The 286176-nt window shown below is 47.5% G+C and overlaps 2 protein-coding genes across 7 annotated transcripts; one reads left to right on the top strand and one right to left on the bottom strand.

Annotated features, from left to right (window-relative positions):
* Window positions 1-4509: 4509 nt before the first annotated feature.
* On the top strand, window positions 4510-76832 carry P3H2 (prolyl 3-hydroxylase 2). 2 transcript variants are annotated; one of them, XM_039369102.1, is made up of 15 exons: window positions 4510-4668; window positions 52108-52254; window positions 53653-53842; window positions 57106-57237; window positions 59181-59323; window positions 61129-61218; window positions 62421-62461; window positions 63519-63613; window positions 63971-64098; window positions 66669-66764; window positions 68727-68877; window positions 69261-69378; window positions 70871-70946; window positions 72229-72369; window positions 76597-76832. In XM_039369102.1, the coding sequence occupies exons 2-15, from the start codon at window positions 52171-52173 to the stop codon at window positions 76687-76689; spliced, it is 1578 nt and encodes a 525-aa protein (XP_039225036.1). In that variant the 5' UTR covers window positions 4510-4668; window positions 52108-52170; the 3' UTR covers window positions 76690-76832. The 2 variants fall into 2 exon arrangements, with proteins under 2 accessions (XP_039225036.1, XP_039225037.1); XM_039369103.1 differs by lacking the exon at window positions 4510-4668 and adding an exon at window positions 49890-50020.
* Window positions 76833-105734: 28902 nt separating this feature from the next.
* Window positions 105735-266382, bottom strand: TP63 (tumor protein p63). Of its 5 annotated transcripts, none has more exons than XM_039369088.1 (14): window positions 266306-266382; window positions 245091-245219; window positions 241777-241909; window positions 193890-194144; window positions 140138-140324; window positions 138972-139087; window positions 136640-136749; window positions 135399-135535; window positions 132367-132449; window positions 130360-130502; window positions 114528-114685; window positions 112760-112904; window positions 110171-110264; window positions 105735-106401 (listed from the first exon to the last, which is right to left on the bottom strand). In XM_039369088.1, the coding sequence occupies exons 1-14, from the start codon at window positions 266365-266367 to the stop codon at window positions 106105-106107; spliced, it is 2049 nt and encodes a 682-aa protein (XP_039225022.1). In that variant the 5' UTR covers window positions 266368-266382; the 3' UTR covers window positions 105735-106104. The 5 variants fall into 5 exon arrangements, with proteins under 5 accessions (XP_039225022.1, XP_039225023.1, XP_039225024.1 ...); XM_039369089.1 differs by having other exon boundaries at window positions 106105-106401; window positions 135411-135535; XM_039369090.1 differs by lacking the exon at window positions 266306-266382 and adding an exon at window positions 249120-249232 and having other exon boundaries at window positions 106105-106401.
* Between the last annotated feature and the right edge of the window lie 19794 nt (window positions 266383-286176).

Here is a 286176-nt window from a genome sequence, read left to right as displayed (position 1 = left end):
CCTTACCAAGGCCTTGTAAAGTGATATTAACACCTCACGCCATCTTGATGCTCTCCCTCTATTAATGCAGCCTCTGACTGTACAGCTTCAGGATGGGCTCGGATGCAGCTAAAAAGCCAATATTTCTAGCAGATGTTTCTCCAAACCATCCCAGCTGGGTGGACATAGATCCTTCTCCTCTGCAATCTCTTTCGGTCCTGCGTTTCAAACAACAGCTTGGAAAAATTTTGCTTTTGGCCTCTTCAGGGGCCTCTCCTGAGCAGAACCGAGGGTCTTCCACACCTCCCTCCACCCCAGAAATAAATCATAAAAGTCTTGGACGTAAAAAGGGAGGCATCTGAGAGACATCAAGCCTCCTCAGCCAGCCGCAGACCCATTGACAGTCACGTTAGACTTCTCCGTTTCAACCTCTGCTGAGTCCAAACTGCCAAGGAATTACGTAGGATGGGATCCAGCTGGCCTTTTCCCGTCTTTTACAAACGGTTTTCCTCTCTAGTTTTCCAACTTGGAGGAATTAAGTAGGAGGACCATGCTGGCTTCTTTCTCTCCCTTCCTCGCCCTTCCCTTCTCCCTGTCTGCTCCGTGATTTTTTGGTCAGAAAAAAAGGTGCCAGAACTCACATCTTGTTCATCTTTTATTTAAAAAAAAATTATATGTTCAATTCTTAGCAGGACCGGTGGTTGAGAAGTCATTAGTCATTTTTCCCCCATTTTTAAATTTGGAGTCACACTTTTACCCTAAAAATTTAAAAAAGATTTTCAATTCACCAACAATTTTTAAAAGAAATTATTTACCTTTCGAACAGTGAGAACAATTAACCAGTGGAACCACCTGCCTCCAGAAGCGGTGCTTCTAGAAACACTAGAAGTTTTTAAGAAGAGACTGGACAGCCATTTGTCCAAAATGGTATAAGGTTTCCTCCCTGAGCAGGGGGTTGGAGTAGATGACCTCCAAGGTTCCTTCCAACATTATTATTATTATTATTATTATTATTATTATTATTATTATTATTATTGTTGTTGTTGTTGTTGTTGTTGTTGTTGTTGTTATTATTATTATTATTATTATTATTATGGATCATCGCACAGTCAGCCAGATGTTCAGACTGGATTTGGCCTTTTGTCTACCTATCCTTATCCAGGACCTGGGATAGGCAGATGTGGATGTTTGATGTTATTATAGATATTGTCGCAGGATGGAAGCAGTTCCTAGTAAGGCCACCTTTTGCAATTGACTAATGGCAAATTTGTCAATGGCAAATTATTATTATTATTATTATTATTATTATTATTATTATTATTATTATTATTATTTAGTCAATCACTGTACACACACCCCCACATGTCAGTTATGTAATGAAACATAATGGTCGCCGCCCGCAGTAAGCACTCAGTGCATGACCACACAACCAATTACAAGCCGAATAGTGCCACAAGCCGAGCAGCGCCATCACAACCAACGCAGGCGAAGTACGCATGCATTGGACTCAACACACAAGCAGCCCGCATTTAATGATTTTGCCACCAACCTGCTATGCTCAACAGGGCGATTCAAGTCCGCGTGGACCAAACCTCAAATTTTCAAAAGTTCCTTTTAAAACTTGGAAAATCTGTTAAAAAAAAGGTGCCGGAACTCCGTTCTGGTGTGTTCTATGACAAAAAAAGCACCATGTCTGCTAATAATTACTGAGGATACATATACAAATAGCCCTTGACTTCGTTTAGTGACCGTTCAAAGTCACAACGACCATTCTTCACACTTAATGACCGTCGCAGCATCGCCGTGGGTCACGTGATCCAAATTCGGACGCTTGGCCACTGACTCGTATTTTTATGACGGTCGCAGCATCCCGGGTGGGGGCGTCATGTAATCCCCTTTTGCAACCTTCAGATAAGCAAAGTCCGTGGGAAAGCCAGATTCACTTAGCGACCGTGTGACTAAGTTAACCAGTACAATGATTCACCTAACAACTGTAGCAAGGAAGGTCGTAAAATGGGGCAGAACCCACTTCGCAGCTGTCTTGCTTAGCAATAGAAATTTTGGGGTCAGTTGTGGTCATGAGGACTGCCTGCAACTAACAGGAGTTAGTTAAAACAGGGGTCTTCAAACTTGGCCCTTTTATGACTTGCGGACTTCAACTCCCAGAATTCCTCAGCCAGCGTGGGGAACTATGGCCCCTTCATGACTTGTGGACTTCAACTCCCAGAATTCCTCAGCCAGCGTGGGGAACTATGGCCCCTTCATGACTTGCGGACTTCAACTCCCAGAATTCCTCAGCCAGCGTGGGGGAACTATGGCCCCTTCATGACTGGTGGACTTCAACTCCCAGAATTCCTCAGCCAGCATGGGTAAGGTGACCAACTGTTTTACAATGAGGAGGACACAAATAAATTGAAGAAAAAAAGTGAGTCTAATGCGTGCGTGTGCCGTGTCGTGTTTCGGTAAGAAGTAAACAAAGCCACTTGTGTGGCACACTGGCTCAGGAATTCTGGGAGTTGAAGTCCGCGAGTCATGAAGGGGCCACAGTTCCCCCATACTGGCTGAGGAATTCTGGGAGTTGAAGTCTGCAAGTCATAAAAGGGCCACGTTTGAAGACCCCTGGCTTAAAACTAGCCCAGCTTCGGCTGTTGTATAAATGCAGCCTTCAAGTTGGTAATTAACTTGATTCGGAGATTGTGTAAACACAGCTGGAGTGTACACTTCTGGAGACAGATGATGGTCATGTAACCACGGGGTTGCAAAAAGGGGAATCACAGGGTCGCATGACCCAGGAGGTATGGCAACCGTCATAAATATGGAACCCAGAACTTTTGATTACGTGACTATGGGGATGCTGCAGCGGTCGTAAGTCTGAAAAAAAAACCCGATACGAAGTCTCTTTTTACAGTGCCATTGTAACTTTAAACGGTCACTAAATGAACTGTTGTAAGTCGGGTTTTAATAATGATAATGATAATGATAATAATAGCCTACAGCCGCCCCAGGGATCTCCCTGTGGTCTCTCCTTTACCAACTCCTATCTCTGATTAACTGTAGGGATCAAATGGCAAACAATCAAACAGACTAGAGCTGGAAGGGACCTTGGAGGTCTTCTAGTCCAACCCCCTGCTCACGCAGGAGACCTGGCCTAGATCATTTCAATCTATATATCTGTCTGTCTGTCTATCTGTCTATCTATCAATCAACTGTACAAGTGGAAGGGACCTTAGAGGTCCTCAAGTCTAACCCCCTGCTCAAGGAGGAGACCCTGGACCATTTCTAGCTGTCTGTCTATCTATCTATGCACCCGTCAGTCTATCTGTCTATCTATCTATCTGTCAATCAATCAATCAATCAAACAGAATAGAGCTGGAAGGGACCTTCGAGGTCCTCTAGTCTAATCCCCTGCTCAAGGAGGAGACCTTGGACCATTTCTAGCTGTCTGTCTATCTATCTATCCATCCGTCAGTCTATCTGTCTATCTATCTATCTGTCAATCAATCAATCAATCAAACAAACAAACAGAATAGAGCTGGAAGGGACATTGGAGGTCCTCTAGTCTAACCCCCTGCTCAAGGAGGAGACCTTGGACCATTTCTATCTGGCCATCCATCTGTCTGTCTGTCTGTCTTTCTATCTATCTGTCTATCTGTCAATCAATCAATCATACAGAATAGAGCTGGAAGGGCCCCTGGAGGTCCTCTAGTCGAACCCCCTACTTAAGGAGGAGACGCTGGACCATTTCTATTTGTCTGTCTGTCCGTCCGCTGTCTGTTTATCTGTCAATCAATCATACAGAATAGAGCCGGAAGGGACCCTGGAGGTCGTCTAGTCGAACCCCCTGCTCAAGAAAGGAGACCCGCCCGCACCCTTCGAGGCAAGGGGCTGCCCAGCCTCCCTCTTCTTCAAAACCTCCAGGTCTGCCGCGCGGGGATTTCCCCCTTCTTCGCCCTCCAGCGCCTGAGAAGCGCCTCTCGTCCCCCGTCGGGCTCTGGAAGCGATTCCCCCGCCGGCCGCCAAGCGCCATCCGGGGCGCAGGGTCGGCGATCCCTGCCGATCCCTCGGGATCCTTCCCGATCGGGGCTCCGGGCTGAAGGGGCGGGCCAGGGGAGGAGAGAAGCGACGCCCGGATGGCCCCATCCTCGGCCGGCCGCTAGTCCTCCGGCAGAGCCCAGCCGAGCGGGCGAAGGACCTGGAGCAGCGGCGGCGGCGCCTCTTCCTCCGCCCCCTGCCCGGGCAGCGGTTGCCAGAGCCGCCGGGGAAGCGCGCCCGGCTCGCCCCGCTCCTGAGCGGCACCTGCCCGGGATGGCCGCGGGGCTCCGGCCGCTGCTGCTGCTGCTGCTGGTGGCGCCGGTGGCGCCGGGCTTCGAGGCGCTCTACGCGGCCGGGCTGGCGGCGCACGAGCGCGGGGACTTCGCGGGCGCTGCGCGCGGGCTGGAGCGGGCGCTGCGCGCGGAGCGGCGGCTGCGGGAGCGGCGGGCGGGCTGCGGGCTGCGCTGCCGCCGCGAGGAGCCGCTGGAGCCCGGCGGCCGCGACCCGCTGCCCTCGGCCGGCGCCCTCCTCCGCCGCGCCCGCTGCCTCCGCGCCTGCCTCGGCCCCGCCGCCGCCAACGCCGCCGCCGGCCAGGAGGTGCGCGCCGACTTCCAGCGCCGCCTGCCCTACAGCTACCTGCAGCGCGCCTACCTCCAGGTGAGCCTCGCGAACGGCTGGGCGCCTTGGTGCCTTTCCTTGCTTTTCCTTCCTTCCTTCCTTCCTGGGTGGGTTTCTTTGGCGCGTTTCTTTCTTTCGCTGGAGCGCGACGGGAGGGGGCTGGACTAGAAGACCTCCGAGGTCCCTTCCAACTCTGTTATTCTGAGCGGGGGGGGTTCGTCTAGAAGACCTCGGAGGTCCCTTCCGTCTCTTGTGTTCTGTTATTCTACGCAGGGGATTCGTCTCTAAGGTGACTTCCGACTCTGTTGTTCTGAGCAACGGGCTGGACTAGAAGACCTCCAAGGTCCCTTCCAACTCTGTTATCCTGTTATTCTGAGCAGGGGGCTGGACTAGAAGACCTCTAAGGTCACTTCCAATTCTGTTGTTCTGAGCAAAGGGTTGGACTAGAAGACCTTCAAGGTCCCTTTCAATTCTTATTCTGTTATTCTGAGCAGGGGGGCTGGACTAGAAAACCTCTAAGGTGCCTTCCGTTATTCTGTTATTCTGAGCAGGGGGCTGGACTAGAAGACCTCTAAGGTCTCTTCCAACTCTGTTATTCTGAGCAAAGGGTTGGACTAGAAGACTTTCAAGGTCCCTTTCAATTCTTATTCTGTTATTCTGAGCAGGGGGCTGGACTAGATTCACTTAACAACCGTGTTACTAACTTAACAATTGTGGTGATTCACTTAACAACAGTTGCAAGAAAGGCCGTAAAACGGGGCAAAACTCACCAAGGACTGCCTGTATTAATTTATTAATTATTTAAGGTAGTTTTTTTTTGTTTTATTGAGCACATTCAGTCATTTATTTATTTATAATATCTGTTTATTTGTTGTTTAGGATATTTATTTATTTTGGTGGATTTCTTTAGCAAATTCACTGGTTTACTGATTTAGCACATCTATTCCTCTGTTATTTAGCACACTTGCTGATCTAGCACCTCTTCGTTTATTTTAACAAATTTTATTCGTTTAGCAAATTTCTTTGGCAAACTTACGTATGTGGGGTTTTTTTAGTTTATTTAGCATATTTATTTATGTATATGTAACTAATTTATATGCCGCCCTTCCTGCTATCCCAAAGAGACAGCAGAGGGGGGGGGCTTGGAGGAAGGGTCACGGGAATGCAGTGGGGGGGGGAGGTCAGACATAGCCCATCCAGGTGGTGCGACTCCAGGGAGAAATTCCTCAGAATTCCCAGAATTCCTCAGCCAGCCTTCGTTTACCCTCTTGTAATCCCTTCCTCTGTAACCTCTCCGCTTTAGTAGGATGTAAAAAACAACAACTCAGGCATGGCTGGCTGAGGAACTCTGGGAGTTGAAGTCCATAAGTCTCCAAGTGGCCAAGTTCGAAGACCCCTGCTGTAGAGAGACAGGAGATGGGAGCGCAACCCCTGCAGATATAGAGAAGTTGGTGTAAATCTTGTCTGGTTGGGAACTGGCTGAGTGGGGGCCCTGACTGAGTTCCTTAGGCCTCTGATGGGTGAGTGGGGGGGGCGCTGTTTTCCCACCTTGCAAGGTTGTCTTTTAAGCGCGACAGGGCTAATGCACGTTTTTGCAGAATTTGCTGGAGGTGCATAAAATGTTGCATCTGCAATTGCAAAATGCCTCTTTTCATTATGTCATCCTGGGTGTCTTTGTAAGCCAAGGCCAACCGTTTCCCCCCCCCCCAAGGTGGAATTTCTTTTAATACCGTTGCACGAGTGGAATGAAAAGACTGTTTTCCATTTAGACCGGTGGTTCTCAACCTGTGGGTCAGGACCCCATTTGGGGTCAAACGACCATTTCACTGGGGTCGCCAAACAACACAGTCCGCCATTTTTTTCCCCTTTTTCCTTAGCTGTGCTACTCCCTTTTATCCTATTGGCTTTTGAAAGCCAATAGAAGAGACTCTCTTGAATAGAGTCTAATTCTATTGGCTTTCAAAAGCCAATAGGAATTGTCCAGGCTTCTCTGCCCTGCTGAGCCCGCCAAAGTCCCATTCTGCAAACGGTGCTGCACCAGTTGAGTAGTCCTCGACTTACGACCGGTTGAGTAGTCCTCGACTTACGACCGGTTGGGGGTCGCGGCATTAAAAAGGTTGAGAACCACTGATTTAGACGGTCGATTCCAACTTCATGAGGTCTAGAAAACCTTCCCAACTGACCAAATTCTGGGGTTCCTGAACGCAGCCTGTTTATTTTTCTAGCTGTCGCTTTTGGGGTGGGCAAATTGGTCACGTTGCATTTTGATCCGGTCCTGGTTTTGGTTTGGTTTTGTCTTCCTCTTTTCAGCCATGTCTCTCTCTCTCTCTCTCTCTCTCTTTTTTTTGCTCTTCTCTTGCCTTCATTCCTCAATCTCCTGTCAATGTTCGTCTCAGATCCGAGCGGGGCTTGAATGCGAAGTCTGCGTGGCTGGGCTGTTGCAGTCGTGATAGAAAAGAATATTTAAAGTTCAGGGTTGAACTGTGGGGTCCCTGGTGCATCTCTGAGCTGGGTGATTTCCCTGCAGACGTTTCGTGACCCATATAGGGAACATCATCAGTGCTAGAAGGGGGGGAGGTTTGTGGAGAGGAGGAAGAGGAGGATGAGGAGGGCTGTGGGATTCTTGATGCTTTCCGAGCTGGGTTGTTCTCTTGTAGACATTTCATGATCCAACTAGTAACATCACTGCACTGATGATGTTACCTAGTTTGGTAATGAAACGTCTGCAAGAAATGAGGTGACCTTGTGAGAAAACCACCAAGCATAGAGAGCAACAAGGAGCACATAGTTCTCCTCCTCCTCCTCCTCTTCCTCCTCCTGTCTTGGTGTCATTTTTGTCTAATTTGGCACTTTGGGGTGCTGCTGGTTATTATATTATTATTGTTATAATTATCCTGGGGATGTTTATACATTGATGGGTGTCGTTTTTCTCTTTCGAGAGTGGTGCATCGGAATTTCATTTTGATGTGTGCCACAGTGTATGCAAGAAAAGGACAATAAAGATTATTCAATTCAATTCCTTCTCCACTCCACAAACCCCATGCCCTTCTAGCACTGATGATGTTCCCTAGTTTGGGTCATGAAACGTCTGCAAGAAAACCACCCAGCTTGGAGAGCACCAAGGACCCCACAGTCCTCCTCCACCTCCTCGTCCTCTTCTTCCTTTCTTCCTTCCTTCCTTCCTTCCTTCCTTCCTTCCTTCCTTCCTTCCTTCCTTCCTTCCTTCCTTCTAGCACTGATGATGTTACCTAGTTTGGGTCATGAAACGTCTGCAAGAAAACCACCCAACCCAGAGAGCACCAAGGACCCCATCATTTTTTTCCTCCTCCTCCTCCTCCTCCTCCTCCTCCTCCTCCTCCTCCTCCTCCTCCTCCTCCTCCTCCTCCTCCTCCTCCCCTTCCTTCCTTCCTTCCTTCCTTCCTTCCTTCCTTCCTTCCTTCCTTCCTTCCTTCCTTCCTTCCTTCCTTCCTTCCTTCCTTCCTTCTAGCACTGATGATGTTACCTAGTTTGGGTCATGAAATGTCTGCAAGAAAACCACCCAACTCAGAGAGCACCAAGGACCCCACAGTCATTCTCCTCCTCCTCCTCCTCCTCCTCCTCTTCCCCCTCCCCCTCCTCTTCCTCCTCCTCCTCCTCTTCCTCCTCCTCCCTTCTAGCACTGATGATGTTACCTAATTTGGGTCATGAAACGTCTGCAAGAAAACCACCCAACTCAGAGAGCACCAAGGACCCCATCATTTTTTTCCTCCTCCTCCTCCTCCTCCTCCTCCTCCTCCTCCTCCTCCTCCTCCTCCTCCTCCTCCTCTTCCTTCCTTCCTTCCTTCCTTCCTTCCTTCCTTCCTTCCTTCCTTCCTTCCTTCCTTCCTTCTAGCGCTGATGATGTTACCTAGTTTGGGTCATGAAATGTCTGCAAGAAAACCACCCAGCTCAGAGAGCACCAAAGACTCCACAATTTTTCAATCCTCACCCAGCCGAAGTGCAGCGTCTGGTTACGTGCATCTAGTCGCTTCCTGAAGACTCCTGCAAGTCCCTTGGACTGCAAGGCGTTCAAACCGGTCAGTCCTAGAAGAGATCAACCCCGACTGCTCTTGAGAACGCCAGATCCTGAAGTTGAAACTCAAGTCCTTTGGCCACCTAATGAGAAGAAGGAAGGACTCCCTGGAGAAGAGCCTGATGCTGGGAAAGATGGAGGGCAATAGAAGAAGGGGACGACAGAGAAGGAGGTGGCTGGATGGAGTCCCTGAAGCAGGAGGCATGAGCTTCAATGGACTCCAGAAGATGGTAGAGGACAGGAAGACCTGGAGGAACCTTGTCCATGGGGTCGCGATGGGTCGGACACGACTTCGCAATTAACAACAACAACAGGTCGCTTCCTGGAAGACAGGAAGCAGCTTTCCGTTCCCTTCACATGGTCCAGTGTGGGTTGCCCCTCCTGCCCACTCGAATGAAGGGGAGAATGCGTCAAAGAACGAGGACACAGCAAAAAATAGGGAGCTTTTGCAAATTAAAGATCTGGGCAGAACGGTGCAAAGACATGGGTCCTGCTCAGGACCAGAATTTGCTCTCGGGACCCTGTGCTCGGGGAGTGAAACAGGGTGGATCCCTTGGTATGTTCCAGAATAGCACAAGAGACTGCCTCTGGCACATCAGCTCCCCTCCCAAGGTCTGATTAGCCAACAGGGATAAGGGGCAACCCCTCCCCACCCAGGCGTCAGTAGGCGCTCGGCCAAGGACGAACAACAACTCTGGATTTGTCATGGGAAAGTTGAACGGTCCCTCCACAGCTGTCCCACTGGAGTTTCCTTTACTCAGTTCCTCCAGGCCTGGCTGGGATGTTCCTCTTGAACCAAGCACTTCCCGACATTGTATAGAAAAGAGGTTGAGACTCTGGGGAAAGTGTAAAAGAAGAGCAACTGAGATGATTAAAGGCCTGGAGACCAGAACGGTGGCAGGATTTGCGTAGGAGTAAAGAAGGAGCAGGGGTGACGTGATGGCAGTCTTCCAGTCTCTGAGGGGCTGCCCCAAAGATGAGGGGGTCAAGCTATTCTCCAAAGCCCCTGAAGGCAGGACGAGAAGCAACGGATGGAAATCAAGGAGATTTCTTGACATCAAGGGATTTCTTGACAGTTAGAACAATCGATCAGTGGAACAGCTTGCCTTCAGAAGTTGTGGGTGCTCCATCAGCAGAGTTTTTTAAGAAGAGGCTGGACAGCCATTTGTCCGAAATGGGATAGGGCAGTGATAGCGAACCTTTTAAAGACCGAGTACCCAAACTGCAACCCAAAACCCACTTATGCATCGTTGGGTGCTGGGTGGGTGTGGCCTATTGGGTGGGTGTGGCACATTGGGTGGGCGTAGCTTCGGTGGTAACAGCAGACTGGGTGGGACTAAAAAGTTCAATCAATCAATTCCAACTTTGCGAGATCTTTTTTTTCCCCAGAAGTTGAAATTGATTGATTGATTGAACCTTCTTTTTTTTTTTTGCACACGCCTAGGACTGAGGCGATGGTGTGTGTGACCACAGAGGGGGCTCTGAGTGCCACAGGTTCGCCACCACAGGTTTAGGGTTTCCTGCCTGAATGGGGTTGGACTAGAAGACCTCCAAGATCCCTTCCAGCTCTATTCTATTCTATTCTATTCTATTCTATTCTATTCTATTCTATTCTATTCTATTCTATTCTAATTCTATATTCTATTCCGTTCTGTTCTGTTCTACATTCCATTCCATTCATTTCATATTCTATTCTATTCTGTTCTGTTCTGTTCTATTCAAATTCTACATTCTATTCTATATTCCATTCCATTCCGTTCCTTCCCTATTGTATTCTATTCTATTCTATTCTATTCTAATTCTATATTCTATATTCTATTCTATATTCTATTCTATATTCCATTCTATTCCGTTCCATTCTACATTGCATTCCAGTCTATTCATTCTGAATTCTATTCTATTCTATAATATTCTATTCTAATTCTATATTCTATTCCGTTCTGTTCTGTTCTACATTCCATTCCATTCATTTCATATTCTATTCTATTCTATTCTATTCTATTCTGTTCTGTTCTGTTCTGTTCTGTTCTGTTCTATTCAAATTCTACATTCTATTCTATATTCCATTCCGTTCCGTTCCGTTCATTCCCTATTCTATTCTATTCTATTCTATTCTATTCTATTCTAATTCTAATTCTATATTTTATTCTATATTCTATTCTATATTCCATTCTATTCCGTTCCATTCTACATTGCATTCCAGTCTATTCATTCTGAATTCTATTCTATTCTATTCTATTCTATATTCCATTCCGTTCTGTTCTGTTCTACATTCCATTCCATTCATTCCATATTCTATTCTATTCTAATATTATTCTATTCTATTCTATTCTATTCTATTCTATTCTATTCTATTCTATTCTATTCTATTCTATTCTATTCTATTCTAGCAACAACAGCAAATTTCAGTGAAATTTCCAAGCTGTCTACTAGACGGGACATTTATAACTGCAACATCTCCTTGCATTTTGTGAAAATTCAGCACAGGGCTTCCTGGAGGCTTTTAAAATTACAGGTTAACATGGGTTTCCCCCCCCCTGTTGTTCCCCATTGAAGGCTGTGCTTCAACAGCTACGGCTATGGAAAACAAGTAATTGTCTGTCTTTTACAGAATTTATGTAATTCACTGGCAATTGTTCTTCAGTAATTATACACAGGCCGTAGGCTGTAGAAGAATGAAAGGGAGAAAATTTCTGGCTGTTCCCCAGCTTAGCCCAAGAGTGACTGCAGCTCTCAGCCTGGGATAATAAATAGCAGGGTGTTCTGGAAAGTTAAAATTAAATACGGGACAGAAATAAAACCGGGAGGACGTCACACCCTTGCTGGAGGCATCTGCTCGGCTGGTATGTCAAAAATCCGGGGATCGAGTGTCCTCCGTTTCTTCTTTCCAGCCCCAAACGGCCCCCTAAGGTGAAAAATAAAGGGTCCTTTGCAAATAACCATATGTGAACTTTGCTTTCCAAATGCCCAGACATCTGGATTCCTAAAAGGCTGGGCTGGTCCAAGGGATTTGGGAAAATTCCTGCTCCTGTCTCTGCTTCTTTCTCTTCCATGGGAAACTAACCGGGAGCAGCAGCAAATTAGCTATAATGGCACGCGCGCGCGCGCACACACACACACACACACACACACAAACACACACACCAATTACTGCGCATGGGGTGGCTGTCTGGAGTGAATGAAACTGTGGGCCCCGCAGCAACTGGAGCCTTTGGGGGTGTTTCATTTATAAAATCTCTCTCTCTCTCTCTCTCTCTCTCCCTCCCTCCCTCCCTCCCTCTCTCTCTCTCTCTCTCTCTCTGTGCAGTCCTGCTGAGAGATGAGTGTTGAGTGGACAGGGAGGGCAGAGGTGAGGCCTGGCTTTGGTCTGCCTTCTTTTTAGGGCCTGAGTCTGTTTTTAATCTCCCTGGCAAGTTAATGAGAGAGGGGAGGGGGTGGGTGGGTGGGATGGATGGATGGACAGATAGACAGAATGGATGGGTAGGATGGAGAGAAAGAGTGGATGGATGGATGGATAGATGGATGGATGTAGAGTCAGGTAAATTGATGGATTGAGAAGATAGATAGATAGATAGATAGATAGATAGATAGATAGATAGATAGATAGATAGATAGATAGATAGATAGATAGATATAGGTGGGTGGGTGGGTAGGTAGGTAGGTAGATGATAGATAGATAGATAGATAGATAGATAGATAGATAGATAGATAGATAAAAGGAAGGAAGGAAGGAAAAGAAAGAAAGAAAGAAAGAGAAAGAAAGAAAGAAAGAAAAAGAAAGAAAGAAAGAAAACCCAATGAAAAAAACGAAAGACAGTAACACAACAACAATCATTCTTCTTTTAAGATTCAGAGGTTTATTTTGCTAATAATTTGGAACGTAGCAAGCATAATAACACAAGGTCGCTTAGATTAATAACCCATTGCAATGAGAACATATGGCATAGCACAGGGGTAGGCAACCTTGGCTCTTTTATGACTCGTGGACTTCAACTCCCAGAATTCCTGAGCCAGCATGGCTCAGCTTGGAAACCTCTCCCTTTCCCCTCAGCATGGCTGGCTCAGGAATTCTGGGAGTTGAAGTCCACGAGTCATAAAAGAGCCAAGGTTGCCTACCCCTGGCATAGCAGATTCCAAAAGGACAGCTATAGGCCAATAGCCAATCAATCAGGTCCAGACCCAACTCTTTATGGTCTGCTGACTTTTGCTGAACGTAACTTTCCACATATACTGGTGTACATTGGAACCCGCATCCATCAGCTACTTTCGGTTCCTCTTTTCCCACGATTACAATACCCGTGTTCCAAATATACATAGAACTGCCTACTTTGCAATTTCATATTGCACAAAGCTCAGCAGATTACAAATAGTCCTTATTGAGAAATAGCATAAAGTTCAAGTTAAAGCTTCAAATCACTTCTGTGGGGGCCTATTTCAGCTTTGTTCTAGCCCTATCATATTACATGAGGAGGGGGCTGTATTTTCATCTCCCACGAAAGAAAGAAAGAAAGAAAGAAAGAAAGAAAGAAAGAAAGAAAGAAAGAAAGAAAGAAAGAAAGAAAGAAAGAAAGAAAAAAAGAAAGAAAGAAAGAAAGATAGGGTAGATATGATAAAGAGAGGATGGATGGATGGATGGATAGATTGGTAACATAAATTAGATAGATGGTTGAAAGAAACAAGAAAGAAAGAAAGAAAGAAAGAAAGAAAGAAAGAAAGAAAGAAAGAAAGAAAGAAAGATAGGGTAGATATGATCAAGAGAGGATGGATGGATGAATGGATAGATTGGTAACATAAATTAGGTAGATGGTTGAAAGAAACAAGAAAGAAAAAAAGAAAGAAAGAAAGAAAGAAAGAGAAAGAAACAATGGATAGATATGATCAAGAGAAGATGGATGGATGGATGGATGGATGGATGGATAGATTGGTAACATAAATTAGATAGATGGTTGAAAGAAAAAAAGAAGGAAGGAAGGAAAGGAAGGAAAGGAAGGAAGGAAGGAAGGAAAGAAGGAAGGAAGGAAGGAAGGAAGGAAGGAAGGAAGGAAGATGGACAGACAGAAACAATGGATAGATATGATCAAGAGAGGATGGATGGATGGATTGATAACATAAATTAGATGGTTGAAAGAAAAGAAGAAGGAAGGAAAGAAAGAAAGAAAAAGAAAGATGGACAGACAGAAACAATGGATAGCTATGATCAAGAGAAGATGGATGGATGGATTGGTAACATAAATTAGATAGATGGTTGAAAGAAAAAAAGGAAAGAAAGAAAGAAAGAGAACAAGAAAGAGAAAGAAAGAAAGAGAAAGAAAGAAAGAAAGAAAGAAAGAAAGAAAGAGAAAGAAAGAAAGAAAGAAAGAAAGAAAGAAAGAAAGAAAGAAAGAAAGAAAGAAGGATAGGCAGAAATAATGGATGGATATGATGGAGAGAGATGGAAGCGAAGCTCTGGCCTGAGGCAAAATGAAAGAGGCAAGAAGGGAAACAGGTCTGCATCTGCCAATACATCTGCCAATCCTCACTTTATGATCCTTCACTTAGTGACGGTTCGAAATCTCAACGGCACTGGAAAAAAAGCGACTTACGATTGTTTTCCACACTTAGGGCCACTGCAGCTTCCCTCAGGTCACATGATCAAAATTCGGACGCTCAGCAACTGACTCGTATTTACGACAGTCGCCGTGTCCCTGGGGATGTGTGTGTGTTACCTGATCCCCTTTTGCGACCTTCTGACAAGCGAAGTCAATGGGAGGGAGCCAGATTCGCTTAACGACCGTGCGGCTCACTTAACATCTGCAGCGATTCACTTAACAACTGGGGCAAGGAAGGTCGTAAAATGGGTCAAACAACCGTCTCGCTTAGCAACTCAAATTTTGGCCTCAACTGTGGCCGTTAAGACAAGGATTGTCTCCATATTGTGGTGATTTATTGACTGGTAAACCCATGTCCATTGTTAAGCGTAATACAGGTAGTCCTTGAGTTATGACCAAAACGGAGCCTGCCCATAATGGTCATAAAATGGGTCAGTCATGTGACGGGATCTGATCCTTACAATGTTTTTTTGTGGCAGTTGTTAAGGGTGGTTGTAAAACAAACCGCTTGTGCTCGCGGTTAAGTAAAACCAACTTGTTTTATGACTGCTGCTTTCATTTTGTGACCGTAGTGAAAAATGCCCTTCAAAATCCGAAGTAAGTTCTGGGTGGGTTTTGGGGGCAAAATCGTATTCAAACAAGGTCATGTGACTCTATAAATGTCCGCAAAGGCAGCCATGTTGCTTGAAGCCCGGTCATGTGACCACCAGGGGGAGGAGCAACCATCAAACCTTTGGATCCAGTTCGTACGTTGGAATGGTCACTGAATGATGTGTCGTAAGTTGAGGACCACCCTGTACATTATCTTATAATAATAATAAAGTTGGAAGGGGCCTTGGAGGTCATCTAGTCCAACCCCCTGCTCAAGCAGGAGAACCTATACCGTCTCAGACAAGTGACTGTCTAGTCTCTTAATAATAATAATAATAATAATAATAATAATAATAATAATAATAATAATAATATAATGGGACCTTGGAAGGGACCTTGGAGGTCATCTAGTCCAACCCCATGGTCAAGCAGGAGAACCTATACTGTCTCAGACAAGTGACTGTTTAGTCTCATAATAATAATAACAACAACAACAACAACAACAACCTTGGAAGGGACCTTGGAGGTCATCTAGTCCAACCCTCTGCTTAGGTAGGAAATCATATACCATTTCGGATTGTCCAGTCTCTTCTTAAAAACTTCCAGAGTTATTTTCTCTTATTTTCTCTTTTTCTTTTCTGTTTGAGTTTGGAGTCTTTTGTGATTTCTGTTCTTTTTTTTGGTGGAGTTTCCATTATTATTATTATTATTATTATTATTATTATTATTATTATTATTATTATTATTATTAGTTTAAAGATGTTTTTGCTAACTGTGTCCGTAAAAAACCCTAAACGACAACCAGAAAGGCAGCGTTTTCATCCTCTTTGGCACAGTAGGAAAACTATCAGGCTCAAGAAATCTGATAATTATACATTGCGTTGGATACTCAGCCGTTGTTGACATTCTTTCCTCCCGACTCTGGGGTTTTGCTTTAATTTTTTTTAATTTTTTTTTTTTGAACAAGGCCTCCTTATCAGACGTTGCTGGGTTCTTTATGTTCAAGATTCAGGCGCCTCCGAGGAGGAGAGGCTGGGTGATAAGATTTATATATTTTTCTTTTCGGAGAGGAGATGAAAAGGCCAAGGAAAGTTTTCCCTCCTTCAGTTCTGCTTTGTGTCAATAAAAGGACAAAACTCCCGTTTCAAGTGGCTTGGCCTTAACGAAAGTTAAAGTTAGTTTTTCGAGTTGCCCAACAGAAGTTAAAAAGCCTTCACAGACCTTGGAAGCACCTCGGCACTCAGTCTTCTTCTGAATCAGGAGAGCCCAACCGTGGCCACTTTAAGACCTGGGGGCTTAGCTCCCAGAATTCCCCACCAGCTTTATTAAATTACATTTATATGCTGCTCATCCATCCATCCAGCATTTCTCTCCCCATCATATCCATCCATTATTTCCATCTGTCTGTCTGTCTGTCTGTCTGTCTATCTATCTATCTATCTATCTATCTATCTATCTATCTATCTATCTATCTATCATCTAGATGTATAGGTTATCTATCTATCTATCTATCTATCTATCTATCTATCTATCTATCTATCTATCTATCTATCTGTTTCTATCCATCCATCCATCGTATCCATCCATTGTTTCCATCTATCTGTCTGTCTGTCTATCTATCTATCTATCTATCTATCTATCTATCTATCTATCTATCTATCTGTTTCTATCCATCCATCCATCCATTGTATCCATTCATTGTTTCTGTCTGTCTGTCTATCTATCTCTATCCATCCATCATTTTTCTCTCCATCGTATCCATCCATTGTTTCCATCTGTCTGTCTGTCTTTTATCTATCTATCTATCTATCTATCTATCTATCTATCTATCTATCTATCTATCTATCTATCTATTTATCTTCTATACATCCATCATTTTTCTCTCCACAGTATCCATCCATTGTTTCCGTCTTTCTCTATCTATCTATCTATCTATCTATCTATCTATCTATCTATCTATTTCTATCCATCCATCCATCACTTTTCTCTCCATTGTATCCATCCATTGTTTCTGTCTGTCTGTCTATTTTTCATCTGTCTGTCTCTCTCTCTCTCTCATACATATCTATATATTTGTATCTATCACTTGTCAACTTTATCCATCCATCCATCCATCCATCCCAGCTTTACTCCAGTGCGAATCTTTCCTAGTTACAATTATATTGTTAATCTCTTTGCATCCTGTTTGATTTTGTTTGTTGGTCGCCGAACAATCTTTGTGTCAAAAGGCCTGGCATAAAAACCAGAAAAGAGCTGAGCCTGCCCGCTTCCGCCCAGGGAGAGCCTGGGAATAAGATATCTGCAGACTGAATTTCTTTGCAATTGGCAAACGAACGCCCGGTCTTCAGGGACCGTCTTTTTCTACAAGCTTTGATTTCTCTGCAAAACATAACATTGGAAAAATAACTTGTCCCAGAGAGTGAATTTATATGTGGACTTATTTTCAAAACTCTGGACCCCTGCTATTTTAATCAGCACGCTTTGTTTTCCACGGCTGTTTCCAAAACTCTTCTGTCTTGGGTGAGTTTCAAAAACGCTGTGCAAAGGTCTTTGAAGACTTCTGGCTTTTTAAAAAAGCTGACACAAAAACTCCATCCCAGAGATGACTTCAGCTGGCTCCTGGTTCACACGTGCAGAGGTTTATTTATTCCCGGGCTACTCCAGAGGTGCTTAAGTTACATCAGTGTTTCTGAAGCTCAGCCACTTGAAGGCATGTGGACTCCAACTCCCAGAATTCCTTTGGATGCGTATCCCCGTTGTAGTCTGCTTAGTCTCTTGTAATCCCTTCCTCTGCAATCTCTCTGCTCTAGGAAAGGGGGGATGGAAAAACAGGCTTGGTTGGATGGGGAATTCTGGGAGTTGAAGCCTGTTCTTCCTTCCTTCCTTCCTTCCTTCCTTCCTTCCTTCCTTCCTTCCTTCCTTCCCTCCTTCCTTTCTTCCTTCCCTCCCTCCCTTCTTCCTTCCTTCCTTCCCTCCCTTCCTCCCTCCCTCCTTCATTCCTTACTCCCTCCCTCCCTTCTTTCTTCCTTTCTTTTTTCTTCCTTCCTTCCTCCCTCCCTCCTTCCTTCCTCCCTCACTCCCTTCTTCCTTCCTTCCCTCCTTCCTTCCCTCCCTCCCCCCTTCTACCTTCCTTCCTTACTCCCTCACTCCCTTCTTCCTTCCTTCCCTCCCTTCTTCCTTCCTTCCTTCCTTTCCTCCCTCCCTCCCTCCTGCCTTCCTCCCTCCCTCCCTTCCTTCCTTCCTTCCCTCCTTCTTGTATCTTTTCTTCCTTTCCCTTCATTTTCATTCCATCTCTCTTTCTCCCTCTTCTTCCTTCGTCCCTACCTCCTTTCTTCTTTCCTTCCTTTCTTCCTCCCTCCCTCCTTTCTTCTTTCCTTCCTTTCTTCCTCCTTCCTTCCTTCCTTCCTTCCTTCCTTCCCTCCCTCCTTCTTGTATCTTTTCTTCCTTTCCCTTCATTTTCATTCTCATCTCTCTTTCTCCCTCTCTTCCCTCCCTCCCCCCTCCCTCCCTTCAGGCAGGACCGTAGGAGAACGTGACTGCCCACTGTCATGAACAGATCGCTGGGGGTGCTTAATCCAAGGGCGGGGTGGGGGCTTTTGCAAGGGATGTGCAAAGCCTGAAATAAAAATAAAAAGAAGCATTGGCCACAACTGTTTCCGACTTAGAAAGAGAATCCAGATTCTGGCAAACACCGAAGCGGGGAGAGGAAGTGGCCTTGGCACGGGAAGCATGTGGGGAAGCGCTGAATGGCTGCGGTTTGGGCTTTCCAGGGACACGGGGAGCCGGCCAGACCAGTGTGTCCCCCGCATCTTAGAGCAGTGTTTTTCAGCTTGGACCACTTGAAGATGGGCGGACTTCCCATCTCCCAGAATTCCCTAGCCAGCATTAAAACTTCCTGACAGTGAGAACAATTAACCAGTGGAACAACCCGCCTCCAGAAGTGGTGAATGCTCCAATACTGGAAGGAGCTGCCCCAAAGAAGAGGGAGTCAAGCTCTTCTCCAAGGCGCCAGAAGGCAGGACAAGAAGCAAAGGGTGGAAACTCATCAAGGAGAGAAGCAACCTGGAACTAAGGAGAAACTTCCTGACATTTAGAACAATTAACCAGTGGAACTCCTTGCCTCCAGAAGCGGTGAATGCTCTAACACTGGAAGTTTTTAAGAAGGGACTGGACAGCCATTTGTCTGAAATGCTATAGGGTTTCCTGCCTGAACAGGGGGTTGAGCTAGATGCCCTCTAAGGTCCCTTCCGACTTTATTATTATTATTAAAATCAAAGATCTAAGTGTCTCCCGTTCCCAAAAAGATGCAGCTCAATTTTGGGGGATTTTTCCTGACTTACAAACGAAAAGGAGAGCCAGCCTGGTGGGATTCAACCAACCGCGTAGGCAGGGAATAAGCATCCCTCTGCAAGGGAACTCGGCATGGATTAAGAATCCATCCTCGGCATAGAATCAAGATCACGTGAAGTGTTAATGCCAGTTCACAAGGCCTTGGTAAGGCCACACTTGGAATACTGCATCCAGTTTTGGTCACCACGATGTAAAACAAGATATTGAGACTCTAGAAAGAGTACAGAGAAGAGCAACAAAGATGATTAGGGGACTGGAGGCTAAAACATATAAGGAAAGGTTGATAGAATTGGGTATGTCTAGTTTAACGAAGAGAAGGACAAGGTGATAGCAGTGTTCCAATATCTCAGGGGCTGCCCCAAAGAAGAGGCAGTCAAGCTCTTCTCCAAAGCGCCTGAAGGCAGGACAAGAAGCAACAGATGGAAACTGACCAAGGAGAGAAGCAGCCTAGAACTAAGGAGAAACTTCCTGACAGTGAGGACGATTAATTAGTGGAACCGTCTGCCTCCAGAAGCTGTGGGTGCTCCAACACTGGAAGTTTTTAAGAAGAGACTGGACAGCCATTTGTCCGAAATGGGATAGGGTTTCCTGCCTGAGCAGGGGGGTTGGACTAGATGACCTCCAAGGTCCCTTCCAACTTTATTATTATTATTATAAGGGGTTATTCTGGAATTCAGCCCGCCTAGGAGAAGATAACTATGCACCTTCTTTCTATCTGGTTCTGTTCACCTACTCCGAACCCCATCATTGGCTCATCTCCTCGGTTGGTTGAGTGTACCGAAGCTTCTGGTGCTCTCTGAATTTGGTGGTTTTCCTGAAGACGTTTCATGAACCAATTGAGTATTGTCATCAGTGTGATGGAGGGTGGGGTTTCCTGGCAGGCAAAGCTGCTGTTAAGCTGTTTGTGAACATGGCAGCTCAGCTTCCAGGCTGGAAACCCTCTTAAAGAGACAAGTCCTTTAAAAAGGTATAGGGTTTGATATGGTACAGGGTTTCCTGCCTGAGCAGGGGTTGGACTAGATGACCTCCAAGGTCCCTTCCTATTCTATTCTATTCTATTCTATTCTATTCCTTATTACTCTACTCTACTATATTATATTATATTATATTCCTTATTCTATTCTATTCTATTCTATTCTATTCTACTCTACTCTACTCTACTCTACTCTATTCTATTCTATTCTATTCTATTCTATTCTATTCCTTATTCTACTCTACTCTACTCTATTCTATTCCTTATTCTTCTATTCTATTCTATTCTACTCTACTCTACTCTACTCTACTCTACTCTACTCTACTCTACTCTACTCTATTCTATTCTATTCTATTCTATTCCTTATTCTACTCTACTCTATTCTATTCCTTATTCTTCTATTCTATTCTATTCTATTCTATTCTATATTCTATTCTATATTCTATTCTATTCTATTCTATTCTATTCTATTCTATTCTATATTCTATTCCTTATTCTACTCAACTCTACTCTATTCTATTCCTTATTCTACTCTACTCTACTCTACTCTATTCTATTCCTTATTCCACTCTATTCTACTGTATATTCTATTCTATTCCTTATTCTATTCTACTCTACTCTACTTTACTGTACTCTACTCTACTCTACTCTACTGTACTACTCTACTCTACTCTACTCTATTATATTATATTCCTTATTCTATTCTACTCTACTCTACTCTACTCTACTCTACTCTACTCTACTCTACTCTACTCTACTCTATTCCTGTTCTGTTCTGTTCTGTTCTGTTCTAAAACGTTGCGTGTGACCATCTTTTGGCATCTGAGGGTGTTGGCATTGCCTCTCTGAGCAGGGAGCAGCAAGCCAGCAGGATGCAAGCAATCACCTCTGGATTTGGATGGATACAGCTGAGTTTGCAAAATTTCCCACGCCATGTTGGATTGAGCAACTTGTTGGATTTGGGAGGAAAAACTCCCGTCTGGATTTGCATCGACACAAGACAGAACTTCGACTGGAAAAACTCCTGCCAGAAAACCCTGGCAATGTTTTCCTTCCCTTTTCCCCTTAACCCCCCTGCCCCCACACACACACACCAAGCTTTGCTAAAACCTTCCCCCAGGCCTCTTTGTCTTCCAGATGTGTTGGCTTGGCTGTTCCCCCAATTCCAGCCAGTTATAGCTGTGAGTCAGGAGGCCAAACCTGTCCCAACTAGTTCAATGGGTGGAGGTGTATCTGTGTAATGGTATGTGGGGATGGCCTTGGGAGGTGGGGAGGACAAGGCGCTGCCTAGAAAACAGTCAGATAAGGGGCGGCTTAGCCCTCAGCTGCCTAACGGATGGAAAAGTTGGCTTAGAAGGGACCCTCCTTAGTTTCTCAGGCTGTAAAAGAGACAGTGGAAGATTTGTACTTTCAAACCAACAAGATTCTATTAATGTAGCTTTAGGGAACAGTCAGATAAGGGACAGCTTAGCCCTCAGCTGCATAACGGATGGAAAAGTCAGCTTAGAAGGAACCCTCCCTAATTTCTCAGGCTATAAAAGAGACAGTGGAAGATTTGTACTTTCAAACAACAAGATTCTATTAATGTAGCTTTAGGGAACAGTCAGATAAGGGACAGCTTAGCCCTCAGCTGTATAACGGACAGAGAAAGAGGATCAGAAGAGACCCCACCCCCACCCCTAGTTTCTCTGGATAATGGGGACAGGTGGAAGATTTGTCCTTTCAGACATACAAGATTTTATTAATGTACCTTTAGGGAACAGACAGATAAGCGACAGCTTAGCCCTCAGCTGCATAACGGATGGAAAAGTAGGCTTAGGAGGGACCCTCCCTAGTTTCTCAGGCTGTATACGAGATAGCGGGAGATTCGTACTTTCAGACATATAAGATCTTATTAATGTAGCTTTAGGGAACAGTCAGATAAGGGACAGCTTAGCCCTCAGCTGTATAACGGACAGAGAAACAGGATCAGAAGAGACCCCCATCCCTAGTTTCTCAGGATCCAGAGGGGACAGTGGAAGATTTGTACTTTCAGACATACAAGATTTTATTAATGTACCTTTAGGGGACAGACAGATAAGAGGCAACTTAGCCCTCAGCTGCATAACAGGTGGAGAAAGAGGATCAGAAGGGACCCTCCCTAGTATATGAGGCTGTATATGAGATAGCGGGAGATTCGTACTTTCAGACATATAAGAACTTATTAATGTAGCTTTAGGGAACAGTCAGATAAGAGGCAGCTGAGCCCTCAGCTGCATAACGGGTGGAGAAAGGGGATCAGAAGGGACCCTCCCTAGTTTCTCAGGCTGTAAAAGAGACAATGGAAGATTCGTACTTTCAAACCTACAAGATTCTATTAATGTAGCTTTAGGGAACAGTCAGATAAGGGACAGCTTAGCCCTCAGCTGCCTAATGTGTGAAAAAGTTGGCTTAGAATGGACCCTCCCTAGTTTCTCAGGCTGTAAAAGAGACAATGGAAGATTCGTACTTTCAAACCTACAAGATTCTATTAATGTAGCTTTAGGGAACAGTCAGATAAGGGACAGCTTAGCCCTCAGCTGCCTAATGTGTGAAAAAGTTGGCTTAGAATGGACCCTCCCTAGTTTCTCAGGCTGTAAAAGAGACAATGGAAGATTCGTACTTTCAAACCTACAAGATTCTATTAATGTAGCTTTAGGGAACAGTCAGATAAGGGGCAGCTTAGTCCAGGGGTCTCCAACTGTGGCAACTTTAAGAGTTGTGGACTTCACTTCCCAGAATTCCCCAGCCAGCCATGAGCATCGCCAGACAGAACCAGCCATGGCTGACCGAGAATTCTGGGAGTTGAAGTCCATCTGTCTCAAAGCAGGCTGGCTGGGGAATTCTGGGAGTCGAATTCCACCCGTCTTAAAGCATTCAGGCTGTGGAATTCTGGGAGTCGAATTCCACCTGTCTTAAAGCAGGCTGGCTGGGGAATTCTGGGAGTCAAATTCGACCCATCTTAAAGCATTCCAGCTGTGGAATTCTGGGAGTGGAAGTCCACCCGTCTCAAAGCAGGCTGGCTGGGGAATTCTGGGAGTCAAATTCCACCCATCTTAAAGCATTCCAGCTGTGGAATTCTGGGAGTGGAAGTCCACCCGTCTCAAAGCAGGCTGGCTGGGGAATTCTGGGAGTGGAAGTCCACGCGTCTTAAAGCAGGCTGGCTGGGATTCTGGGAGTCGAATTCCACCCGTCTTAAAGCATTCAGGCTGTGGAATTCTGGGAGTTGAAGTCCACCCATCTCAAAGCAGGCTGGCTGGGGAATTCTGGAAGTCCATGCATTTTAAAGCAGGCTGGCTGGGGAATTCTGGGAACGGAAGCCCACATCTCTTAAAGTTGCCCAGGTCGAGAAACACTGCCCTAGAAGCCTCCGAAAGTGGTTGTGTGGAGCTGGTCTTCCCCTCACTGTGTTTGTTGTCAGACTGAACCAGCTCCTCTCCAATTGTTCACTGCCACGGAGTCCTCTTGAGCGAATGCTTTGCATTCCTTCCGCTTTAGAGCACGGTGGGATTCCTTGCTGCTGGATCTTCCTTCGTCACTCACCAGGGAAAGACAGGCTTGAGATCAGCAGAGGTTCCCCTTCCAAATGGGCTGCCTGCCCCCCCCATGGGGTCCACACACAGGCAGGAGGAATCTGAGGTTAACCAAGAACTTCGCAGGAAGAATCCCAGTTGAGTGTTGACTAAACATTGCAAAAATGTGATCAGCTGAAAGGGATAGTTGTGGTTTTCTTAACTTTGGGGGGGGGGGAGAAGAAGGAAAGGGTTGCTTGGGGGGGGCTGTGAAAAACCAGGGGATTGCTGGCAACAACAATGAACTCTTCATATCCTGCTGCAATCTCAGCGTTAAAATGTGGAATCCTTGATGGTTTCTGAGCTTGGGTGGTTTTCTTGCTGACATTTCATTATCAGACTAGGGAACGTCATCAGTGTTAGAAGGGAGTGGGATTTGAGGAGAGGGGAAGGAGGAGGAGGAGGGAGGACTGTGGGGTCCCTGTTGCTCTCTGAGCTGGGTGGTTTTCTTGCAGACGTTTCATGACCCATCTTGGTAATTTCATCAGTGTTAGAAGGGAGTGGCATTTGTGGAGAGGAGGAGGAGGAGGATTGTGGAGTCCTTGGTGCTCACTGAGCTTGGTGGTTTTCCTGCAGACGTTTCATGACACAACTTAGGTAATGTAATCAGTGCTAGTGGTGCTAAAAACGTCTCTTGCTGGAGGTTTGTCTCTGTGGCTGGCCTCAAAATGACGCTGTGCGTGTGTTTCACAACCTGCATTGTGTCTTTCAATGATGGAGCAGGGCTGATGACATCACTGAGTTCAGGGCCCCCTTTTAGAAAATGGAAAGCACAAGAGTGAAAAAACTTGGAATAAACTCATCCCTATAACACACTTTTTTCACCACCTGAGTCTTAATGCAATCCAGATGTGCCTTTAAAAACAGGGGGGGGGGATTGAGACTCAATTGTCAAAATTCCTGGCCACTTTTTAACAGGGCCACGATTGGGGGCGTCTTTAACCAACTGCGTTGCTGTCTGGTTTGGTGGTAGCAGAGCCTCAGATGGAAGGTCCACCCAGAGAGGGGTGAGGACAGCTGGGAAGATTGTTGTTAGTTGCGAAGTCGTGTCCAACCCCTCGCGACCCCATGGACAACGTTCCTCCAGGCCTTCCTGTCCTCTACCATCTTCTGGAGTCCATTGAAGCTCATGCCTCCTGCTTCAGGGACTCCATCCAGCCACCTCCTTCTCTGTCGTCCCCTTCTTCTCTTGCCCTCCATCTTTCCCAGCATCAGGCTCTTCTCCAGGGAGTCCTTCCTTCTCATTAGGTGGCCAAAGTATTTGAGTTTCAACTTCATGATCTGACCTTCTAAAGAGCAGTCGGGGTTGATCTCCTCTAGGACTGACCGGTTGGAGCGCCTTGCAGTCCAGGGGACTCTCAGGAGTCTTCTCCAGCACCAGAGTTTAAAAGCCTCCATTCTTTGGCCTTTCTCAGCCTTTCTTATGGTCCAACTTTCTCAGCCTACATTGCAACTGGGAAAACCATGGCCTTGACTAGTGACCATTCAAAGTCTGCTGTTGTTGTCAGTTGCGAAGTCGTGTCCGATCCATCGCGACCCCCATGGACAACGTTCCTCCAGCCCTTCCTGTCCTCTGCCATCTTCTGGAGACCATTAAAGCTCACGCCTACTGCTTCAGGGACTCCATCCAGCCACTTCATTCTCTGTCGTCCCCTTCTTCTCTTGCCCTCCATCTTTCCCAGCATTAGGCTCTTCTCCAGGGAGTCCTTCCTTCTTCTCATTAGGTGGCCAAAGGACTTGAGTTTCAACTTCAGGATCTGGCCTTCTAAAGAGCAGACAGGGTTGATCTCCTCTAGGACTGACCGGTTGGATTGCCTTGCAGTCCAGGGGACTCGCAGGAGTCTTCTCTAGCATCAGAGTTCAAAGGCCTCCATTCTTTGGCCTTTCTCAACCTTTCTTACGGTCCAACAGCCACACGTTGCAAGTGGGAAGGAAATGGCCCCCCACTCCACTATCTTTGCCATGAAAACCCCATGGACAGTACCAAAAGGCTGGGAAGATTACGGGAAGCTTATTACAGTATTATTATTATTCAGGACACTGTTCACAAGCATCTATATGTGCTCAGAGCTCGGAGCATTGTTAGAGACCTCCCCTACACACACATACACACACTTCACGGTCTGTTCCTGTGGCTCCTCTCTGGGAGGGGGTTTTGAAGCCTTGCTAGCAGGACTACTAGTGCGCCTGATGTTCAGACAGATGGAAGCGCCCGTCTCGTCTCCGTTGAGTAAACAGAGCTGGGAAGATTTCCTTGGGAAAAGCCAACAGAATAGGAGTTGGGAATGACTCTGTCATCCCACGGCAGATGTTGGGAAATCCTCAGTGAACATTAAACTGACGTCTTTGTTGAGTTGCATCCCAGGCTTGGGTCTCATCCAGTTCACAGCCCGCTGTTCATCCCTTTCGTGCCGCTTGGACAAAATTATGAGATCATAGACTGCTAGGGCTGGAAGGGACCTTGGAGGTCTTCTAGTCCAACCTTTCTCAAGCAGGACAAATGGCTGTCCAGTCTCTTCTTAAAAATTTCCAGTGTTGGAGCATTCACCGCTTCTGGAGGCAGGTGGTTCCACTGGTTAATTGTTCTAACTGTCAGGAAGTTCCAGGTTGCTTCTTTCCTTGATGAGTTTCCATCCGTTGCTTCTTGTCCTGCCTTCAGGCGCTTTGGAGAGTAGCTTGACTCCCTCTTCTTTGGAGAAGCCCCTGAGATATTGGAACACGGCTATCAGGTCACCCCTCATCCTTCTCTTCATTAAACTGGACATACCCAATTCCAGCAACCGTTCCTTATATGTTTTAGCCTCCAGTCCCCTGATCACCTTTGTTGTTCTTCTCTGTACTCTTTCCAGAGTCTCAACATCTTTTTTACATCATGGTGACCAAAACTGGATGCAGGATTCCAAGTGTGGCCATACCAAGGCCTTGTAAAGTGGTATTAACGTTTCATGTGATCTTGATTCTATACCTCTGTGAATGCAGCCTAGTACTGCATTGGCTTTTTTGGCAGCTGCAGCACACGGCTGGCTCCTATTTAGGTGATTGTCCATTAGGACTCCGAGGTCCCTCTCACAGTTGCTACTATTGAGCAAGGTACCCCCTATACTATACCTGTACCTTTGGTTTTTCTTGCCTAAATGTAGAACTTTACTTTTTTCACCATTGAATTTCATTTTGTTGGACAGGGCCCAGTACTCAAATCTGTCATGCTCCCTCTGTATCAAATCAAATCAGCTCCTGGTGACTCACACCTCATAGAAGCTGTAAGAAACAGCCTGAAAAAAAAGATTTTTTTTTTTTTTTTTGCTTGCGGAGAGTGGGGCTGATTAGTTAATCCCCATTAAATCCAGTCCCAAGATTTGGGAGAAAACAAAGAATTGAGAAGAATCTGGTAGCGACGTTCCTCAATTTTATCCCAAGGTTGAAGCTTTCGCAATGCTGATATATTTTTGCCGTTGTAAGCCCAAAAAAATCATTAATAATAATAAAGTTGGAAGGGATCTTGGAGGTCATCGAGTCCAACCCCCTGCTCAGGGAGGAAACCCTACACCATTTCGCACAAATGGCTGACCAGTCTCTTCTTAAAAACTTCCAGTGTTGGAGCATTCACTGCTTCTGGAGGCAGGTTGTTCCACTGGTTAATTGTTCTCACTGTCAGGAAGTTTCTCCTTAGTTCTAGGTTGCTTCTCTCCTTGATTAGTTTCCACCCATTGCTTCTTGTCCGGCCTTCAGGAGCTTTGGGGAACAGCTTGACTCCCTCTTCTTTGGGGCAGCCCCTGAGATACTGGAAGGCTGCTATCCTGTCCCCCCTCGTCCTTCTCTTCATTAAACTAGACATCCCCAATTCCAGCAACTGTTCCTTGTATGTTTCAGCCTCCAGTAGGGCAAATGTCTTGATAATCCCAGGTTGATTCCAAATTGTTGTTCATGTAGCAAATGTGGCATTCATCCCAGATCTCCCACTTTCTGCCCCCCCCCCACAAAAAGCTTGGAACTTTCGCAATTTGAGCCTTTTTTTGCAAATGCTTCCCTTTCTTGCTGCATGAATTTTGGGCCAGCTTCTACAGTCGATTAATAAGCAACCCTCCCATTGACTCAAGATCATTGATCAGCTTGAGAATTTGGAAGTGGAAATGGCCCTCCTTCTTCCCCCCCCCCAATCCTTTCCCATCATTCCTCTCCGGAGCTTATAATTCATGTTTGCACGCCACGTTTTACTACTAAGTGGAGGTGGAAGACCTTTCCAAATCAATCCCGCTGCTGGGCCGGGATAAAAAGCAGCACCTGGAGCTGGCAAATTCTTTCCACATTTTTGTTAGGTAGATGGTGCCACGGGGAGGCCTGGTGGAAATCAGAATTGGGGGGGGGGGAGAGAATGTGTGCAAGGAGGTTCTCTTGGGGAAATGGAGCAGGCCAGCTGTTTCTAATCTGTGGGGTCCTTGGTGCTCTCCAAGCTTGGCTGTTTCGTGACCCAATTAGATGACCTCACCAGGGCTGGAAGGGAGGGGGGTTTGTGGGGGGGGGAGGAGGAGGAGGACTGTGGGGTCCTTGTGCTATCTGAGTTCAATGGTTTCCTTGAAGATGTTTCATGGCCCAACTAGAGAACATCCTCATTGCCAGAAGGGAGGGAAGCTTGCAGAGAGGAGGAGGAGGAGGAGGAGGAGGAGGAGGAGGAGGAGGACTGTGGGGTCCTTGGTGCTCTCTGAGCTGGGTGGTTTTCTTGCAGATGTTTCATGACCCAACCAGGGAACATCATCAGTGCTAGAGGGGTGTGCAGAAAGGGGTGTGCAGAAAGGAGGAGGAGGAGGAGAAGAGAAAGAAAGAAAGAAAAAGAAAAAAAGGAAAGAAAGAAAGAGAGAGAGAGAAGGAAGGAAGGAAGGAAGGAAGGAAGGAAGGAAGGAAAGAAAGAAAGAAAGAAAGAAAGAAAGAAAGAAAGAAAGAAAGGAAGAAAGAAAAAGGACTGTGGGATCCTTGGTGCTCTCTGAGCTGGGTGGGTTTTTTGCAGATGTTTCATGACCCAACCAGGGAACATCATCAGTGCTAGAAGGAAGAGGGGTGTGCAGAAAGGAGGAGGACGAGAAGAGAAAGAAAGAAAGAAAAAGAAAAAAAGGAAAGAAAGAGAGAGAGAGAGAAGGAAGGAAGGAAAGAAAGAAAGAAAGAAAGAAAGAAAGAAAGAAAGAAAGAAAGAAAGAAAGAAAGAGGACTGTGGAGTCCTTGGTATCTCTGAGCTTGATGGTTTTCTTACAGACGTTTCATGACCCAACCGGGGAACATCATCAGTGCTAGAAGGAAGAGGGGTGTGCAGAAAGGAGGAGGAGGAGGAAAAGAGAAAGAAAGAAAGAAAGAGAAAGAAAAAGAAAGAAAAGAAAGAAGAAAGAAAGAGAGAGAGAGAAAAAGAAAGAAAGGAAGGAAGGAAGGAAGGAAGGAAGGAAGGAAGGAAGGAAGGAAGGAAGGAAGGAAGGAAGGAAGGAAAAGGTTTATGGGGTCTTGAGTGCTCTCTGAGCTGGGTGGCTTTCTTACAGACGTTTCATGACCCAACCAGGGAACATCATCAGTGTTAGAAGGGAGAGGGATTTGCAGAGAGGAGGAGGAGGGGGGGGGTTGAACTATGTGGTCTTTGATCCTCTCTGAGCTTCGTTGCTTTCTTAAAGACATTTCATGACCCAACTAGGGGGTCCACCTGTTCTCCAAAGGACCAGAAGGCAGGACAAGAAGCAACGGATGGAAACCAATCAAGGAGAGAAGCAACCTGGAACTAAGGAGAAACTTCCTGACAGTGAGAACAATTAACCAGTGGAACCGCCTGCCTCCAGAAGCAGTAAATGCTCCAACACTGGAAGTCTTTAAGAAGAGACTAAATGACCATTTGTCTGGGATGCAATAAAGTCTCCTGCTTGAGCAGGGGGTTGGACTAGAACACCTCCAAGGGTCCCTTCCAGCTCTATTCCGATTGGTCGATCTCCTCTGGAAAATCTTCAGGGATAGAGTAAGATCAGCAAGATCCCTTTGCAAGATCCCTTCCTGCTTAAGAAATTCCCCCCTCCACATCATAAATAGCCATCATTGTTGGCCTGATTCCACCCGGCTTTGTGGGGGGGGGCGGGGAGGCAGCAGCCTCTGCAGGGAGGTTTCAGCTCTGGAGCGTTTCCCCCTGAACTATCCTGTTTGTAGGTTTATTTGCTTTGTTAGGGAAGAATCTGGGGCTTTCAGCCAAAGCACGAGGTTGACACAGAGCAGATGTCCAGAGACTTTTGCACAGAGTTCATTAGCCAGTTTGCATTGCTTAATTAAAGGACGTTTCGGGCCAGTTCCCGCCCCTCCCTTGAGCCCCCAGCTTTGCTCCTGATGGGGGAGCCGAGATGGAAAAGCCTTTGCTTTGAATTTCTCTCCAGAGAATTTGGGAATTCCTGACGCTGGAGGCGAATCCTGTCCAGGGGGGGGGGGCGGGGGAGCCCAACACAAAAAGACCGTTGTATTCGGCAAGGGTTGTTCCCTGGAAAATTTGCGTCAGAAAAACGGCTTGGAAGAACCCAGACATCCAGACCCCAACTTGGAACAAAATTGCAATGGGTTTTATTTTGGGAGGGGGGATTGCATTGGCCTAAAAACCGAGGCCGGCGGGTTCAGTTCTTCCAGACTGACATTGCGTTCAATCCGATGGTTGCAATAAAGGTATTTATTAACGGGTAAATCCTCCAGGAATAGGGGTAGTCCTTGACTTACGACGGCAGCTGAGCCCAAAATTTCCATTGGTAAGCAAGCCAGTTTTAATCACATTTCTGACAAGTTGATAAGGGAGCTTGGCACCATTTTAGGACTTTCCTCACCCTAGTTAAGTGAACGACTGCAGTGTGTTGTGAAGTTAGTAACACGATTGTTAAGTGAGTTTTGCCTCATTTTAAGACTTTTCTTGCCACAGTTGTTAAATCAGGGGTCTTCAAACTTGGCCTTTTTATGACTTCTGGAGTTCAACTCCCAGAATTCCTCAGCCAGCATGGGGGAATTATGGCTCCCTTGATGAGTGGCAGACCAACTCCCAGAATTCCTGAGCCAGCATGGGGGAACTATGGCCCCTTCATGACTCGTGGACTTCAACTCCCAGAATTCCTCAGCCAGCATGGGGGAACTATGGCCCCTTCATGACTCATGGACTTCAACTCCCAGAATTCCTCAGTCAGCATGGGGGAACTATGGCCCCCTTCATGACTCGTGGACTTCAACTCCCAGAATTCCTCAGTCAGCATGGGGGAACTATGGCCCCTTCATGACTTGCGGACTTCAACTCCCAGAATTCCTGAGCCAGCATGGGGGAACTATGGCCCCTTCATGACTTGCGGACTTCAACTCCCAGAATTCCTCAGCCAGCATGGAGGAACTATGGCCCCTTCATGATTTGTGGACTTCAGCTCCCAGAATTCCTCAGCCAGCATGGGGGAACTATGGACCCTTCATGACTCGCGGACTTCAACTCCCAGAATTTCTGAGCCAGCATGGGGGAACTATGGCCCCTTCATGACTGGTGGATTTCAACTCCCAGAATTCCTCAGCCAGCGTGCCTGGCTGAGGAATTCTGGGAGTTGGTCCACAAGTCATAAAAGGGCCATGTTTGAAGACCCCCCCTGGGTTAAATGAATCACAGCAGTTGTTGAGTGAGCCCCACGGTGGTAAAATGGATCCGGCTTCTCCATTGACTTTGCTTTCAGAAGGTCGCAAAAGCGGATCATGTGAACCTGGAACACGGCAACCGTCATAAGTACATGCCAGTTGCCAAGCATTTGAATTTGGATCACGTGACCACAGGGACGCTGCAACGGTCGTAAGTGTGAAAAAAGGTCACGAGTCCCCTTTTGCAGTGCCGTTGTAAATGTGAACGATCACTAAATGGACTTTTGTAAGTTGAGAACTGCTTGTATCCACTAAATATGAAGAGGAGGGGTAATACCTGTAAGAAATTCATCTCCATTTTTCTTAGAGTAGAATAGAGCTGGAAGGGACCTTGAAGGTCTTCTAGTCCAGCCCCCATGGAGGACCCATACCATCTCAGACAGGTAATTGTCCAGTCTCTTTTTAAAAACTTCCAGCGATGGAGTGCCCATGATTTCTGGTGGCAAGCTGTTCCACTGGTTAATTGTCCTCACTGTTAGGAAGTTTCTCCTTAATTCCAGGTTGCTTCTCTCTTTGATCAGTTTCCAACCATTGTTTCTCGTCTTGCCCTCTGGTGCTTTGGTGAATAATGTGACCCCCCTCTTCTTTGGGGCAGCCCCTCAAATACTTGAATATCTGCTATCATGTCTCCCCTATTTCTTCTTTTCTCTAGATTAGCCAGACCCAAATCCCGCAGTCGTTCTTCGTATATTTTGGTCTCCAGGCCTTGGATCACCTTAGTTGCTCTTCTCTGAATTTCTTCCAAACTCTCAACAACTTTTTTGTGATATGGTGACCAAAATTGGCTGCAGTATTGCAGGTGTGGCCTCACTAGGGTTTTATAAAGCAGTACTAATATTTTGGGAGATCTTGCTTCTATGCTTCTGTTTATACAACCCAGGATTGTGTTAGTTGTTTTGGTTGTTACTGCACACTGCTGGCTCATGGTCAAGTGATCGTCCACCATATATAGAACAAACTTGGTAGTGTTAAGAACAGCGGAAACAAATCCAAGATTTGCTGACACACAACTGACTATTTTTTAAAAAAAATTCAGATGACTGGGACAGCCTGGAAATTAATTTAGTGTAGAACAAAAAAGGGGGGGAGGGGGTTATAATTTGCTTGCCTTCTCTTCCCCACTTCTTAAGATGAATAATGCAGGAATTAATTAATGGTGAAAAGCGCATGGATCCATTGAAAGAAAAAACCGAAGGATGGGAAAAATATAGCAAAAAATGCTTTAACCCAGTGTTCCTCAACCATAGCAGTTTGAAGATGGATGGACAAGATAAGATGAGATGAGATGAGATGAGAAGAGAAGAGAAGAGAACCTTTATTGTCATTTTTTTTTACGGTGAGCACAACGGGATACATCAAAAATGAAATTTAGTTGCCCGCTCTCAAAGTGAAACACATACATGATACACACCTAAAACATTATGTACAACATACTAGGTACAACACACTCCTACATATACATAACAAATAAATATTAAATACTGTCCATCTTGAGTATATAACGGAAGGAGGAAACTTGAGAGTTCACAAGGTTAGTGCTGTATGGGATGAAACTATGGCTGAATCTGGATGTTCTGCTACGTATATATATATATATATATATATATATATATATATATATATATATATATATATATATATATATATATATATCTATATATATGTTTTCTGAGGTTTTCGCGGGTGTTGTATGTAGGTCTTTGGTTATTCGGGTTTTCTCCCACGTCAAATTGGAAGTGTCTTGGCGACGTTTCGACAAAGTCCCATTCGTCATCTTCAGGCTGGTGTTTTCGGCTTTGTGCTTCAATGCTCCTAGAAGCACGAAGCTGAAAACACCAGGCTGAAGATGACGAATGGGACTTCGTCGAAACGTCACCAAGACACTTCCAATTTGACGCGGGAGAAAACCCGAATAACCAAAGACCTACATACCTGGATATATATACAGATGTTCTGCTACTTCAACTCCCACAGCTGTGCTGTGCTGGCTGGGGAATTCTGGGAGTTGATGTCCATCCATTTTCAAGTTGCCATAGTTGAGGAAGACTACTTTAACCACTGCTGTTTGGCTGATCTGTTCTTATTGAAATAAAATGCAATAAAAACCCAGGGATCTGCTTCCCAGCTGTGCAGGTTGAGGATGAATTAAACCCACAACATTTAAAAGCTCTTTGTTTGAGCGACTTCCTATCAGTTCCTGGAACTCTAGTCCTAATCTTGGAGATTTCCTGTCTTATCCTTCCAACAGTTGTGAGAGCCTTCAACAGTGTCAGGGGGTTAACTGGGAACACTAAAATAATAAGAGTTTTTTTTTAAAATGCTTTCAGAGTTTTATGTGTTCTGTAAGAGGCTCGCTCACACCTCATCAATCTTCGGAGGAATTTGGGAAGTGCTGTGATGTGCGCCAGGAAGCTGCCTCTTGTGTATGTGTGTATGTCAAGACAAGTCCAGAAATTTGTTCGACAGGATGGTTGGGAGAGAATCCAGACATGTCAACAGCCTCTCCCCTTTGACCTTTCCGGTCACTGCCGTCCTGCTGCAGCTATAAGGCAGTTCTGCTTCCTTTAAATCCCTTCTCTCTCTCTCTCTCTCTCTCTCTCTCTCTCTCTCTCTCTCTCTCTCTCTCTCTCTCTCTCTCTCATAATAATAATAATAAAAGTTGGAAGGGACCTTGGAGGTCATCTAGTCCAACCCCCTGCTCAGGCAGGAAACCCTACACCATTTCAGACAAATGGTTGTCCAGTCCCTTCTTAAAAATTTCCAGTGTTAGAGCATTCACTGCTTCTGGAGGCAGGTTGTTCCACTGGTTAATTGTTCTGACTGTCAGGAAATTCCTCCTTAGTTCCAGGTTGCTTCTATCCTTGGTTAGTTTCTACCCATTGGCTTCTTGTCCTGCCCTCAGGCGCTTTGGAGGATAGCTTGACTCCCTCTTCTTTGGGACAGCCCCTGAGAGATTGGAACACTGCTACCATGTCCCCCCTCGTCCTTCTCTAGACATTCCTAATTCTCTCCCTCTTCTCTCCCCCTCCCTCCCTCCCTCCCTCCCTCCCTCCCTCCCTCCCCCCTCTCTTTCTTTCTTTCTTTCTTTCTTTCTTTCTTTCTTTCTTTCTTTCTTTCTTTCTTTCTGTCTGTCTTTCTTTTATCTCATAGTGCCATGCAGATTCTGGACTTTGCACCGTGGGATCTTCCATTTGTAGTAGTCCTATTTCCTAATTATCTATCTATCTATCTATCTATCTATCTATCTATCTATCTATCTATCTATCTATCTATCTATCTATCATCTATCATCTATCTATCTATATCTATCTATATCTATCTACCTACCTACCTACCTTCCTATCTATCTATCTTTCTACTTATCTATCTATCTATCTATCTATCTATCTATCTATCTATCTATCTATCTCTATCATCTCTGTCTCTATCTATGTATCTATGTATCTCTATCATCTATCATCTTTTCTATCTCTATCTAATCTCTCTTTCTCTCCCCCCTCTCTATTTGAATCTCTATCTATCTATTTATATCCTTATCTATCTGTCTGTCTGTCTATCTATCTATCTATCTATCTATCAGTATATAATCTATTATCTATCTATCTCTAATCTCTCTCAACTTTGTCTCTATGTATCTCTATCATCTATCATCTTTTTTATCTACTCTATCTAATCTCTCTCTTCCTCTATATATTTCTATCATCTATCTATCTATCTATCTATCTATCTATCTATCTATCTATCTATCTATCTATCTATCTATCATGTATTTAGCATAAAAAACTAACTATGGTGAGGAAACGGCTTATGAAAATCCCTGCCAATGTATCCCACGTTTTGGGCAAACTTTAAAAGCTCACCCCTGAGGTTAGGAAGAAAGGAGAATGAGAAGTGGAAATAGGATCAAACTCTACATATTGGCACATCTTTGATAAAAACTTTATTTTTGATAAAAACTGCCAAGCACAGCAGCGGAAGCCAGGCTGGACCACAGGGAGGGCTGCGAGGGGGACCTCTGTGTGTGTGTGTGTGTGTATGTGTGTGTGTGTGTGTAGGAGGAGGACTGTGGCTATTTTTGGAAGCATCAGCTCATTCAGGACCCCGAGTGAGTCTCCTCCGCCTCCGCCTCTGCCAGCAGTCCGGCAGCCAATTTCCACGATTTAGGGATGATGTGACTTGAAATTCCTCTTTGACTCTTTGCAGAATGGAAACTCGAACCCAGGACAGGGGAGGGAGAAGAGGGAAGGATAGACCCTCTCTTTTCTCTTCTTTTTTTCCTTCCTTCCTTCCTTCCTTCCTTCCTTCCTTCCTTCCTTCCTTCCTTCCTTCTCTCTTCTTTTCTCTTTTCTTTTTCCTTCCTTCCCTCTTCTTCTCTCTTCTTTTTCCTTCCTTTCCTCTTCTTCTCTCTTCTTTTTCCTCCCTCCCTCCCTCCCTTCTTCTTCTCTTTTCTCTCTTCTCTTTTTCCTTCCTTTCTTCTCTTCATATCTTCTTTTCTCTTCTTCCTTCCTTCCTTCCTTCCCTCTTCTCTTTTTCCTTCCTTCCTTTCTTCCTTCTCTCTTCTCTCTTCTTCTGTCTTGTCTTCTCTTCTTCCTTCCTTCCTTCCTTTTTCTTCTTCTCTCTTCTCTTTTTCCTTCCTTCCTTCCTTCCTTTTTCTTCTCTTCTCTTTTCTCTTTCCTTCCTTTCTTCCTTCCTTCTCTTCTTCTTTTCTTCTCTCTTCTTTTTCCTTCCTTCCTTCCTTCCTTCCTCCCTTCTTTCTTCTCTTTTTCCTTCCTTCTCCCTTCTCTTTTCCCTCCCTCCCTCCCTCTTTCTTTCTTTCTTTCTTTCTTTCTTTCTTTCTTTCTTTCTTTCTTTCTTTCTTTCTTTTTTTCTCCTTTAGCTCATCATCTCATAACCGTGGTACTGTTAGGCACGAACTGAGGAGAAGCACGGATCCTGTAAGATCCTTCCTTCCCCCTCAGGAATTCTAGGACTTGAAGGCCACCTATCTTTTTTTTATTATTGAAAATTTATAAGGTTTTACAATACAAAAATAAAACAGTTTTCCCCATCCCTCCCCAACCCTCCCCTTCCCTCCACCTATCTTAAAAAAACTGTTCGACGTTCAGCCCCTCCCCTTTCAGGGGTAGACCACCGGCTGGCCGTGCAATCAGGGGACCAAAAAGTTGGAGATAAGTTCCCTGCGGATGCAACCTGGGAATTTCCACCTCCAGGTGTGGGGCCAGGGACTTCCTCCCAGGCCCTGAGATTTCCCTCCCTAGTGGAGGGGAGGCCAAGAGGACAGGAGGACCCTCTCCCTCCCTCCCTCCCTCCCCCCCCCAGTTTTTTCTCTAATTGAAGGCTTCCTCCTTCCCAGATCCAGCACTACCACTTTGGCAGCTGGGGACATGACTCACGGCTGCCTTCCTTGCGGGCCGCCCACTGCCCTCCCACGGCCGCTCCCCAGTGGAGAGAGAACAGGGCAGCCCTTTCAAGGACTCACAATGCTCTGAAACAGACCGGGCAGGCTGGCTGTGTAGGCCGAGGGCTCCTCTGCCTTGGGCAAAGAGGAGGAACTGGAAGTCTCCCAAATCTGGCCTGGGGCATTGGGGGTGGGGGGGGTCCAGGGTGTGGAAAGGGGGCTGGAGAGAGGCAAAAAGCGCAGTCCTGCTTGGGGCGCTCAGTGTATCCAGGCACTCGGTGAGAGGGTGGGCCTTGTGGTGCAGTACATGGAATCGTAGGGGTGGAAGGGACCTTGGAGGTCTTCTAGTCCAACCCCTCAAGGCCATTGAGGTTAGAACCATGAACCAGTGGAACCACCTGCCTCCAGAAGTGGTGAAGGCTCCAACACTGGAAGTTTGCAAGAAGAAACTGGACAGCCGTTTGTCCGAAATGGTGTAGGGTTTCCTGCCTGAGCAGGGGGTTGGACTAGATGACCTCCAAGGTCCCTTCCAACTCTGTTATTCTATTCTATTCTATTCTATTCTTATTTCTATTCTATTCTATTCTGTAATTCTATTCTACTTGTAATTTTATTCTACTTGTAATTCTATTCATTCTCTGTTCTATTCTATTCTATTCTATTGTGTAATTCTATTCTATTCTATTCTACTTGTAATTCTATTCATTCTCTGTTCTGTTCTATTCTATTCTTATTTCTATTCTATTCTGTAATTCTATTCTATTCTACTTGTAATTCTATTCATTCTCTGTTCTATTCTATTCTATTCTATTCTATTCTATTCTATTCTATTCTACTTGTAATTCTATTCATTCTCTGTTCTATTCTATTCTATTCTATTCTGTAATTCTATTCTATTCTACTTGTAATTCTATTCATTCTCTGTTCTATTCTATTCTATTCTATTCTATTCTGTAATTCTATTCTATTCTACTTGTAATTCTATTCATTCTCTGTTCTATTCTATTCTATTCTGTAATTCTATTCTATTCTATTTGTAATTCTATTCTATTCTATTCTATTCTATTCTATTCTATTCTATTCTATTCTATTCTATTCTATTCTATTCTATTCTATTCTATTTTATTCTATTCTATTCTATTCTAAAGCTGGCACGGGGCATTTGGGCATCCAGTGTGTGGAGAGGCGGTCTGGAGAGAAGCAAAAAGCCCAGTTCCGCTTGGGACACGTATCCAGGCACTCGGTGAGACTGTGGGCCTTGTGGTGCAGTACATAGAATCGTAGGGGTGGAAGGGACCTTAGAGGTCCTAGTCCAACCTCTTGAGCCAGTGCACCCTCTGGTTTAGCCAGGAGGGTCTCCAAAGGCTGTGGATTTACAACCATGAGTTGACCAGCTCTGCTTCTCCAGGATGTCTATGGAGGTTCTCCATTATCCAGGCCAGGGTTGTCCCAAAGGTGCTTTATCAGGAAGCAACTGGACTTCCGTGTTTTTTCTTTGAAGACATTTCACTTCTCCTCTCAGAAGCTTCTTCCGCTTTGACCGGATGGTGTGGAAGGGAAAGATTTATACTCCTTGCAGACAGCCAAGAGCCAATGTACAATTTTGTGGTGGCCATCTTAGCACTTGCCCCAGTGGACCATGCCTTGGCCCTTGCCCCGGTCCCCCCCCTTCTGCCAGAGACCCTCAGATCTGTCCCACTCCTGCCCAGGCCCCCACAGGCATCCTTGACGCGAATGATGTAGAACTGATCACGCCCACCCAGTAGGCCACACCCACTCCCTCCACGGCCACCCATTAGGCTGCATCCACTCTGGCCACACACACCCGCCCCGCCCCCAGGGCAACCACAATGCTGATGCGGCCCTCAGTGAAATTGAGTTTGACACCCCTGCTCTAAAAGAGGGCAAATGACCAAGTAAGCCCCAGGTTCAATTCCCAGGGGCTTGAATTCAGATTCCCACCCTGAGTAAGGGGGTTGGACTAGATGAGCACAAGGTGCACCCCATGTAAAGATCCTAGGTGAGTGGCTGATAAAAGATAATTTGGGGATTAAAACTCCGGCTAGAGCAGTGGTTCTCAACCTGTGGGTCGGGACCCCATTTGGGGTCGAACGACCATTTCACGGGGGTCGCCAAACAATGCAGTCCACCATTTTTTTCCCCTTTTCCTTAGCTCTGCTACTCCCTTTTATTCTATTGGCTTTTGAAAGCCAATAGAAGAGACTCTCTTGAATAGAGTCTAATTCTATTGGCTTTCAAAAGCCAATCGGAATTGTCCAGGCTGTCTCTGCCCTGCTGAGCCCGCCAAAAGTCCCAGTCTGCAAACGGTGCTGCACCAGTTGAGTAGTCCTCGACTTATGACCGGTTGGGGGTCGCGGCATTAAAAAGGTTGAGAACCACTAGGCTAGAGCCTCAGAGGTTCTGTCCAAGAGGCTGACAGGCTTGTTTGCTCCCCTCCCGGAGCCCGCGAGGCCTTATTGAAAACACGATGATTAATTAAATGTCTTTTTTTTCCCCTTCTCCTGATCCCCAAAAGAACAGCATGACAATATTCCTTTAGGATTGGTGTGCGTATGTGTGCAATTACTGACTGAATTCACACAGCAGACAGAGAGAGAGAGAGAGACAAACACACACACACACACACACACACACACACACACACACACACAGATCTTTATTTCTCTGGGAAAGGATTAACAGCTTTTTGTTCTCAGAAACCAGAGTGGGGCATGTTTCGTATTAAATCTCCGCAAAGAGCACAAACATGTTGTTCAAATGCTCCGCAGCGGCTGCAGAATTAAGTCACGGATTAATTAAAATTGACCGCAAAAGGCTTGGTCAGCGACTCGTCCTTCGCATGGGGTCACACGAGGACTCGGGAGGCAGCCATTCTTGTATCACAAGAGAGGGAAATGGGGACCGTGCAGGTTTTAAGTTCGGTTAAAAACAACAAAACCCAAGTGGAACCAGTGGAACCGCCTGCCTCCAGAAGCGGCGAATGGTCCAACACTGGAGGTTTTTAGGAAGAGACTGGACAGCCATTTGTCTGAAATGGTATAGGCTTTCCTGCCTGAGCAGGGGGTTGGACTAGATGACCTCCAAGGTCACTTCCGAGTCTGTTATTCTGTTATTCCTTCCTTCCTTCCTTCCTTCCTTCCTTCCTTCCTTCCTTCCTTCCTTCCTTCCTTCCTTCCTCCCAAAAGCAAAGTCAATTGTGGGAAGCCAGACTCACTTAATGACTGCCTGATTCATTTAACAACTGCAGTGATTCCCTTAACCAATGCAAAAAAGATAAAACTCGGTGTCACGCCCTCAACAATGGCCTTGCTTAGCCATGGAAATTCTGGTCGCGGATTAGCTGTGTGGTGATTGTGGCACAGAATAAATGTACGAGAAAATCAAATCTCAGAAGCCAAATCTGAAAGCTTTCGGCTGCATTCACACGACACGGTTAACCTGGGTACCGAATGAACCCATTTTCTAGCTTGCAACAATACCTGAAACCATAAACTAACACCTCCCCCCCAAAAAAAACAAATAAAGGCCTGGTTTGCACACTAAAACCAAATCGAGTCTAAATAACCAGGCAAACATGGGAATCAACCCCCTTAGGATGGATCTCACGAGCGCTGGTGAGGCTAGTATCCTAAAGGGAGACCCTGGGAAATGAGGATTTTATGGAGGCTCCAAATTTTGCAAAGGAAACCAGCATTCCTTGAAGTTGGAGCCGGTCCTCGGTTGGCACTTGAAAAACCTCTCGACATAATTGAGAAAAAAACAAGTTTATCTCAGAGTCTCGTTCCTGACATTCTGCTGGTGTTTTTGCAGGGACTTTCTTAGCATGCAATTCTACCTCTTTGCCTGGGAATGTCTGGGGATTTGCAAGCTGGGTCTGCAGAATAGAAGAAGAGGGTTAACAGAGTTGGAAGGGACCTTGGAGGTCTTCTAGTCCAACCCCCCTGCTCAAGCAGGAAACCCTATAGACCATTCTGGACAAATGGTTATCCAATCTCCTCTTAAAAACATCCAGTGTTGGAGCATTCACAGCTTCTGGAGGCTTCACTGATTATTTCACTGTTAGGAAATTTCTCCTTAATTCCAGGTTGCTTCTCTCCTTGGTTAGTTTCCATCGGTTGCTTCTTCTCCTGCCTTCAGGTGCTTTGGAGAACAGGTGTACCCCCCTTCTTTGGGGCAGCCCCTCAAATAGTGGAAGACTGCTTTCATGTCCCCCCTAGTCCTTCTTTTCATTGAACTATACACAATTACTGCAACTATTCTCACTGTCAGGAAATCCCTCCTTAGTTCCAGGTTGCTTCTCAGCTTAATAATAATAATAATAATAATAATAATAATAATAATAATAATAATATTAAGAGCAGGAAAATTGAAGAAAGAGACCGAGGGACTAATTCTGGCTGCACAAGACCAAGCCTTAAGGACAAATGCATACAAAGTCAAAATTGAGAAGATAGCAACAGACAGTAAGTGCCGCCTATGCAAAGAAGCTGAAGAAACAGTGGACCACTTGGTAAGCTGTTGCAAGAAGATCGCACAGACTGACTACAAGCAGCGGCATGACAAAGTAGCAACAATGGTGCATTGGAAGATCTGCAAAAAATATCATTTGCCTGTAAGCAAAAAATGGTGGGATCATAAAATAGAGAAAGTCATAGAAAATGATAAAATTAAACTGCTCTGGGACTTCAGAATTCAAACAGACAAGCATCTGCAACATAACACCCCAGACTTAACAATTGTCGATAAGAAAGACAAAAAAGTCTGGATAGTGGATGTGGCAGTGCCTGGAGACAGCAGAAGAGAAGAGAAAGAACTGGAGAAGATAACAAAATACAAAGACCTACAAATAGAAATAGAAAGACTGTGGCAAAAGCAAGCCAGGGTAGTACCAATAGTGATAGGCTCCTTGGGTGCAATCCCAAAACAACTGGAGCACCACTTGAACACCATTGGCATTGACAAATTCGCTATTAGTCAATTGCAAAAGGCGGCCTTACTAGGAACCGCTTCCATCCTGCGACGATACCTGTAATACCATCAGACATCCACATCTGCCTATCCCAGGTCCTGGGTAAGGACTCGATAGGTAGACAAAATGCCAAATCCAGTCTGAACATCTGGCTGACTGTGCGATGATCCACAATAATAATAATAATAATAAAGTTGGAAGGGACCTTGGAGGTCATCGAGTCCAACCCCCTGCTCAGGCAGGAAACCCTATACCATTTCAGACAAATGGCTGTCCAGTCTCTTCTTAAAGACTTCCAGTGTTGGAGCATTTACAACTTCTGGAGGCAGGTTGTTCCACCGGTTAATTGTTCTCACTGTCAGGAAGTTTCTCCTTAGTTCTAGGTTGCTTCTCTCCTTGATGAGTTTCCATCCGTTGCTGCTTCTCCTGCGTTCAGGTGCTTTGGAGAAGAGGTGGAACCCCCCCCCTTCTTTGGGGCAGCCCCTCAAATACTTGAAGACTGCTGTCATGTCACCCCAGTCCTTTTCTTAAAGAAAAAAAAAAGACTACAGCGAAATGTCGGGAGGGGGTCCTGGCTACCAACAGCATCCTTCAGAATCTGGACTGGTTCACCAGGACCAATTAAACGGTAGCATTCTCCTTGGGGAAATTAAAAAAAAAAACTTTTCTAAAAATGGCTTTTTCTTAGATTGTTTCTAATAATTTTTTTTTCTCATCCGGAAGCCCAGAAATAACTGGAGCTTATTCTTCCCCTGTAGAACATTAGGAAAAGCCTCCAGATTCTGCAGGGTTTTAATAAGGAACATGAAACAAGGGAGCCCTGAGCCATGGACCAAATCGTGCGCAGAAAACAGGAAACAAAAGTTGTGTAATTGTTTCCCTATTGCAGCCTTGCTAATGAAAGAGAGCTGGGTCTGGCTTGGCCAGGAGATACAGTCCCCGTATCGTAGGTATTTTATTCTTCCTTATGACCACAACCGTTGTTGATCAAGACATTTGTTAAGGGAGTTTTGTCCCATTTTACCATCTGTCTTGCCACAGCTGTCAAGTCAGGGGTCTTCAAACTTGGCCCTTTTATGACTTGTGGACTTCAACTCCCAGAATTCCTCAGCCAGGCGTGCTGGCTGAGGAATTCTGGGAGTTGAAATCCTTAAGTCATGAAGGGACCATAGTTCCCCCATGCTGGCTGAGGAATTCTGGGAGTTGAAGTCCACGAGTCATGAAGGAGCCATAGTTCCCCCATGCTGGCTGAGGAATTCTGGGAGTTGAAGTCCACGAGTCATGAAGGGGCCATAGTTCCCCCATGCTGGCTGAGGAATTCTAGGAGTTCAAGTCCTTAAGTCATGAAGGGACCATAGTTCCCCCATGCTGGCTGAGGAATTCTGGGAGTTGAAGTCCACCAGTCAATGAAGGGGCCATAGTTCCCCCATGCTGGCTGAGGAATTCTGGGAGTTGAAGTCCACCAGTCAATGAAGGGGCCATAGTTCCCCCATGCTGGCTCAGGAATTCTGGGAGTTGAAGTCCGCGAGTCATGAAAGTTAAAAACCTCCAGCGATGGAGCGCCCACGATTTCTGGTAGCAGGAATGTTCCACTGGATGATTGTCCTCACTGTCAGGAAGTTTCTCCTTAATTCTAGGTTGATGTTAGTTCTAAATGTTACCCATAATGCTGTGTAGTATTTGCACATTTTTTAATGTTCTATGCAGCCACCCCACCTCGCAAAAGCATGCATACCTTATGTACCTTTGAAACTAATATTTCATATCTATGCATCTCGTGTTACGCAAGGAAATTAACCTTTGTCATTTTGCTTCACAGTCGGGAGGGAAGGAAAAAAAAAGAAAGGAAGCATACAAACCAATCTTTGCAGTCCAAACACCCAAATTATCCCTCAGGCAGCAAAACATAACACCAGACCTAAGTTCTATACACAACTGGTCCTCAACTTACAACGGTTCATTTAGTGACCGTTCCAAGTTGCAACGGCATTGAAAAAAGTGACTGACGACCGTTTTTCACACTTACGACCGTTGCAGCATTGCGCGGGGTCAGGTGTTCAAAATTCAGATGTTTGGTAACTGTCTCACATTTACGACGGCCGCAGTGTCCTGGGGGGGGCGTCCCGTGATCCCCTTTTGTGACCTTCTGATAAGCAGACTCAACGGGGGAAATCCGGATTCACTGAACGACCGTGTAGCTAACTTAACAACTGCAGTGATTCGCTTAAGGACAGTTCTCAAATGGGGCAAAACCCATTGAACAACTGACTTGCTTAGCCATGGAAATTGGGATCTCAAGTTACGGTCGTAGGTTGAGGACTTGTTGTACGTACACCCCGCAGCACAGCTACATGTGTTTTTTTGCATTTTGCTTGGGTCTAGACTTGTAACACACACAGTTTTAGAGAGGGCCTAAGCCGTAAAGCAGGGCTCTTCAAACTTGGCCCTTTTATGACTTGTGGACTTCAACTCCCAGAATTCCTCAGCCAGCCATGCCTGGGTTGTTGTTTTTTTTCCTCCTACTAAAGCGGAGAGATTGCAGAGGAAGGGATTACAAGAGAGTAAACTAATGCCGGAGAATTCTGGGAGTTGAAGTCCACAAGGCATAAAAGGGCCAAAATTGAAGACCCCTGCCCTAAAGGATCTGAAATTTTATCCTGCCCCAATTCCTGATGTAATGATGGACATTCTCATGACCAGTGTGAGGAGCACAACGTGTGGGTTGAGTGTGAGCAGGTTAGCAAGACAGAAGCCTAGAAGAAATGTGTGCTTGGATGGGGCACCCTTCAAGTCCTCCGTTCTCAAGCGCTTCCTCAAATCTGCTATGGGGACGTGGGTGAACACGTTCCTTTTTAATTAAGCCACAACTCTTCTTTGAAGATAGCAACGGTGGAACTGTAGGGAAATAACTTGAGCTTTACTTCATATTTGTGTCATCTATTACGTATGCATATGTGTGACTCTGGTTTTCCCCTCGTTTCCTGAAATGTGTCAATGAATCACAGTGAGTGCATCACTTCATTCCCCCCCCTCCTCTTCCTCCTCCATTCTAGCACTGATGATGTTACCTAGTTTGGTCATGAAACGTTTGCAAGAAAACCACCCAGTTCAGAGAGCAACAGGGACCCCACAGTTCTCCTCCTCCTCCTCCTCCTCCTCCTTTCTAGCACTGTTGGTGTTACCTAGTTGGGTCATGAAACGTCTGCAAGAAAGCCACCCAACTCAGAGAGTACCCAGGACCCCAACATTCAACCCTGAGTTACATCTATCCGCTTCTATCAGTGATTGTTTACAGCAGGGCTTTTCAACCTTTTCACCCATTGTCCCACTTTTAGGATATGGCAATATTCAAGTACCACCAGTCGCTTAGCAAGGTGTCAAAAACTCGATGACCAAAAAAAAAAAAAAAAAAACAGGAAAAAAGAGATGAAGTACAGGTAATCCTTGATTTACAACAGTTCGCTTAGTGACTGTTTGAAGTTACAATGGCACTGGAAAAAGTGCCCCCCCAAGCCATAGCCGAGCAAGACACCTGCCTGCCCGCCCGCCCACGCTCTTCCTCCTGTCCAAGGTTTTCATTCTTGTGAGCATTTCTGTTGACGATTGGCAGCAGGGGTGGGGTGGGGGGTGTTTGGTTTTTATTCCCCCCCTCCGTCTGCTGGGTGGTTGCAGCAGGTTTTGGTCACTTCCCATGACCCTGGGACACTGTGACCGTCATAAATATGAATGAGTTGCCAAGCATCTGAATGTAAATCACAAGACCCTGGAGAGGCTGCAACATTCCAGCTGATCGGCGCTTCTTCTGGGCTCAGCGGAAGTGCCAGGATCAGTGCTGAGTTCCAGCTGGATCCTGGTGCTGATCCTGGCGCTTCTGCTGAGCCCTGACAGCCCTGCAGCTCCAGCCGTCTCTCGCTCAGGCTTGTGCGGTGCTACCCCCGGTTCAGTTCATTCCCCTCCCCCGCTACCCCTTTTCTAGGATGGTCGCGTACCCCCTGCCAGGTGCCAATGGACCACAGGTGGTACCCGTACCACTGGTTGAAATGCCGTGGTTTACAGCAGGGAGCCCTGATTATAGGTTTTGGAGTCTTGCATTTGATACCACGCTGGTGGGGCGTTGATTGAACGGGGAGGAGAAAGCATGGATGACTTTCTGTCTCCATCTTGGTAGCGGAACTGAAAAGGCCACCAAGGGACCTACAATCTCCCCAGATGTTGAGTTAAACCTTCTCAGCAAACACTGTTTTTTTTTTACACTCCCACCCTTTCTCCTCTCTCGTTTTCCTAACCAGATGGAATAATGAATAGCGGAGGGTTTGAGAATTGTCCTAATGTAACCGTCTCCTGCTGGCACAGGGCCATCTGTGGTAGCTAAACCCAAACTTGGGATGAGCCAGGGAATGGGATGAGTCAGACCACTTTGGAAGCAGGAGAGCTTCCTGTCCTTAAGAGTTGGGGGGCAGGGAGAAGGTTAAGGCTAAGGCCTGATGGATTAACCAGATCCCCGAAAGTTTTCATTTCTATATTTCCTTCCTCAGTGGGTTTAACATTTCAGATCTGTTTCCTCTGGAAGAAAAAACAATGAGGTGGTGTAAGGGCATAAGAGGACTTGTACGTTGCGCTGGGTCAGGAGGAGAAGCTCAAGATATGCAGCCAACTCCTTGTCTTCAAGAATGGACTTCAGCTCCCAGAATTCCCCAGCCAGCCTGCTTTAAGATGGGTGGACTTCAACTCCCAGAATTCCCCAGCCTGCCTGCTTTAAGATGGGGGATTTCCACTCCCAGAATCCGCCAGTCAGCATGCTTTAAGACATGTGGACTTCAACTCCCAGGATCCCCCAGCCAGCCTGCTTTAAGATGGGGGGACTTCCACTGCCAGAATTCCCCAGCCAGCCTGCTTTAAGATGGGTGGACTTCAACTCCCAGAATTCCCCAGCCTGCCTGCTTTAAGATGGGGGATTTCCACTCCCAGAATCCGCCAGTCAGCATGCTTTAAGACATGTGGACTTCAACTCCCAGGATCCCCCAGCCAGCCTGCTTTAAGATGGGGGGACTTCCACTGCCAGAATTCCCCAGCCTGCCTGCTTTAAGATGGGGGGACTTCCAGAATCCCCCAGCCAGCATGCTTTAAGACATGGACTTCAACTCCCAGAATCCCCCAGCCAGCATGCTTTAAGACGGGTGGAGTTCCACTCCCAGAATTCTCCAGCCAGCCTGCTTTAAGATGGGGGGACTTCCACTCCCAGAATCCCCCAGCCAGCATGCTTTAAGATGGGGGGACTTCCACTGCCAGAATTCCCCAGCCTGCCTGCTTTAAGATGGGGGGACTTCCAGAATCCCCCAGCCAGCATGCTTTAAGACATGGACTTCAACTCCCAGAATCCCCCAGCCAGCATGCTTTAAGACGGGTGGAATCCCACTATTCTCCAGCCAGCCTGCTTTAAGGTGGAATCCCACTCCCAGAATTCTCCAGCCAGCCTGCTTTAAGACATGTGGACTTCAATTCCCAGAATTCCCCAGCCAGCTTGGCTGGCTGTGGAATTCTGGGAGTTGACATCCATCCATCTTCAAGCTGCCATGGTTGGGAAACACTGGTCTAGAATATAAACCAATATGGAAGGTTTGCACTCCTAACCCAAATTCACACAATTCCTGCGGGCACATTATGTGAATCCAACCCCTAGGCCTTTCATCTGTTCTGATTAAGTCAGTTGAAGGAAGTTGAAGTCCATCCGTCTTAAAGTGACTGAGAAGTCCACCGTCTTAAAAACTCTGATTTACAACCATGTCCCCCTATGTCAGTGTTTCCCAAACTTGACAATTTTAAGGCATGAGGACTTCAACTCCCAGAATTCCACAGCCAGCAACGCTGGCTGTGGAATTCTGGGAGTTGAAGTCCTCATGCCTTAAAATTGTCAAGTTTGGGAAACACTGCCCTGTGTCACAGAGGAGCAGCTGTTTGGGGAAGCCTAACCCTAACCCGCAAAGTCTTGAGTTTAAAAGGCTGCTTCACCCCGAACCTGGCCCATCGCATTCTCAGCACCATTATTTGGGATGTTGAGGCTTCACCCCTAGGCAGCAGGATCAACAGGGGTGGGGTGAGAGTTTGGGGGAAGCACCCCAATGGGTCTTGGCTGATGCAATGTGTTGTAAATCGATTTGGGGGTCCCCCTCTTCTCCGCTTCCTTATAGGGTCAACCAAGTGTCTCCCCCAAATTTGTTGTTGTTGTTAATTTGCGTCCGACCCATCGCGACCCCATGGACAATGTTCCTCCAGGTCTTCCTGTCCTCTACCATCTTCTGGAGTCCATTTAAGTTCACACCTCCTGCTTCAGGGACTCCATCCAGCTATCTCATTCTCTGTCATCCCATTCTTCTCTTGCCCTCCATCTTTCCCAGCATGAGGGTCTTCTCCAGGGAGTCCTTCCTTCTCATTAGGTGGCCAAAGGACTTGAGTTTCCACTTCAGGATCTGGCCTTCTCAAGAGCAGTCGGGGTTGATCTCCTCTAGGACTGACCGGTTGGATCGCCTTGCAGTCCAGGGGACTCGCAGGAGTCTTCTCCAGCCCCAGAGTTCAAAGGCCTCCATTCTTTGGTGCTCAGCCTTTCTTATGGTCCAGCTTTCACAGCCATACATTGCAGCTGGGAAAACCATGGCCTGGACTCCCTAATTTCTCTGGGGTTGCCAGTTTGATTCCCTTCATCCAGAAGGAGGGAGGGGAGGAGGAGGAGGAGGAGGAGGAGGAGGAGGAGGAGGAGGGGGTAGAATAAATATCTCCTTCCCTTCAGCAGCCTCCATCTTTCCTGCAGAGGCTTGGCAGGGCAACCGTGAAGATGGCCTGGAGCGTTCCAGCTGCAGACTTGTCTCCTTCAAGGGCACAGCCTCCCTGCCCAGGTTGTGCCAAGGAGGCAGGTCCCGGCAAGGACTGGCAGGGGAGGAAACCGTGCCCCACGCCAAGCCCTGCCCCACCTTGTACATTCCAGGACATGCAGGAGGCCGTATTCTCCTCCTCCTCCTTCCTTCTCCTCCTCCTTTTTCTTCCTTCTCCTTCTCCTCTTTCTTCCTTCTCCTCCTCCTCCCTCTTCTCCTCCTTCTCCTTCTCCTCCTTCACTACCACACGACCACCGTTTCTCCTTCTTTTTTTCTCTACCACCCTCCCCAGCACATCTTCTCCATCTCCTTCTTCACTACCGTTGCTGTCTCTGCCTCCTCTTCTCCATCTCCTCTTTCTTCATCACCACAATCCCTCCTCCTCCTCCTCCATCAACACTATCCCCACTTCCATTGCTACGTCCACCTCCTCTTGTTCTCCCTCTCCTCTTTCTTCAGCCCCACCATCCCTACTTCTCCTCTTCCAACACCATCATCATTTCTCCTTACTCTCCTCTTCCTCCTCCTCCTCCTCCTCCACCACCACCACCACCACTACGTCTACCTCCTCTTGTTCTCCCTCTCCGCTTTCTTCAACCCCACCATCCCTACTTCTCCTCTTCCATCACCACCACCATTTCTCCTTACTCTTTTTATCCTCCTCCTCCACCACCACTACTATTACTTCTTCTCTTCTTCTTCTGTCTCCTTCTTCTTCCTTCTCCTTTTTCTTCCTTCTCCTTCTCCTCCTCCTCCTCTTTCTTCCTTCTCCTCCTCCCTCTTCTCCTCCTTCTCCATTTCCTCCTCCACTACCAGACAGCCACCATTTCTCCTTCTCCTCCTTCTCTTTTTCACTACCATTGCTACCTCTGCCTCCTCTTCTCCATCTCCTCTTTCTTCATCACCACAATCCCTCCTCCTCCTCCTCCATCACCACTACCACCACCTCCATCGCTACCTCCACTTCCTCTTGTTCTCCCTCTCCTCTTTCTTCAGCCCCACCATCTCTACTTCTCCTCTTCCACCACCATCATCATTTCTCCTTACTTTTCTCCTCCTCCTCCTCCTCCTCCTCCTCTTCCTCCACCACCACCACTACTACATCTTCTCTTCCTCCTCCTTCACCACTATTGCTACCTTCACCCCTCCCCTCTTCTCCTTCTTCTCTTTTTGAAGTCCATCCATCTTGAAACCGCTACTGTTGGGAAACACTTCTAGATGAATGCAGGGAATGGATCCAAAGACGGGTCTGATTAATTTAGCAGATAAAGCATTTGGCTTCCAGGCAGCCCAATTGCTGAGCAATTCTCTGTGGAGCCTTGAAACCTTTATGTAATAATGTTTTGCCATCTCTTCTTTGAAGGAAGTTGCTGGGACAGCTTCTTTATGGGGGGGGGGGGGGCTGGCTTTTGGAAGTCCTTCAAAGATGCAAACCACGAAAACAGATGCTGGATAAATCTTGGGATGGTTGGGTAGAAACCTTTTGAGTAAATATGTTTTACTATTTAACAGCATAACAGAGTTGGACAGACTGTGGAGGTCTTCTGGTCCAGGCAGGAAACTCTATATACTCTTGTTCAATCTCTTTTCGAAAACATCCAGTGTTGGAGCATTCACAACTCCTGGAGGCTTCACGGATTAATTGTCCTCACTGTTAGGAAGTTTCTCCTTAGTTCTAGGTCAGTGGTTCTCAACCTGTGGGTCGGGACCCCATTTGGGGGTCAAACGACCATTTCACGGGGGGTCGCCAAACAAGGCTGTCCGCCATTTTTTCCCCCTTTTCTTTGGCCACGCCCCTGGCACCCGGTGATGTATAAGTGGTTGGGGGTCACCACAACATGGGGAACCGTATTATGGGGTCACGGCATTAGAAAAGTTGAGAACCACTGTTCTAGGTTGCTTTTCTCCTTGATGAGTTTCCATCCGTTGCTTCTTGTCCTGCCTTCAGGCGCTTTGGAGAATAGCTTGACTCCCTCTTCTTTGAGGCAGCCCCTGAGATACTGGAACCCTGCTATCGTGTCCCCCCTCGTCCTTCTCTTCATTAAACCAGACATGCCCAATTCCAGCCACTGTTCCTTATATGTTTTAGCCTCCAGTCCCCTGATCCTCTTTGTTGCTCTTCTCTGCACTCTTTCTAGAGCCTCAACATCTTTTTTACATTGTGGTGACCCAAAATGGATGCAAGATTCCAAGTGTGACATTTGAGGGGCACTAACACTTGCCCTGATCTTGCAGCCCAGGACCGTTTCAGGAAAACCCTGCGCTTTTTTCTTTGACTTGAGCTGTGACAGGCACGTGTTACAGGATCCTCTCTGTCCCTTTTTACTCCAGCCTTCCCAAAACCTGGCTAAAAAGCCCAGCGCATTTGAAGGACGGATGTAGAGAGCCGAAAAAGCTGGTTTGGTCCAAACACGATCCTCTCTGACTGTCTCTGGAGATGTTCAGTCGTCCGGGTCATTTGCTGTCCCAAAGGTGCTTTTTCAAAAGGCCACTGGCCTTTCTTGTTTTTTCTTTGAAGATGTTTTGATTCTTGGAAAAGCACCTTTGGGACCTCTTCCCGGACAATATTATCCTTGTGTGCTTGTGTGAACATCCATCTTGTGATGTTTATTTACTCAACTGAGTGCCGAAACTCATGATGTGCTTGCAGCAAAAGGTTGGACCCTCTTCTCTTCCTTGAGAGCCCCAAATAATAACAACAACAACAACAACAACAATAATAATAATAGTAAAGTTGGAAGGGACCTTGGAGGTCATCGAGTCCCACCCCCTGCTCAGGCAGTAAACCGTATACCATTTCAGACAAATGGCTGTCCAGTCTCTTCTTAAAAACTTCCAGTGTTGGAGCATTCACCGCTTCTGGAGGCAGGTTGTTCCACTGGTTAATTGTCCTCACTGTCCTTCATAACTGGTGGACTTCAGCTCCCAGAATTCCTCAGCCAGCCATGCTGAGGGGAAAGGGAGAGGTTTCCAAGCTGAGCCATGCTGGCTGAGGAATTCTGGGAGTTGAAGTTCACGAGTCATGAGGGGGCCACAGTTCCCCCATGCTGGCTGAGGAATTTTGGGAGTTGAAGTCCACGAGTCCTAAAAGAGCCAAGATTGCCTACCCCTGCCCTAGATCCTTTCAGACAAATGGCTGTCCAGTCTCTTCTTGAAAACTTCCAGTGTTGGAGCTTTCACTGCTTCTGGAGGCAGGTAGTTCCACTGGTCAATTGTTCTCACTGTCAGGAAGTTTCTCCTTAGTTCCAGGTTTTTTTCTCTCCTTGATTAATTTAGCTTCTCCTCTTGCAGGTCTCTGTTTTCTCCTTCCTGAACTCCTTTGTGGCCTTTTGGGCTGTTTTATGATGATTTAGAAAAAATGATGATGGGTATTTAAGTAACCGCCCCCTCTTTCCCTTTCTTTCCTTCCTCTCTCCCAGCTGAATGAGTTGGACAAGGCGGCCGATGCTGCCCACACCTTCTTTGCGGCCAACCCAGAACACATGGAGGTCCAGCAAGACCTGGACAATTACAGGAGCCTCTCCGGGAAGGCGGTCGTGGTGGACCGAGAGGCTCAGCCACACCTGGTAAAGGGGGGGAGTCTGTGTGAAGGAGGGAGGGGGGGAGGGAGGAAGGAAGGAAAAGAGGGAAGAGAGAAAGAAGGAGGGATGGAGGAAGGAAAGAAGGAAGGAAGAAAGAAAGGAAAGAAGGGAAGGAGGGAGGAAGGAAAAGAGGGAAGAGAGAAGGAAGGAGGGAGGGAGAGAGGAAGAACAGGGAGGGAGGAAGGAAGAAGGGAGGAATGGAGGAAGGAAAGAAGGAAGGAAGGAAGGAAGGAAGGAAGGAAGGAAAGGGAAGGAGGGAGGGAGGGAGGGAGAGAGGAAGGAAAAGAGGGAAGAGAGAAGGAAGGAGGGAGGGAGAGAGGAAGGACAGGGAGGGAGGGAGGGAGGAAGGAAAAAAGAGAAGGAGGGAGGAAGGAAGGAAAAGAGGGAAGAAGGAAGGAAGAAGGGAGGGAGGAAGGAAGGAAAGAAGGAAGGAAGCTGTATTCGGAGAGGAAAGAATGATCCTCACACTTATGACCATCACAGCATCCCCATGGTTACACGATCCAAACTCAGGCACTTGGCAACCAAAATGCCTTTACAATAGTTGCAGCATCCTGGGAGGGTCACATGATCCCCATTTGTGACTTTTTCAGCCAGCTGTTTTGGCTGTATCAGCTTTTTGGGCTGCTGCTGCACACGGCTGCTCAGGGTCAAGTGATCGTCCACCAGGACTCCAAGGCCCTCTCACAGTTATAGTTTTTAAGCCAGGTCTCGCCTAATCTGTACTTAAACCTTTGATTTTTTTTCCTGCCTAGGTGTAAAACTTTGCTTTTCTCCACACTGAAACTCATTTTGTTGGATAGGGCCCATTGTTCAAGTCTGTCAAGACCTTTTTGGATCCTGAACTTGTGTTCTGGGGTGTTGGCTACTGCTGCCAGTTTGGTGTCATCTGCAAATTTGTTGAGTTCCCCTTCAATTCCCTCATCTAAGTCATTGATGAAGAGATTGAAGAGTTTACTGGGCCTAAGACGGACCCTTGTGGTACCCCACTGCTTACTTCTCTCCATGTGGATGTGATACCATTGAGGACTTGGGTATGGTTTGCCAGCCAGCTACAGATCCATCTGGTGGTGTTGCTGTCTATCCCACAGTTTTTCTAGCTTACCAAGAAGTAGATTGTGGTCTACTTTGTTGCAGGCCTTGTCGAAGTCTAAATATTTTGCTGGTCCGCTAATGGGTCACTTTGTCAAAGAATAAAATTCCGGTTCCCAGCTGTGGTGTTAAGTCAAGGACTACCTGTACAACTATGGTGTTCCTTCCCACATCTGCATAGAATCCCCACCTTGGAAGGTCTCCTTGAGGTCATCAAGCCCACCCACTACTCAGTGAAGGTACTCAGGCAGACGTTTCCTCCCCAGCCTAATGTCTTCTTGTCTCTTCCAGGAGAACTATCTGTCTGGAATCCGGCATTACGATCAAGAGGAATATGATTTGGCCGTTGAATTCCTAGAACAGGCCCTGGAGGACTACGAGGTTGCGGACACCGAATGTCGGATCTTGTGTGAAGGTCCTCAGAGATTTGAGGAATATGAATACCTGGATTATAAGGCCACTTTCTACGAGGCCATTGCAGGTAAGCCCCACAGCTCTGGTCCAAGATGGCTTCTCTCCAGTTCTCTTAGGGGTCTGGAGGTCCCTTCCAACTTTATTATTATTGTTGTTGTTGTTATTATTATTATATATGAAGAACGGTTGCAGGAATTGGGTATGTCCAGTTTAATGAAGAGAAGGACGAGGGGGGACATGATAGCAGTGTTCCAGTATCTCAGGGGCTGCCTCAAAGAAGAGGGAGTCAAGCTATTCTCCAAGGTGCCTGAAGGCAGGACAAGAAGCAACGGATGGAAACTAATCAAGGAGAGAAGCAACCAAGAACTAAGGAAAAACTTCCTGCAGTGAGAACAAATAACCAGTGGAACAACCTGCCTCCAGAAGCAGTGAAGGCTCCAACACTGGATGTTTTTAACAAGAGACTGGACAGCCATTTGTCTGAAATGGTACAGGGTCTCCTGCTTGAGCAGGGGGTTGGACTAGATGACCTCCAAGGTGCCTTCTAATTCTATTACTCTATGATTAACCCTGGAGGTTTTTAAGAAGAGACTGGACAGCCACCTGTCTGGAATTGTATAGGGCAGGGGTCTTCAAACTTGGCCCCTTGATGACTTGTGGACTTCAACTCCCAGAATTCCTCAGCCAGGCACACGTGCCTGGCTGAGGAATTCTGGGAGTTGAAGTCCACAAGTCATCAAAGGGCCAAGTTTGAAGACCCCTGCTCTAGGTTCTCCTGCTTGAGCAGGGGGCTGGACTAGAAGACCTCCGAGGTCCGTTCCCACTCTGTTGTTTTGTTCTTCTCTGGCCTGCCCTTCCAAAACCTGGGGGGGTCTTCCTCAGGAAAATGGGGGTCTCTCCTGACCCATCACTTCTGCCCTCCCAACTGCCCTTGCAAAAGAAGTCGAGATTTGGGGCCTGTGTGTTGGATCACGGTTTTCACAAAAGCTGCTTGGCATACACCTTAGCTGGATGCATCTTAGCTGGTGTGTACCCAATGCAATACAGGTAGTTCTTGACTTACGACAGTCCGTTTAGTGACCGTGTGAAGTTACAATGGCCCTGAAAAAAAAAAGACTCCTGACTGTTTTTCACACTTACGACCGTCGCGGTGTCCCCCGGGGTCACATGATCAAAACTCAGACGCTCGGCAGCTGGCTCGTACTTACGACGGCCGCAGCAGATCACGGGACCCCCTTTGGCGACCCTCCAGCAAGCAAAGCCCGTGGGGAAGAGCCAGATGCGCATCACAACCGCGTGACTTACTTAACGACTGCTGTGACTCCCCAAACAATTGTGTCAAGGAAAGATTTGTAAAACGGGGCCAAACCTGCTTAGTCGCAGTCTTACTCAGTGGCCAAAATTTTGGGCTCTGTTGCGATCGTAAGGCGAGGACGTTTCTCGACCTTGTGCCACTGGCTGGTGTTCATGACAGTTGCAGCCTCTGTGTGTGTGTGTGTGTGTGTGTGTGTGTGTGTGTGTGATGTGACCGCACTAAGTGAACTTCTCCGCCAGCTTCCGACGAGCAATGTCAATGGGGAAAGCAGTTTTCACACCCCTAGATGACCTCTAAGGTCCCTTCCAACTTTATTATTATTATTATTATTATTATTATTATTATTATTATTATTATTATTATTATTGATCATCGCACAGTCAGCCAGATGGTCAGACTGGATTTGGCATTTTGTCTACCTATCGAGTTCTTACCCAGGACCTGGGATAGGCAGATGTGGATGTTTGATGGTATTACATGTATTGTCGCAGGATGGAAGCAGTTCCTAGTAAGGCCGCCTTTTGCAATTGACTAATAGCGATGATTATTATTATTATTAATATTATTATTATTATTACCCCGTGATTTAGTGAATAATTGCAGCGGTTCACTTAGTCACTGTGATAGACAAGGGTGTGTACTTGGGTCTGATTCAGTGAACAATCCTTATGCTTACAAATGGAGATTCTGGCTCCGATTGGGTCATCAATCAAGGGTGATTTGATTCATCTGCTTTCTGACTCCCAAGCGGGCAGGCGAGCGTGTCTGATTGCTTGCACCAGCAAGCAGGGCCCCCGTTTCCTTGGGGACTGGATGTTCCCGATGCCTGGCGTTGCGTAATTCGACACAACAGAATGTGCTGACATAGCACACTCAGCTACAAAACAGCCCCTGAGCCTCCAGGACGATGGCGGCAGCAGTAGCAGCATCCTTCCAAACGCTGCGTGTTAAAAACTCACAGAATTCCTAAATTATTGTTCTGATGTGGTTCTGTGTTTTCCCATCGAAGGAGGTCTCACAGCTGTAAGGCCACATCTGGAACCCTGCACCTAGTTTTGGTCACCACCATGTAAAAAAGATGGTGAGACTCTAGAAAGAGTGCAGAGAAGAGCAACAAAGCTGATCAGGGGACTGGAGGCTAAAACATACAAGGAACAGTTGCTGGAATTGGGCATGTCCAGTTTAACGAAGAGAAGGACGAGGGGGACATGATAGCAGTATTCCAGTATCTCAGGGGATGCCCCAAAGAAGAGGGAGTCAAGCTATTCTCCAAAGCTCCTGAAGGCAGGACAAGAAGCAACGGATGGAAACTCATCAAGGAGAGAAGCAACCTACAACTAAGGAGAAACTTCCTGACAGTTAGAACAATTAACCAGTGGAACAACCTGCCTCCAGAAGCGGTGAAGGCTCCAACACTGGAAGTTTTTAAAAAGACACTGGACAGCCATTTATCCAAAATGGGGTAGGGTTTCCTGCCTGAGCAGGGGGCTTGACTAGATGACCTCCGAGGTACCTTCCAGCTCTATTATTCTATATACTATGTTCTAGTGAAAAGAAGGATGAGGGGTGACATGATAGCATCCTCCAATATTTGAGGGGCTGCCCCAAAGAAGAGGGAGTCAAGCTATTCTCCAAAGCACCTGAAGGCAGGACAAGAAACAACGGATGGAAATTAATCAAGGAGAGAAGCAACCTGGAACTAAGGAGAAATTTCCTGATAATGAGAACAACTAATCAGTGGAACAGAAGTGGCCTCCAGAAGTCATGGGTGCTCCATCACTGGAGGTTTTTAAGAAGAGACTGGACAGCCATTTGATTGGGGTGGTATAATAAGGTCTCCTGCATGGGCAGGGGGTTGGACTAGATGACCTCCAAGGTCCCTTCCAACTCTGCTATTTTGTAATTCTGTCTGGGGAGGGGTCTTATGAAAAACTCTGTTGTGTCAAGTGAAATGAATTGGTGCCTTTTCTGCTGCAAAGCTTTTTCTCTCTCTCTCTCTTCCTGTCTCCCGGTAGAGCACTGCATGCAAGTCCTGCAGTGTCAGCACGAGTGTGTGCGGCAACTCGCCACAAGGCCTGGGCGACTCTCACCCATCGACAATTTCCTGCCCTTGCATTACGACTTCTTGCAGTTTGCCTACTACAGAGGTAAGTCTGGCTCTTTCGGACTCCACGGCTGCACAGAGATCAGTGTTGTATTTTTCATTCAAAAGCTCAACTGTGCACAGGTCTCCAAACACAAGAACAGTCCTTCTGGGTCAGACCAAGCCCACAGTAGGCCAATATTGTGTTTCTCCTAGTGGACAACCAAGAATTTCCCTTGGGAAGTTGGATTTGGAAGCAGGCAACCCCCAGCCTGGAGGTAATATGGAGTCTCCAGGACCAGGAGACCTCAAAAGACCTTTCATCCATCAATTTTCCCAGACTGCTTCTGCTTCTGTTTCTATTCTATATCCTATTGCTTATTCTATTCTATTCTATTCTATATTCTACTCTATTCTATATTCTACTCTATTCTATTTTCTATTCTATACTATTTTATTCTAAATTCTCTATTCTATTCTATTCTATGTTCTGCTCTACTCTACTTACTCTATTCTATTCTTATTTCTATTCTATTCTATTCCATTCTACTCTATTCTATATTCTACTCTATTCTATTTTCTATTCTATTCTATTCTATATTTTACTCTATTCTATGTTCTATTCTATTCTATTCCATTCCATATTTTCTATTCTATTCTATTCTATTCTATTCTATTCTATTCTATTCTATTCTATTCTATTCTATATTCTACTCTATTCTATATTCTACTCTATTCTATTTTCTATTCTATACTATTTTATTCTAAATTCTCTATTCTATTCTATTCTATTCTATTCTATGTTCTACTCTACTCTACTTACTCTATTCTATTCTTATTTCTATTCTATTCTATTCCATTCTATTCTATTCTATATTCTACTCTATTCTATTTTCTATTCTATTCTATATTCTATATTTTACTCTATTCTATGTTCTATTCTATTCTATTCTATTCTATTCTACTCTGTTCTACTCTGTTCTACTCTATTCTATTCTATTCTATTCTATTCTATATTCTACTTTATTCTATATTCTACTCTATTCTATTTTCTATTCTATACTATTTTATTCTAAATTCTCTATTCTATTCTATTCTATTCTATGTTCTACTCTACTCTACTTACTCTATTCTATTCTTATTTCTATTCTATTCTATTCCATTCTACTCTATTCTATATTCTACTCTATTTTCTATTCTATTCTATTCTATTCTATTCTATTCTACTCTACTCTATTCTATTCTATTCTATTCTATATTCTACTGTATAGATATTCTTTATTCTACTCTACTCTATTCTATTCTATATTCTATATTCTACCTACTCTACTCTACTCTACTCTATACTCTACTCTACTCTAATCTAATCTATTCTATATTCTACTGTATAGATATTCTTTATTCTACTCTACTCTATTCTATTCTATTCTATTCTATTCTATTCTATATTCTACTCTACTCTACTCTTCTCTATATTCTACTCTATTCTATTCTATATTCTACTGTATAGATATTCTTTATTCTACTCTACTCTATTCTATTCTATATTCTATATTCTACCTACTCTACTCTACTCTACTCTATACTCTACTCTACTCTAATCTAATCTATTCTATATTCTACTGTATAGATATTCTTTATTCTACTCTACTCTATTCTATTCTATTCTATTCTATTCTATATTCTACTCTACTCTACTCTTCTCTATACTCTACTCTATTCTATTCTATATTCTACTGTATAGATATTCTTTATTCTACTCTACTCTATTCTATTCTATATTCTATATTCTACTCTACTCTACTCTACTCTACTCTACTCTATCCCATCCCATCCCATCCCACTAAGGAAGTTTCTAGGTTGCTTCTCTCCTTGATCTGTCTGATCCAGATTGTGGTCAGTCTAATTTGTGGCAATTTCTCCCTTGCTTCTGTTGTGACTTGGCTGGCCAGAATGTAGTCAAATTGAAAAGAAACCCTGAATTGTGGTTATCCCTCCTCCTTGCAGAGGGTGATTATGTCCGAGCCCTGGAGTGCACCAGGACGTATCTCCTCTTCCATCCAGACGACGAAGACGTCCTAGAGAACGAGGAGTATTATAGGAGCCTCTTGGAAGGATCTGTTGACCTGGAGGCCATCAAACCCAGAGAGGTAAGAGGCTTGGGTGTAACTTCGATGGTCCTTGGCCTTAGTAAGGAGCAAGCCACCTTTTGCAGGTCCAGATCGAAGTGGTGCTAATAGAAGAGAAGGATTGTAGCTCAGGGTCCAACTGTGGGGTCTGTGGTGATCTCTGAGGTTTGATGGTTTTCCTGCAGACATTTCATGACCCAACTAGGGTACATCATCAGTGCTAGAAGGGAGGGGGGTTTGCAGAGAGGAGGAGGAGGAGGAGGAGGAAGAAGAAGAGGAAGAAGAAGAAGAAGAAGAAGAAGAAGAAGAAGAAGAAGAAGAAGAGGAAGAGGAAGAGGAAGAGGAAGAGGAAGAAGAAGAAAAGGACTTTGAGGTTCTTGATGCTCTGAGCTGGGTGGTTTTCTTCCAAATGTTTCATGACCCAACTAGGGTACATCATCAGTGCTAGAAGGGAGGGGGTGTGCAGAGAAGAGGAGGAGGAGGATCATGGGGTCCATGGTACTCTCTGAGCTGGGTGGTTTTCTTGCAAATGTTTCATGACCCAACTAGGGTACATCATGAGTACTAGAAGGGAGGGGGCTTGGTGGAGAGGAGGAGGAGGAGGACTGTAAGGTCCTTGGTGCTCTCTGAGCTGGGTGGTTTTCTTGCAGTCATTTCATGACCCAACTAGGGAACATCATCAATGCTAGAAGGCAGGCAGTGGGTGGAGAGGAGGAGGAGGAGGAGGAGGAGGAGGAGGAGGAGGAGGAAAAAAATGATTCTGGATTCCTTGGTGCTCTTTCAGACATTTGTCTTGCAGACATTTCATGACTGGGTCACATCCGGAAGGATTTATACTCTTTGCAGACCGCTGGTCATTTGTCTCCTTTTACAGAGTCCTTGAGGCCACTTGGAGGCTTACCTGTGTCCTCAGGGTCACCTGAGTGGTGCAAATGGGTGATCTATCTATCTCCAATCTACCACACCGTCCTTTCTGTAGTCCCAAGAAGGCTCTACGCCCATTTGCATGGAAAGTGAGGAATGGAAGGATTTATATTTATATTTGCAAAGGGCCAGCTGTCTGCAAGGAGTATAAATCCTTCCCTTCTCCACCCTCCAGTCTAGAGCTGAAGAAGCTTCTGGGAGGAGAAGTGAAATGTCTTCAAAGAAAAACAAGGAAGTCCAGTTGCCTCCTGAAATGATGGAGGATCTGCATAGACCAGTGGTGGCAGACCTATGGCATGCGTGCCAGAGGGGGGCACTCGGAGCCTTCTCTGTGGGCACGTGCGGCTCACTCTTTGGCTAGGTTTTTGCAGAAAAAAGGCCATTTTTCAAGCCCCTTCCTAGCCATAACAAGCCTCCGAAGCGAGCACGCTGTTTTCAGCTTTGAATTAGATCAAATCTGACACCAGAAACAAGATTGACAGATGACCGGAGTGCTGCATGTGTTGCTCTCAAACTTACAAAGTGTGAGCCAAGATTAGACAAATGATCAGCAGGCATACGACAGCAAAAATCGCATTAATTGTTCCAAAGCATGCCAAATGCAAACTTTCACCTTTCGGTAAAAAGTTGTTTGTATCGTTGAAAGCTGTTATTGTTTTTCTTTTAAGACAAAAGATGTTAATGTATGAGGGTTTTTTTCTCAACTGAAACCTCAGGATTCAGATTAAATTGCCATGTTGGCATTCTGTGATAAATAAGTGGGTTTGGGGTTGCAGTTTGGGCACTCGGTCTCTAAAAGGTTCACCATCTCTCTCTCTCTCTCTCTCTCTCTCTCTCTCTCTCTCTCTCTCTCTCTCTCTCTCTCTCTCTCCTCTCTCCTTTATTTATTTTTTTTTTTTTAGGAAGCCGTGAGGTTCCTCCGGAGACATCAGCTGGAAGCGGATTTGCTAGCGGCCGCAGCCACCATCCTGGGTTTCCTGTACACGGAACCGGTGAGAACATGCTACCATAGTCACCAAGGGCAGGCAGAGCCGAGAATCCTAGCTTAGGTCTGGCCAAACACGGTCCTGCTTTGAGGACCGTCTTGGTGGTGCTGGAGATCATCTAAATCCAGGCTTAGCAAAGATGGGTGCGCGTCAACTTTGGTTCCCCAAGTCTGGGGAACTTAGAAACTGGGAAGGTGCAATTCACAAAAACCTGGTCAGCTCAGCGAGGACGGGGTTGGGTGCCTTTTGGCTTCATGAGCAGATGCTTGTCTTTCTAGGTTATACAGACCGGGGCTTTGCGGGAACGTGGCCCATGGTTTAAGCGTGGCAGGTTGTGTGTATGTAGCAATTGCAGGTTTTTTTAAAGGTGAATTCGGGGTTTAGAATTCAGTGCATGAATTTTGCAATGGGAGAGGGTTTTGGGACAGGTGTTTGGAAGGGATGTGTGGGTGCATTGTGGGGGGAGATCCTCCCTCCCTCCTTCCCTCTCTTCCCTCCTTCCTTCCTTCCCTCCTTCCTTCCTTCCTTCCTTCTTCCCTTCCTCTCTTCTGTCTTCCCTCTCCTCCAATTCTTTCTTTCCTTCTTTCCTTTCTTGCTTCCTCTCCCTTCCTCCCTCTCCTCCAATTCTTTCTTTCCTTCCTTCCTTCCTTCCTTCCTTCCTCTCTCCCTTCCTCCCTCTCCTCCAATTCTTTCCTTCCTTCCATCCTTCCTTCCTCTTTCTCCCTCTCCTCCAATTCTCCTTTTCTTCCTTCCATCCTCCCTCCCTCCATTCCTCTCTCCCTCCCTTGACTTCAGCTTCCTTCTTCCTCTCTCCCTTCCTCTCACTCCTCCAATTCTCCTTCCTTCCTTCCTTCCTTCCTTCCTTCCTTCCTTCCTTCCTTCCTTCCTTCCTTCCTCTCTCCGTTTCTCCCTCTCCTCCAATTCTCCTTTTCCTTCCTTCCTTCATTCTTTCCTTCCTTCCTTCCTTCCTTCCTCTCCCTCCATCTCCTCCAATTCTCCTTTTCTTCCTTCCATCCTCCCTCCCTTCCGCTCTCCCTCCCTTCCTTGACTTCAGCTTCCTTCTTCTCCAAATCCCTTCCTCCCTCTTTCTCTTTCTTTCTTTCTTTCTTTCTTTCTTTCTTTCTTTCTTTCTTTCTTTCTTTCTCTCTCTCTCTCTTTCTCTTCCTTTCTTCTTACCCACCGTAACCAAACAGCCTTCCTTGTTTCAGAACTACTGGAGCCCCTCCGGGTCTCGGCAGGACAGTCAAAGGTAAGAAGGCAAAGCTGATGTCAGGCTGAAAAACGTGTGTGTGTGTGTGTAAATTTCAATGCAGTTTGTGAATATTTGAAAGGGAATTACATTGGCATCGGGTGTATCTGCAGAGAGAGTCAGAAAAGATAGGGTGGAGGTGGTGACCCCACCCTGGAAGCCCCTCCCCTTTTTTCGATGGGCGTAAAAGGGGGTGGTGGGGCGTCCCTCTTGACCACAGACGCCCTTAATTCGGGGATCCTGAAAATGCCTAGCTGATAAAGAATTGGTGGGCTGGAGAACTGGAGAGGAAGTCTGCGTTTCAAGCTAATTGGGGAATGTGATTTATGACTGTTAACTGGAGGATGGAATTGTGCTTTGTTATTTTGTACTGGGGAGGGGAATTCAGTTTTTGGCTTCAACTATGTCAGTGGTTCTCAACCTTTTTAATGCTGCGACCCCCAACCGGTCGTAAGTCAAGGACTACTCAACCGGTCATAAGTCGAGGACTACTCAACTGGTGCAGCACCATTTGCAGAATGGGACTTTTGACGGGCTCAGCAGTGCAGAGACAGTCTGGACAAGTCCTATTGGCTTTTGAAAGCCAATAGAATTAGACTCTATTCAAGAGAGTCTATTCTATTGGCTTTCAAAAGCCAATAGAATAAAAGGGAGTAGCACAGCTAAGGAAAAGGGGGAAAAAAATGGCGGACTGCATTGTTTGGCAACCCCCGTGAAATGGTCGTTCGACCCCAAATGGGGTCCCGACCCACAGGTTGAGAACCACTGAACTATGTAGTGCCGAAACTTTGTTTCTCGAATAAAAGATTATTTAAGGTAAACAATGCCTCGGAGTTCTTTTAAAAAACCCACTTAACAACTGTCTTGCTTAGCAATGTGAATTTTGGGCTCAGTGGTGGCCGTACAGCGAGGACCGCCTGTATGATTCTGTCTCAAATTGATTGATTGACTTTGGGGCTTGTTCAGTCGACATCCAATCGGGCTTCAGGAATCTTAAGTTTGGGGTTCGGCCTATGGTGGGGAACCTGACCAGCAGCTCCTGGCTTGTCTTCCACAGGGATCCTTCCAGGCTGCAGGACTACCAAGCCAATGAGCTTGGGAACACCCCTGCAGAGCAGGATTTGTCCCATGTGGGGCACCCGCCGAGGGAAGGTAAGTCTCCCTGCACATAAGGGGGTCTGGGGACTCCATCATATCAAGAATGGGGGCAGGAATTGGGCATGTCGAGTTCAGGGCACTCCAAACGTAGGGTCACTTTAAGATTTGGGGACTTCAACTCCCAGAATTTCCCAGCTGGCTAGGGAATTCTGGGAGTTGAAGTCCATAAGTCTTCAAATGGCCAAGTGTCAAGGTAAGGATTTAACAGCTAAACAGCTTATGTAATGATAATGCAAGATAAGGGGGATGATGCAATGATGGGGATGGCTCAGCAGGGTCTGTATCCCTTTAAGAGCCTGAGTATAAAAGGGAAGGCCCGTCCTTCGCTCCCTCCCTCCCTTCTCTCCCCAGGAGGCCCCCTTCTGTTCAACGAGGTGCAGTTTGTCTACAATTCCCAGCAGCTGAACGGGACCCAGCGAGTCCTCCTGGACAACGTCATCTCGCTCAGCGAGTGTCAGGAGCTGGAGCAGATCGCCAACGTGAGTATCTGCCCGTTGGTAGGTACCAAAGCAGAGGACACCCCTGGGCAGGTGACAAGCTGAAGTCCATCAGGTTTGCCTGGCTCAGGGCTAGGCAACCTTGGCTCTTTTATGGCTCGTGGACTTCAACTCCCAGAATTCCTGAGCCAGCCATGCTGAGGGGAAAGGGAAAGGTTTCCAAGCTGAGCCATGCTGGCTGAGGAATTCTGGGAGTTGAAGTCCACGAGTCATGAAGGGGCCATAGTTCCGCCCTGCTGGCTCAGGAATTCTGGGAGTTGAAGTCCACGAGTCATGAGGGGCCATAGTTCCCCCATGCTGGCTCAGGAATTCTGGGAGTTGAAGTCCACGAGTCATGAAGGGGCCATAGTTCCCCCACGCTGGCTGAGGAATTCTGGGAGTTGAAGTCCACAAGTCATGAAGGGGCCATGGTTCCCTCACGCTGGCTGAGGAATTCTGGGAGTTGAAGTCCACGAGTCATGAAGGGGCCATAGTTCCCCCATGCTGGCTGAGGAATTCTGGGAGTTGAAGTCCACGAGTCATGAAGGGGCCATAGTTCCCCCAGGCTGGCTCAGGAATTCTGGGAGCTGAAGTCCATGAGTCATAAAAGAGCCAAGGTTGCCTACCCCTGGCCTGGCTCATCTCTGAGAGCATGAATCCCGTGGCCTCATAAGATAAGATAAGATAAGATAAGATAAGATAAGATAAGATAAGATAAGATGATAAGGTAAGATGATAACCTTTATTGTCATTTTTATGCTGTGGGCACAATGGCACACATCAAAAATGAAATTTAGTTGCCTGCTTTCAAAGTGAAACACATACATGACACACACCTAAAACATACTATGAACAACGTATGTATAGACCCACACCCCTACACATACGTAGCAAATAAATATTAAATATTGTCCATCTTGAATATCTAACGGAAGGAGGAAGCTTGAGAGTTCACAGGGTTCATGCTGTATGGAATGAAACTCTGGCTGAGTCTGGATGTTCTGCTTCGGATACCACGAAGCCCCCCTCCTCCTGGAAGGGAACAAGGAAAACAGGTCATGAAGAGGACGTGTCGTGTCCCAGATAATTTTACACGGACCCTGCTCAAGCAGCGCTTCTGTGCTATGTCCTGGATGGGAGGGAGGGAACTTCCAATGATCTTTTCTGCTATCCTCACCACTCTTTGCACTGCCTTCCTGTCTGAAGCAGGGATGCCTCCAAACCAGACCGGGATGCTATATGCCAGGATGCTCTTCATTGTCCCCCTGTAGAAAGTGGTCAGGACAGGGGAAGGAAGATGTGCTTTTCTCATGCGGTGCAGTAAATGCAGCGCTACAAAGGTGTCACATTGAAGGAGAAGCCACCAACTGGGTATCCCATAAAGCCCTGGGGGCTCCTTGTCTTCTATAACTGCCAGCAATCTTGGCTCTTCTGAGGTCAAGGACTCACTCTGAGGTCAAGGATTCACAATTGAGCTCAAAAGTTCCGTTGCTAAGCAGGACCGTTCTTAAGCGGGTTTTGCCCCATTTTACGACGTTTCTTGCCACAGTTGTTCAGTGTCAGCTTTTAGGGTCTGGGCTTTTCCTTCAGGGGGTCCTTGCCTGCTTTGTGGGATAATCGCTCCCTGGGACATTAGAATGACCCCACACACAGACGATTAGTGTCCAAGTTGTGACTCATGATCCCAACGAAGGAACGCACGGCTGAGACTTTCCAATCTCTAATGCAAAACTTTATTGAGCTCACTGTTTTGGCACAGATGAAAAGGAAACCAGCTCTGTCTAATAGGGGGGACACGATAGCAGCGTTCCAGTGTCTAAGGGGCTGCCACAAAGAAGAGGGGGTCAGCTTATTCTCCAAAGCAACTTTGGCAGGACAAGAAACAATATTTTGAAACTGATCAAAGAGAGAAGCAACCTGGAACTAAGGAGAAACTTCCTGACAGTGAGGACAATCAACCAGTGGAACAGAAGTTGCCTCCAGAAGTTGTGAATGCTCCATCCCTGGAGGTTTTTAAGAAGAGGTTGGACAGTCATTTGTCTGAGATGGTAGAGGGTCTCCTGCTTGAGCAGGGGGTTGGACTAGAAGACCTCCAAGGTCCCTTCCAGCTCTACTACCATCCGGTCTAGAGGTGAAGAAGCCTCTTGGATGAGAAGTGAAACATCTTCAAGGAAAGATCAAGAAAGCCCAGTTGCCTCCTGAAAAAGCACCTTCGGGACAACCCGGACCTGGATGACGGAGAATCTCCATAGACATCCAGTGATGGAGCACCCATAACTTCTGGTGGCAAGCTGTTCTACTGGTTAATTGTTCTGACTGCCATGAAATTCCTCCTTAGTTCTAGGTTGCATATCTCATTGGTTAGTTTCCATCCGTTGCGTCTTGTCCTACCCTTTGAGAAAGAGATTGACACTCCCCCTCTTCTTTGTGATAGCCCCTCAAACATTGAAAGACTGCTATCATGTCCCCCCCTGGTCCTTCTCTTCGTTAGACTAGCCATGCCCAGGTCCTGCAACCATTCTTCGTATGTTTCAGCCTCCAGTCCCCTGATCCTCTTTGGTCTTCTCCTGCAGAACATCCTCCTAGCTGGTGATGGCTACAGAGGGAAGACCTCGCCTCACACTCCTAACGAGAAGTTCGAAGGAGCCACCATCCTCAATGCTCTGAAGGTAAGAAGGTCTTGTGCCAAGCTAGGGAGGGTGAGGACATTTGGAGACCTCCACAGCTAGATTGGATCAGGGGTAGTCAACCTTGGCTCTTTTATGACTTGTGGACTTCAATTCCCAATTCTGGGAGTTGAAGTCCACGAGTCATAAAAGAGCCAAGGTTGACTACCCCTGGATTAGATCAAGTCCATCTGCAGGTCACGAGGGGAGAGCTTCTCTTCAGCTACTCCAGCTTCTGTTTGCTTGGTGTCATGGAAAAACCCAATGGAAAAGACAAGAGACAGCAACACAAAACAATCATTCTTCTTTGAAGATTCAGAGGTTTATTTTGCTAATGATTTGGAACGTAGCAAGCTTAATAATACAACGTTGCTTACATTGCAATGAGAACATGTGGCATAGCAGATTCCAAAAGGACAGCTATGGGCCAATGGCCAATCAATCAGATCCAGACCCAACTCTTTATGCCCTTCCCATCCTAAGACTGTAGTCAGATGGTCTGCTGACTTTTGCTGACTTTTTACTGACTTCTGTTGACTTCCTGGTGACCTGCTGAACGTAACTTTCCACATACCATATTTTCCGACGTATAAGGCGACCCGGAGTATAAGACGACCCCGAGTCGCATGCCTAGAAAGTCGTCTTATACTCTGGAAACTACCGTTATTTCTGGTGTATAAGACGACTCGGCATATAAGACGACCCCCAACTTTGGCTTTAGAAAATCGTCTTATACGCAGGAAAGTATGGTATATATCGGAACCCACATCCATCAGCTACTTTCAGTTTCCTATTTCTTACTGTTCCAGTCCTTATGTTCTAAATATATTTGAAACAAGCAAGCTTAAGAAAAATCATATCAAGAAAAGTACAACTGCAAACTGCAAAATTAAGCGTAGCACAAACTTTGGTTCAATACTTTGTCCATGAAGCCTGATTCAGTTTACCTGGGCCTAAACCCAACTGCTCTTGAGAAGGCCAGATCATGAAGTTGAAACTCAAGTACTTTGGCCACCTAATGAGAAGGAAGGACTCCCTGGAGAAGAGCCTGATGCTGAGAAAGATGGAGGGCAAGAGAAGAAGGGGACAACGGAGAAGGAGGTGGCTGGATGGAGTCCCTGAAGCAGCAGGCGTGAGCTTAAATGGACTCCAGAAGATGGTGGAGGATAGGAAGGCCTGGAGGAACGTGGTCCATGGGGTTGCGAGGGGTCGGACACGACTTTGCAACTAACAACAACAAACCTTGCATAAAAGAACAATAGCCAATATTTTCATTTTCCATATTGGTGTTAGCCCTTCCAGGTAGGACCAGTGAAGACACGGGCATGGCGCTCATCCCAGAAATGTCCTTTGTAGGTACTCCTTGATTTACAACAGTTCGTTTAGGGATGGTTCAAAGTTACAACAGCCACTGAAAAAAGTGACCTTTGACCGTTTTTCAGACTTATGACTGTTGCAGTATCCCGGGGTCACGGGATCAACATTCAGACAGTCAGCAACTGTCTCACATTTATGACAGCTGCAGTAGCCCAGCGGTCACGTGATCATAATTCGGACGCTGGGCCACTGACTCATATTTAGGACGGTCGCAGCGTCCCCCGTGATCCCCTTTGGCGACTTTCTGACAAGCAAAGTCCACGGGGGATGCCGGATTTGCTTAGTGACCGTGTACCTCATCAACTGCGGTGATTCACTTAACGACTGTGGCAAGAAAGGTCGTAAAATGGGGCAAAAATCACTTAAGGGTCTCAAAAACAGGAATTTCGGCTCAACTGTGGTTGTTAGCCAAGTGTGGGAAAAGGGTCATGTCATTTTTCTTAATACTGTTAAGAGAGAAAGAGAGAAAGAGAGAAAGAAAGAAAGAAAGAAAGAAAGAAAGAAAGAAAGAAAGAAAGAAAGAAAGAAAGAAAAAGAGAGCGAGCGAGAGAGAGAGAGAGCTTACTTTATCATTTGATTGGCCTGCAGTTTGGCTACGAGGGGCGGATCCCGTTGAAAAGTGCCCGCCTCTTCTACGATGTCAGCGAGAAAGCCCGGAAGATAGTGGAATCCTACTTCATGCTGAATTCCACCCTCTATTTCTCTTACACACACCTGGTGTGCCGCACGGCCCTGTCAGGTAAGGCTGGGGAGAGGGCATGGTTGAGCAACGCTGGTGTAGAGTGAGGGTCTCCAACACTGGCCACTTTTAAGACCTGCGGACTTCAACTCCCAGATTTCCCCAGCCAGCCATGCCTATGACTTTGCTTCTGCTCCCCTAGAGCGGTGAGACTGCAGAGAAAGGGATTAGAAGAGAGTCAGCAGGCCACAATGGGGATACACATCAAAAAGAATGCATTAGTGTCAGGGAATTCTGGGAGTTGAAGTCCGCAAGTCTGAAGGTGGCTAACGTTGGAGACTCCTGGTATAGGGGAGTGGGAGCAGGGAAGATGGTTGGAGTTAGCAAGATCACAACAGGGAAGGAATGTGTGCTAATTGGGGCCACCTTCTTGGTTTTTTCAGGTCAGCAGGAACGGAGGAACGATCTCAGCCACCCGATTCACGCGGACAATTGTCTCTTGGACCCGGAAGCCAACGAATGCTGGAAGGAGCCCCCGGCCTACACCTTCCGGGATTACAGGTGGGTGGGCCGCATGGGAGCTTGAAGAGGAGAAGGGATTTCAGGGGCTCCAGTAGTTTTCAGAAAAGACAAAGCTTGAGCAGATGGGTTGGATTAGATGACCTCCAAGGTCCCTTCCTCCTTCATTATTCTGTCTTTCCTTCCTTCTCTTTGTTTTCCTTTCTTTCTTCCTTCAACCCCCTCCCTCTCTCCCTTCCTTCCTTCTGTTTCCCTTTTTCTTTCTTCTGTCCTTCCTTCCTTGTTTTCCCTTCCTTCCTTCCTTCCTTCCTTCCTTCTTTCCTTCCTTCTGTTTTCTTTTTCTTTCTTTCTTCTTTCTTTTTCTTTCTTTCCTTCCTTCCTTTCTTTTTCTTTCTTTCTTTTACTTTCCTCCTTCCTTCCTTTTTTGTTTTCTTTCTTTTTCTTTCTTTCTTTCTTTCTTTCTTTCTTTCTTTCTTTCTTTCTTTTTCTCTTTCTTTTTCTTTCTTTCTTTCTTTTTCTTTCTTTCTTTCTTTCTTTCTTTCTTTCTTTCTTTCTTTCTTTCCTTCCTTTCTTTTTTCTTTCTTTCCTTTCTTTCTTTCCTTTCTTCTTTCTTTCCTTTGTTCTGTCCTTTCTTTCTTCTTTCCTCTTTCCTTTCTTCCTTCCTTCCATCCTTCTTTTTTTTCCTTTACAAAGAAGTTTTTTTTAGAACAGACTGCCATTTGTCTGGAATAGTCTCTAAGGTCTCCTGGGTTGGAGTATAAGACCCCCCCCCAAGGCCCCTCCCAGCTCTGTTATTCAGTTATTCCATCCCCTTCAAGGACTAATCCCCTCAGGACGGTGCTCCAGAAGGGAAGATGGAAGAACCACTAGCTTCTGCATCTGTGCGGCCTCCGCCCAGCCTGTAATGCAGACCCCTTTGCACGAGTCTCACCCATGTATATTAGGGGAAGAAGAGGCCCACCAGCTGGTCTTCAGCTTGACCTGTTGGATGGACGTCTGCTTCTTTCAGAAGAAGAGGCCACCAGTTGGTCAGCCTGACCTGTTGGATGGAGGCTCTGCTTCTCTCAGAAGAGGCCACCAGCTGGTCTTCCGCTTGACCTGTTGGATGGACGCTCTGCTTCTCTCAGAAGAAGAGGCCCACCAGTTGGTCTTCCGCTTGACCTGTTGGATGGACGCTCTGCTTCTCTCAGAAGAAGAGGCCACCAGCTGGTCTTCCGCTTGACCTGTTGGATGGACGCTGTGCTTCTCTCAGAAGAAGAGGCCCACCAGTTGGTCTTCCGCTTGACCTGTTGGATGGACGCTCTGCTTCTCTCAGAAGAAGAGGCCACCAGCTGGTCTTCAGCTTGACCTGTTGGATGGACGCTCTGCTTCTCTCAGAAGAAGAGGCCCACCGGCTGGTCTTCAGCTTGACCTGTTGGATGGATGCTCTGCTTCTCTCAGAAGAAGAACCAACTGGCCGGTCCTCAGCTTGACCTGTTGGATGGACGCTCTGCTTGATCTCCCCTTCCTCAGCCCTCCTGCTCTTCCTTTGCAGCGCTCTCCTCTACATGAACGGCGATTTTGAAGGCGGAGAATTTATTTTCACGGAAATGGACGCCAAGACAGTCACGGTGAGTAGCAAGGCCTCTTGTATCATGCACGTAGTCCTTCACTTACAACCACAATCAGAGCCAGAATTTCTGCCGCTAAGCAAGGCGAGTTGCCTAAGGGAGTCACGGTGCTTTTGAGGGGGGCACGTTTGTTAAGCGGCTCAGCCCCGTCGCTAACCGAATCACAAGGTCATTAAGCGAATCCAGCTTTTTTCCTGCTGACTTTCCTTATCGGAAACTCAGCCTGGGAGGCTGCGAACAGCAAACGATTCGCACCTAATTTTACGATGTTTTTGCCAGCATTGCTAAGCGAATCACCGAAGACGTTTAGTGACTCCTGCGGGCGTAAAGTGAATCCAGCTTTTCCCCATTGGCTTTGCTGGTCAAGGCCAGCTGGGTAGGTCACAAATGGGGATCACATCACACACACACACACACACACACACACACACACACACACACACACACACCGGGATGCTGCAAACATCATAAACAGACCCCTCCAAGTGCTCAAATTTTGCTCACAAATTTTGTCAAAATGGTGCAACAGTTATAAGTGCAAGGACCCGGGCTGTTATCACTTCGGATGGTCGCTAAACGAATGACTGTAACTTGTAGACCCACCTGTATACCAATGATAAGACAGCACGTTTTGGGGGGGCAGGCTGGGGAATTCTGCGAGTTGAAGTCCACCCGTCTTAAAGGGGCCAAGATGGGACACACACACACACACAAAAAAAAACACACCCTATTTTAATGGAAAGGAAATCCGCAGGTTCTATCCGTCTGTCCATCGTTGATAGTCCCCGGCTTATGACACCGGTTGCTTAGCAACCGTTCAAAGTTCCCACAGACTGCCCAAAAGGTACTTTTGACCTGCCCCTCCTCCCCCCCCCGTCACATGATCGCATTTTGGGCAATGGCAACACACACACACACACACACACATAAACACACACACACACACACACACACTGCATTTACAATTGTTTGCAGGGTGCCCCGGCAGTTGTGGGACCCCGATTCACGTTTTTGCTGAAAAAAAATCTGGAGTTTATTTCCAATGTTGTGCCAAAATGCCCCCTAATGAACAACGGGTTCGCTTCACGGCCATTTCCCTGGGGGCGAAAAAGAGTTCATAAAATGAGGTCCGTCACCTGCTTTGCGGCTTTCTGGGCAGGTGGCGTTACGGTCGTTAAGTCGAGGACTGGCTGTATCCGATAGGCCAGGGAAGGGGGAGGGAGGGGAGGGGGGGCTCCGTTGGGCCCTAATCCGAGCCGGGCGCCTTCCCTCTTTCTCCCAGGCCTCCATCAGGCCCAAATGCGGGCGGATGGTCAGCTTCTCCTCCGGCGGGGAGAACCCCCACGGGGTGAAGGCCGTCACCCGGGGCCAGCGCTGCGCCGTGGCTCTGTGGTTCACCCTGGACCCCCTCCACCGGGAAGCGGTGAGTGTGGCCCCGTCTGGGACCAGGGAGGGAGGGAAGGGAAGGGAAGGGAGGGAGGGAGGGAGGAAGGAAGGAAGGAAGGAAGGAAGGAAGGAAGGAAGGAAGGAAGGAAGGAAGGAAGGAAGGAAGGAAGGAAGGAAGGAAGGAAGGGCAGAGGAGAGGAAACAAGGAAGGAGATGGGGAGGAATGGAGCAAGGAAGGAAGCAGGGAAGAAGGTGAAGGAGGGAGGGAGGAAACGGAAGAGGGGGTGGGAGGGATGGATGGAGAAGGAAGGAAGGAAGAAAGGAAGGAAGAAAGGAAGGAAGGAAGGAAGGAAGGAAGGAAGGAAGGAAGGAAGGAGAGAGAAGGGCAGAGGGGAGAAAGGAAGCAGGGAAGAGGGGGGAGGGAGGAAGGAAGGAAGAAGAAGGAGGCAGAGGAAAGAAGGAAGGAAACAAACGGAAAAGGGGGTGGGAGGGAGGGAGAGATGGAGAAGGAAGGAAGGAAGGAAGGAAGGAGGTGGGGAGGAATGCAGCAAGGAAGAAAGGAAGGAAGAGGGGGAGGGAGGGAGAGAGGGAGGAAGAGGGGGAGGGAGGGAGGGAGGAAAGAAAGAAAGAAAAGAAGGAAGAGAGGAGGAGAGCGGAGTGGGTCAGTAGAGGCTCAACTCAGGAGCCCATTCACACCTTTGCAGGCCAACCCCTTTGAGGTCGGGGGGGGGGGCTGTGCCTCTAGCGAGGGGCTCCTGGGCTGCCTCAGTGGCCTCTCTTGGCCGGAAAAGGGCCCCCCCAAACTCCTCCCTGGAGTCACCCCTTTACTTATAAGCAGCCGCCGGCCTTGCCTGTTTTTTTTTTTTTCCTCCTGACTCGGATCCGGGACTATTAGTTGTGCAAGGGCGCCCCCTGGTGGCTGGAAAGGCAGAGCGGGCGGACGGCGGAGAAGCGGCTGTGCCGGGTGGGCGTCCGAGTCCAGCTGGAGGTTTCAGGAGATACGACGAACTGCATAATTAGGAATTAGGAGCTACTTTTCCTAATGATACCCCAAAGCAGGGGGGTCCAACCTTCCTTCCTTCCTTCCTTCCTTCCTTCCTTCCTTCCTTCCTTCCTTCCTTCCTTCCTTCCTTCCTTCCCTTCCTTCCTTCCTTCCTTCCTTCCTTCCTTCCTTCCTTCCTTCCCTTCCTTCCTTCCTTCCTTCCCTTCCTTCCTTCCTTCCTTCCTTCCTTCCTTCCTTCCTTCCCTTCCTTCCTTCCTTCCTTCCTTCCTTCCTTCCTTTCCTTCCTTCCTTGGTTTCCCACTTTCTCTTTTTCTTGTCTTTCTCCTTTCTCCTTTCTGTTTTTCCTTTCTTTCTCTTGTTCTTTTTCTTTGTCCCTCTCACTCCCTTTTTCTCTATTCCTTCCTTCTTCTCATTTTCTCTTTTTCTTGTCTTTCTTTCTTCTCCCTTCTCTCATTCTTTTTCTTTCTCTGTCTCTCCCTCCCTTTCTCTCCCTCTTCCCCTCTCTCTCCATCTCTTTTTATCTTTTCCTTCCTCCCTCCCTCCCTCCCTCCCTCCCTCCCTTCCTTCCTTCCATTTTTAAGAACAGACAGCCATTTGTCTGAAATGATATACAGGCTCCTTCTTACACAGAGGATTGGGCTACTAGATAGAAGACCTACAACATCCCTAACAGCTCCAATATTCTCTCTCTCTCTCTCTTTTCTTTTTCTTTCTTTCTTTCTTTCTTTCTTTCTTTCTTTTTCTTTTTCCTCCCTTTCCCCCCTCCCTCCTTCTCTCTTTCTATCTTTCTTTCCTTCCTTCCTTTGTTCCACTTATTATTATTATTATTATTATTACTTCCTCCCTTTCTTCTTCTTTCTTTCTTTTTCCATCCTCTTTCTTTCTTTCTTTCTTTCTTTCTTTTTCTTTTTCCTCCCTTTCCCCCCTCCCTCCTTCTCTCTTTCTATCTTTCTTTCCTTCCTTCCTTCCTTTGTTCCACTTATTATTATTATTATTATTACTTCCTCCCTTTCTTCTTCTTTCTTTCTTTTTCCATCCTCTTTCTTTCTTTCTTTCTTTCTTTCTTTTTTCTTTTTCCTCCCTTTCCCCCCTCCCTCCTTCTCTCTTTCTATCTTTCTTTCCTTCCTTCCTTTGTTCCACTTATTATTATTATTATTATTATTATTATTATTATTATTACTTCCTCCCTTTCTTCTTTCTTTCTTTCTTTTTCCATCCTCTTTCTTTCTTTCTTTCTTTCTTTCTTTTTTTTCTTTTTCCTCCCTTTCCCCCTCCCTCCTTCTCTCTTTCTATCTTTCTTTCCTTCCTTCCTTTGTTCCACTTATTATTATTATTATTATTATTATTATTATTATTATTATTATTACTTCCTCCCTTTCTTCTTCTTTCTTTCTTTCTTTCTTTCTTTCTTTCTTTCTTTCTTTCTTTCTTTCTTTCTTTCTTTCTTTCTTTCTTTCTTTCTTTCTTTTCTGGCTCCGGGTGCTTGATATCATAGGAAAACCATACAACCCATGAATAAAAGCAGAGATTAAAAACAGAATTCAGAACAAGTTAGATCTGAGTAAAAACACTCAGCCACTGGCTTGTATTTATGATGGTCGCACAGTGTCCCCGGGGTCACCTGATCCCTTTTGGCGAATCTTCTGACCAGCAAAGTCAAGCGGTTTCACTTAACAGCCCTTTGTCTGAAATGGTACAGGGTTTCCTGCTCCCTTCTCACTGCATACAGGTAGTCCTCACCTTACGACCGCTATTGATTCCTACACATTTCCGTTGCTAAGCAGGACAATTCTTAAGTGAGTTTGGCCCCATTTTGACAACTTTTCCTGCCGCAGTTGTTAAAAGAATCACTGCGGTTGTGAAATGGCCATCACGGCTATGAAATGAATCTGGCTCCCGCGTTGATTTTGCTGGTCGGAAGGCCGCAACAGGGGATCACGTGACCCACGGGAACACTGCGACCGTCATAAGTGTGAGTCAGTTGCCAAGCATCTGGATTTTGATCACGTGATCAGGGAGATGCCGCGAGGGCCGTCAGTGCATAAAACGCTCATAATTTATTTTTTTAAAAACTTCAAACTGTTGTAGAATTAGAATAATAACCAAGTCGGAAGGGACTATGTAGGTCCGTGGCGGCGAATCTATGGCACCGGTGCCACAGGCGGCACGCAGAGCCCTCTCTGTCGGCATGCGGACCGTCGCCCCAGTCCTGGACCTTCAGCTGGGTTTTATAAAACCTTTTCGCTTTAGGCCTCCGCCGCCATGTGCAAAAAAAAAAAAAAATGGTTCAATCAGTCAATTTCAACTTCTTGCGGGGAAAAAAAAAGATCTTGCAAAGTTGGGATTGATTGAACTTTTTTTTTTATTGAAAATTTTTAGATATTTTTACAAAAAGCAAAACAAAAAACAAAAAAAACCAACCCTCACCCAACCACCCCAACCCTCCCTCTCCATCCCCCCCCCCGATCTTCCCAGAGCTGAGTATAGGCTTAATTAAAATTTTTAAGAATATTTAAAAAATTGGAAAAATATAAATCATAAATATATCTAAATATCTTTTATATCTTTTTAGTCCCACCCAGTCTGCCATTATCACTGCAGCCACGCCCACCCAATTGGCCATGCCCACCTGGCACCCAACGATACATAAGTGTGTTTTGGGTTGCAGTTTGGGCACTCGGCCTCTAAAAGGTTCACCATCACTGTTGTAGGTCATCTAGTCCAGCCGCCCCCCCATTGTAAGTCAAGGACCAAATGTATTTTATTGCTCTGTTAGTTTACTTTAGCAGCTGAAGGCAGGACAAGAAGCAACGGATGGAAACTAACCAAAGAGAGAAGCAACCTAGAACTAAGGAGGAATTTTCTGACAGGGAGAACAATTAACCAGTGGAACAGCTTGCCACCAGAAGTTGGAAATGCTCCAACACTGGAAGTTTTTAAGAAGAGACTGGACAGCCCTTTGTCTGAAATGGTATAGGGTTTTCTGCCTGAGCAGAAGGTTGGTCTAGCTAGATGACCTCCAAGGTCCCTTCCAACTTTTATTATTATTATTATTACTTCTGTCCTGTTTACACTCTGTTTCTTTCTCCCCCCCCCCTTTTTTTTTTATTATTGCAAGCCATCCAGACTAGCTCTACAAATAAATTTCACAAATAATAAAATTGTCTTCCAGACCAGACCAGACCTTTTGAGAACCGTGGGGCTGACCTTCCACCTTGGCTGATCCTTCACCTCTTGTCCTCCTTTATCTTTTTTCTCCAGGAACGGATCCAGGCCGACGAGATCATCGCCTTGTTAGGCCACCATCCCTTCGGTCCCACCGAGCTGGACATCAACCCCAAGGATGAACTATGAGCCAGGTTGAAGACCTTCTACCCCATGGGTAGGCAACCATGGCTCTTTTATGACTGGTGGACTTCAACTCCCAGAATTCCTGAGCCAGCCATGCTGAGGGGAAAGGGAGAAGTTTCAAAGCTGAGCCAGGCTGGCTCAGGAATTCTGGGAGTTGAAGTCCACGAGTTACGAAGGGGCCATAATTCCCCCACGCTGCCTCAGGAATTCTGGGAGTTGAAGTCCACGAGTCACGAAGGGGCCATAGTTCCCCCACGCTGGCTGAGGAATTCTGGGAGTTGAAGTCTACCAGTCATCAAAGAGCCAAGGTTGCCTACCCCTCCTCTACCCGAATATTTATTTAATAATATTTGTTGTAAATCTTATGAGAAGCCTTTTTATTTTTGTACAGAGCTTTGGTCTAATTTAAAGATGGGGTGAAACGGGAAGGGCAGCGGGGTCCTTCCGTGTAACCTGCTCCATCTCCTCCTCCATGAGGTTCTCCAGAACTTTCTAGAGCAGTGTTTGTCAACCTTGACAATTTTAAGGCATGTGGACTTCAACTCCCAGAATTCCACAGCCAGCAATGCTGGCTGTGGAATTCTGGGAGTTGAAGTCCACATGCCTTAAAACGGTCAAGGTTGACAAACACTGTTCTAGAGCCTTCTCAGCAGTAGGTCAAGGACGTCATTTCTCTCCGCTGTCAGAAGTTGTGGGTGCTTTGTCGCAGAAGCAACGGATGGAACCTAATCAAGAAGAGAAGCAACCTGGAATTAAGGAGAAACTTCCTAACAGTGAGGACAATTAACCGGTGGAACTGCTTGCCTGCAGAAGTTTTAGGTGCTCCATCACTGGAGGCTTTTGAGAAGAGACTGGATAGTCCCTGGTCTGAAATGATATACAGTCTCCTGCTTGAGCAGGGGCTGGACTAGAAGACCTCACCGCACCGGTCTCGGGTGCAAAGTTGCTGGAAATCTACCTTCTGGATTCCCAGCCTTTGAAAAGAGCGAAACCTTTGAACTTTCAGCAGGGTGGGGTGAAAGATGGGTGGTTCTGTAAATGCTTCGAATAAATAAAATAAAATAAGATTTGGGCCGAGGAGAACCCCTCCCTTCTTCCGCTGGAATAACAGGAGTTTTACATAGGAAGGAAACCGAGGGGAATCGGACGGTGACCCCCAAATTTATTTCCAGGAGGAATAAATTAAACTCGGAAAACTAAGCCGCCTCCGTGTTTTACTTCTTCTCTAGTATGCCCTCCTCTTACCTCTTATCCAGTGAGTACAAGCAGTCCTCAAGTTACCACAGTTCATTTAGTGTCTGTTCAAGCTTACAGCAGCACTGAAAAGAGACTTGCAGCCGTTTTTCACACTTACGACCTTGCAGCGTCCCCCGGGGTCACGGGATCAAAATTCAGACACTTAGCCACTGACTCGTATTTATGACGGTCGCAACGTCCCCCGGGGGGGGTCACGTGATCCCCTTTTGCGACCACACAAGACAAGTCAGTGGGGGAAGACGGATTCGCTTAACGACCGCGTTCACGAACTTAAGAACTGCAATGATTCGCTTTACAACTGTGGCAAGAAAGGTGTGTAAAATGGGACAGAACTTGCTCAACAAGGGTCCCGTTTGGCCACGGAAAATTTGGGCTCTGTGGTGGTTGAAAGTCGGGGACTTCCTGTTCTTGTTCAATGCTTTTTCTTGGTTGAGACCATCTCCCCAAGTCCCCAGGTTGCAACTTTGGGGTGTGAGCCCCTCAATCTAACCATTAGTTAATTTAGTAGGTTCTCCTGCTCGAGCGGGAGGTTGGACTAGAAGACCTCCAAGGTCCCTTCCAGCTTCTATTCTATTCTATTCTATTCTATTCTATTCTATTCTATTCTATTCTATTCTATTCTATTCTATTTTCTATTCTATTCTATTCTATATTCTACTCTATGCTATGTTCTATTCTATTAGTCTATTTTCTATTCTACTTATTCTATTCTAATCTATAGTCTATTTTCTAGTCTATTCTATAGTCTATTTCTATTCCATTTTCTATTCTATTTTCTCTTTTATTCTATTCTATTCTTTTCTATTCTATTTTTTATTCTATTCTATTATATTGTATAGTCTATTTTCTATTCTATTCTATATTATTTTCTATAGTCTATTTTTTATTCTACTATTCTATAGTCTATTTTCTATTCTATTCTATAGTCTATTTTCTATTCTGTATTTCTATTCTATTCATTATTCATATTATTCTCTATTCTATTGTTCTGTTCTATTCTATTTTCTATTCTATATTCTATTCTATTTTCTGTTCTATTAGTCTATTTTCTATTCTTCTTATTCTATTCTACTCTATAGTCTATTTTCTATTCTATAGTCTATTTCTGTTCTATTTTCTATTCTATAGTCTATTTCTGTTCTATTTTCTATTCTATTCTATAGTCTTTTCTATTCTATTTCTTATTCTATTCTATAATCTATTTTCTATTCTATAATCTATTTTCTATTCTATTCTATTCTATACATTTTATATTCTATTTTCTATTCTGTTCTGTTCTGTTCTATTCTAGTTAACTAAATTAACCTTTAGTTAATTGAACCACCAGGAAGGGTTCTTCCGTGTTTGGAGTGCGTTTCTCCCCAGATGCCAGCAGGGGGTGCCCTTGTGACAGTTCCTATGCCTGTTGATGGCAGGAAGGGCAGGTTCCTTGGATGGGGTGTGTGTGTGTGTGTGTGTGTGAGAGAGAGAGAGAGAGAGAGAGAGAGAGAGAGAGAGAGAGAGAGAGAGAGAGTGTGTGTGTGTGTGAGAGAGAGAGAGAGAGAGAGAGAGAGAATGTTTGCTAAATCTGAGATGGCATCAGAGGCATCTGGGTGTGTGTGTGTGTGTGTGTGTGTGTGTGTGTGTGTGTGTGTGAATGTTTGCTCAATCTGAGATGGCATCAGAGGCATCTGGGTCTGCCTGGTGAAGGGAGCCCCCCCCGGGGGGGCTGAGCGGCCCCTCCCTGGGCCCTGCAGCTTCAGGATGAGGAAAGCAGCCTTCGCCACGCTGGGGTTGGGAAACCGGCAAATGTTCCACCACGCCTTGCCAGGATGAAAGATTTATTTACAATGAGGAGCTTTGCGATGGAAGGCAACGGATTATTAAATCTATCCCTGGGAGGTAGACTCCCCAGCGCTGCAGGAATCCAGTTTATCCCACACGCCGCCCCACCCTGGGCTGGAAAAAAATAATAAACAGAAAAAAGAAAAAAAACGGGGCAGGGTGGGACCCAGAGGGATTGGGCAACCGGAGCGCCCAGCGCCTGGAAAAAGCAGCACGTTGGGGAAACTGAGGAAAGGCAACTGTCTTCCCCACCGGGAGACAATCTGAGGAGCAAAACAGCTGACCCTCTCCCTCTTCTAAGGTGTCACCTTTGGGGAGGGTCTCCAGAGGTTGACCGGTGCGATTTGCCAGACCTGGAGAAGTTCAGGCCTGTGGCCAGAGGGGGTCAGCTTCTCTTGCACAGTTGCACGTCCTCGGTTCCTCGGCCACAGCTCGGATCTGGGGGCTGCCCCTGTCCCTGAGCAGCTCAGGGTTGAATTGTGGGGTCCTGGATGCTCTCTGAGCTGGGTGGGTTTCTGGCAGACGTTTCATGGCCCAACAAAGGAACATCATTAGTGCTAGAAGGGGGAGGAGGAGGAGGAGGAGGAGGAGGAGGAGGAGGAGGAGGAGGAGGAGGAGGAGGAGGAGGAGGAACTGGGGGGGGGTCCTTGGTGCTCTCTGAGCTGTGTGGTTTTTCTTGCAGACATTTCATGACCCAACTAGGTAACATCATCAATGCTAAAAGGGAGACGGAGGAGGAAGAGGACTGTGGGATCCTGGGTGCTCTCTGAGCTTGGGGAGGAAGAAGAAGAAGAAGAAGAAGAAGAAGAAGAAGAAGAAGAAGAAGAAGAAGAAGAAGAAGAAGAAGAAGAAGAAGAAGAAGAAGAAGAAGAAGAAGACGAAGAAGAAGAAGAAGAAGAAGAAGAAGAAGAAGAAGAAGAAGAAGAAGAAGAGGAGGAGGAGGAGGAGGAGGAGGAGGAGGAGGAGGAGGAGGAGGAGGAGAAGAAGAGGAAGAGGAAGAGGAAGAAGAAGAAGAAGAAGTAGAAGAAGAGGAGGAGGACTGTGGGGTCCAGGGTGCTCTCTGAGCTGGCTTGTTTTCTTGTTTCATGACCCAACTAGGGAACCCCTTCGGTGAATAAGCAGGGAATGACACCAGACAAACAAGCAGAAAACAATACCCTGATCAAGGAACTAACCAGGGGAAAATTATACCCTCACCAACACTGGCAGGTAAAACTGTTGTATATAAACAAAGAGCAACCCCCCTCCCTTCTAGATTGAAGATGCTACCCAGTTGGGTGGTGAAACATCTGGAAGAAAGCAACCTGTCTCAGAGAGCACAAAACACTCCACAGTCCTCCTCCTCCTCCTCCTTTCTCCTCCTCCTCCTCCTCCTTCCTCCTCCTCCTCCTCCTCCTCCTCGTCTCCACAAACCACTGTTGATATTACGTAGTTTGCTAATGAACGTCTGCATGAAAACAACCCAGTTCAGAGACCACCAAGGAACCCCCCCACACACACACAAAGATGGTTTGCTTGAGCCATTCAGAGGTCAGCAGGAACCTGCCCCCCCCCGACCTTCCCTCTCTCCTTGACCTTTGCAGATCCCCGGCAACAGCTTTGCAAGCCTCCATACCTAGAATCAAAATCACACAAAGTGTTAATACCACTTTATAAAGCCTTGGTAAGGCCACACCTGGAATACTTGCATCCAGTTTTGGTCACCGCGTTACAAAAAAGATCTTGAGACTTTGGAAAAAGTGCAGAGCAGAGCAACAAAGACGATCCAAGGTCTGGAGGCTAAAACATACTACGAACGGCTGCAGGATTTGGGTATGGGGTCAACGCTGCTAATGTCAGATGTTCTTGCTTTGACCACAGATGGAAATGCAGCCGTCTTTTCTCTTTCTAGAGTTCGTTGATGCTGGGAAGGGGGGTGTGTGTGAATGAGAGTCCAGCTAGACATAACAACACTAAACTTAGGTGAGAATCAAGGTCATTGCACCCAGAGTTGATAAAGATTTGGCAGGCTGGAGAGCTGGGGAGAAAGCCTGCGCTTCAAGCTAATTGAGAAATGTGATTTATGACTGTTAATTGGAGGAGGGAATTGTGCTTTGCTACTTTGTGCCCAGGGGAGGGGAATCCAGTTTTTGGTTTCAGGGATGTAGTGCCGATACTTTGTTTCTCGAATAAAGAATTCTTTAAGGTAAACAATGCCTCGAAGTTCTTTTGAAGAGTTTCAACTATCGGAACCTGAACATTGGCTAGTCTAGAGAAAAGGACTAAGGGAGACATAATAGCAGTCTTCCAATATTTGAGGGGCTGCCCCGAAGAGGAGGGGGTTAATCTATTCTCCAAAGCCCCTGAAGGCAGGACAAGAAACACCGGATGGAAACCAATCAAGGAGAGAAGCAACCTGGAACTAAGGAGAAACTTCCGGATAGTGAGGACAATTAACTAGTGGAACGACTTGCCTCCAGAAGTTGTAAATGCTCCAACACTGGAGGTTTTAAAGAAGAGATTGGACAACCCTTTGTCTGAAATGGTATAGGGTCTCCTTCTTGAGCAGGGGGTTGGTCTAGAAGACCTCCAAAGTCCCCTCCATTTCTGTTATTCTATTATTCAGTGGAATGACTTGCCTCCAGAAGTTGTGGGTGCTCCATCTCTGAAGGCTTTCAAGAAGAGACTGGACAGCCACTTGTCTGAGACGGTATAGGGCAGGGGTAGGCAACCTTAGCTCTATTATGACTTGGGGACTTCCCAGAATTCCTGAGCCAGCATGGGGGAAACTATGGCCCCTTCATGACTCGTTGACTTCAACTCCCAGAAGTCCTCAGCCAGCATGGGGGAACTATGGCCCCTTGGTGACTCGTGGACTTCAACTCCCAGAATTCCTGAGCCAGCATGGGGGAACTATGGCCCCTTTATGACTCGTGGACTTCAACTCCCAGAATTCCTGAGCCAGCATGAGGGAAACTATGGCCCCTTCATGACTTGTGGACTTCAACTCCCAGAATTCCTGAGCCAGCATGGCTGAGCAAGGAAACCTCTCCATTTCTCCTCAGCATGGCTGGCTCAGGAATTCTGGGAGTTGAAGTCCAAGAGTCATAAAAGAGCCAAGGTGGCCTACCCCTGGTCTAGGGCCTCCTGCTTGAGCAGGGGGTTGGACTAGAAGACCTTAGAGGTCCCTTCCAGCTCTCATCTGATTGAAACCCCAAAACCTCAGCCCTTCCTTGCCTGTCTCTGTTGGGTGGCAGCACCAGGCGGATGCCAGAGGATTCTTGACGGAAGGAAAATGGCTCTGAAAAGGTGGGTGGATCAGATCCTGATTTGTTGCCAAGGGAAACCAGTCTGTTCACTTCATCAGGAGAGTCGCAACTACCTTTCTAACCTTTCCAGCTTGGTGGGAAAATGCGTTCTTCTGGGAAGGGCCTTCTCCAGCAGGCTGAGTCCTCACACAACTTGAATGTCGAGATGGATCGGTCGGGTTCTTAAGGCCTCGTGTTGAAATGCAACTTTCCTTCCCCCCCCCATCTTTTGTCCCAGAATTGGAAGGGACCTTGGAGGTCTTCTAGTCCAACCCCCTGCTTGAGCAGGAGACCCTAGACCAGGGGTAGGCAACCTTGGCCCTTTTATGACTCAAGGATTTCAACTCCCAGAATTCCTCAGCCAGCATGGGGAAACTATGACCCCCTCATGACTCAAGGACTTCAACTCCCAGAATTCCTCAGCCAGCATGGCTCAGTGTGGAAACCTCTCCCTTTCCCCTCAGCATGGCTGGCTCAGGAATTCTGGGAATTGAAGACCACAATTCTATTCTATTCTATTCTATTCTATTCTATTCTATTCTATTCTATTCTATTCTATTCTATTCTATTATTATATTTATTCTATTCTATATTCTATATTCTCTGGGTCATGGAGTCTCTTATCTGATTCTTCTCTAAAGTTACGAGTATCATCCTTGTGAACTCTCCAGCTTCCTCTTTCCGCTATGTATTCAAGATGGACAGTGATAATCCGTTTGTATGTATTTATATGTAAGGGCCTAGGTATATACATAGGTATGCATATAGCATGTGTGTCATGTATGTGTACCCTTTTGAGTGCAGGCAATAAAAGTTCATTTTTAATGTGTGCCAGTGTGCCCACTGTAAAAAATAAATAAATGACAATAAAGATCATTTTATCTTATCTTACATTAATAGAATCTTGTAAGTTGGAAAGTACAACTCTCTTTTACAATGTCTTTTAGAGCCAGAGAAACTAAGTAGGGTTTTTTCTGATCCTCTTTCTCTGCCCATTATGCAGCTGAGGACTAAGCTGTCTCTTATCTGACTGTTCTCTAAAGCTACATTAACACAATCTTGCATGTCTGTAAGTCTAAATCTCCCACTGTCTCCTTTACAGCCTGAAAAAGTAGGGATAGTCTCTTCTGGGCCTTTTTTCTCCATCCATTATGCAGCTGAGGGCTCAGCTGCCTCTTATCTGTCTGTTCCCTAAAGCTACATTAATAAGATCTTATATGTCTGAAAGTACAAATCTTCCACTGTCCCCCTTGGATTCTGAGAAACTAGGGTGGGTCCCTTGTGATCCACTTTCTCTGCCTATTATGCAGCTGAGGGCTCAGCTGCCTCTTATCTGACTGTTCCCTAAAGCTACATTAATAAAATCTTGTAGGTTTGAAAGTACAAATCTTCCACTGTCTCTTTTACAGTCTGAGAAACTAAGGGGGGGGGTCCCTTCTAAGCCGATTTTTCCACCCGTTATGTAGCTGAGGGCTAAGTTTCCTCTTACGTGACAGTTCTCTAAAGCTGCATTAACACGATCTTGTAAGTCTGAAAGTACGAATCTCCCACCGTCCCCTTTGGAGCCTGGGAAACTTGGAAGAGTCCCTTCTGATCCTCTTTCTCTGCCCATTATGCAGCTGAGGGCTTAGTTTCCTCTTATCTGACGGTTCTTTAAAGCTACATGAACACAGTCTTGTAAGTCTGAAAGTACGAATCTCCCACCGTTCTCTTTGGAGCCTGAAAAACTAGGATGAGTCCCTTCTGATCCTCTTTCTCTGCCCATTATGCAGCTGAGGGCTAAGCCATCTCTTATCTGACGGTTCTCTAAAGCTACATGAACACAATCTTGTAAGTCTGAAAGTGGGCATCTCCCACTGTCTCCTTTGCAGCTGGAGAAAGTAAGGGGGGGGCTTCTTCTGAAGCCGATTCTCCATCTCATCTTTGCTGCTCTTCTCTGCACTCTTTCGAGTGTCTCAACAACTTTTTTTTTTATATTGTGGCCACCAAAACCGGACGCCGTAATCCAAGTGTGGTCCTCTCAGGGCCTCGTAAAGCAGGACTCACACTTTGTGTGATCTCGATTCTGATATTTGATATTTGGCAGCCCTCGAGGTTTCCCCAGAAGGTTCCTGAATCTAATCTTGATTCTGGAGGAACTCGGAGGAGGAGCAGGAATGTAAGTTGCCATTCCTGATGGAGCTGCGAATTTAGGCAAGTGTTCTCCCCCCCCTACACACACATATACACACCACCTCCCACTTCCTCCCTTCTGCCCTGGGCACAACAAGAGGGGAGGAGAGCAGCCCTGGCAAAGAGTTGCCCGCTCAGTGCCAACTCTGGGCTGTTTCTTTGTCCTGATTCACAGATTAAACTGGGTGCTGGCTGGGCGGAGGCCCCGTTTCCCTGTTCTCTTCTGGATGCCCTGGTGGAGTTGGCCCCGGCTGAGGTTCTCAGAAGAAGAAGCAGGCTTTGCCTTGGGTGTGAAGGAGGGCAGGGCGGGGGTTGTGTGTGTGCTTCGCACGTCTGTCTTGCTCCTCCGGGATCCTTCCAGAACTGGCAAGCAGTTTGGGGGTGGAAGGGGGGGGCAATGGTGCCAAGCTGAGTTTGGGGATACCTGCACTGGCTGAGGGTGCCTGGCTGGTGTTTGCTTTGTTCGGTTGCCCCAAATGCTGAAACTGCCCAAAGAGACATTTTTGGAGTAGATAATTTATTTATTTATTTATTTATTTATTTCTTCCTTTCTCATCTATCTGTCTGTCTGTCTCCATTGTTTATCTGTCTATAATCTATGACTATCTCTCTATATGACTATCTATCTATCTATCTATCTATCTATCTATCTATCTATCATCTATCTATCTCTTTCTTTCTCTCATTTACCTACCTACCTACCTACCTACCTACCTACCTACCTACCTACCTACCTACCTACCTATCTATCTATCTATCTATCTATCTATCTATCTATCTATCTATCTATCTATCTATCATCTACCTATTGTCTTTCTAGATCAGTGGTGGCGAACCTATGGCACGGGTGCCAGAGACGGCACTCAGAGCCCTCTCTGTGGGCACACGTGCCTTTGCACCAGTCCTAGGCCTTCAGCTGAGTTTTATAAAACCTTTTTGCTTTAGGCCTCCGCCGTCGTGTACAAAAAAAAAAGGTTCAATCAATCAATCAATTTCAACTTCTCGTGGGAAAAAAAAAGATCTTGCAAAGTTGGAATTGATTGAACTTTTTAGTCTCACCCAGTCTGCTGTTACCACCGCAGCCACGCCCACCCAATGGGTCACACCCAACCAATGGGCCATACCCATCTGGCACTCGACGATGCGTAAGTGGGTTTTGCGTTACAGTTTGGGCACTCAGTCTCTAAAAGGTTTGCCATCACTGATCTAGATCTAGCTATGTATCATCTATCTGTCTATCATCTACCTCTATCTATCTATCTATCTATCTATCTATCTATCTATCTATCTATCTATCTATCTATCTATCTATCTATCTATCACCTATCATCTATCTACCTATCGTCTATCTAGATCTATCACAATCTCTCTATCTACCTATCGTCTATCTAGATCTATCACAATCTCTCTCTCTCTCTATCTATCTATCTATCATCTACCTATCTATCATCTATCTAGATCTACTCTATCTATCTATCTATCTATCTATCTATCTATCTATCTATCTATCTATCTATCTATCTCTACGTTTCTATCATCTATCATCTCTCTCTCTCTCTCTCTCTCTCTCTCTCTCTCTCTCTCTCTCTCTCTCTCTCTCTCTCCCTATGTATGACCAGTTCTCGCACTTTCAAATTGCCAAGCTTAAAAAACTCTCCTTTTAGCTGGCTAGGGAATTCTGGGAGTTGGTCCGCCCATCTTCAAGTTGCCACGTTTGAAAAACTCTGCTTTAAACCATCAGCATCTCAGCCCCAAGCTGCACCAAGCTGGACTTAGGATCCTGCAGCAAGAAATGTGACTGTTAAGACGAAAGTGTCTAATTTGTATTTTGGATAACTGCTTTGACGACCGAGGCTGGCAGGATTGTTTTAGTCTCACTGGGAGGCTCCTTCTTTGCAAGCTGCTTCCAAACAGACAGAGGCACAATACTATCTCTTTAATAACTGCATTAGAGTTGGCCTCCTCGTGACAACTTCGTGGAAAAGAAATACATTATGAAAAGCCACATGGGCTTTGCAAGCAGTGCAGAAAAGCACCACAACGATGTGAAAACAGACACAATGCAATACAAGCAGGGGGATTCTGGGAGTTGAAGTCCACGCCTCTCCAACTTACTAAGTTTGAAAAACATCGCTTTAAAGCAGGGGTGGAGAACCACGGCTCTTTTATGACTTGGGGGGGGTCTCACTAACCATGGTTGGCTGAGGAATTCTGGGAGTTGAAGTCCACAGGTCATAAAAGGGCCATCGTTCCCCATTCCCGCTTTAAAGTAGGACTTTCATTGCCCTGTAGTCTGCTGTCTGTTTATATTTTGTTTTATTTCTTTTTAAATCAAACTCTGAAGCACAGTGGAAAAACGTATATATTTATATTCCAGTGTTCCTTCTGAAACAGAATAACAGAATTGGGAGGGACCTTGGAGGTCATCTAGTCCAGCCCCCTGCTCAAGCAGGAGACCCCATACCATTTCAGACAAGTGACTGCCCAGTCTCTTCTTGAAAACCTCCAGTGATGAAGTACCCACAATTTCTGGGGGCAAGTAGTTCCACTGGTTAATCGTTCTCCCTGTCAGGAAATTCCTCCTTAGTTCCAGGTTGCTTCTCTCTCTGACTTAACTCCTAGAATTCCCCAGCCAGCATGCTTTAACATGTCTGAATATAGAATCCTAGGGCCAGAAGCGATCTTGGAGGTCATCTAGTCCAACCCTTTACTCAGGCAGGAGACCCTAGACCAATAATAATAATAATAATAATAATAATAATAATAATAATAATAATAATAATATCTGGATAGTGGACGTGGCAGTGCCTGGAGACAGCAGAATAGACGAGAAAGAACTGGAGAAGATAACAAAATACAAAGACCTACAAATAGAAATAGAAAGACTGTGGCAAAAGCAAGCAAGGTTAGTACCAATAGTAATAGGCTCCTTAGGTGCAATCCCAAAACAACTGGAGCACCACTTGAACACCACTGGCATTGACAAATTCGCTATTAGTCAATTGCAAAAGGCGGCCTTATTAGGAACTGCTTCCACCCTGCGACGATACCTGTAATACCATCAAACATCCACATTTGCCTATCCCAGGTCCTGGGTAAGGACTCGATAGGTAGACAAAATGCCAAATCCAGTCTGAACATCTGGCTGACTGTGCGATTATCCATAATAATAATAATAATAAAATTGGAAGGGAACGTGGAGGTCATCTAGTCCAACCCAATCAGGCAGGAAACCCTATACATTTTGGACAAATGGCTGTCCAGTCTCTTCTTAAAGACTTCCAGTGTTGGAGCATTTACCACTTCTGGAGTCAGGTTGTTCCACTGGTTAATTGTTCTCACTGTCAGGAAGTTTCTCCTTAGTTCCAGGTTGCTTCTCTCCTTGACGAGTTTCCATCCGTTGCTTCTTGTCCTGCCTTCAGGAGCTTTGCAGAATAGCTTGACTCCCTCTTCTTTGGGGCAGCCCCTGAGATACTGGAAGGCTGCTATTATGTCCCCCCTAATCTTGCTTTTCTCTAGACTAGACATGCTGTATTCCTGCAACTGTTAACATAATAACAATTGGAAGGGATCTTCTAGAGGTCTTCTAGTCCAGCCCCCTGCTCAAGCAGGAAACCCTATACCTTTTCAGACAAATGGCTGTCCAGTCTCTCCTTACAACCTGCTTCTGGGGGCAGATTGTTCCACTGGTTAATTGTTCTCACTGTCAGGAAGTTTCTCCATAGTTCCAGGTTGCTTCTCTCCTTGATGAGTTTCCATCCGTTGCTCCTTGTCCTGCCTTCAGGTGCTTTGGAGGATAGCTTGACTCCCTCTTCTTTGGGGCAGCCCCTAAGATACTGGAAGGCTGCTATCCTGTCCCCCCTCGTCCTTCTCTGCTTCGGAGAAGAGCTTGACCTCCTCATTCTTCTTCATGAGGATCCTAGAATCCCAACCCATTGGAGACAAGCCTACCCAAAGCTCTCCATGCCAAGGACTAACAGCAGACCGGCCACGCCTGGCTGATCAGTGGGCACCACTTCAGAACTCTTGACACCCAAGGCCTACCCTGGCAAGGGTGCCAGCATTGGGACATCAGCCACCTCGGAGCTGGGCACGCCAGGCGTAATTCCCAGGGATGGAGAAACGAGAACTTCTGGAGAAGGGGGGGGAAAGGGCTGCCTTGTTTTTGAGCCCGGAATTAGGTCACCGTTGACTCCAAGGGGTGAGTCCTCCTGTGTCAGGCCTGGCAGGGCACCCAGTTGAGGATTGGTGCCTGCCAACTGCAACTTGCTTGGGGGAGACGATTCTGACAGACAGCGGGGTGTGTGTGTGTTGTTTTTCAGCTGCTTTTAATTACTCTGTTTTTTCCCCCCCCGTCCAGCAAAACTGCTGTGCCTTAATCAGCCCCCTCTGGAAGTGGGATGGGATAAGGTCAGATCCCTTTGCGATAGCAGCTTTTGTGGGTCTGTGTCACCCCCCTCTCTCCCCCCCTCCCGGCAAAGGAAGGGCGCCGGGCCCCCTCCTGCACGCAATTCACATTTCCACACTTCAGCACAATCCTGGGATGTTGAGTCACCATCGCTATAGGGGACAGGAATCCTTGGCATATTCCATCCCTTTGCCAGGAATCGGATAAGGGGGATTCCTTCAATGGCAGAACCGTCTTCTTCCGGGGTCTGGGAAGGGTGGGTTGAAGTCCACGCATCTCAAAGGGGTCAAGGTTGAGGAGACGGAGAGTGGACATGTCCACTGTCCGTCCACTTCTCCACCGTGGCCGTGAACCAGTGGAACTCCTTCCCTCCAGACCAGTGGTTCTCAACCTTTTTAATGCCGTGACCCCCCCCAACCGGTCGTAAGTCGAGGACTACTCAACCGGTCGTAAGTCGAGGACTACTCAACTGGTGCAGACCATTTGCAGAAGGGGACTTTTGGCGGGCTCAGCAGGCCAGAGACAGTCTGGACAATTCCTATTGGCTTTGGAAAGTCAATAGAATTAGACTCTATTCAAGAGAGTCTCTTCTATTGGCTTTCAAAAGCCAATAGAATAAAAGGGAGTAGCCCAGCTAAGGAAAAGGGGGGAAAAATGGCAGACTGCGTTGTTTGGCGACCCCCGTGAAATGGTCGTTCGACCCCAAATGGGGTCCCAACCCACAGGTTGAGAACCAGCAGGTCATCGGTTCAAATCTCACCGGCTCAAGGTTGACTCAGCCTTCCATCCTTCCGGGGTAGGTAAAATGAGGACCCAGATTGTTGGGGGCAATGTAAATATATGTATACATTGCTTACTGGTGTACACCGCTTAGAGAGTGCTCGCACTTAAAGCGGTATATAAGTCTCATATAAGTCTCACTGCTCCAGACGTTGTGGCTGCTATTGCTAGTTAAACACATGTACCCAGACATGATGCTGTTTGCTAAATATTGAAAATGTTATTTGGAAAAACCTCAACCCCAACCCTAACCCTAGCCCTAACCCAAACCCTAATCCCGACTCTACCTTACCCCTAACCCCATAAAAACTAATAAAATCTATACAAAAAACAAACAAACAAATGGGAAATTTTGGGCTCCATTGTGGTCGTATTGTGTAAGATAAGATAAGACGATAACCTTTATTGTCATTTTTTTTTTATTGTGGGCACAACGGCACGCATCAAAAATGTAATTTAGTTGCCCGCTCTCCAAGTGAAACACATACATGACACGTGAAGCACATACATAAGCCTGTTTAGCCTTCTTCACCCTCTCGAGGCCCATCAAAATCCTTCGGCTCCATGTTGTCTTTTTTTTAGAAGCTCAACTACGTCTCGTTTCCTGGGGCATCCTTTTTTCCCCACAAACTTTTTTTTTGAACCTCTTTCTATCACTCACATTTTTTTCCTTTTCCCAGCTATCGTTCTCGCCTTACGATTTATTATTATTGTTGTTTTATTGTCCTTTTCGTTTCAACACTCCACCCAATTTTCTTCCCATCGCTGTAACCCTTTGGGGTGTATCCGTTGGTTTCCGCAAGCAGCTTCCACGCCTCTCTATTCATCTTTCTTGGGAAATAAATCTGTCTTCCTGGTCTTGCATGCTTTATGTTCCTGAAAATGGCTCAACTTTCTCCGGCTTTTCTTTCACTTTCCTTTTCTTCCCGTGGAAATTGTGGGAGGAGGGGAGCCAGTGACAGGAAAGCATTGCTTTAAAGCAGTGGTTCCCAACCTTTTTAATGCCGCGACCCCCAACCGGTCGTAAGTCGAGGACGACTCAACTGGTGCAGCACCGTTTGCAGAATGGGACTTTTGGCGGGCTCAGCAGGGCAGAGACAGCCTGGACAATTCCTATTGGCTTTTGAAAGCCAATAGAATTAGACTCTATTCAAGAGAGTCTATTCTATTGGCTTTCAAAAGCCAGTAGAATAAAAGGGAGTAGCACAGCTAAGGAAAAGGGGGAAAAAAATGGCGGACTGCATTGTTTGGCGACCCCCGTGAAATGGTCGTTTGACCCCAAATGGGGTCCCGACCCACAGGTTGAGAACCACTGCTTTAAAGCTTGGCAAACTTTAAGACTTGTGGACTTCAATGCCCAGAGTTCCCCAGCCACCTCTGCTTGACCCAGATGGAGCACCTTCTCCAAGACTCTAGAAAAGAACAAGAGCATGGAGGCCCACCAAGAGAAGATCTTGGCCAACTGAAGGGTCCATCAGGAAAGAGGAACTCATCTTGACCCAGATGGAGGACCTTCTCCAAGACTCTAGAAAAGAACAAGAACGTGGAGGCCCACCAAGAGAAGATCTTGGCCAACTGAAGGATCCATCAGGAAAGAGGAACTCATCTTGACCCAGATGGAGGACCTTCTCCAAGACTCTAGAAAAGAACAAGAACGTGGAGGCCCACCAAGAGAAGATCTTGGCCAACTGGAGGATCCATCCGAAAAGAGGAACTCATCTTGACCCAAATGGAGGACCTCTCCAAGATTCTAGAAAAGAACATGGATGCCCGCCAAGAGAAGATCTTGGCCAACTGAAGGATCCATCAGGAAAGAGGAACACATCTTGACCCAGATAGAGGACCTTCTCCAAGACTCAGGATGCTTCAGGCTTCTCTACAGCACCAGATTCCAGCTGGAGAAACTTATGGAGAAGATTTCTGGAAACAAAGGGACAACTCACCAGGGCTTGACAGATGGGTAGCTTGGTCCTATTTCTTCGCCGTTGCCATGTAGATTCCAGGCGTTCCTCAGAGATATTCTTCGCATTCCTATTTCCTTCCTTCCTTCCTCGCATTCCCATCTCCTTCCTCCCTTCCTCCCTCCCTTTCTTCTTTTCTTTCTTCCTCTCATTTCCATCTCCTTCCTCCCTTGCTCCCTCCTTCTTCCTTCCTCTCATTCCCATTTCCTTCCTTCCTTCCTCTCATTCCATCTCCTTCCTTCCTCCCTCCCTCCCTTCCTTTCTTCTTTTCTTTCTTCCTCTCATTTCTATTTCCTTCCTTCCTCTCATTCCCATCTCCCTTCCTCCCTCCCTCCCCCTCCCTCCCTCTCCTTCCTTCCTTCTTTCTTCTCCTTCCCATCTCCTTCCTTCCTTCCTTCCTTCCTTCCTTCCTTCCTTCCTTCCTTCCTTCCTTCCTTCCTTCCTTCCTTCCTTCCTTCCTTCCTTCCTTCCTTCCTCTCATTCTCATCTCCTCCCTCCTTCCCTTCCATGGTGGCACAGTGGTTAGAAGGCAGTATTGCGGGCTAATTCTCTGCCCACCGCCAGGAGTTTGATCCTGACCCGCTCGAGGTTGACTCAGCCTTTCGTCCTTCCGAGGTCGTTAAAACGAGGATGCAGAATGTCGGTGGCCGCAGGCTGGCTCTGTAAAAACCGCTTAGAGAGGGCTGGAAAGCCCTGCAAAGCACTAGAGGAGTCCAAGCGCTGGGGCTCTTTCTTCTGCAGCCCCCTTGGTATAAAGTTGCCGCCAGGGTTTCTTGGAACGTCTCGCCAGCTTCGAATTCTTGGCTCCCTCCCTCCGCCTTTCGCCATACCCAACCAAACCAGAATCCGGAACGCTTCTGGCTTGCCTCAATCCCTTTGTGGCCGTCACATACCAGGAGGTTTAAGGCCTAAGCCCTGCATTGGAAGCCAAGACGCCTTTCCCTCACCCGACACTCTTCAAACTATTCTAGTTCGGCTGAGATCGCCGTGTTTTCTGCGCTGCTGCATTTTACTCCTCTCCACCCGTTCAGCAGGATAATCTTCCCCTGTGCTGCGTGCATTCAGAAGTTGTTCAGTAAATCCTCTTGTTTATCTGAGTTTGTGTCAGGCACAAAAGGCCGGGTCCACAAGGGGAGGTCAGGTTTAGCTGATGTATTGCTGAAAGCCTGTGCATTTTCTAGGGGCAAGATACGGGTTAGTGGAATTCAAGGAGGTTTGGGCTTTATTTCGCTTGTGGTTACGTAGGGATTCTAGGCTGGTACCTCTTTTGACTCCACCCCCAAATTCTGCCATCTCTTCTCCTACACATCTCCTTCCTCTCCTTCCCCTTCTCTCTCTCTCTTCTTCCTTCCTTCCTCCCTCACTTCCTTTGTTCCTTCCTCTCATTCCCCATCTCCTTCCTTCCTCCCTCCCTCACTTCCTTCCTTCCTCTTATTCCCCATCTCTTTCCTTCTTTCCTCATTCCCCATCTTTCCTTCCTTCCTTCCTTCCTTCCTTCCTTCCTCCCTCCCTCCCTTCCTTCCTCATTCCCCATCTCCTCCCTCCCTCTCTCTCTCCCTCCCTCCTTTCCTCTCATTCCTCATTTCGTTCCTTCTTTCTTCATTCCCCATCTCTTTCCTTCCTTCCTTCCTTTTATTCCCTTTCCTTCCCTCATTCCCCATCTCCTTCCTTCCTCCCTCCCTCCCTTCCTTCCTCTCATTCCCCATCTCTTTCCTTCTTTCCTCATTCCCCATCTCCTTCCTTCCTTCCTTCCCTTCCTTCCTTCCTTCCTTCCTTCCTTCCTTCTTTCCTTCCTTCCTTCTTCCCTCCCTCATTCCCCATCTCTTTCCTTCTTTTGTCATTCCCCATCTCCTTCTTTCCTCCCTCCCTCCCTCCTTCCCATTTCCTTCCTCTCGTTCCCATCTTCAGGTGCAAAAGTGTCAGGGCCACCTAAGAAGGTACAACTAAATGGATTTATTGCCAAAAGCTTCTGTGCAGGAACCTTCTCAACTAACGCTCAGCCCCTGCTGAGATGAGGGTCCACAGAAGTCAAGGGAGCTTGGACTTTGTCCGCTTGTGGCTATGTGGAGATTCTAGGCTGATTCCTCTTTTGATTCCACCCCCCTGGGTGCTGCCACTCTTTCCCCTACAATTTGCACGGACAGTGACCGTATTCGTGCGTCTGACCTGTACGGTGGGGACCCAGCCTGGGCGGCTGGTTTGCAGCTGAGTGTCACACCTGCCCCCCAACTGAATTGAGTCTAAACATCCCGGCTGAAGGAATGAAGGCACGGCTGCATCATGTGGGCACCGCCTGGGGCGAGTCGGCATCACGAGGAGCGTCTCATTCTGCGCCTCTGAAGTTTTGGCAGCGGCGATGTTGCCCGTCAGCTCTTCTGAACCCTGTGCTGAAAGCCAAATCTTGGGCCTGGCACACCCTGGGCGTTGCCAACCAAACGCAAGCTTTCCAGGAGGGTTGATTACATGGATGTCACTGCTCGAGGCGGGAGTAACTCCCTCCCCGTCTCCACTGAGTTCCCACCGCTTCGCAGGTCCCTCGAGGGCATCGCTTGCTCCACACCGAGGGTGGAGGGGTTGGCTGGCTGGTTGTTTTCCGAGAGGTGCCAGCCTGAAGACCAAACGTGGAGCTGAAGCGACGGGGTTGGCTGCGGGACAAAGAAGCTCCAAAATAGCTTTTTGCCCGCAGGGCAGCCAAAAGAGGCCACCCTTTCGGGAGAAGGGCGTGTCAGCGCTTCGGTTAGAGGAGCTGCTTCTGGAAGGAGAAGGAATCCTGGGACGCTGAAGAGGGAGAACAGGCAACTTGGAAAGATTGTTCATCGATAAGTTGGATAGTATGGTTTTCAGCGGGGGGGGGGGGGCTGGACTAGAATACCTCCAAGGCCCCTTCCAGCCCTATCATTCCATGATCCAGGGCAGGGGGCTAGACTAGATGACCTCTAAGGTCTCTTCCAGCCCTAGGGTTCCATGATCCAGGGCATTGGGCCTGGACTAGAAGAACTCCAAGGTCCCTTCCAGCTCTAGGATTCCATGATCTTGAGCAGGGGGTGGACTAGAAGACCTCCAAGGTTCCTTCAGTCTCTATGATTCCATAATCTTGGGGACTAAAAGGTCCTTCCAGTCCTAGGATTCCATGATCCTGGGCAGGGGGCTCAACTAGATGACTTCTAAGGGGCCATCCAGCCATAGGATTCCATGATCCAGGGCAGGGGGCTGGACTAGATGACCTCCAAGGCCCCTTCCAGCCCTAGGATTCCATGATCCAGGTCAGGGGGATGGACTAGATGACCTCTAAGGCCCCTTCCAGCCCTAGGACTCCATGATCCAGGGCAGGGGGCTGGACTAGATGACCTCTAAGGCCTCTTCCAGCCCTAAGATTCCATGATCCAGGGCTGGACTACCTGACCTCCAAGGTCCCTTCCAGTCCTAGGATTCCAGGATCCAGGGCAGGGGGCTGGACTAGATGACCTCTAAGGTCTCTTCAAACTCTGCGATTCCATGATCTTGGGGACTAAAAGATCCCTTCCAGTCCTAGGATTCCACAATCCTGGGCAGGGGGCTGGACTAGAAGACCTCCGAGGTCCCTTCCAACTCTTGCCATCCTGTCACCTATTATATTTCAATCAAGGAAGGTTTTGGGGGGGGCATGGCGGTGGGAGCGCCGTGCGAGTCTACCTGTCAGGCTCCAAGAGGCAAGCACGACTCGCAAAGTTCCTTCTGTGTGGTTTCCTTACAGCTCTTCCACCTACAGACAAAATCTTGCCAGATTAAACTAACTATCTGTATAACTATACCAGGGATAGGCAACCTCGGCTCTTTTATGACTTGCGGACTTCAACTCCCAGAATTCCTCTGCCAGCAGGGGGGAAACTGTGGCCCCTTCATGACTGGTGGACTTCAACTCCCAGAATTCCTCAGCCAGCCTGGCTCAGCTTGGAAACCTCTCCCTTTTCCCTCAGCATGGCTGGCTAAGGAATTCTGGGAGTTGAAGTCCACCAGTCATAAAAGAGCTACGGTTGCCTACCCCTGAACTATACAGATATAATCCTCTACTTACAGCGGTTTGCTCTGTGACTTTTCGAAGCTACAACAGCACTGGAAAAAAAGTAACTTTGGACCCTTTTTCACCCTTACGATGGGAGCCAGCCTAAAGGCCTGCTACCGATTGTCCTCACAACCATTGGTTTAGTGACCTGTTATGGACAGAAGAGATTTTTGGCAGCTCAGGGTTGAACTGTGGGGTCCCTGGTGCTCTCTGAAGTGGGCGGTTTTCTTGCAGAGGTTTCATGACCCAACTAGGTGACATCATCACTGCAATAAAGGAGTGGGGTTTGTGAGATGAGGAGGAGGAGGAGGAGGAGGAGGAGGAGGAGGAGGAGGAGGAGGAGGAGGAGGAGGAGGAGGAGGAGGAGGAGGAAAATGACTGTGGGGTCCTTGGTGCTCTTTGACTGTGGTGGCTTTCTTGCAGCATTTCATGACCCAACTAGATAACATCATCAGTGGAGGAGGAGGAGGAGGAGGAGGAGGAGGAGGAGGAGGAGGAGGAGGAGGAGGAGGAGGAGGAGGAGGAGGAGGAGGAAGGGAGAACTGTGGGGTCCCTGTTGCTCTCTGAGCTGGGTGATTTTCTTGCAGACGTTTCATGACCCAACTAAAGAACACCATCAGTGCTGGAAGGGAGAGGGGTTTGCAGAAAGAAGGAGGAGGAGGAAGAAGAGGAAGGAGGAGGAGCAGCAGGAGGAGAACTGTGGGGTCCCTGTTGCTCTCTGAGCTGGGTTGTTTCGTTGCAGACGTTTCATAACCCAACTAAGGAACACCAACAGTGCTGGAAGGGAGGGGGGTTTGCAGAAAGAAGGAGGAGGAGGGGGGAGGGGGAGAGGAGGAGGAGGAGGGGGAGGGGGAGGAAGGAGAAGGAGGGGGAGCTGTGGAGACCCTGTTGCTCTCTGAGCTGGGTGGTTTTCTTGCAGACGTTTCATAACCCAACTAAGGAACACCATCAGTGCTGGAAGGGAGGGGGGTTTGCGGAAAGGAGGAGGAGGAGGAGGAAGGAGGAGGAGGAGGAGGAAGGAGGAGGAGGAGGAGTTTTCACACTGATGATGTTGCCTAGTTTGGTAACAAAATGTGTTAGAGAATTTTAATTTCTCTATTGGTGAAAAAATAAATCAGAAGCTCTCACAGCTGACTGCATTTAGCGGATTCAAAATAACCTCTTTATATTCATATCAAAATGTTTACTATACCATACATTCTTCTTTACAGCAACATAGCTCAATGAAGACTTCTTCCAGAGAGATACAGATACACACCTGAGACTGGAAATCCAGCTCCTAACTCAATACCCTTTTTGCACAGACTCAGTAGCACTTTCCTCCCATTGGCTGACTGAGCTACCACATGACTCTTCCTGCTCATCAATATTCCAACAAAATGTCTGTAAGAAAACTGCCAAGCTTAGACAGCATCAAAGACCCCCGCCACCTCCTCCTCCTCCTCTTCCTCTTCTCTGCAAACCCCCCCTTCCTCCTAGCACTGATGGTGTTACCTAGTTTGGTAAGGAAAGGTCTGCAAGAAAGCCACCCAGCTCAGAGAGCACGGAGGACCCCACAGCTTGCAGGTGTCCGTGGGGTTTGCCTGACCCTAAGTCAAACTCAACGACATCTCCATTCAAGGCTGGTGTGTTGGGAACCCAGCGTCAATCAGATACGCAGCTCTGTTGTTCTGTGGTTTAATTTCTCACCCATCCTTCTGCAGTCGAAGGGGGGCCGTTCAGCAGTCCTTCCCCCCCTCCCTCCCTCCCAAGGATTTGGTGAATTCAGCTGGGCCCAGAACTTCCCATCCAGGACCTTAACCTCTACCCTCTACTTGCAATCTGCTTCTAGACTTCATAACATACGCAAATCAGTCTCCACGTCAACCGTGCTGGAGGGCATCTTTACCACTTTGATGTTTAATCTCCAGTTCATCCCTAGATGCAAATTATAGCTCTGGGAAAATTCTCGGGCAGCTTTATCCAAATGGGATGTGCTCGGCAGAGCTGGGAACGGAACACCCAGATGGTTAAAGGAAGGCTGTCTTAAGTGAAATCGCAAAATAACAGAGCTGGAAGGGACCTTGGAGGTCTTCTAGTCCAACCCCTTGCTCAAGCAAAATGACAGAAGAACAAGAGGTGGAAGGGACCTCTAGCTGATGATCTTCAATCAAGAATAGAATAGAATAGAATAGAATAGAACAGAACAGAACAGAATAGAATAGAATATAGAAATAGAATAGAACACAATAGAATAGAATAGAATGTAGAATAGAATAGAACAGAACAGAATATTAGAGTAGAACAGAACAAATTACAGAATAGAATAGAATAGAACAGAATATTACAGAATAGAATAGAATGTAGAATAGAACAGAACAGAATATTAAAGTAGAACAGAACAGATTACAGAGTAGAATAGAATATAAATAGAATAGAATAGAATAGAATATCACAGAATAGAATATCACAGAATAGAATAGAATAGAAAATAGAATAGAATAGAAAAGAACAGAACAGAACCAGAACAGGCAGGAAATCCTATACCAGTGGTTCTCAACCTGTGGGTCAGGACCCCATTTGGGGTCGAACGACCATTTCAAGGGGGTCGCCAAACAACGCAGTCCGCCATTTTTTCCCCCTTTTCCTTAGCTGTGCTACTCCCTTTGATTCTATTGGCTTTTGAAAGCCAATAGAATAGACTCTCTTGAATAGAGTCTAATTCTATTGGCTTTCAAAAGCCAATAGGAGTTGTCCAGGCTGTCTCTGCCCTGCTGAGCCCGCCAAAAGTCCCATTCTGCAAACGGTGCTGCACCAGTTGAGTAGTCCTTGACTTACGACCGGTTGGGGGTCGCGGCATTAAAAAGGTTGAGAACCACTGTCCTATACCATTATGGACAAACAGCTGTCCAGTCTCTTCTTAAAAACCTCCAGTGATGGGGCACCCACAACTTCTGAAGGCAATGTCAGTTCCTCTAATTAATTGTTCTCGCTGTCAGGAAGGATCTTAGGATGGGGGGTCTTAGAAGCATGGAAACTGTGCGTAGGATTTGACTCAAAGCTGTCCCAAACAAAATTACAAAATGGCTCTTTTGTGGATGATGCAAGAAAGTAGAGGATCTTCACTGGAGCTGTTCTTCCAAGCTGATGCCAACTTGATGGCACATAATCAATGGCTGGTCAATCTTCCAAGAGTTAAGAACCTTCCAAGAGTTACAGAATTGACGATGGGAGATCTGTCCCCCCATGGAACCAGGCCCAGCTCTCACCAAGCTCTTCCAGGCCCACCAGGACCATGGGGGCCACCTAAGATCAAAGAAAATAAGGAGAAATTTCCTGACAGTGGGAACAATCAACCGATGGAACAGGAGTCGCCTTCAGAAGTTGTGGGAGCTTTCAAGAAGAGACTGGACTGCCATCTGTCAGACACGGTGTAGGGTCTGCTGCTCAGGTGCGGGGTTGGACTAGATGACCTCCAGGGCCCCTTCCAACTCTTATTATTCTGTGTTCTGTGGCCTATAAGATGAGAAGGTTGGCTGTGTGGATTCCACTGACTTCTTGAAGAACAAAGATGATCGGGGGACTGGAGGCTAAAACATATAAGGAACAGTTGCTGGAATTGGGTATGTCTGGTTTAATGAAGAGAAGGATGAGGAGGGACAGGATAGCAGCCTTCCAGTATCTCAGGGGCTGCCCCAAAGAAGAGGGAGTCAAGCTCTTCTCCAAAGCGCCTGAAGGCAGGACAAGAAGCAACGGATGGAAACTCATCAAGGAGAGAAGCAACCTGGAACTAAGGAGAAATTTCCTGACAGTGAGAAAAATTAACCAGTGGAACAACCTGCCTCCAGAAGCGGTGAATGCTCCAACGCTGGAAGTTTTTAAGAAGAGACTGGACAGCCCTTTGTCCGAAATGAGCAGGGGTTGGACAAGATGACCTCCAAGGTCCCTTACAACTTTATTATTATTATTATTATTGATATGGATCATCGCACAGTCAGCCAGATGTTGAGACTGGATTTGGCATTTTGTCTATCGAGTCCTTACCCAGGACCTGGGATAGGCAGATGTGGATGTTTGATGGTATTACAGATATCGTCGCAGGATGGAAGCAGTTCCTAGTAAGGCCGCCTTTTGCAATTGACTAATAGCGAAATTGTCAATGCCAATGGTGTTCAAGTGGTGCTCCAGTTGTTTTGGGATGGCACCCAAGGAGCCTATGACTATTGGTACTACCCTTGCTTGCTTTTGCCACAGTCTTTCTATTTCTATTTGTAGGTCTTTGTATTTTGCTATCTTCTCCAGTTCTTTCTCTTCTATTCTGCTATCTCCAGGCACTGCCACGTCCACTATCCAGACTTTTTTGTCTTTCTTATCGACAATTGTTAAGTCTGGGTGTTATGTTGCAGGTGCTTGTCTGTTTGAATTCTGAAGTCCCAGAGCAGTTTAATTTTATCATTTTCTATGACTTTCTCTATTTTATGATCCCACCAGTTTTTGCCTACAGGCAAATGATATTTTTTGCAGATCTTCCAATGCACCATTGTTGCTACTTTGTCATGCCGCTGCTTGTAGTCAGTCTGTGTGATCTTCTTGCAACAGCTTACCAGGTGGTCCACTGTTTCTTCAGCTTCTTTGCATAGGCAGCACTTACCGTCTGTTGCTGTCTTCTCAATTTTGACTTTATATGCATTTGTCCTTAAGGCTTGGTCTTGTGCAGCCAGAATTAGTCCCTCGGTCTCTTTCTTCAATTTTCCTGCTCTTAGCCATTGCCAGGTCTTGTTATTATCTGCTTTCCCAGCTATTTTTTAAATTTATTGGCCATGTAGTGCTTTGTCTTCCCATGCCTCTATTCTGTTCTTCATTTGGTCTTTCTTGTAGGCCAGTTTGGTCTCTCCAGTAGTTAGTAAGCCTTCCTGATGCACTGAAATTAGTATTAGATATTCTTCCAAAGCCATTTCTTCTTCTTCAACCATCTGATGTACTTGTAGCATTCCACGCCCACCTATTTGCCTTGGTAGATAAAGTCTGTCAATATCACTGCGTGGATGAAGGGCATGATTCATTGTCATTATTTTTCTGGTCTTCCTATCCATTGCTTTTAGTTCTGCTTGAGTCCAGTCCACTATTCCAGCTGTGTATCTAATGACAGGAATTGCCAAGGTGTTGATTGCCTTTATGGTATTTCCTCCATTGAGTTTGGACTTTAAGATCTTCTTCACTCTCTTGATGTATTCACCTCTAATCTTTTTCTTGACTTCAGTGTGCTTGATGTTGTCAGCTTGAAGGATACCCAAGTATTTGTAGTATTCTTCCTCATCCAGACTCTTAATGTTATGTTCGTGGGGCATCTTGATTCCTTCAGTTTTCACTATTTTTCCTTGTTTGATAGTAAGTGTGGCACATTTGTCCAAGCCAAACTCCATTACAATATCTTGGGTATATATACGGACAGTGTTGAGCAGCGATTCTATTTCAGATGATGTTTTTCCATACAGCTTCAGATCATCCATATAAAGGAGGTGGGATAGTCTGGTAGATGTTTTTGATGTTTGATAGCCATGTCCTGAGTTATTCAGTATGGTTGACAGAGGAAACAGTGCAATAACAAATAGGAATGGTGACAATGAATCTCCTTGAAATATTCCTCTCTTGACATTAACCTCTCCCAGCCTCTCATCATTGATCTGCAACTGTGTCTTCCATTGTGCCATCGATCTTTGCACTAACTGAATGTTATACAACGTAAGATTCCATGAATACTCCCTTTGCTCCTTAGAAAGGGGAGAGCTATAAAGATTGTAGTTTGGAACCAGCCCCCTGTTCAGAATGCCTATCTCTAATTGCTTCTGAACCTTGCGCAAAAATAAACCTGTTTCACCCTTTGGAATTCGTAAAAGTCCTCTTTGTTTTCCACAAGAAGGCGGTCGTTAAGCGAATCTAGTCCCCCCCATTGACTTTGCTGGTCGGAAGGCTGCAAAAAGGGATTATCACTGCAACCGTCCTAAGTACAAGCCAGTTGCCAAGAGTCTGGATTTTGATCCTGTGACCCACGGGGACGCTGCGACAGTCTTAAGTGTCAAACACAGTCCTAAGTCTTTTTTTTTTCAGCGCCGTCACTTTGCGAACGACATTGTCGAGGACCGGAGGGCATTTCCCCCCCCCCAAATCCTCCATCTGCCCCTCCCCCTCTCCCCGAATAAAGCGACCATCTCAAGCACCAGGAACATTTAAATGTGGCTTTTATTTACACTGGCATCGAGAACAACAGAGTGGTTATTTTTTTTGGGGTCAAATTTAATACTTCTTACAAGTCGCGAACAACCTGTGGATTACAGTGGTTGAAGTGAGACAAATAAAATTGCTTTGAAATCTAGGACTCTTGAAGTCAAGTCAAACCCCCCCCCCTTGTTCCTTTCTCTCCCCTCCCCTTCCCTTATGGGGGGGGGGTCTGCATCCAATCCCCCCCTTCTGCTTTTGTCTTCATTGGGGCAGAAACTGTGTGAAGATGTTCCCCATCCATAGCAGTTTGCAATCAAGCTTTTCCCCCGTAAAAACAATTGAATTAAAAAACAAAAAAGGCAAACAAAACTGTGGTTCTGAGGCACCCCGATTCCCCAAGGAAAGACAATAAACAATACAAAAAAAAAAATCAGGAGGAACCGATGTAAAAAGGTTCCAGGACGTTACCCCCCAAAACAAAACAAAATAAAAATACGTACAAATCTCTACTTACAAAACTTTTTTTTTTTTAACCTGGCAAAAACCTGCAAAGGGACTGATCTGCGGAGGAGGATTTGAGAATTAGGCCACGGGAGCGGCGGAGGGAGGGAGGCAGGCCATCACTGCAAGGCTGGCAGCTCCAAGGAAGACGGAGGAAGAAGGCAGAGGAACGGGAATTCAGCCCCAGATGGCAGCCCGGAGGAGCGGAAAGCAAAGAGCGAAGGCTGTAAGCCACGTTTCTCAAAGCCAATAAAGAGATTTTCTTTCACAAAGTCCATTAAGGTCTGCAACCCGCCTGCAGTGGAGAATTCACCTTCCCAAAGATTGAATGGAGGTGGAGAAAGAGAGAAAGGGAAAGAAAAGGAAGGAAGGAAGGAAGGAAGGAAGGAAGGAAGGAAGGAAGGAAGGAAATGGTTGAAGGAGGGAAGGAAGGAAAAAATGAAGATATGAAAGGAGGGAGGGAGGAAGCACAGAAGGAAGGGAGAGATAGAGGGAGGAAAAAGACAGGAGGAAGAGAGGAAGAAAGGAGGGAAGGATTCAGAGAGAAAAGAAGAGAGGGAGAAAGAAAGAAAGAAAGAAAGAAAGAAAGAAAGAAAGAAAGAGGGAGGAAGGAAATAGTTGAGGGAAGGAAGGAAGGATGGAAGGAAAAGATGAAGATATGAAAGGAGGGAGGGAAGGAGGGAGAGAGGAAGCACAGAAGGGAGAGAGAGGGAGGGAAAAGACAGGAGGAAGAGAAGGAGGAAGAAAGGAGGGAGGGATACAGAGAGGAAAGAAGAGAGGGAGAAAGAAAGAAAGAAAGGAAAGAAAGAAAGAGGGAGGAAATAGTTGAGGGAAGGAAGGAAAAGATGAAGATATGAAAGGAGGGAGGGAAGGAGGGAGAGAGGAAGCACAGAAGGGAGAGATAGAGGGAGGAAAAAGACAGGAGGAAGAAAGGAGGGATACAGAGAGGAAAGAAGAGAGAGAAGGAAGGAAGGAAAGAACGAAAGGATGGAGGGAGGAAAGGAGGGACAGAAGGAAGGGAGGTATAGAGAAAAGAAGGAAGGGTAGGAGGAAGGAATGGGAGTAGGGAAGAGAAAAGGAAGGAGAGAGGAAGGAAAAGGGAAAAGGAGGGACAGAGGAAGGGAGGGAGGGAGGAACTGAAAGAACAGCTGGTGTAGGACTGATAAAGCAGCCTGAAAGTTCCCCTACACTGAAATGTTCAAGAGAAGCCGGGGGGGGGGGGGGGGGGGTGGAGCAGGGAAGGGGGGTCAGTTGCTAAGGGCTCTCCTGGCTGCGGATCAGGGCCATCCACACACCAACCCCCCCTTCCTCCAGTCCTAGGCCACCTTCTTATGGGCTACTCCTCATACCCCCCCCCCCAGGAAATACAACACGACCTTAAAACTCTGAACATGCACCAGGGCCTTAAACTCAGAAAAGGGGCCATTGCTTGAGTGGCAGAGCTGATGCTGTGGCACTCCCAGCTGGGTGGGTCAGCCAGAAGTGACTTTGCACTCGTGTGAGCAAAAACACCACAACTGTGGAAGCACAGCAGTGTTTTTGCATTTGTGTGAGCAAAGACACCACAACTGTGGAAACACAACAAGTGTTTTTGCATTTGTGTGAGCAAAGACACCACGACTCTGGAAACACAGCAGTGTTTTTGCATTTGTGTGAGCAAAGACACCACAACTGTGGAAACACAGCAGTGCTTTTCCATTTGTGTGAGCAAAGACACCACAACTGTGGAAACACAACAGTGTTTTTTCCTCCAGACAGCCTGGGGGATTCTGGGACATGGGAAGAAGCATCTCTCAACCCGTGTGACCCACTTAAGCGATTCCAGCTACTCTCGGATGAGCTTCAAACTTCCCAGCACGATGTGCCTATTGCTACTAGGAGCTGTTGCTGCTACATGGTGTTGCTACTAAACCTATGTGGGTATTGCAGCTAGGGTGGGGAAGAAAAAAAAAAAGCAGAGTGTCCATTTTTCCGCTGCAAAGCAACGATCCGTAAGGATTGCGAGAACTGAACACAAAGCCGTGCGCACCTCACCCTGGTGCCACCGGCTTGTCAACGGATCTGGCTTCTTGTAAATTCAGCAGTTGTCTCCTGAATACATGGAAGGGGACTATCCTACCCATGTGTCTGCAACCAAAGGGACCAGGGAGCTGCTGAATCACCTACCGTACATCCCATCTGTCTTATCTGGAAAGTTCTCGTCTTCTGATTTGAAAACTCAGAAGCAAAACGTGGTCAACTGAAGTTGACTTTAAACTGACAACTTTTAAGACTCGTGGGACTTCGGCTCCCAGAATTCCCTGAATCCAATGCCTTCTTTTAGATGTGTATCCCCATTGTGGCCTGCTTACTCTCTTATAATCCCTTTCTCTGTAGTCTCTCCACTCGAGGAGGCAGAAGGAAATTCATTCTGGGAGTTGAAGTCCACAAGTCTTGGAAGTGGCCAAGATTGGACAGCGCTGCTCTAAAGTGAGGCTGCAATTCCGGGAAAGACCTGGCCACAATTACAGCACACGTTGCATGTGCAAACAACAAAAACTGGACGGTGTGTGTGTATCTCCCACAAAAGACGCACTCAAGTCAGCCAAAGAGCGGTAATTTGCCAGACAAATCATCCATTTTTCTGGGGTGGGGGTGGTGGGCTTCCTTACTTTTAACCGTAAAAGTTACCCAGCCCTCACACCCACACACATTCACACACACACACACCCCAGCTGTGATTTAAAACATAAAAACAACGGCCAGCTTTTAAAGCCAAAGCAAAACAACAACAACCGCTTGAAGGTAAAAAAGCTACAGGTCGCGAGTGAGTTCGTGGCGTGCACCGGGCTTGGCTTCCCTCCCACCGATTTGGGGAAGGAGTGTCAGAACAGAAAACAGGGGAGTGTGTGTGTGTGTGTGTGTGTGTGTGTGTGTGTGTGTGTGTGTGTGTGAAGACCCTGGGGTGGGGGAGGGTCTTCGGGCCAGCCGGAGGAGGGGACGCGGCCTTCACTCCCCTTCCTCTTTGATGCGCTGCTGCTTGTTCCGGCGGGCGTCCAGGTCGAAGTTGAAGTCGTTCCAGTCGTCGCGGGGCGGGAAGGAGATGGTCTGGCGGAGGGTGAAGCGCACGGCGTCGATCACCCGCTCGCCCCGGGCCTCGCTGGAGCCCACGCTGACCGTAGAGGCCCCGCTGGGCGTGCGGAGGAGGTGGGGCGGGGAGGAGAAGTCGTGCAGCTGCCGGTAATCCAGGAGGCCCTTCCAGATGGCGTGGCGGAACTGCTCCGGGATCTTCAGGCTCACCAGATCCTGGGAGGAAGAAAGAGAGAGAGAGATTCAGCACCACCGGGAGATGCCTTCCTTCCTCTCTTTCCTTTGTCTTCTCATCTCCTCCCGTCTCCTTTACTCTTCATCTTCTTCCTTCTCATTCCCTTCTTTTCTTCCATCATCTTTCTTTCCTTCCTTCCTTCCACCATCTCCTTCCTTCCTTCCCTTATTCTCTCACTCCTTCCTTCCTCTTCTCATCTCCTCCCATCTCCTTTATTCTTCATCTTCTTCCATCTCCTTCCTTCCTTCTCATTCCCTTCCTTCCTTCCATCATCTCCTTCCACTATCTCCTTCCTTCCTTCCTTCCTTCCTTCCTTCCTTCCTTCCTTCCTTCCTTCCTTCCTTCCTTCCTTCCACCATCTCCTTCCTTCCTTCCACCATCTCCTTCCTTCCTTCTCATTCCATTCCATTCCTTCCTTCCTTCCACCATCTCCTTCCTTCCTTCCTTCCTTCCACCATCTCCTTCCTTCCTTCCACCATCTCCTTCCTTCCTTCCACCCTCCTTCCTTCCTTCTCATTCCATTCCTTCCTTCCTTCCACCATCTCCTTCCTTCCTTCTCATTCCATTCCTTCCTTCCAACATCTCCCTCCCTCCTTCCTTCCTTCCAACATCTCCCTCCCTCCTTCCTTCCTTCCTTCCTTCCCTTATTCCTCTCACACTCCTTCCTTCTCATCTCCTCCCATCTCCTTTATTCTTCATCTTCTTCCATCTCCTTTTCCTTCTCATTCCCTTCCTTCCTTCCATCATTCCCTTCCTTCATCTCCTTCCTTCCTTCCACCATCTCTTTCCTTCCTTCCTTCCTTCCACCATCTCCTTCCTTCCCTTATTCCTCTCACACTCCTTCCTTCTGATCTCCTCCCGTCTCCTTTATTCTTCCTCTTCTTCCATCTCCTTCCTTCCATCATCTCCTTCCTTTCTTCCTTCCTTTCCTTCCTCCCTCTCTTCCTTCTTTTCCTTCTCCTTCCCTCCCTCCCCCCCCCGCATTGCTTTTGACAACAGCTTGATCTTAACAGAACAAGAGAATATAGGTAGTCCTCAATTTACAACAGTTCATTTAATGAGCGTTCAAAGTTACAACAGCAGTGAAAAAAAGAGACTCGTGACCGTTTTTCACACTTAGGAGCACTGCAGCCTCCCACTGGTCGGGGCATCCAAATTTGGCAACCGACTCATAATTACGACGATTGCAGCGTCCCCGGGGAATCGGGGGATCCCCTCTGGCGACCTCCTGAGAACCAAACTCAAAGGGGAAGTCAGATTCACTTAACGACCGTGTTCCTGACTTAACGACTGCGGTAAGAAAGGTGGATAAATGGGGAAAAACTCACTAAAGGGCTGTCTTCTTTAGCAACAGAAATTCTGGACTGTAATTCGAGGACTCCCTGTTACAGAGCTGGAAGGGACCTCGGAGGTCATCTAGTCCAACCCACTGCTTGAGCAGGAAATTCTATACCATTCCAGACAAACGGTTGTCTAGTCTCTTCGTAAAAGCCTCCAGTGAGGGAGCACCCACAACTTCTGGAGACAAGGAGTTAATTACAGAACAACAGAGTTGGAAGGGACCTTGGAGGTGGAATAGAATAGAGCTGGAAGGGACCTTGGAGGTGTTCTAGTCCAGCCCCCTGCTCAAGCAGGAGAACCTATACCAAGCCAGACAGGTGACTGTCCAGTCTCTTCTTAAAAACTTCCAGTGTTGGAGCATTCACCGCTTCTGGAGGCAGGCTGTTCCACTGGTTAATTGTCCTCACTGTCAGGAAGTTTCTCCTTAATTCCAGGTGGCTTCTCTCCTTGGTTAGTTTCCCTCTGTTGCTTCTTGTCCTGCCTTCAGGCGCTTTGGAGGATAGGGAGACCCCCTCCTCCTCTTTGTGGCAGCCCCCCAAATATTGAACTGTCTTGGATTATCAACCTTTGATAATTGAGAGGCCTGTTACAGCAACTGGATCCACTATCCGTTCAGAAAGCCGGCTGAGCTCAATGGGATACCTTCCTAACTTTTTAATCGATTAATATCGATCTGTGGAACAGAAGTTGCCTCCACAAGTTGTGGGTGCTCCATCACTGGAGGCTTTTAAGACGAGTTTGGGGAGCCACTGGTCTGGAATGGTGTGGGGTCTTCTGTTCGATTCTTCTCAAGGGGCTGGACTAGAAGACCTCTGTGGTCCCTTTCCAAGCTTATCATTCTATGTTCTAAGACAGGGGTAGGCAACCTCGGCTCTTTGATGACTGGTGGACTTCAACTCCCAGAATTCCTGAGCCAGCCATGCTGAGGGGAAAGGGAGAGGTTTCCAAGCTGAGCCAGGCTGGCTGAGGAATTCTGGGAGTTGAAGTCCACCAGTCATGAAGGGGCAATAGTTCCCCCATGCTGGCTGAGGAATTCTGGGAGTTGAAGTCCACGAGTCAAAAAAGAGCCAAGGTGGCCTACCTCTGTCTTAAGTCCTCCTGTTCGAAGTGGTGAGCCTCCTAGATCAGGGATAGGCAACCTTGGCTCATTTATGACTCGTGGACTTCAACTCCCAGAATTCCTGAGCCAGCCATGCTGAGGGGAAAGGGAGAGGTTTCCAAGCTGAGCCATGCTGGCTGAGGAATTCTGGGAGTTGAAGTCCACGAGTCATGAAGGGGCCATAGTTCCCTCATGCTGGCTGAGGAATTCTGGGAGTTGAAGTCCACAGATCATAAAGAGGCCGCAGTTCCTCATGCTGGCTGAGGAATTCTGGGAGTTGAAGTCCGTGAGTCATGAGGGGGCCATAATTCCCCCAAGCTGGCTGAGGAATTCTGGGAGTTGAAGCCCACGAATCATGAGGGGGCCATAATTCCCCCAAGCTGGCTGAGGAATTCTGGGAGTTGAAGTCCACGAGTCATGAAGCGGCCATAGTTGCCCCAAGCTGGCTGAGGAATTCTGGGAGTTGAAGTCCACGAGTCATAAAAGAGCCAAGGTTGCCTACCCCTGTCCTAAGGTCAGCAGGACTTTGATGCATGCTCTTAGAATCACAGACTTCAAGGGCTGGGAGGGACCTCAGAGGTCTTCTAGTCTAACCCCCCTGCTCAGGCAGAAGACTTCACACCATCTCAATCCAATGGTTATCCCATCCGGTTTTGGAAAACCACCCACAATTCCACAATTAACAATTCTGCTATTAACCTCCTGGGGTCAGAAGTGGACCCCCCACCCCCACCCCTAACTCCATCCTGACTGCTCTGGAGTCTGCCTGGCACACTGGTCAAGACGTCCCTCCCGCTGATGGCCGATCACAAGCGAGAGACGGTCAGCCAGAGGCAGCGAGGAAGCGCAGAGACCGCCAGGCTGAGAGCGGGGCGGCGGGGGGGGGGGTGCGGCCAGGCTGAACCCCAAAAGAGCCCCAGAGCACCCCAGCCAAGCAAGCAATTTCAAGGGGACAGTTGCAGAGGGGCAAAAGGGGGCTGGGGGTGGGCAAAGGAAAGGCTGCAGGCCGCCGGCGGTCACTGCATTGTCTGCAAATAGCGCCGGGCATTTCCCGTGACCGGCTAAACTCCACGTTTAGGCCCACACCTTGCAAAAGACCCTACAACTACGCGCACGGGCTCAGGAGGAGAAGCGGGGGGGGGGGGGCTTGGGAGAGTGGCCATCACGTGCTCTTGTCCACCACCCGCCCGGTCTCCCCTCCGGAGGGCATCGGCAGGGCTCAGCCACCCCATTTCGGAGGTTTGGGGTCTGTCACTCCCACCCCCCCACCCGGGGGGGGGAGGGAACGAAAGGGAGAGTCGGTTACTTACATCCATGGAGTAGTGCTCAATCTGATAGATGGTGGTCAGCCCTTGCGCTGTGAAATAATCCAGACAGGAGGAGCAGCCCAGCCTCGCTAAGAAACTGCAGGGGGATGACGAGGAGGGTGGACGAGAGAGGAGGAGGAGGAGGAGGAGGAGGGGGGAAAGAGAGAAGGAGAAATTGAGATGAGCAGGTTACCCAGACCGCAGAGCCCAAAACATGGCAAGATCCGCACCAGGCACTCTATAAAGGAGAATCTCTGTAGCCCAGGGGTTGAAATGAAGGGGGTCCCGGCGGCTTCTCTGAGCTGGGCGGTTTTCTTGCGGACGTTTCGTGACCCAAACAAGGTAACATCATCAGGGCTAGAAAGGAGTTGGGTTTGTGGTGGTGGAGGAGGAGGAGGAGGAGGAAGAAGGAGAAGGAGGAGGAGGGAAGGGGGAGGAGGAAGGAGAGGAGGGAAGGGGGAGGGGGAGGGAGAGGAGGAAAGGAAGAGGAGAAGGAGAAGAAGGAGGAGGAAGAGGAGGAGGAAGGAGGGAAGGGGGAGGGGGAGGGAGAGGAGGAAAGGAGGAGGAGAAGAAGGAGGAGGAGAAGAAGGAGAAGGAGAGGAGGAGGAGGAGGAGAAGAGGAGGAGAAGGAGGAGGAGGAGAAGAAGAAGAGGAGGAGGAGGAGGAGAAGAAGAAGAAGAAGGAGAAGGAGAAGGAGAAGGAGAAGAAGAAGAAGAAGAGGAGGAGGAGGAGGAGGAGGAGGAGAAGAAGAAGAGGAGGAGGAGGAGAAGAGGAGGAGGAGGAGGAGCTGAGTAGCTTTTTTGCAGACATTTCATGACCCAACTAGGTAACATCCTCAGTGTAGCAATGATATTAAATGCACTGAGGATCTTACTTAATTTAGGTCATGAAACATCTGCAAGAAAACCACCCAGCTCAGAGAGCAACAAGCACCCCACAATCCTCCTCCTCCTCCTCTCTGCAACCCCCCACCCTTCTAGCACGGATGCTGTTACCTAGTTGGGTCGTGAAGCGTCTGCAACAAAACAACCCAGCTGGGGAGGGACCGGAGTGGGGTGCTTCCCGTTGGCAGGAAAACTGGAGGAGGCCCAGCGAGGGGATGGGTCAGGGGGGGGGGAACAGAGGCTCTCCCCCCCCCCAGGAAAACCCCACTGCTTGCTGTGTTCCAAATCATTCGCAAAATAAACCTCTGAATCTTAGAAGCAAGAGTTGATTGTTTTGCGTTGCGGTCTCTTGTCTTTTCCGTGGGGTTGTCCCACTGCAGTGGAACCAACAGACCAAGTGGGGGTTTGGGAGACTGGAGTCAGCCATGTGGAAGGGGACGCTCGGCTGGAAGGATCCCATCAAGGCCGCTAAAGTGGGTGAGGGGGCGATTCCCTTGGACCCCCCCCTCTCCAGGACGAGTCGCTCTCCCGGACCCCCCGCTCCCACCCCACGGCTGCTTTCCCCAAGCGCCCAAGCAGCAACGAAGCGAGGCCAACAGCCGAAGCGCAACCACCACGAGGCGCGAGGGCAGAAGGTTGAAAATAGAGACCCCAACCACCCAGAGGAGGGGAGGGGGGGTGCGCGAGGGTCTAGGATAACTCGCCACGGCCAACGCGCCACAGCCATTTCGCCGTGGGACTACTTGCCACGGGACAATTCAGTGCCGTCCGAAGCGTTTCGTTCGCTTGGTTTTACGGTTGGGTGAGCCTCCGCTTCCCGTCAAAACAACGGTGACTCTCGTCCTTCTGGATGAAACCTTTATTTTGTTATCGCCGGCCGCCGTTCCGTCGAAATTAATTTAACTTTGGGTGATCGGCTGAATTGTCCCGCAAAGGAGTCACGCTGCGGGCAGTTGGCCACGGGGAGGGGTCCCATTCCGAGGGGGGAGAATGGCCAGCCCCGGCGGAAGGGTCGTCTGGAGCCAGCCACAAAGGCCCTGCCCTTGGCAAGCGGGCACAGTCCTTGCCTCTACAGGAGGCATGTGGAGCGAGTGCGAGAAACCGATCCGTGTCCGGAGTCTGGCGGGACAAGACCCACCGCCGAGGTCTCAAACGGGGGCATTGAAGCTAATTATCTGCAACTGGGAGCCCAGCAGCCCTTTGGGTGGCTAATGTGCTATCTCCAAGGGCAGCCCCACAGACCGGGAATGGCAGCAGTCAATCCGAGAGTTCAATAGCCCGGCTCAGCCAAGCCAAGATCCTTTTCCCTCCTGGAAGCAGGCAAGCAGCTCCAAAGTCAGTGCTGGGCACAGGAGAGTCTGAAGGGTGCGGGTCAGAAAAGTCAAGATGGCGGCCACACCTAAACCCCCGGGCCAAATTCGGGTGTGATTTTATTTCTGACGCCTGTGTGTCACCCACCCGGTGAGAAGGTCCCTTCCGTTCCCTTGGGCACCTATTGTGCACCCCCAGGCTTACACGGGAGATGCCCGCGCAGATAAGCTTTGCCTCTGCAAAAGTGAGGGAAACAGGCAGGTTGCTAAGCCAGCGCAAGACGTTGCTTCCGCAAAGGGTGCAGAGTCGGCCTCGGGGCTAACCACGATCGAACAGAAACCCCTTCCCCGTGCCAAGCGCCCGGTGGTGGCCCCACCCTCCTGCTCCCTTCACTCACCTGACGATGCTGCAGTCTGTGGGGTACGGCGGTGGTGGGGTGCAGTGGGAGGTGGACGGCATGGAGAGGGGAGGGGCCAGCGTCTGGGTGGGGCTTAGCCCGTTCATGTCGCCCGCCATCGTCATGTGGCCTCCCATCATCGGAACTGGGCGGGAGAAGGGAAGAAATGGCAGGTCAAAGATAAGCTGGGGAATTCTGGGAGTTGAAGTCCACCGCTCTTAAAGCAGGCTGGCTGGGGAATTCTGGGAGCTGACGTCCATCCATCATAAAGCATTCAGGCTGAGGAATTCAGGGAGTGGAAGTCCAGCCCTCTTAATGCATGCTGGCTGGTGGATTCTGGGAGTTGAAGGCCAGCCATTGTCAAGTGGCCATGTTTGAGAAACAATGTGGGTCTAATGTCCACAGATTTTGGAATTACAGTCGGCTGCCAAGCACCCAAATACAATTTGTGTGTGGCCGCCATAACTTGAAAAACCCATCACAATTGGGAGCAACAACCTTGCTCCCAACTGTGGTGGGAGGACTACTTTGCAAAACTGGGATCTCCATCCATAATTTGCACAACAGCCTTAGGCACGAAAGCCGGCTGGGTGACTTTGGGCCAATCACCAGGAGACGGTGAGTTCTAGTCCCGCCTTAGATATGAAAGCCGGCTGGGTGACTTTGGGCCAATCACCAGGAGATGGTGAGTTCTAGTCCCGCCTTAAATACAAAAGCCGGCTGGGTGACGTTGGGCCAATCACCAGGAGACGGTGAGTTCTAGTCCCGCCTTAGCCATAAAAGCCGGCTGGGTGACTGTGGGCCAATCACCAGGAGACGGTGAGTTCTAGTCCCGCCTTAGATATGAAAGCCAGCTGGGTGACTTTGGGCCAATCACCAGGAGATGGTGAGTTCTAGTCCCGCCTTAAATACAAAAGCCGGCTGGGTGACGTTGGGCCAATCACCAGGAGATGGTGAGTTCTAGTCCCGCCTTAGCCATAAAAGCCGGCTGGGTGACTGTGGGCCAATCACCAGGAGACGGTAAGTTCTAGTCCCACCTTAGGCATGAAACCTGGCTGGGTGACTGTGGGCCAATCACCAGGAGACGGTGGGTTCTAGTCCCGCCTTAGCCATAAAAGCCGGCTGGGTGACTGTGGGCCAATCACCAGGAGACGGTGAGTTCTAGTCCCGCCTTAGATATGAAAGCCGGCTGGGTGACTTTGGGCCAATCACCAGGAGATGGTGAGTTCTAGTCCCGCCTTAAATACAAAAGCCGGCTGGGTGACGTTGGGCCAATCACCAGGAGACGGTGAGTTCTAGTCCCGCCTTAGCCATAAAAGCCGGCTGGGTGACTGTGGGCCAATCACCAGGAGACGGTGAGTTCTAGTCCCACCTTAGGCATGAAACCTGGCTGGGTGACTGTGGGCCAATCACCAGGAGACGGTAAGTTCTAGTCCCGCCTTAGGCATGAAAACTGGCTGGGTGACGTTGGGGCAATCACCAGGAGACGGTGAGTTTCAGTCCCGCCTTAGCCATAAAAGCCAGCTGGGTGACTGTGGGCCAATCACCAGGAGATGGTGAGTTCTAGTCCCGCCTTAGGCACGAAAGCCAGCTGGTTGACTTTGGTTCAGTCCCTCTTTCTCAGAGCCCAAACTACCTGGCAGGGTTGTTGTTGTGCAGAAAACAGGAGGAGGAAGATGTGTGGGATGTGTTCATTCCCTTGAGTTCTTTACGAAGGACGTAAAAGGTGGAATACAATTTAAAACCAGGTGTAAAAACTATGCCTTACTGTTGGCTCCCATGCTGTCGGGAATGCTGGTGGGGGTCAAGGTGTTGCGCTGCTGGGGGTTGATGAGCTGACTGACGGAAGGGAGCTTGTTCAGGCCGCCGATCTTCCCAAGCGGCGGAGAACTGGATCCGTAGGAAGGCTGAGCCTGGATGGAGTTCCTGGGAAGAGAGGAAGGAGAAGGAAAAAGGAAAACCTGGAGGAATTGACGGCGATGGTGCCCCAGAAGCAGGGCTGGAAGGAGTAGAATAGAACAGAGCTGGAAGGGACCTTGGAGGTCTTCTAGTCCAGCCCCCTGCTCAAGCAGGAGGACCTATGCCCTCTCAGACAAATGACTGTCTAGTCTCTTCTTAAAAACCTCCAGGGATGGAGCGCCCGTGATTTCTAGTGGCAAGCTGTTCCACTGGTAGATTGTCCTCACTGTCAGGAAGTTTCTCCTTAATTCCAGGTTGCTTCTCTCTTTGATCAGTTTCCAACCATTGTTTTACATCCTTCCCTCTGGTGCTTTGGAGAATGTGACCCTCTCCTCTTCTTTGGGGCAGCCCCTCAACTACTGGAACGCTGCTATCATGTCTCCCCTATTTTCTTCTTTCCTTTAAACTAGCCAAACCCAAATCCCGCAGCCGTTCTTCGTATGTTTTAGCCTCCAGGCCTTGGATCATCTTAGTTGCTCTTCTCTGAATTTTTTCCAATCTTTTTTGTGATACGGTGACCAAAATTGGCCACAGTATTCCAGGTGTGGCCTCACTGGGGCTTTGTAAAGTGGTACTAGTACTTTGTGTGATCTTGATTCTATGCCTCTCTTTATACAGCCCAGGATTGTGTTAGCTTTTTGGACTGCTGCTGCACACAGCTGTGCGTCCCTCACCTCCCCAGTGGAAGTTAGTGTTAAATTCAGGCTTTCCTTCTTTCCTTCCTTCCTTCACTCATTGATTCTTTTTCTCTCTTCTATCTTCTCCTCTCCTTCCTTCCTTCCTTCCCTCCTTCCTTCCACCCACTCATTGATTCTTTTTCTCTTCTATCCTCCTTCCTTCCTTCCACCCTTCACTCATTGATTCTTTTTCTTTTCTATCTCCTTCCTTCCTTCCTTTTCCTTCCTTTCTTCCTTCCACCCTTCATTCTTTTTCTCTCTTCTATCCTCTCCTTCCTTCCTTTCCTTCCACCCTTCACTCATTGCTTCTTTTTCTTTTCTATCTCCTTCCTTCCTTCCTTCTTTTTTTCCTTCCTTCCACCCTTCACATTGATTCTTTTTCTCTTCTATCCTCTCCTTCCTTTCCTTCCACCCTTCACTCATTGATTCTTTCTTTTCTATCTCCTTCCTTCCTTCCTTCTTTCCTTCCTTTCTTCCTTCCACCCTTCACTTATTGATTCTTTTTCTCTCTTCTATCCTCTCCTTCCTTCCTTTCCTTCCACCCTTCACTCATTGATTCTTTTTCTTTTCTATCTCCTTCCTTCCTTCCTTCCACCCTTCACTTGATTCTTTTTCTCTCTTCTATCCTCTCCTTCCTTCCTTCCTTCCCTTCCATCCTTCCACTCATTGATTCTTTTTCTCTCTTCTATCCTCTCCTCTCCTTCCTTCCTTCCTTCCTTCCCTTCCATCCTTCCACTCATTGATTCTTTTTCTCTTTTCTATCCTCTCCTTCCTTCCCTTCCATCCTTCCACTCACTGATTCTTTTTCTTTTCTATCTGCTCCTCCCTCCCTCCCTCCCTCCCTTCCTCCCTCCCTCTCTGCAATCCCCCCTCCCTTCTAGCACTATATGAGGCTACCTACTTGGGTCATGAAACGTCTGCAAGAAAACAAGCCAGCTCAGAGGACCAAGGACCCCTCCTCCTCCTCTTCCCCGCAAACCCCCCTCCCTTCTAGCACTGATGACGTTCCCTAGCTTGGGTCATGAAACGTCTGCAGGAAAACAAGCAAGCTTGTTTTGGATAAAGATATACAGAAAGCCTTTGATCCAATTCCAGACCAAATATATATATATATATCCTCAGGGCTGGAGAACTAATAAAGAGTGGATTTCATCTGTTTTCCCAAAGTTTAAGTCTGCCTATCCCTAAAATATCAGGACTGTCACTGGAAGGGGAAGTGACAAGTTCTTTTTTTCCTGCGAAGATTGAGGGAGGCTGGATGGAGTGATTACACTTAATTGGAAACCACTTCTATTGGACTCTGATGGGAAGATTAGACCAGTCTTGGAGACTGAATCTATTATATTTAATTAGACGACAATTGAGGAGAGATGGCACTAAGAAATGAATGTGGATATTTGATCCAGGATGAGCTGTTTTTTTAAGCTTTTGGAACGACAGGGGATGGAGAAAATGCTGCGGTAAAATTTCTACCAGGGGATTAGAATAAAGTCTCGTTAACAGAGAGTTTAATGTTGTTTTGTTTTAGCATTACTATTCTTCCTGTTAACTATTTTGTCACTAGTACAACATACAGGTCGATCCCTTGAAAATAGATTTTATTAGTTTAAAAATTTTAGGGGGGGGGCTTTTTTGTAAGGGGTGGGTGGGGAACCCATATTGTAGTAATGTATTAACAAGTATTCAGTTGAGAATATGGAAAGGTCAAAAGTGAAAATATGTGTATAATAATATATAATAATAATAATATGAATTATTCTTAGTAAGAAGTAGACATGAAGGAAGAAAAATGTAAATAAGAAATAACGGGGCAATAAGGACAAATATTCTAAAGAAGAATAAGGGGGGAAATGTAAATAATAGATTATTGTTACGTAATCGCTGTAAAAAAAGGGAGAGGAGTATATATTGTGTGTGTATGTGTTATGTTTTGTTTTATTTTGTTGGTTAAAAATAAAAAAAATAAAAAACAAAAAAACAAGTATTCAGTTGAAGGAGGTGATAATATGTGTATATGTATGACGCACTTTTAGATTCTTTTGTGTTTTTTTTTCTTTTTGGTCTTTCTTTTGGATTTTTTTTTTGGGGGGGGCTTGTATTTTGCACTTTGCTTTAAATAAAATTACACATGTACACATGCATACATGCATGCTTGCATGCATGTAAAGAAGAGCAACTAAGATGATTAAAGGCCTGGAGACTAAAACACAAAGAATCTTTGCAGGATTTGGGCTTGGTTAATCTAAAGAAAAGAAGGACCAGGGGTGACATGACAGCAGTCTCCCACTATTTGAGGGGCTGTCACCAAGAAATGGGGGGTCAAACTATTCTCCAAGGCGCCTGAAGGAAGGACAAGAAGCAACGGATGGAAACCAATCAAGGAAAGAAGCAACCTGGAACTAAGGAGAAACTTCCTGACAGTGAGGACAATAAACCAGTGGAACAGAAGTTGCCTCCAGAAGTTGTGAATGCTCCAACACTGGAGGTTTTTAAGAAGATACTGGAGAGAAATCGTATAGGGCAGGGGTCTTTAAACTTGGCCCTTTTATGACTTGTGGACTTCAACTTCTGGGAGTTGAAGTCCACAAGTCATAAAAGGGCCAAGTTTGAAGACCCCTGGTATAGGGTCTCAGGCTTGAGCAGGGGGTTGGACTAGATGACCTCCAAGGTCCCTTCCAGCTCTATTCTGATTGAAACACACACACACACACACATATACACACAAACACATACACACAGCACCTGGATGATTGAGAATCTCCATAGACGTAAATATACCAAGTAGGTTTGGTATATCAGGTGAATATAGTCAGTGGAAACATATGGGATGTTTTTGCTGGCTTGAGGGTGTGTGCGTGTGTGTGTGCGCACGCTGTGGCCTTTCCAACTCAGCTGGACAAGAGAGTTAAAATGCATTTCAGTAGACTTAGTTGTATATAGTATGTTTAAATGTGTGTTGTGTATGTGTACACTTAGAGAGCAAACAACTAAATTTCATTTTTAATGTGTGCCGTTGTGCCCCCAGTAACAAAATGACAGTAAAAGTTACCTATCTGTCTGTCTGTCTATTAATACTCTATCTATCTATCTATCTGTCTGTCTGTCTGTCTGTCTGTCTGTCTGTCTCTCTACCTACTTACGACCGTTTGCTTAATGATCACTAAAAGTTATGATAGATTTGAAGAAAGTTATTGTATTTAGGAGCCATCCTCAAAGTTACAACTACTGCACATACACACACACACACACACACAAACACACACTCATGGTTAGGTGGGATATTCTGGATGCTTGGCAACTGGCTCCCACCCACAACTGGCTGCAGCACTTGACAGCTACATATTTTGCGTTTGTGACATTTTTTGCTGAGTTCCAGAAAAAAAAAACACTGATAAATTGGATTAAGATTTATGACAACACGATTTGCTTAACAACCACCTGTTTCACTAAACAGGCATCCTAAAAACAGTTGTAATATTGGGTCCAGTCATGTGGAGGCAGGAGTTAAGACTGCAATGCCTTAGAACCCAAATTCCTGGCTGAATGCTTGAGCAGTGGGCTGGACTAGAAGACCTCCAAGGTCCCTTCCAGCTCTGCACTATTCTATTCTATTCTATTCTATTCTATTCTATTCTATTCTCCAATATTTATTCTGTTCTGTTCTATTCTATTCTATTCTATTCTCTCTACTCTATTCTATTCTATATTCTATTCTATTCTCCAGTATTTATTCTGTTCTATTTACTATATTCTATATTCTATTCTATTCTTTCTATTCTATTCTATTCTATTCTATTCTATTCTATTCTATTCTATTCTATTCTATTCTTCAATATTTATTCTGTTCTATTCTATTTACTCTACTCTATTCTATTCTACATTCTATTCTATTCTTTCTCCTATTTTCTATTCTATTCTATTCTCCAATATTTATTCTATTCTATTCTATTCTATTCTATTCTATTCTATTCTATTCTATTCTATTCTATTCTATTCTATCCTATCCTATCCTATCCTATCCTGTTCTATTCATTCTCTATTCTATTCTATTCTATTCTCCAATATTTATTCTATTCCTATTCTACTCTACTCTACTCAACTCTACTCCATTCCTATTCCTATTCATTGTGCTTGTAAGTGATGGACTACTTGTAAGTGTCTGGCTTGAGCCAATTCCGGAAATGAGGTAAAGGTGCAGCTGGGCGATTGAAAGGCATGTGGGGGTCTGCAGTGGAAAGCCCAAGTGATTCCGAGGACAGAATGAAGAAATTTTGGCAAGAGGCAAAGGAAAATACGCAGAGAGCAAAGCTGAGAGGTAAACGTTTATTGCAGAATCGGTAGCACACTTTGGGACAGGAAGACCGAAGGCGGACAGGACTTTTGGCCCAGGTCTGAGAATGAGAAGGCGTGGCAGAAGCGGAGGCTGGAGTGAAAAGAGGGATCAGCCTAGAATCCCTGCGTGGCCACCAGCAAGCCAAACCCCTCCTCCCTTGAGCGATGCAGACTGTTCTCTAACTCCTGGCAGACACCGACGTTAGTTGAGAAGATTCCTGTGCACGGGCTCTTTAGCAATAAAAAGGTTTAATTGCTTATCCCTAAAGCCGGGGTCTTCCACCTTGGCAACTTTTTAAGACTGGTGGACTTCAACTCCCAGAATTCCTCAGCCAGCCCTAAAAGGTCTGGAAATGGAGTCCTGCAACTTCTTTCTTTTGGGTTTGAAACGTTAAGGTGAGGTTCTCTGTCATCCAGGCCGTGGTTGTTCCCAAAGGGGCTTTTCCAGAGCTGAAGAAGCTTCTGGGATGAGAAGCGAAATGGCTTCAAAGAAAAACATGGAAGCCCATTTCTCTCTTGAAAAAGCACCTTTGGGTCTGCCAGAAAATGGCCAAGATCAGAGAGTAACAAGGACCCCTCAGTCCTCCTCCCCCTCCTCCTAAAATTGGGTTGGTCACATGGGGTGCCCTGACTTATGACTGTCGTTGACTTATAATGGAAATTCCAAGCTGCATTACAGCGTTAAGCCGAGGATGGCCTGTATAGGATCATACCAAACTGAGGTGCTCTCCATCCATCTTCCTTTCTTCCTTCCGTACACATCAATCTATCCATCCATCCATCCATCCATCCTCCCTCCATTCCTCTCTCTGTATCTGTATTCATCCACCCTCCCATCCACCCATTCACCTACCAACCCACCCACCCACCCATCCTCCCACCCACCCACCCATCCATCCATCCATCCATCCATCCATCCATCCATCTATCCTCCCACTCATCCATCCATCCACCCTCCCACTCATCCATCCATCCATCCATCCACCCTCCCACTCATCCATCCATCCACCCTCCCACTCATCCATCCATCTACCCACTCACCCATCCATCCTCCCACCCATCCACCCTCCCACTCATCCATCCTCTCATCCATTCATCCACCCACCCTCCCACTCATCCATCCATCCATCCACCCTCCCACTCATATATCCATCCTTCCACCCACCCATCCACCCTCCCACTCATCCATCCATCCATCCATCCACCCTCCCACTCATCTATCCTCCATCTATCCATCCATCCATCCACCCACCCACCCACCCAACCTCCCAACCATCCATCCATCCATCCATCCATCCATCCATCCATCCCAGCAGAAAAGTCTGAAAGGTCCATGGCTGATCATCTCTGGTCCCAGTTCCTGCCAGACTTTCCTCCAAACGATCTAAGACTACTTGCCCCAGCCAACTCTATGGATAACAGAATAACAAAGTTGGAAGGGACCTTGGAGGTCTTCTAGTCCAACCCCCTGCTCAGGCAGGAGACCCTAGACCATTTCAGGATCTTGGGGGAGATCAATCTTACGCCTCTTGTGACTGGGCAAGAGTTCTAAGCCAGGCACACACGTCAGACCTCCCTTAGGGGTGACATGATAGCAGCCTTCCAGTATCTGAGGGGTATGCCCCAAAAAGAAGGGGGTCCACCTCTTCTCCAAAACCCCTGAAGGCAGGACAAGAAGCAACGGATGGAAACTCACCACGGAGAGAAGCAACCTGGGACTAAGGAGGAAGTGAGTACAATTAACCAGCGGAACGGCTCGCCACTAGAAGTAGTGGGTGCTCCACCAAAGAAGAGACTGGCTGAGGAATTCTGGGAGCTGAAGTCCACAAGTCTTCAAGTGGGCAAGATTGGGGACCCCTGCCCTAAAAGCCAGTGAATTCTGATTCTTCAACCTCAACGCTGCAAAAAATGGACCCCACCCTGACTTCTCTCCGGTGTTAGGGAGCTGAACGCCTTTATTTCATTTCGCAACCAACGCTTCGGCAAATCAAACGCTGTGCAGTTCTCAGCTTTATCCCACTCTCTTATCTGGGTGTGGTGGCACCCATTGGAGGGGGGGGGGAGAGACAACCACACAACGAACAGCACATCAAAAGCCATTTCTCGACCTTCTTCCAAAGCCTGAGCAAATGACGTCGGAAGGCGTGGACACAGCTTGGATCGGACGGGCTGCTCAGAAGCAGAGGTGGAGAGAAACTGCGGCTGCAGCCCCAGCCAAATCCAGATGTGTCTGCGAAGCTTTGGGCCCACCCAGGTAGAAGAGTTTGTGAGTTGTGAATGGCCAGAAGCCATCCCCAAGGAAAACATTGATCCATAATTTCTCTGCCCGCAGAAATGCTTCCTCCCTGTTTTGTATTTTGCTAGTCCCGGACCAGCATTTAACCCACAATCTGAGTTTCAAAGAGGTCATTCTAGGGGGAAGGGAGACCACACCACCCATCTCCTATCTACTGTACAACACGGTCCTTTCAGCGGTTCCCCCCCAAAAAGAGCCATCCCCATTTGCACTCTGATTCAGGGCCCAGATAAACCTCCAACAGGCCTCAACGAGTCTCAGGGAGATCCTCAATGACCAGAGGACCGCAAGGAATCAAAATCCTTCCGTCAGAACTAAAGAAGCCTCCTGGAGGAGAAGCGAAACGTCTTCGAGGAGAAACAAAGGGAGTTAGTTGCCTCTGGAAAAGGCGCCTTCGGGAGAATCCGCGTTTCCGTTCCTTTCTTGAGCCCCGTTTTAAGGAGTTCTGGGGAACCAAGTCCTGTTCAGAGGAAACATCTCCAGATCTTCACGCCTCTCGTGAAAGCGGGTGACGTCGCAGGATAATGGCGGATCCGGTGTGACGGAAACTACAGATGTAGAAGCCGATCGAGTGCCGGGAGGTCAGGACGGCGCCGTCGGCCCTCTGCCCAGACTCCATCGGCCACTTTGCCTGGCTACACCTCGAAAGTCATTTTTGTCCGCCCCTCCCCCTATGATGAAAAGAGTTGGACAAATACAAAAATCTCCTCCAGCTCCTTCCAACAGGTTGGTTTTAGGAAGGAAAGGCCGAATCCGGATGGCTGGAATGTCTGGAAGTGGCTTCGCGTCTTTGGGGGAGGTCCCTCCGGGTTTCCGCGCTCCTGAAGCAGGCAGAGAGGAGACTGCGAAGGAAGGAAGGAAGGAATCGGAGAGGAGAACAGGCGTGAAAATGAAGCAGGAAGAGGGGAACACAGAACACGGGACATAGAATAAACAGAGCTGGAAGGGACCTTGGAGATCAGTGGAGAGAGGGAGAGGGAAGAGGGAGGAGAGAAGAAAGAGGAAAGGGAGGAGAGAGGAGAGAGGGAGATGATGGGGAAAGGAGAGGAGAGGGACAAGTTGGGGAGAGGGAGGGGAAGAAGAGAGAAGAGGAGAGAGAACAGGGAGAGGACTGGACAGGGAGAGGGAGAGAAGAGGGACAGGAGAGGAAAGAGAGGGAAGGTGAGAGGTACAGGTGGGGGAGAGGGAGTAGAGAAGAAAGGAAGGAGGAGAAAGGAGAGAGGGAGATGATGGGGAAAGGAGAGGAGAGGGACAAGTTGGGGAGAGGAGAGGGGAAGAAGAGAGAAGAGGAGAGAGGGAGAGAACAGGACAGGGAGAGGGAGGAAGAGGGACAGGAGAGGAAAGAGAGGGAAGGTGAGAGGTACAGGTGGGGGAGAGGGAGTAGAGAAGAAAGGAAGGAGGAGAGAGGAGAGAGGGAGATGATGGGGAAAGGAGAGGAGAGGGACAGGTTGGGGAGAGGAGAGGGGAGAGGGAGGGGAAGAAGAGAGAAGAGGAGAGAGGGAGAGAACAGGACAGGGAGAGGGAGAGAAGAGGGACAGGAGAGGAAAGAGAGGGAAGGTGAGAGGTACAGGTGGGGGAGAGGGAGTAGAGAAGAAAGGAAGGAGGAGAAAGGAGAGAGGGAGATGATGGGGAAAGGAGAGGAGAGGGACAGGTTGGGGAGAGGAGAGGGGAGAGGGAGGGGAAGAAGAGAGAAGAGGAGAGAGGGAGAGAACAGGACAGGGAGAGGGAGAGAAGAGGGACAGGAGAGGAAAGAGAGGGAAGGTGAGAGGTACAGGTGGGGGAGAGGGAGTAGAGAAGAAAGGAAGGAGGAGAGAGGAGAGAGGGAGATGATGGGGAAAGGAGAGGAGAGGGACAAGTTGGGGAGAGGAGAGGGGAAGAAGAGAGAAGAGGAGAGAGGGAGAGAACAGGACAGGGAGAGGGATGGAAGAGGGACAGGAGAGGAAAGAGAGGGAAGGTGAGAGGTACAGGTGGGGGAGAGGGAGTAGAGAAGAAAGGAAGGAGGAGAGAGGAGAGAGGGAGATGATGGGGAAAGGAGAGGAGAGGGACAGGTTGGGGAGAGGAGAGGGGAGAGGGAGGGGAAGAAGAGAGAAGAGGAGAGAGGGAGAGAACAGGACAGGGAGAGGGAGAGAAGAGGGACAGGAGAGGAAAGAGAGGGAAGGTGAGAGGTACAGGTGGGGGAGAGGGAGTAGAGAAGAAAGGAAGGAGGAGAAAGGAGAGAGGGAGATGATGGGGAAAGGAGAGGAGAGGGACAGGTTGGGGAGAGGAGAGGGGAGAGGAAGGGGAAGCAGAGAGGAAAGGGAGAGGAGAGAGGGAGATAATGGAGAGGATAGGACAGGGAGATGAGAGGGACAGGAGAGAGAGGGAAGGGGAGAGAGACGTGGGGGGAGAGGGGAGAGAGAGAGGGGAGGGAGGGAGGAGAGGGAGAGAGAGATAATAGGGAAAGGAGAGGACGTGGGGGAGAGAAGATGGACAAGTTGGGGAGAGGAGAGGGGAAGAAGAGAGAAGAGAGAGGGAGATGGAGGAGAGGAGAAGGAGAGGAGAGAGAGGGAAGGGGAGAGGGTCAGGTGGGGGAGAGGAGAGAAGAGGGGAAGGAGGGGAGTAGAGAGGAGATAACAGGGAAAGGAGAGGACAGGTGGGGAGAGAGGAGAGGGAGGAGACAGAGGGGGAGAAGAGAGAGGGAGATGATGGAGAAAGAAGAGGAGAGGGAAGGGGAGAGGGACAGATGGGTGAGAGGAGGGGAGAGAGAGAGGAAGGGGGAGAGGAGAGAAGAGAGGAGAGAAGGAAAGGAGGGAGACGGATGATTGGTAAGAAGAGGAGAGGACAGGGAGAGGGATGAGGATGGAGACAGGGAGAGGGAGATGGAGGAGAGGAGAGGAGAAGAGAGGAGAGGAGAGGAGAGGAGGAAACGAGAGGACTGCGTGATCACCGGGAGCAGGTGAGCTTTCACTCATTTCCAAGCCATTCCATGGAAACCTGGCACGAAAAGGCAGGAATGGCCGAAAGGACGCCTTCCCTGCTGCCGTTCCGGGGACCTGGATGAGCTGGAGCGGACGCAAAAAACACATGTCCATCCCAGCAAGGATGCCAAAGAGGGATGGATCCTCCTCCTCCTCCGTTTCCTTCTTGGGAAAGGAAGAAGTAAATCCCAGAGGATTAAAAAAACAAAAAAAACCTGTATCTAACACCGTCTTTCCATTTTGGCCTCTTGGACAGCTCTGAAGGATGAGTAGGGAAGTTCTGGGGGGTGCGCTCTGCTCCCTGGGGAAGACAGCGGCACCCCAATGCTGCCCGCGGACGTTGAGCAGCAGCGGAAAGCAGCCCCATCAGTGGGGTGCAGAGAGTTGCTGCTGCCGAACCCCGACAGGGAGCAGCGTCTGCGCTGAAATACGAGGCAGCGATCTGCCGTGGACTCCCGGTGATCAGGCCTGGACAGAATCCAGAAAGGAAAGCCAGGACAGAAACAGACCCCCGACCGACACTGACCCCACTCCGATTATATCCATGCCAAAAATGCTTCAACAAAGTGTTTCTTCTACTTCAAAGCAAGCGTCAAACGCAGAAAGCTTCTTCGAACGCCCCCCGCATACTCCCCCCCATGCACGGGCCTTGCATGCAGAAGGACCCCCGTCTTCACAGCACCCACAAGATGCCACATCCATGCCGATTGCACCCCTACGAAGGCCGCGGATGAGGGCAAAACATCCGTAATGTTGGTTACTTGCCTGGAACTCTTCCATAGGCTATGTTAAATACGGAAGTTAAATTCCCAGGGAATGGAAGGGAGCACTTTCCTTGGATGACCACAAGGGGGCAGCCAAGGGCTCCCTACACTGTTTAAGCCGCCATCTAGTGGAGGTTCGGGATTCTGCAGGGCAGATCTGTCACTATTAGTGACAGGTTTTATCTTCCCGGGCTCCAAGATCACCGCAGGTGGGGACCTGCAGCCAAAAAATGAAAAGACACTTGCTCCTGGGGAGGAAAGCCATGGCAAATCTAGACAGCATACTAAAAAGCAGAGACATCACCCTGCCAACAAAAGTGTGTATAGTCAAGGCCATGGTTTTCCCAGTTGCAATGTACGGCTGTGAAAGTTGGACCATAAGAAAGGCTGAGAAAGGCCAAAGAATGGAGGCCTTTGAACTCTGGTGCTGGAGAAGACTCCTGCGAGTCCCCTGGACTGCAAGGCGATCCAACCGGTCAGTCCTAGAGGAGATCAACCCCGGCTGCTCTTGAGAAGGCCAGATCCTGAAGTGGAAACTCAAGTACTTTGGCCACCTAATGAGAAGAAGGAAGGGCTCACTGGAGAAGAGCCTGATGCTGGGAAAGATTGAGGGCAAGAGAAGAAGGGGACGACAGAGATGGCTGGATGGAGTCACTGAAGCAGGAGGCATGAGTTTCAATGGACTCCAGAAGATGGTAGAGGACAGGAAGGTCTGGAGGAACCTTGTCCATGGGGTCGCGATGGGTTGGACACGGCTTTGCAACTAACAACAACAAGGGCAGATCTGGCAGCCCTATGGGATGTGGGCAACAGACGCCTTCCCCAAATTGGCACAGTTCACACGTCCTGGGACACAAAGTGACCCACTTGAGAATGCCACCCCCCAGTGACACCGGGGGAGGGGCATTCTCAAGCCTTTGTACGAGCACATCCGGAGAGAATGAGACCTGAGGACGCAACGGCAATCGTACGTAGTCTCTATAACGTGCAACCGTAAAGGTGCCTGCCCGTTATGTTTGTAGGCGTCACGACAGTTGCAAAATGGATCGGTCATCATAAAAAAGATTGGCCGTGGGACTGAGCCTCTTTTGTAATGTTTTTGGCAGCTGTCATTCAACAGCTGCCACGTGTCAAGGGTGAAACTTTGTGGCAGCTACGTGCCTCTGCTTGCCTTTAGAGTAACGGGGAAGAGGTGTTACTTTCCAGTGGGTTAGATGGAGAAACGAAACTTCTACGATTCTGCTGAAGACAGGGAGAGCCTGAAAGCTTTTCAAGGACACCAGAACAGGCATGGCTTTGAAGCAGACGGTTCCCATAACAAAGTGAACTTGTTTAGATGGACGACGTAAGACGTCGGGGCCTTGGCTGGGAAAATGATGGTTTAAGTCAGGGGTCTTCCAACTTGGCCCTTTTATGACTTGTGGACTTCAACTCCCAGAATTCCTCAGCCAGGCACACGTGCCTGGCTGAGGAATTCTGGGAGTTGAAGTCCACAAGTCATAAAAGGGCCAAGTTGGAAGAGCCCTGCTTTACATAAACTTCTCATTTTTGTCTTTTTCAGGCTTCGTCAACCTTGTCCATCATGCACAACCTCCCTCTACACACCTTCACTTTCCCTGCACATATAGTAACAGTCTTCCGATATTTGAGGGGCTGCCATAAAGAAAAAAAGGGGGGGTTTTCCACCTGTTCTCCAAAGCACCCGAAGGCAGGAGAAGAAGCAACGGATGGATATTGCTCAAGGAGAGAAGCAACCTGGAACTAAGGAGGAATTTCCTGACAGTGAGGACAATTAACCAGTGGAACTCCTCGCCTCCAGAAGTGGTGAATGCTCCATCAATGGAGGTTTTTAAGAAGAAACTGGACAGCCACTTGTCCGAAATGGCATAGGGCCTCCTGCCTGAGCAGGGGGTTGGACTAGATGACCCCCCCAAGACCCCTTCCAACTCTGTTATTCTATTATTTCTTCTATGGTTCTGTTTTCATTCCTCCTTTCTCTAGGACCAACAACAATCTGTTCAATCCGCCTTCTCCACCTTCGTTCCTGGCTTTTCCACTTCGCACGTTCCCATCACACTCAACTTTTAACCCTTCTGGGCAGCCCTTTTCCTGCTAACACGCATTCATTTCCCCCTCATCAGACCACCATTAACTCTCTCCCTTTTAAGCCGGCTTCATTTTAACCCGCTCGGTTTTCCATTGCTCTGGGCAGCGTGCTTCAACCGGAAGTCCCTTTGTCCGTAGTTTTCTTTAACAGGATTGATTGATTGAGGCAAGAAAAACCAAATGTACAGGTACAGGATAGGGGGTACCTTGCTCAAGAGTAGCAACTGTGAGAGGGACTTCGGAGTCCTAGTGGACAATCACCTAAATAGGAGCCAGCCGTGTGCTGCAGCTGCCCAAAAGGCCAACACAGTGCTGGGCTGCATTAACAGAGGGAGAGAATCAAGATCACGTGAAGAGTTAATACCACTTTACAAGGCCTTGGTAAGGCCACACTTGGAATACTGCATCCATTTTGGCCACCGCGCTGTAAAAAAGATGTTGAGACTCTAGAAAGAGTCCAGAGAAGAGCAACAAAGATGATTAGGGGACTGGAGGCTAAAACATACAAGGAACAGTTGCTGGAATTGGGTATGTCTAGTTTAACGAAGAGAAGGACGAGGGGGGACAGGATAGCAGCATTCCAGTATCTCAGGGGCTGCCCCAAAGAAGAGGAAGTCAAGCTATTCTCCAAAGCGCCTGAAGGCAGGACAAGAAGCAACGGATGAAAACTCATCAAAGAGAGAAGCAACCTAGAACTAAGGAGAAACTTCCTGACAGTGAGAACAATTAACCAGTGGAACCCCCTGCCTCCAGAAGCTGTGAATGCTCCAACACTGGACATTTTTAAGAAGAGACTGGACAGCCATTTGTCCGAAATGGTATAGGGTTTCCTGCCTGAGCAGGGGGTTGGACTAAATGACCTCCAAGGTCCCTTCCAACTTTATTATTATTATTATATTTTATGGATAGATGGGGTGGGGAAGGAGGCTAGAATCTAATTTATCTCCTAGGTTTCCGGGGCTGAGACTTTTGCATGGCCTGTGAATCCCAGGCTCCGGGTCCAGTCTTCTGGGAACTGATAAGCAAGGAATGTGCAGCTGGCCACCAAGGTGAATCAGGCTGTGAGCAAACCACAAGGTACACAAATGCTTCTACTTCCTCTAGTTTTTCACCTTTTATGTGTAAGTGCAATCATTCAATTTCCCTGTCAAACCCAGCTCTCCAGGCCTTGCGACACACGCCCACGTTCAGATCCACATCTTTTTCCCATCTGGTAGCGTACCATGTGTATGTGTGTGTGGGTGTGGGTACACAGATAGTCCTTGACTTATGACAGTTTAATACTGAAGTTACGACATTGAAAAAAGTGATTTATGACCATTTTTTCTCATTTGCGAGTTGCAGCATTTCGTACATGAGAGAAGAGCAACCAAGATGATCAGGGGACTGGAGGCTAAAACACACAAGGAACGGTTGCTGGAATTGGGTACGTCTCATTTAATGACGAGAAGGACCAGGGGTGACATGATAGCAGTGTTCCAATATCTCAGGGGCTGCCCCAAAGAAGAGGGAGCCAAGCTGTTCTCCAAAGCGCCTGAAGGCAGGACAAGAAGCAACGGATGGAAACTCATCAAGGAGAAAAGCAACCTCGAACGAAGGAGAAACTTCCTGACAGTGAGAACAATTAACCAGTGGAACAGCTTGCCTCCAGAAGCAGTAAATGCTCCAACACTGGAGGGTTTTAAGAAGAGACTGGACAGCCATTTGTCTGAAATGGTGTAGGGTTCCTGCCTGAGCAGGGGGTTGGACTAGATGACCTCCAAGGTCCCTTCTAGCTCTGTTAGTCTCCCCTCAACCAATGCTGGAAAAAATGGCTTATTTCTTCAGACTGGAGACGAAGACTCCACTGTTGAAAGGTTTCCTCCCCGTTTTCCTACCAGCATGTGTCTACATGACCTCACAGGGTCTCAGCCACACACACACACACACCCCAAACCAAGGCAAGTGGGACCTCCTAGCCCAGGGGTAGGCAACCTTGGCTCTTTTATGACTCGTGGACTTCAACTCACAGAATTCCTGAGCCAGCATGGGGGAAATATTGCCCCTTCATAACTTGCGGACTTCAACTCCCAGAATTCCTCAGCCTGCATGGGAGAACTATGGCTCCTTCATGACTGGTGGACTTCAACTCCCAGAATTCCCCAGCCAGCATGGGGGAACTATGGCCCCCTCATGACTGGTGGAGTTCAACTCCCAGAATTCCTCAGCCAGCATGGGGGAACTATGGCCTCTTCATGACTCGTGGAGTTCAACTCCCAGAATTCCTGAGCCAGCCATGCTGAGGGGAAAGGGAGAGGTTTCCAAGCTGAGCCAGGCTGGCTGAGGAATTCTGGGAGTTGAAGTCCACCAGTCCTAAAAGAGCCCAGGTGGCCTACCCCTCTCTCTCTTCCGGGAAAGACGACCACCTCCCTAACAACCAACGCATTGCGGCAAGCACTGCTAGTAAGGGAAGGGAGGCCCTCGTGCAGGGCTGGCGCAGGCCGAAAAGTCGCACAACGGGCGGACTCACTGTTTCTGCAGCAAGTGCTGGTGTTGCTGTTGCTGCTGCTGCTGCTGTCGGTAGGTCTCGATCGTGTGCTGGGGGAGGAACTGCATGAGCTCCAGAGACTCCTTAATCTTCAGCAGCATCTCGTAGGTCTCCCGGCCTCGGACCTGAGCCAAGAGGAGGGGGGAAGGCAGGGATGAGGACCCCAGGGCAGGAGACACCAGCGCCGTGTCCGGAACCCACTTCCTGACCACGGCTTCTCCAGCTTGGGGTCCCTCCAGTTCCTGAGGGAGGAACTGATGGAAGACACCAAGACCGATGTCCTCTACTGAGGTTGTTCCCTTGTAGCAGTGTTTCTCAACCTTGACCATTTGAAGGCATGTGGACTTCAACTCCCAGAATTCCACAGCCAGCGTTGCTGGCTGTGGAATTCTGGGAGTTGAAGTCCACATGCCTTCAAATGGTCAAGGTTGAGAAACACTTCCCTTGTAGGGTCATGAAAGGTCTGCAAGAAAGCCACCCAGCTCAGAGAGAGCAGCCAGGACCCCACAGTTGTCATCGTCCACCTCCTCCTCCTCCTTCTTTCCTCCCTCCTCCTCCTCTTCTCCACACACCTCATTCCATTCTAGCACTGATGATGTTACCTGGTTGGGTCATGAAATGTCTGCAAGAAAGCCACCAAGCTCTCTAGCACCAGGGACCCCACAGTCCTTCCTTCCTTCCTTCCTTCCTTCCTTCCTTCCTTCCTTCCTTCCTTCCTTCCTTCCTTCCTTCCTTTCCTTTCCTTTCCTTTCCTTTCCTTTCCTTTTTTTCTCTTTCTTTCTCTTCTCCTCCTCCTCTCCACAAGCCCCCCTCCCTTCTGGCACTGATGAAGTTACCTAGTTGGGTCACAAAACGTCTGCAAGAAAACCACCCAGCTCAGAGAGCACCCAGGACCCCACAATCCTTCCTTCCTTCCTTCTTTCTTTTCTTCCTTTCTTTCTTCCTTCCTTCCTTCTTTCTTTTCTTCCTTTCTCTTCTTTCTTTCTTTCTTTTTCTTTCTTTCTTTCTTTCTTCCTTCCTTCCTTCCTTCCTTTTCTTTCTTTCTCTTCTCCTCCTCCTCTCTGCAAGCCCCCCTCCCTTCTAGCACTCATGCTTTTTAGCTGGTCCATGAAACATCTGCAAGAAGACTACCAAGCTCAGAGAGCACCAAGGACCCCATAGTTCTCCTCCTCCTCCTCCTCCTCCTCCTCCTCCTCCACCACCACCACCTCTCCACAAACCCCACTCCCTTCTAGCCCTGATGATGTTATCTAGTTGGGTCATGAAACGTCCACCAAGGAAACCACCCATGTGCTCAGAGAGCACCCAGGACCCCACAGTTCAACTCTGAATGCAAAATATTCTTTTTCTATGCAAAAGGACCTTCAACAGATGAACTATCTTTCAGTCTGGGGACCTCACGTCTACATCTACGTCGTCTTTTTGCTGCTCCTGTGGAAATTGTCCTCTCCTGCCTTCTCCAAGGATGTTCTTTAGACTCCCTCAACATAGCCATGAGATTTCCAGATGGTTGGGGACCCAGATTGTTGGGGGGGAGAGGGCCAACATGCTGACCCTGTAAACCACTTAGAGAGAGCTCTAAAGCACAGTGGAGCGGTGTATAAGTGCCACTGCTTGTCTCCCATCCAAAATCTCACCAGATCTGGCCCTGATTAGCTCCTGAGAGGAGAAGAGTTTAGCTCAACGTGTCCAAAAACTCAGGAGACACCACATTTTGAGCATGTAGCCCAAATCTCTAGTCCTCATTCCTTCCTCCCTTCAAAGTCTCCAGTCAGAAAAGGGGTATGCCATGTTCTGGAGACCCTGTGCATGGAAGGGGCTTCCAACCTTCCTAGATTCTGGACACAAAGAGAAGCACAAGAGAAGTTCTCACAACTTCTAACGGCTCTCTTTGCTTTGCTGGTGCCCAAACAACCTCAAGGTGTCGTCTTCCCAACCAAAGGGAAGTGAGCACCTTCACGTTTTTACACAAGTCCTGGTCCTACTTACCGGGAGATAGAGGAGTTCATCGTCTGGGTTGCGTCTTTTCTTGACCGAGGTCATCTGGATGCTGTGCGTGCTCTGCCGGAAAGCTGCCGACGAGGAGAAAAAAGAAGGAAGTGACCCAACAGCCTCAAGGGAAAGTCAACTTGACATCTCAATTCGTGGAAACTGTTGCAATTCGGAGCCCACGTCTGAAGCTAGAAACGAACAAGAGCGTGGAGGCCCACCAAGAGAAGATCTTGGCCAACTGAAGGATCCATCAGGAAAGAGGAAGTCATCTTGACCCAGATGGAGCACCTTCTCCAAGACTCTAGAAAAGAACAAGAGCATGGAGGCCCACCAAGAGAAGTTCTTGGCCAACTGAAGTGTCCATCAGGAAAGAGGAAGTCATCTTGACCCAGATGGAGCACCTTCTCCAAGACTCTAGAAAAGAACAAGAGCATGGAGGCCCACCAAGAGAAGTTCTTGGCCAACTGAAGTGTCCATCAGGAAAGAGGAAGTCATCTTGACCCAGATGGAGCACCTTCTCCAAGACTCTAGAAAAGAACAAGAGCCTGGAGGCCCACCAAGAGAAGTTCTTGGCCAACTGAAGTGTCCATCAGGAAAGAGGAAGTCATCTTGACCCAGATGGAGCACCTTCTCCAAGACTCTAGAAAAGAACAAGAGCATGGAGGCCCACCAAGAGAAGTTCTTGGCCAACTGAAGGGTCCATCAGGAAAGAGGAAGTCATCTTGACCCAGATGGAGGACCTTCTCCAAGACTCAAGATGCTTCAGGCTTCTCTACAACACCAGATCCCAGCTGGAGGAGCTTATGGAGAAGATTTCTGGAAACAAAGGGACAACCCACCAGGGCTTGGCAGATGGGTGGCTTGGTCCAACTTCCTCGCCGTTGCCACGTGGATTCCAGCCCTTCCTCAGAAATCAACTCCCAGCAAGGTGAAAGTAAAACTGTTCCACCTGGTTGCCAATGTTGGCAGCCACTAGATCCGAGGTTTCCAAACTTGGCCACTTTTAAGAATTTTGGACTTCAGCTCCCAGAATTCCCCAACCAGCCAGACTTGGTTTTTTTTTTCCTATCCTCTGGAGTGGAGAGATTGCAGAGAAAGGGATTTGCAAGAGAATAAGCCACCCACAATGGGGGTATACACATCAAAAGGAATGCATAGCTGGCTGGGAAAATCTGGGAATTGAACTCCACAAGTCTTAAAGTTTGGAGACCCCTGCACTAGATCACCAAATCCTTACAGGTAGCCCTCAACTTACGACCACAATGGAGCCTGCCCATTATGGTCGTAAGTCGAGATAGTTGTAAAGCAGGTCAAACCGTGACTATCCTGATTTTACGACCTTTTTTTTGCAGCAGTCATTAAGCGAACACGGCGATTGTTAAGCAAATCTACTGTTAGCTATTGGGTGTTCTGGCCAAAAATGGGAAGGAAAGGCCAGTTTCCCCCCAAAAAAACGTAAATCAGGGTCACGTGACCGCGGGATGCTGGGATCAGCTATAAATGGAGGGGGGGGCTGGTTGCCAAGTGCCCAAAATGTGGTCATGTGACTGAGCTGGGGGTGGCCGTCAGGACTCCAGAACCAGGTCCTCAGTGCCTTTGGGTAGGAGGTCGGTCATAACTTCGAAGCAATCGGTCGTAATTGGAGGACTGCCTGTATTTCTTCCACCCTGAAACACATCTCTTTGCCTCTCCTTTCACCCGCTAGAAGCTTTCGGGGAAACCCGGAAAAGATGGAAATTATTTCAGCCAGCGGTAATAAGTGGTAGACTGCTCTGTTCAATGGAGGCTCCATTAACATCTGTCAGCCCTATTTGACATGGAGGTAGCTTGTTTTTTTTTGTTGTTGTTTAAAGTCCATTTTAAAACCTGGAAAGATAGAAATTGCCCAGCCGGTAGTAATAAAGAGATAAGACTGCCCTGACCGATGGAGGCTCTATTAATGTCTGTCAGGCCTAACCGACACCATAGCTTGTTTTTTCTTTTTCTAAGCCCATTTCAAAACCCAGAAAGGTGGAAATTATCTAGTCACTGGTAATAAAAGGTAGACTGCCCTGACCAATGGAGGCTCCATTAGACATGTGTCGGGCTTAATGAACACCGTATCTTTTTTTTTTTTTAAGTCCATTTCGAAACCCAGAAAGATGGAAATTATCTAGTCACTATTAATAAGAGGTAGACTGCCCTGACCAATGGAGGCTCCATTAAACATTTGTCAGGCTTAATGAACACCGTAGCTTTTTTTTTTTTTTAAAGTCCATTTCAAACCACAGGTATTTATTTATTTATTTTTCTTCTGATAAGGAAGTTGGCTCTGTTATAAGCAGGGCGATGGAATTGTTTACGTTGCCTCCTGATTGATGCTGTTATCATTCAGCATTTCACTCCGGTTCATTGTTGCTTGTTCCACACAATTCTACAAGTTCGGGCTGGGTGTGGGCCTTCTACCTCCCGTCGGGCCGACAAGCGAGGGTGCATTCACACACACGCTTAACTTGGTTAGGGAATGGCTTTGCAATCCACTTTTGGCAAAACGCACCGGATGGACCACCAGCAACTCAAACGGAGAAGGAGGTCAGCCAAGAAACATTTAGCCAGGCAGAACTGCAGCCTGACTTGGTCAAGCAGGTCCTGTGAACCAGCCCCAAAGCCTGTGGATAACGGCGTTTCTTGGGGTTGTGAGGTAGACATAAACCAGGTTAGTGAAATCTGCTTAACCAAGTCAAAAGCTGACCTTCTCCTAAATCAGTGTATTTCAAAGCTGGCCCCTTGAAGATGGGTGGACTTCAACTCCCACAATTCCCTAGCCAGCTACGCCTGTTTTTTTTTTTTTTTTCCTTTCTCCCGTCTGCTAGACGGGAGAGATTGCAGAGAAAGGGATTATAAGAGAGTAAGCAGATCACAGTTGAGATATACACATCAAAAGGAGTGCATTCAGTGCCAAGGAATTCTGGGAGTTGTAGTCCACCCATCTTCAAGGGGCCAGCTTTGAGAAACGCTGTTGTGAAGGCGGCTGCTCCTGTGCTACTTACGGCGCTTCGTACCATCACCGTTCTTTGTGCCATCGGAGACCTGTTGTTTCCGAATGCTGTCTTCGTCCGCTTTGCGATCCCGGCCTGGGCAGGCGCAGATCCGAGCCTCAAAGCATCGGCGGCCGAGGACTTGTCCGCTGTGGGGTGAAGTAAACAAAACCCATCAGCCCCTTGAGACTAGGTAGCCATCTCTATAGGAATGACTCAAGCACAAATATGGGTCACCTGGCCAGGCCAGCTCCAAACCACGAATTAACCCTGGTTGCTATTGACGGGCGTGGGAATTTTCAAGTTAGGGCGTTTTGCGAGAAAGCCAAGTTGTACGTTGCAGGAAGCAGATCAGACCGAGGTGGATTCACCCAGGAGAGGCCTTTATACAGTTGGTCCTCGGCTTACAACCACGACTTAAGTCGCGACGGTCGTTAAGCAGGTCACCCACGTGACCGACCCAGTTTTACAATCTCTTCTTGTGGCAAACGCTAGGGTGGTTAAGCAAACATCAGTCATTCAGTGAGTGCCAGGGTCGTTAAGCGAACATGGCGGTTGTTAAGCAAATCCACTGTTTCCTACGGGGCGCTTTGTCCCCCAAACTGGAAGTAAACACTCCATTTTGGGGGGGGGGGAAATACAGCAAATTGTGTGTGCCGCACAAACTGCGGGACGCCACAGACAAGTGTAAATGCAGGAAAGGGAGGGGGGGCAGCCATCCGAACCAGGTGTGTAACTTTTGGGGGGGGAATTTGTCATAAGTTTGAATCCTGCCGTAACTCAAGGACCACCTGTACATTTTAAACACCAGCATCTCTGCTCGGTTAACCTGAGTTTACCCTGTTATGTGAATCCAGCCAGAATGAAAGCAGGGAGCACGCGATGCTCAAAACGGGTTCATGGGGTGCCCGGCTTTGACCACGTGCTGCGAACTCGCCCCCCCCCCAGAGCAGCCGGGCACTAATCCAGGGAGTCCTTGACTTACAACGGAGCCCAAAATTCCCGTTGCTAACCGAGATGGTTACGAAGTGAGCTTTGCCCCAGTTGTTAAGTGAATCGCTGCACGTTGTTACATGAGCATCATGCTTGTTGAATGGATCTTTGGCTCGGCTTGCCAGGAAAGTCGCAAAAGGGGGGGGGAGGGTCACGTGACCCCGGGAGACACGGCAACCGTCGCGAGTACATGCCAGTTTCCCAGTGCTCCTGAGTTTTTTTTTTTTTTTTCAGATTTCCTGCCGTCGCGACGGACTTACTCTCTGGCTTCCAGCGTCACAATGATGAGGATGGGGCGTCTGTTCATGCCGCCGACGCAACTACTGTTGCACATGAAATTGTAGAGGACGGTTGTGAATTCGGTGCCAACCTGGTTTTGCAGGAAAGAGAGGGAGAAAAGAGGAAGTGTTTGGGCTGAATATGAGTTACCTAAGAATCTCAGCTGTAGGTCCTGTCTAATTGCTGGGTGTTGCGACTGCTGATACCACACAAAAGATAGTAGGGGGTTTATTTCTGCACACACAGAGACACACAAACACACACACACAAAGAGATGCTATCCTGCTTTCCTGCAAGTTTTATCCTCTTTCTCGCTGTCTTCCAGCTAACCAGGTCCCACAAACACACACACACATACACACACAATGACAAAGAGACACTATCCTGCTTTCCTGGATGTTTTACCCTCTCTTTCGTTGCCTTGCAGTTAACCAAGTTGCACATACACACACTCACACATACACAAAGAGACACTAACCTGCTTTCCTGGATGTTTTACCCTCTCTTTCGTTGCCTTGCAGCTAACCAAGTTGCACACACACACGCTCACACACACACAATCACAAAGAGACACTAACCTACTTTCCTGGATGTTTTACCCTCTCTTTTGCTGTCTTGCAGCTAACCAAGTTGCACACACACACAAACACACACAATCACAAAGAGACACTATCCTGCTTTCCTGGATGCTTTATCCTCTCTTTCGCTGTCTTGCAGCTAACCAAGTTGCACACACACACAAACACACACAATCACAAAGAGACACTATCCTGCTTTCCTGGATGTTTTACCCCCTCTTTCGCTGTCTTGCAGCTAACCAAGCTGCACACACATAGTCACACACACACACAATCACAAAGCATCCTGTTTTCCTGGATGCTTTATCCTCTCTTTCGCTGCTTTGCACCTAACCAGGTCCCCTGTTTTGGCTAGCACAATAAGGACTAGCAGCAAATTTGAAACTTTACAATGCAGAGGCTTCTTCCTGATTTGTTAATTCGGCATTGGCCGAGATTAGGAAAGTGGGAATTTCTGCAAAATCACAGCAACTGCAACAGAGAAGCATCTTCTTTCCAAGCGCAGGGGTAAAATCTCTCTCTCTATTTTCCTGTTTTATCTCCCGACTTTGAACTTATCTCTGGAGATTATTTAAAATCTTCTCAGCTGGACTTTTGGGATTGCAAGCCTGCAGTGAGAGCCTAGCTCTTTGGCTCATTTCAGACTAAGCTTTTCATGGAATTGACTTTCTGGTTAAAAAAATAAATAAATGTGTGTATAAATACACACGGATTTTAGTCTTCTGCCTTTGCCTTGGGACTGGGCGGCATTTAAATAAAATTAAATAAATAAATAAATTTGAAGGAGGCCCCGCTTTGTCCCAAATGCTCCATTTTGTTTTTCTGCTCAGATGTGCTTCAGACACTTAAAAACAAGGCATGGTACTTTAAAAATAAAATACAATATTTTTTTTTTTAGCAACTAGCCATGAGAAAGGAAGAAATGGAATGAGGAGGAAGAAAGGCAGGAAGGAAGGAAAGAAGGAGGAGGGAGAAAGGAAGAAATGGAATGAGGAGGAAGGAAGGAAAGAGGAGAAGGAGGAAAGGGAAGTAATGGAATGAGAAGGAAAAGAAGGCAGGGAAGGAGGGAAAGGAGGAAATAGAATGAGGAGGAATGAAGGAAGGAAGGAAGGAAGGAAGGAGAAAGAAAGAAAGAAAGAAAGAAAGAAAGAAAGAAAGAAAGAAAGAGAAAGAGAAAGAAAGGAAGCAGAAGGAGGGAGGGAGGGAAAAAGGAAAGGGGGAGAAAAGGAAGGAAGAAGGGAGAGAGGAACAAGAGGAAAGAAGGAAGGAAGGAAGGAAGGAAGGAAGGAAAGAAAGAAAGAAAGAAAGAAAGAAAGAAAGGGGAAGGAGGAGGGAGGGAGGGAAAAAGGAAGGAAAGGAGGAGGAGGAAGGGAAGGAGGGAGGGAGGGAGGAACAAGAGGAAGGAAGGAAGGAAGGAAGGAGAGAGGGAGGAGGGAGATGGGGAATGAGATCTGTAGGAGTCGTGGCAGAACTTGGAGATGGAGTCAAAAGAGGAATCAGCCTGGAATCCCTACGTAGCCACAAGCAAACAAAGTCCAAACTCCCTCGAATTCTGCCGACTTTTATTTAACTCTCAGCAAGTGCTCAGTGGGGTTGGCTGAAGAGACGCCTGGGCAGAGGCTTTTAGCAATAAATCAGCTTAACTGGACCTGGTGGACTTCATCTTCCTCGCCTGAAAAGATCTGGAGGACCCCTCGGACGGCCTCCCCCCCCCCCGCCTGCCCTCCCAGCTCACCTGGGGTGGTTCGTAAGGGACCAGGACACTCTGCCTTCCGGTGATGGGGTCTTCCACGTACTGCGCGTGGCTGTTGCCTTCCACTCGGATGAGATGGCTGGGAGGAGCAATTTGGCCTGGGAAAAAGCAGACGGTCACCATTCTAACATTCAATATTCTCCTATTTATTTATGTTTTTTTTGCAAAGCTCTTTGAACTGGACACGGGCGTAGGTTCACTTTGAGGAAGGTTCCACATTTTTGGCAAACTTTGCTTGAAGACGCTCGGCCCATCTCCAAACTGAAATACGGGAAACACAGGCGATCCTTGATGTACGACCGCAACTGAGATGATAATGTCCATTATCACTGTGTGACCTTTTATTGCTGCGGTCATTAAGTGGACTGTGTTGACTGTGAGACACTGCAACCTTCGCAAATACACTTCCAATTTTTTTTTTTAATATGCAGCAAGGTGGGCAGCAAACAAATTTAAAAAATAAAATAAAATTTAATAAATAAGGAAAGAGAGAAAGGGAAAGAGAAGGAAGGAAGGAAGGAAGGAAGGAAGGAAGGAAGGAAGGAAGGAAGGAAGGAAGGAAGGAAGGAAGGAAGGAAGGAAGGAAGGAAGGAAGGAAGGAAGGAAAGAGATCCAGTCATTTTTTTTCCAGTGACATTGTAATTTTGAATGGTCACTGAGTGAACAGATAGAATAAAGGATAGAATAAATATAGAATAGAATAGAATAGAATAGAATAGAATAGAATAGAATAAATATGGAATGGAATGGAATGGAATGGAATGGAATAGACTAGACTAGACTAGAAAATATGGAATGGAATAGAATAGAGTAGAATAAGGAATAGAATAGAATAGAATAAGGAATAGAATAGAATAGAATAGAATAGAATAGAATAGAATAGAATAGAATAGAATAGAATAGAATAGAATAGAATAGAATAGGACAGGACAGGACAGGACAGGATAGGATAGAGTAGAATAAAAACTTTATTGTCACTTTAAATGTACTTTAATCAGCATACATTAAAATGGTATTCCGTTGCCTACTACTCTCCTAGGGTCCCCTGCTTCAGCACTGGGAGTGGACTAGATGACCTCCAGGGCCCCTTCCATATTGCAGACCTTCCCGCCCCCAAACCCTCGCAGCCCCGTCTTCGGCGGACTCACCTTCGTTGAATTCCCGGCTGAGTTCGTGGTTCGGGCAGCGCTTGACCACCTCGGTGACGTGTTCGGCCTTCTTGTAGACGGGCATGGCTCGGATGACGGCCCCCTGGGGCGGGGGGGTCATGACCTTGATCTGGATGGGGCAGGTCTTGGCGATCTGGCAGTAGAGCTTCTTCAGTTCGGTCGAGTACTGTGCCCAGAGGGGGTAAAACAAAAGTGGGGGGTGAAATTTCAAGGCCGGCTGAGGAGCTGAGCCCCACTCCCCACACCAGCCTTGTTTGCACCATGCAGAATTCGTATCCGCACCCCGGATGCCCAAATACAGGTAGCCCTGGGGTTATGACCACAATGTGAATGCTCCATCCCTGCAGGCTCTTTAGAAGAGACCGGACAGCCCTTTGTCTGAAATGGGACAGGGTTTCCTGCCTGAGCAGGGGGTTGGACTAGATGACCTCCAAGGCCCCTTCCAGTTCTATTGTTATTATTATCATTATCATCATTATGTTATTATTATCTTTTATTCATTAGACATGAACCTCAGTCAACTGAACATTCAAATTGGTTGGCGCTGATTATTATTATCATTATTATCATCATCATTATCATCATTATTATTATCATTATCATTATCATCGTCATCATTATTATCATCATCATTCTTTTATTATCATTATCATCATTATCATCATTCATATTATCATTATCATTATAATCATCATCACTATCATTATTATCATCATTATTATCATTATCATTATCATCATCATTTATATTATCATCATCATCATCATTCATATTATTATCATTGATTATCATCACTACTACTACTACTACTACTACTACTACTATTATTATTATTATTATTATAGCCTCAACTTTCTCTGGCTAAGTGAGATTTTTTAAGTGACTTTTGCCCCATTTTACGACCTTGCTCGCCACGGTTGTTAAGCGAGTCACTGCAGATGTTCAGCCAGTCACACGGTCATTAAGTGAATGCGGCTTCCCCCTTGACTTGGCTTGTGGGGAAGGTTGCCAAAGCGGAATCACATCGTGCCGGGGACGCCGCGACTGTCATGAATACAAGTCAGTGGCCAAGAGTGTCTGAATTTTAAACACCTGACCACGGCGGAGGCTGCAACGGTCGTTAAGTATGAAAAAGGATCACAAGTCCCTTTTTTTCAGTGCCATTGTATCTTTGAACGGTCACTAAGCGGACAGTTGTAAGTTGAGGACTTCCTGAATATCTTCCTATTGCTTGCAGGGTGTAGAGTGCAGATATCATCTATTTATCTATCTGTCTATCTATCCATCTATCTATCTATCTCTATCTCTCTCATCTATCATCTGTCTGTCTGTCTGTCTGTCTGTCTCTCATCTCTGTCTGTCTGTCTGTCTGTCTGTCTGTCTGTCTGTCTGTCTGTCTATCTATCTATCTATCTATCTATCTATCATCTATCTATCTATCAGACAGCTGGAGGGCAGAAATGGTTCCCAATCCTGGTCTCGTTCCTTAGATTAAACCAGGATTTGACAACCCCCACCCCGAGAAGCTGCCACAGTTGGCTAGACAATTGGAAATCCATTTGAGGGAGGGAGGGAGGGAGATGGAGGAGGGAAGGAAAGAGGGAAGAAGAAAAGAAGGAATGAGGCAGGGAGGGAGAGAAGGAAGGGAGAGAGGGAGGGAGAAGGGAAAGAAAGAGGGAAGAAGGAAGGAAAGAAGGAAGGAAAGAAGGAGGAAGGAAGGAAGGAAGGAGGTTTGGAGGAAGGAATGAAATAGGAACAAAGAAGAAAGAAAGGGAGGGAGGGAAGGAGGGAGAAGGTAAAAGAAAAGGTAGAGGAGAAGGAAAAGGAAAACCAGAGGAAGGAAAAGGAACACGAGAAGGAGAAGGAGGAAGAGGAGAAGACAACCAGAAGGAAGAAGGGGAGGAAACGGAGGAGGAGGAAGGAATGCTGGTGGCGAAGGAGCAAGAGGAGGAGCAGGAGGAGGAGAATGGATGGTCCTGGAGGAAGAGAAGTAGGGATGGTGGAAGTGAAGAAATGGGGGGGGGAGAGAAACGGAGAAGAAAGGAGGGAATGGCAGAAGAAAGAAGAAAAGGGAGAAAGGAAATCCACCAGCCGTTTATCTCAGCATGGTGACTACTCCATAAACTTCCAAATCTGCCCATAAGGAGAAAAAAAACAAAACTGCTGCATGCCACCAACATACCTTACCATGCCCCCCTCACTCTGCCAGGGGATGCCAAGCCCTTGGAAAGCCCCTGGCCTGCACCATCCCCCCCCCCGCCCCACGAGGCTGCTTGTGCCCGCCGGCCCTTTCAGGGAACGCCGTGTCTGTTTGCACATGGATGCCCGTCCCGGACCAGCCCCCCACACAAAAGGGCTGGCAGGAACGCGTCAATCCACCCCCGGGCACCATGTCCAGATAACGTCCCTTGGCAAGAGGTGCCCGTGGGTGGGAAAGTGGCAGGCAGCTGGGAAAACACAGCCCCGGGCCAAGGTTGTCGGACACCCCTTCATTCTCCCCCCCCCAAAAATCGGGGGAGTCCCCCCTGGAATTGCAAGAACAAAAGTGCCCCCCTCTGGGAAAAAAAAAACCCCAAACCCTTTTCGCTTCCCAAATTTTGTGGGTGCGGCCGTCCAAGACCCAGGCATCCCCTTCCCCCACGAGTCTTAAGCCTTCTTTTTTTTTTAAGTGCGACAATGTGGGATTGTGCAACCGTCTCTTGTGTGCTTCGTGCCCGCAGGCTAAGGATTTAGGCACACAAAGGGTTTACACAGCCTGCGGAAATAGGAGCGTGCCAGGCCGGGCGATTCAGAAAAAGAAAACAAAAGAAAAAAAAGACCAGAAAAAGAAGAACAGAGTGTATGTGTGTGTATGTGTGTGTGTGTGTGTGTGCGTGTGTTGGGGGGGAGATACAAAGTGGATTGCGACATTCGGCGCAAAGAGGCAACTGATTTCTCTCTCCCCCCCCCACCCAAAAAAAGGCCTTTTGAAGATGTCCTGGTTGGGAAAAAAAAATTAATTTATCAGAATGAAGGCTGGGAAAAAAAAAAACATTTGACAGTCGCTATTTGATAGGAAAAAAAATAGTCCTCGGCTTACAAGCATTTGTTTAGCGACCATTTCGGAGTTACAACGGTACCCAAAAAAGTGACTTACGGCAGGTCCTCCCACTTACAACCAATCCTCACCCTTATGACATTTGCTGCATCCAGCTGCACTGAAAAAAAAAACAGACTTGGAACTTTAAGAGTTGGAAGGCACCACCAAGGTCATCCAGTCCACCACCCCCCACACTGCCCAAATGCAAGCATCCCCAAAGAGATGCTTGAATGAATTCAGAGAAGGGATGGTCCCCTTCTTTTCTCCTCCATCCAGGACAGCCTGTCCTGACGTTTTGTGGGAATCCACCTTTGTGGATCTTCAAATCCTCCTTCCGTGTCCTTTTCTCTGGAAGGGCAGCGAAGAAGTCTTGAAGATCTTGAGATCTTTGAAGAGAGGTCTCCTACATCTTCTCTCCTCCAGGCTCAGCCCTTCTGAGGACTTTCTGTCTTCTCCTCACCGTCTTCTGGAAGACCTGGGACTCCACTTGAGGTCCCACCACTGGAGAAGACAATGGAAACATCTGCCACCCACTTCTATCCCTCCAGACCAGGGGTAGGCAACCTTGGCTCTTTTATGATTCGTGGACTTCAACTCCCAGAATTCCTCAGCCAGCATAGGGGAACTAGGGCCCCTTCATGACTCGTGGACTTCAACTCCCAGAATTCCTCAGCCAGCATTGCTCAGCTTGGAAACCTCTCCCTTTCCCCTCAGCGTGGCTGGCTCAGGAATTCTGGGAGTTGAAGTCCATGAGTCATGAAGGGCCCATAGTTCCCCTACGCTGGCTGAGGAATTCTGGGAATTGCAATCCGCAAGTCATGAAGGGCCCATAGTTCCCCCATGCTGGCTCAGGAATTCTGGGAGTTGAAGTCCATCCATCTCTGAGTGGCTAAGGTTGAGAAATACAGGCCTAGGCTAGGGGTAGGCAACCTTGGCTCTGTTATGACTTGTGGACTTCAACTCCCAGAATTCCTCAGTCAGCATGGGGGAACTATGGCCCCCTTCATGACTCGTGGACTTCAACTCCCAGAATTCTTCAGCCAGCATGGCTCGGCTTGGAAACCTCTCCCTTTTCCCTCAGCATGGCTGGTTCAGGAATTCTGGGAGTTGAAGTCCACGAGTCATGAGGGGGCCATAGTTCCCCCATGCTGGCTGAGGAATTCTGGGAGTTGAAGTCCATGAGTCATAAAAGAGCCCAGGTTGCCTACCCCTGGTCTAGGGTCTCCTGTGTGAGCAGGGGGCTGGACTAGAAGACCTCCAAGGTCCCTTCCAACTCTGTTATTCTGTTACCTCCTTGGGACAAGGGCTACAAGAGACAGCGAAACGGGTGGAGAGAAGGGCCACCCTCCCCCCCCCACAAACCTGCTCTGTCCCCTTTCACCGGGGGGGGGGCTGGGAAAAAAAGAGAGTAAACTCTGGTTTAGTGCAATTTTTTTGTGCCCTCGTTAAATACTGCAATGACCCTCATGTTGTAAGACTTTTGCAATATTGGGTCAAGCTGGAAAAGGGAACCCGCCACTTGCACCCGGAACCGCCCCTCCCCAAAAGCAAGGCTTTCCAGAGCAGACACGACTTGCCCAGCTGCAATGCAGAGAAAAACCCCACCCAAGAAGTCCCCCCCCCCTTTTCTAGGAACTTGTGCCTTTCATGTTAGTGATAAAGAGCTTGCGAGAACTTTTAAGGAAATATTCAGGGAAGTCCTCGACTTACGACGGTAACGGACCAGGCCTGGAGGAATCATTGTAAACCGTGCCGGTTGTTAAGTGGGTCACCGCGGGACCACACCTAATTTTACGATTTTTGGGGGGCAGTCATTAAGTGAATCTCTACGGTCACTAAGCGAACGCTGTGGTCGTTAAATGGATCCAAGGTCCGCAATGGGCATTTTTTGGGGGTTTGAAACAGGAAGTAAATAATTGGTTTCCGACAAAAAAAAAAAAAAACCTAAATTGTGCTCATATGCCTTTTGTGATGCTTCAAATAGTCCTTGACTTACGACAGCATTTGAGCCCAACATTTCCGTCACTAAGTGAGATTGATGAGTTTTGCCCCATTTTACGACTTGTCTTGCCGCACATTTGTTGAATCACTGGAGTTGTTAAGTGAGTCACCCAGTCGTTAAGTGAATCTGGACCCCCAGGACACAGCCACCGTCGTAAATGTGAGTCAGCTGCCCAGAGTCTGAATTTTGATCATGTGACCCCTGGACAGGCCCCAACGGTTGTTAAACGTGAAAAACGGTCGTAAGTCACCCTTTTTTCAACGCTGTTATAACTTTGAACGGTCACTAAATAAAACGTAAGTCAAGGGCCATCTGTAGTCATAAATGGAGGCCGGTGGCCGAGTGCCAACAAGGTGCTCGCTTAACGACCACACAAAGCTACGTCAGAACTTCAAATCCGGGTCGTAAGTAGCCCGCAGGGGTACCTGGTAACTTTGCATGGTCACTAAGCGATCAGTTGTAAGTCGAGGACCGCCTCTACGGCCAAAGGGTTAAGGGAAGATCAGAGTTTTTCCTAAATTACAGACAGTCCTCTACTTATAACTCTTTATTTAGTGACCGTTCAAAGTTATAACAGCATTGAAAAAAGGGTGACTTACGACCGTTTTTCACGTTTAACAACCGTTGGGGCCTGTCCAGGGGTCACGTGATCAAAATTCAGACTCTGGGCAGCTGACTCACATTTACGACAGTGGCTGTGTCCTGGGGGTCCAGATTCACTTAACGACTGGGTGACTCACTTAACAACTCCAGTGATTCAACAACTGTGCGGCAAGACAAGTCGTAAAATGGGGCAAAACTCATCAGTCTCTTGGAAGAGACTTACGACTGTTTTTCACACTTATGACCGTCACAGCCTCCTACGGGATCACGTGATCAAAGTTTGGACCGTCGTATTTACGACGGTCGCGGCGTCCCCGGGGGTCACGCGATCGACCCCTTTCATGACCAGCAAAGTCCATGGGGGAAGCTGGGTTCGCTTAACGACCGGGCTACGAACTTAAACGACTGCAGCGATTCATTTAGCAGCCGTGGCAGAGGAAGGTCATCAGAACGGGAGCAGAACTGAATAAATGTCTCACTTAGCAACATAAATGCTGGCCTCCATCGTGGTTGTACGCCGAGGACCAGGTCTCCGGCTGAAGGCAAAATCTTTTCCAAGTGTAAGCAGCCCTCAAAAAAACTCGGTTAGTGACACTGAAGAAGGAGATCCTGTCTTGGTCTGCACCATCCAAAAAACCATCTAAAAATGATTCTAAATTTGCATGTCAGAAAAAGAATCCTGATCTTTGCAAATTCTCTGGACCGGGATCCCAAGAATCTCGATCTTTGCACATTCTCTGGATTGGGATTCCAAGAATCCCGATCTTTGCAAATTCTCTGGATCGGGATCCTAAGAATCCTGATCTTTGCAAATTTTCTGGACCGGGATCCCGAGAATCCCAATCTTTGCAAATTCTCTGGATTGGGATCCTGAGCATCCCAATCTTTGCAAATTCTCTGGATTGGGATCCTGAGCATCCTGATATTTGCACATTCTCTGGACCGGGATCCCAAGAATCCCGATCTTTGCACATTCTCTGGATTGGGATCCTGAGAATCCTGATTTTTGCAAATTCTCTGGATTGGGATCCTGAGCATCCCAATCTTTCCCAATTCTCTGGATCAGGATCCTAAGAATCCTGATCTTTGCACATTCTCTGGATCGGGATCCCAAGAATCCCGAACTTTGCACATTCTCTGGATCGGGATCCCGAGCATCCCGATCTTTGCAAATTCAGAATTTTGCAACACGCCAAACACAGGTGCCACAAGCTGTGCACACGCAAACGCAGCTTTTTAGCAGCTTTTGTGGCTCACTGCATTCTCCACAAGGGACACACGTGCCACACACATTTGGCTGCCAGGCACCCCCCCCCCCCAAACACACCTGCTCGGGGTGGTGGTGAAGAAGTGGGCCACGTTACACCACTTGGCACCCCAGCAAGTCCCGCAGCCGCCCGGTGTGCACGTCGCAGGCCCACCGGCCTTGTCTCACACCTGTCTGCTTTTTCAACAGGACACCCCCCCTCCCTCCCACCCGCCCTCTGTGCACAGCCTGTGGACAAAAAGTGTGCAAAACACACACGTATCGCAATTCTGGGGATTAAGGCGCAAAGACAGCAGGGAGAGACGGCCGAAAGACTAGGGGAAGGAAAATAATAATAATTTAAAAAAAAGACAATAAAAATGGGAAATTAAAACCGCCACGCTACGGGGCTGAAACCTCCCCTCCCCAAGAAATTTGGATTCAACTTTTGCACCGTGCAGGAAGTTCTCGGCTTACGACGGTTCGTTAAGCGACTGTTGGAATTTACAACAGCGCTGGGAAAAAAAGAGAAGTCAATTGCGGCCGAGTCCTCAGACTTACGACCGTCGGAGCATTTCCCTCCCCACCATCACGGGACAAAATCCAGGCGCTTGGCAACGGGCATGGATTTTGTGATGGTGGCAGCATCCGTGTGTGTGTGTGTTTGTGTGTGATGTGATCCTCATTTGGGACCTTCCCATCCGGTTTCCGACAAGCCGGATTTGCTTAGCAACTGTATGATCCACTTAAACCAGGGGGTCTCCAACCTTAGCCACTTTTAAGACTTGTGGACTTCAACTCCCAGAATTCCCCAGCCAGATAGAGATGGACAGGCTCTTTCGGTCATCCAGATCGGGGGTCTCCAACCTCGATCCCTTGAAGACTTGCGGACTTCAACTCCCAGAATTCCCCAGTCAGCCGTGCCTATTACTTTTCTCCTGACCTCTAGAGCAGAGCGACTACAGAGAAAGGGATTACAAGAGAGTAAGCAGGCTGGGGAATTCTGAGAGTCAAAATCCACAAGTCTTCAAGATTGCCGAGGTTGGGGACCCCCCGATTTAAACGTATGCAGCGATCCGCTTAACTGGACGAGCAGAAAACCAGTTGCAATTCACCCAACGACGTAACCTTTAACAACCGGCCTTGCTTAGCTCCCGCTTGTGGACGTTAAGCCGAGGACTTACCCTTGCGGTCGTAAAACAGAGGACCACCCGTGACGCCCGGCGAAGGACTTAATTCGGGAGCGTTTGCAAGGAGGGGGTCTCTCCCCCTTCAAAGCCACGTGCAAATCACCCCCAAAATTCCTGTCTACGGAGACCCTTCCCCAACTCAACCTGGGGGGGGCAGTGTGCCTGCCAAGAGCCCCTTTTCCAAAGCCTGAGCCGGCCGGCCTGCCGCTTCAGCACAAGGCCCACCCCACGCAGCCCGCTGCCACCTGTCAGTTACGGGGATTAATTACCTGGGGAGAGCCGGGGCGCGCCACATTCCTCCCCCGGCCGCGCCCAGCCGAGGGAGGCTGACATCAGGCCTGGAGGGGGGGGGGCTGCATCCGAGTCACCGCAGATGTGGGGAGGAGACGGGGGGGGGGCAGACAAGGGTTTGGGCCGAGGGATGGCAGAGAGGCCCCCAAAGAGCGCTCGGAGCAGGGAGGCCTCCGTGTCTTTGGACTTGGCCATATTGCCGGCCCCCCACCCCAAAATACTGCATCTGCCTGAGGGTCTTTCCTGGCCCAGCCGGGTCCTTGGGAGAGGAGCGACTGGCTGCTGGGCTGCATGGATGCTCCTTCATCCCTCCGGGTGGAATCCGAGAGAATTAGGCACTTGAAGCAAACTGTGGGGGTCCCGGGGGGGTCTCTGAGCCCCTGGGTGGTTTTGCTGCAGAGGTTTCAGGACCCAGCTAGGGAACGTCATCGGTGCTAGAAGGGGGTCTACAGGGAGGAGGAGGAGGTGGTGGTGGTGGTCAAGGAGGACTGTGGGGGTCCTTGTGCTCTCTGAGCTGGGTGGATTTCCTGCAGACGTTTCATGACCCAACTAGGTAACATCATCAGTGCAAGAAGGGAGAGGAGTTTATAGAGAGGAGGAGGAGGAGGAGGAGAAAGGGAGAAAGCAAGAAAAAAAGAAAGAAAGAGAAAAAGAGAGAGAGAGAGAGAGAAAGAAAGACAAAGAAAGAAAGAGAGAAAAAGAGAGAGAGAGAAAGGATTATGGGGTCCTGGGTGCTCTCTGAGTTGGGTGGTTTTCTAGCAGAGATTTCAGGAGCCAACTAGGGAACACCATCAGTGCTAGAAGGGAGAAGGGGGGTCTATACGGAGGAGGAGGAGGAGGAGGAGGAGGAAGAAGAGAAGAAGGAGGAGGAGGAGGAAGAGGAGGAAGAAGAGGAGGAGGAGGAAGAGAAGGAGGAGGAAGAAGATGAGGAGGAGGAGGAGCAGGAAGAGGACGAGGAGGAGGGCTGTGGGGGTCCTTGGTGCTCTCTGAGCTGGGTGGTTTTCTTGCAGACATTTCATGACCCAGCTAGGTAACATCATCAGTGCTAGAAGGGAGAAGGGGGGGTTATGTGGAGGAAGAGGTGGAGGAGGAGCAAGAGGAGGAGGAGGAAAAAGACTATGGGGTCCTTGGTGCTCTCTGAGCTGGGTGGTTTTCTTGCAGACGTTTTATTACCCAACTAGGTAACATCATCAGTGCTAGAAGGGAGAAGGGGGTCTATATGGAGGAGGAGGAGGAGGAGGAGGAAGAGGAGGAGGAGGAGGAGGAAAAGGTTTGTGTGGTCCTGGGTGCTCTCTGAGCTGGGTGGTTTTCTTGTTGAGGTTTCAGGACCCACCAGTGCTAAAAGGGAGGGGGGGGTCATGAAGCCTGCCAGAAAAGCACCCAGGGCCTCAGAGAGCATCCAGGACCCCCCCCCCCGTTCAGCCCTGATCCCCAAACATTCTCTTCCATGAGCAGCGAACACATCCAGAGTCTCAGTGGGTCCCTTCTGCACCCAGGATCTCTTTTAATCCAGGCCAAGAAGCGCCCCCCCTCTCGAGCCCCCCCACAGAAGACCCTCAGACAAGAATTCCCTTCTCCGTTGGCGCCTGGTTACGTGCCAGGAAGGGCGCACCCTCCCCCGTGTGGCTCAGCCACCCTGGGCCAACGTAAAGCAAGCGGGTTGATTATCCTCCGGGTTCGGACGATTGTCCGGACACAGCCGGGAGGAGGGTTGTGTAGACGCAATCAGTAAAGGAGCAGGGTGGGGAGTGCGTCCATCCCAGCCAACCTTAATGACTTTGGGCCTTGAAGACTCAAAACTAGTGAAGCCACACTTGGAACGCTGCAGCCAAGCTTGGTCACCGTATCACCAAAAAAGACGTAGAGAGTTTGGAAAAAAAAAATCAGAAAAGAGCAACTAAGATGATCCAAGGCCTGGAGATCGAAACATACCAAGAACGGCTGCGGGATTTGGGTCTGGCTAGTTTAAAGAAGAAAAAGGGGAGACATGATAGCAGAGTTCCAGTATCTCAGGGGCTGCCCCAAAGAAGAGGGAGTCAAGCTATTCTCCAAAGCACCAGAGGCAGGATGAGAAACAACGGTTGGGAACTGACCAATGAGAGAAGCAACCCGGAATTAAGAAGAAACTTCCTAACAGTGAGGACAATTAACCAGTGGAACAGCTTGCCACCAGTTGTAGGTGCTTCATCCCTGGACACTCACTTGTCTGAAAGAGTATAGGTTCTCCTGCTTGAGCAGGGGGCTGGACTAGAGGACCTCCAAGGTCCCTTCCAGCTCTATTCTATTCTAACTGGGGCAGCACAAACACACCACGGAAGGTTCCCCCCCCCGGCCACGGTGCAAATATTTCTCTTCTAACCTCTGTTGTCGGCCTTTCCCGGAACCATTTACACATAGAAGTGACCACAAAGGAACCTTCGCTGTACCTTGAGTAAAGCTCTTGCAAAGCCGGCAGCGAGACCCATTCAAGAATTGTGAGTCAACTGCAACACAACACAACCAGATGGCTCAGCCAAAGACACGGAAGGGACGGACACACACACACACACACACACACACACACACACACGGATCTGAAGCCCCTCGCTGACTCGTTCTGGATCCAAACTCCACATTGCTTCTCCTCCTTTGGAAAGCCACCAACGCATACCAGCTAGTTCTCAGCTTAAACAGTTCATTTAGTGACCGTTCCGAGTTACGACGGCACTGAAAAAAGGGACTTAGGACCGTTTTCCAGACTAACGACCATTGCAGCATCCCCCCCCCCGTGGTCACATGATCAAAATTCGGAGGCTTGGCAACCGACTTGTATTTATGACGGTTGAGGCGTTCCGGGGTCACGTGAAATCCCCTTTTGCGACCTAACGACGGGGGAAGCCGTGTTCACTTAAAACTGTTATTAGTCATTTAACAACTGCACTGGTTCACTTAACAACCATAGCAAAAAGGTTGTAAAATGGGGCAAAACTCGCTTTTCATCCATCTTGTTTAGCATTAGAAAATTTGGGTTAGGCCAGGCGTAGGCAACCTTGGCTCTTTGATGACTCGTGGACTTCAACTCCCAGAATTCCTCAGCCAGCCACGCTGAGGGGAAAGGGAGAGGTTGCCAAGCTGAGCCATGCTGGTTCAGGAATTCTGGGAGTTGAAGTCTGCAAGTCCTGAAGGGACCATAGTTCCGCCATGCTGGCTGAGGAATTCTGGGAGTTGAAGTCCACCAGTCATGAAGGGGCCAAGGTTGCCTATCCCTGGCCTAGTCCATTGTTTCTCCACCTCAGCAACTTTAAGACGTGTGGACTCCAACTCCCAGAATTCCTGAGACAGCCATTCTGAGAGGAAAGGGAGAAGTTTCCAAGCTGAGCCATGCTGGCTCAGGAATTCTGGGAGTTGAAGTCCACCAGTCATGAAGGGGCCATAGTTCCCCCATGCTGGCTGAGGAATTCTGGGAGTTGAAGTCCGCAAGTCATGAAGGGGCCATAGTTCCGCCCTGCTGGCTGAGGGATTCTGGGAGTTGAAGTCCATGAGTCATAAAAGAGCGAAGGTTGCCTACCCCTGGGCTAGATTATGGTCATAAGCCAAGGACTTCATGTTCCAAGTTACAACAGGTGGCAAAAACCTCCTTACAACCCAGATTCGAACTTCCAACAGCCACCCCATCCCTCCACAGTCACAAGGCTACGTGTTGAGCATGTACGGTAGTTGGTAGTGTCCTGCAATCACCTGACTATGGTTTATTGGGGGGGGGGAATGTTATCAGAAGCCAGAGTGTATGTCGATGGAAATTCCCAGTCACCAGGTCCTGGTCGTCCCAAAGTTGGCTTTTTCAGGAGGCAAACTGGACTTTTCTTAGTTTTTCCTTTGAAGACGTTTCGCTTCTCCTCCCAGAAGCGGTGAATGCTCCAACACTGGAAGTTTTTAAGAAGAGACTGGACAGCCATTTGTCTGAAATAATAATAATAATAGTAGTAAAGTTGGAAGGGACCTTGGAGGTCATCTAGTCCAACCCCCTGCTCGGGCAGGAAACCCTACACCATTTCGGACAAATGGCTGTCCAGTCTCTTCTTAAAAACTTCCAGTGTTGGAGCATTTACTGCTTCTGGAGGCAGGCTGTTCCACTGATTAATTGTTCTCACTGTCAGGAAGTTTCTCCTTAGTTCTAGGTTGCTTCTCTCCTTGATTAGTTTCCACCCGTTGCTTCTTGTCCTGCCTTCAGGTGCTTTGGAAAATAGCTTAATTCCCTCTTCTTTATGGCAGCCCCTGAGATATTGGAATACTGCTATCATGTCCCCCCTTGTCCTTCTCTTCGTTAAACTAGACATACCCAATTCTCGCAACCGTTCCTTATATGTTTTAGCCTCCAGTCCCCTAATCATCTTTGTTGGTGTAAGGTTTCCTGCCTGAGTTAGACTAGATGACCTCCAAGGTCCCTTCCAACTTTATCATCATCATCATCATTATTATTATGGATCATCGCACAGTCAGCCAGATGTTCAGACTGGATTTGGCATTTTCTCTACCTATCGATTCCTTTGATGATGATGATGATGATTATTATTATGATGATGGATCATTGCATAGTCAGCCAGATGTTCAGACTGGATTTGTCATTTTGTCTACCTATCGAGTCCTTCCCAACGACCTGGGATAGGCAGATGTGGATGTTTGATGGTATTACAGGTATCGTCGCAGGATGGAAGCAGTTCCTAGCAAGTCCGCCTTTTGCAATTGACTAATAGCGAATTTGTCAATGCCAATGGTGTTCAAGTGGTGCTGCAGTTGTTTTGGGATTGCACCCAAGGAGCCTATGACTATTGGTACTACCCTTGCTTGCCTTTGCCACAGTCTTTCTATTTCTATTTGTAGGTCTTTGTATTTTGTGATCTTCTTCAGTTCTTTCTCGTCTATTCTGCTGTCTCCAGGCACTGCCACGTCCACTATCCAGACTTTTTTGTCTTTCTCATCGACAATTGTTAAGTCTGGGGTGTTATGTTGCGGGTGCTTGTCTGTTTGAATTCTGAAGTCCCAGAGCAGTTTAACTTTATCATTTTCTATGACTTTCTCTATTATTATTATTATGGATCATCGCACAGTCAGCCAGATGTTCAGACTGGATTTGGCATTTTGTCTACCTATCGAGTCCTTACCTAGGACCTGGGATAGGCAGATGTGGATGTTTGATGGTATTACAGATATCGTCGCAGGATGGAAACAGTTCCTAGTAAGGCTGCCTTTTGCAATTGACTAATAGCGAATTTGTCAATGCCAATGGTGTTCAACTGGTGCTCCAGTTGTTTTGGGATTGCACCCAAGGAGCCTATTACTATTGGTACTACCCTTGCTTGCTTTTGCCACAGTCTTTCTATTTCTATTTGTAGGTCTTTGTATTTTGTTATCTTCTCCAGTTCTTTCTGTCTATTCTGCTGTCTCCAGGCACTGCCACGTCCACTATCCAGACTTTTTTGTCTTTCTTATCGACAAGTGTTAAGTCTGGGGTATTATGTTGCAGGTGGTTGTCTGTTTGAATTCTGAAGTCCCAGAGCAGTTTAATTTTATCATTTTCTATGACTTTCTCTATTTTATGATCCCACCAGTTTTTGCTTACAGGCAAATGATATTTTTTGCAGATCTTCCAATGCACCATTGTTGCGACTTTGTCATGCCGCTGCTTGTAGTCAGTCTGTGCAATTTTCTTGCAACAGCTTACCAAGTGGTCCACTGTTTCTTCAGCTTCTTTGCATAGGCGGCACTTACTGTCTTTTGCTGTCTTCTCGATTTTGACTTTGTATGCATTTGTCCTTAAGGCTTGGTCTTGTGCAGCCAGAATTAGTCCCTCGGTCTCTTTCTTCAATTTTCCTGCTCTTAGCCATTGCCAGGTCTTGTTATTATCTGCTTTCCCAGCTATTTTTTTAATGTATTGGCCATGTAGTGCTTTGTTTTCCCATGCCTCTATTCTGTTCTTCATTTGGTCTTTCTTGTAGGCCAGTTTGATCTCTCCAGTAGTCAGTAAGCCTTCCTGATATACTAATTTCAGTGCATCTTCATCATTGTTCTTCAGATATTCTTCCAAAGCCATTTTTTCATTGTCATTATTTTTGTGGTCTTCCTATCCATTGCTTTTAGTTCTGCTTGAGTCCAGTCCACTATTCCAGCTGTGTACCTAATGACTGGGATTGCCCAGGTGTTGATTGCCTTTATGGTATTTCCTCCATTGAGTTTGGACTTTAAGATCTTTTTCACTCTCTTGATGTATTCACCTTTAACCTTTTTCTTGACTTCAGTGTGCTTGATGTTGTCAGCTTGAAGGATACCCAAGTATTTGTAGTAATCTTCCTCATCCAGACTCTTAATGTTATTTTCGTGGGGCATCTTGATTCCTTCAGTTTTCACTATTTTTCCTTGTTTGATAGTAAGTGTGGCAAATTTGTCCAAGCCAAACTCCATTACAATATCTTGGCTATATATACGGACAGTGTTGAGCAGCGATTCTATTTCAGATGATGTTTTTCCATACAGCTTCAGATCATCCAGGTAAAGGAGGTGGGATAGTCTAGCAGATGTTTTTGATGTTTGATAGCCATGTCCTGAGTTATTCAGTATTGTTGACAGAGGAAACAGTGCAATGACAAATAGTAATGGTGATTGACAAATAGTAATGGTGATTGACAAATAGTAATGGTGATATTATTATTATTATTATATTATTATTATTATTATTATTATTATTGACTCCAAGAAGGCCCCACAACCATTTGCACCACTCAGGTGACCCTGAAGAAACAGATAAACCTCCAGGTGGCCTCAAGGACCCTCTAAAAGGAGGCAAATGATCAGCTTTCTGCAAGGAGTATAAATCCTTCCGTTCTCCACCATCCAGTCAGAGCTGAAGAAGCTCCTGGGATGGGAAGCGAAACCTCTTCAAAGGAAAAACAAGAAAGACCAGTTGCCTCCTGAAAAAGGCACCTTTGGAAAAACCAACACACACTTCCAGCTTTCTGCAAAAAAATGTGGCACGGCAAACAACGGGTTCGCTTAGTGACTGCTGCAAAAAATGTCTAAAAATTGGCTGTGGTTTCCTGCTTAATGATTGCCACAACTTACCACTTTACTTGCGGGCCCAATTATGCAGGAATTACTTATATAAATTGTTCCTCTCTCTCTCTCTGTGTGTGTGTGTGTGTGTGTGTGTCTGTCTTCAAATCAAAAGAGTACAGCCCGCCTGTACAGAGGTTGGCCAACGTTGCAAGGACAGGTTCACACAACATGGCTTCCCTAGTTCAGCTCAAACTCGGTTTCCAGATGCCAAACACGTCAGACACGACAACCATTCTTAGCCAGGCTCGACATGTTCCTGTCTGCATTTAGCAGCCTCTTTAACCTGGTTAATAAATGGTTCCTCCCCGTTCCTGGTCGTCTTCTTGTAACCCCATGGGTTGTACCAACCCAAAACAGGGGACCATTCCTTAACCAGGTTAAGAGGCTGCCTAAATGCAGATGGGAAATCCCTTCTTTCCGACATTCCCTCCGATTTCTCTTGCTAAGCAAAGCAGTTCTGGAGTCAGTCAAAAACTCCTTTCCCCAACTTTTTTCATCACAGGTTGTTGAGCAAAAGACTGCAATTGTTGGGTCCTGGGACCGTGAAGCAATTCTGGCTTGTCCCACTAAGACTTTACTCGTCAGAAGCTGGCTGAGACCGTTGCAAACGGCTAGCCGTATTCTTCCTTAACGGCACGTTAGTATGTTTTGACGATTTAAAAATCATTTTGCAAGCTTCACCCCAGCGCAATGATTCCAGAAAAAAAAAAGAAAAGAGAAAGAAAAGATGATTTATGGCCAAATAAACAGCGGAGGGGAAATTCTACCGGGAGGGTTTAATTTTGCTCCACAAATAAGAAATCAGAGCCAAGGCTGTCCTTCCAGTCAATGCGAGGTTGAGGTGCGATTGCATAATTAAATTCCAGAGCAAAAAAAATTCTGTATTCTCAAGACCCAGGAAATCCCCCACCCACCTCCCGTGTCCAAAACGGGCAGGAAGACTTTGAAAATAGGCACCAAAAAAAATGGATCAAGGTAAGCCAAGCCAAGCTTCAGCTGGGTGCCAGCAAACATCTCCAGGTGTGAAGGGCCAAAGCAGGTGGTTTCCAGCTCGTAAAACCACCAGCTGGTGTTGCAACGGTACCAAGTCACCTTTCCAGGTAAGGTGAAGACCAATTTTACATCTGTATCAGGGAGTCTCCATCCTTGGACTTCGACTCCCAGCATTCCCCAGCCTGTTTAACTCTCTTATAATCCCTTTCTCTGTAGTCGCTCTGCTCTAGGGGTCAGGAGAAAAGTAATAGGCACGGCTGACTGGGGTATTCTGGGAGTTGAAGTCCGCAAGTCTTCAAGGGATCAAGTTTGGAGACCCCCGATCTGGATGACCGAAAGAGCCTGTCCATTTCTACCTGGCCCTCGGCCGTCGCCAGCTCTCCTTCAGCTGCGGGGTTTCCCCAGAAGCTGCAAAGAAGTCGGTGGCAGTCTTTGTGGGAGATCCCCCATCCTCTGAGGTGCACCACAAGGTCAAGGTCCCAGGGAGGGTGGACACCTCTTCCAGGCCAGCTTGTGGGGGCCCAAGTGTCCATCCTAGCAGGAAAGCTTTGTGCTGTCACCGATTTATGCTGGAAAAGATTTCTTTGTGATAAAAGAGAATGTTTGTAGCTGACAGGTCCAGGGTGCTCTCTGAGCTGAGTGGTTTTCTTGCAGATGTTTCATGACCCAGCTAGGAAACATCATTACTGCTAGAAGGGAAGGGGGTTGTGGGGAGGAGGAGGAGGAGGAGAAGAAGAAGAAGAAGGAGAAGGAGAAGAAGAAGAAGGAGAAGAAAATGGATCGTGGGGTTCTGGTGCTCTCTGAGCTGGGTGGTTTTCTTGCAGATGTTTCATGATCCAACTAGGGAACATCATCAGTGCTAGAAGAGGATGGGTGTTGGAGGAGGAGGAGGAGGAGGAGGAGGAGGAGGAGGAGGAGGAGGAGAACTGTGGGAACTTTAGTGCTCTCTGAGCTGGGTGGTTTTTCTTGAAGATATTTCATGACCCAACTTGGTAACTCAACCAGTGCTTTGCACTGTCGCCTAGTTTAGCCAGAAAACCACCCAGCTCAGAGAGCACCCAGGACCCCACAGTCCTCCTCTTCCCCCTCCCTCTTCTCGTCCTCTCCTCAAACCCCGCTCCCTCCTAGCACTGATGATGTGATCCAGTCTGGTAATGAAACGTCTGCAAGAAAAACCGCCCACAGGACCCCCACAGGAACTGTTTCGCCCAGCGTGCCCAACAGCTTAGGGCAGGGGTAGGCAACCTTGGCTCCTTTATGACTCGTGGACTTCAACTCCCAGAATTCCTGAGCCAGCCATGCTGAGGGGAAAGGGAGAGGTTTCCAAACTGAGCCAGGCTGGCTCAGGAATTCTGGGGGTTGAAGTCCGCGAGTCATGAAGGGGCCATAGTTCCCCCATGCTGGCTGAGGAATTCTGGGAGTTGAAGTCCGCGAGTCATGAAGGGGCCAAAGTTTCTCTCATGCTGGCTCAAGAATTCTGGGAGTTGAAGTCCGCGAGTCATGAAGGGGCCATAGATCCCCCATGCTGTCTGAGGAATTCTGGGAGTTGAAGTCCACGAGTCATGAAGGGGCCATAGTTCCCCCTTGCTGACTCAGGAATTCTGGGAGTTGAAGTCCACGAGTCATAATGGGGGCCATAGTTCCCTCACGCTGGCTGAGGAATTCTGGGAGTTGAAGTCCACCGGTCATAAAAGAGCCAAGGTTGTCTACCCCTTCCTGGCTTAGGGCATTCTTGAGTCTACCCCTTCTAGACACTCCCGGTGACAAGCCTGGCCGGGACCCCTTTAGCGGGCAGCCTTTGGAGCAAAACCCAGCCTAGAATCCCAGCTTCTTCCATACACACACCCCTAGCCCAACTTTGGGATCCTTGCTTGGGGGCTGCAAAGAGGGCCCCCAGCAGCACACCCCCATTGCTAGCTAGATTGCCTCCCCCCTCCCCAATGCACTTGCCCGCAAGACCTCCTCTTCCAGCCCGTAAATTTTTTCCGTTTCAACTTCAAAGACATTAACTCTTCCTGAAGGCCCCTCCTGTTCCCCCCCCTGCTTAAGCCCAGAGGACGGGCCACGTCAGCCTCCACAGTTGCCCCCCCCTCCCCATCCCTGCAGGCTACCCGGGGAAGACATGTCCCAGCGCAGCCCCACGCGGCTTCCGAGCGCTCAGCACCTCTGCTCGTGTCTTGGTACATACTTTGCAAGTAGCTTCATGTTGCCCCCCACCCCCTGCCCCCCCCTGTCCCCCGCCTCGGCCCAATCCATCTGCCTGGATTTACACTGCCAGCAAACCCTCTGCTCTAGTTGCATAAATCAAAATCCCCGTGTCTCTCTCTCTCTGTGTGTGTGTGTGTGTGTGTGTGTGTGTGTGTATGTGTGTGTATTTGTGTCTGTTTGGGTAGACGGGTGTGCATGCGTGCACAGGGAGTAAACTTCCAGGATTTCCAGCACGGGGTTTTGCCCCTTGCAGTTGCTTTTTAATTTGTATATAACTAATGTTTTATATTTGTATGGGACTTTGTATTTCTACGTTAGCTAATCAAGGGGAGAAGCAGCCTGGAATTAAGGAGAAATTTCCTGACTGTGAGAACAATTAACCGCTGAGGACGATTGTTGTGGGTGCTTCCATCACTGCAGGCTTTTAAGAAGATACTTGGACAAACGTTTGTCTGAAATGATGTAGGGTCTCCTGCGTCAACAGGGGGTTGGACTAGAAGACCTCCAGGATCCCTTACAGCTCTATTCTGAGCTTGCTTTCAAAGTAGGGGGGATAGGACAGCTGACTTTCAATATTTGAGGGGCTGCCACAAAGAAGAGGGGGTCAAGCTATTCTCTCCGAAGCATCAGGACAAGAAGCAACGGATGGAAACTCATCAAGGAGAGAAGCAACCTCGAACGAAGGAGAAACTTCCTGACAGTGAGAAAAATTAATCAGTGGAACAGCCTGCCTCCAGAAGCAGTAAATGCTCCAACACTGGAGGGTTTTAAGAAGAGACTGGACAGCCATTTGTCTGGAATGGTCTAGTTCAGGGGTGGGCAACCTTGGCTCTTTTATGACTCAAGGACTTCAACTCCCAGAATTCCTCAGCCAGAATGGGGGAACTATGGCCCCTTCATGACTCGTGGACTTCAACTCCCAGAATTCCTCAGCCAGCATGGGGGAACTATGGCTCCCTCATGACTCGTGGACTTCAACTCCCAGAATTCCTGAGCCAGCAGGGGGGAACTATGGCCCCTTTGTTGACTTCTAGACTTCAACTCCCAGAATTCCTGAGCCAGCATGGGGGAACTATAGCCCCCTCATGACTTGTGGACTTCAACTCCCAGAATTCCTGAGCCAGCGTGAGGGAACTATGGCCTCTTCATGACTTGTGGACTTCAACTCCCAGAATTCCTGAGCCAACCTGGCTCAGCTTGGAAACCTCCCTTTCCCCTCAGCGTGGCTGGCTCAGGAATTCTGGGAGTTGAAGTCCACGAGTCATAAAAGAGCCAAGGTTGCCTAGCCCTGGTCTAGGGTCTCCTGCTTGAGCAGGAGGCTAGACTAGAAGACCTCCAAGGTCCCTTCCAGCTCCGTTATTCTGTTAATACCATCAGCAGGGATGGAATCGTGACTTTGACCTGGGACACGGCTCCTCTTAAGTGCCTCCTTGCTTCCTGCACACTTCGGTGTGTTTCACACACTGGCAACACGGTCGCTCCCGAATGCTCCGTGCCCTCGGATGACATTCTAAAGCTAGTCCTCGGCTTGCGGCCGCAACCGAGCCCAACGTTTCCGTTGCTAAGCGAGACAGGTGCTAAGTGAGCTTTGCCCTGTTTTACGACTTTCCTTGGCACAGTCCTTAAGTGAACCCGGCTTCCCCATTGGCCAGGAGGTTGCAAAACGGGATTTCGTGAACCCCGGGACGCTGCAACCGTCTTAAGTACATGCCAGTTGCCGAGCCTCTTTTGATCACGTGACCACAGGGGAGGCCGCGATGGTCGTTAAGGGCAAAAAAGGGCGCCAAGTGGTTTTTTTTTCAGCGCCATTGCAACTTCGGTCATTCAACGAACGATTGTAAGCGGTGGGCTAGCTGCAGCGTTGCCGTCGTTAACCAAGTCTCTTGGTCGTTAAACGAGGCCGCTGCCTGCCAGTTTTCCCCCACTGAGTACTTCCTCCCCCAGAGGGGGGGAACCCCCCCCCCCGATTCCATAAGCAGATTTTTGCCAAAGGACCGGTTGGTTCACACACACCCAGGATTACTTTAATCTTCAAATTGGATTGCTGCACAAAGGGGTATAAATCACTCAAAACACACACAAACACACACACACACACACACACACACAGATCGCAAAGAGCTACACCTCTTCCTTCCAAGACCTGGAGAAACAAAACAAGGGCTTTGCAAAACAAGGGGGGTGGGGTGGAGAGCAGCCATCTTTTCTTGCAAGCATGGCACGCAGGAACACACCGGACTTGCTGGCTCAGCAATTTTGGGGGTTCCCGGATGGGCTGACTCGTTTCCACCCCGGTGAGATCGGTTCAGCCCTGGCGAGCGGCAGAGGAGTCCCAGGGGACCCGGCGAGGGGTGATTTGGGGGGGGGGCGGCTAAAAGCTGTGGGGGTCCTTGGTGGTCTCTGAGCTGGGCGGTTTTCTTGCAGAAGTTTCATGGCCCAAACTGTATAACGGAGGAGGAGGGAGAGAAGGAAGGAAGGAAGGAAGGAAGGAAGGAAGGAAGGAAGGAAGGAAGGAAGGAAGGAAGGAAGGAAGGAAGGAGGGAGGGACTGTGGGGTCCTTGGTCCTCCCTGAGCTTGGTGGCTTTCTTGCAGACGTTTCATGACCCAACTAGGTAACATCATCAGTGCTAGAATGGAATGAGATGTGTGGAGAAGAGGAGGAGGAGGAGGAGGAGGAGGAGGAGGAGAACTGTGGGGTCCTTGGTGGTCTCTGAGCTGGGTGGTTTTCTTGCAGATTTTTCAGGACCCAACTAGGGAACATCATCAGTGCTAGAAGGGAAGAGGAGGAGAGAGGAGGGAGGAGGAGGAGGAGGAGAGGACTGTGGGGGTCCTTGATGCTCTCTGAGCTGCGTGATTTTATTGCAGACTTTTCATAACCCAGCTAGGTAATATCATCAGTGCTAGAAGGGAGTGGGGTTTCATGGGAGGAGGAGGAGGAGGAGGAGGAGGAGGAGGAGGAGGAGGAAGAAGAAGAAGAGGAGGAGGAGGAGGACTGTGGGGGTCCTTGATGCTCTCTGAGCTGCGTGATTTTATTGCAGACTTTTCATAACCCAGCTAGGTAATATCATCAGTGCTAGAAGGGAGTGGGGTTTCATGGGAGGAGGAGGAGGAGGAGGAGGAGGAGGAGGAGGAGGAGGAGGAAGAAGAAGAGGAGGAGGAGGAGGAGGAGGAGGAAGAAGAAGAGGAGGAGGAGGAGGACTGTGGGGGTCCTTGATGCTCTCTGAGCTGCGTGATTTTATTGCAGACTTTTCATAACCCAGCTAGGTAATATCATCAGTGCTAGAAGGGAATGGGGTTTCATGGGAGGAGGAGGAGGAGGAGGAGGAGGAAGGGAAAGAAAGAAAGAAAGAAAGAAAGAAAGAAAGAAAGAAAGAAAGGAAGGAAGGAAGGAAGGAAGGAAGGAAGGAAGGAAGGAAGGAAGGAAGGAAGGAAGGAAGGAAGGAAGAATGGATTGTTGGGTCCTTGTTGCTCTCTGAACTGGGTGGTTTTCTTGCAGACGTTTCAGGACCCAACTAGGGAACGTCATGGGTGCTAGAAGAGAGGGGGGTTTGTGGAGAGGAGGAGGAGATGGGGGGGAGGGGGAGGAAGAGGAGGATTGGGGGTCTTGGTGCTCTCCTCCTCCCTTCAGTGCTCGAAGGGATTGGGGTTCTAACCCTGCTCTCTGAATTTGCTTGCTTTTTGCAGATATTTCATGACCCAACTAGGGAAAGTCATCATTTCCAGAAGGGAGGGGGGGGTTGCTCCCTGTTTATATACTATACAAGGAACTACCAAGAAGAAAACAACACCCCAACTCACACTTTTACGCATATATAAACAGAGAGTAAGCCCCTCTGCCTTCTAGCCCTGATGACGTTGCCTAGTTGGGTCATGAAACGTCTGCAAAAAACCCCACCCAGCTCAGAGAGGACCAAGGACCCCACAGTCCTCCTCCTCCTCCTCCTCCTCCTCCTCCTCCTCCTCCTCCTCCTCCTCCCTGTAAACTGTTATTTCACAAAACCATTTCGCAAAAAGAAAAAAAAATATATCAAAGTTTGCTTTTCTCTTACTATTAGGAAAGAACCATTCTTACGTAAGAAAGCTTTAGGGCAGGGGGTCTTCAAACCTGGCCCTCTGATGACTTGTGGACCAACTCCCAGAATTCCTCAGCCAGCCTTTGGATAGGTATACCCCTTTTGGCCTGCTTGCTCTCTTGTAATCCCTTCCTCTGCAATCTCTCCACTCTAGAGAGAAGGAGAGAGAAAAAAAATAGGCGTGCCTGGCTGAGGAATGCTGGGAGTTGAAGTCCACAAGTCATCAAAGGGCCAAGTTTGAAGAGCCCTGTTTTAGGGGTGAAAGTGATTTTAAAGCAAACGGGAGGATTTCGTTGAGCTTCTGGCGTTGGCTCTTAGAAACCACCTAGGTGAACCTGCTCCAGATGATGTTCCCGACATGGTCCTTCCGGTCTTCCAACGGTGCCCCCGTCACCTCTATAACTGATGCTTTTTGACGAGGCAACCGGACTGTCTTGTTTTCCTTTGAAGACATTTCAGTGATCAGTCGGAACTGAAGAAGCTTCTTTGAGGAGAAGCGAAACGTCTTCAAAGGGACACAAAGGAAGTCCAGTTGCCTCCTGAAAAAGCATCTTTGGGACAACCAGGATCTGGAGGACGGAGGATCTCCATAGACATCTGTAACTGAGTCCATCCATGTTGCCTCTGTCCTTCAACCTCACCCATCATGATGGATTTCTGGATGAGGTTGACTGATCGGCTCATCTTGTGCCATCAAGTCAGGCTCAACTTTTAGTGAGCACATCGATGGGCCTTCTCCCTGCTTGCTTGTTGGTCTTCAACCTGGTCCTTCGGGTCTCCATCCTTGCCACCATCCCTGCTGTACGTCCATCCTTCTTCCCGGTGGCCGTCCTTTTCTTCTTCTGCCTTTCCCAGCGTCGGGGTTTTCTCCAGAGCCCTGGGTCTTCACGTCATGTGTCCGAATTATAATAATTTCAGCCTGGGTCCTCTGTGAACTCTGGATAAAACTGCAGAAAATCCACTCTTCCCTGCTTAGGGGGTTCGGATGCACATTTTTTTAAAAAAAAACTTCTTTGGAGTCAGCAAGAATTTAATTCCGATATCTGAAGCATTAAAGTCTTCTCCAGCTAAGCCCTTAATCACAACCTGGAACAGCCGCTCTGTGTGTCAGCTTCCCGTTCCAGCTCAGGGTTTGTTTGTTTTTTGAATTCACAATGTGGGTCTTTCAGCCCAGGCTGAGAGAAGCAGCTACCGACTCCATCCTGAAGCCTAGAAGTTCAACAAAACCCTTCTGTTGTCTTAAAGCAGACCCCACCCATGAGGGCCCTGCGCAGAATTTCTCCAGGTCCACAAACCTGGCAACTTGAAGACAGGTGGACTTCAGTTCCCTGGCACTAATGTATGTAGAGTAGAGTAGAGTAGAAGAGAAGAGAGAATAGAATAGAGAATAGAGTAGAGTATAGAAGAAAAAAGAGAAGAGAATAGAGAGTAGAGTAGAGTAGAAGAGAAGAGAGATTAGAATATAGAAGAGAACAGAAGAGAAGAGAATTATAGAAGAGAACAGAAGAATAGAGAGGAGAGAAAAGTAGAATAGAATAGAATACAGAATAAAATAGAGCAGTGGTTCTCAACCTTTCTAATGCCGCAATCCCCAACCGGTCGTAAGTCGAGGACTACTCAATTGGTCGTAAGTCGAGGACTACTCAACTGGTGCAGCACCGTTTGCAGAATGGGACTTTTGGTGGGCTCAGCAGAGCAGAGACAGCCTGGACAATTCCTATTGGCTTTTGAAAGCCAATAGAATTAGACTCTATTCAAGAGAGTCTATTCTATTGGCTTTCAAAAGCCAATAGAATAAAAGGGAGTAGCACAGCTAGGGAAAAGGGGAAAAAAATGGCGGACTGCGTTGTTTGGCGACCCCCGTGAAATGGTGGTTCGACCCCAAATGGGGTCCCGACCCACAGGTTGAGAACCACTGGAATAGAGAATAGAGTAGACTAGAATGCAGAATAGAATAGAGAATAGAAAATAGAACACAGAATAGAATAGAATAGAATAGAATAGAATAGAATAGAATAGAATAGAATAGAAGCTGGAAGGGACCTTGGAGGTCGTCTAGTCCAACCCCCTGCTCAAGCAGGAAACCCTACACCATTTCAGACAAATGACTGTCCAATCTCTTTTTAAAAACTTCCAGTGTTGGAGCACCCACAACTTCTGAAAGCAAGGAATTCCACTGATTAATTGTCCTCACTGTCAGGAAGTTTCTCCTTAGTTCTAGGTTGCTTCTCTCTTGGTTAGTTTTCATCCGTTGCTTCTTGTCCTGCCTTCAGGCGCTTTGGAGAACAGCTTGACTCCCTCTTCTTTGTGGCAGCCCCTGAGAGACTGGAAGACTGCTATCATGTCCCCCCTCATCCTTCTCTTCATTAAACTAGACATACAACTGTTCCTTATATGTTTTAGCCTCCAGTCCCTTGATCATCACTGTTGCTCTTCTCTGCACTCTTTAGTTCCTTTTGATATGCATACCCATTCTGGCCTGCTTGCTCTCTTGTAATCCCTTCCTCTGCAATCTCTCCGCTCTAGGGGAAGGAGAAAAAAAAAAACCAGGCATGGCTGGCTGGGGAACTCAGGGAGTTGAAGTCCACAAGTCTTAAAGTTGCCAGGCTTGGAGATCCCTGCTTACAACCTTTCTCCTCAGTTTACAACCTTTCGTTTAGTGACCGTTTGAACGACCACCACATGAAAAAAAAAAAAGATGCCCATTGCAGCATCTTCATGGACACGTGATCCAAATTCAGGCATCTGGCAACTGACTCATATTTATGACGCTTGCAGTGTTCCTGAGGAGGGGGAAATCCTGTGATCCCCTTTTGCGACCTTCTGACGAGCGAAGTCAAGGTGGAAGCCCGGATTCACTTAACAACGGTGTGACTAGCTTCACAACTGCAGTGATTCGCCGGAGAATGGTGGTGAGAAAGGTCGTGAAAGGGTGCAAAACTCCCTTAATGACCTATCTCGCTTAGCAACAGAAATTGTGTGGTCAATTGTGGTCGTAAGTCAAGGACTCCCTGCAATTAAAGGCTGTCGCTCTTGGCATTTCTGCAGCCAACGCTTGAAGGATGCCAAGGCTGTGATGCCAATCTTGATCTCAACGCTCACAAGGGACATTTCCGAAGCCTTCTAAGGTTCCTCGTGGGGCTGATTTTATTCAGTGCCATGAAGCATAGAATCAAGATCACACAAAGTATTAGGACCGCTTTACAAAGCCCTAGAACAGTGGTTCTCAATCTTTTTAATGCCGCGACCCCCAACCGGTCGTAAGTCGAGGACGACTCAACCGGTCGTAAGTCGAGGACTACTCAACTGGTGCAGCACCGTTTGCAGAATGGGACTTTTGGCGGGCTCAGCAGGGCAGAGACAGCCTGGACAATTCCTATTGGCTTTGGAAAGCCAATAGAATCAGAGTCTATTCAAGAGAGTCTATTCTATTGGCTTTCAAAAGCCAATAGAATAAAAGGGAGTAGCACAGCTAAGGAAAAGGGGGAAAAATGGTGGACTGTGTTGTTTGGCGACGCCCGTGAAATGGTCGTTCGACCCCAAATGGGGTCCCAACCCACGGTTGAGAACCACTGCCCTAGAAAGAGCCACACCTGGAATGCTGCAGCCAGTTTTGGTCACCATATCACAAAAAAGTTGTTGAGAGTTTGGAAAAAAAATCAGAGAAGAGCAACTAAGATGATCCAAGGCCTGGAGACTAAAACATGCGAAGAACGGCTGCGGGACTTGTGTTTGGCTGGTCTAAAGAAAAGAAGAAATAGGGGAGACAGGATAGCAGAGTTCCAGTATCTGAGGGGCTGCCCCAAAGAGGAGGGGGTCACATTATTCTCCAAAGCACCAGAGGAAAGGATGAGAAACAATGGTTGGAAACTAATCAAGGAGAAAAGCAACCTGGAATTAAGGAGAAACTTCCCGACAGTGAGGACAATCAACCAGTGGAACAGCTTGCCACCAGAAATCGTGGGGGCTCCATCACTGGAGGTTTTTAAGAAGAGACTGGACATTTACCTGTCTGAGATGGTATAGGTTCTCCTGCTTAAGCAGGGGGCTGGACTAGAAGACCTCCAAGGTCCCTTCCAGCTCTATTCTATTCTAACCTGGCCTGAACACTTCAGCAGCACCTACATCACAAATTTTGGAGTTACCACCTTCAACAACAACAACAACAATAATAGTAAAGTTGGAAGGGACCTTGGAGGTCATCTAGTCCAACCCCCTGCTCAGGCAGGAAACCCTAGACCATTTCGGACAAACGGCTGTCCATTTGGCTGCCAGGAGCGCGAAGGAGAAGGCACAGCTGCTCCAAATGTGCCAGACTCCAGAAGGCCCCGCCAGGATTCAACCATATTTGACTGGAGGCTCTGGGAGCTGAACAGGAAAGCGTCACGACAGACCAACAATTTTTGAGATTTCCTTCTGGTCCCGTTTATTCTCAATTTTCCCCAACAGAGGAAAAGACGCTTTCCAGAGAGATTTTTCCCAATGGCTGATACAAGGCTATTTAGCAGGGGGCTAAGCCACAGTTTGTAAGACTTCATCATGATTTGTTTTAACGAGGGTTTGTTGAACACGCTCATGTCCCAAACCACAGAGAGCTGCTCTTAACCAGCGGCTGCCTTTGCAAACCAGCCTTAACTGGCTCCATTACGAACTTGGCAATGTACTCAGAAAATGTACTAAGAAACCCTACGGGGGGGGGGAATGAGGGAGAGGAGAAAGATGCCCTGTTTGACCTTTTCAATTATTTTTCAGGGGTCCTGTGGGCTTCCCTTTAACCAACCCTCCAATCAATATCTATCTATCTATCTATCTATCTATCTATCTATCTATCTATCTATCTATCTATCTATCTATCTATCTATCTATCTACCTACCTACCTACCTGTCTACCTGTCTACCTACCTGTCTACCTATCTATCTATCTATTCATCCATATCAGTCAGTCTGTCTGTTTATCCATTCGTTAATCCGTTCATCCATCCAAATCTGTCTGTCCATCCACATCAGAATCAGTCTATCTGTCCATTTATCCATCCATCCATCTCTATCTATATCTGTCTATCTATCCATATCAGTCTGTCTGTCCATCCATCCCACTATCTATTGACTCATCCATGTGTCTGTCTGTCTGTCTGTCTATCTAATCTGTCTGTCTGTCTTTCTTTCCACAGTCAATTAGTCCATCTGTCCGTCCATCGTCTGTCTGTCTGTCTGTCTGTCTATCTATCTATCCATCAGTCTATCTATTCACGGCATTCAGTCTATCCATCCATCTCAGCCTATCCTTATCAGTCTGTCCATCCATCCATCCATCCATCCATCCCACAATCTATTGATCCATCCATCCATCCATTCATCCACCCATCTCTATCTATCTATCTATCTATCTATCTATCTATCTATCTATCTATCTATCTATCTATCTATCTATCTATCCATCCATCCAAATCAGTCAATCTGTCCGTCCATCGTCTCTCTCTCTATCCATCCCTCTGTCAATCCATCCAGTCTATCTCTCCATATCAGCCTGTCCCACTATCTATTGTTCATGCATATCTGTTTATCCACCCACCCACCCACCCATCCCCGTCTGTCTATACCTGCCTGTCTATCTCTATCCATCCATCCCTATCAGTACATTTAGCCTCCAGTCCCCTAATCCTCTTTGTTGCTCTTCTCTGCAATCACAGGGAGAGACCTGGAGTTTAGATTGCAAACGGGAGGAGTCAGCCGGGACAGGCATTCCAAAAATCCCTTTTTTATATATATGGTCGGGTGAAATGCTGCAAGTCTCTCCGAGGAATAAATACCAGACGCTGCAATGAGGGAGAAAGAAGGAAGCCTGTAATTTTTGCAAAGGCAGCCGAGAAAGTTGCTTGCTCAAGACATCAAATTCTCGGAAGAAGATTCTCCCTTGTGAGACAAAGAGAACCCCCACCACCACCCTTCTCCAAAATTCCATCCACCAGATCTCTGGAGAAGTCGGAAACGAGACCGCTTCAAAATATAGCTTCTCTTTGTCAACTTCTAGCATGTTTCCCATCTGCGAAATAGCCGGGAAGACAAGACTGTGCAAACAAAACAAAACAAAACAAAAACCCAGTGCAGACGGGGAGTCGTTTGGAGAACACAAAAGCTGGAGAACTTGACCGAGCTCGCAACAGTCAGCCTGGTGGGGCCACTTTAGCAGGACAACAAAACCTACACGGGTCAACAAAAATCCCTTCCAACTGGACTCTGGACATTAATAAAGGAGGATACGTGTAGCTCAGGTTTTTAAATGAAAGGTGGTCTCTGAGCTTGGTGCTTTGCTGGCAAATGTTTCATGACCCAGCTCGGGAACAGCATCAGTGCTAGGAGGGAGGAGGAGGAGGAGGAGGAGGAGGAGGACGACGACGACAGTGGGGTCCTTGATGCTTTCTGAATTGGCTGTTTCCTTGCAGACGTTTCATGACCCAACTAAGGAACATCATCAGTGCTAGAATGGAATGAAGTGTGTGGAGAAGAGGAGGAGGAGGAGGAGGAGGAGGACTGTGGGATCCTTGGTGCTCTCTGAGCTGTGTGGTTTCCTTGCAGACGTTTCATGACCCAACTAATGAACATCATCAGTGCCAGAATGGAATGAAGTGTGTGGTGAAGAGGAGGAGGAGAAGGAGGAGGAGAACTGTGGGTTCCTTGGTGCTCTCTGAGCTTGGTTGCTTTCTCACAGATGTTAGATGACCCAACTGGGTAGCATCATCAAATGCTACTGAGGACCACGGCGTTGTCCTCACCTCTCCCTGGAAGGACAGGTAGGGGAGAAACCCCCATCACATGGCACTCTTCCTTGTTGGGGGACAAGGAGGGGGGGGATGTCCGGGGCAGGACCAAGTTGAGTGCCCCCACTGTGTCCCTGCCTTACTCCACAGCTGCAAGGAGGTCCTAGTGACCTGTCCTTTGTTTAAGATCTAGATCAGGGGACTTCAAACTTGAAGGGGCCACAGTTCCCTCATGCTGGCTGAGGAATTCTGGGAGTTGAAGTCCACAAGTCATGAGGGGGCCATAGTTCCCCCATGCTGGCTGAGGAATTCTGGAAGTTGAAGTCCACAAGTCTTAAAGCAGCCAGGTTTGAAGACCCCTGCTCTATTCTACACCAGAGTCCTCCAGCACGGCTTTGCAAGGCGCCCGGAAGCCATCTCTGGCACCTGGGAAGCAACCGAACGAAGGGAACGCCTAGTTTAGGCCAACAACAACACCCATAACTCCTGGAAAGACATCGTGGACGATTGTTCTCGCTCTCGTCAGAAAAGTTTGTCCTTCGTTCTAGCTCCAAGCTCTCCTTGATTAGTTCCCATCCGTTGCTCCGTTTTTCTTTTCCTTTGACAATTTAGGTGTTTTTTTTTTAATTTATTTTTAGTTCCCTGCAAGCCGGTGACCCCAAATCAAGAGTTTTTCAGCCAAGGCTGGGCTCCTTTTCTTCCCCGCTTCGTCCTTCCTTCCTGCTCCTGCCACCCCACACGACAAGTCGGAGCAGGCTCCGGCACACAAACACGTCTCCGTACGGAACAGATTTGGTGCAGATGTTCCTTGCAAGCTCCGTCTTGCCTCTTGCAAGAACATTCATCTCCAAAACACACCATTTCACCTACATCGCCTGCAGCTCGGAGGATTTTTTTTTTTTTTAAATTAAATCTCTTGGTCTTTTTCTTCTTCTTCTTTTAACTCTTGATGAACCCCTGACGGGGCGGAGAGGCAGAGAAAGGAAACGGTGGGTCAACGAGGACAGGGTGGCTTTGAGCGTCCTTGCGGCTCAGCCTACCTCGCAGGGCTCTGGAGAAGACCCCCAGGGGATGGATGAGTGGGAGGGAGGAGAAGATGCTTGGATGGAAATCCACCGCTAGACTCATTTGGCTAACCCAAGGTTTCATTTTGAAGAGCCCTTAAATCAAACTTGGCCATTTCGTTGCTCTTCTCTGCACTCTTTAATTCCTTTTGATATAGATACCCCCTTTGGCCTGCTTGCTCTCTCGTAATCCCTTCCTCTGCAATCTCTCCACTCTAGAGAGAAGGAGGGGAAAAAATAGGCATGGCTGGCTGAGGAATTCTGGGAGTTGAAGTCCACAGGTCTTCAAGTGCGCAAGTGTGAAACCTTAAGGCAGGGGTCTTCAAACTTGGCCCTTTTATGACTGGTGGACTTCAACTCCCAGAATTCCTCAGCCAGCATGGGGGAACTATGTCCCCCTTCATGACTTGTGGACTTCAACTCCCAGAATTCCTCAGCCAGCATGGGGGAACTATGGCCCCTTCATGACTGGTGGACTTCAACTCCCAGAATTCCTCAGCCAGCATGGGGGAACTATGTCCCCCTTCATGACTGTGGACTTCAACTCCCAGAATTCCTCAGCCAGCATGGGGGAACTATAGCCCCTTCATGACTGGTGGACTTCAACTCCCAGAATTCCTCAGCCAGCATGGGGGAACTATAGCCCCTTCATGACTGGTGGACTTCAACTCCCAGAATTCCTCAGCCAGCATGGGGGAACTATAGCCCCTTCATGACTGGTGGACTTCAACTCCCAGAATTCCTCAGCCAGCATGCCTGGCTGAGGAATTCTGGGAGTTGAAGTCCACAAGTCATAAAAGGGTCAAGTTTGAAGACTGCTGGCCTTAAATGCTTCAGACATTTTAGAGTCTTCTTTTCTTTAAAAAATGGCTCATCTCCCCTTCAACAAAAGAGTGAAAATTAAAATCTGTCAATTGCCTACTGCTGAATCTCCTGACTGGAGTTTATGTTTGAAGAGGTTAAGGAGGGTGTAGTTAAACCCACGGCAGGATCAACCGTTATATTTCACAGCTAGGAAGAAAAAAGAGTTTTCCACTCTTGCAAATGGTCTATTTGAAAAGTCTGCCCATCTCATTCACACATACCCACAGTCTGGCAAAACACTCACGTTATTAAAACTGGGGGCAGCATTTTCCAACATCGGGAGGCATGGCGGTCTACAGTTATCCCAGAACCAGCTGGTTATGGGACCCACAGCCACTCTGCTTCGTTAACCCAGGTTGAGTATATTTTGTGAATCCAACTAGGAACCTGGAACGGAGTCTTAATATTGTCTCTGTAGATGGAAATTCACCTTAGAGTATTTCTAAATGGAAAAAAATGAGTAGGGGGCTGGAGGCTGAAACACACGAAGAACGATTTACAGAAATTGGTTATGTCTAGTCTAATGAAAAGGAGGACTATGGGGGACATGATAGCAGTCTTTCAATATTTGACGGGTTCCTACAAAGACGAGGGGGTCCACCTATTCTCCAGAGCACCTGAAGGCAGGACAAGAAGCAATGGATGGGAATTCATCAAGGAGAGAAGCAACCTGGAGCTAAGGAGAAACTTCCTGACAGTCAGAACAATTAACCAGTGGAACAACCTGCCTCCAGAAGCGGTGAATGCTCCAACACTGGAAGGTTTTAAGAAGAGACTGGACAGCCCTTTGTCTGAAATGAGATAGGGTTTCCTGCCTGAGCAGGGGGTTGGACTAGATGACCTCCAAGATCCCTTCCAACTTTATTATTCTATATTGTATGTTCTAGTGAAAAGGAGGACTAAGGGTGATGTGACAGCATCTTCCAATACCTGAGGGGCTGCCACAAAGAAGAGGAAGGGGTCAAGCTATTCTCCAAAGCATCTCAAGGCTGAATAAGAAGCAACGGATGGAAAGTAACCAAGGAGAGAAGCAACCTGGAACTAAGGAGAAACTTCCTGACAGTGAGAACAATTCACCAGTGGAACAACCTGCCTCCAGAAGTGGTTTTTAAGAAGAGACTGGACAACCACTGGTCTGAAATGGTACAGGGTTTCCTGCTTGAGCAGGGGGTTGGACTAGAAGACCTCCAAGGGCCCTTTCAACTCTGTTAAACTATTCAACCCCCCCCCCCTCCTCCTGGTAGATTTCTTCCTCTTGACAGTTCGGTCACCTGGTGTATTACATACAATCTCCAAGGCCTCCAATCTGCATTGAAAGAATCGAATCTACAGGAGGTACAAGTTGTCTGAAGAAAAGATCTCCAGAGGTTCTAAAGGTCTACCATTGATGGGATGGTGTAACCATGAGACCAGGGACCTCCCTTCCAGTTCCTCGCTGTCCGTGGAATCACAGCGATAAGCTTAGGACCCCACAGCGCAATCCATAAAGACTGTGCTAAGGGGTTGGACTAGACCAGGGCTTTTCAACCAGGGGTACGGGTCCCACCTATGGTCCATGGGCACCTGGCAGGTGGAACGCGACCATCCTAGCAATGTGGTAGCAGGGGAGGGGAATGAGCTGAACCGGGGGCAGCACCGCACAAGCCTGAGCGAGAGACGGCTGGAGCTGCAGGGCTGTCAGGGCTCAGCGGAAGCCCCAGGATCAGTGCTGCTTTCCAGCTGATCGGCGCTTCTTCGGGGCTGTCAGGGCTCAGTGGAAGCGCCAGGATCAGCGCCGAGCTCCAGCTGGAGCTCAGCGCTGATCCTGGTGCTTCTGCTGAGCCCAGAAGAAGCACCGATCAGCTGGAATGTTGCAGCCTCTCCAGGGTCTTGGGATTTACATTCAGATGCTTGGCAACTGATTCATATTTATGACCGTCACAGTGTCCCAGGGTAATGGGAAGTGACCAAAAACTGCTGCAACCATCCAGCAGACGGGGGGGGGGAATAAAAACCAAACACCCCCCACCCCATCCTCACTGCCAATCCTCAACAGAAATACTCACAACAATGAAAACCTCAGACAGGAGGAAGAGCACGGCCGGGCGGGCAGGCAGGTGTCTTGCTCGGCTGTGGCTTGGGGGGCACTTTTTTCAGTGCCATAGTAACTTTGAACTGTCACTAAGGTGTTTGTAAGTCGAGAACTATCTGTACTTTTATCACTTTTTTTCGGTTTTGGGGGGGGTCATCAAGTTTTTGACCCCTTGCTAGGCGACTGGTGGTCCTCGGATGTTGCCATATCTTAAAAGTGGTACAAGGGGTGAAAAGGTTGAAAAGCCCTGGACTAGATGACCAAGGTCCCTTCCAACTCTGTTGGTCTGTTCTGTATCACCAGGATGATCTTGCCTAGCCAAGGGGGGGAAGGAATGTCTTCCTTCCAGAGACATGCAGTAGATAGACATGAGCTCATCCCGGACCAGGTGAGTCAGGGTCGCAAACGGAACTGATCTGTTTGTCCTTCGCATACCTTTTGGGGACGGGATGACTAAGACGTCACAGCAGGGAATGACACCCATTTGTCATCCTCTTGAGATCCTTCAGTTCTTGCCTTCCCCACCCTGGAGCCTTTGAGGTATGTTTTTTGGGGAGTGGTCGCCTGCAAGAGGCTTAATCCCCCTGCGGCCGGAGCGACACCAGCGTGGAGAAGACCTGCACGGCCCACAGCGTGGAGACAACCTCCACGGCCCACAGCCGGGTCCATTCGCACAGCTGTGCTGTTGTTGCTGCGTTTCGATCTGGGTGGATCGAAACGTACGGGTGAACACGCCCAACGTTTCCTGTGGCTAAGCGAGACGTTGGTCGAGTGAATTTTGCCCCCCCCTTCCCCGCCCTCTGCTTTATGACCTGTCTTGCCACACTTGTTAAGGCAGTGGTTCTCAACCTTTTTAATGCCGCGACCCCCCCCAACCGGTCATAAGTCGAGGACCACTCAACCGGTCATAAGTCGAGGACTACTCAACTGGTGCAGCATCGTTTGCAGAATGGGGCTTTTGGCGGGCTCAGCAGGGCAGAGACAGCGTGGACAATTCCTATTGGCTTTTGAAAGCCAATAGAATGAGACTCTATTCTAGAGAGTCTATTCTATTCGCTTTCAAAAGCCAATAGGATAAAAGGGAGGAGCACAGCTAAGGAAAAGGGGAAAAAAATGGCGGACTGCGTTGTTTGGCGACCCCGTGAAATGGTCGTTCGACCCCAAATGGGGTCCCGACCCACAGGCTGAGAACCACTGCGTTAAGGATTCTAAGATTGCAATACAGGGGGTCCTCAAACGTACGGACACCAATGAGCTCAACATTTCCGTGGGTAAGCGGGACGTTTGTTGAGTAAGTTTTGCTCCGTCTTTACAACCAAACTTTTCTGGCCACGGTTGTTAAGCGAATCGCTTCGGTTCTCAAGATAGAAACACAGCGATTAAGTAAATCAGGCTCCCCCCGTGGATTCTGCTTGTCTGGATGTTGCAAAAGAGGATCATGTCACACACACAGCACACACACACACACACACACACACACTTGGGGACGCTGCAGCTGTCATAAAAACGAGTCGGTTGCCCAAGGTCTGAATTCTGATCACGTGACCCTGGGGATGCCGCAACGGTCCTTAAGTGTGAAAAAAGGGTCCTAAGTTTTTTCGGTGCCTTTGTCACTTCAAACGGTCATTAAACTAATGTTTGTAAGTCAAGGACTATCTATATATCTATAGTATTTTTAATTTAAATTCCATGCTTCTTCCAGGATACGTGTGTGTGTGTGTGTGTGTGTGTGTGTGTGTGTGTGTGTTGGGGGGGGGGTGTTAAGCCTTTTGTGTAAGCTCCCTTGAGGTTACAAGGAAAAGATAAATCCTGGAAAATAAATGAATAATAAACCCAGGCATGGATCCGCACGAAACCCTGCCCCAGGCTACATTTAGACAAAATCATATAAAGGCAGTCCTTGACTTACAACGGTTTGTTTAGTGACCATTCGAAATGACGATACTGAAAACAAGTGACTTATGGCCGTTTCTCACACTTACGACCGTTGCCGCATCCGCCAGTCACGTGATCAAAATTCAGACGCTGGGCCACGGACTCGTGTTTACGACGGTCGCGGTGTCCCTGGGAGGGGTCACGTGATCCCCTTTTGTGGCCTTCTCATAAGCAAAGTCAACGAGGGGAAGACAGATCCGCTTAACGGCCATGTTGTTAATTCAATACCTGCAGCGATTCATTTAACGACAGCAGCCAGAAAGCTCACCAAGTGGAGCAAAACTCACTTGACCCCATGTCTCACTTGGCAAAGGAGAAATCTGGGGCTCGTGTGGTTGTAGGTTCGAGGACTTACCCGTACTGCAATCCCAGAAACCTGTTCGAAGGAGAAGCTGCCTCCTGACTCCAGAAAGAGGGGGTGGGAATAGGGGACTGGAGCTAAAACATACAAACATACGGTTGCTGGAATTGGGTCTGTCTAGTTTAATGAAGAGAAGGACGAGGGGGGACATGATGGCAGTCTTCCAGTATCTCAGGGGCTGCCCCAAAGAAGAGGCAGTCAAGCTATTTTCCAAAGCCCCTGCAGGCAGGACAAGAAGCAACGGATGGAAACTAATCAGGGAGAGAAGCAACCTGGAACTAAGGAGAAACTTCCTGACAGTGAGAACAATTAACCAGTGGAACAAACTGCCTCCAGAAGCGGTGAATGCTCCAACGCTGGAAGTTTTTAAGAAGAGACTGGAGGGCCATGTGTCCGAAATGGTATAGGGTTTCCTGCCTGAGCAATGGGTTGGACTAGATGATCTCCAAGGTCCCTTCCCACTTTATTATTATGGATCATCGCACAGTCAGCCAGATGTTCAGACTGGATTTGGCATTTTGTCTACCTATTGAGTCCTTACCCAGGATCTGGGATAGGCAGATGTGGATGTTTGATGGTATTACAGGTATCGTCGCAGGATGGAAGCAGTTCCTAATAAGGCCGCCTTTTGCAATTGACTAATAGCGAATTTGTCAGTGCCGATGATGGTGTTCAAGTGGTGCTCCAGTTGTTTTGGGATTGCACCCAAGGCGCCTATGACTATTGGTACTACTACTACTATTATCAATCATCGCACAGTCAGCCAGATGTTCAGACTGGATTTGGCATTTTGTCTACCTATCGAGTCCTTACCCAGGACCTGGGATAGGCAGAAGTAGATGTTTGATGGTATTATAGGTATCGTCGCAGGATGGAAGCAGTTCCTAATAAGGCCGCCTTTTGCAATTGACTAATAGCAAATTTGTCAATGCCAATGGTGTTCAAGTGGTGCTCCAGTTGTTTTGGGATTGCACCCAAGGAGCCTATGACTATTGGTACTACCCTTGCTTGCTTTTGCCACAGTCTTTCTATTTCTATTTGTAGGTCTTTGTATTTTGTTATCTTCTCCAGTTCTTTCTCTTCTATTCTGCTATCTCCAGGCACTGCCACGTCCACTATCCAGACTTTTTTGTCTTTCTTATCGACAATTGTTAAGTCTGGGGTGTTATGTTGCAGGTGCTTGTCTGTTTGAATTCTGAAGTCCCAGAGCAGTTTAATTTTATCATTTTCTATGACTTTCTCTATTTTATGATCCCACCAGTTTTTGCTTACAGGCAAATGATATTTTTTGCAGATCTTCCAATGCACCATTGTTGCTACTTTGTCATGCCGCTGCTTGTAATCAGTCTGTGCAATCTTCTTGCAACAGCTTACCAAGTGGTCCACTGTTTCTTCAGCTTCTTTGCATAGGCGGCACTTACTGTCTGTTGCTGTCTTCTCAATTTTGACTTTGTATGCATTGGTCCTTAAAGCTTGGTCTTGTGCAGCCAGAATTAGTCCCTCGGTCTCTTTCTTCAATTTTCCTGCTCTTAGCCATTGCCAGGTTTTATTATTATCTGCTTTCCCAGCTATTTTTTTCATGTATTGGCCATGTAGTGCTTTGTCTTCCCATGCCTCTATTCTGTTCTTCATTTGGTCTTTCTTGTAGGCCAGTTTGGTCTCTCCAGTAGTTAGTAAGCCTTCCTGATATACTAATTTCAGTGCATCTTCATCATTGTTCTTCAGATATTCTTCCAAAGCCATTTTTTCTTCTTCAACCATCTGATGTACTTGTAGCATTCCACGCCCACCTATTTGCCTTGGTAGATAAAGTCTATCAATGTCACTGCGTGGATGAAGGGCATGATTCATTGTCATTATTTTTCTGGTCTGCCTATCCATTGCTTTTAGTTCTGCTTGAGTCCAGTCCACTATTCCAGCTGTGTACCTAATGACTGGGATTGCCCAGGTGTTGATTGCCTTTATGGTATTTCCTCCATTGAGTTTGGACTTTAAGATCTTCTTCACTCTCTTGATGTATTCACCTCTAATCTTTTTCTTGACTTCAGTGTGCTTGATGTTGTCAGCTTGAAGGATACCCAAGTATTTGTAGTACTCTTCCTCATCCAGACTCTTAATGTTATTTTCGTGGGGCATCTTGATTCCTTCAGTTTTCACTATTTTTCCTTGTTTGATAGTAAGTGTGGCACATTTGTCCAAGCCAAACTCCATTACAATATCTTGGCTATATATACGGACAGTGTTGAGCAGCGATTCTATTTCAGATGGTGTTTTTCCATACAGCTTCAGATCATCCATGTAAAGGAGATGGGATAGTCTAGCAGATGTTTTTGATGTTTGATAACCATGTCCTGAGTTATTCAGTATTGTTGACAGAGGAAACAGTGCAATAACAAATAGTAATGGTGATAATGAATCTCCTTGAAATATTCCTCTCTTGATATTAACCTCTCCCAGCCTCTCACCATTGATCTGCAACTGTGTCTTCCATTGTGCCATCGATCTTTGCACAAATTTTCTGATGTTTCTACTGACTCCTGTTATTTCTAGGCACTTGATTATCCAATCATGTGGCAGAGAGTCAAATGCCTTTTTGTAGTCAATCCATGCCACATTCAGGTTGGTCTTCCTTCTCTTGCAGTTTTCCAAGATCATTTTGTCTATTAGGAGTTGATCTTTTGTTCCTCTGCTATTGGGGCGGTTTCCTTTCTGCTCAGGTGGAAAGAGATTGTTTTCAACTAGATGCTGTTGTACTGCATCAGCTACCACACCAGTTAGTAATTTGAAAGTTGTTGGTAAGCAGGTAATTGGCCTGTAGTTACCTGGTGTTGCCCCTTTTGCTGGATTTTTCATTATTAGGTAGGTTTTCCCAGTTGTTAGCCACTTTTCAATTTCTCCTCCTTGTAGTATATTGTTGAACTGCTTGGCAATGAGTGGGTGTATAACAGTTAGATGTTTCAACCAAAACCCATGCAGTTCATCTTCACCTGGTGCTGACCAATTTTTGATTTTCTTTGCTCTTTTTTCTACCATTTTTGTTGTTATTACTAGTTCTTTCATTTCAACTTCTGTTTTATTTGCATCCACCTCTTTTAACCAAGCCGCATCCTTGTTGTATTTCTTTGGGTTATCCCATATCTGCTTCCAGAACTGCACTGTTTCTTCCTTGTCAGGTACTGACTGATTCCTTGCAGTTTCTCCATTGATGGATTGGTAGAAACGTTTCTGATTGGATTGAAATTGGAGGTTCTGCCTATAGTTTGCAATTCGAGCTTCATATCTACTGATTTTCCTGGCTATAGCTGTTATTTGTTGCTTTATTATTTCCAGTGCTTCCTTGATCTTCCTTGTTTCTAAGTGGTATTTCTTGATTAGGTATTCTTTGGTCTTCTTGTTCTTCAGCTTCTTTTCTTTCATCTATTATTATTATTATTATTATTATTATTATTATTATTATTATTATTATTATTATTATTATTATTAAACACACTGGCAAAGTACAGACTGAATATAAAATTCTCCAGCAGGGCCATCGGAGCTGCAGACATTTATTATATTATTTTTGGAAGCTGGTTTGATGTACACACACACACACACACACACACACACACACACACACAATCTCAGGCACCATCACTTTGCAAGGCAGACAACTGAACGGAAACAAACTCAATTTTTTATTTGTTCAGGAAACCTTTGGGGGATTTCCAGTCTGGAAGGATTTCGCCCACATGCTCGTTCCACAGAACCAGTTCCAATTTCAGCCCCTTGAACACAAAACCAGTTCTTCCAAAACGAAAGGAGAGCCGCGCTGGGGCGACAACTTTTGTCTTCTCCATCCATGTTTTCCTTCCTTCCCTGCGGAAGCTTCCGGGATGCTCCTTTTAGGGAAACCCGAATGAGGATTTGGGAAGGAGGGTAGGAATTTCTCCTGATTTCCGAGCGAAGATCCCAGTTCAGGATTAAGATCTGAATATATATTTATATAGGGATGTCGTTTTATCAAGGAGAGGACGGAGAGGAGGAAGAATTGGACGTGGCCATTTTGGAGAAGGAGAAGTGGGGGTGAAGAATGGTGGGAGAGAGAGAGAGAGAGAGAGAGAGAGAGAGAGAAGAAGGAGGAGGAGGAGGAGGAGGAGGAGAAAGGAGAAAGAGGACGAGGAGAAGGAAGAGAAAGAGGAGGAGAAAGGAGAAGAAGACGGGGGAGGAGGAGGAGAAGAGGAGAAAGAAAAGAAGGAGAAATAGGAAGAGAAAGAGAAGGAGAAAGGAGAAGAAGAGGAGAAGGAGGAGAAGAAGAAAGAAGAGGAGAAGGAAGAGAAAGGAGAAGAGGAGGAGGAGAATGAGAAGAAGGAAGAGAAAGGAGGAGGGAGGAAGAGGAGGAGGAGGGAGGAGGAAGAAGAGGAGAAAGAAGAGAAGGAGAAGAAGGAAGAGAAAGAGGAGGAGAAAGGAGAAGAAGAGGAGGAGGGAGGAGGGGAGGAGGAGGAGGAGGAGAGGGAGGAGGAGGACAAGAGGGAGGAGGAGGACAAGAAGAGAAAGAAGAGAAGAAGAAGCGGAGAAGGAGGAGAAGAAGAAGAGAAGGAAGAGAAAGGAGAAAGGAGAAGAAGAGGAGGAGGAAAATGAGAAGAAGGAAGAGAAAGAAAAGAGAGGAAGAGGAGGAGGAGGGAGGAGGAAGAAGAGAAGAGGAGAAGAAGAGAAAGAGGAGGAGAAAGGAGAAGAAGAGGAGGAAGGAGGAGGAGGAGGGGGAGGAGGAGAAGAGGGAGGAGGAGGACAAAAGGAGAAAGAAGAGAAGAAGAAGCAGGAAGAGAAAGAGGAGGAGGAGGAGAAGAAGAAAGAGGAGAAGGAAGAGAAAGAGGAGGAAGGAGAAGAAGAGGAGAAAGGAGAAGAGGAGGAGGAGAAGGAAGAGAAAGGTGAAGAAGGGAGAAAAAGAAGGAGAAGAGAAAGAAGAGAAAGAGGAGGAGGAGGAGGAGAAAATTATCTTGTGGCTTTCAGTAAACCTACAATCGCAGAACAACCAGATAAAATGTCTGCTGTAGATAAAGTTCACTAAAATCCAAAAAGGAACTCAAGGAAAGCCGCAAACACACACCAACTTCTCCTGGCAACCCCTCCTTCCAGAGGAAGCAGCAGTCAAAGCAACAGGGCCCCTGAGCATGTAAGAACTGCTGCTGGCCATCACCTCCACCGCCCTTCCTCCACCTTCCCTTCCTCGTAACCCAGGTTCAGCCAGGGAAGGAAGCCGGCTGGAGCCTCAATGAGGGAAACTCCTTGCCACAAGACGCAAAACTGGCCGAGTGGCTCAGAAGTCTTTGAAGAAGGCGGAGGAAAATTAACGGGCGAACCTTATCTGATTTGTTTCAACCGGCCCTCTGCCAGCAGCTACTCAATTCAGAATAACAGAATCACGGCGCTGGAAGGGACCTCGGAGGTCTTCTAGTCTAACCCCCTGCTCAGGCAGGAAACTCTTCTCTAGTCCAGGGGTAGGCAACCTTGGCTCTTTTATGACTTGCAGACTTCAACTCCCAGAATTCCTGAGCCAGCATGGGGGAACTATGGCCCCTTCATGACTCGCAGACTTCAATTCCCAGAATTCCTCAGCCAGCGTGGGGGAACTATGACTCCTTCTTGGCTTGTAGACTTCAACTCCCAGAATTCCTCAGCCGGCATGAGGGAAACTATGGCCCCTTCATGACTCGTGGACTTCAACTCCCAGAATTCCTGAGCCAGCATGGGGGAACTTTGGCCCCTTCATGACTTACAGACTTCAACTCCCAGAATTCCTCAGCCAGCCATGCTGAGGGGAAAGCCTGGCTCAGCTTGGGAACCTCTCCCTTTCCCCTCAGCACGGCTGGCTCAGGAATTCTGGGAGTTGAAGTCCACGAGTCATTACAGGGCCAAGGTTGCCTACCCTTGATCTAGTCTCTTCTTAAAAACCTCCAGTGTTGGAGCACCCACAAGTTCTGGAGGCAAGTTGTTCCACTGGTTAATTGTCCTCATGGTCAGGAAATTCCTCCTTAGTTCCAGTTTGCTTCTCTCTTGGATGAGTTTCCATCCGTTGCTTCCTGTCCTGCCTTCAGGCGCTTTGGAGAATAGCTTGACTCCCTCTTCATTGGGGCAGCCCTTGAGATACTGGAGCACAGTTATCCTGTCCCCCCTTGTCCTTCTCTTCATTAAACGACCCAATTCCACCAACTGTCCTTCGTATCTTTTAGCCTCCAGCCCAGTAATCCTGACAGAGAGACTTCCTGACAGTGAGAACAATTAACCAGTGGAACTCCTTGCCTCCAGAAGCAGTAAATGCTCCAACACTGGAAGTTTTTAAGAAGAGACTGGACAGCCCTTTGTCCGAAATGGTGTAGGGTTTCCTGTCTGAGCAGGGGGTTGGACTAGATGACCTCCAAGGTCCCTTCCAACTTTACTACTACTACTATTATTATTATTATTATTATCATCTTTGCAGCTCTTCTCTGCACTCTTTTCAGGGTCTTCCCTCCCGGCTTAGTGCATCATCCACAGCTGAAGCCACCTTAATTGGGAAGAGCCGTCGCCAAGGCACATGGCACCGACCTTTATGGACTGGCCACCTTCACAGCCAACCTCCGACTAGCGAGGTCCTCAGCGTACGGCCGCAATTTCCATTGTGAAGTGAGTTTTGCCCCATTTTACGACCTTGCCAGGGTTGTTAAGCGAATCACTGCAGTTGTTTAAGTGGGTGACACGGTCCTTAAGAGAATCTAGCTTCCCCAATAAATTTGCTTGTCATTCGGTAGTAAGATCTGATCAGGTGACCCCGGGGGACACTGCGACCGTCGTAAGTACATGCCAGTTGCCGAGCCTCTGAATTTTGATCCCGACGGTCGTTAAGTGTGGAAAAACAGCCATGAATTACTTGTTCCAGGGCTGTCGTGACTTCAAACGGACGCTAAAGGCACGGTTGTACGTTGAGGACTAGCTGCCCTGGGATTTTGGGCTGCCAGCACCCTAGAGATTTTGATGGGAGCAAAGGGCGCTCTCCAGTGCCGCTGTTTTAAAGCAAGGTTGTGGGTTTGTGTGTGGGTGTGAAATGATTTAGGAGTTGCACCAGGACCAAGAGGTGTCAGGTTCAAAGTCTGCCCCCCAGCCCCAGAGGCTCATTGGGTGGACTGGTGACGTGCCTTCCTTCCCAGTCCTTACTGGGTTGGGGTGGCTGGGAAAACTGGGGGAGGGAGAAAATTAGGGATGCGGTCTTGGATTCTTGCACAAAAGATGCCAATCTCACAAAATAAGTGTCTTTTCTTATCGGACAAGCTCCCGAGGTAATCTACTGCTTTCTCACCAAACCATGCTTTCTTCACACACACAGGCGGCTCGAGAAAGCGAGCCAAGTCCCACAACCCAGATCTGACGACATCGTGGCCCTTCGCAACCGGTGTCCTTTTAAATATTCCCTTTCACCCAGAACTTGTTGCTCAGCTTCTCCAGGTTCCTCCTAAGCCAGGAATCGGCCAATCGCGGCAACTTTTAAGACCCCGTGGACTGCGACTCCCAGAATTCCCCAGCCAGCATGGAACTCTGGGAACGGAAGTCCACAAATCTTAGAAGTTGAAGTCCACCCGTGTCCTGGAGCCTGGAATGGCTTCCTAGAAACAGCGCGATAGGAGGGGGGAGAAAGATCCAATAGATTTCAAAAGATCCCCCCAATTTTGATGGGGAAATGTCTCCCCAAAACAGCCTCTTCAGTTCAGTCGTCAAATGAGGTAGATCCTCGATTTATGTCCACAACGGAGCCCAAAATTTCTGGTTGTTAAGTGAGACCACTTGCTCAGTGAATTTTGCCCCATTTTACAAGCGTGAATCACTGCCGTTCTTAAGTGAGACACATGGTCGTGAAGTGAATCCGGCTTCCCACACTGACTTTGCTTACCGGAAGGTCGCAAAAGGGGATCATGTGACCCCCGGGAAGCTGCGACCATCATAACTACGAGTCAGTTACCAGGCCTCCCCACGTGACCCCGGGGATGCTGCGAAGGACATTATAAGTGCGAAAAACGGTCGTAAGTTACGTTTTCCACTGCCGTGATAACCTTGGAACGGTCGCTAAATGAAGCATTGTTAAGTTGAGAGACTACCGGTACTATAATCCAATCACAGCTGGGGTCACGTGACCCCAGGGACGCCGCAACTGTTGTAAGTCCATGCCAATTACCAAGCGTCTGAATTTTGATCACGTGACCCACAGAGACGCTGCAATGGTCATTAAGCATGAAAAACAGTCGTAAGTCACTAAATGAGTAGTTATAAGTCAAGAATTACGTCTACCCCACAGAAAGACGGCCCCTCTGGAAAGCAACCTAGAACTAAGGAAAAACTTCCTGACAGTGAGAACAATTAACCAGTGGAACTCCTTGCCTCCAGAAGTTGTGGGTGCTCCAACACTGGAGATTTTAAAGAAGAGACTGGACAGCCATTTGTCTGAAATGGTATAGGGTTTCCTGCCTGAGCAGGGGTTGGACTAGATGACCTCCAGGATCCCTTCCAACTTTATTATTATCATTATTCATTATCAGTTATCTCCCCAATTTCAACCCCTTTTCTCTGGAGATCCATCACGGCGCAGCTGACAAACAGCAGTTTCCCCGGAATTAAAATCCGGATGTCTTTCCACACTAGGTCGACATGCAATTCAAATAAAAATACAATGTGTTGGGTGAGCGGACTGTCATTAAGCCAGCAGGAGAACGAAGGAGGGCACCGCTATGAAAAAACATGCTGGTGGAATAACATAACTCCATTTTAAAACACCACGCTCCTCTTCTTCTTTTTTTTTTTTTTAAAAAACCATTTCTAAAATCAATACGTTCTAATATATCTTTTTTTAAAAACTGAACTGGATTTTTTCCCCATTCTTTAAGGTTAAAGAATCTGAAAGTGAATTTTGTCAATCCTAAGTGATGCCAGTTTGTAAAGATTGATGAAGTTGCCAACAGAAATATATATAATAATAATGAAGTTGGAAGGTACACTGGAGGTCATCTAGTCCAACCCCCTGCTCAGGCAGGAAACCCTAGGCCATTTCAGACCAACAGCTGTCCAGTCTCTCCTTAAAAACTTCCAGTGTTGGAATATTCACCATTTCTGGAGGCAAGGAGTTCCACTGGTTAATTGTTCTCACTGCCCTAGTTTCCCATTCTTTTATTTTCCTTTGCATGGAAATTTAATCAATCCCGAAATAAAATAAAAATAAACTATAGGGTTTCCTGCCTGAGCAGGGGGTTGGACTAGATGACCTCCAAGGTCCCTTCCAACTTTATTATTATTATTATTATTATTAAATAATATTATTAAAAATAAACTACAATAAAAGTAAAATACAAAGTTAAATTTAAATAAAATAGTAAACAAAAGAAAAAAGAAAACAAAACAAAACAGAAAATAATACAAAGTAAAATAGAAAAAAAACATAAATTAAAACAAAAAAGGGAACAAAAAATAAAAACCAAAAGAGAAAGCAAAAACAAAATAAAAAAAATAAAACAAAATGAAAAAGAAACAAAAAAATAAAACAAAAGGAAAGATTAAAAACCCAAACGGAAAACTAAACCAAAAAATAAAATGAAAAATAAAAAAACAAAACAGAAAACAAAACAAAAATAAAAAATAAAAATGAAACAGTAAAGTAAACGAAAATGAAGACGAAAAATAAAAAACAAAAAAGAAAACAAAACATAAAAAAATGAAATGAAAAATAAAAAAATAAAACAAAACAATAAAATAAAATAATGGAAAAATAAATGAGATAGAAATAAGCAGGCAATTTTTTCCCCCTCCCTAAATCCATCCTCCCTGCCCTGCAGAATCGCTACCCAGAAGTCTCAACTTACCACCCTGGAGTAACCCCATAGCCCCCCCAAGAACCCCTCGGGAGCCCCCACAAATGAAATTAAAAGCCCCCGGTTTATGCAAGAAAACCGGGCTGTGTTTTGTTGTCTTCCCTGAGCGACCGCTGGGAAAAGTCCCGGGGCAAAACGTCACACCCCCAAAGTCCTGATCTTCTTCTATGGGTTTTCCCTACAACACCCCAAAGAAAAGTGGTAGGTGGGGACACCACCGAAAAAAAGAAGGGAGTGGGGGTCCCTCGTCAACCTGGAAACGGCCGCAAATACTGAAACCCGCTGCCAATACAGGTAGTCCTCAACATACGACCAAAATTGAGGGTGAGACGTCTGCCACTAAGCAAGACAGCTGTGAACTGAGCTTCGCCCCATTTTACGACTTTTCTTGCCGCAGTTAAGCGAATCGCCGCCGTTCTTAAATCCCTAATATGATCGTTAAGCGAATCGGGTTTTCCCCGTTGACTTTCCTCATCAGAAAGTCGTAAAAGGGGATCGCGTGATGTCCCCCCTCTCCCGGGGATACTGAAACCGTCATAAAAGCGAGTCAGTTGTCGGATATCCAAATGTAAATCACGTGGGGATGCTGCAACGGTCACAAGTGTGGAAAAAAAACGATTGTAAGTCACTTTTTTTTAGTGCCGCTGTAACTTCCAACGGTCGCTAAATGGAACTGTTGTAAGTTGAGGACTGCCTGTATTGGTCAGCCTGCAATCCTAAGGGGGAGCTCGACCCGAACCCTGCTTGTCCTTTAAACAAACCGAGGAATGTGTGTATATGTGTCTCTGTGTGTGTTTGTGTGTTGGAGATCCCTTAAGATCCCTTTCTCTCCAAACCCTAAGATCTCGAATTTTGGACCCCTCTGGAGCCTGGGAACTTCATTTCCCTAATGTCGCCCTCCGAAGGAGCAACTTAAATCAAAGTAGATTTAAAAGTTCCCTCTGGGTGGGTGGGGGGGGCGCCTGGGGAGGGAGGGGTAAAGAAGAGGCAAATATTTCAATTTATTTTCTTTTTTTCTTTTTTCTTTGGTTAAAGCCAGCTTTGCAATTTAAGGCAGGAGATAAATCTTGTAAAACCTTAAAGAGACAAAGCCTGATTTTTTTTTTTTTTCAAGGAGGCTGCAGGGAAATTATGGGTGGGTGGGAGGGATTGTCGTCTCTGCAAACGAAGCGGAAATATTCCCCATTTTAAAAGGGGGACGGAAACCCTTCTGAGTGGGAACCAGTCGGATTTGCTCCATCCTAAAATGGCGTCGCTTTCAAAATGGCAGGCAGTCCTCCGCTTCACGACCGTAATTGGAAACAAGGTTTTCCTTTGCTAAGCAAGGTGGCGGCAAAGCCAGTCGTGCCCAATTTTATGACTTTTGTCAGAGATGATGATGATGATAATAATAATAATAATAATAATAATAATAATAATAATAATAATGATGATGGAAGGGACCTTGGAGGCCATCTAGTCCAACCCCCTGCTCAGGCAGGAAAGCTATACCTAATAATAATAATAATGATGATGATGATGTTGTTGTTGGAAGGGACTTTGGAGGTCATCTAGTCCAACCCCCTGCTCAGCAAGGAAACCCTATACCTAATAATAATGATGATGATGATGATGATATTGGAAGGGACCTTGGAGGCCATCTAGTCCAACCCCCTGCTCAGGCAGGAAACCCTATACCTAATAATAATGATGATGATGATGATATTGGAAGGGACCTTGGAGGCCATCTAGTCCAACCCCCTGCTCAGGCAGGAAACCCTATACCTAATAATAATAATAATCATGATGATGATGATGTTGGAGGAAGGGACCTTGGAGGCCATCTAGTCCAACCCCCTGCTCAGGCAGGAAACCCTATACCTAATAATAATAATAGTAATAATCTCGTTCAATAGGCTTTATTGTTTTATTTTTAAAGTGCCGCTGTAACTTCCAACCGTCACTAAACAGAACTGTTGTAAGTTGAGGACTGCCTGCATTAATCAGCCTGCAATCCTAAGGGGGAGCTCGGCCTGAACCCTGCTTGTCCTCTAAAAAAACTGGTTTGTGTGTGCGTGTATCTGTGTGTGTGTGTGTGTTTGTGTGTGTGTGTGTGTGTGTGTGTGTGTGTGTGTTGAAGATCCCTTAAGATCCCCCTCTCTCCAAACCCTAAGATCTCAATTTTTGGACCCCTCTGGAGTGTCGTAAGTATGAACCCACTGGCCGAGCGTCTGAATTTTGATCACGTGACCACGGGGCATGCTGCAATGGTCGTAAGTGTGAAAAACGGTCGTTAAGTCGCTTTTTTTTTTTAGCGTCGTTCTAACTTTGAACGGTCACTAAGGGACCTGTTGTAAGGAATCAGTTGGGGGGGTTGTGGTGGGCTTTTCTTACGCTTTGCAGGCTGCAGCTGGAATTTTTTTCCTTTCCCGACACACACGGGTGTGTAGCAAGAGACAGCAGTGTTAGAGGAAAAAATATTGGTTTTTTTCTCAAGGGCAGGGAGGGGAAAGTGGGGGGGGGAAATAAAAGGGAGGTTTATTTCCACCGTTCCCGCAACTGGTTTTTCCCGGCACCAGTTGCCAAATTGTGTTCCCAGCAACAATGTGTATGTGGTGTGTGTGTTAGGTGTAGGAGTAGGTAGGCAGCTTTTGGTGGAGGAACGGTGGGAGACTTTCCTTGTGTGGTTGAGGTTTTCTTTCTTTCTTTCTTTCTTTCTTTCTTTCTTTCTTTCTTTCTTTCTTTCTTTCTTTCTTTCCATCATCCCCTTTCTTCCTCCGTCTCTCCTTCATTTCCTTCCTTTTCTTCCATCCATCATCTCCTTGCTTGCTTTCCTTCCTTCCTACCTACCTTCTTTTCATCATCTCCTTCCTTTTTCTCTCTCCCTCCCCTTTCCTTCCTCTTCCCTTCTTTCATTTTCTTTCCTTCCTCTCTCCCTATCCTTTCCTTCCTTCATTCCCTCCTTCCTTCCTTCTCTCATTTTCTTTCCTTCCTCTCTCCCTCCCCTTTCCTTCCCTCCTCCCTCCCTTCCTTCTCTCATTTTCTTTCTTTCTTTCCTCCCTCTCTCCCTTCCTTCCTTCCTTGAATTCCCAAGAATTCAAGGGAGTTTGGACTTTTTTCGCTTGTGGCTACGTAAGGATTCTACGCTGATTCCTCTTTTGACTCCATCCCCAGGTTCTGCCACTACTCCTACACATCTCATTCCCCATCTCCCTCCCTCCTCCCTCTCTCCCTCCTTCCTCTCTCCTTCCTTCCTTCCTTCCTTCCTTCCTTCCTTCCTTCCTTCCTTCCTTCCTCCCTCCCTCCCTTCTTCTCTTCAGTTCCCAGCACGCTGGCCAACCCACCAGGTGAAAGAAATGAGGTGGAGAGAGAAAGCCTAATAAAAAATAAAATCTTCTCTGCCAATCTGAGTCACCTTTGGAAGAGCTGGTGGCAACGGAGAGGAGAAGAGCCTTCAAACTTCAGGACTCCTTGGGTGGAGCAGCCTGCAATTAAAACTTTTAGTAGGTCACGGCAACCTAAGAGATACTTCCATTGGGTTGGTCCCTAACCTGTCATTAGGGAGAAAGGAGAAAGGACGATTGTTGGCTGAAGAGCCCTGGAGTCACATCAAGTGGCAAAGTGAAAACAAGAAGCGGTTGACTTAAGCAGCCCAGCGATGAGATCTTAATATCTTCTGACTTAGGGCCAAGTAAGACAACTGGGAAAGTCCAAGGGTGACAGCAACAACAACAACAACAACAAAAAAACAGGCTGTAGAAGACAAAAGAAAGGGTTGCATGGATGTCTTGCAAGACCTTCACTTGCAAGGACAGTTGAGTGTCCCACCCGCTGGACAAACTCATGATGGCCAACCAACGTCCTGAAGATGAAGGGTGCAGGCTGACACATCTGGATGGGACTCAAAGCCTTCACACACAACACAGGCTTTGAGCCATGAGGTCAGGATTCCCCTTGGTTCTCCCAGATTCAGGCAAGATTCAGTGCGGAGAAGAGCAACAAAGATGATCGCAGGGGGGGCTGGAGGCTAAAACGTGTAAAGAATTGGGTCTGTCTAGTTTAACAAAGAGAAGGACGAGGGGGGACAGGATAGCAGCGTTCCAGTATCTCAGGGGCAGCCCCAAAGAAGAGGGAGTCAAGCTATTCTCCAAAGCCCCTGAAGGCAGGACAAGAAGCAACGGATGGAAACTCATCAAGGAGAGAAACAACCTGGAACTAAGGAGAAACTTCCTGACAGTGAGAACAATTAACCAGTGGAACAACCTGCCTTCAGAAGTTGTGCTTGCATCATCACTAGAGGTTTTTAAGAAGAGACTAAATGACCATTTGTCTGGGATGCAATAAAGTCTCCTGCTTGAGCAGGGGGCTGGACTAGAAGACCTCCAAGATCTCTTCCAACTATTCTATTCTATTCTATTGCATTTTCTTTTCTTTTCTATTCTATTCTATTCTATTCTATTCTATTCTATTCTATTCTATTCTATTCTATTCTATTCCATTTTCTATTCTATTTTATTCCATTTTTATTCCATTTTTATTCCATATTCTATTCCATTCTGTTTTCTATTCCATTCTGTTTTCTATTCCATTTTCTATTCCATTTTCTATTCCATTTTCCATTCCATTCCATTCCAACATTTCCTTCAACCCTAGCAAGATGCAGCCACCAGGTTCTGCCAGGTGTCCTCCTCACTTTGTTGAATCCACAGCTGCACAACTCACTAAGAATAATTTAAACCACGGCTCTCCAAACTTACCAACTTTAAGACTGATGGACTTAAGAATTCTGGGACTTGAAGTCCACGAGTCTTAAAAGTTCCCGGTTTGGAGAACCTTGGTTTAAAGTAGCCCTACACCCTGTTCTCGACCCGACTGAGCTGGGAAGAAGGATGACAACATCCTGGATTAGAAACTGGCTTTAACTCCTATCCCAGGGCTGGGCAACCTTGGCTCTTTGATGACTCATGGACTCCAACTCCCAGAATTCCTGAGCCAGCCATGCTGAGGGGAAAGGGAGAGGTTTCCAAGCTGAGCCAGGCTGGCTGAGGAATTCTGGGAGTTGAAGTCCACAAGTCATGAGGGGGCCACAGTTGCCCCATACTGGCTCAGGAATTCTGGGAGTTGAAGTCCACGAGTCATGAAGGAGCCATAGTTCCTCCATGCTGGCTCAGGAATTCTGGGAGATAAAGTCCACGAGTCATAAAAGAGCCAAGGTTGCCTACCCCTGGCCTAGTCCATTGTTTCTCCACCTCAGCAACTTTAAGACGTGTGGACTCCAACTCCCAGAATTCCTGAGCCAGCCACGCTGAGGGGAAAGGGAGAGGTTTCTAAGCTGAGCCATGCTGGCTCAGGAATTCTGGGAGTTGAAGTCAACAAGTCATGAAGGGGCCATAGTTCCCCCTTGCTGGCTGAGGGATTCTGGGAGTTGAAGTCCACTAGTCATGAGGGGACCATAGTTCCCCCCTGCTGGCTCAGGAATTATGGGAGTTGAAGTCCAGAAGTCATGAAAGGGCCATAGTTCCCCCATGCTGGCTTTGGAATTCTGGGAGTTGAAGTCCACGAGTCATAAAAGAGCCAAGGTTGCCTATCCCTGGCCTAGTCCATTGTTTCTCCACCTCAGCAACTTTAAGACGTGTGGACTCCAACTCCCAGAATTCCTGAGCCAGCCACGCTGAGGGGAAAGGGAGAGGTTCCCAAGCTGAGCCAGGCTGGCTGAGGAATTCTGGGAGTTGAAGTCCACCAGTCATAAAAGAGCCAAGGTTGCCTACCCCTGCTCTACACAGTGTATTTTTCAAGGAAAGTCCTCAGAAATCCTTCTTCCTTGCTGTCTCAACTATCTCGTGATAGAGAGGCACGTTTTGGAATCTCCAACTTCTCTACAAGGTAGTAGATTCCAGAGGTCAACCGTGGTCAACACGACCCAAAATCAGGTGGAAGCAGGAGAAACAGCTGGTGTGATTCCAACACACACACACACTTTTTCTGTGTCTCCTCCTAGCACGTTTTTTTTAAAACAACAACAACAACAACACAATTCTGTGACAATTTGGAGAGAATATTTAGATTGTCCCATACGCTCCCAGGTCTGCTCAACAAAAAAGGACTTATTCCTTACAGACCCTCCCAAGATTTAAAATACAAGCAGTCCCTGACTTACAACCTGACGGTTCGAAGTTACAACAGCGACAAAAACAGCAACTTACGACGGTCGTTCCCACTTGTGACCAGGGCCACGTGATCAACATCCAGAGGCTCGGCAACTGGATGTTGATCACGTGATCCCCTTTTGCGACCTGACAAGCCAAGCCAGATTCGCTTAACGACCGTGTGACTTACACAACTGCAGGGACTCTCTTAACAACTGTAGCGAGAGAGGTCGTAACACGGGGCAAAACTCACTCAACAAAGGTTTCACTTAGCCAACAGAGATCTGGGCTCAATTTTGGCGTATCAGCTGAGGACTGCCTGTTAATGCGATGTTCCAGAGGTGCCCAGAGGATCTGCCATTTGCAAACGACCGAGATGAATAAGAGTTGAGAAAATCACCATCTCCCTGGCTTTAATTGCAGACCAGGTTTCTAGGAACACGGCCTGATGGCGGCTTGACGCATGAGCTCTGTCCTACATTCCCAACACCCTCCAACAGCCCCATCACCCCAGCAGCCCATGAGAAAACATAAGCAGGAAAGAGACACAATCTCTCCTTTTATTTAACCAGTTGGGAGGAGGAGGAGGAGGAGGAGGAGGAGGAGGAGGAGGAGGAAGACTATGGAGGGCCTGGATGCTTTCTGAGCTGGGTGGTTTTCTTGCAGACATTTCATGACCCAACATCATCGGTGCTAGAAGAGAGGGGGGTTTGCAGAGAGGAGGAGGAGGAGGAGAACTGTGGGATCCTTGGTGCTCTCTGAGCTGGATAGTTTTCTTGCAGACATTTCATTACCCAACTAAATAACATAATCAGTGTTGAAAAGAAGTGGGATTTGTCGAGTGGAGAAAGAGAAGGACTGTGGGGTCCTTGGTGCTCTCTGAGCTGGGTGGTTTTCTTGCAGACATTTCATGACCCAACTAGGGAACCTCATCAATGCTGGAAGGAGAGGAGGGTTTGAGGAGAGGAAGAGGAGGAGGAAGGAAGGAAGGAAGGAAGGGAGGGAGGCAGGGAGGGAGGGAGGGAGGGAGAAGGAAGGAAGGAAGGAAGGAAGGAAGGAAGGAAGGAAGGAAGGAAGGAAGGAAGGAAGGAAGGAAGGAAGGAAGGAAGTATGGATGGATTGTGGGGTCCTTGGTGCTCTCTGAGCTGGGTGGTTTTCTTGCAGACGTTTCATGACCCAACTAGGGAACCTCATCAGTGCTGGAAGGAGAGGAGGGTTTGAGGAGAGGAAGAGGAGGAGGAGGAAGGAAGGAAGGAAGGAAGGAAGGAAGGAAGGAAGGAAGGAAGGAAGGAAGGAAGGAAGGAAGGATTGTGGGATCCTTGGTGCTCTCTGAGCTGGGTGGTTTTCTTGCAGATGTTTCAGGACCCAACTAGGGAACATCATCAGTGCTGGAAGGGAGGGAGTTTGGGAGGAGGAAGAGGAGGAAGAGGAGGAGGAGGAGGAGGAAGAGGGCTGTGGGGGTCCTGGGTATTCTCTGAGATGGGTGTTTTTCTTGTAGATGTTTCAGGACCCAACTAGGGAACATCATCAGTGCTAGAAGGGAGGGGGGTCTATGGGGAGGAGGAGGAAGAGGAGAAGGGGGGACGAGGAGGAAGACTACTACTATAGGAACCTTGGTGCTCTCTGAGTTTGGTTTTCTTGCAGATGTTTCAGGACCCAGCTAGGTCAACCCTTCGGTGAAGAAGCAGGGAACAACACCAGACAAACCAGCCAAGCAGAAAACAACCCTCTAATCAAGAACTACCAAGGATAAAAAACACACACACACACACACATCCCCGCAACTCTGGCAGGGTAAGCAACAGGACTGCTTCTCTGCCAAAGCCAGCTGTCCTCGCCTCCTTCCTTCTGGGGACCCCCTTACCCAACCAGACCCAACTCTTCCCCTGCCCCCCCCCCCAAAGCTGACTTACCGTCCAGGTGGCCGACTTCGCAGTGCTGGACTGTTGAAATGAGACATCGAAGCTGTGGGGCCCTGGATAGTCTGTGTTGGAGGGGATGGCCGGAGACGGAGAAAGGGCATCGAAGGTGGAGCTGGGCTGGGCGTAGGGCGACGGGGCCGTGACACTGTTCTGGGCGTGCTCTGTGTTGTACGGACTGGTGGAGGAAGACCCGTTCTGGATCTGCTGGTCCATGCTGTTCAGGAGCCCCAGGTTGGTGTACTGTGGCTAGGAGGAAAGAGAGGAGACAAAGGTGCAAATCAGTTACTAGGCCTTGGGTTTTCCCTATGAGACAAGGAACAACCTGGGACGACATGCAAAGGCAGGGGGGGGGGTCAGCTTCTAATAAAGAAGGCGCCAAGAGAAGAGAATCTTTGCAACTCAAGAGTCCTGGGTGCTCTCTGAGCTGGGTGGTTTTCTTGCAGACGTTTCATGACCCAACTAGGGAATGCCATCAGTGCTAGAAGGGAGAGGGGTTTGCAGAAAGGAGGAGGAGGAGGAGGAGGAGGAGGAGAACTGTAGGATCCTTGGTGCTGAGTTTGGTGGCTTTCTTGAAGATGTTTCATGACCCAACTGGGGAACAGTGCTGGTTGGGAGAGGGGTTTGTGGAAAGGAGGAGGAGGAGGAAGAGGAGGAGGAGGAGGAGGAGGAGGAGGAGGAGGAGGAGGAGGAGGAGGAGGAGGAGGAAGGGAGGGAGGAGGACAATGACTGTGGATTCCTTGGTGCTGAGTCTGGTGGTTTTCTTGCAGACGTTTCATGACCCAACTAGGGAACACCATCAGTGCTGGAAGGGAGAGCGGTTTGCGGAGAGGAGGGGGCAGAGGAGGACTGTGGGGTCCTTGGGGGTCTCTGAACTGGGTGGTTTTCTTGCAGACCTTTCATGACCCAACTAGGTAAAAGCGTCAGTGCTAGAAGGGAGGGGAGTTTGCAGAGAGGAGGAGGAGGAGGAGGAGGAGGAGGAAGAGGAGGAGGAGGAGGAGGAGGAGGAGGAGGACGATGACGACTGTGGGGTCCCTGGGGCTCTAGGTAAGCTCTTCAGTGAATAAGCAGGGATTAACACCAACCAAACCAACGATCAAGGAGAAAACAGCACTCTAGTCAAGGAATGACAACGGGGAAACTACACCCTCCAAAAGGTTGGCAGCGCAAGCAACTCGGTGTAAGTAAACCCCATCCTCCCTTGGACTGATGAAGCTACCTGGGGGGAGGGTCATGAAACATCCCAGCTCAGAGAGCACCAAGGACCCCACAATCGAGAAAGAACCCCATCCACAAGGCAGAGGGGGTCAAATTGTTCTCCAAAGCACCAGAGGGAAGGACGAGAAACAACGGATGGAAACTAAGCGAGGAGAGAAGCAACCTGGAATTAAGGAGAAACCTCCTGACAGTGAGGACAATTCACCCAGCGGAGCAGCTTGCCACCAGAAGCGGTGAATGCTCCAACACTGGAGGCTTTTAAGAAGAGACTGGACAATTACCTGTCTGAGAGGATATAGGTTCTCCTGCTTGAGCAGGGGGCTGGACTAGAAGACCTCCAAGGTCCCTTCCAGCTCTATTATTCTGTTATATTTGTTATTCTATTCTATTCTATTCTATTCTATTCTATTCTATTCTGTCCCTTATTCTATTCTATTCTATTCTATTCTATTCTTCCTTCCTTCTCCTTTCCTTTTTCCTTCCTTCCTTCCTTCCTTCCTTCCTTCCTTCCTTCCTTCCTTCCTTCCTTCCTTCCTTCCACCTCCTCAATCAAATCCACCCCTCCTGACAAATTCCAGAGTTTGCAATCAATGTCATTTCAGCTCCGGGCTAAATGCGCGGGGTCCCTGCTTTCCCCATTCCAAGCAGAAAAAGCAACTTCTCCGGCAGATTCGCCTTTATTTTCACGGAGGCGAAGCGAAAACCTCGGCGACATCTGAAGGCAGGTACGCACACGTCGCCGGGATCCCTCAAAATGCACAATAGAATTCAAGACGCACAATAGGCTCGTGGCCTTCCCAGCAAAGCTCGAATGCAAGATAAGAACCACGGCCATTCACAACAGGGGAAGTTCAGCCGTCACAGTTTTCTTAGCTTTGGTATGTAATTTCACAACGCGGGAGACAAAAATCCCCCCTTTCAAAGAGGAGCTGAATGGAATGCACCGGCGTTGCGTTGAAAAAGTTCCATTTTATTTCCACGTTTTGTCTCTCGACGTTGGTCTAGGCCTCGCCAACACACAAAGGCGCTTACATAAGGTTTGCAAAGGGTTTGTAAACCTCAGTCAAAACGTTGGCATCACGATGAAAAAGGAGATTTTTCTTGCCCTAATTTGTCCGGGCATTTTTGGCCCGCTATTCATCACATCCGACAGACAGGCTTAAAGGAAGGAATCTCCAAATTCTTTCAATAAAGCCAAGCTGGAGCGTAATTTTGCCTTGTTCTTGTTAGTTTCGAATTTGTGTCTGACCCATCACGACCCCATGGACAATGTTCCTCCAGGCCTTCCTGTCCTCTGCCATCTTCTGGAGTCCACTGAAGCTCACGCCTCCTGCTTCCGTGACTCCATCCAGCCATCTCCTTCTCTGTCGTCCCCTTCTTCTCTTGCCCTCCATCTTTCCCAGCATCAGGCTCTTCTCCAGGGAGTCCTTCCTTCTTCTCATTAGGTGGCCAAAGGACTTGGGTTTCCACTTCAGGATCTGGCCTTCTCAAGAGCAGTCGGGGTGGATCTCCTCCAGGACTGACCGGTTGGATCGCCTTGCAGTCCAGGGGACTCGCAGGAGTCTTCTCCAGCACCAGAGTTCAAAGGCCTCCATTCTTTGTCGTTCAGCCTTTCTTATGGTCCAACTTTCACAGCCGTACATTGCAACTGGAAAACCAGTTGAGTATGTGTACTTTTGTTGGCAGGGTGATGTCTCTGCTTTTTAGTATACTGTCTAGATTTGCCATAGCTTTCCTCCCCAGGAGCAAGCGTCTTTTCATTTCTGTGGTGATCTTGGAGCCCAGGAAGATAAAATCTGTCACTACCTCCCTTTCTTCCCCATCTATTTGCCAGGAATTGAGAGGGCCGGATACCATGATCTTGATTTTCTTAATGCTAAATCTAATACACACGTTTAATAACGGACAATATTTGCGAAGTGTGGGGTCCTTGGTGCTCTCCGAGCTGGGTGGTTTCCTTACAGTTTCATGACCCATCTAGGGAACATCGTCAGTACTGGATGGGAGGGGGGGTTGGAGAGGAGGAGGAGGAGGAGGAGGAGGAGGAGGAGGAGGAGGAGGAGGAGGAGGAAAAAAACTGTGGGGTCCTTGGTGCTCTCTGAGCTGGGTGGTTTTCTTGCAGACGTTTCATGACCCAACTAGGCAACATCATCAGGGTTACAAGGCAGTGGGGTTTGCAGAGAGGAGGAGGAGGAGGAAGGAGGAGGACAATTGTGGGACCCTTGGTGTTTTCTGAGCTGGGTGGTTTCCTTGCAGACGTTTCACGACCCAGCTAGCGAACGCCATCAGCCACCACGAGAACCCAAGCAGGCTTTTGGCCAACCTTCCCCCCCCCCCCTAGAAACGGCACCCACTGCCTCTCTTTTCGGACTTTCCCAAACTCCTCCACCCACCGCAGCCGGGAGCCCCCCTCCTTCATCTCTGCCCCCTTAAGCCCCCCACCACTTCCCCCACCCAGGCATCCTCAAAAGAGAGAGAGAGAGAGACCCACCAAGGCATCCCAAAGCAGCCCAGCAGAAAACAAACCATCCAGGAGGCGGCATTCCAGGCGCGCCTCCGGGCCATCTGTCTCACTGTGTGTGTTTGTGTGTCTGTGTGTGTCTGTGTGTGGGGGGCGGTGGGCCATTCCTCCCTGCACATCCCAGGCCCTTCGCCCGGCCAAACACCGCCACCTCCTCCTCCTCCTTGCTATTTAAATAGCCATTAATCCCCTGCTTGACATGAGCAGCTGAGAGGCGTCTTCCGTGGCTGGTCCTCTGATCTTCTAACCCTTCTCCCCACTCCCCCCCAGGTGCTCCCACCCCCCCACCCACCTTCCCGGACAGGTGCAGCCCAAATCCAGGTGATTGGAGGTGCCTTAAGACACCCCTGCTGTGTGTGTGGGAGGGTAAAGGCTGAGCCTGCGGCCAGGAATGCATGAGGAGCTGCTGGTGACCAAGGGTCACCGTCTGTCTGAAGCCTCTCCTGTCCTCCACCATCAGAGCCTGGGGTGGGGTGGGGGCAAGGGGGGGGGTCACCCACGTGCGCCTGCCAACCAGGAAACAATCCAAGGGGGGCAGCTCACTCCCCAACCCCTGGGGGCGAAAAGCCGCTGTGGAATTTGGCCGGCTGGCCTTGCCTGCCCCCCCCCCAAGCCAAGCCAGGTTGGTCTCCTTCACCTTTCCACAACCACAACAAAGGAGCCCTTACACAACCCTCAAGCTACGGGGGGGGGGGAAGGGGTGTAGGGGTGTGGGGGGGAACAGGGGTGAGTCCCAACGCTGAAGCCACATCTCACTCCAGCACCTCTGCTCACTCCTCTGGGCATCGTAAGGAATGGCAGGATAGCCGAGCTGGAAGGGACCTCGGAGGTCTTCTAGTCCAACCCCCTGCTCAAGCAGGAGACCCTTACGGAATCCTGGAATAACAAAGGGACCTCAGAGGTCTTCTGGTCAAGCAAGAGACCCTATACCATTCTAGACAAGCGGTTGTCCAATCTCTTCTTAGAAACCTCCCGTGATGGAGCATTCACAATTTCAAGTGGCAAGCCGTTCCTTTGGTTAATTCTCGTCATTGTCAGGAAGTTTCTCCTTAGTTCTAGGTTGTTTCTCCTCTCCTTGGTGAGTTTCCATCCGTTGCTTCTTGTCCTGCCTTTGGTTGTTTTGGAGAAGAGCTTGACTCCCTCTTCTTTGGGGCAGCCCCTGAGATACTGGAACACTGCTATCATGTCCCCCCTCGTCTTAACTGAGTAACAGAGTGGAAAGGATCTTGAGATCATCTAGTCTAACCCCCTGCTCAGGCAGGAAACAAATGGCTGTCCAGTCTCTTCTTAAAAACTTCCAGTGTTGGAGCATTCACCGCTTCTGGAGGCAGGTTGTTCCACTGGTTAATTGTTCTAACTGTCAGGAAGTTTCTCCTTAGTTCCAGGTTGCTTCTCTCCTTGATCAGTTTCCATCCGTTGCTTCTTGTCCTGCCTTCAGGCACTTTGGAAAATAGCTTGACTCCTTCTTCTTTGGGGCAGCCCCTGAGAGATTGGAACGCTGCTATCCTGTCCCCCCTCGTCCTTCTCTTCGTTAAACTAGACCTACCCAATTCCAGCAACCGTTCCTTGACAAATTCGTCATCGGTCAATAGCAAAAGGCGGCCTTACTAGGAACTGCTTCCATCCTGCCATGAGATCTGTGATGCCATCAAACCTCCACATCTGCCTATCCCAGGTCCTTGGGAAGGACTCGATACGTAGACAAAAATGCCAAATCAAGCCTGAACATCTGGCTGACTGTGTGATAATCAATACTACTAATAATAATACATCACTGGAGAGCTTTAAGAAGAGACTAGACAATCACCTGTCTGAGATGATGTAGGGGGCTGGACTAAAAGACCTCCAAGGTCCCTTCCAGCTTCTATTCTATTCTATTCTATTCTATTCTATTCTATTCTATTCTATTCTATTCTATTCTATTCTATTCTATTCTATTCTATTCCCTGTTCTATTCTATTCTATTCTATTCTATTCTATTCTATTCTATTCTATTCTATTCTATTCTATTCTATTCTATTCTATTCCATTCCATTCCATTCTATTCTATTCCTTTTCTCTATTCTATTCCTTTTCCCTATTCTATTCTATCTGTTCTATCCTATCAATACTATTCTATTCTATTTCTTATTCCATTCTATGTTCTATTCTATTCTATTCTTCTATATTCCAATATCTATTCTATTCCATTCCATTCCATATATAAATAGATACATACATACATACATACATACATACATACATACATATAATGTCATGACAAAACAGCAAAAATGCTGCATTAGAAAATCTGCCAAGAAAAATCATTTGCCTGCAAGCAAGACCTGCTGGACTATAAAATATAGGTTGCCCTCAACTTACGACAGTTCGTTTAGGGTCCATTCGAAGTTACAACGGCACTGGAAACAGTGACTTAGGGCTATTTTTCACACTTAACGGCCATCGCGGCATGCCCGTGGTCACGTGATTGACATTTGGATACTTGGCAACTGACTCGTATTTTATGACGGTCGCAATCATCTCCCTTTTGAGACCTTCCGACAAGCAAAGTCCATGGGGGGAATCCAGACACGCTTAACGACTGTTGTGTGACTAATTTAACAACGGCAGTGATTCGCTTAACAAACAGGGCGAGAAAAGTCGTAAAATGGGGCAAAAACGCCCTTAAACCCATTTCTCGCTTAGCTTCATACACTCTGTGTTCCACTGCGGTCGTAAGCCGAGGACTTATTTGTAGAGAAAGTCATGAAGAAGCTAAAGTGCCTTGAGACATAAGAATTCAAACAACACAACACCTTGTAGACTTAACAATTATCGATAACAAAAAAAAGTCCGGCTAGCAAACACGGCTGTAGCTGCACAGAGAGCAGAAGAAAAGAGAAAGGATGGGAGAACATCACACAACAAGACCTGCAAATAGAAGGAGGGCGACTGCGGCAAAAGAAAGCAAAGGTGGCATCAAAGGGGATGGGGGCCTTGGGTGGAATCCCAAAACATCTGGAGCACCCCTTGGACACCATCACCGGCATTGACAGATTTGCCATCGGTCAATTGCAAAAGGCGCCCTTACTAGGAACTGCTTCCATCCGTGTCCCAGCAATTAGTAACACTATCAAACGACAACATCTGCCCATCCCAGGTCCTGGGAAGGACTCGAGAGGTGGATTAAAAATGCCGAATCCGGTCTGAACATCTGGCTGACTGTGGGAGGAGCCATAGCAATAACCATGGACATTGACAAAATCCCGGTCAGTCAATTGCAGAAGGCAGCTTCATTCGGAACAGCTGACAACCTGCCACGAGACCTTTAATGTTATTCAACATGAACATCTGCCTCTGGCAGGTCGTTAAGAAGTGGACAAAAATGCCAAATCCAGTCTGAACATCTGGCTTATGCAAGGAACCATGATAATAATTAATGACAACGACCCGGGGAGCCACACTCTGGCTGAGTTTACACACTGCACCGATAGCACAAGGTTACATCCTTGGCTCTGCTTTTCCGGATGAGTGAATCTGGCCCATCGTGGCTTATTCAAACAAACTATTACGGGACATAAATCCAACACCAGGGAGACTCTCAGAAGGTCAAAGCAGGTCAGTCTATCCACAGCTCAGAAGGATGTAACATTGCAGTTGTTTTCGCAAAGGGATTGGCCAAATTCATCCCAAGGGACTCTCCGAATCAGGAAACTGACCATCCACCTTGAGTGATTTATGGATGGATGGATGGATGGAAGGAAGGATAAGCAGAAAGACAGAGAGGGAGGGTGCATAAAGAGAGAACAGGGAGGGAGAGAGGATTGAAGGAAGGAAGGATGGAAAAAAGAAAAAGAAAGGAAGAAAGGAAGAAAGGAAGGAAGGAAGAAAGAAAGAAAGAAAGAAAGAAAGAAAGAAAGAAAGAAAGAAAGAAAGAGAAAGGGAGAGGAATGAAAGAAAAAAGAAAGAGAAAGAGAAGAGAAAGAAAGAAAAGAGAGAGGAAAGAGAAGAGAAGAGAGCAAGAAGAAAGAGCAAGAAGAAAGAAAAAAGAGAAAGGAAGGAAGGAAAGAAAGAAAAAAGAGAGGAAAGAAAAGAGATAGAAAGAGAAGAGAAGAGAAAGAGAAGAGAAACAAGGAAAGAACATGAAGGAAGAAAAAAGAGGAAGGAAGGAAGGAAGGAAGGAAGGAAGGAAGGAAGGAAGGAAGGAAGGAAGGACAAACAGAAAGAGAGAGGGATGGAGGATAAAGAGAGAACAGGGAGGGAGGGAGGATTGGAGGAAGGATGGAAAGAAAGAAAGAAAGAAAGAAAGAAAGAAAGAAAGAAAGAAAGAAAGAAAGAAAGAAAGAGGAATATTCAGCCTGCAAAATCCTGGCATTTCCTTCCCAGACTGAAAACATTCTTCAGATGCATTCTGACAGCCAGCAACCATGAACACTTAGATTTATCACACCATCTGCGTGCGCGCGCACACACACACACACACACACACACACACACACACACACACACACACACCCCTCCTCAATGGAGTGCCTCTACCACAGTGTGCAGTGATCAAATATTTCCAGGGAGGCGTGACCGACAGGGCTGGGCCCATCCATCACTTTCCAGTACATTTATCTTGCGGGTGCAGGAGGCCCGTTGACAAATGGCCGGGATTCGCACTCCAGACGCACAGCCCCAAACTATGAGCCCACTTAGGCGAGCAGCCCTGGTCATTGGAGAAGGCTTCTTTTCCACCCAAGCGGCACCAACAACCATCTTATCTTTGTGCAAACGCAGCCAGGGAGACAGACAGGAAATCTCTCCTTGGCAAAAATAAATGAATAAATAAATAAATAAAAAAGCACAATTAAATCGAAAGCACCAGAGTGAGCACTCTCTGCGACAATGGGTCAAGTTTCCCAGGCCGTCCCCGACTTGTTCGTTTAGCAACCGTTCAAAGTTACAACCGCTCTGAAAAATGTGAGTCGTGGCCGGTCCTCGCACTTACGACCATCACAGCATCGGAATTTGGACATGACATGATCGGAATTTGGGGGCTTGGCCCACTGGCGTGTACTTATTGACAGCTGTAGCATCCTGGGGTCACGTGACCCTCCTTTGCGACCTTTCCAGCCCGTTTTCCGACAAGTCGAAGTCCACGGGAGAAGCTAGTTTCGCTTAAGGACGGTGCGATTCCCACAAGAGCTGCTGTGTTTCGCTTAACGACAATGGCAGAAAAGGTGCCCAATTGGGTGCATGAATTATTCAGCCCTTGCCTTGCTTAGCCATGGCAATTCTGGCCCTAACGGTAGTCGTTAAGTCGAGGACTATACTTGCAAGGCCCTGCGTAGCGTCGTAGACAGCTGTCACTCAACTCTTTCGATTTAATTGCGCATTTTGAAACGAGAAAACTTCCTTTCTGTCTTCCTCTCTGGCTATCTGCAAGGACAAGCCCAGATGATCTTTCGACACAACCCACCTCAAGAAAGGAGGACAAACGTGGGTTAGTCCTTGGCTGTGGGAAGCCCCCCACAGGGAGGAGAAGCTGTAACAAACCACAGTCTTCTGTCAACAAACCAGCATGGATGCATCTGTGCAGCAGAGTTAAGCCCAAATTAAACCTCTGAAAAATGAAAAAAAAAAAACCCCTAGGTTTTTAAGAAGAGATTGGACAACCATTTGTCTGATGTAGTATAATGTCCCTTGCTTGAGCAGGGGGTTGGACTTGATGACCTCTGAGGTCCTTCCAATTCTGTTGTCCTTCCTTCCTTCCTTCCTTCCTTCCTTCCTTCCTTCCTTCCTTCCTTCCTTCCTTCCTTCCTTCCTTCCTTCCTTCCAAGAAGAGACAGTCACTTGTCTAAAACGGGATAGGGTCTGCTGCTTGAGTAGGGGGTTGGATTAGATGACCTCCAAGGTCCCTTCCAACTCTGTTATTCTGTTAGGTTAAAATTTAAACATTTCCCTGCATCAAAACGCAAAGCCTCCTTGCAGCGTAGAAAATTAACACCTTCACAGGAAAATCTGTTGCCTTTCAAACCATCTCGTTCTTTTGCTGAAAAAAATAAATGGTGGACACACACGGAGGATGGGAACTTCTCCATCGTTTTAAAGCGGCGTTTTTCGAATTCGGACGCTTTAAGACGGGTGGGACTTCAGCCCCCAGAATCCCCCAGCCTGTTCAAAGCCGTGTGTTTTCAAAGTTGGGTTACTTGAAGATGGATGGATGGGGAATTTTGGGAATGGAAGTCCACCCCTCTCCGGAGTAGCCAACTTGGAAAAAAAACGCGGATTTAAAGGAAGTCACCCAGAACGCTTCCGTTCCCCTGGATGCCGGCAGCTCACAAATATTTTTAAAAGAAATACAACAGAGAGTGAGGGAGACATAATATTTTGTGGCTTTACCGGAAAAAGGATGCCTGTTGTAGGACCGTAACACAACTCTGGGATCGGTGTTGAGGGGGGGAAAAAAAACACAAGATTTTGCTGGTGACGGTACCCAGCTGCGAATGGCTAATGATGGAATTGTTTCCAATCTCTTTCTGTTGCACGTTTGGCTATTGCAAACTAAAAAGGGAGGTAAGGGTGTGTGTGTCTGCAAACCAGGGTTCCTGCAATTCTACACACACACACACACCCCCCTTCTTAAAAATTAGAGTCACCAGGATGTAAAAAAAAAGATGTTGAGACTCTAGAAAGTGCAGAGAAGAGCAACAAAGAGGATCAAGGGGGCTGGAGCCTAAAACATACAAAGAACGGTTGCTGGAATTGGGTATGGCTGGTCTAATGAAAAGAAGGATGAGGGGTGAGGGGTGACGTGATAGCAGCCTTCCAATATTTGAGGGGCTGCCCCAAAGAAGAGGGGGGGAGGTTCCACTTATTCTCCAGAGCAACCGAAGGCCGGACAAGTAGCAACGGATGGAAACTAATCAAGGAGAGAAGCAACCTAGAACTAAGGAGAAATTTCCTGAGAGTGAGGACAATTAACCACTGGAACAGCTTACCACCAGAAGCTGTGGGTGCTCCAACACTGGAGGTTTTAAAGAAGAGATTGGCCTAGTTTCTCTTGCTTGAGCAGGGGTTGGACTAGAAGACCTCCAAGGTCCCTTCCAACTCTGTTATTCTATTCTACTCTACTCTACTCTACTCTCTGTTCTCTATTCTACTCTATTCTCTATTCTATTCTATTCTATTCTACTCTACTCTCTACTCTATTCTATTCTACTCTACTCTCTACTCTATTCTCTATTCTATTCTACTCTATTCTATTCTACTCTACTCTATTTTATTCCACCCTCTACTCTATTCTATTCTACTCTACTCTATTCTCTATTCTATTCTATTCTATTCTATTCTACTCTACTCTCTACTCTATTCTCTATTCTATTCTACTCTATTCTATTCTACTCTACTCTATTTTATTCCACCCTCTACTCTATTCTATTCTACTCTACTCTATTCTCTATTCTATTCTATTCTACTCTATTCTACTCTACTCTCTACTCTACTCTATTCTCTATTCTATTCTACTCTATTCTCTATTCTATTCTATTCTACTCTATTCTACTCTACCCTCTACTCTACTCTATTCTCTATTCTATTCTACTCTACTCTATCCCTATCCTATCCCATCCTACTTATTCTACTCTATTCTAATTTTATTCTATCCCTATACTATCCTATCCCATCCTCAATTCTAATTCTAAGTCTATCCTATATTTCTATATTCTACTCTATATTTCTATATTCTATTATATTCCTTTTCTTTATTCTATTCTACTCTATTCTAATTGCAGGGAGGGGGGTTCAAAGGAGCACCTCTTTGTAGGACCCACCACAGTGGGATGCACTCTTTAGGAGTTTTTCTCTCTGCAGACCCCGACTGGATCTGCTCCCCTTTTTCAAGCGGACCTTTCTGTTAATGGCTGCTCCCTGCCCCACAATTGCAAAACCTGACCCCGTTTTGCTCCTCCATGGGAACGTTATCTCCCTGACGAAGACAGTCCCGGCCCTTCTTTGCCCTCTTTCTCTCACTCCAAGCTGGTTTGGGAAGGCTGGCAGTGAATCATGCCGCATTTCATAAGAGCTTTTATTTCAAGCAGACACCTCGGGAGCCAAAGACAAAGACGGAATCGGTGAATGGAGGCTGGAGTTGCACATCGGAGGATGAATCACAGCAACCCGGGTGGGGAAGGTGACACGCTCTCCGTGGGAGCCAAACTGGGTTCAAGCTGCTTAGAAAGGCATCTTTGCGTGCAAGGCTGTTTTGCATTCACGTCACACCAAGAATGACGGGGTCTGAGGTTTCACACGTTACGCGGGCTCCAGGTGGACCCACAGTGCTTGAAGGGGATGTGCTGGGGGGGGGGTGTTGTTGTCCAGGACCGCCACAATCCCCATTTTTTCCCCCTCAAGGCACTTCTTAAGAGATAGTTCCTGTACTTGGAACTCCCTGCCACGTAACACATTAATAGAAGGGAATATTTGTAGCTTGAGGTTGAAATAAGGGTCCTGGGTGTTCTCTGAGCTGGGTGGATTCCTTGCAGACTTTTCGTAAGCCAGCTAGGCAATATCACCAGTGGTAGAAGGGAGTGGGGGGCTTGGAGGGTGGAGGAGGAGGAGGAGGAGGAGGAGGAGGAGGAGGAGGAGGAGGAGGAGGAAAGGACCGTGGGGGTCCTTGATGCTCTCTGAGCTGCGTGATTTTATTGCAGACTTTTCATAACCCAGCTAGATAATATCATCAGTGCTAGAAGGGAGTGGGGTTTCATGGGAGGAGGAGGAGGAGGAGGAGGAAGAAGAAGAAGAAGAAGAGGAGGAGGAGGACTATGGGGGTCCTTGATGCTCTCTGAGCTTGGCAGTTTTCTTGCAGACATTTCATGATGTGCTGATGATGTTCCCTAGTTGGGTCATGAAATGTCTGCAAGAAAACAAACCAATGGATGGACGGGGGGGGGGGGGGTTTGAATGACTGGATGGATGGATGGAAGGTGGAGGATGCAGGTAGAGGGAGAAGAATGGATGGATGGATTCCTGAACAGCCGCTTTTAGCCAGCTCCGGGGGTCCCCCAACCTGGCCAGCCCTTTTGCCATATTCTGGGGAGACCTGGACAGCACCCTCCCCTCGGCGGCTTTCCCCCCTTCCATCAGGAGACCCACAGACTCTGCTGGCACCCAAAGCAAACCAACCAGGCTTCTCTGATGCCACTTACGCCCACAACAAACAATCCTGAGCCAAAGTGACACAACGCCATGCAAATAAACAAAGCGTGGGATGTGCGTAATTTATGCCACGGTGTCCCAATGTGCGTGTGATGTCACTCTCCCCACGGACAGAAGAGTCTGCAGGGAGACCAAAACAGGCAAGCTGGTAACCATCACAGCACGGTTCAAACCCTCCCTCCCCCTCCATTGTGCAAGCATCTTTGTACTTGCACACGTGTGCTCTACACACCGAAGGACTTTGCATCGTTGCAATTTTCCCTGTTCTGGCACCTCTTCTGTCCATAAAGATTTTCCGAAGGCCTAGAGCTGTTGCAACATCACATTGGCCTGTGCTGAGCCGGCCTTAAAAAGCTGAGCAGGGACGAACTTGGTTAGTACATAAAAGAGGAGACCACCAGGCGATCCAGGGAAAACAACAACAATATTTCCCTATTGCTGCACAGAGCTTAGATGGGGAGAAGCAAAGTCCACTCCCTCTGCGAAGGGCGGGTTTTAGAAATGTGCTAAATAAATAAAATAAAACCTGCAATTAAATAAAAGGAGAGTTTATCCCTGGGTTTCTTTTTTCTACTTTCCCTCAAAACTTTCCCGGAGAACGGCAACTGATGATCCTGCTGGCCTTGCAGCTTGCTCTAACTGGGCCCTAATTTGGGTTTTTCGAGGCACAATCAAAATTTGCAATTCCTTTTCGTTCGAAGACCTTTTGCAAACGTTTCCTAGATCTGCTTCCTTCTCCGAAGGTATCAAGAATCGGATCCCAAACCAGAACTGTTTTTGTTAGGAATATTTAGGACCTCAACACGAGAAGAATGAATATTTAACATTGCATTGTACTGACAGCAGTGAGAGTTGCATTTGCCCAATGCTGGAAAAATGAAAACTTGACTGCATCCAGTTTTGGTCACCACGATGTAAAAAAGATGCTGAGACTCTAGAAAGAGTACAGAGAAGAGCAACGAAGAGGATCAGGGGACTGGAGGATAAAACATACTGTATAAGGAACGGTTGCTGGAATTGGGAATGTCTAGTTTAATGAAGAGAAGGACGAGGGGGGACATGATAGCAGTCTTCCAGTATCTCAGGGGCTGCCCCAAAGAAGAGGGAGTCAAGCTATTCTCCAAAGCGCCTGAAGGCAGGACAAGAAGCAACAGATGGAAACTCATCAAGGAGAGAAGCAACCTAGAACTAAGGAGAAAGTTCTTGACAGTTAGAACAATTAACCAGTGGAACCATCTGCTTCCAGAAGCGGTGAATGCTCCAACACTGGAAGTTTTTAAGAAGAGACTGGACAGCCATTTGTGTGAAATGGTGTAGGGTTTCCTGCCTGAGCAGGGGGTTGGACTTGATGACCTGCAAGGTCCCTTCCAACATCATCATTATTATTATTATTATTAGAAAATTTTAGAATGTGCAGAAATGGATTTGATTGATTTTAGAGATTAAAAGAGAAAGAAGATTCAGTTTACTTTAGAACGTGGGATAACTTTTACCAATGGCTAGGAAAACGAACCAGTGAAAAACGAAGATGATATGTTATTTTGAATACATACCAGTAAGAAGAATGTTATGCATGGATTAATTAATACTGTTTAGGATTGCAGTGTATTATACTTACTACAGTTATCTATTACTATATCAACTATTGTTAGCTGAACGTATGTATCCAGACAATGGTTTGTTTGCTAAATATTGAAAATGTTACTGGGGGATAACCCCAATGTTGATCCCAACCCTGTCTTAATCCCAATCCTGATCCCAACCCCATCCTAAACCTCAATCCCTATCCCGACCCTATTTGATCCCTAACCCTATAAAGCTCAATAAAACCTTTTTTTAAAAAAGAAAGAATTGAGTCACAAATGAGTAAGAACAGAGCAAGGAGATTCATTGTCAATTGGGGGGGGGGGATAGGTGGTCCTTGACTTACAACCACGATGAAAGGCAAAATTTCCTGGGCTAAACCAGACAGTTCTTAAGGGAGCTTGGCCCCATTTTACGACCTTCCTTATCACATTCGTTGTTAAACGAATCGCGGCGGTGGTTAAGTTAGCAACACAGCTGTTAAGCGAATCCGGCTTTACCCCACTGAATTTGCGTGTCGGAAGGTGACCCTTCTCCTCCCCCCTGGGACACTGCAACCGTCACAAGTACACACCAGTTGCCAAGCGTCCGAATTTTGATCACATGACCACAGGGAGGCTGAGACGGTAAGTGTGGAAATTTATTTATTTATTTATTTATGAGACTTATATACCGCTACCAGTAAGCCCCCAACAATCCAGGTCCTCATTTTACCTACCCCGGAAGGATGGAAGGCTGAGTCAACCGTGAGCCGGTGAGATTTGAACCGCTGACCTGCTGAACACAGTCAGCTAAAGTGGCCTGCAGCACTGCATTCTAACTGCTGCGCCACCTTGGTCCTAAGTCCCTTTTTTCACTTAGAACGGTCACTAAACGAACAGCGGTAGGTCACGTTCGGCCAAAGCAAACTAAAAACAAATGAAAAATCAATTTTTTTTAAAAAAAACCCGGATGAGATTTGTGCAGCTAATCTTATTGAGCCTTGCGCCGCGAACGACAAACTCGACAAAACACACACCACCGTGCACAGCCTAGGGGGGAATGGAGGCACGGTTTAAGACAGCACCCACCCAAAGAATTAGGTGTACAACTTTCGGTGCCTTGTTCGTAAAAACGCAGAGGCGAAGAAAAAGTCTCGTAAAAAATGACCCAGAATCATTTTTTCCCCCCTGTAACTAAGTTCCAGCGTGATGACTAACCGTTTTTTACGAGATGGTGGGCAGGGGGCTCAAATTTGCTGGCTCATCCTTTTTATCCCTCCGGCACTCAGCCTCTCTTCCCCCCCCCCCCAAAAAAAAAAAAAGACACACAGGGAGCGAACTCACGAGGAGTCTCCGAGCCAGGCCGATCAAAGCAGTCCCGATATGTCTTTATTTACTTATTAAATTTATATGACACCCATCTCGCTGTCCCCCTGAGATGGTGGGAGGCTTAATGTACAATGAAAAGGCAAATATAAAAACGTTTAAAGAGTTTGCAAATCCAGCGGTACAAAAACTGTAAGCCTATTTATGAGTTGGGCAGGTCTGTGGGAAGGGAAGGGAAGGAAAGGAAAGGAAGAGGGAAGGAAAGGAAAGGAAGGGAAAGAGGAAAGGAAAGGAAAGAAAAAGAAGACAGAAGGGAAGGGAAGGGAAGGGAAGGGAAGGGAAGGAAAGGAAAGGAAAGGAAAGGAAAGGAAAGGAAAGGGAAGGAAAGGAAGGGAAAGGAAAGGAAGGGAAAGGAAAGGGAAGGAAAGGAAGGGAAAGGAAAGGAAAGGAAAGAGGAAAGGAAAGGAAAATAAGATGGAAGGGAAGGGAAAGGAAAGGAGGAAAGGAAAGGAAAAGAAGACAGAAGGGAAGGGAAGGAAAGGAAAGGAAAGGAAAGGAAAGGGAAGGGAAGGAAAGGAAGGGAAAGGAAAGGAAGGGAAAGGAAAGGAAAGGAAAGAGGAAAGGAAAGGAAAATAAGATGGAAGGGAAGGGAAAGGAAAGGAGGAAAGGAAAGGAAAAGAAGATGGAAGGGAAGGGAAGGGAAGGGAAGGGAAAGGAAAACAGAAGAAACGGAAAACAGAAGGAATGGAAAGGAGAAAGGGAAAGACATAAAGGAATAGAATAGAATAGAATAGAATAGAATAGAATAAGAGTAATGATAATAGAATAGAATAGAATAGAAAATATGGAATGGAATAGAATAGAATAGAACACAACACAACAAAACTAACTTGGAGGAACCAAAAACCTGTATGCCTCCAATTATGGGGATGCTGCCAACATCCCACCCAGCCAAAAGGCTTCCCAGGGCCTGTGTCCTCCCTCACTCCTTCTTCGGACCCCCTCCCCAATTCTTTCCTCATGATTGACAAGGACTTCATACATCCACACCCTGAAGATTAAGGAGTGAGGGGCTAGGAAACAAGGCAAGCTAATTCCTAAATAGGGAATGGACCATTAAGAGCAAACCGGCGTCCATTAGGATGCTCACCAGGGATTCTGTTATTGTCGTCATGTGCCGAGAATGCACACAAACACACACACAAACACACACACACACACACACATGCACCATTTCTCCGGTTGCAAAGGCCGACCATTTGCAAGGGACAAACTAGTCAGGCATAAACCCTGGAGAAGATTCCTCGACACGCTTGACAAGCAGAGGATTGGACTAGATGACCTCCAAAGTCCCTTCCATCATCATCATCATCATCATCATCATCATCATCATCATTATTATCCACACCAACCAAAAAGAAAAGAAGCCGCTCGGGAGGGTAAGATCTGTGCAAAAACCACAGGGGTTGTCCCAAAATACAGGTTGTGTTCTGCGTTGTGTATGTGGAGTTTGTCTGTTGTCCTCTCGTTTTCATCTGGGGTGCAAAGCAAATGTTTTAAGGGGGGGGGAGAGAGCTTGTTAGCCTAACCCCACACACCAGGTCTTCTTGTTTTTTTTTTTTAAAAAAAAAAAGTTTTTAAATTTTAACATAATCCTATCAAGCGGTTTTTAAGTTTTAAGTTCAACGCAACAAGGGGACCAGTATAGATAGTCCTCCATTTACAACAGTCCATTTAGTGACCGAAGTTACGATGGCACTGGAAAAAAGCGACTTAGGACCGTTTTTCACACTTACGACCGTTGCAGCATCTGCAGGGTCATGTGATCAAAATTCGGCCACTTGCCAACTGACTCATATTTATGACAGCTGCTGTGACCTTAGTGGGGAATCGAGATTCACTTAATGACCGTGGGACTCACTAAAGAACGGCAGCCGTTCCCTTAACGAGAAAGGTCGTAATACAGGGCAAAGCTCACTTAGCAAATGTCTCGTTTAGCAACAGAAACCTTCAGTTTGATGGGCTCGAAAAACCAAGCAGAAAAGAACCAGGAAAAGGAACCGTCCCAAATCCCAAACTTTAAATGCAAATCTTCTCACCTGCAAACCGAATTTGCGGATGACACCAAACCAGCAGGAGTAGCCAACTCCCCAGAAGACAACCTCAGGATCCAAAAAGATCTTGACCAACTAGAACAATGGGACCTGTCCATCAAAATGAGTTTCAATGTGGAGAAAAGCAAAGTTTTACACCTAGGCAGGAAAAACCAAAGTCACAAATACAGATTAGGCGAGACCTGGCTCAAAAACAGCCACTGTGAGAGGACCTCGGAGTCCCAGTGGACGATCGCTTGACCCTGAGCCAGCCGTGTGCAACAGCAGCCAAAAAAGCTAACACAATTCTGGGTTGTATAAACAGAGGCGCAGAATCGAGATCACGCAAAGTATTAGTACCGCTTTATAAAACCCCAGTGAGGCCACACCTGGAATGCTGCGGCCAATTTTGGTCACCATATCGCAAAAAAGTTGTTGAGAGTTTGGAGAAAATTCAGAGAAGAGCAACTAAGATGATCCAAGGCCTGGAGACTAAAATATACGAAGAACGGCTGTAGGACTTGGGTTTGGCTAGTCCAGTGGTTCTCAACCTGTGGGTTGGGACCTCATTTGGGGTCAAACGGCCATTTCACGGGGGTCGCCAAACAACGCAGTCCGCCATTTTTTCCCCCTTTTCCTTAGCTGGGCTACTCCCTTTTATTCTATTGGCTTTTGAAAGCCAATAGAATAGACTCTCTTGAATGGAGTCTAATTCTATTGGCTTTCCAAAGCCAATAGGAATTGTCCAGGCTGTCTCTGCCCTGCTGAGCCCGCCAAAAGTCCCATTCTGCAAACGGTGCTGCACCAGTTGAGTAGTCCTCGACTTACGACCAGTTGAGTAGTCCTTGACTTATGACCGGTTGGGGGGTCGCGGCATTAAAAAGGTTGAGAACCACTGGGCTAGTCCAAAGAAAAGAAGAAATAGGGGAGACATGATAGCAATATTCCAGTATTTGAGGGGCTGCCACAAGGAAGAGGGGGTCACGTTATTCTCCAAAGCATCAGAGGGCAGGATGAGAAACAATGGTGGGAAACTGACCAAAATCATGCAAAAATCCTGCAATTTATCTAAAATCCCCCCTCCCAAAAGAAGGGTGATATAAATAAATGTCCATATTTTACTTCCTCACATCTGAAATCTCGTCAAGCTACATGCTTTCGTTTTTTTGCAAGTTGTTTTATCAATGGATTTCTTATAGGCTCTTTCAGTCCTGCACAAGTCGGCCCTGTGGACTAGCAGCCTGACTAGCAAACTAATCAAGGAGAGGAACAACCTGGAATCAAGGAGAAATTTCCAGGCAGAACAGTTAACCAGTGGAACGGTTTCCCTCCATAAGTTGTGGGGGCTCCATCACCGGAGGTTTTTAAGAAGAGACTGGACAGCCCTCTGTCTGAAATGTTATAGGGTCTGCTGCATGAGCAGGGGGCTGGACTAGAACAGTGGTTCTTAACCTTTTTGAACGAATCGCCTCCTTGAGCCAATGAAGAAGTTGTCATCACCCTCCTCTCAATCACAACATAAGAAATAATTCTTCAATTTATGCAAACCCTTTTTGTCTTTTTCTTAAAATTGTCATCAGGACTTATCGGTGAAAATAATTTATTTCCAGTCTTTTTCCCATATCTCAACTGTGTGAAAAATTTTGGTGCCACCCGTCACTTTATTCCCAAACTTCGTGATACATGTATTTCATTATTATTTTATTTATTCAAGACGCTTAAATGTAATGACCACTGAAAACAAAATTTAATTGCAAGAAAATGAAATGCCCGAAAAGAAAAACAGTAATATTTAATGGTTGAATTACAAGTGAAATTTAAGATGCAAAAAGAAATATAAAAAGGGCATAAGAACAAACCGCAATGTGCATGAAGATAAGTGACGCGTATTCACATATGTACGGCGTTCTGTACTGAAGCTAGCTGGAGGAACATTTGAAAACACAATTCAATCCACTAATAGCGAGTGATCTGATGTTTTTGTACAACAGATATACAGCGATTTACTGTACGAAAAAGTCTCAAAAGTGTCCCCAAAACGTCTCGCACCATTGCCCCCATATTTCCCCCTTTTTGTTCCTTTGCCCCCGCGTTGCCCCTTTTCATTCTATCGCCCCCCTGAAAAATGAAATCGCCCCCTGGGGGGCAATATCGCCCAGGTTAAGAACCACTGGACTAGATGACCTCTGAGGTCCTTCCAGATTCTATTCTATTCCATTCCATTCTAATTTCTATGCTATTCTATTCTTTCTCTATTCTATTCTGTAATTCCTATTCTATTCTATTCTATTCTATTCTATTCTATTCTATTCTATTCTATTCTATTCTTTGAAGTGCTTCATTAGTCTGAACCTCTGACATCCTATTCTATTCTATTCTATTCTATTCTATTCTATTCTATTCTATTCTATTCTGTATTTCTATTCATTTTTTCTATTCTATTCCATTCCATTCCATCCCATCCCATCGCTGGAGGTTTTTAAGAAGAGACTGGACAACCGTTTGTCTGGAATGGTGTAGGGCAGGAGTCTTCAAACTTGGCTGGCTGAGGAATTCTGGGAATTGAAATCCACAAGTCTTAAAACAGCCAAGTCTGGAGAGCTCCGGTGTAGGGTCTCCTGCTTGATCGGGGGCTGGACTAGAAGACCTCCAAGGTCCCTTTCATCTCCATTCTGAATTTAATTCAATTTTCCTTTTCTCAAATGAAAACAACCTTCAAACCATCCCCGGCTGGAAGCAAGAAGGAAAAACAAGCTGACTGGGAGCAAAACAAACATGGTTTTTTTTTTCAAACAAGCTGGCCACAAAGTGGGCTTATTCAGATGTTTACGCGGGCAGAAGAGACCATGTGGGAAAAACAGGATTATTCCTCAAGAGTCCTTGCCCCAAACGGACGAGTGTTTTGGGGAAGACGAAGGCCAAGTTCGGAGACCTGCCCAGAGGTCAAGGACTGGCCAGGGGCCCGATCCACCCTATCTTCTGCTAGCTGGAGGAAGGTCGTCGGAAGGCAAGTTGCAATTAGCAACCCGGGGAAAGAGACCGAGGTGCCCTGAATTTGAATGCAACGCTAAGTGCTCGGAATGCATAAAAGATGATTTTCCTGGATGGGTGTGTGTTTTTTTTTTAAATAATAATAAGCAAAGTGATCTATTGTGCAATTGCACTCAGCAGAAGATGTCGCCTTGTCTCTCCATAAAGGGAGATTAAACCTTGCAGGACAAGAATCTTTTTCAGCTGGGATGCTGGGAAAGGTGGAAGGAGAGAGAAGAAGAGGATGACCACCAGGAAGGTGGAAGGACTCCGTTACGGTGGCAATGAGTGTGCCATTGAAGGACATGAAGGACCATGATCTTCCCTGGAGAAAAACCTATCCATATGGTTGCTGACAGGCAACATTGATGGCACCTAATCAGTTGATTGATCAGTCAATCAACGCAAAGAGCCAGCTCCTTTGAGAAACCCATCATGCTGGGGAAGGTGGAAGGAGAGAGAAGAAGAGGACCACCACCAGCAAAGGCGATGGACTCAGTTATGGTGGTGATGGATGCATCTTAGAAGACCTGAAGGACCTGCTTAGGGATAGATCAACCATGGAGAAGAAGGCCTATCCATGCAGTCACTAAAAGTTGACTGACATGATGGCACATGATGCATTGATCAATCAATCAGTCAGTCAGTCAGTCAGTCAATCAATCAATCAATCAAGTCAGAGACCCAGCTCCTTGGACCCAAGTCCATCATGTTGGGAAAGATGGAAGGAGAGAGAAGAAGAGGACCATCAGCAACAAAGAAGGTGGACTCAGATATGGTGGTGATGGAGACACCATTGGACAGATCAACTTAGGGACAGATCAACTATGGAGAAGGCCTATGTAGTCACTAAAAGTTGACCCTGACTTTTGACCCTGACGGCACATGATGCATCGATTAATCAATCAATCAGTCAATCAATCAATCAATCCAAAGACTAGCTCCTTTGAAAAGTCCTTCATGCTGGGAAAGATGGAAGGAAAGAGAGAAGAGGACCATCAGCAACAAAGAAGATGGACTGTTATAGTGGTGATCGATGCATCTTAGAAGACCTGAAGGACCAGGTTAGGGAGAGGTCACCTGGAGAAAAATCTATTAACAGTGACTTGTCAATCAATCAATCAATCAATCAATCAGACACCCAGCAAGAGACTTGGCACTAATGGGGGATGGAAACCACTCCTGAGAGTTGCAATTTCCTGGGAGCAAATCCATGTCTCACAATCCAGGAAGAGATAACACTAACCCACGTGGTACAGGGCTTCCTGCCTGAGCAGGGGGTTGGTCTAGAAGACCTCCAAGGTCCCTTCCAACTCTGTTATTCCCTTCTATTCCCCTTTTGCGACCGTCGGACCAGCAAAATCAAAAGGGGAAGCTGGATTCATTTAACAGCCGTGCTACCAACTTAACAAACTTAACAAGAGAGGCAAAAGAGGTCGTAAAACGAGGCAAAACCCCACTTCACAACAGGAATATCAGTCTCGGTTGCGCCGGTGAGTCCATGACTACCTGTACTCCGAGGACTGCAATATTCCCAGGGTTTTTCCAACCAGCTGCTACAGTTCCCTAGGCGCGGCCCTGACATGTTCTCAGCGCCAAAAGTCGAATTGTGCAACCGTGCGCAGGGCATGGCGCAACCTTGCCTCTGGCAGGAGCAGGGCGCAAAGCTTGAATTCCCACCGCGTTCTGCACGGGGCATGAGCGAGGCCGACAAGCACTCCAGCAAGATGGTGAAAGGGGCACCCGGGATCAACTCTGCCCCTTTGGCCGGCTGGGGAATTCTGGGAGTTGAAGTCCACCCATCTCCGAGGGGCCAAGGTTGAGAAATACAGGCCTAGCCCACAGGTAGGCAACCTTGGCTCTTTTATGACTGGTGGACTTCAACTCCCAGAATTCCTGAGCCAGCCACGCTGAGGGGAAAGGGAGAGGTTTCCAAGCTGAGCCATGCTGGCTGAGGAATTCTGGGAGTTGAAGTCCACAAGTCATGAACGGGCCATAGTTCCCTCATGCTGGCTGAAGAATTCTGGGAGTTGAAGTCCTCGAGTCATGAAGAGGCCATAGTTCCCCCATGCTGGCTCAAGAATTCTGGGAGTTGAAGTCCGCAAGTCATGAAGGGGCCATAGTTCCACATGCTGGCTGAGGAATTCTGGGAGTTGAAGTCCATGAGTCATCAAAGGGCCATAATTCCCCCATGCTGGCTCAGGAATTATGGGAGTTGAAGTCCACAAGTCATGAAGGGGCCATAGTTCCCCCCTGCTGGCTGAGGAATTATGGGAGTTGAAGTCCACCCATCTCTGAGTGGCGAAGGTTGACAAATACAGGCCTAGGCCAGAGGTAGGCAACCTTGGCTCTTTTATGACTGGTGGACTTCAACTCCCAGAATTCCTGAGCCAGCCATGCTGAGGGAAAAGGGAGAGGTTTCCAAGTTGAGCCAGGCTGGCTCAGGAATTCTGGGAGATGAAGTCCACGAGTTATAAAAGAGCCAAGGTTGCCTACCCCTGGCCTAAGCCAACAGGCCAGTGTTTGGCAAAGGGTCTGCCCTATTTCCCTTTGTCTGTTGTTCCAAGGGGCAGCCTCTCCCACCTGAGGATGGCTGCTCTGTGCTCAATCCATGGACGGGAGGCCACAAGGAAACCCCCCCAGGATGATAGACTGGGAAGGAAAGAACAGGGCAAGGAAAGCACGTCAGTGAGGTTGCACAGAAAAAGAACAAAGGAACGTGAAGTCAGCAGAATCTGAACTGAAGACACTTTTTTTTTTTTTTTTTGCAAATTCGGACCCTTTCACAGGCAGGAAGCAGACTAGAGCAGTGGTTCTCAACCTTTCTAATGCCGCGACCCCATAATACAGTTCCCCATGTTGTCGTGACCCCCAATCAGTTATACATCACCATGTGCCAGGGGCATGGCCAAAGAAAAGGGGAAAAAAATGGTGGACAGCCTTGTTTGGCGACCCCCGTGAAATGGTCGTTCGACTCCAAATGGGGTCCCGACCCACAGGTTGAGAACCACTGGACTAGAGGAAGTCCTCCATTTACAGCAATTCATTTAATGGCCAATGGCACTGAAAAAGGTGACCCATGACTGTTTTTCCACACTTACGACTGTTGCAGCATTTCCCCAGTCACGTGATTTACATTCGGATACTTGGCAATGGACTCGTGTTTATGACGGTCACAGTGTCCCGGGGTCAAATGATCCCCTTTTGCGAACCGACTCGTAGTTATGACGGTCGCAGCGTCCCAGGGTCACATCATCCCCTTTTGCAAACCGATTCGTAGTTATGACGGTCGCAGCGTCCCGGTGTCACATCATCCCCTTTTGCAAACTGACTCGTATTTATGACGGTCACAGCGTCCTAGGGTCAAATGATCCCCTTTTGCGAACCAACTCACAGTTATGACGGTCGCAGTGTCCCAAGGTCACATCATCCCCTTTTGCGAACCTACTTGTAGTTATGACGGTCGCAGTGTCCCGGGGTCACAAGATCCCCTTTTGCGATCTTCAGACAAGCAAAGTCAATGGGGAAGCCGGATTCATTTAACGACGGTGTCACTAACTTTAACTGTGGCCAGAAAAGTCGTCAAACGGGGCAAAACTGACTTGACAAATTTCTCCCTTATCCACATAAATTGTGGGCTCAAATTGAGGTCGTAAAGTCTGCAGATCAAATATGCAGATGTAACGCCTGAAAATGGCAGGTTGATTCGATTTCTGGGCCCGAGAAAACAGCGAGCAGGCAGACTGGGGTGCCTTTTAAAAAAAAAAAAAAAAAATTGTCGTCTCTCCCCAAATGCTCAAATACAAATACCTCGACTTACGACCACTGCTAAGCGAGACAGTGGCTCAGTGAGTTTTTGAACCCCTTTACGACCTTCCTGGCCGACATTTTGAAGTGAAACCACCACCATTGAGAAGTTAAGTCACGCGGTCGTTAAATGAATCCCACTTCCCCCTTGAACCTTGCTTGTCAGAAGACTGCAAACGGAGGATCACACACGATCCACCGGGACGTTGCAACCATCGTAAGTTCACGCCAGTTGCCCAAGGTCTGAATTTTGAGCACTTGACTGTGGGGATGCCAAGCGTGAAAAACAGTCCTAAGTTGCTTTTTTCAGGGCTGTTGTAACTTCAAACGGTCGCTAAACGAACCGTCGTAAGTCGAGGGCTACCCGTACAATTGCTTTATGTGCACAGGACCTGCCCTCCTGCCCTGAGCGGGCATCTTTGAACCCGTCTGCAAAATCCCTCTTGGAGAATCCGGAGAAAAACTGCAGGGCATCGATGCCACAAAAAAAAGTCGATGCGCCAGCCATGCTTCCATGCGCAACAGGCCACCGCCAGGCTTCCTGTCCAAACAGCTGACTCAGCACCGGCTGCCTTGCCTAACCACCCCTGCCACGTCTCGGTGGGGTCACCCAGTTCAGCGGCCCACGCCCCACAGTTCCCCCTTCGCCAATGGCTGCTGTCTCGGGGAGCTGACGCGATGCGCCAGGGTGAGTCAGGAACGAGACGAGAGCCACCGTCTGCCTCTCGTCGCCCATCCTGACGTCAACCCGGGTCAGGGAGGCCCAAGCTGGCTCCTGGACATCGCCTGGGTTCAAGACGTTCAACGAGGACATCCAAAGGACCGTGTTGCACGGAGAAATTTCCAGAAAGGCTTTGCACAAGCTTGCTGGCAAGGAAGCCGAGCCAGGCGCTCGGAGGAGAGAAATGTAGAAACGAAGGAGCGTGTTGTGAAAAAGAAACTGAGGGAGGGATGGGGAGGTTGGGGGGGGGACCATGCACCTCCCATCTCCTTTCCTCAGCCACATTGCAAAAAGAGAGAGAGAGAGAGAGAGAGAGAGAGAGAGAGAGAGAGAGAGAGAGAGAGAGAAAGAAACCTCATCCCCTTCCAAAGAAGGAGCCTGCAGCGTGCCTTGACTTCACCTGGCTCTCCACCTCTCCGTCCCTCTCAATCCAAAAAAGTGGACATTAAAAAAAAATGTCTCAGTGAGTCTTTGGGAAGCAGGCTGGATCCAAATTGCCAGAAACGTCTTGGGAAGGGGGGGGGACCCTGCCAGTGGGGCGTCTGCCCCCCCCCCTTCAGAGATGCTGGAGCGATGCCAGAGGTCCAGAATTACGCTTTTCCCGTCTCCCCCCCCCACCTTGCAAAGAACGAGGGGCATCCGGGCCCAAGCCGTGTGAAAATAGCGCCGTGCTCCAGCGTTCTCTCCGCCGTATAATTTTCTTAAATCCGCCAAACAGCTTTTCTTGTTTAATTATGGATAATTAAACACAAGGGGGGGGGGAGGAAAATGAACCGAGTTGTCTTTTTTTTTTTAAAGGGGAATCTCCTGGAGGGAAAGTCGGGAGACCGACTGTAGAGAGGCTGAGAAGAGGAAAAATACACAAACACGCAAACGGGGTTCAAAGGAAGCCTCCAAGCTTTTCCAAGGTCTGCAACCTTTAAAGGGTGCGAATGAGCGAGCTGTCAAGCTGGGCAGGTGAAGACGCCCAGGGAGAATTAGCAAACCTGCCTCCAGTCGGAAAGACGATCAGCTAGATCACTTTCAGAGGGATTCCTTTCACCCAGGCCACGGAGGAGGAGGAGGAGGAGGAGGAGGAGAAGGAGGGGGGGAACCCATTTAAGCAGACAGCAAAAAATGGTGAACAAAAACACAGCTGAAGAATCCAGGACAAACAGGCAACCCAGCTCCGTTCGCCTCTGGGGAGGAGATCCCTCAAGATCAAGCAGATCCCTCAAGTCCAAGCAAATCCTTCAAGGCCAACTGTGTCTGCAGGATCCCCGGGCCCCCAAAATGAAGGCTGCGCCACCCCTGCCTGCTCCCGTTGGGCAGGATTGGTCTGTGCCACGGCGCCTCCATTTTATGGACGGGCCACGCGGAACGTGAAAAGCACCTCCAAACGAAGCAGTTAGCCAACTTAGGAAGCCCAGAATCCTGGATTGGGTCAACCTGGGATGCCACCGTCCAGACCGATGCAATCTGCACAAAACCTGGAAAATTTAGCAAGCGGTGCAGCTGACCGGGATCGAGTGCGTATGGAGATTCTCAAGCCATCCAGGTCACGGGTGTCCCAAAAGATTAAGTTTTCCAAAAGTGTCTTTGGAAAAAAGCACCTTAGGATTGAATGTTTCTCTTCCTTCAAGACACCCCCAGCAAGGATCACAGGCGCCACTCTGCCACGTTTCCAAGTGGGCTTCGCTGCAGGAGGGGGATCAGCCATTGAGGCAAGCTCTTTGCAAGAAACCCAAGTTTGCAATCTTGGATTTGAGAAAAGAATCAAGGCTTTAGGGATGGTATCTCAGTTCCCGGACAGGAGCTCCAGCCTGCGCCAAAGAGGGGGGGGGGCTTTTCTACAAGGGCTACACATTAGGTCCCCCAGGTCTGCGTTGGTCCAGCCTTAAGCCTTTCCCCCCCAAAAAAACCCCAGCTCTTTTGCACCTCGACCCAAACCAGCCCCTTTGGGAATTCAAGCGATGCTTATATGCACACAAACCACGAACTTCAGTCAAATTCGAGACACGGTTTGTAGAAGAGAGAAATGTCTCCGTTCGGATGCAGAAAAACCGAGCGGGTCGCGCAAAGCCAGCTCCATCCGCTCCCATTTCAACTTCAGTTTCGATCCAAAGTTTTGGGGCATTATTTTTTTTTCTTTTCCCCAAAGCTGCACACATTCCTTGGGATGCACCTCTCCACCAAAGCTATGCGTTACTTTTTTCCCCCCGCCGCCCGGGGAAAAAAAAAATTACAATGGTTTACAGTCAACACAGACAAAAAAAATGACTCGTTTCTGGAAAGCGAGAAGTGTTTGCATTGAGGGTGGTTTTTTTAAAAAAATAAATTAAATAAAAAAATAAATTCTAGCTTTCCCCAGCCAAACTGTTATTCCGCAAAGAAATCAGGGCAGATGACAAATCACGGCGAGGGTGTCATGCACAACAACAGGAAAAGAACAAAGCCTGAAAAAACTTAGTCTGTATCAAGCCGCTTCGCAGGAGTCAAGTTTTGGGGGGGATCTCCCTTTAGAGAAAGCGCAAAAACGAGAGGCAAAAAAGAAATTTTAGAGCCGATTCGGTTCGTATCGATGGGGACAGAAGCGCCTTTGAAGGGAGTACGTTTGGGGGGCAGAGAAGAAAGGGGGGGAGAAAGGCAATTTTGGGGCTAATTTGGCCCTCATTTAGTGGGGAGATCCAGGAAAGAAGCCAGCTTGGAGGAATCGAGTTTGGGGGGGTCTCCTTTAAAGTGAGCGGAAAAATGCGAAAGGGAAATTTGGAAATGTAAAGGTGAGTAAAAATAGGAATAAAGGAGATTTTGAAGCCAGGTGAAGGGGGAGGCTTGGGACAGAAGATGCGCCTTCGGAAGAGACAAATTGGGGGGGGGGTCTCCTTTGGAAGCGATGAAAAAAAAAGGGGGGTCCCCACAAGAGCGCCTTACCTCATTGTATTGGGTCTGGGCATTATTCTCCAGGTACAACATGTTAGCAGTGAGGTTGAGCAGGGCTGCTGTGCGCGCTTCCGGCTCCAGGGTGGATCTCCGTCCCACCAGGCCCCCCACCCGCCCCCAAGAGACCCTGGAAGGAAACACAAAACCCAACCAGACACCCCAAAGCGGGTGATGCCACTCAGAAGCGCGGGAGAGACCGAGTGCGCCTCTCGCCGTCCCTGTGGATTCCCTTATATACCTGTCCCTGGGCGAGGAGGGGGGGCAGGGCGGGCCCGCTTGGCTCTACCTGTCAAAACTCCGGTGCACCTGGACTCCTCCGGTGGGAGGAGGCCTCCTCTTGGCTCCCAGCTCATTAAGTGGTTAAGGAATCCTTATCGCCCATCTCGGAAGGAGGGAAGGAGGGAAGGCACACGCCAAAGCAGCAGCAGCCACCGTTGCCGTGGGCTGTGCGCCCACCGCCAGGCCGGGGAAGAGGAGAGCTCGGGGAAGGGGCAAAAGGGAGGGGGGGACAGACAAGCGAGGAGGGGGGGTATGACTGCCCCTCCCGGCAGAGCCTTGCAAGGCCTTAGGCGAAGAAGGAGCCTGCAGCCTCTGTGCAGCTTGCAATGCAAGCTTAGTGGAATAACAGGGCGGGAAGGGACCTGGGAGGTCATCTAGTCCAGCCCGCTGCTCAAGCAGGAGACCCTCTGCCAGTTCAGACAAATGGCTGTCCAGTCGTTTCTTGAAAACCCCCAGGGAGGGGGGGGAAGGAAGGAAGGAAAAAAGAGTAACAGAATAACAGACTCGGAAGGGACCTTGGAGGTCTTCTAGTCCAGCCCCCTACTCAAGCAGGAGACCCTATTATTCCGTTTCAGACAAATGTCTGTCCAATCTCTTCTTGAAAACCCCCAGGGAGGGACGAGGGAGCAAGGAAGGGAGGGAGGGAGGAAGAAAGGAAAGAAAGGAGGAAAGAAAGAAGGAAGGAAGGAAAAAAGAATAGCAGAATAACAGTTGGAAGGGACCTTGGAGGTCTTCTAGTCCAGCCCCCTGCTCAAGCAGGAGACCCTCTGCCATTTCAGACAAATGGCTGTCCAGTCTCTTCTTGAAAGCCTCCAGGGATGGAGCACCCACAGCTTCCTGAGCCAAGCCGTTTTTTTGGAATTAACTTTTTTATAAACTTATTCTTATTTTACATTTTATAAACTTTGCCTCTACCTTGCAAAAAAAAGCACCCACCCGAGTCAACCATTTTGGGCGTAGATGCAAAGGGTCTGGATGAGGCTGGCTGCTCTACAAAGAAAAGGTCACCCCCCCAAGGCAGAGTATCGCTAAATATCAGCTGCTGGAAGGGGAGAGTAAGGGGGATTCAATCCTTTTAAGCATTGGGGGGGGGGATGTTCTCTGGGCCAGTGACTGTCAGACTGGCTTGAAGCAGGCCTGAGCCTCATTTTAGGCCTAGGCCTCGTTTTGGGCCTGGGCCTCGTTTTAGCCCTAGGCCTCGTTTTAGCCCTAGGCCTCGTTTTGGGCCTGGGCCTCGTTTTGGGCCTGGGCCTCGTTTTGGGCCTGGGCCTCGTTTTAGGCCTAGGCCTCGTTTTGGACCTGGGCCTCGTTTTGGGCCTGGGCCTTGTTTTAGCCCTAGGCCTCGTTTTGGGCCTGGGCCTTGTTTTGGACCTGAGCCTCGTTTTGGGCCTGGGCCTCATTTTAGCCCTAGGCCTCGTTTTGGGCCTGGGCCTCGTTTTAGGCCTGAGCCTTGTTTTAGCCCTAGGCCTCGTTTTAGGCTTGGGCCTTGTTTTGGGCCCGGGCATCGGGGGTCTGGATGGGAAGTGCATTGCCTTATTTATTTGATTTCCAGTTTTCAACACAGTCATTTCTTTATTTTGGAAAGGCATTGATTGATTGATTGACTGACTCACTGATTGACGACATTTTTTGTTTTGTGCACAGCCACCTCCTTATTTATTACATTCTAGTTCCGCACAGGCACTTTATTTAGTCGTCTAATTTCTAATTTGGTGAACAGGCATGTCATTTATTTACAGCATTTCTCGCTTTGTGCACAACTGTTTATTTACAGGCAGGTCCTCGACTTACGGCCTCAACGGAGCCCAACATTTCTGTTGCTAAGCGAGGCGTTCCTTCCCACAGTCGTTAAGTGAATCGCTGCAGAGGTTAAGTCAGTAGCACAGTTGTTAAGGGAATCTGGGTTTGACTTTGCTGGTCAGAAAGTCGCAAATGGGGAAATCTGCGACTGTCATTAGAAGTGAGTCGGTTGTCAGATAGCCGAACGTAAATGTAAATCACGTGACCACGGGGAGGCTGCAACAGTCATAAGTGTGAAAAACGGTCACTTTTTTATAGTGCTGCTGTAACTTTGAATGGTCACTAAGTGAACTGTTGTAAATCAAGGAGGGCCTGAATTGCATTTCTACTTTTCTTCACAGGCACTTATTTATTTAATTTATCTATTTATATCTATCTTAATCTATCTATCATCTATCTACCTAGCAGCTACCTATCTATTTTAATCTATTTTAATCTCGATAGATAGATAGATAGATAGATAGATAGATAGATAGATAGATAGATAGATAGATAGATAGATAGCTGCAAAAATGTGAATCCCAAGCATATTTGTTCAATAACACAGCCTTCGCTCTACGGGAGAGGTATAAACCAGTTGTTTATTGCTAAAAAGATATTTAAAAACAATAAAAACAACTATTTACAATGTTAAAAGAAACAACTTAGCTTTCGCTGGTCCCCTGCCAGCGTCCTCAGAGTAAAGCTTAGGAGTATATCTATATCTCTATCTATTTCTCTATTTCTATTTCTATTTCTATATCTATCTATCTATCTATCTATCTATCTATCTATCTATCTATCTATCTATCTATCTATCTATCTATCTATCTATTTATCTACCTACCTACCTACCTAATCTAATCTAATCTAATCTAATCTAATCTAATCTAATCTAATCTAAACTATCTAACCTATCAGCTATCTATTTATATCTATCATCTATTAACAGAGGGATAGAATCAAGATCACGTGAAGTATTAATACCACTCTTCAATGCCTTGGTAAGGCCACACCTGGAATATTGCATCCAGTTTTGGTCACCACGATGTAAAAAAGATGTTGAGACTCTAGAAAGAGTCCAGAGAAGAGCAACAAAGATGATTAGGGGACTGGAGGCTAAAACATATAAGGAACGGTTGCGAGAATTGGGTATGTCTAGTTTAATGAAGAGAAGGCCAAGGGGGGACATGATAGCAGTATTCCAATATCTCAGGGGCTGCCATAAAGAAGAGGGAATTAAGCTATTTTCCAAAGCACCTGAAGGCAGGACAAGAAGCAACGGGTGGAAACTCATCAAGGAGAGAAGCAACCTAGAACTAAGGAGAAACTTCCTGACAGTGAAAACAATTAATCAGTGGAACAGCTTGCCTCCAGAAGCAGTAAATGCTCCAACACTGGAAGTTTTTAAGAAGAGACTGGACAGCCATTTGTCCGAAATGGTGTAGGGTTTCCTGCCTGAGCAGGCGGTTGGACTAGATGACCTCCAAGGTCCCTTCCAACTTTACTACTATTACTATTACTATTACCTACCTATCAATTTTAATCAATCCATCCATCCACCCACCCACCCACCTATCACATTTCTATACTGGCCACCTCCGCTAAGCGACTCTGTATTAACCTGGTTTCTAAGACTGGAGCGTCCCTCAAAAGCCAAACCATCTTTCAAGGCTGGAAACTCAGCCTCCACACAGGCGAGACGGACACCCGGAGATGTTAGGAACACATCCATGCACCTCTGATGGCCACATCAAAGTAGTTGGCCACAGCCTTTTTCTCCACGTACCCTGAGATCTCTTGGTAGTCTCCTTTCCAAACACTCACCAGGGCAAACTTCGCTTAGCTTTCGGTAATCTGCCAGGTTGAGAAAGAACAAGATTTTCCCAAATCATACTCAATGAGCCACAGAAGATACAGCCATATTTATTCATTTTTTTGGTAGCGATTTCCCTGGTACAGCTAAGTCCTCGACTTACAACAGTTCATTTTGCGACTGTTCAAAGTTACAACAGCACTGGAAAAAAGTGACTTCTGAGCATTTTTCACACTTACAACCCTTGAGCAGTCCCACGCGATCAAAATTCAGACGCTCGGCAACTGACTCGTACTTACGACGGTCGCAGAGTGTCCTGGGGAGGTGTCACGCGATACCCTTCCGTGACCCTCCTGACAAGCAAAGTCAATGAGGGGAGCCAGATCCGCTTAACGACCGTGTTACAAGCTTAACGACGGTAGCGATTTCGCTTAAGCAATGGAACTGTGGCCAGGAAGGCAGTCCAGTGGGGCAAAATTCACTCGCTTAGCAACAGAAGTGCCAGTCTCCAATGTGGCCATTAAGCCGAGGACTGTCTGTCTGAGATGGGAGGGTGTCCCTGGAAGGCGCCCCTCCCTGCAGGCATTAGTAAGGCATTGTTGTGGCAACGTTGTGCAAGCAGTGAGCAAGGAGGCAGGAATTCCTCCGTCTGCTCTCCACTTCGTCCAGCTCAGCTGTCTTCCGGAAGGGTCCCTTCCCGGCTCCCAACAGGGGGGGCGAATGCCCACGCCACTTTCCCTGGCACCCTCTGTAGGAGCAGGGAAATGCCCACATCCAGCCAGCCCAGAGCTGGAGAGTGGAGAAGAGGGAGACCCCCCCCCTTTCCTTGGGGACCCCCAAACGGAGAAGACGGGGTGGCACTCCAAGGGTATCTGGATCCGTGGATGCAAAGTCCCACCCCAAGCCGACACACAACTCTCTTCCCGACACAACTGGCTGGCTGATCCTAAACAAGAAAGTGGGGGGGGGGGGCGAGGGGGGGTGTTTCCCATCCAGGTCTTGTCTGCCCCAAATTCTTGGATTGAGGGTCCTGGGGCAAGAGAGTGAAAGAGAGCGTGGGGGGGGGGCTCTCCCATAAAAGGCAGCCTGGGTGAGTTTGCCTAATCATAGGCTCCCATTTGGTGAACACAGGAGGAACACAGTTGACCCCAGAGGCCTCCCCATCCTATAGAAGGCTTGCCTGCCCATCCATCCATCTATCATCTATTAATTATCTATCTATCTACCTACCTACCTATCTATCATCTAAATACTATATCTATCTATCTATCTATCTATCTATCTATCTATCTATCTATCTATCTATCTATCTATCTATCTATCTATTGTCTATTACTACTATATCTATCTATCTATCTATCTATCTATCTATCTATCTATCTATCTATCTATCTATCTATCTTCCCCATTGACTTTGCTTGTCTGAGGAGGAGGAAGAGGAAGAGGAGGAGGAGGAGAAGGAGGAGAAGAAGAAGAAGAAGAGGAGGAGGAGGAAAGAGAAGAGAAGAAAAAGAAGAAAAAGAAGAGAAAGAGAAGAAGAAAGAGAAGGAGAAGAAGAGGAGGAAGAGAAGAAAGAGAAGAAAAAGAAGGAAAGAAAGAGAAGAAAAGAAAGAGAAGGACAAGAGGAAGAGAAGAAAGAGAAGAGAAAGAGGAGAAGAAGAGAAAGAAGAGAAGGAGCAGGAAAAGCAGAAGAGGAAGAGAAGGAGGAGGGAGAGAAAGAGGAAGAGCAGGAGAAGGAGGTGAAAGGACGGTGGTAGCAAAAAAAGAGAAGGAGGGAGAGAAACACCGAGGGAGAAGGAGAAAGGGCGGCTACGGAGGGGCTGGCGTCAGTACCGACTGAAAGTTAATTGGAGAGCAAAACCCAACGGACCCAAAATGGAGGAGCTCCGAGCGATGCCAAGAAGGCTCACTTGGCTGGCTTGGGATGGACCCCCCCTCCCATTAGCTGGCCGGACCCTCAGGGTCCACTGTTTACTGCCCTGCACCTGCGCCCCCTCCCCAAATAAGGCCAGTGCCGAGCCCGGCTAGGCCCTCCTCCCCACAGAAGGGGGCACGCAGGCACCCCAATGCCCGGCCAGCCCCTCCCCTCCCCGCCAGGCCCAGGACCCTCGCAGGACCGGCCAGCTGGGTGAGTATGAAGGCAGAGGGTCCTTCGGAGCAGAAGACAACAGGGGTGGAGGTCCCAGGCCAGACCAGGAAGCCGGTCCCCCCTGGAGCCAGGTCATCTGCTGCCCTTTGGCCCAGGCGCTTGGCCGGAGAGCCTGGAAGGTCAGCAGGAGCAGCTGGTCAAAAGGTGAAGAATGTCCCCCTTATCTTGATGGCCGTTCTCCTCGGCTTTTTTATTTGGGGGGGGGGGTGGAGACAGGAGAAGACCCTCTGCCGGAGCTGGAAAAACACAGCTGGCAGGTGAAGACACCACCAGCCTGCAAAAAAAAAAAAAAAAAAACCAACCCCCCCCCCCATTGTACTTTGTTATTTTAAACCCGGTGCACTTTATCCCTCTTTCTAGCTTTTAAAACTACTCGTTGCCTCGACTTGCGACCACAGAGTTTGTGGCTAAGCCAGACGGTTGCTATGTGAGTTTTGCCCCCCTTCTACGACCTCTCTCGTCACGGTCGTTAAGCAAAATCACTGTCGCTGTGAAGTTATTAAATGAATCCGGATCTCCCCCCCCCCGAAGTTGACTTTGCTTCCTCCCCCCTTTGCAAAAGGGGATCACGTGACCCTGGGAGACACGGCAACCGTCACAAGTACATGCCAGCTGCCAAGCCTCTGAATTTTGATGGGGATGCTGCGACGGTCGTAAGTGTGAAAAATGGTTGTAAGTCACTTTTTTTTCCCCAGGGCCGCTTGTAAGTTTGAACAGTCCCTAAATGAATGGCTGGCTGTAAGCCGGGGACTAGCCGTACTTTATACTTTTTTCGCTTTTAAAATGACTTACGGCTTGTAATTCCACACTTTTTATGCTGGCCGATAATCGTAATCAAGATCGGACGGATAGACTTATAAAGCTCTAGAAACTGTTTCATTCAATCAGCTAGTCCTTGACTTATAACGATTCGTTTAGTGACTGTAAGGAAGTTATGACGGCACTCAAAAATGTGACTTACGACCAGTCCTTGCACTTACAACCGATGCGGCCTCGCCAGGGCCAGGTGATCAAAATTTGGGAGATACATCTCTCCTGATTGCGTTCATATGGATTTCTGATCCGGGATTTTGCGACTTAGTTTAGCCAGAAACAGGAATCGGCCTTTGCAATCTGGGCCGCAAAACTATGGGTAACCAGGAGAGGGCGCCAGAGTTCAACTGTTCTGAACCTCTTCACTGCCCCCTAATGGCGGTTTTGGGTATTACAGTCCTGATTCAAGAGCTCTAGCTGCATAATCATGGGACATTTCATTTATTTTTTTTGCTCCAACCAGGATCTGGCTAACTTCATTTTGGCTTGTTCTATGAATCCTTCCAAGATAACAGCTTCACTCTAATTTCTCCATCTGCTCTCAAAGGCAGGATTAACCCCCACTTTCAAATAATCAAATATGAATATAATGTTTATTATATTTATATAAGCATATACCACATTACAAGAAAGATGTTGAGACTCTGGAAAAAGTGCAAAGAAGAGCAACTGAGATGATTTAAAGGGCTGGAGACTAAAACATACGAAGAATGGCTGCAGGAATTGGGTTTGGCTAATGCCAGTGTTTCTCAACCTTGACAATTTTAAGGCATGTGGACTTCAACTCCCAGAATTCCACAGCCAGCAATGCTGGCTGTGAAATTCTGGGAGTTGAAGTCCACATGCCTTAAAATTGTCAAGGTTGAGAAACACTGCAATAGATGGATAAAAATGCCAAATCCAGTCTGAAGATCTGGCTGACTGCATGAACCATAATAACAACCGTCGGCATTGACAAAAATCATCAATCAGTTGCAAAAGACTTGAAACAGCTTAAATCCTGCGACGAGACTGGACAGCACCCATCAAACATCCACATCTCCAGGTCCTTGGGAAGGACTCCATAAGTGTGCAAAAAGGCCAAATCCAGACTGAACAACTGGCTGACTATATGACCAATGGCAATAATAACAACAACAACCATTTGAACACCATAGGCATTGACAAAAAATCCCTATCAGTCAATTGCAAAAGGCAGCTTCCTTTGGAACAGCTTAAAACCTGCAACAAGAATTCCAACAGATCCACATCTGCCTCTCCCAGGTCCTTAGGAAGGGCTTGAGATATAAATGCCAAATCCAGTCTAAACATCTGGCTGACTGTGGGAATCCATAATATTAACAACCACTGGCACTGACAAAATCTCCATCAGTCAATTGCAAAAGGCAGCTAAGCTTGGAACAGCTTAAATCCTGCAAGGAGACCACGAACACCATCGAACAACATCTGGGTCATTGGGAAGGACTCAAGAGGTGGACAAAAATGCTAAATCCAGCCTGAACATCTGGCTGACCGTGCAAGAAATCAAAATAACAACCACGGGCATTGACAAAATCGCTACCGGTCAATTACACAAGGCCGGTTTACTGAAAACAGTTTGCAAAAATGCCAAATCCGGTCTAAGCTTCTGGCTAACCGTGCGGTCAACCATCATCGTAAGAAAACGCCAGCACTGGAATAGAATAACAGAGTTGGAAGAGACCTGGTAGGTCATCTAGTCCAACCCCCTGCCCAAGCAAGAGTCCCTGAACCATTTCTGACAGATGGCAGTCCAGTCTTTTCCTGAAAGCCTCCAACGATAAAGCGTCAACAACAGCAATAACAATAATATAAACCAACAATGATGGCTAATGGGAATGATTGGGAACTGAACAGCTCAAACCTCCATCTATCTCTCTGACCCGGGAAGTCTCTTAAATTTTTTTTTAAACCCAATCGCTTTCAGTGTTGAATGCTCCAACCCTGGAAGATTTTAAGAAGAGACTGGACAGCCCTCTGTCTGAAATGGTGTAGGGTTTCCTGCCTGAGCAGGAGGTTGGGCTAGATGACCTCCAAGGTCCCTTTAAACTTTATTATTATTATTATTATTCTACGTCTTTTTAAGGAAAGAGAAAAAGAAAGACCAGCCTGGGATGCTGAATGCAGCTTTTTCACCCGAAGTAACCGGAAACGCAACTCCAATTGTTTTTCTGCCAATTTTTTTTCCCCTCTCAAGGTGTGTGTGCTTTGCAAATTTGCCGACAGGAAGCGCACAATTGATTTATTAACAATTTTAGAAATTTTTAACACGAGGCCAGACGCTCTCAGACAAAGCACTTAGTCACAAAAAGCTATTTCAAACACTTGAGAGAGGGCTTTGCCAGCCTCGCCTCTTCCGCTCAACGGTTCTGGCTGCTGTGCCCAACTGCGCGCGGGTGGTGGTGGTGGTGTGAATTAGGGTACACAGGTCGTCCTCGGTTTACGACCACAACTGAGCCGAAAATTTCCGTTGCTAAGCGAGACGGCTGTTCAATGAACTTTGCCCCATGTTACGACCTTTCTGGCCAGGGTGGTTGTTAAGCGAATCACTGCAGTGGTTAAGTTAGCAACACGGTCGTTAAGAGAATCTGGCTTCCCCCCCCCCATTGACTTTGCTGGCCGGAAAGTCGCCAAAGGGGATCAAGTGACCTCCCCCCAGGGATGCTGCAACTGTCATAAGTACATGCCAGCACCTGAATTCTGATCAGGTGACCGTGGAATTCTGTGACGGTGGTTAAGTATGAAAAAAGTTCATCAGTCCTTTTTCCCAAGTGCGGTTCTCACTTCAAATGGTCGTTAAACTAATTTGTTGTAAATTGAGGACCACAGGCATTTGCAGCCAGACACACTTCCGGTTCAGAGGCACGATCCTGGGCTGGGTGACTTTGTTCCAATCACCAGGAGACGGTGAGTTCTAGTCCTACCTTAGGCATGAAAGCTAGCTGGGTGACTTTGGGCCAATCACCAGGAGATGGTAAGTTCTAGTTCCACATTAGGCACAAAAACCGGTTGGGTGATCTTGGGCCAATCACCAGGAGACTGGGAGTTCTAGTCCCGCCTTAGGCACGAAAGCCAGCTGGGTGACTCTGGGCCAATCACCAGGAGACGGTGAGTTCTAGTCCTGCCTTAGACATGAAAGCCAGCTGGGTGACTTTGGGCCAATCACCAGAAGACGGAGAGTTCTAGTCCCGCCTTAGGCATGAAAGTCAGCCGGTGACTTTGGGCCTGTCACTCTCTGTCAGCCCTGCCCACCTCACAGGGTTGTTGTGGAGAAAACAGGAGGAAGGAAGGTGTGTTGGATACATTTGCCACCTTGAGTTGTTTATACATATGATAAAGGAGGGATGTAAATAAACAAAAGATAAGATAGCAGGGACAGGGGAATACAATTTACAATTGCAATTTGCAAACAAGGATTCATGGCTTGGCCTAAGGTGGACCTTCCACCCAGCATGCTGTATTCAAGTAGGAGTTAAACCCATCTCTGTTTAAGGCAGCGGTTCTCAACCTGTGGGTCGGGACCCCATTTGGGGCCGAACGACCATTTCACGGGGGTCGCCAAACAACGCAGTCCGCCATTTCCCCCCCCCCCTTTTCCTTAGCTGTGCTCCTCCCTTTTATTCTATTGGCTTTTGAAAGCCAATAGAATAGACTCTCTTGAATAGGGTCTAATTGTATTGGCTTTCAAAAGCCAAGAGGAATTGTCCAGGCTGTCTCTGCCCTGCTGAGCCCGCCAAAAGTCCCAGTCTGCAAACGGTGCTGCACCAGTTGAGTAGTCCTCGACTTAGGACCGGTTGAGTAGTGCTCGACTTATGACCGGTTGGGGGTCGCAGCATTAAAAAGGTTGGTTTAAGGCAATGTGTGAACTCAGATCTGGGGGGGGTCCATTTTTTGCCACCACTTCCTCTCCTTCCTCCCAACATTTTGCTAGCCCCCCCCTCAAAAACCCTTCCTCTGTACAGGTAGTCCTCAACTTATGACAATAGAGCCACACACTTACATTGTTAAGCAAGAAATTGGTTAAGTGAATTTTGTACCCCTTTTTTACGACTTTTCCTGCCACAGTGAATCCCTGCAGTGGTTAAATTAGTTACACGGTCGTTAAGTGAGTCTGGCTTCCCAGTCAGGTCACAAAAGGGGATCACGTGACCCCGGGACACTGCGGCGGTCATAAATGTGAGTCAGTTTCCAAGTGTAAATCACCTCACCCGGGGGACGCTGCAATGGTGGTTAAGGGTGAAAAACAATCACTTTTTTTTTCAGTGCCGCTGTGACTTCGAACGGTCACTAAATGGAACGGTTGAAAATGGAGGACGACCTGCATGCAAGAAAGCCAGCATCTCTGCTTGGTGGGATCCTGGTCTCTCAATCTTTTGTGCACCCACAAAGGAGGTTCCAGGAGAGGGGAAAAAGCACACATAATCGCACACACAAATCAGATTCCCGCTCCAGGTGTGCGAACTGCCTTCTCTCAATTTTGGAATCCGGGAAAACGAAGTCCCCAAATATTCGCAGGGATCCCCAGGCTGCGTCGGAGGAACCGGATACAATGCTGGCTTGTGGCATGCAAATCACCCCGCCCTTTCCCAGAAGGAAAACCTCGCTTCCTCCTCGCCTTGCTACGGGGCATCCCTCGAATTCGGCACAATTATTATTATTTGCGCATTTACAGACACCCACACACACACACACAGAGGCTTTCCTGCCCTCATCCTATGCGTTTCCCCTGAGTCTTCCATTCAGGGCAGGCCCCTGCTGAATTTAGTTGTGCAGGCAGTCCTTGACTTAGAACAGTTCTGCTTAGTGACCGTTCGATGTTACGACGGCACTGAAAAAAAAAAAGACTTAGGATCTTTTTTCACGCTTACAGCCCATGCAGCATCCCGGCAGTCCTGGCCTTGAAATTCAACTGCTTTGCAACGGGATGGTCACGTGACCCTAGGACACGCCAACCGTCATAAAAGCGAGTCAGTTGCCCAGCGTCCGGAATTCAACTCCCAGAATTCCTCAGCCAGCAAAGCAGGGGCCCTCAACCTTGGCCACTTTAAGACTTGTGGACTTCAACTCCCAGAATTCCTCAGCCAGCAAAGCAAAGCTGGCTGAGGAATTCTGGGAGTTGAAGTCCACAATTGGTTGAGGAAAGCTGGCTGAGGAATTCTGGGAGTTGAAGTCCCCAAGTGGCTGAGGAAAGCTGGCTGAGGAATTCTGGGAGTTGAAGTCCCCAAGTGGCTGAGGAAAGCTGGCTGACGAATTCTGGGAGTTGAAGTCCCCAAGTCTTAAAGTGGCCACGGTTGGAGACCCCTGCACTTTATGGATTGACACAACCAAGTGGCAGCCTGGCAGCCTGGCCCAAAGTCACCCAGCTGGCTTTCGTGCTTAAGGTGGGGCTAGAACTCTCCGTCTCCTGGTGATTGGCCCAAAGTCAGCCAGCTGGCTTTTGTGCCTAAGGCGGGACTAGAACTCTCCGTCTCCTGGTGATTGGCCCAAAGTCAGCCAGCTGGCTTTTGTGCCTAAGGCGGGACTAGAACTCTCCATCTCCTGGTGATTGGCCCAAAGTCACCCAGCCGGCTTTCGTGCCTAAGGCGGGACTAGAACGTGATTGGCCCAAAGTCAGCCAGCTGGCTTTTATGGCCAAGGTGGGACTAGAACTTACCGTCTCCTGGTGATTAGCCCAAAGTCACCCAGCCGGCTTTCGTGCCTAAGGCGAGACTAGAACTCACCTACTCCCACTTTCCAACCCAGTGCCTTAACCCCTAGACGAAACAAGCCAGCCCGTCTCCGCCAAATAGCGTGGCAGGGGTGCCTGGCTGGATTCTCAAGACCATCTTCCACCCCGAGCCTCCAACGCTGGGAAGCGAAGGGCTGTCGGAGCCATCGATGCACAACCGGGCTCGTTGTTGTTGTTGCAACCCCCCCCTCCCTTTCTCCTTTGCTCCGCTTCCAACCCCGGGGGCCAAAGAGCCCCAACGCCTCTGGCGCCCGGATCAAAATCCTTTTTAATTAAATGTTTGCGCCGAACTTTGAAGACACTGGAGCGGCCTCTTTTCCCAGCCAGGAACACACGTTGTGATGTTGTGCGTTGTGCAGGGAGCACTTCTCCCTCCCATCTTCCTTGCAACATGAAGGGGTGGCCCTTCCAGATTGCAGAAAAAGGGGAGGGCAGGAGAGAGGGGGGGGCCTCTGGGAATGAGCCCAGGTTGCAAAATCCTGAGCCTGAAGAACAGCTGCTTTCCGTGGGAAACAACATCTGTCTTTACCCCTTCAGCTATCCCAGGACTTTTTGGGATAGTACAGGATTAGTCCTCGACTTACGACGGTTCATTTAGTGACCATTCAAAGTTACAGTGGCAGGAGGTTGGACTAGAAGACCTCCAAGGTCCCCTCCAATTATTCTACTCTGTTGTGTTGTGTTTTGTTCCATTGCATTCATTATTCTATTCTGTTCTGTTCTATTCTATTCTATTCTATTCTATTCTATTCTATTCTATTCTATTCTATTCTATTCTATTCTATTCTATTCTATTCTATTCTATTCTATTCTATTCTTCTAACCACAAAGATGATTAGGGGACAGGAGGCTAAAACATTTAAGGAACGGTTGCTGGAATTGGGTATGTCTAGTTTAACGAAGAGAAGGATGAGGGGGGACATGATAGCCTTATTCCAATATCTCAGGGGCTGCCCCAAAGAAGAGGGAGTCAAGCTATTCTCCAAAGCACCTGAAGGCAGGACAAGAAGCAACGGATGGAAACTCATCAAGGAGAGAAGCAACCTGACACCAAGAAGAAACTTCCTGACAGTCAGAACAATTAGTCAGTGGAACTCCTTGCCTCCAGAAGTGCTGAATGCTCCAACACTGGAAGCTTTTAAGAAGAGACCGGACAGCCATTTGTTTGAACTGGTGTAGGGTTTCCTGCCTGAGCAGGGGATTGGACTCGATGACCTCCAAGGTCCCTTCCAACTTTTTGATGATGATGATGATGATGATGAAGCTGGCAAGAATAGCCAACACTCCAGAAGTTACAGGCTTAGGATATACAGGAGGATCTTGACAGACTTGAATGTTGCGTTTGCCCCTGTATGTTTCCAGCATGCCCTGAAAAATAAAACCTGCAGCTGGGTGGCCACAACTCATATTTCTGTCTGAAAGGAAGAAAAACAGCTCTCTCTTCTGCCAAGAGCCTCACTCTACCTCCCCGGTTGTCTGAATGACCCGCCCCGGCAAGCACGGAATGAGAATCACAAAATCATAGAGTTGGAAAAGACCTTGGAGGTAGAAATAATAATGATAATAATGATAATAATGATAATAATGATAATAATGATAATAATGATAATAATGAGAAGAAGAAGAAGAAGAAGAAGAAGAAGAAGAAGAAGAAGAAGAAGAAGAAGAAGAAGAAGAAGAAGAAGAAGATTGGAAGGGACCTTGGAGGTCATCTAGTCCAACCCCCTGCTCAGGCAGGACACCCTATACCATTTCAGACAAATGGCTGTCCAGTCTCTTCTTAAAAACTTCAAGTGTCTTCTAGTCCAGCCCCCAGGCCAAGATCACAGAATCACAAAGATAGGAAGGACCTTGGAGGTCTTCTAGTCCAGCCCCCTGGCCAAGATCACAGAATCTTAAAGCTGAAAGGGACCTTGGAGGTCTTCTAGTCCAGCCCTCTGGCCAAGATCACAGAATCACAGGTTTGGGAGGGACCTTGGAGGTCTTCTAGTCCAGCCCCTGGCCAAGATCACAGAATCTTAAGGCTGAAAGGGATCTTGGAGGTCCTCTAGTCCAGCCCCCCGCCCAAGCAGAAGACCCTACACCATCCTAGAATAAGGGCTATCCAATCTTCTCTTGCTGATGGAGCACCCCCGACTCTTCCACCGATTCATCATCCCTCCCCCTTTTGGGAAAGGCACCCCCAAAGGACACTCCAGCTTCTCAAGGGGTCTGCAGCAAACCTAGCCCTGGGGCAAAGGGCAGACCTTTCCCAAGGCCGGCCTCTGCCAGTTGGCTACCCTCCCAACCAGGCTGGCATCCAGGCTCCTACCCTCCCAGAATGTGCCACGTCAAGGGCTGGGGCCACGGCCTCCATCTTGGGTTCGGTTTTAAGCCCCGGAGAGCAAAAAGGCTGGAGACTTCTCCAAAGGGAGCTGGGCGAGGAAGGTGCAGCCCTGTTGGGTGCCAGCCTGCCTCCCACCCACCCTTCCTGGCTCCCTGTTCCCCCCCCCCCCCCGCCTGCCAAGCCCGCTTCCTTTTGTGGCTTAGAAAAAGAGAGAGACCTATTTGATCAAACCGGGAGTTGATTTAGCCGGGGAGCTTATCCCCAAAAAGGCATTTAGTCAAACTGGTTGGACCAGGCCAGACCGCCTGGGGGTGGCACGGAAGATGAGCGGGGGACGGGAGGGAGCCAGACGCCCAGCCGAGGGGCTGGGTCCTGGGTGGGGGCCGGGTGCGAATGGTGGGGGGGGGAGATGCCTCGCAACCTGGGCTGCTGCAAACTTCCCAAAGAGAGGAGACGAGAGGCCATCAGCCAGGATCCTCTTCCTTCCACGCACACGGCCTCCCTCTCCTCTCTTCTTCTTCCGACTTCCGACGGTTCGTTTAGTGACCGCCGTTCAAAGTCGCGACGGCGCTCAAAAAAAGGGAACCGTCACCCTTTTTTTCACCCTTAACGACCGTCACAGCCTCCCCTCGTGGTCCACGTGATCCAAATTTGGCCACGGACTCGTATTTATGACGGTCACAGTGTCCCCGGGGGGGGAAGAGGGGAGGGGTCGCGTGATAATCCCCTTTTGGCGCTCTTCTGACGAGCAAAGTCAAAGGGGGAGCCGAGTTCACGCGACAACCGTGTTCCTAACTTAACGGTGGCAGTGATTCGCTTAACGGCCGGGGCAAGGAAGGTCGTAAAACGGGGCAAAACTCACTTAACAAGCGTCTCGACTTAGCGACCTAAATTTTGGGCTCAACTATGCTGGTAAGTTGAGGATTTCCCGCAATGGGCAGAATTCCCTGTGAGCCTCTCTTTCCAGTTTAGTGGTCTTTGGGGATGAGGGTCTTCCAAGCTCCATTCTTCAGTCCGAGATCACCTCGTGGTCTCCCATCCTGATGCAACACGGGTTACTCTTTCAAGGCCAGCTCAGGAGAGATCACCTCGTGGTCTCCCATCCTGATGCAACACGGGTTACTCTTTCAAGGCCAGCTCAGGAGAGATCACCTCGTGGTCTCCCATCCTGATGCAACACGGGTTACTCTTTCAAGGCCAGCTCAGGAGAGATCACCTCGTGGTCTCCCGTCCTGATGCAACACGGGTTACTCTTTCAAGGCCAGCTCAGGAGAACTGGGAACTGACCTCTAGCTCAGGGATTCCCAATCTTGGGAACTTTTGAAGAGGCGTGGACTGCAACTCCCAGAATTCCCCAGCCAGGAAAAGCTGGCTGGGGAATTCTGGGAGTTGTTACTCGCTTCAAGCACTTCCCAAAATTCGCAATCCGTAGGGGGAAAAAAAAGCAGAATAAAAAAAAGGATGACGCAATTCCTCGGAGAATCAAAACAGATTCTCCTCACCGTCTTACCGTCCCCCAACCTCTTGGCAAAGGCCTGGACTTCAAATCCCAGAATCCCCCTCCTGCACAGAGCAGGGAACTCTGGGAGTTGGAGTCCCCTGCCACTGGAAGATACCAGGGTTGCAGAGAGGATAACCGATTCCCATTTCGCCTTGGAAGAGGAGGATATCCCGATCAGCGACTCCCAGCTGTTTTTTTCCTATTTTAATGCTAAATATTGTTCCTTTTAAGACAGTGGTTCTCAACCTGTGGGTCGGGACCCCATTTGGGGTCGGACGACCATTTCACGGGGGTCGCCAAACAACGCAGTCCGCCATTTCCCCCCCCCTTTTCCTTAGCTGTGCTCCTCCCTTTTATTCTATTGGCTTTTGAAAGCCAATAGAATAGACTCTCTTGAATAGAGTCTAATTCTACTGGCTTTCCAAAGCCAATAGGAATGGTCCAGGCTGTCTCCGCCCTGCTGAGCCCGCCAAAAGTCCCATTCTGCAAATGGTGCGGCACCAGTTGAATAGTCCTCGACTTACGACCGGTTGAGTAGTCCTCGACTTACGACCGGTTGGGGGTTGCGGCATTAAAAAGGTTGAGAACCACTGTTTTAAGAGATGGGCGGCCTCTCTGTTTAATAAATAAGTAAAAATATAAAAAATATATATTTAAAAAAATAACACTACAAAGGGCCAGGTGGCTGTCTAGTCTTTCTTGAGTCTTATAGAATCATATCGAATAGAAGATAACCTTTATTGTCATTTTTTTTTTTACCGTGGGTACAACGGCACACATCAAAAATGAAATTTAGCTGCCCGCTCTCCAAGTGAAACACATACCTAAACATACTACATACAACATATGTACAGGCCCACACCCCTACGTAGACGTAACCAATAAATATTAAATGCTGTCCATCTTGAATTAAATACTGTCCGCCTTGAGAATAACCGAGTTGGAAGGGGCCTTGTAGGTCATCTAGTCCAACCCCACCCCTTCCAGGAAGGAGACCCTTTTTTGCACCCAGGCAAACCTCTTGCAAGAAACCCAGGGACAGGAGACTTTGTCCCCCTAAATCCAAGCTGCACCCTCAAACAGATGCAAAGCCACAGGAACTGGCCAGACCCCCCCCCCCACTACAAAAGCTCCAGGTCACCCCCAGCCTGGAGAGACGCAGCACAATATTCAAAAGAGGTGGAGATTTAACGGCCAGCTTCGGGACGCCACGGTGACTTCTTTGCCTTCTTGGGGGTGCCCAACGCAGCAACCAAGCGCTAGATACAGGACCCCTCCCTTTTTTTCTGTGCAGGACGTTGCCCCCTTCCCCAAAGTCCCCAAAATGTGGGTCTCCCCCTGCAGCGCCAGGCAGGGCTCCACGGGAGACAGGTGCTGGCCGGGCGCCTGGCCCTGCGGCTAGGCGCAAGGAGGGGGGGCTGGAGGGGGGGAGGCGGTGGAGGAAGCTGGCTGGGTTTGTGATTCAACACAAAAAAAACCCTTCCCCGGGGCTATGCGCAGCGCCACACTCCCTTCCGAGGAACAGCAAAGCAAACACACAACTCCCTCCCTCTCTGGGCTGGGCGGACACCTGTCGAGCGATGTTCGACAACTCCCCAAAAAGGCAGAAAAATAAACTTTCCCCCTTTTGCACAAAGTTCCCCCCCCCCAGTCGTCCCCTCCCCATTCTGGCCACCTCCAGAGACGCATGAATGAAAGGAGGGGGAGGGGGCATTGCCGGGGGGGGGGGGAGGGAGCCGCAGAGTTGTGTAAGAACACACACGGGCCGAGAGCTCTCTTGAGTCAACAGCAGATTAAAGCCACACGCCGGAGAGGCAACCGAGGGCGCACGACAAATGCCGCACGCCTGGGAGGAGCAAGAGTGGAGGGGGGGGGGCGCAGGGAGTCTGAGGCCCATGTTCCACCGATGGAAGGGCGCCCCCCTCCCTCGCCTTGAGGCGGCTGAACAACCGGCCCCACGAGCAGAAAAGGAAGGAAGAATGCAGTGAATCCCCAACTTCGTTTAGTGACTGTTCAAAGTTACTGGAAAAAGCGACTTCACAACCGTTGCAGTATCTCCGTGATCAAAATCCGGCCGTTTGGCAACCGACTCATACTTACGACGGCCGCAGCGTTTCCCCCCCCCCGGGATTCTGTGATCCCCCTTTTACGACCTTCTGACAAGCACAGTCAATGGATTCACTTAACGACCGTGTGACTGACTTAACAACTGCAGGGATTCCCTTAACAACAAAGATGGAGCACGTGCAGATATAGGCCGTCCTCAAATTTATAATGATTTGTTTAGTGACCAAAGTTGCAACGGCACTGGAAAAAGGGACTTAGGGTCATTTTTCACACTTACAAGCATTGCAGCATCCCCAAGGTCACAGGATCGACCCCACAGTCTGCCTCCTCCTCCTCCTCCTCTCCCCATGCCCCCCTCCCTTCTAGCACTGATGATGTTGCCTAGTTGGGTCGTGAAACGTCTGCAAGGAAACCACCAAGCTCAGAGAGCACCCAGGACCCCACAGTCCTTTCTTTCTGTCTTTCTTTCTTTTTCTATCTTTTTTCTTTTTCTTTCTTTCTCTTTCTTTCTTTCTTTCTTTCTTTCTTTTTCTTTCTTTTTTCTTTTTTTCTTTCTTTCTTTTTCTTTTTTTCTTTCTTTCTTTTTCTTTCTTTTTTCTCTCTCTTTCTTTCTTTCTTTCTTTCTTTCTTTCTTTCTTTCTTTCTTTCTTTCTCTCCTCCTCTCCGCAAGCCCCCCTCCCTTCTAGCATTGATGACATTGCCTAGTTGGGTCATGAAACGTCTGCAAGGAAACCCCCAAACCCAGAGAGTACCAAGGACCCCTCCTCTACTCCACAAACCCCCTCAGCCCCCCACAAACATTCCCTAGTTGGACCATGAAACGCCCCCAAGAAAACCCACCAAGATCAAAGACCAGCAAGGACCCCCCCCCCATACACACACAGGTCCTCTTCTATGGATTCTCCACCAGCCCCCAGGAACCTCTTCCTGTCCACATAGGGCAAGAGAACAGTGGGTCCCGCGTGGCCTTGACCCCCAGCAGCCACCCCCACCACCTTCCGGAGCCCCCTGCCCCCCCGACTCACCCACATGGGATCGCCCAGCTCCGAGTCCTGCATGCGGATGCAGTCCAGGCTGATCTCAATCTTGTTGGTAGGGCCATCTGCCGTGCTCTGCTCCAGGAAGTTCAGGTCGATCGGCTGGACAGAGCACAAAGGCCTGGAAGAGAGACGGGACAGCTGGTCCTCCACTTACAACCGCTCACTTAGCGACCTTTTCAAGGTACGACGGACCGGCTTCCGGGGAAAAAAACCCACCCATTACTGCCAGTGACTTGACTTCACCACCAGAGGGTTCATTTTATCACCGCCACGTAACGACCAATGCACAAAAGGCCTTAAGAATTGGGCGTAGCCGTGCAAAGGGTACACAAGCAGCATGGTTTAGGACCATTAATTCTGGGTCGTAAACCCGAGGACTGGCCGGAGAAGGTGCCGAACAGACCTTTGCGCTGACCGCGTCTCAAGGTTCTCCTTGATGCAATCGTAGTTTGGCTGGCAGCCAACTTTGCAGCTAGACCACAATGGAGGCCCACATTTCTGTTCTTAAGCGAAACCTCTGTTAAGTGAGCGTTGCCCCGTTTTACAACCTTTCTTGGCACGGTCATTAAGTGGATCACTGCAGTTATTAAGCTGGCAAACCTGGTTTTTTAAATCAACCTGGCTTCCCCCCCCATTGACTTTGTTTGTCTGAAGGTGGCAAAAGGGGGTCACAGTCGCTAAGTGTGAAAAACAGTCATAAGTCACTTTTGTTCAGCGCCGTTGTAACTTGGAATGGTCACTAAATGAACTGTCGTAAGTCGAGGACTATACCTGTTGAAGCTTCTGAGATCAGAAAGAATTGTCTCCTTTGGGGTGGAAACGGGCATTTGGGGGGCTGCAGGTGTTCCCCCCAAGTGCATACACTGGAGTAGAAGTGCGCTTGATACACATCTAGATGACCTCCTGGGGCCAAAAGAGGAGGCTGGGAGGCAGAAGCTGATGACTGATGACACTGAGGGCTAGAGACTTCAATTTGGAAGGATTTGTAGCCACCCGGTCTGGCTGAGGGACAGGTACTAGGAAGAGCGAACGATTTGGTGTGCAAAGCACTAATTTGCACTCCCCAGTGCTTAACTGCAGGGAATGAATGCTTAAATAAGGATACCGGTAGTCCTCGTTTAGCAACTATCATTGGAACCGGCAACTTGGTCGTTGTCACTAAATGTCAATCCACAACAGGGCTTATCCTGATTTCCACTTGTCCTTCGCTTTATACACCTCCCCCTCCCGTGAAGGTCGTAAATGCGAGGATGGGTGGCAAAGTTGCTTTTTCAATGCCAGAAGCCGGTCACTAAACAGAGGACTACCTACATCAGGGGTCTTCAAACTTGGCCCCTTCATGAACTCCCAGAATTCCTGAGCCAGCATGAGGGAAACTATGGCCCCTTCATGACTTGCGGACTTCAACTCCCAGAATTCCTCAGCCAGCATGGGGGAAACTATGGTCCCTTCATGACTTGCAGAATTTCAACTCCCAGAATTCCTGAGCCAGCATGAGGGAAACTATGGCCCCTTCATGACTTGCGGACTTCAACTCCCAGAATTCCTCAGCCAGCATGGGGGAAACTATGGCCTCTTCATGATTTGCGGACTTCAATTCCCAGAATTCCTCAGCCAGCATGAGGGAAACTATGGCCCCTTAATGACTCGTGGACTTAGAATTCCTCAGCCAGCGTGGGGAAACTATGGCCCCTCATGACTTGCGGACTTCAACTCCCAGAATTCCTCAGCCAGCATGCCTGGCTGAGGAATTCTGGGAGTTGAAGTCCACAAGTCATCAAAGGGCTAAGTTTGAAGACCCCTGGCCTACATCTTCCAGTTCTGCACCTTTGTAATCCTGGTTTAGCCCCCGTGAGCTACCAAATCACACGGATTCTGCCCGTTTCTGAACTTTTATCGGCTGCACTGAAATTTTTCATGACCCGGTTCTGAAATCTTTGCCCCGGGAAGGGGAGACGGAGGGAGGGGAGAGATTTTTTTCCCAGAAATTGGGGGTCACCCCCGAGAAGGCTTTGACAAGTAGCTTAAGGAGCAGATTCATTTTGCTAACTGTGGTTGAACCATGGTTAAGTGCCCAAGGGGACAACGTCCCCAATCAGCCCAGGATAATACAGGCAGCACAACAGTTCGCTTAGTGATCGTTCAAAGTCACTACGGCACTGAAAGAAAGCGACTTAGGACTGGTTTTCACACTTACCGACCGTCGCACCAGCCCCATGGTCACATGTTCAAAATTCAGATTCTTATGGATAGATTATATTCAGAATAAATATGAGACTAAAAAGTATTATCTAGCTCATGAGTAAATTTTAGATTATTATTAATAGTTTAATATGGTTGAATTTATATTAGTTTTAGTATTATGGTTTAATTATATTATTATTTTCGTTTTTAATTTGTTAATATTTATTTTGAAAAGGAGTTAAAGTATGTTATGGATTTGATTGTTTGTATAGTTGGGTAAGGTTAGTTAGATTATGATTGTTTATTTGTAACCCTGTAATCAGCTCTGGGAAGTGGGGGAGGGGGGGAGGGATTTGGGATATATATTGTATAAAATCTTTAAAACGTTTAATAAAAAAAAATTCAGATTCTTGGCCACCGACTCACATTTATGACGGTTCCAACGTGCCAGTGTCACGTGATCCCCTTTTGCAACAAGCAAAGTCAACGGGGGAAGCCGGATTCACTTAACAACCACATGACTCGCTTAACAACCCCAGTGATTCATTTAACAACCATGGCAAGGAACTGGGGCAAATGGGACAAAACTCACTTAACCAATGTCTCCCTTAGCAACAGAAATTTTGGCCACCATTGAGGTCGTAAGCCGAGGACCGCCTTCAAAGGCCTTTCTCAAAGGCAGGACATCTACCCTACAGGCGGTCCTCAGCTTACAAATACTCATTTAGCGACCGTTCAAAGTTATGCCGGCACTGGAAAAAAGTTGCCTAGGATCGGTCCTCGTAGTTACGACCGTGGCCGCGTCCCTACGGTAACCTGATTAAAAAAAAATCAAGACACTTGGCAACTGGTGTTGACTCAGCACCATGGGTCCTGTGATCGCCATTTGCCACCTTCCCAACCGGTTTCCATGAGTCATGGGATGCCTCGCTTAACGACCATTAATGATTTACTTAGTGACCCTGGGGGGGGAAATCAGGCACATTCATACGATGTCTTCCTCAATCAAACCAGTGAATTCTCCAGCCCGATTGTGGTCGTTAAATCGAGGACTACCTGTCCTGAATTGAAATGGATTTTTAACGGCTGCCCTGTCGTCCCCTTGTCCCACTTACTGCTCCAAGATGTCCCATAGCTGCTCGAAAACCTCCGGGGGGAAGTATTCCCGCGTCTGGGATCCTTGCGACATGCTGGGACGATAAAAGCTCTCCGTCCAGGAAAAACAGCCAGGTGGATCCACGAATCTGCAAGCAAGAGGCATTCGGCCGATTAAATCTCTTTTAAACTCCCAAGCAGGCGAGGAAAGTTAAATCCTAAGGTTTTATCCTGCTGTTTTATCGTCTTTTCAAGCGGAGAGGGGCAGCGTCTCAGGGGCTGCCCCAAAGAAGAGGGAGTCAAGCTATTTTCCAAAGCACCTGAAGGCAGGACAAGAAGCAACGGATGGAAATTTTTATCAAGGAGAGAAGCAACCTGACAGTGAGACCAATTAACCAGTGGAACTCCTTGCCTCCATAATAATAATAATAATAATAATAATAATAATAATAATAATAATAATAATGCCGTTGAAGAAACAGTGGACCACCTGGTAAGCTGTTGCAAGAAGATTGCACAGACTGATTACAAGCAGCAGCATGACAAAGTAGCAACAATGGTGCATTGGAAGATCTGCAAAAAATATCATTTGCCTGTAAGCAAAAACTGGTGGGATCATAAAATAGAGAAAGTCCTAGAAAATGATAAAATTAAACTGCTCTGGGACTTCAGAATTCAAACAGACAAGCACCTGCAACATAACACCCCAGACTTAACAATTGTCGATAAGAAAGACAAAAAGTCTGGATAGTGGATGTGGCAGTGCCTGGAGACAGCAGAATAGAAGAGAAAGAACTGGAGAAGATAACAAAATACAAAGACCTACAAATAGAAATAGAAAGACTGTGGCAAAAGCAAGCAAGGGTAGTACCAATAGTCATAGGCTCCTTGGGTGCAATCCCAAAACAACTGGAGCACCACTTGAACACCATCATCGGCACTGACAAATTCGCTATTAGTCAATTGCAAAAGGCGGCCTTATTAGGAACTGCTTCCATCCTGCGACGATATCTGTAATACCATCAAACATCCACATCTGCCTATCCCAGGTCCTGGGTAAGGACTCGATAGGTAGACAAAATGCCCAATCCAGTCTGAACATCTGGCTGACTATGCGATGATCCATAATAATAATAATAATAAAGTTGGAAGGGACCTTGGAGGTCATCTAGTCCAACCCTCTGCTCAGGCAGGAAACCCTAGACCATTTCAGACAAATGGCTGTCCAGTCTCTTCTTAAAAATTTCCAGTGTTGGAGCATTCACTGCTTCTGGAGGCAAGGAGTTCCACTGGTTAACTGTTCTAACTGTCAGGAAGTTTCCCCTTAGTTCTAGGTTGCTTCTCTCCTTGAAGTTGTGGCTGCTCCAACACTGGAGGTTTTTAAGAAGAGACTGGACAATCGTTTGTTGAAAATGGTCTAGGATTTCCTGCCTGAGCAGGGGGTTGGACTAGATAACCTCCGAAGTCCCTTCCAACTCTGTTATTCTGTTACTCTGTTATTCTGTTCTGTCCTTCCTTCCTTCCTTTCCTTCCTTCCAAGAAGGCTTTTAAGAAGAGACAGCTACCTGTCTGAAATGGTGCAGGGTAGTGACGGCAAACCTATGGCATGCGTGGCAGAGGTGGCACTCAGAGCCCTCTCTGTGGGCACGCCTGCCGTCCCCCCAGCCCCACCTCCACCCACGGCCCCCTCCTCATCCGCAGTCCCCCCCAAAGTAGAGTCGCCCCCGGGCATGGTCCACAAGGAGCAGTGCAGCCAAGGACATGGCAGCCGGACAGCGGGGACAAGACTCCGCCCTCACTTCCCATCGCATGCAGATGATGCGGCGCATGGGTGGAGGGCGTGGCCACCATGGCGCTGCTGCAGGCTGTGGAGGCAGTGGGTGGCCCTGCGGGCAGGTGGGCGCAGGGACAGGGCGCAGGGACAGGGGGTGGGGGCAGGGCAGGCAGCGCGGGGGGGACAGGGGCAGTTCTTGGGCACTCAGTGGTATAGGCTCTCCTGCCTGTGCAGAGGGTTGGACTAGATGACCTCCAAGGTCCCTTCCAACTGTATTATTATTGTTGTTGTTGTTGTTATCTATACAGCTAATCCTTACCACAGTTTGTTTAGTGACCAAACGGCACTGGAAAAAAGTGCCTTACGACCGTGTCTCCTCGTTACGATCCTTGCAGCGTCCCCCTGAGTCACGTGATTAAAATCCGGACACTTGGCAACTGGCATGTAGTTACGCCGGTTGCAGCCCCCCCCCAGAGGTCACGTGATCCCCTTTTGCCAATTTCTGACCAGCGCACTTCAACGGGTGTGAATCCAGATTCACTTAACAACCAGGTGACTAACTTATCCACTCGGTGGTTCGCTTAATGACGGTGGTAAGAAATGTTGTAAAATGGAGCAAAGCTCCCTTAAGAAATGTCCTGCTTCATCGCAAGAAATGTTGGACTCCATTTGTGGTCGTAAGCCAAGGACTACCCACAGTTCATAAAATGAGACAAATTAAATACAACACAGATAAACCCCTTCAGGGTGTCATGTTGATATCTGGCGGTCAGGAAGAAAGGAGACGCAGGAAGTCCTCAATCTACCACAACTGAGCACAAAATTTCAGCTGCTAAGTGAGACAGTCGCTAAGTGAATTTTGCCCCACTTTACAAGTTATTAAGCGAATCACGGTCCTTAAGTGAATCCGGCTTCCCCACTGAGTTTGCCTAGTGCAGTGGTTCTCAACCTGTGGGTGGGGACCCCATTTGGGGTCGAACGACCATTTCATGGGGGTCGCCAAACAACGCAGTCCGCCATTTTTCCCCCCTTTTCCTTAGCTGTGCTCCTCCCTTTTATTCTATTGGCTTTTGAAAGCCAATAGAAGAGACTCTCTTGAATAGAGTCTCATGCTATTGGCTTTCCAAAGCCAATAGGAATTGTCCAGGCTGTCTCTGCCCTGCTGAGCCCGCCAAAAGTCCCATTCTGCAAACGGTGCTGCACCAGTTGAGTAGTCCTCGACTTACGACCGGTTGGGGGTCGCGGCATTAAAAAGGTTGAGAACCACTGCTCTAGACAAAAGCCCAAGCAATTATCTTTCTTTCCCTGGAATCACCTGCATTCACACCAGATGCGAATCTGGTTTGTGAACTAATTTGTTTTTTGGGTGCGCACAAGACCCGGAATCACAAAGTGACCAACATTCGGGGTTTATGCAATTCACTGAGGCCTGCGCCTTTGCAAAGGGAGAGCGCAGACCTTGAACTAACCAGGTTAAGCACTTGGGGGTGTGGTATTGTACAAACACAGGACAGGGCAAATGGGAATGAGAAGAGGGGAGGGAAGGAAAGAGGGGGAAGGAGGAGAAGGAAGAAAAGAAGGGGGGAGGGAAGGAGATGGGAATGGGAAGGGAGGAAGGAAGGAGGAAGAGGAAAGGAGGAAAAGAATGGGGGAAGTGAAGAGAAAAAGTGGAGGAGAAGGAAAGGGGGAAGGAAGGAAGGAAGGAAGAGGAGAAGGAAGAAAAGGGGAAGGGAAGAAGGGGAGAAGGGAAGGGGGAAAGGAAGGAGATGGGAATGAAAAGGAAAGAAGGAAGGGGGAAGGAGGAGGAAGAAAGAAAAGAAGGGGGAAGGGAAGGGGAAAAGGGGAGAAGGAACGGAGTGAAGGAGATGGGAGTGGGGAGGGAGGGAGGGAAGAACCAAAATGGGAATTAAAGAGAAGAGGGAAGGAGGGAGGGAGGAGGAAAGAAAAGGGACGGCGGGGGGGGGGAAGGGAGAGCAGAACCCCCTCCTCCATTTCTTCTTCCAGCCCCTCCCCCCACCAGTAAGGCCTAGTACAAGGACAAACCATGATTTTCCATTTATAAGGAATTGGAGGAGGGGGGAAATGAACCCCTTTGCTCCGAATTTAACACGCGCCCTGCAGAGACCCCGGAATTCTTGCACCCGATTTCTCATCCCCAAAGCGAGGCTGAAACCCAGGGAACCTCCCCCCCCTTTTTTTAGGGCCTGCTGATCTGGGGAAAAAAACAAGCCAGGATTCGGAGTTTGCGGGCCGCAGAAGGGGAAACAAACCTTACCCAGCTTCTTTTTTGCAAAGAAGGCGCTTCGCTTGCCCGCCAGGCTCATTTGCATACGCTAATTAGGCTAATCACCTACACCTGGGGCGCCTTGCCGGGCTGCCAAGCCGCTTCCGGCGAATTTCCGCCTGGGAACTCCCAGAATCCTCCGCCGGGCCCGCTAGGAATTCTGGGAGAAGCTGGGTGGAAGAAAACCGGGTTCAAATATTGCAACTTTGCATTTTTGGGGGATGCAAAATAAAAAAGGGGGGGTGGGCACAGCAACCCTAGAGGGAGTTTTTGGGGGCGTCGTCTCTCTGCTGCCCTCTGCTGGGCGCCGGCGGGGTTGCAGCCCATGACGCGTCCGGGTTTGCAAGTCCGGACTTGCCTTCCTCCTAATTGCAAAAGCGCTTCAGGTGCCCGGGGAGTGGGGGGGAGCGCGTCTTTCTGCAACCTGGCGCCCTCCGGGCAGTTGTTCGCGCCTTCTATGGTGCCCCCTAGCGGGCCTCTGGATCTTTCCCGGCCTTCCTTGGCTGCCCCCAGTGGGCCTGGCGGGTACTGCAAGCTGGATGGGGGGTCAGCAGAGTGAAGGGACCCCCCCGCCCCCCAAATAGTGCAGCAAACCCCACTCGTTCTTCCAGCCAGGCCTTTTTTTCCTGGTGCAAAAGTAAAGAAGTCAACGCTTTGGGTGGGTGGGTGGGTGTGTTCGTGTGTGTGTGTGTGTGTGTGTGTGTGTGTGTGTGTGTGTGTGTGTGTGTGTTAAGAGTGCATTCACACAACCTATTTTACCCGCTGGTTGGAAAAAAAAAACAACACCCTAGCGCAGTGGTTCTCAACCTGTGGGTCGGGACCCCATTTGGGGTCAAATGACCATTTCACGGGGGTCACCAAACCATGCTGTCCGCCATTTTTTTCCCTTTTCCCTAGCTGTCCTACTCCCTCTTATTGGTGGCCACACCCACTTGGGGGTCACCACAACATGGGGAACTGTATTTTGGAGTCACGGCATTAGAAAGGTTGAGAATCACTGCCCTAGCGAATGGCAAGCTTGGTTGCCTTTAATCCAGATTAAGTCTTTGCGTGGCTTAAGCAGCCCACGTCTCTTCGGCCATACCGAGCCGGAACTCTCGTACGCAGACCGGTTAACCTAACCCGGGTTTAACAGGTTGTGTGAATGCAGCCGAGGGGGAGTTTTGGAGAGGAATCCTTCCCACTAATTGCCCGGTCCTTCTCTTCTGCCCCAAAGGAAGATGCTTAGAATAGTGGCTTTGGCGGGGGGAGTCTCCTCTTTTACCGACCGGCAAATTGGGGGGAACCTGAGTGAAGCAGTTCGAATTGGGGTCCATTTTATTTGGGAGGGGGTCTAAGTCTTTGAATTGCCCAAGCAGTGCTCCACTCTCCAAACCTCCGCAAGCAGGTCCCCCCGCCCCCTTTGGACCAGCTGAGGTGGGTCTCCCCCTCTACCCCTGCCCAACATTTTGTGGCAGGCAGAAGTTCACCAGGTAAGGTTTTCCCCATTGCTAGCGCTCAGGTCCCTCCCAGATGCAAACTGCCTCCTTTGCCCCGTTGATGGTGGCGTGGTAGGGTGATGGTGGAAGGGGATCTTCCTGCAGCCCTCCCTTGCTGACCCCCCCAAAGCTTTGCAGCAGGCAGAGGTTCGCCAGGTAAAGCTCCTCCAACGGCTGGAGTTACAGCTGAGGCTCCTTCCAAGATCCAGATTGCTTCCTTGCACTAGGGATGCTCCGGATGCAGCAGATGTGGGGGAAAGGGTCTTCCTAGAGCCCCCCCCTCAATTTCCCATGTAAGTTTAGCCCTTGGGCTAAAGGAAAGGGGGGGTCCCTCCGCCTCTTGCTGACAGCTGCTGGAATCCCCCCCCCCCGGCTGCTGCCTTTTTTGCACGGTGGCCGGGCCAGGAACACAGTCGGCAGCTGGGAATAGGGGGAAAATGTTCCTGGGGTCCAGGCTGGCCTGGAATTCCCCTGGCCCTCTTCCCCACCCAGCCCCCTCCCCACTGCCTCCGCCAACTTTAGCCAAGGACCCCATCTGCCTTGGCTGTGAGGCTTTGCCTCCAGGGACCCCCACCCAGGCGTTTTCAGCCTGCCCTTTGTCACTTTCCTGATTTTTCTAGTCTGGTTTTATCACCTGGTGGTCTCCCATCCCAGGATTCACCGGGAACAACCTTCTTTAGCTTAGTCAGCCACGGGCCAGGTCAGCCAGCACCTTGGGACTATGTGATATCTTGGCAACAGTTCCAAAACGGTCTGCTGTTGCCATCTTCTCCTGTTTAGGCGTCCCGGTCTAGCCTACGACTGTGGGATTTCCTGATGGTCTCACCTCCAAACTTATCCTACGGCTTCTTCTTCTCCTCCTCACCCGACGATTCTTTGAATCTAGTGTCAAAAATTGCAAGCGGCCAGGGTGGGCAGGCATTATTTCAAATTTCATTAGGGTTATTATTTCGTTATTTCAAAGCAACACCCTGAAATCTTCCCCTTTTCCGTTCTACGCTCACAACAGCCCTGCGGAGTCAGCCAGTTTGGAAATAGATTCTCTAAATTTATCCAAGCACTCCAGGGTTTTTTTTTCCCCCTTCTTCGGATTCCGACTTTTTAAAGACCATATCAGAATTGCTTTTCGGAGTGAAATGGGTGGCATAAGAGAGAGAGGGAGGGAGGGAGAGAGAGAGAGGATGGGAGAGGGAGGGAGGGAGGGAGGGAGGGAGGTAGTTTGGTAGATAGGTAGATAGGTAAATAGATATACATGGATGATGGATGGATGGAGAGAGAGAGGAATGAATGAAGAGAGAGAGAGAGAGAGGGAGGGAGGGAGGGAGAGATGGGTGGATAGATGGAGAGAGAGAAAGAGATGAAAGAAAGAGAAATTAGAAACGGGTGGGTGGGTAGGTAGGTAGGTAGATATGGATGGATGGATGGATGGATGGATGGATGGGTAGGTAGGTAGGTAGATGGTAGATAGATATGGATGGATGGATGGATGGATGGATAGACAGACAGACAGAAACAATGGATGGATACGATGGGGAGAAAAATGATGGATGGATGGATAGAAATAGATAGATAGATAGATAGATAGACAGACAGACAGACAGACAGATGATAGGTAGAGAGGGAGGGAGGGAGAGAGAAAGAGGATGGGAGAGAGGGAGGGAGGGAGGTAGTTTGGTAGCTAGGTAGATAGGTAAATAGATAGATATACATGGATGATGGATGGATGGAGAGAGAGAGAGAGAGATAGGTGGATAGATGGAGAGAGAGAAATGAGAGAAAGAAATTAGAGATAGAGGGATGGGTGGGTGGGTGGGTGGGTGGGTAGGTAGATGATAGATAGATATGGACGGATGGATAGAAAGACAGACAGATAGAAACAATGGATGGATACGATGGGGAGAAAAATGATGGATGGATGGATAGAAATAGATAGATAGACAGACAGACAGATGATAGGTAGAGAGGGAGGGAGGGAGAGAAAGAGAAAGAGAGAGAGAGAGAGAGATTGTGCTTCCTGACCATTTCCTGGTGGGTTTCACATAACCTGGTAAATTCTCAAGCCAGAATAACAAAACACAGTCGCTGCATTCATACCAGACACGAAGTCCCATAAACTATGTTTGTTTCTGCTATAAAAGCAACAGAGCTTTTTTTTTAACAGGAAGCTGAACATTTATCAGTGAAACCCCAATTTGACAGGAAGCTCAGATGCTAAACCTGTCAAATTCAAACCCAAAGGAATGTTTCCTCCCCCACAAAAAAAAAAAAAAAAACCCATCCCGGACAGTAATCATTTTAATTTTGACAGGTGCCTTAAATTCAATGATCAATTGTTCAACCTGTTTGGACAGCTCCTCTCCAGCGAAATTAATAAATCCTGCCTGGATGGAAAAATGCCGGATGCAATTTGGAAAAGTTGCACCACAACTGCCTAAATTCTGTTCTGCCCGGGAATGTCACTTTTCAAAAAGTAATATGCTGGATTTTGGAAAGCAGAGAAGAGGGGGGGAAAGCAAAAGCACAAGTAGTCCTTAATAATTATAATTATAATAATAATAATGGCAAAGTAGCAACAATGGTGCATTGGAAGATCTGCAAAAAATATCATTTGCCTGTAAGCAAGAACTGGTGGGATCATAAAATAGAGAAAGTCATAGAAAATGATAAAGTGAAACTGCTCTGGGACTTCAGAATTCAAACAGACAAGCACCTGCAACATAACACCCCAGACTTAACAATTGTCGATAAGAAAGACAAAAAAGTCTGGATAGTGGACGTGGCAGTGCCTGGAGATAGCAGAATAGAAGAGAAAGAACTGGAGAAGATAACAAAATACAAAGACCTACAAATAGAAATAGAAAGACTGTGGCAAAAGCAAGCAAGGGTAGTACCAATAGTCATAGGCTCCTTGGGTGCAATCCCAAAACAACTGGAGCACCACTTGAACACCATTGGCATTGACAAATTCGCTATTAGTCAATTGCAAAAGGCGGCCTTATTAGGAACTGCTTCCATCCTGCGACGATACCTGTAATACCATCAAACATCCACATCTGCCTATCCCAGGTCCTGGGTAAGGACTCGATAGGTAGACAAAATGCCAAATCCAGTCTGAACATCTGGCTGACTGTGCGATGATCCATAATAATAATAATAATAGTTGGAAGGGACCTTGGAGGTCATCTAGTCCAACCCCTTGCTTAAGCAGAAGACCCTATTCCATCCCAGACAAATGGCTGTCCAGTCTCTTCATAAAGACCTCCAGTGATGGAGCACCCACCGCTTCTGGAGGCAGGTGGTTCCACTGGTTAATTGTTCTGACTGTCAGGAAGTTTCTCCTTAGTTCTAGATTGCTTCTCTCCTTGATGAGTTTCCATCTGTTGCTTCTTGTCCTGCCTTCAGGGGCTTTGGAGAAGAGGTTGACACACACACCCTCTTCTTTGGGACTCAGTTATGCTCATATCTATCTATCTATTTTCTATCAATGTATTTGATTGATCTATGTCTTGACTGATCAATGTATCCGTCAATCTGATCATTAGTTAAAAGTTAAAACTCTAAAGACAAGACTTGGCTTGAGTTTAGCCAAACATTTGAACTTCTCTCACTAAAGGAGGAGGAGGAGGAGGAGGAGGAGGAGTGGGATTTAAATGGTGGAGTCCTTGATGCTCTCTGAGCTGGGTGGTTTTCTTGCAGATGTTTCATGACCCAGCTAGGGAACATCATCAGTGCTGGAAGGGGAGGGGGGTTTGAGGAGAGGAAGAGGAGGAGGAAGGAAGGAAGGAAGGAAGGAAGGAAGGAAGGAAGGAAGGAAGGAAGGAAGGAAGGAAGGGATTGTGGGGTCCTTGGTGCTCTCTGAGCTGGGTGGTTTTTCTTACAGATGTTTCATGACCCAACTAGGGAACATCATCAGTGCTGGAAGGGGAGGGGGGTTTAAGGAGAGGAAGAGGAGAAGGAAGGAAGGAAGGAAGGAAGGAAGGAAGGAAGGAAGGAAGGAAGGAAGGAAGGAAGGGAGTATGGATGGATTGTGGGGTCCTTGGTGCTCTCTGGGCTGGGTGGTTTCCTTACAGACGTTTCATGACCCAACTAAGGAACATCATCCATGCTAGAGCAGAGTGGGGTTTTTGCAGAGGAGGAGGAGGAGGAGGAAGAGGCGGAGGGGGGAGGAGGCGGGGGAGGGGGAAGAGGAAGAGGAGCAGAAGATCCATCCCTCCTTTCCTTTCTCTTGGCTGTGGATCCTCTCCATTTCTTCCTTTCATTTCTCCAGCCTAGTTCCTGAAGGGCTTTCCTTGACTTTCCTTCACCACTTCGCATCCCGGGACCTTCCCTAGGGAGCCCCCTTCAATTCCCGGGGGGGCGGCGGGGGGGGGCTGAAAATCAGGGGTGCCCGTAGGGCAGAAGGGGCACCCCCGGGTGGAGGTGGGGGGAGGAGGGCCAGCCTGGCCCTGGCTGAGTTCCTTTCCCAGGGATCTGGGGGGGGGTCTTTGCTCCCCTCCGTGGGGGGGGGCTGCCATGGGAAGCCAAGTTCAGCCTTGCCAGGCGGCCTCTCCTGGGGCTGCACGCAACCGCGCCCCCCCCACCCCATCAAAGGCGGATGCTCAGAGATATGTAATTAGACCCCCCTCCCTCCCAGATCGGGCGGGGGGGGGGAGAAATGTTTACAGACCAGCCACTCCCATTTCGGAAATGACAGCCAGACTGCCTTAAAGGGGGGGCGGTGGGGGGGGATTAAGGGTGGCTTCCCACAGGTTGCACCTGCTGTGGTTCTCCCCCCCCCCGCCTCTTTTCTCCTTTCCTCTCCTCTCCTCTCCTCCCTTGGCAGCCAGGAAGAAGGAAGGGAGGGAGGGAGGGAGGGAGGGAGGGAGGAGATGGGAATGAAAAGGAAAGGAAAGGAAAGAAAGAAAGAAGGGAGGAAGGGAGGAAAAAAGAAGGAAGGAAGAAGGGAGGGAGTGAGTGAGAAAGGAAGGAGATGGGAATGAAAATGAAGATAAAGAAAGAAAAGGAAAGAAAGAAAGAAAGAAAGAAAGAAAGAAAGAAAGAAAGAAAGAAAGAAAGGAGGGAGAGGGAGGGAGGGAGAGAGTGAGAAAGGAAGGAGATGGGAATGAAAATGAAGATAAAGAAAGAAAAGGAAAGAAAGAAAGAAAGAAAGAAAGAAAGAAAGAAAGAAAGAAAGAAAGAAAGAAAGAAAGAAAGGAGGGACAGGGAGGGACGGAGGGAGAGAGGGAGGGAGGGAGAGAGGAAAGAAGGAAGGAAGGAAGGAAGGAAGGAGGAGGGAGGAAGGAAGGAGATGGGAATGAAAAGGAAGGGAAAGAAAGAAAGAAGGGATGGAGGGAGGAAGGAAAGAAGGAAGGAAGGAGGGAGGGAGGAGATGGGAATGAAAAGGAAGGGAAAGGAAGAAAAGATGGAAGGAAGGAAAGAAAAAGAAAGAAAAAGAAAAAGAAAGAAAGAAAGAAAGAAAGAAAGAAAGAAAGAAAGAAAGAAAGAAAGGAGGGACAGGGAGGGACGGAGGGAGAGAGGGAGGGAGGGAGAGAGGAAAGAAGGAAGGAAGGAAGGAAGGAAGGAGGAGGGAGGAAGGAAGGAGATGGGAATGAAAAGGAAGGGAAAGAAAGAAAGAAGGGATGGAGGGAGGAAGGAAAGAAGGAAGGAAGGAGGGAGGGAGGAGATGGGAATGAAAAGGAAGGGAAAGGAAGAAAAGATGGAAGGAAGGAAATAAAAAGAAAAAGAGAAAGAAAGAAAGAAAGAAAGAAAGAAAGAAAGAAAGAAAGAAAGAAAGAAAGAAAGGTCTCCTTCACCCTCCAATACCCCTCCTCCTCCTCCTCCTCCTGGCTTTCTCTCCAGAGAGGCCCCCTCCCCCCTCCTTAGGCTCTTAAGCCCGCTGTCTGCGCATGGCGCATCTCCGTCTTTGAAAGGATTAGGCTGGAGCGGATCCCTCCTTGGGTGCTTCCCCTCCCTCCCCCAGGTCTCCCCCAGCTCCCCAGGGCCCCCTCCCCATCTTTCATGGGGCTCTTTGCCCCACAGAGCCCAGAAATGCAGGAAGCCCACGGCTGGGGGGGAGGGAGACAAGTGCTGTGTGGTCCTCCCCACCTCAGCTGGCTCGGATAGGCTGGGTAGAAAATGTGGCACCCAGGAGGAGCACTCAGTGTAACTCCTCCGTGGCTCCCAACCGTGGCACCTCGAAGATGTAGCACGTAGAGCAACAGAGTTGCAAGGGCACTTAGAGGTCTTCTAGTCCAGCCCCCTGCCCAGGATCATAGAATCATAGGGCTGGAAGGGCACTTAGAGGTAGTAATAATAATAATAATAAAGTTGGAAGCGACTTTGGAGGTCATCTAGTCCAACCCCCTGCTCAGGCAGGAAACCCTATCCCATTTCAGACAAATGGCCGTCCAGTCTCTTCTTAAAAACTTCCAGTGTTGGAGCATTTACTGCTTCTGGAGGCAGGCTTTCCACTGGTTAATTGTTCTAACTGTCAGGAAATTTCTCCTTAGTTCCAGGTTGCTTCTCTCCTTGATGAATTTCCATCCGTTGCTTCTTGTCCTGCCTTCAGGCGCTTTGGAGAACAGCTTGGCTCCCTCTTCTTTGGGGCAGCCCCTGAGATATTGGAACACTGCTATCATGTCACCCCTGGTCCTTCTCGTCATTAAGAGGTCTTCTAGGGCAATGCACTGCCCAAGACAGGAAACCCTATATAACCGTGGTGGTGAACCTATGGCACGGGTGCCAGAGGCGGCACTCAGAGCCCTCTCTGTGGGCACACGCACCATCGCCCCAGTCCTAGGCCTTCAGCTGGGTTTTATAAAACCTTTTCGCTTTAGGCCAGTGCCCTCCTAACGATACCCAAGCACTCCGAATTTGTTGGCAATGTCCATTTTCCTCTCCGAGTTCATGGTGACCTAACCCTAACCCTACGTGGAATTTTTCCAGTGATGGAGCGCCCACGATTTCTGGTGGCAAGTTGTGCCACTGGTTAATTGTCCTCACTGTTAGGAAGTTTCTCCTTAATTCCAGGTTGCTTCTCTCTTTGGTCAGTTTCCATCCATTGCTTCTTGTCCTTCCCTCTGGTGCTTTGGAGAATAATTTGACCCCCTTCTCTTTGTGGGAGCCCCTCAGATACTGGAATATTGCTATCATGTCTCCCCTATTTCTTCTTTTCTCTAGACCAGCCAAACTGACCAAAGAGAGAAGCAACCTGGAATTAAGGAGAAATTTCCTAACAGTGAGGACAATTAACCTGTGGCACAACTTGCCACCAGAAATCGTGGACGCTCCATCACTAGAGATTTTTAAGAAGAGACTAGACAGTCACCTGTCTGAGATGATATAGGTTCTCCTGCTCGAGCAGGGGGCTGGACTAGAGGATCTCCAAGGTCCCTTCTAGCTCTATTCCATTCTAGTCTATGTCCAAATTTTGATTACTTCACCGCGGGCATGCTGCAACGGTCATAAGTGTGGAAAATCAGTCATCAATCACTTTTTTCAGTGCCCTTGTAACTTCAAACGGTTGCTAAATGAATTGTTGTAAATCGAGGACAACCTGTATAATTCATTGATTCCCAATTGTGCTCAATTCACTGTCTGAGTTCACAAACTATGGCCCCTTCATGGATTGTGGACTTCAACTCCCAGAATTCCTCAGCCAGCATCGGGGAACTGTGGCCCCTTCATGACTGGTAGACTTCAACTCCCAGAATTCCTCAGCCAACATGGGGGAACTGTGGCCCCCTCATGACTTGTTGACTTCAACTTCCAGAATTCCTGAGCCAGCATGAGGGAACTGTGGCCCTCTCATGAGTCGTGGACTTCAACTCCCAGAATTCCTGAGCCAGCATGGCTCAGCTTGGAAATCTCTCCCTTTCCCCTCAGCGTGGCTGGCTCAGGAATTCTGGGAGTTGAAGTCCACGAGTCATAAAAGAGCCAAGGTTGCCTACCCCTGGTCTAGGGTTCCCTGCCTGAGCAGGGGGTTGGACTAGAAGACCTCCAAGGTCCCTTCCAACTCTGTCATTCTATTCTAAATGCCATTAAATCACCACTTAACCATCAACTAGTCAACCGTGTTTTGGGCCAGGATGCTGTGAGGATCCCTGTAGCTCCTTCTGGTCCAGTCCAGCAGGTTGTGTGAGCTCAGGCAGGGTGTGTATGTGTGTTTTAAATAGGAAAGTGGGCACGGCTACACAAAGCCTTTTTTTTTTTGACCCTCACATCCACCCTCAGAGGAATCTTGGAAAATACAGGCAGTCCTCATTTAGTGACTGTCTCGCTTAGCGACCGTTTGTAGTTACGATGGTATTGAAAGATTAACTTTGGCCCTCCCCCGTCCATGCATTTATGACCTTCGCAGGTCTGTAATACCTAGATCATTTCAGACAAATGACTGTCCAGTCTCTTCTCAAAAATCTCCAGTGTTGGAGCATTCACCGCTTCTGGAGGCAGGTGGTTCCACTGGTTAATTGTTCTAATTGTCAGGAAATTTCTCCTTAGTTACAGGTTGCTTCTCTCCTTGATGAGTTTCCATCCATTGCTTCTTGTCCTGCCTTCAGGCGCTTTGGAGAAGAGCTTGACTCCCTCTTCTTTGGGGCAGCCCCTGAGAGATTGGAAGGCTGCTATCATGTCCCCCCCTCATCCTTCTCTTTGTTAAATTGGACATTCCCAATTCCAGCAACCGTTCCTTATATGTTTTAGCCTCCAGTCCCCTGATCCTCTGTTGCTCTTCTCTGCACTCTTTCCAGAGTCTCAACATCTTTTTATATATCATGGTGACCAAAACTGGATGCAGTATTCCAAGTGTGGCCTTACCAAGGCTTGTAAGATAATAAAGAATATTCTTTATTGGCCATGTGTGATTGGACCCACAAGGAATTTGTCTCCTGTCACTCCTTATTTTCTCTAGACTGGCCATATCCAGTTCCTTCCTTGCTGGCTGGGTCATTTGATGAGCATCTGACCCCCTTAGTAGGTCAGCACAGGGTCCAACGCTTCCGGTTCCTTCCTTTTTCCTTCCTCTTTTGCTTCCGCTTCGGGGTCCAAGTATCAACGCAGCCTCAACTGCAAAGGAATCCAAAACTCTTTGCAATCCGAAGCCAGCGGCATCTCAAGTCCAAGGCAGCCTTCCAGGGACCCCAATCCTGGCCCTCCTCCACATTCCTCCAGGAGCTGAGCTACCCACCCCGCCTGCAATTTCACACCGCCTGTTGGACGTCGGCCTTCCTGCCTTTGCACAGGCTTGCAAAACGGGAGGCTGACCAGATGATACCCAGCAAATGGGCTGAAAAAAAGGCATGTAGGCATCCCCCGGCTCAGATGGAAGGACTGCAGCTCCCAGAATCCTCCAGGCGCCACGTTTTCAGATGGATGGACTGCAGCTCCCAGAATCCTCCAGGAGCCACGTTTTAAGGCGGATGGAATTCAGCTCCCAGAATCCTCCAGGAGCCACGTTTTAAGACAGATGGACTTCAGCTCCCAGAATCCTCCAGGAGCCACGTTTTCAGATGGATGGACTTCAGCTCCCAGAATCCTCCAGGAGCCACGTTTTAAGATGGATGGACAGCTCCCAGAATCCTCCAGGCGCCACGTTTTCAGATGGATGGACTTCAGCTCCCAGAATCCTCCAGGCACCACGTTTTAAGATGGATGGACTTCAGCTCCCAGAATCCTCCAGGCGCCACGTTTTCAGATGGATGGACTTCAGCTCCCAGAATCCTCCAGGCACCACGTTTTAAGACGGATGGACTGCAGCTCCCAGAATCCTACAGGTGCCATGTTTTAAGACAGATGGACTGCAGCTCCCAGAATCCTCCAGGCGCTACGTTTTAAGATGGACTTCAGCTCCCAGAATACTCCAGGAGCCACATTTTAAGACAGATGGACTTCAGCTCCCAGAATCCTCCAGGCGCCACGTTTTCAGATGGATGGACTGCAGCTCCCAGAATCCTCCAGGCGCTACGTTTTAAGATGGACTTCAGCTCCCAGAATCCTCCAGGCGCCACATTTTCAGATGGATATACTTCCTTGTTCCCTTCCAGGAGAAGGGGGCTTCGTGATATCCGAAGGAGAACATCCAGATTCAATCACAGCTTCGTTGCATACAGTATTAACCTTGTGAACTCTCAAGCTTTCTCTTTCCATTATGTATTCATAAAGGACTACGATTAATATTTATATGTAGTAAGGATGTAAGTTTATACATATGTTGTGTATAGCATGCCTGTGTTATGCATGTGTACACTTTGAGAGCAAGCAGCTAAATTTCATTTTTAATGTGTGCCAAGGGGCCCACAGTAAAAAAAATGACAATAAAGGTTATCTTATTTTATCTTACCTTAGCTTAGCTTAGCTTACCTTATCTTATCTTATCTTATCTTATGATCGACTTCAACTTCACCTCCCAGAATTCTCCACCCGCCATGTTCTAAGATGTTATGATTTCTGAAGGATTGCAAAAGAGGAACAGTGTTTCTCAACTTTAAGATGTGTGAACTTCAGAGTCTCCATTGCACAATTTGGGGCCTCCAGATCTAACCCCAAATATAGGTTGCCTTAAAAAACCCACCTGGGATGCTGTATTTACTGGTCTTCTACACCAGGGGTCTCCAAAGCTGGGAACTTTTAAGACTTGTGGACTTCAACTCCCAGAATTCCCCTGCCACCATGGCCTGGGTCCCATCACTCAGTTGCCCCTCCCCTGACCTTGAACACATCTAGGCCCCTCCCAGCACAACAAATGGATTTATTTAATGTGTTGATTAACAGGATATATGGAATCTTAGAATCTTAAGTCTGGAAGGGACCTTGGAGGTCTTCTAGTCCAACCCCCTGCTCAAGACAGCATGCTGATTGTTCAGTCTTTTCTTGAACGCTTCCACCTTGATCCCTAGGGACCCCGGACAACGAATAACCATGCCAATATGCCATAAAATCAAAGCAAATAGTAATGAGAACAAGCTAACCGTGATGGGCACAACGGAAAATATGCTTCCATGATAATAGTTTAGCAATATTAGACCAACTCAGGCGAGGATGAGAGACCACCAGGAAATCTTGGGTCTACGAAACAAGCTCAGCCACTTTAAGATGGGTGGACTTCAACTCCCAGAATTCCCCTGCCCATCAGGCTAGCCAGATGGAGTCCAGACACACCTCAAAACATGTTGAAACGGTCCTGCAGTTACTTGTTTCCACAGAACAAGGAGAACTGGGAACCACTCTACATCCAGGAGGAAAATATGGAGTAGATGGAGTTCCACCATGGAGGAGACGTGTCTACCTCCCACGTTCCTGGAGAACAGGAAGGACCTTCTCCAGTCCCTTTCCAGATGTCCATACTGGATGGCCCAAGTTGAATTCTCCCAGCCTCAAGAATTCTCTTGATTGCCACCCTCTTCCAATCATTGTTGATGGGAAACCTGTCGGAGGCTTTTCTCCTCCAGCTTCAAGGGGGCTGGAGGACTCTGGAAGATGCTAGAAGAGTGTTTCTCAACCATAGCTACTCCAAGATGGACTTCAGCTCCCAGAATTCCCCAGCCAGCAATATTTACATTTATCCATCCAAGATATATATACAGTGTAATTAAAATCACATCATGAAAACAACCACCCAGATGGGGATACTCAGTAGATTTTCATGCCTAAGGCGGGACTAGAACTCACTGTCTCCTGGTGATTGGCCCAGAGTCACCCATAGGCCTTCATGCCTAAGGCGGGATTAAAAGTCATAGCCTCTTGGTGATTGGCCCAGAGTCACCCATAGGCTTTCATGCCTAAGGTGGGACTAGAACTCGCAGCCTCCTGGTGATTGGCCCAGAGTCACCCAGTTGGCTTTCATGCCTAAGGCAGAACTAGAACTCATCATCTCCTGGTGATTGGCCCAGAGTCACCCATAGGCCTTCATGCCTAAGGCGGGATTAAAACTCATAGCCTCTTGATGATTGGCCCAGAGTCACCCATAGGCTTTCATGCCGAAGGCGGGATTAGAACTCACAGCCTCCTGGTGATTGGCCCAGAATCACCCATAGGCCTTCGTGCCTAAGGCGGGATTAAAACTCATAGCCTCTTGGTGATTGGCCCAGAGTCACCCATAGGCTTTCATGCCTAAGGCAGGACTAGAACTCATAGCCTCCTGGTGATTGGCCCAGAGTCACCAGGCTGGATTTCATGCCTAAGGCGGGACTAGAACTCACCGTCTCCCACTTTCTAGCCTGGAGCTTTAACCACTAGGCCAAACTGCCTTGCAAATGACAAGCTGAAAGGACAGTTATAACTCAAATCCAAAAGAAAATAAAACTACATGGAAGATGCGGATTGCAACCTCTGAGCTATTATTAACAAAACAGAAGTTAGTCAACAAATCCAAACGAAGCAGAACCTCCAGGTTCAAGAGCAACCTATCTTTGAATAACCAAGAGGAGGAGAATCGTCGCAGCCTGGGCAATTGGTCCTGCCCTGAAAACTACAAAATTAGACCGGATAAATCTTGGCTTGGCCTGATCTGATCTGATCTTAATAAAAAATTTCCTGAATACTGAAGCTTGATTTTTGGATATGAATCACGCAAAGGAGCGGCTCGCCCGGCTTCTCCATGCGCAAAAACTGGCAACTGAGGCCGAGAGCAACTCCATCGATCCCGTCTGACCTTAATAATAAGTTAGTCCTCGGCTTACAGCGATTCATTTATAGTGACCGTTCAAAGTTAAAATGGCACTGGGGGGGGGAAAAAGGGACTCATGGCTGTTTTTCACACTTATAATTGTTGCAGCATCTGGTCACATCATCCAAATCTGAACTCTCGGCAATCGGCACGTCTGTAACAGAATATCAGAGCTGGAAGGGACCTGGGAGGTCATCTAGCCCAACCCCCTGCTCCAGCAGGAAACCCTAGAGCAGTGATGGCGAACCTTTTAGAGATCGAGTACCCAAACTGCAACCCCAGACCCACTTATTTATCGCAGAGTGCCAACACGGCAATTTAATCTGAATACTGAGGTTTCAGTTGAGAAAAAACAACTCATACATTAAGATCTTTTGTCTTAAAAGAAAAACACAATAACAGAGCTTTCAATGATACAAACAACTTTTTACCGAAAGGCAAAAGTTTGCATTTGGCATGCTTTGGAACAATTAATGCGATTTTTGCTGTTGTATGCCTGCTGATCATTTGTCTAATCTTGGCTCATACTTTGTAAGTTTGAGAGCAACACATGCAGCACTCCGGTCATCTGTCAGTCTTGTTTCTGTTGTCAGATTTGATCTAATTCAAAGCTGAAAACAGCGCGCTCGCTCTACAGGCTTGTTTTGGCTAGGAAGGGGCTTGAGAAATGGCTTTTTCCTGCAAAAACTTAGCCAAAGAGTGAGGCGCGCATGCCCACAGAGAGGGCTCCGAGTGCCCCCCTCTGGGACGCATGCCATAGGTTCGCCACCACTGCCCTAGACCAAGGCTTTTCAACCAGTGGTATGGGTACCCCCTGTGGTCTATGGGCACCTGGCAGGTGGTACGCGCCCATCCTAGACAAGGGGTAGCGGGGGAGGGGAATGAGCTGAACCGGTGGCAGCACCGCACAAGCCTGAGCGAGAGACAGCTGGAGCTGCAGGGCTGTCAGGGCTCAGTGGAAGCGCCAGGATCAGTGCCGCTTTCCAGCTGATTGGCGCTTCTTTGGGGCTGTCAGGGCTCCGCAGAAGCGCCAGGATCAGCGCCAGGCTCCAGCTGGAGCTCGGCGCTGATCCTGGTGCTTCTGATGAGCCCAGAAGAAGCGCCAATCAGCTGGAATGTTGCAGCATCTCCAGGGTCTTGTGATTTACATTCAGATGCTTGGCAACTGATTCATATTTATGACAGTCACAGTGTCCCAGGGTCATGGGAAGGGACCAAAACCTGCTGCAACCACCTAGCAGACAGGACGGGGGGGGGGGGAATAAAACCCAAACACAAGCTGCCAATCCTCAACAGAAATGCTCACAACAATAGAAACCTCGGACAGGAGGAAGAGCACCACCGGGTGGGCAGGCAGGTGTCTTGCTCAGCTGTGGCTTGGGGGGCACTTTTTTCAATGCCATTGTAACTTCGAACAATCACTAAGAGAACTGTTGTAAGTCGAGGACTACCTGTACTTCATCACTTTTTTCCTTTTTTGGGGGGGGTCATCAAGTTTTTGACAGCTTGCTAGGCGACTGGTGGTACTCGGATGTTGCCATATCCTAAAAGTGGTACAATGGGTGAAAAGGTTGAAAAGCCCTGGACTAGACTATTTCAGACAAAAGGCTGTCCAATCTCTTCTTTAAAACCCTTCAGTATTGGAGCACCCACAACTTCTGGAAGGAAGTCATTCCCGTTGATCACAGGTGCAGCGCCCCCATGCTCACCTGATCAAAATTTGGACGCTTGGCAATTGATTCATACTTACGACGGCGTCAGTGTCCCAGAGTCACGTGATTCCCTTTTGTGACCCTCTGACCGGCCCAGGAAAGCCGGATTCACTTAACGACCGTGTTACTAACAATTCACTTAACCACAGTGGCAAAAAAGGGTGCCAAAATGGGGCAAAACTCTCTTAACGGCTGTCTCACTTAGCAACAGAAAGTTTGGGCCCACCTGTGGTTGTAAGTCGAGCACCACCTATATACTTATGGGAGGCCCGCAGAAATCCATAGGGCCAAGCTTGCCTGCAACCCCGGGCGTGGCTTAGGGCTGACACCCAAGGAAACACAACCCACACAGGTTGTTGTGAGTCTGCAACAGGGAAACAACACGAGGCTGTGCGGATGCATTGAAAGGATCCCTTTATTCCAACGCTTGCACTATTTCTGGGTTTAGCAATGCCGTTCCAAGTAGGATTCTTTTCATACCGATGCTGAATTAAGCATTTGGGGCTACACAGGATTCTCCAGTGCCATGGTTCTCAAGGTTGACAACTTTAAGACAGGTGGACTTCCAACTCCCAGAATGCCCTGGCACTAATGCATTCCTCTTGATAAGGATTCTCTCTCTCTCTCTCTCTCTCTCTCTCTCTCTCTCTCTCTCTTTCTCTTGTAATCCCTTTCTCTGCAATCTCTCCACTCTAGGGGAAAGGAGAAAATAAAAAACCAGGCATGGCTGCCTGGAGAACTCTGGGTGTTGAAGTCCACCAGTCTTAAAGTTGAGCAACGGGGCTTTAAATAAACCACCCAAGAACCGAACAGACATTCTTCACACAAACTAACCAACCCCTCCCCCCAAATCCTAACCCAGGTTTAATCCTTACTCCATTCACCAGTTTGTGCAAACGCACCCTTCAATCCTCACTCCACCCAGGCTAAGGATGTGGTCTGAATGCAACAGGCGTCAGCCGGCTTCCAGGAGCGCAAAGCCGGGAAAGCGTAAAGACGCTGGCGGTTCCGCAGCCTTGCCAGCCTCCAGAAACTTCCTGCTCAAACAACCTGGCACACACACCCCAAATTGCCTCTTCGTCGCCCGAGGCAGAAAGAGCTTCCCCCCCCCCCAGACCCAGAAAGCGGGATAAAGACCCTCCTTACCCCCCCACTCCGAAAAGAAACATTCACTTTGCAAGCCGATTTTGGAGAGCCCCGCGCGCAATTGCGCCAAGGCGCAGCGCCATCTCGCGCGCGTCCCGCAGCCGTCCCTGCCGGGGAGTGGGGGGGGGGGGGAGAAGATAGCAGGGAGCCCCAGAAGTAGAAAAAAAGGGGGGGTCCTCCTCCCAGGTCGGAGCCCCTCACCTTTGGAGGTAAGCCTCGGGACAGCATGGCAAGGAAGCGAAGCGTCCCGGCTCCAGACTCATCGCCTTCCCGGTCGGGTCTGGAGGTAGCATAGAAAGTCAACCGGCCGGCAGCGACGAGGTCAGGTGGCCAAGCAGAGCTCAAGCGTTAAGACTTTAAGACGGTGGGCTTCAGTTTGCCGGGGGGGGGGGTGGAGCCTCTGGTGGACTTCAGTTTGCAAGGGTGGGGGGGGAGGCTCTCCGGCCAATGAGATCCCGCCGGTGGCCGCCGCCCCAGCAGGGCAAAGCGTCCCTCTGGCCGAGCTGAGCATCGCCCGGGCGCGTTCCCGGGACGCGCCGCTGCGCTTGCCCGGGGCAACATCTGGCACCGTTAGGAGAGAATGTTTGAGGCTCAGGGTTGAACGGTGGGGGGTCCTTGGTGCGCTCTGAGCCTGGTGGCGTTCTTGCCCAGTGTCTTTGGAGGTTCTCAGCCATCCAGGTCATAGGTACGCCAAGGTGTTTTTTTTCACGACGCAACTGGGCTTTCTTTCTTTCTTTTCTTTCTTTCCTTCCTTTCTCTTTCCTTCTCTCTCTCTCTTTCTTTCTTTCTTTCCTTCCTTCCTTCCTTCCTTCCTTCCTTCCTTCCTTCCTTCCTTCCTTCCTTCCTTCCTTCCTTCCTTCCTTCTTTGTTTCCTATCTCTCCTTCCTTCGGTCTATGGAGATTCTCAGTCATCCAAGTCAGAGTTATCCCAAAGATGCTTTTTCACAAGGCAATTGGACTTTCCTTCCTTCCTTCCTCCCTCCTTCCCTCCATCTCTCGCTCCCTTTTTCCTTCTCCTCCCTCCCTCCCTCGCTCGTTCCCTTCCTCCTTCCTTCCACTCTTCCCTCCCTTCCTTCTCTAAACTCATCTTCCCTCCTTCCCTCCCTCCTTCCTCTCACTCCTGCCTCCCTCCTTCCTCTTCCCTTCTTGTTCTTCCTTCCTTCCTCTCCTTATCCTCGCTCCCTTCTTCCCTCCCTCCCTTCCTTTGTTCTTTCCTTGCCTGACTTCATTCTCCTTCCTTCTTTCCCTTCCTTCCTTCCTCCCTCTCCTTCCTTCCTTCTTCCCTTCCTTCCTTCCTTCCTTCCTTCCTTTCTCCATTCCTTTCCTCCCTCCCTTCTTTTGTTCTTTCCTTGCCTGACTTCATTGTCCCTCCTTCCTTCCTTCCTTCCTTCCTTCCTTCCTTCCTTCCTTCCTTCCTTCCTTCCTTCCTCCCTTCCTCTCCTTTCCTCCATCCCTTCCTTGTTTCCTATCTCGCCTTCCTTCCTTCCGTCTATGGAGATTCTCTGTCATCCAGGTTTAGAGTTATCCCAAAGGTGCTTTTTCACGAGGCAAGTGGACAAGAAAGTCGAGTTGCCTCGTGAAAAAGCATCTTTGGGATTTTATTGCAGATGTTTCATGACCCAGCTAGGGAACATCATCAGGGCTAGAAGGGAGTGGGACGGGAAGGGGGGGAGGAGGAGGGGGAGAAGGAGGGGGGACTGTGGGGCCCTTGTTGCTCTCTGAGCTGGGTGCTTTCTTGCAGACGTTTCATGACCCAACTAGGTTACATCATCAGTGCTAGGAGGGAGTGATGTGGGGGGGAGGAGGAGGAGGAGGAGGAGGAGGAGGAGGAGGAGGAGGAGGAGGAGGAGGAGGAGGACTGTGGGGTCTTGGGTGCTCTCTGAGCTGGGTGGTTTTTCTTGCAGACGTTTCATGAGCTAACTGGGTAACATCATCAGTGCTAGAAGGGAGAGGGGTGAGCAGGGAAGAGGAGGAGGAGGAGGAGGAAGAGGAGGAGGAGGACTGTGGGGTCCTTGGTGCTCTCTGAGCTGGGTGGTTTTCTTGCAGATGTTTCATGACCCAACTAGGGAACATCTTGGCTATATTCTTGCAGACATTTCAACATCTGGAGCTGGTGTGTCTCTAGATTGCCAAATTTCTAATTTCTCTTCCACACTGGATTCCACCCACCCACCCAGCCACCCCCTAAAGCTGGACCTGCCGTCTCCAAGGGGTCCCGGCAGAAGGGCTGGTGTGGACATCTCCTCTCGCACCCGTGTAGAAACTCTTGAAGTAAGGCTTGGGTCTCTCCTCCTGCCGTTTTTTTGCCGTTAAGATTCTGCGGTTTTTAAAACCCCAGCATCAGAATTTAGGGGAATCCCTTGGCCAAGATGGAAGCCACCTGTTCCTCCCTTCGGGCCAAATTCAGCCCAGGTATTTTGTTCGTTTGTTTACTTATCACATTTCTGAGCCGCCCACCCCCTTCCTAGAGGGAATCTGGACAAAGTACAAATCAAATACTCAAGTCTAAGGACGATATAAAAGTTACCAAAAAAAAAACTGAACAAGGCAAGGATGTTTTTAAACACAGTTAACAGGCTCCCCTGGGCTCCCCCCCCCCCGCAGTGCTGCAAAGCCTTGTTTTCACACAGCAGCAGTGGGGGAGCCCACCTCACCTCTGTGGGAGGGGATGTTTTAAGGGGGGGGCAATGGCAGAGAAGGGTCTCTTCCTGGAACCCACTCACCCCAATCTCTTCTTTAACTGACACTGTCTGCAGCGTAGCTTCCCTGTCTAACAGGGTGGGACAGGCTGATTTAATGAGATGAAGATGGTTCCGTAAGGTAACCGAGGTCCAGGCCAGGTAGGACTCGATAGGTCACAACCAACACCTTGAAGTGGACCCAGATGCAAACTAGCACCCAGTGCAGTTTGGGGAGCAAAGGTGATACGGAATCATGGAGTAACAAAGTTGGAAGGGACCTTGGAGGTCATCTAGTCCAACCCCCTGCTCAGGCAGGAAACCCTACACCATTTCGGACAAATGGCTGTCCAGTCTCTTCTTAAAAACTTCCAGTGTTGGAGCATTCACCGCTTCTGGAGGCAGGTTGTTCCACTGGTTAATTGTCTTCCCTGTTACGAAGTTTCTCCTTAGTTCTAGGTTGCTTCTCTCCTTGATGAGTTTCCATCGAAAAGTTGCTTCTTGTCCTGCCTTCAGGGGCTTTGGAGAAGAGGTGGACCCCCCTCTTCTTTGGGGCAGCCCCTCAAATATTGGAAGACTGCTATCATGTCACCCCAGTCAATAATAATAATAATAATAATAATGCATACAAAGTCAAAATTGAGAAGACAGCAACAGACAGTAAGTGCCGCCTATGCAAAGAAGCTGAAGAAACAGTGGACCACTTGGTAATCTGTTGCAAGAAGATTGCACAGACTGATTACAAGCAGCGGCATGACAAAGTAGCAACAATGGTGCATTGGAAGATCTGCAAAAAATATCATTTGCCTGTAAGCAAAAACTGGTGGGATCATAAAATAGAGAAAGTCATAGAAAATGATAAAATTAAACTGCTCTGGGACTTCAGAATTCAAACAGACAAGCACCTGCAACATAACACCCCAGACTTAACAATTGTCGATAAGAAAGACAAAAAAGTCTGGATAGTGGATGTGGCAGTGCCTGGAGATAGCAGAATAGAAGAGAAAGAACTGGAGAAGATAACAAAATACAAAGACCTACAAATAGAAATAGAAAGACTGTGGCAAAAGCAAGCAAGGGTAGTACCAATAGTCATAGGCTCCTTGGGCGCAATCCCAAAACAACTGGAGCACCACTTGAACACCATTGGCATTGACAAATTCGCTATTAGTCAATTGCAAAAGGCGGCCTTATTAGGAACTGCTTCCATCCTGCGACGATACCTGTAATACCATCAAACATCCACATCTGCCTATCCCAGGTCCTGGGTAAGGACTCGATAGGTAGACAAAATGCCAAATCCAGGCTGAACATCTGGCTGACTGTGCGATGAATGACAATAATAATAATAATATTGGAAGGGACCTTGGAGGTCATCTACTCCAACCCCCTGCTCAGGCAGGAAACCCTATCCCATTTCAGACAAATGGCTGTCCAGGTTCTTCTTAAAAACTTCCAGTGTTAGAGCATTCACCACTTCTGGAGGCAGGTTGTTCCACTGGTTCTCACTGTCAGGAAGTTTCTCCTTAGTTCTAGGTTGCTTCTCTCTTTGGTGAGTTTCCATCCGTTGCTTCTTGTCCTGCCTTCAGGGGCTTTGGAGAAGAGCTTGACTCCCTCTTCTTTATGGCAGCCCCTGAGAGATTGGAACACTGCTATCATGTCCCCCCTCGTCCTTCTCTTCATTAAACTGGACATTCCCAATTCCAGCAAACTTTCCTTGTATGTTTTAGCCTCCAGTCCCCTAATCATCTTTGTTGCTCTTTTCTGCACTCTTTCTAGAGTCTCAGCATCTTTTTTACATCGTGGTGACCAAAACTGGATGCAGGGTTCTAAATGTGGCCTTACCAAGGCCTTGTAAAGTGGTATTAATATTTCACGTGATCCTTTTCATTAAATTAGACATACCCAATTCCTGCAATCGTTCTTCGTATGTTTTATCCTCCAGGCCTTTAATCATCTTAGTTCTCTGCACTCTTTCTAGAGTCTCAACCTCTTTTTTATCTTGTGGTGGATACAGCAATCCAAAATGTGAAGAAAGACTCACCTACCCTTTAAAAAAAAATAAGAGAGAGAGAGGGGGGGAGAGAGAGAGAGAGAGAGAGAGAGAGAGAAAGAGAGAGAGAGAGAGAGAGAGAGATCAGGGTAGCAGCTGAGCAACATCAACAAGTTATCCGATAATAAACCGGTGTTATAAATACATCACATCAAACCTCCAGTTTTTGCAGTCTGGTCACAACCCCTTCCGTGCCTTCGTCTTTGCCCGAACTGACAACACACAACACGGGCTGTAAACCTAAACCGGTTTTGCGGTTTTGGAGAATGAGTGAGGGATTCATCAGGAGCTAAATTCAGACAGACTCCCCAGAGGAAGAAAACAAGGAATCTCTGTTGCATGGAAATTATATTTTCCAGGAAAGCAACACCCGATGCGTTGTCTGCCATAGCTGGCTCCCAGGATGACCCCCCAATGGAAGCCAAGGACCCACGTGCATGTGGGAAGGGAGGAATTCCAGAGAATCTTGGCTAATTCCTCTCCTTGGGAATTTAGCATGGCCCTTGAGAGTAAAATTCATTTGCTGCTTAAGCTCAAGAGGCAGGAGAGCATTTAAGACAGGGGCAAGATTATCTGGGACACCACACACCCTCTTCACGACCTGTTTTCCTTGTTCCTTTCCAGGAAGAGGGGGGCTTCGTGGTATCCGAAGCAGAACATCCAGATTCAGCCAGAGTTTCATTCCATACAGCATGAACCCTGCAAACTCTCAAGCTTCCTCCTTCCATTAGATATTCAAGATGGACAATATTTAATATTTATTTGCTACGTATGTGTAGGGATGTAGGTCTATACATACGTTGTTCATAGTATGTTTAGGTGTGTGTCATGTATACGTTTCACTTTGAGAGCGGGCTACTAAATTTCATTTTTGATGTGTGCGCTTGTGCCCACAGTAAAAAAATGACAAAAAGATTATCTTATCTTATCTATCTTATCTTATCTTATCCAATGTTGGCAAGCTTTAAGATCTGTGGACTTCAACTCCCAGAATTCAACTCCCAGGAATTGGGGACCAGGCACCAAGCAGGTTGGAGGAAGCTTCCATTGAATAGAATAGAATAGAATAGAATAGAATAGAATAGAATAGAATAGAATAGAATAGAATAGAATAATTGAATGGAATAGAATAGAATAGAATAATAAAGAATAGAATAGAATAGAATAGAAAAATAAAGAATAGAATAGAACAGAATATAAAATAGAATAGAATAGAATAATAAAGAATAGAATAGAACAGAATATAAAATAGAACAGAATGTAAAATAGAATAGAATAGAATAGAATAGAATAGAATAATTGAATGGAATAGAATAGAATAGAATAATAAAGAATAGAATAGAATAGAATAGAATAGAAAAATAAAGAATAGAATAGAACAGAATATAAAATAGAATAGAATAGAATAGAATAGAATAATAAAGAATAGAATAGAACAGAATATAAAATAGAATAGAATGTAGAATAGAATAGAATAGAGTATAGAATAGAATAATAAAGAATAGAATGGAATGGAATGGAATAGAATAGAATAGAATAGAATAGAATAGAATAGAGTATAGAATAGAATAATAAAGAATAGAATGGAATGGAATAGAATAGAATAGAATAGAATAGAATAGAATAGAATAGAATAGAATATAGAATGTAGAATAGAATAGAGTATGGAATAGAATAATAATAGAATAGAATAGAATAGAATAGAATAGAATAGAATAGAATAGAATAGAATAGAATAGAATAGAATAGAATAGAATAGAATAGAATAGAATAGAATAGAATAGAATAGAATAGAATAGAATAGAATAGAATAGAATAGAATAGAATAGAATAGAATAGAATAGAAAAGAATAGAATAGAATAGAATAGAATAGAATAGAATAGAATAGAATAGAATAGAATAGAATAGAATATAGAATAGAATAGAATAGAATAGAATAATAATAGAATAGAATAGAATAGAATAGAATAGAATAGAATAGAATAGAATAGAATAGAATAGAATGTAGAATAGAATAGAATAGAATAGAATAGAATAGAATAAGAATAGAATAGAATAGAATAGAATAGAATAGAATAGAATAGAATAGAATAGAATAGAATAGAATAGAATAGAAAAATAAAGAATAGAATAGAACAGAATATAAAATAGAATAGAATAGAATAGAATAGAATAATAAAGAATAGAATAGAACAGAATATAAAATAGAATAGAATGTAGAATAGAATAGAATAGAGTATAGAATAGAATAATAAAGAATAGAATGGAATGGAATGGAATAGAATAGAATAGAATAGAATAGAATAGAATAGAGTATAGAATAGAATAATAAAGAATAGAATGGAATGGAATAGAATAGAATAGAATAGAATAGAATAGAATAGAATAGAATAGAATATAGAATGTAGAATAGAATAGAGTATGGAATAGAATAATAATAGAATAGAATAGAATAGAATAGAATAGAATAGAATAGAATAGAATAGAATAGAATAGAATGTAGAATAGAATAGAATAGAATAGAATGTAGAATAGAATATAGAATGTAGAATAGAATAGAGTATGGAATAGAATAATAATAGAATAGAATAGAATAGAATAGAATAGAATAGAATAGAATAGAATAGAATAGAATAGAATAGAATAATAAAGAATAGAATAGAATAGAATAGAATAGAAAAATAAAGAATAGAATAGAACAGAATATAAAATAGAATAGAATAGAATAGAATAATAAAGAATAGAATAGAACAGAATATAAAATAGAATAGAATGTAGAATAGAATAGAGTATAGAATAGAATAATAAAGAATAGAATGGAATGGAATGGAATAGAATAGAATAGAATAGAATAGAGTATAGAATAGAATAATAAAGAATAGAATGGAATAGAATAGAATAGAATGTAGAATAGAATAGAATAGAATAGAATAGAATAGAATAGAATAGAATAGAATAATGAAGAATAGAATAGAATAGAATAGAATAGAATATAGAATGTAGAATAGAATAGAGTATGGAATAGAATAATAATAGAATAGAATAGAATAGAATAGAATAGAATAGAATAGAATAGAATAGAATAGAATAGAATAGAATAGAATAGAATGTAGAATAGAATAGAATAGAATGTAGAATAGAATAGAATAGAATAGAATAGAATAGAATAGAATAGAATAGAATAGAATAGAATAATTGAATGGAATAGAATAGAATAATTGAATGGAATAGAATAGAATAGAATAGAATAGAATAGAATAGAATAGAATAGAATAGAATAGAATATAGAATGTAGAATAGAATAGAGTATGGAATAGAATAATAATAGAATAGAATAGAATAGAATAGAATAGAATAGAATAGAATAGAATAGAATAGAATAGAATATAGAATGTAGAATAGAATAGAGTATGGAATAGAATAATAATAGAATAGAATAGAATAGAATAGAATAGAATAGAATAGAATAGAATAGAATAGAATAGAATGTAGAATAGAATAGAATAGAATAGAATGTAGAATAGAATATAGAATGTAGAATAGAATAGAGTATGGAATAGAATAATAGAATAGAATAGAATAGAATAGAATAGAATAGAATAGAATAGAATAGAATAGAATAGAATAGAATAATAAAGAATAGAATAGAATAGAATAGAATAGAAAAATAAAGAATAGAATAGAACAGAATATAAAATAGAATAGAATAGAATAGAATAGAATAATAAAGAATAGAATAGAACAGAATATAAAATAGAATAGAATGTAGAATAGAATAGAGTATAGAATAGAATAATAAAGAATAGAATGGAATGGAATGGAATAGAATAGAATAGAATAGAATAGAGTATAGAATAGAATAATAAAGAATAGAATGGAATGGAATAGAATAGAATAGAATAGAATAGAATAGAATAGAATAGAATAGAATAGAATAGAATAGAATAGAATAGAATAATAGAATAGAATAGAATAGAATAGAATAGAATAGAATAGAATAGAATAGAATAATAAAGAATAGAATAGAACAGAATATAAAATAGAATAGAATAGTAGAATAGAATAGAATAGAGTATAGAATAGAATAATAAAGAATAGAATGGAATGGAATGGAATAGAATAGAATAGAATAGAATAGAATAGAATAGAATAGAATATAGAATGTAGAATAGAATAGAGTATAGAATAGAATAATAATAGAATAGAATAGAATAGAATGTAGAATAGAATAGAATAGAATAGAATAGAATAGAATAGAATAGAATGTAGAATAGAATAGAATAGAATAAAGAGCTGGAAGGGACCTTGGAGGTCTTCTCCACCCCCTTTCCAGATGTCCATACTGGATGGCCCAAGTTGAATTCTCCCAGCCTCAAGAATTCTCTTGATTGCCACCCTCTTCCAATCATTGTTGATGGGAAACCTGTTGGAGGCTTTTCTCCTCCAGCTTCAAGGGGGCTGGAGGACTCTGGAAGATGCCAGAAGAGTGTTTCTCATCCTTAGCCACTTCAAGATGGACTTCGGCTCCCAGAATTCTCCAGCCAGCTCACCGAGCAACGATAACATGCTACCTATGATGGACTCCCCCAGGCTCTCTAAGGCCAGGAGACATCTAAAGAGGTTCCCAACGCTTGACTTCTTCCAACTTCTCCCATGTTGATTGTTGGCTGGTAAGCTGGCTGGAGAATCCTGAGAGGTCAGTTCAAGAAGCTCCTTGGGTGAGAAACGAAACATTTCCAAGGAAGTCCAGTTGCCTTTTGGAAAAGCACTTTTGGGACAACCCTGACCTTGGATGGTTGAGGAATCCCCACAGAGAAATTTGCTCCACAGACTTCAGACGGAGGCTTTCTCCAGCCTTCCAGATCCAGGTGGCTCCAGAGACAGGCTGGAGAATGTGCGTAGGTGGGCCTGCAATGCAGTGAGTCACTCGTTGTTGCCATTTTTTTTAAGCTGGGACACACACACACACACACACACACACACACATACACACACACACACACACACAGAAGAACCTGCTGGAAAATTGGAAAATAGGGAACGTGGGAGGGATTGGACGGCAATTTGCCCGCTTTGAGCCAAGGTTTGTTTTTGGTTTTTTTTTAGTTGAAGTTGAGAAGTTTCAGGACAAGTTTTCAGACTTCGGCTCGACCAATCACAGGAAGTCCTCGGCTTACGGCCAGAAGCGAGCCCAACATTTCCGCCGCTAATCGAAATAGTGAGCTTTGCTTCATTTCACAACCTTGCTCGCCGCTCTTGCTAGGCCAGTGGTTCTCAACCTGTGGGTCGAGACCCCATTTGGGGTCGAATGACCATTTCACGGGGGTCGCCAAACAACGCAGTCCGCCATTTTCCCCCCCTTTTCCTTAGCTGTGCTACTCCCTTTTATTCTATTGGCTTTTGAAAGCCAATAGAACAGACTCTCTTGAATAGAGTCTAATTCTATTGGCTTTCAAAAGCCAATAGGAATTGTCCAGGCTGTCTCTGCCCTGCTGAGCCCGCCAAAAGTCCCATTCTGCAAATGGTGCTGCACCAGTTGAGTAGTCCTTGACTTACGACCGGTTGGGGGTCACGGCATTAAAAAGGTTGAGAACCACTATGCTAGGCAAATCGCCGCAGTTGTTAAGTGAGTTGCACGGTCGCTAAACAAATCCGGCTTCCCCCCCCATTGACTTTGCTTGTCAGGAAGTCGCAAAAGGGGAACACAAGACTCCCCCCCCCCCCCGGGAGGCTGCGACCATCATAAACAGGAATCTGAATTTGGATCGCACGATCCTGGGGATGTTGGGACAGTTGTGCGAAAAACGGCCGTCACTGGCTTTTTTTCACTGCCGTTGCAACTTAGAACGGTCGCTAAATCGAGGACTGCCTGTGTTGACTAAAGCTATTAAGCTTGGCTACTGAATTGTGGACTCCAACTCCCAGAATTCCCCAGCCAGCATGGCGGCCATTTTAGGCCTCTTCCCTCTTGAAAAAAATCAACAGATTAGTTCTTGGTTCCGCATACAAGTAATCCTCAATTCACGAGCTCTCATCGAAGCGGTTGTTAAATGAGTTGCACCCAATTTTTGCAACCTTTTTGCTGCAGCCCTGGGGCAAACCTCAGGTTGTTAAGCGAATCTGTCTTTCCCCAAGGACTTTGCTCGTCAGAAGCCGGATAGGAGATCCCGTGACGGTAGGACGCTGCAGCTATCCTGGTTACATGTTGGTTTGCAAGCCCCCGAATTGCAATCCTGGCGACAGTGGGGACTCTGTGTCGGTTGTAAGTGCGAGGAACAGTCGTAAGTCACTTTTTTCATGACTGTTGCAACTTGGAATAGTTGTTAAGTACAGGCAGTCCTCAAGTTACACCCCCCCCTTGAGCCCAAAATTCAGGTTGCTAAGTGAAACATTCATTAAGTGAGCTTTGCCCCGCTTTACGACGGGAATCACTGCAGTTGTTAAGTATGCAACACGGTCATTAAGTGAATCTGGCTCCCCCATCCATTTTGCTTGTCAGAAAGTCGCAAAAGGGGATCACCTGACCCCGGGGATGCTGCGACCGTCGTAAGTGTGAGTCAGTTGCCCAGTGTCTGAATTCTGATCACGTGACCACGGGAACACTGCGACGGTCGTAAGTGTGAAAAACGGTCATAAATCACTTTTTTCAGTGCCGTTGTAGCTGTGAACAGTCACTAAATGAACTGTCCTAAGTCGAGGACTGCCTGTGTCTTTGAAAATCTAGATCAGCGTTTTTCAGCCTCAGCAACTTCATCTCCCAGAATTTCCCAAGGTTGAGAAAGGCTTATCTAGAGCCTGGGTGAATGCAATACAGGTGGTCCTCTGCTTACAACGGTTTGATTATCCTCACACTTATGACCGTCGCAGCAACTGCCTGGTCAGGCGATCAAAATGCGGGCACCGAGGTAGGTGAAAAATCATCGCAAGTCGCTTTTTTCCCCGGTGCCGTTGCAAGTTCGGACGGTCACTAAATGGACTAAAAGGCGAGGACCCTCTGTATCTGGTTTAATGAAGAGGAGGACCGGGGGGGGGGGACAGGATGGCAGCCTTCCAACATTTGGGGGGCTGCCGCAGAGAAGGGGGGGGTCAAGCTATTCTCCAAAGCCCCGGAAGGCAGAAGCAACGGAGGGAAACTCATCAAGGAGAGAAGCAACCTGGAACGAAGGAGAAACTTCCTAACCGGGAGGACAATGAACCAGTGGAACTCCTTGCCACCAGAAGCTGTGAATGCTCCATCCCTGGAGGTTTTTAAGAAGAGACTGGACAGCCATCTGTCTGAAATGGCCTAGGGTCTCCTGCCTGAGCAGGGAGAGCACATCAGTTCTTTTGTTATAAATCTGGCCGACTGCATTCCTCGCCGGCAACAACGCAACTAATGTGTTGGTGGTGGAGTTTGTGAAGGCTCTGCGGTTCCCGCCCATGGAGTTCAGCTTCTGGAGAGGCCCTGCATGCAGAAGTAGCCGTCCCGCCAGGTGGTACGAATTCCCGAATTCCTCCAGAGGGCATTGGGCTGGGGACCGGCTCTTCCTGAACACAAGGTCTTTTCCAAGTTGCCACTTCCAAGTTGCAACGTGACACTTGTCTGGCCCTCGGGGTGCAGACGCAGAAGACGCAGCAACAGCCGCAACCGAAGCCACACTCTGGTGGACTGGGGGGGGGGAGAGGAGTCGGGTTACTGTAGGGATGGCTGGGCCTTGGCCTGGTTCATCAGAGGCAGAAGGGGCTGGGGCTTTGCACCTTTCCTTCCTTCCTTCCTTCCTTCCTTCCTTCCTTCCTTCCTTCCTTCCTTCCTTCCTTCCTTCCTTCCTTCCGTCCTTCCTTCCTTCCTTCCTTCCTCCTTCCTTCCTTCCTTCCTTCCTTCCTTGCACTCCTGCCTCCCTCTCTCCCCTTCTCCTTGTTCTTCCTTCCTTCCTCTCCTTATCCTTCTTCCCTCCCTCCCTCCCTTTGTTTTTTCCTTGCCTCCTTCCTCCCTTCCTTTCTTCCTTCCTTCTTTCCTTCCTCCCATTCTTCCTTCCTCCCTCCCGCCCTCCCATCCTTCCCTCCCTCCTTTCTTCCACTCCTCCCTCCCTTCCTTCTCTAACCTCATCTTCCCTCTTTCCCTCCCTCCCTCCTCTTCCCTTCACCTTGTTCTTCCTTCCTTCCTCCCTTCTCTAACTCCCTTCCTTCCTCTCTTTATCCTTTTTCCCTCCCTCCCTTCCTTCCTTATTTCCTTGCCTGACTTCATTGTCCTTCCTTCCTTCCTTCCTTCCTTCCTTCCTTCCTTCCTTCCTTCCTTCCTCCCTCCTTCCCTCCCTCCCTCCCTTCTCTTTCATGTTCCCTCCTTCCCTCCCTCCTTCCTTGCCCTCCTGCCTCCCTCTTCCCATCTCCTTGTTCTTCCTTCCTCCCTTCTCTAACTCCATCTTCCTTTCATTCTTCCCTTCCTCCTTCCTTCCTCTCCTTATTCTCCCTCCCTCCCTTCTTCCCTCCCTCCCTCCCTTCGTTCTTTCCTCCGGGCCGGTGGTCTCTCCCCATCTTCCAATCCTGCCCTGCTTCTTTGAGTCGTTCTGTGCTCTGTCTGGTGTCAGCTTGGAGGGTGTCCGGCCACCGTATCCTTTGACGGCCTGGTTTCCTTTTATGTCAGAGCTTACACATGGGCAACAACATCCAGAGAAAGAGGGTCCCCCAGTTCTGAACCTTTCCAAACCATCCTGTCCTGTCTTCTCCATGATGGCCCTTCAAACCGAAGGTTCAAGTACAGACTGGGCGAGACCTGGCTCAAAAACAGCCACTGCAAGACGGACCTTGGAGTCCTAGTGGACGATCCTTTGACTGTGAGCCAGCTGTGTGCAGCAGCAGCCAAAAAAGCTAACACAATCCTGGGTTGTATAAACAGAGGCATAGAATCAAGATCACGCGAAGTATTAGGACCGCTTTATAAAGCCTTAGTGAGGCCACACCTGGAATACTACAGCCAGTTTTGGTCACCATATCACAAAAAAGTTGTTGAGAGTTTGGAAAAAATTCAGAGAAGAGCAACTAAGATGATCCAAGGCCTGGAGACTAAAATATACGAAGAACGGCTGTAGGGCTTGGGTTTGGCTAGTCTAAAGAAAAGAAGAAACAGGGGAGCCATGAAAGCAGTTATTCCAGTATCTCAGGGGCTGCCCCAAAAAAGAGGGAGTCAAGCTATTCTCCAAAGCACCTAAATGCAGGACAAGCAACAACGGTTGGAAACTGACCAAGGAGAGAAGCAACCTGGCATTAAGGAGAAACTTCCTGATAGTGAAGACAATTAACCAATGGAACAGCTTGCCACCAGAAATCGTGGGCGCTCCATCCCTGGAGGTTTTTAAGAAGAGACTGGACATTCACCTGTCTGAGATGGTACAGGTTCTCCTGTTTGAGTGGGGGTCTGGACTAGAAGACCTCTAAGGTCCCAGCTCTATTCTATTCTATTCTATTCTATTCTATTCTATTCTATTCTATTCTATTCTATTCTATTCTATATCCTATTGCTTATTCTATTCTATTCTATTCTATTCTATTCTATTCTATTCTATTCTATTCTATTCTATTCTATTTCCAATATCTATTCTATTCTAGATCCAATATCTATTCTATTCTATTCTATTCTATTCTATTCTATTCTATTCTATTCTATTCTATTCTATATCCTATTGCTTATTCTATTCTATTCTATTCTATTCTATTCTATTCTATTTCCAATATCTATTCTATTCTAGATCCAATATCTATTCTATTCTATTCTATTCTATTCTATTCTATTCTATTCTATTCTATTCTATTCTATTCTATTCTATTCTATTCTGTTCTGTTCTGTTCTGTTCTGTTATATTCTATTTTTTTGAAGACCACCATCAAGTTCTTCTCAATGTTCTCTTCCAGGGCCAAAACCTTACTCAACACTTCCCTCTCTTCTAAGATCTCCTTCTAGATGTCTTATTATCCTAGTTAGCTACGGCAAACCTGGACTGCCTATTGACAAGCAGAGATCTTACCTTGTCAGCAAAAGTCCGTAGAGTCAAAGCTGTGACTTTCCCCGTAGCCATGCATGGCTGTGAGAGCTGGACCATAAGGCGGCCTGAGCACCGAAGGACGGGTGCTTTCAAATTGCGGGTGCTGGAGAAGACTCTTCAAGTGTCCCTCAGACTGGAAGGAGATCCAAGCGGTCAGTCCTGAAGGAAATGAATCCTGGCTGTTTTTTGGAAGGACAGATCCTGACGCTGAAGCTCAAATACTTTGGCCACCCAAAGGACACCTTGGAGAGAAGAAGAGTGAGGAGAAGAGCAACAAAGATGATCAGGGGCCTGGAGGCTAAAACTTACAAGGAACGGTTGCTGGAATTGGGTGTGTCTAGTTTAAAGAAGAGAAGGACGAGGGGGGACATGATAGCTGTGTTCCAGTATCTCAGGGGCTGCCCCAAAGAAGAGGGAGTCAAGCTGTTCTCCAGAGCACCTGAAGGCCGGACAAGAAGCAATGGATGGAAACTAACCAAGGAGAGAAGCAACCCAGAACTAAGGAGAAACTTCCTGACGGTGAGAACAATCAACCAGTGGAACAGGAGTTGCCTTCAGAAGTTGTGGGAGCTTCATCCTTGGAAGCTTTCAAGAAGAGACTGGACTGTCATCTGTCAGAAATGGTGTAGGGTCTCCTGCTTCGGTGGGGGGTTAAACTAGATGGCCTACAGGGTCCCTTCCAGCTCCGTTATTCTATTCTAAGAAGACCCCGAGGTTGGGAAAGATGGAAGCCAAAGGAGAAGGGGATACTGGTGGATGAGATGGTTAGACGGTGTCATCCACACAACGAACGGGAATTTGGGCAGACTCCAGGAGACCCTGCAGGACCAGGGTCTGGTATGTTGTGGTCCATGGGGTCATGGAGACGGACATGACTTAATGACCGAACAACAACAACAACATTGTCCTAGTTGCGGTCCGCTGGACATGATCCGCATTGCCAGCATCTTCCTAAAAAGTGATGGCCAAAAACGGTGTTCTAGATTGTTCTAGGTTTGCTCCAACCAGTGAAGGACAAGGAGACCAATGGTGTCTCAAGATCTGGAGGCGGCTGTCGATGCAGCCTTGACTAGCCGTTGTTTTGTTTTCAGCTCTACACAGCTGCCATGTTTGTGAAGGTTCCCTGGATGTGTAGGCGTTCGGATAACTACGCCAACTGTCTGAACCCAAAGAAGTGGACGAGCAGACGCCAAAACAACGTGTACATTCTCTCCATCTACACTGGCCTTTCTCCCCAGGCCGACGGTCCTAACGGGAGGTCACCTCCTTCCTCTGCTATCACCAGGGTTCGGTTGGGGAAGCCAAAGAGATCTCCGGGGGGCTTTTTCCTGGCTCTCCTCACCCCCACGAAGCCACAATGCCTGCTACTCCAGAGGCACGTCCCCGGGGTTGGAGAGCAAGGCAGAGCAACTGGGGCGGAGGAACGGGCGCTGGAAATTCCCGCTGACCACCTGCTCTCCGCCCAAATAGGGGAACTCCAGATCGGCCGGGTGTTATTTTTACATGCGCTGAGATTACTGTAGAAAGAAGGAGCAGTGGAAGATTGTTTATTGCGGATGGGGATGATGATAAAACTACTATTAACTACTCTCTCCCTCCCTCAGCATTCCCAGGAGTTGTAGCCGTGGCTTTAGAAGGAAGCTTGGAAGATGAAAGGTCTGCCTTTAAAAAGACAAAAGACAAAACACACACACACCTACAACTTTGTATTTGTAACCCACCCAGAATTTATGGGAGTGGGAAGCTGTATCTTCTCCTTCTCTTTTTCCACTACTCCTTCCTTCTCCATCTCTCCTTCTCCTCCTCTGCTTTCTTTTTCTTTCTCTTTTCCTTTCCCCTCCTCCTCCTTCCCCTCCTTCCTTCTCCTTCTCCTCCTCCTCTTTCTCTAGCTCTCCTTCTCCTTCCTCCTCCTTCTCTTTTCCTTTTCTTTCTCCAGTTCTCCTCCTCCTCCTTCTCTTTCTTTCTTTCTTTCCCTTTCCCGTTCTCCTCCTCGTCATCCTTTATCTCTCCTTCCTTCCTTCTTCTTTAGCTCTCCTTCCTCTTTCCCTCTCTCCTCCTCTTCCCCCTGCTCCTCTTTCTCTTTCTCTCCTCTTTCCCTTCTTCCTCCTCCTCCATCTCTCCTTCCTCCTTCTTTAGTTCTCCTTCCTTCTTTCTCTTTTTTCCCTTTCTCCTCCTCTTCCTCCCCTTACTCCTCTTTCTTTCTTTCTTTCTTTCTTTCTTTCTTTCTTTCTTTCTTTCTTTCTTTTTTTCTTTCTTTCTTTCTTCTGCTTCTTCTCTTTCCCTTCCTCCTCCTCCTTTATCCTTCCTTCCTTCCCTCTCCTTTAGCTCTCCTTCTTCCTTCTTTCTTACCCTTTCTCCTCCTCCTCCTCCTCCCCCTGCTCCTCCTTTCTTTCTTTCTCCTGCTCCTTCTCTTTCCCTTCCTCCTCCTCCTTTCTTTAGCTCTCCTTCTTCCTTCTTTCTCTTTCCCTTTCTCCTCCTCCTCCTCCCCTGCTCCTCCTCTTTCTTTCTTTCTTTCTCCTGCTCCTTCTCTTTCCCTTCGTCCTCCTCCTCCTCCTTTATCCTTCCTTCCTTCCCTCTCCTTCTTCCTTCTTTCTTACCCTTTCTCCTCCTCCTCCTCCTCCTCCTCCCCCTGCTTCTCCTCTTTCTCTTTCTTTCTCCTGCTCCTTCTCTTTTCCTTCCTCCTCCTCCTCCTCCTCCTCCTCCTCCTCCTCCTCCTCCTCTCTTAGATGCAAGGTCTGCTAGCGCCTTCAGACCTAGGCAACCTCATTAGAGCACATACTTCTGGAAGTGTTGCTCTAGTAGCTGATTAATTAATTGGGGATTATGTGCCATCCAGTCAGTGTCAACTCCTAATGACCACATCAAGAGATTTTTCTCCGTGACGAAAGTCCTGCTTTAGGATGCTCTCAAAGGAAGGCGCTCCCAGAGTCTGGATCCACTCCAAGGCGTAGGCCTGGTTGCACAGACATTTCGGCTGATTTCTTCACCTAATCTCTTCTCCCTAACCCCATAATTCCTGGATTCCTTGGGGCTGATATTTTTGGCCTGATGGCACGCCCTTCCCAGGTGAAGGGGTGGGCCAGGAGAGGGAAATCAAGAGCTTTTCCCAGAAGACGGAGCCTTCAGGAATTAAATCCATGGCCAAATGCAAAGAGTCCGTCAAGTGAAGGAGATGCCACCTAAAGCTGACGTCTGAAGTCCTTGCCGATCTAGGATTTGCATCCTCCTTGTCATCCAGCCTCCATATCTACCATCTTTCAAAATCAAAACACAAGCAGGGCTGGCCCAAGGTGCTTCTCTAAGCTGGTGGAAATACCTGCAGACACCTGGGAGGGTTGAGGACCACTCCTAGCTTGCTTAGGATCTGGCTAAGCTTGCTTGGAAACTCCTGCTTTCCCCCTCTCCCCTTCTTTTTGCAAAATTGCTGATTTACAATTTCGTCTCTTTCTCCACTCCGGTTGTGTCTGGTGTGTTGCAATCGCTCTTAACCTGTTCGGACAGGTTTTACCGGAGGTGGAGTGATCTGCTCAAGAACCGGGTCAGGACTTTTCGGAGAAAGAGTCAGCTCGGATGGGACGGCGGTCCATAAATCTCTGGATTGGATTGGCTGTCTTTCAAAGCCACAGGAAGTCCTCGGCTTACGACGATCCATTTAGTGACCGTTCCAGGTTAAAACAGGGACTGACCACCAGGTCCTCGCACTTATGTCGGTCTTGCCCTCCCCAAAGCCATATGATTCACATTTGGGTGCTTGGCAACCAAAAGGTATTTACCACAGTTATACCTCCACAAGTTGCCTGAGCCATCTTTAAGCTATCGTGGTTTGTTTGGATCACACGCCCTGCCAGCACAGCCATCATGCCTTCTCAGGAAATAATAATAATAACAACAACAACAATAACAATAATAAAAATAATAAAGTTGGAAGGGACCTTGGAGGTCATCTAGTCCAACCCCCTGCTCAGGCAGTAAACCCTATACCATTTTGGACAAATGGCTGTCCAGTCTCTTCTTAAAAACCTCCAGTGTTGGAGCATTCACCGCTTCTGGAGGCAGGTTGTTCCACTGGCTAATTGTTCTAACTGTCAGGAAGTTTCTCCTTAGTTCCAGGTTGCTTCTCTCCTTGGTTAGTTTCCATCCGTTGCTTCTTGTCCTGCCTTCAGGCGCTTTGGAGAGTAGATTGACTCCCTCTTTTTTGGGGCAGCCCCTGAGATACTGGAAGGCTGCTATCCTGTCCCCTCTCATCCTTCTCTTCATTAAACTTGTTGTTGTTAATTGCGAAGTCGTGTCCGACCCATCGCGACCCCATGGACAAAGTTCCTCCAGGTCTTCCTGTCCTCTACCATCTTCTGGAGTCATTAAACTAGACCTACCCAATTCCAGCAACCGTTCCTTATATGTTTTAGCCTCCAGTCCCCTGATCATCTTTGTTGCTCTTCTCTGCCCTCTTTCTAGAGTCTCAACATCTTTTTTACATCGTGGTGACCAAAACTGGATGCCGTATTCCAAGTGTGGCTTTACCAAGGCCTTGTAAAGTGGTATTAATACTTCACGTGATCTTGATTCTATCCCTCTGTGAATGCAGCCCAGCACTGTGTTGGCTTTTTTGGCAGCTGCAGCACATGGCTGGCTCATATTTAGGTGATTGTCCACTAGGACTCCGAGGTCCCTCTCACAGTTACTATTATTGAGCAAGGTACCCCCTATACTATACCTGTAGAGATAGATAGATAGATAGATGATAGATAGATGATAGATAGATAGATCGAGATAGAAAGATAGAGATAGATAGATAGATAGATAGATAGATAGATAGATAGATAGATAGATAGGGGAGAGGGAGGGAGGGGGAGAGAGAGAGAGAGGGAGGAGATCTCCAAAGCCTCTTCAGGATCATCCTTCCAAATTTTCCTAGCCAGGAGGCCTTTTCCAAACACTGCTGGCTCCCATGCTGGCTTCCTTCTTCGAACCCAGAAGATTTCTCAGAAGAGAGTCTGGAATTTCCAGATTTCTCTGGAAAAGGCTGAGCCCGTTACACCGGAATCCAGGGCGAGGAGGGGGTCCTGCAGGCGACTCCTGCAATCAAGCAGAAGGGAGATCCTTTCCGATTCACCCCTTGCAGCCTCGCAGGCCGAATCTTGTGCCTGGATAGTGAGCAGCCCTTTTCCAGCAATGGAAGGACCCCAAAACGCAAGCTGGGAATCTTAATTTTTTTCCTTTTGTCTTGCTGCTCTCTCCCTCTCCCTCCCTCCCTTTTAGTTTTCCATGTTTTTGTGTCACAGTCCCTTCCTTCCTTCCTTCCTTCCTTCCTTCCTTCCTTCCTT

This window comes from Crotalus tigris, unplaced genomic scaffold, assembly GCF_016545835.1.
Source record: "Crotalus tigris isolate CLP2741 ecotype Arizona unplaced genomic scaffold, ASM1654583v1 scf7180000020968.1038771, whole genome shotgun sequence".
In the NCBI taxonomy this organism is placed as follows: domain Eukaryota; kingdom Metazoa; phylum Chordata; class Lepidosauria; order Squamata; family Viperidae; genus Crotalus; species Crotalus tigris.
The sequence above is the reverse complement of the archived record's forward strand: the minus strand, read 5'-3'. Positions and strand labels throughout refer to the sequence as shown.

Coding starts and splice junctions, on each gene's coding strand:
- P3H2 (XM_039369102.1), top strand. CDS start 52,171: ATGGAGGTCCAGCAAGACCTGGACAATTACAGGAGCCTCTCCGGGAAG. Junction 61,219..62,420: donor GTTTCCTGTACACGGAACCG/GTGAGAACATGC, acceptor TCCTTGTTTCAG/AACTACTGGAGCCCCTCCGG. Junction 66,765..68,726: donor CCATCCTCAATGCTCTGAAG/GTAAGAAGGTCT, acceptor ATTGGCCTGCAG/TTTGGCTACGAGGGGCGGAT.
- TP63 (XM_039369088.1), bottom strand. CDS start 266,367: ATGAGTCTGGAGCCGGGACGCTTCGCTTCCTTGCCATGCTGTCCCGAG. Junction 140,325..193,889: donor CGAAGTCGGCCACCTGGACG/GTAAGTCAGCTT, acceptor CTCTGGGCACAG/TACTCGACCGAACTGAAGAA. Junction 110,265..112,759: donor ACAGACTGCAGCATCGTCAG/GTGAGTGAAGGG, acceptor ATCCCCCTGCAG/TTTCTTAGCGAGGCTGGGCT.